Below are 281,788 nucleotides of genomic sequence, written 5' to 3' on the forward strand. Positions count from 1 at the left end.
TTTATTTTTTGATATATATTTTTTTGTTGATTTCAGTGAGGAAGGGAGAGGGAGTGATAGAAACATCAATGATGAGAGGAGCATTGATTGGCTGCCTCCTGCAGGCACCCTACTGGGGACTGAGCCCTTGATCGGAATTGAATCTGGGACCCTTTAGTCTGCAGGCCTGCGCTCTATCCACTGAGCCAAACCAGCCAGGGTGGCTGTTGTTATTTCTTAAATTTGACAATCTAAGGGAAAAGAGATCAGTGCCCCTGACTAAATAGTCGGGCGTTACATGTTTTATTTTTATGTTTTTAAATGTTGTGTATTGTGAAGATCCCTGCCGCACACCAGCTGGAAATAGCTCCATAATTCAGTCCCTGCCTTGCTGTCTCCCACCTGCACGCAGCCTTCCTGCGTTCCCTCCTGATCACAGATGCATCAGGGACGCTGCAAAACTTACTCATCGGAGCATCTGGGTTCTTGCTCTTCCACGTGTCATCAGTTTGGAATTCTCTACTGGCTTGGACGTTTCTGGTTTTTTATTTAGTTTTTTCACTTTTAGAGAGGGAGAGAGAGAGGAGCATCAATGATGAGAGAATCATTGATCGGCTGCCTCCTGCACGCCCCACACTGGGGATCGAGCCTGCAACCCGGGCCTGTGCCCCGACTGGGAATCCAACGGTGACCTGGTCCATAGGTCAATGCTCAACCACTGAGCCACACCGGCCGGGCGGCTTGGACTTTGCTTATGGCGACATTATACTAGACAGAGAGAGGCTGGGAGACTGACTTAGGTTAGGGGAGACGTAAGGCACGTGAGCCAGCGGGGAGCGGGGAAGAGCATGGGGGGAAGAAGGGGACATGTGATCCATTGACCAATAAAAATCAAAAAAGACATGACAACTGCTGAAACCGGTTTGGCTCAGTGGATAGAGCATCGGCCTGCGGACGGAAGGGTCCCAGGTTCGATTCTGGTCAAGGGCATGTACCTGGGTTGTGGGCACATCCCCAGTGGGAGATGTGCAGGAGGCAGCTGATCGATGTTTCTCTCTCATCGATGTTTCTAACTCTCTATCTCTCTCCCTTCCTCTCTGTAAAAAATCAATAAAAAATATTTTTAAAAAAAAAGACATGACAACGGAATGAAATGGGGTCCTAGACCAAGACAACGCTATGAAGGACGTTTTGTCTCAATGTTAAATTTTCTGAATTTGATAATTCCATAAAGCGAATAAAAACACCCTTATTCCCAGGAAAGGCACTGAAGCTAAGGTTAAGGACTGTATGTAACGTGTGTGCACATGCACGTTCATGATGAGAACACTGATCGGCTGTGAAAGAGACGGGAGGAAGCAAATGGGGCGAATGCTAACGAACGAACGACTCGCCCTGGCCGGTTTGGCTCAATGGATTGAGCGTCGGCCTGTGTCCTGATGACGGGTCCCGGGTTTGATTCCCGGTCGGGGCACATGCCCGGGTTCTGGGCTCAATCCCCAGTAGGGGGCATGCAGAAGGCAGCCAATCAGTGTTTCTCATCGGTGTTTCTCTCCCTCTCCCTTTCTGAAATAAAAAAAAAATATATTTTTTTAAAGGAAGGACAGTGTTCCTTATTGTACAAGCAGCTGAATCTCATTCATTCATTTAAAAGAATTAATGACTCTTGGTCAAGGGCACAAGGGAGTTCTTTGTACTATTCTTGCAACTTTCAGTATGAAATTATCTCAAAAGAAAACCATCGGAGAGGAGGCTGCTGCAGTGCTGAGCTCCTGCAGGGGCGGGGAGGGGGGCGGAGGACTGCAGATGCCTGGGGTCAGGGGGGACAGCAGGGGTGCTCGGAGGAACAGCCAGGCTGGCGGCACAACCAGCTCCAAGACAGCTGTGGGCAAGAGGTCCTGGGTGGAGGCCGGAGGGCAGATGCCAGCGGCCGGGCAGGCGGGCAGGCGGGCCGGGCAGGCGGGCAGGGCGGGAGGGGGAGCGGAGCTCAGGGAGGCCAGAGGAATGGAGGCCGCTGCGTGTGGCCGGAGGTCACTGACAGGTGAACAAAGGCTTCCCTGGCGGGCGGAGGAGGGACGCAGAGGGACGCAGAGGGAGGCGGGCGCGGCAGGGCGAGCGGTGACCGCCCGCAGGGTGGGCGTGGGGGCTGCCTCCATGATCCAGCGTGTTAAGGCCTGGGCCTTTCTGGTTTCTAAGTGCTGTCGCCTGAAGCCGTGTCCAGCCCGCCCGGGCTCCCAGCTGGCACCTCCCAGAGGCAGCGCCTTCCCGGCATGCACAGAGCGGGTCAGCTCCCTCGGACCAAGTCCGTCGCCCAGCCCGGCCCCTGGCCACCGGCCTCCTTTGTTCTCGGCGGGCGGGGCGGGGCGGGGCCGGGCGGGGCGGGGCTGGCTGCGGGGCCGCGGCCATTGCCGGGGCGCGCCACCAGGTGGCGATGGTGTCCCAGGCAGTCCTCCAGCCTTTGCCTTCCAGGAGCTGGGGCTGGAGCTGCAGAGCCCCATGCCCCTGCCTCCCCCAGCATCTCAGGGCACCCGCCTGCCCGAGTGACTGTCTGCGGTTCAGGCCTCGACCAAGCACGTGCTCCAGGTGCCTTGGCTGGAATCAAACCCAGGACCTTCAGTCCACAGGCCGACGCTCTACCCACTGTGCAACCGACTAGGGTGTCAGTGTGTGTTTTTCATAAATTCGTGCCCGGCCGGCGGGGCTCAGTGGTTGAGCGTCAACCTATGAACCAGGAGGTCACGGTTCGATTCCCGGTCAGGGCACAGGCCCGGGTTGCGGGCTCCATCCCCGATGGGGGTTTGCAGGAGGCAGCCGATCAGTGGTTCTCTCTCATCATTGACGTTTCTCTCTCTCTCCTCCTCTCCCTTCCTCTCTGACATCAATAAAGATGTATTAAAACTGTATGTATGTATCAGAAAGACTGCCTGACGGCCCTGGCTGGTGTGACTCCGTTGGTTGGGTGTTGTCCCGAGAGCACCGAAAGGTCACCGATTGGTTCCTGGTCCGGGCGCAGGCCTGGGTTTCCAGCTCCATCCCAGGGGCCCTAGTGGGCATGCAGGGGGCAGCTGATTGGTGTTTCTCCCCCTCCCTTCCCCTCTCTCTAAAAATCAATTTTAAAATCTTTAAAAAAAAAAGAAGAAGGAAAGAGAAAGCAGGCCTACTGAAAAGCTTGGATTCACAAAATCCGCAAAGACCCTTGAATCTTGAGCAAAGTAAACGACAGAAAGTCCTGGGAGACACAGGACCCGGAGCGCAGGCTGAGCGGAGGGACCTCTCCCCCCTCAGCACAAAGCAGCCCCGGGGCGGGGGGCGGGGGGGAGGACAGACGCTGGCAGAGGCTGACCCCCGAGGACCAGGACAGGCCACCCCTCTGGGCCTTCAGCCCTGGGCCTGGACGTCAGGTGCGTGAGCCCAGCAGCCACCTCTGGGTGTTTGCGCCGTGGCTGACCCAGGAGACTTGCTGCCCCAAGTCAGGCCGGGAAGCCGCGTTCCCTCTATTCCCCGGCTCCTGCTGGCTCCGGAGTGGGTGGTTCAGGAGGGGGGTTGGGACCTTTGATGGAGTTGGAAGAGGGCAAGAAACTGCCCCTGGCTGCTCAGGTCCCAAGGCTGCCACGCCTCTCCCTGGGCACCGGACACCACGGGCATTTTGCTCCCCGGAGCCCGTTCCAGTGAGTGAGGCTCGGATCTGGCCGCAGGCTGGCCCCAGCACCTCTGAGCCCGGGGGGGGGGGGGGGGGCGCCCCCTCCCCCACTCCTGCCCCACGCCCACCCTGCACGGTGAGGGTGCGGCCACTTGGGCCAGTGGAGGTGGCTTCTGCCAGCACCAGACACCTGGGCATGCAGTGGGGAGAAGGACAGGCCCTGGCCGGGGCCAGCTCCCCAGCGGGACCGGGAAGGTGGCCAGGCAGGCTGGGCTGAAGTAGGCGCCTGTCGGGTCTGCAGGCTTCACACCTGCCCAGACGTCGGCTGCCTCGGGAGGCGGCGTGCTGACAGCTGTGGGCTGACCCCAGGCCCGGGGCTGAGCACTGGTGACCACAGTGCTTGGCAGACAGCGGAGTGGATGAGGGATGGGTGGGGGACCCTCAGGCATTACCTGCACGCTGCGGGAACAGCTGGGTGGTTTCAGAACGAGATGAGATCAGCTGAGGGACTCGGTTCCGGTGAGAACTCAGCAATCCCAGGTATGACTCGCAGGAGCCCAGCCCACAGGGATCAGCTTTTCCACGTTGGGTCCATCTGTCTCCCACGTCTGCACGAAAACAGCAAAATCAACAGCAATGAAGATCGGCTCCACCGAGTCCTCTGGAAGCCCGGCGAGGTAGTGGGTGAACGGGCACCGAGGGGCTGGCTCGCCAGGAACAGTGTGCTGGCTGCCGGTGGCCACCTGGGGAGAGCGGCTACAGCGTTTGGACACGTTCGAGCCTCGGACTAATGAGAGGGCTCGGTCCTCTCCTGGCAAAGCCACGTGCAGGTCCCCGCTTGGAGGGCAAAGGCCCCCCAGCACCATTACAGCCAAAGGCTATATTGTGGGGCCTTGACTTAAGAGTTTAATTCATTCTGAGACCGTTAAGGAGCTCGTTAAGGAGCTCGTTAACTCAAATTACTCTGTCAACTCAATGCAAAACATCGGCCAAGAGACAGCTGGTATCTCAAAAAACTCGTTAGGACACTAGTAAGTCAAGGCCCCACTGTAGTTATGAGCGTGGCCTGATGGTCCGAGCCTGTGGCCCACGTGGCTGAGTGATGTGGGCTGCGGGAGGTGCGGTAACAAAGCTTGATCAGGCGCCTGTAACTGAGTGGATTCGAGACCCGAGAGAACGTTGTAACCACGCCCTCACTTTGCCTCGTGGAATCTGCTATAAAATAAGGACTCGGCTTGCAGGCACTGGCGCTGTCGCTATCTCTCCATCAGAAGGGACAGCGTCCCACCCAGACCCAGCTTTCTTCTCTTGTCGGTCTTTTCTCCATCCTTCACCGCCCCTTCTCGGGCTCCTGAACCAGGCTGAGCTGGCTCGGCACATATGGCGCCCAGTGTGGGGCTGAGTGTGACATGGCCGTGCCGGCTCGCCACAGCTGCCAGCGAGGACGGGCCACCGCTGGCACAGGCTGAGCTGTTCCTTTCCTCCCTCCACCACCCGACACCCGCCCTCGGAGAAGCCTGCTGAGGCAGGTCCGGTGCCTGCTTGCACAGACGGGAACAGCAGAGTGGCCTCCCCCGGGGCCCGGGCCCAGTCACCTCCCACCTCCTGCACCCCTTCACCACCCCCCTGGCTGGGGCCCCTGGGCCTCTCCCTCCAGAAGTCTCCTTCCCCCTCGGCCTGGGGGGCGGGGGGGGGGGCTCTGGGGAGGTGGCTGACCCAGAGAGACTGGGCGTTGCTGCCGGAAGGTGTGGGCCCCAGCCGGGCGACACGGAGAGAATGACCCACAGACAAGTCCACCTGCACCCATCGTAGCGCCCTGCCAGGCCCCGGACCCAGGCTCAGTCCGCAGGTTGGGTGTTGTACCTGGTGCTGTGGTGCCTGAGAGGGCACCCAGGGCTCAGATCTTCAGATGAGGAGAGAGAACGTGTAAGAAGCTCCAACTGGTTCCCTCCCCTGTACGGGGGCTCACCGCCCAGAGGCTGGCGTGGCTCTGCCAGCCCCTCCCATCCCGCCCCTGCTCACAGGGGCGCAGAACCGTGGCAAACTGTGGCTGTGGGTCCTGCCCCCTGGCAGCACGTGCACACTGTGTGATGTCGAGAGAACGCCACTGGGCACAGCGTCGGCCCTCTACACGCAGCTTTATTTCTCGGCGCACGTGCTAATTTCCCTTTCTTTCCAAAAACGTTTAAAATTGATTTTAGAGAATGAGGAGGGGGGAGAAATTCTTTTTTTTTTTTTTTAAGAAAATGTGGGGGGGGGGTTGTATATTTCAGAGAGGAAGGGAGAGGGAGAGAGAAACATCAATGAGAGAGAATCATGGGTCGGCTGCCTCCTGCACGCCCCCCAGTGAGGATCGAGCCCGCAGCCCGGCATGTGCCCCGATGGGAGTGGAGCCCTGACCTCCCAGCTCAGGGGTGAGAGCCAGACCCGCCAGGTGAGGATGCTTGTCTGTGCCCTGACGGGTCAAGCCCACAGCCTGGAGCACTGGGCCAGGGATCTAACCAACCGAACCCCCCACACACACACACCCCCCCTCCCCCGGGCCAGGCTCTGTCCTTCCAAATGCAAAGGCACCCCCTCGCTGTGGTCAGGTTCCTGGTGAAGGTCCCAGCAGGCCTGGCTGTGTCCTGGAGGCTGGTCCTTCAGGCCTGCTTCCTGCCCCCATGTCCTCCTCGCCCAGCAATCGTCTCCGCTTTCTCAGCTACTTGCCTGCTGACCGCTGGGCCCCCTGGAGACACGGCTCCTCCCCGCACACGCCTGCCCTGCGCCCGGCTCCCTCCTCCTCCACAGCCACCTGGCACCGCTCCTGCCCGCCCGCAGCGCCTTTGCCCGCCCGCTGGCCTCTCGGGCTGGTTCCTGCGAGGACCCTGCACTGTCCTGGCCGCTGTTTCTCTTTCCCTGCTTCCCTGGCGCCCGTGGGCTCCTCTCTCGGCCGAGTTCACCGTGGAGAACCCGGGTGGTGGGGGAGTCGGGCAGCACTCTTTTTTAAGACGCTTATATCCAATCAACTTCATTTTGCTTTTTCTTAATCCTCACCTGAGGATAATTTTCCACTGATTTTAGAGAGAGGGAAAGACAGGGAGGAACATCCATGTGAGAGAAACACGTCGAGGGGCTGCCTCCTGCATGAGCCCCGACCAGGGCCCAGGCTGGGGAGGAGCCTGCAACCGAGGTACGTGCCCTTGACCGGAATCGAACCCGGGATCCTCGGTCCACAGGCTGACGCTCCATCCACTGAGCCACACCAGCCAGCAGAACCTCTTAGCCTGGAAGGACGTGGAAGGCGGTGCGTGTGAAGGGCGTTGAGAATGGCCGAGCAAAGCCTCACTCTATTTCTTCTCCAGAGCATTTTGCAGACACAGCCTCTGCTGGCACTTGACGTGTCCGTTGAGCGGATGAACGAGCCGGCGATGAGCAGGGCAGCAGGCGCCCAGGAGCTGCTTCCTGAGAAACAAGCCCCGAGCCTGGGTGCCCGGGCCCCTCACCGAGGGCTTGGTGACGTGTGAGGCGGTCCTGCCGTGTCCCAGGTGGGGCACCGAGGCGGGAGGCCAGGCCGCAGCGGGCAGCAGGCGGGAGGCTCCGCAGGCCCCACTCTCGCCCCTTCCTGTGCTGGGTGCACAGGCCCCTGTTTGACTTTGCAAATTTGGGAAGCACGTCAAGGGTGGCAGCCAAGTTTCCACCCTCCCTGGGCCAGGCAGGAAGTCCTTCGGGCTCTCTGAACCCCTCTGCCAGGGCCCACGTACCCCCCAGGCAGGTGCACCCCACCCATCTCTTCCTGTCCCCTCTGCTGTCCCTGAGGCAGGCGGATGGAAAGCATCGCCCCTGTTGAAGGTAGAGTTCAAGGTCACGGCTGCCCCTGTTTGCACAGCCAGGGGTGAGCCTGAAGGGGGGTGGTGAAGGATTAAAGAAGACAAGAAAGCTGGGTCTGGGTGGGACGCTGTCCCCTCTGATGGAGAGATAGCGACAGCGCCAGTGCCTGCAAGCCGAGCCCTTATGTTATAGCAGATTCCACGAGGCAAAGTAAGGGCGTGGTTACAACGTTCTCGCGGGTCTCGAATCCACTCAGTTACAGGCACCTGATCAAGCTTTGTTACCGCACCTCCCGCAGCCCACATCACTCAGCCACGTGGCCCACAGGCTCGGACCATCAGGCCAAGCTCACAACCATAGCCTTTGGCTGTCCTGGTGCCGGGAGGGCTTTGCCACGAGAGGACCGAGCCCTCTCATTAGTCCGAGGCTTGAACCTGTCCAAACGCGGTAGCCGCTCTCCACACCCAGATCTCCTCACCGAGGCCTGGTCTAGGTTTGAGCCCAGAACCTGCCTGGACACAGAGGGGTTCCCCTGGCCTGGCTCAGACCGTCCGCCATGGCTGTCGCTGCCTGGGGTCCTTGCAGGGCCCGTGTGTGTGCAGTGTGGTGTCCCCTCCTGTGGCCGACGCGGGCTCGGGAGCGGAGCGGGAGCAGTGGTCTCCTCTGCAGCAGCGGGGTGTCCCTGAGGTACACAGAGTCTGGGTGTTGAAGGCATCACGTCGGCCACGCCGGGGAGCAGGCGAGCAGCCAAGAATCGGGGGCTTTGGGGGTGCAAGGCCGTGCAGTAGAGAGGATGCTACCTTTGGACCAGATGGCGCCTCCATGGGGACATCCCAGGCCCAGTGATGCCCAGAATGGATGAGGAACCCCGGGACTTAAAAATATATATATTTAAAAATTGATTTTTAGAGGAGGGGAGAGGGAGAGAGAGGCACATTGAGGGGAGAGCCATACATTGATTAGCTGCCTCCTGCACGCCCACTACAGGGATGGAGCCTGCAACCCAAGCAGGTGCCCTGACGGGGAATCAAACCCGCAACCTTTTGGTGCGGGTGACGCCCCAGGAGCGGAGTCACAGCGTCCAGGGCGAGCCCAGGGCTTTCAAGAAATCTGGGTCAGTCCTGTCCTCATTCTCTTCCCTGCTGGCGGCTTTGAGCAGTTTAATTAAACTGAAAGGCAAAATCCTCCCACCACCAACTCTACATCAAGGAATGGTATTTGGGGCGATGGGAGGGGGACCGGGGGTCAGCCAAGGTTGCGGGGTGACGGGCCTGGGCAGAGGTCTGGACCTGATCTCACGGGCTGGGACCTGTCAGCCTGGGAAGGAGTCTCCCTGACCCTCTGACAGCAGCTGTGACCCCTCAGGGCGGGGCGGGGGGCGGGGGAGGGGAGGGCCTGGTAAGTTGGGGTTGACCTTTCACACCGGAATGTGAAAGCAGCGGGTCCAGCCAGGGCTTGCTCCTGAGTGATCACAGCAGCAACAGCCCCAACCCCCGGGTCCATCCCGGGGAGTGGGGAACCCCGGTGCCTCGCCCATCGATGGGCGCGGAACGGCGTGAGCTCGACTCGTGTCCCAACACGGACAGACCGCAAGCATGCCATGCAGACTGCAGGAGCCAGGCACACCAGCATGTTCTGGTGAGTCACATAGGTGAAGTTTCTAGAAAAAGCAAACCTAGTGCCCTAGCCGGTGTGGCTCAGTGGGTAGAGCATCAGCCTGTGGACCTAAGGGTCCCGGGTTTAATTACCCATCAGGGCACAGGCCCGGGTTGCGGGCTCGATCCCCAGTAGGGGGCGTGCAAGAGGCAGCTGATCAATGCTTCTCTCCCATCATTGATGCTTCTCCCTCTCTCTCCCTCTCCCTGCCTCTCTGAAATCAATAAAATAATAATATAATAAGGGGGCGGAGCCGGGATCAAACACCCGAGTTTCTGATTTGAAACAGGCCTGCTCCACTCCCCCACAAACCTCGAACCTCGTGAATGTGAGCAGCACCCTTAGCGCCTGGGGCCCCCGAGAGGGGCCAGGAGGCTCTGCCGGGAGCATGTGGCTGAGTGGTGAGCGTGGCTCCCTGGACCCCGCAGCGAGTGGCCTTTGTTTAAGGTCACATTGTTCTCTCCCCAGGGACCGGGGCGGGGGGCGGGGGGGTCAGAAGGAGCTGTTTGGACAGCAGCCCGGGAGGTCCTGACTCAGTTCCTGGGGAGCCTGGAAGAGGAGGTCGGGGATACGGAGAGCGGAACTCGGGGAGCCTCCGGGGACCGGAGGGCGGGGCTGCGGTTTCCAGATGCAGGAATGACATCATGTCTGCCCGGCCACGGACACCGCCTCAGGGCCAGAGGCCGAGCCGGGTGGGAGCTGCTGGCCGCGGCGGGCTGTGTGGGAGCCGCTAAGAAACTGCGGCCGAGCAGCCGGGGCCTCGGCTTCGCCCAGCACCGCCAGCGCCCGCTCGGGCACCACCCGGGGGGCAACCCCGGGCCCTCGGCACTGCTCCCCCTCTGACATCAGTAAGAGCCTTGCTCCTGTCCAGTCCGCAGGCCGGCGCTGGACCACTGAGCCACACCAGCAGGCCGAGCAGGGCAGCCTTGAACCTGGGAGGCAGCTCGGAGGGCAAGCCGCCCAGCAACCCACTCACGGAGGAGGAGTGGGCGCCGGGCGGCGGGAAGGCGGGAAGGCGGGAAGCAGGTCTCGGACCCGGTTCTTTCCGAGGCCCCGCGGGTCATCGGCGCCTCCCATGCTTTAGGGAAGGGAGCCGAGGCCCGCTCTCAGGTCTGGGACAGGCAGGGCAGACGTGTGGCCGCGGGGTGCCGGGCGGATTTCGGCCCGGTCTCTGGTCAGGGCTCCTTTCCTGTAAATCCTCACCACGGCCCTGGGCGGGGCTCTCACCTGGGCGCCCCGAGAGCCACGCCAGGCTCCCCGTCCCTCTGTGGGCGGGTCCTGGCCGGAGCGCCAGCTCCTGGGACTCCCCGCTGGCGTCAGTGCTGGGTGCCGTGAGCCCGGAGGGGTTCTTACCGACCGGCCGGCGCGGGGAGGGGAGGGGCCGGTCCCGGCACAGGAGTCGGCTGTGTGTTCCCGGCGCGGGCCTCAGACTCCCTGCGGCCATCTCTTCTGAATCCCCTGCCCCCCTCCACACTTAAAAACATATATTTGTATTGATTTCCGAGAGGAAGAGCGACGGAGAGCGAGGTAGAAACAGCAACGATGAGAGAGTCATTGATGGGGATCAAGCCCGGAACCGGGCCTGTGCCCCGACTGGGGACCCAGCTGGTGACCTGGTTCCGGGTCGATGCTCAACCACTGAGCCACGCCCGGTTGGGCTGAAAAATATTTTAATCATTTTTCTTTAGTGGAATAACTTGATGTATGGCATTGTGTACGTTTAAGGTGTACAGTGTGTTGCTCTGGCGCTGTGACACACTAATATGATTGCTGGTGGAATGTTTATCACATTACAGATGGTAGCACAGGATTCTTGTTTGTGTTCATAGGGCTTATCTGCACCTGAGGGTGGACTGTCCAGGCCCAGACAGTGCTGGCCAAGGGCTACAGCCCTTCTCGGTCCGGAGAAGACGCAGTCCACAGGCTCCTAGGCGGGGGGAGACGCGCCTGTGACCCGAAGCCCATGACGACAGAGGCTGGGCTGGCTGGCTCCTTGCCACACCGCAGTGCCTGGGTTAGCACAGAGAAGATTCCAGTAAAAATGTGTAGCTTTGAGCAGAGAGCGGGTCAGTGTGGCCGGAGAGCAGGGGCCCCGGAGAGAGGCCGGGGTGGGATAACGCCTCATTTAGCCACTGCTGCGCAGCACGTTTCCCCGGAGCTGAGAGGCCTCATTCAACAGGAAACCTTCACCATCTCTCCCGTCCCTGCCGGCCAGGGGCGCGGGGGGCGTGGCGCGGGGCCTGGCGTCGCAGGCACTGCAGTCACCGTGGGCCGGACCCCTTCCCCGCGGCCCCTCGCAGGCCTGGCACACCCCGGCTTCCTGCCCGAGGCCTCCTCGCGGGGCCATCCGGCCGACCCCGGGCCTGACTTCCCTGGGACTGAGCCGTGGGAGAGAGGGGTCAGGCGGAGCGGTGACCGTGTCATGACGCGGCCTCTGAAGTCGTAGCATCGTTCCAAGCGAGTCCCCAAGTCCGCCCACACCCGAGGGCAGGGCATCCGACCCCACCGCTGAAAGGGAAGAGTGTCCGAGAGCTTTCAGACATAATTTATTGTTTTGGCTTGTTGAATTCTCACCCGAGGATATTTTTCCATTGATAGAGAGAGTGGAAGGAGGGGGAGAGACAGAGAGAAACATCGATGTGAGAGAGACGCATGGACTGGTTGCCGCCCCCGTGTGCCCAGACCAGGGCCGGGGATGGAGCCCACAACCACGGGACGTGCCTTTGGCTGGAATCGAACCCGGGACCCTTCAGTCTGTGGGCCGATGGTCTATCCACTGAGCCAGACCAGGTAGAGCTTTTTTTTAAATATATTTTTATTGATTTCAGAGAGGAAGGGAGAGAGAGAGAGGGAACCATTGATTGGTTGTCTCCTACACGCCCCCACTGGGGATGGAGCCTGCACCCCGGGCCTGTGCCCTGACCAGGAATCCAGCCGTGACCTCCTGGTCCATCGGTCGATGCTCCACCTTGAGCCTTGCCGGCCGGGCCTCAGAAATATTTTACGTCACCACCGACCCTGAGGGGGGAAGGTTGGTCTGCTCAGAGCTCTGGGGCTCCCAGGGACCCTGCTGTCTCTCTGGGGACTGTGAGCCCCTGAGCCCTGGCAGCGGGCAAGGCCCCTAAAAGAACAGCCACGTGGATGAAGACATGCCGCACACCCCAGCAGGCCGACCGAGGCAGGAGGCTCTCGCCACCTGGCGAGCACGCTGCCGAGGACACGGTCCCCGCCCCCAGGAGGCGGAGGGCCTGGCGGGCTTGGCATCGGAGCCGCATTCTTCCGCAGCCCATATTGCGCCCACACGTGAGGAGCTGGGTATCCACAGGGGCTGCCGGCTCAGGGAGCCTGGGAGCCACGCCCAGAGCCAGGCCTGGAGGGACCGCCTCCCCCAAGCAGCAACACTGTCTCCACCCCGCACCGGGGAGCCCTTATTTTCATTCATTCATTCATTCATTCATTCATTATTGTTGAAAGTATTCCGTTCGACTCCTTTCCGCCCACTGTGGTCTCCCAGCCTGCCCGCACTCCCAGTCCCTGCCCACACACGCCTCCCCCATTGACTGTGTCCATTGGTTATGCTTATATGCATACAACATCTTTGGTTGATCTCTTAGCCCCCCACCGCTCCCCCTCCCCTGCCTTCCCTTTGAGGTTTGACATCTATTTGATGATTCTATGTCTCTGTTATTTTAAAAATTTATTTCAAATATATTTTTTATTGATTTCAGAGAGAGAGAAACATCAGAGAGAGAGAATCATTGATCGACTGCCCCCCGCCCCTCCCCTTCCCCCCACACACACTGGGGATCGAGTCTGCGACCGGGCACATGCCCTGACCCGGAACTGAACTGTGACCTCCAGGCCCATAGGCCGGCCGGGCCTGGTGGAAGCTTTGGGTGCTGCTCCTGGAGGCACACGGCTCTTCGATGGCCACGGGTCCTCCACCAGGAAACCGTGAGCTCCCCCGCGGTCTCGGTGCCGTGGAGAGTGTGGTCAGGCTTCTTGGGCCCATTCCCCAGCGGGGGCCTCCCCTCCGGGAGACCCTCTCCCTCTCTCCCCGCTGAGAGCGGGGCCTGCGCCGTCTCTCTCTGCCCCCAGCTCTCTCTGCCCCCGTCTCTCTCTGCCCCGTCTCTCTCTGCCCCCGTCTCTCTCTGCCCCGTCTCTCTCTGCCCCGTCTCTCTCTGCCCCGTCTCTCTCTGCCCCATCTCTCTCTGCCCCCGCAGCTGACTCTCAGGTGACGGTTCAGGACTTGCTCAATGAATGGTTGCGTCTGGAGGAAGCAGCGGATGTCATCTTGGGCCTTATTTATTTATTTTTTACAGAGAGGAAGGGAGAGGGATAGAGAGTCAGAAACATTGATAAGAGAGAAACACCGATCAGCTGCCTCCTGCACACCCTGTACTGGGGATGTGCCCACAACCAAGGTCCATGCCCTTGACCGGGATCGAACCCGGGACCCTTCAGTCCGCAGGCCGATGGTCCATCCACTGAGCCACACCGGTCAGGGCATCTCTGGGCCTTTTGCTGTCACAGACGGATGAGCAATGCCCCCCCCCCCCCACTCGCCCTTCTTCCCACGTGGGCGCCAGGACCCTTGGGCAGGCCCCTCCCCTTCCGATAGGCCACCGGCTGTGACTTTCCCGGCCCTGGCTGTGTGACCTTGGACCAGCTGCACCGCCTCTGCCTCTCGGAGCCTTATCTGTGAACGCAGCACGGAGCCCAATCTCAGAGCATCAGAGGAGATGATGGGGGTAAGCCTGAGCTCTCCCTGAACCCAGCGAGGGGGGCGCCGGGCGGTCTGCCTGCTCCCCGGAAGGCCGGGTGAGGCCCGGCAGCAGGTGCTGCGGGTGCTGGCCAAGGAGGCCGTGCCGACGCCGCTGCCCTTTTCCGGAAGTCCCGCCGCATCCTCTGTGAACTTTGGAGGCGGAGGCCCAGCCGGGCCTCACACACCGTCTCGGTCTGGTTCTTCTCGCCACCCCGGGCGGCGGGCGGCGGGCGGCGGGCGGCAGGCGGCGAGTCCGGTCACATCTTCAGAGGCTCCTGGCCGGCCACAGGGCTTTTTGTTGTTGTTGATCCTCACCCAAGGATACCTTTCCGTTGATTTGTTTTTTATTTATTTTTAAATATTTTTTTATGGATTTCAGAGAGGAAGGGAGGAGGAGAGAGAGAGAAACATCAATGAGAGAGAATCATTGATCGGCTGCCTCCTGCACGGCCCCTACTGGGGATCCAGCCTGAAACCCGGGCATGTGTCCTTGACCAGGAATCGAACCCGGGACCCCTCAGTCCACAGGCCGACGCTCTATCCATCGAGCCACACCAGCGAGGGCCTGAGCGGAGCAGCCTTGAATCTGGGAGGCAGCAGGGAGGACAAGCCGCCCAGCACAAGCCATTCACGGGTGAGGAGCCGGGCGCCGGGCGGGAAGGCGAGGACAGCAGGGCTGCCAGGGCTCCGGCTCCGTTCTTTCTGGAGGGCCCTGCCGGCGGGCGGGCGGCGCTCCATTGTCTGGGCCGTGGCCGAGGGCCAGAGGGGAGGTCCGTGGACGGCCCAGCGCCTCCAAGGGAACAGGAAGTCTTTAAGGATCAAAGTTCCCAGAAGGCTGGGAACTGGGACAAACCCAGTTCTCTTCCTGCTCTTTTAAAGCCCTCTCACCCTGGCTGGGTGCTCAGGTGGTTAGAGCGTTGTCCTGGTAAGCTGAGGTTGCGGGTTCAAATCCCGGTCAGGACACATGAAAGAAGCAACAGTGAATGCACAGATAAGTGGGACAGCTAATTGGTCTCTCTCTCTCAAATCAACAAATTTAAAAAAATTAAAAACTTCTCACCTGCAGGAAGGTCATGTCTTGACCACATTCTGTCACAAAAATTGCCCTTGCTTTCAGCTTGCTAATAAAAGCAACAGAAAACTCTACCACAGCCTGGCTGTCCTCCCCACTCCCACTCCACTGTTCTCTATCCTGGCTGTCAGATCGCACACACGCGCGCAGGCACGCACACGCGCACACATACATGCACACGCATGCAGCCATGCACGCACACACGCACGTGCTTGCAGACATGCATGCACACACACTCTGCACATGCATCCTGCTCAGTGGCTTCCCCCTGCTGAGTCCACACCAGAGGCCCTTGTCCGTCTGTCAGGCTCAGGCGTCCTGGGCACAGCCTCCTCTCCCTCCATTCTCTGCTCGCCTGCGGCTTCCGAAAAGGGCCGGGAATTCCTCTGCCCTGTTTTCCCTCCTGGGGTGCCCCCCCCCCCTCTGCCGTGAAATCTCCTCTTTCAGGCCCATTGCTAGGACGCCTCCTCTCCGAGCCTCTCCTTGACCCTGCTGCCTCCGCCCCCAGCGGAAACGATCTGCTCCTTTGCGCTCCCTCAGAAGAGAACGCTGGCTCTCCACCGGTTTCCAAAGTCCAACGGGAACGAAAAAGCATTGTCTCTCCCCCGAAGTTTTATCAGGAAACATTGTAAAAGTACAGCAAAGTGTGGGGCGTGCAGGAGGCGGCTGATCCACGATTCTCTCTCGTCATTGATGTTTCTCTCTCTCTCCCTTCCTCTCTGAAATCAATAAAAGATATTTAAAAATAAAACTACAGCAAAGTTGGAAGAATTTTAGTTAACACCTACTTCTCTAGCAGGTTGTTGCTACCGTGCACACGTATGATGCTTGTTTTATCGCATTTCTCTCCCTCTGCCCCTGCTGCTATCCATCTATCAATCCGTCTCGTCTCTGATGCATTTCAGAGTTAATTCTGGACATCAGCACACGTCTCCCTAAATACTCAGGGATGTACCCCCTTCAGTGGAGTTCCATCCCTTTATGTTGCTGGGCAGTTTATGGACAATGACACAGACAGATCTGAAACGTGCATTTGCTGAATCTGGACAGGGACATAAACCCGTGCCCTCTGACCCGAGCACCGTACCAACACTGTCTCGCCGCTCAGTTCCTTCCTGCCCTTTCCAGCGACCCCTCCCCTGCCCCCATCCCAGGAGCCCCTCGCCCGATGGCTCCCCAGTCCTGCCTGTTTCTGAGCTCCCTGTACATGCCATCACAGCGCACAGGGCTCCTCCCGCTTAGCTTTTGGGGTTCAGACATGCTACATAAAATCAGTAGCTCGTTCCTCTTTATTGCTGAATCGTATCCTCTGTCTGGGTGTACTGCAGTTTTCTATCCCTTCATCTATTGATGGGTACCTGAGCCGTTTCCAGTTTGGGGCTATTAAGAATAAAGTTGTCATGAACCTTCTTGAGCACATCTTTGTGTGGATGTATTTAAAAAATTTTTTTAAAATATGATTTTTTGAGAGGAAGGGAGAGAGAGATAGAAACATCGATGAGAGAGAAACATCCATCGGCTGCCTCCTGCGCACCCCCCACTGGGGATCGAGCCCAAAACTCGGGCCTGTGTCCTGACCAGGAATCGAACCAGTGACCTCTTGGTGCATGGGCCAACACTCAGCCACTGAGCCACACCAGCTGGGTGTATGTTTTCATTTCCTTGGGTAAATACTTCGGAGTGGAATTAACTGTCTTTTTCTTCCTCTGGACTGGACTGGGAGTTCTGTGAAGGCTCATTCATTTCATCTCTAGCTCCAAGCACAGGACCGTCGTCCACGGTAGGTGTTTAGTAGATGCTTATTGAAATGAACCAATTCACGCATAACAATTTCCCCACGTTCTACATAACATGTACCTCTCCGCACACTACGGGCCCAGCAAGATAGGCAAATTGTTTCTTTTAACCTTCCCAATGGTCCTTTATTTATCTTCAAATTTTCCAAATTGTTGTTAGAACTCGAAATATTTTTTATTGATTTCAGAGAGGAAGAGATAGGGAGAGAGGGATAGAAACATCAATGATGAGAGAGAATCATTGATCGGCTGGCTGGCTCCTGCAGGCCCCCCACTGGGGATCGATTCCCCAACTCAGACATGTGCCCTCGACCTGGAATCGAACCGTGACCTTCTGGTTCCTAGGTCGAGGCTCAACCACGGAGCCACACCAGCGTGGTTCCGTGGTTGAGCGTCAACCTAGGAACCAGGAGGTCACGGTTCGATTCCCGGGCAGGGCACATGCCCGGGTTGTGGGCTCGATCCCCAGTGTGGTGCGTGCAGGAGGCAGCCGATCAGTGATTCTCTCTCCTTCTCCAGTCCCCTCTGAAATCAATAAAAATATATTTTTAAAAAAACTGCACCCCTCGAGAACGGGGGGTGAGGTATGGTTTCCGTCAAAATGCTTCGTGTCAACAGGCACATGTGGAGGGGCGGTGGGATGGAGAACCATCGCTGCGCCACCATCACAGGAGGGCGTGGGGCTATATTTAGGGGATGATTGGATGGAAGCCGCATATAAGCGTGTGTCAAGTTTCTCTCCACAGCTTGCCTGTGAGCTGAGAGGGAAAAAATAGTAACAGCACCCGCGAGAAATCAGATGGGAATGAAAATGAGCCTCCCCAGGGAGGGCCAGATGGGCGCCACATGCCTCCCGGTAGGATGTGCTGAGGACACGCCATCACGCGTGCTGCGCTGCAGACCGGGGCGTCCGGAGTCTAACCATGAGGCCCACCAGACACCCCAGTGGGACCCAGTGTGACGAAAAGGGGAGCCGTGGCCTGGCCGCGGGCCTTAGGGCTTGAGTGTCGGCCCAGGAACCGGGGAGTCACAGTTCCATTCCCGGTCGGGGCACAGGCCCGGGTTGCAGGCTCGGTCCCCAGTGTGGGGCGTGCAGGAGGCAGCCGATCCATGATTCTCTCTCATCGTCATTGATGTTTCTCTTTCTCTCTCCCTTTCCTTTCCTCTCTGAAATCAATAAAAAATATATTAAAAATGAATAAGTAAGTACATAAATAAATAAAAAAGAGGAGCTTTGTCCCGGCCGGGTGGCTCAGTTGGTTAGAGCGTCGTCCCATACACCAAAAGGTTGGGGGTTCGCTTCCCGGTCAGGGCGAGTAGAGGGGGCAACCCGACTGGTCTTTCTCTCCCACATCCGTGTTTCTCTCTCTCTTTTCCTCTCTCGCTAAAGTCAATAAAAAAAACATATCCTTGGGGGAGGATTTTTTAAAAAAGGGGGAGCTTTAGTCTTCAGAAATATTAATGTCATAAAAACACACACAGACACACACACAAAGGCTGTGAAAAGGCTCCACACGAACAGAAATTAGAGAGACATGACCACTGAAGGTGACCTTTGATCCTGGACTAGATCCTGTTCTGAGGGACCTTATTGGATCAACTGACAAAACCGGACACAGACGGGAGGTTCGCTACAACTCCCGAGTCAATGCTAAACGTACTGAGGGTGACATCTGTATTGATTATTGGAAATATCCTTATTATTGGGAACACACACTCAAGTGTTTAGGGGTAAAAAGCCGTAACGTAGGGGACCCACACTGCACTCAAATGGCTCCAAAAGTATTTGTGGGTGGCGTGTGGGCAAAAGGTTTGAAAGAGGTAAATCCTGCTGAGAGTCAAGGAGAGTTCTATGTGCTGTTTTTGTCCTTGCTTCTTCTCATTTCGTTTGAAGTTATTTCCAAATAAAAAGTTTAGAGAACGCTCCTGCAGAGTCCCCTGCATCCTAATTCGGTCGGCGTGGGCCATGCCCAGAGGGCTTCCGTGAGCACATGCAGCTCTTCCCTAAATATAAGCTCGTTTGTTCCAAGCTGCCGATGTTTGACTTCACGCTAAGAGAAGGAGCGCAAGGAGCTACGGTGGGCATCTTTGAAAAGATTCCCTTCTTTTTTTAAATCCTCACCCGAGGATACTTTCCCACTGATTTTTAGAGAGAGTGGAAGAGAGAGGGGAAGCCAGAGAGAAACATCGATGTGAGAGAGACGCACCGATTGATGCCTCCTGCACGAGCCCTGGCCAGGGCCCCGGCCGGGGAGGAGCCTGCGGCCGAGATGCGTGCCCCTGACCAGAATCGAACTCAGACCCCTCGGTCCGCAGGCCGACGCTCTATCCACGGAGCCGGAGTGGCCAGGGGCATCCCCTCCTTTTTGTCTTTTCTCCGATGTCTTTCCTGGAGCAGCTCTCACGAGACGAGAGGCTGTTGACGAGGCCGAAGTTCCAGCTTCTGAGGGACCCGAGGTCCGGGGTTTGGGTCTTGCCGCCCTCCCTCCTGCGAACCTGCTCCAGGATGGGGGTCCCCTCCCCCATGGGAAGGAGGGTTTGGATCAAAGCACCCCGAGAACCACCAGTCCACAGACGTGTTCGGCCTGCACAGCATTTTTTTTTTTTTTAAATATATTTTATTGATTTTTCACAGAGAGGAAGAGAGAGAGATAGAGAGTTAGAAACATCGATGAGAGAGAAACATCGACCAGCTGCCTCTTGCACATCTCCCACTGGGGATGTGCCCGCAACCCAGGTACATGCCCTTGACCGGAATCGAACCCGGGACCTTTCAGTCCGCAGGCCGACACTCTATCCACTGAGCCAAACCGGTTTCGGCTGCACAGCATTTTTTAAAATGTTTAATTAGCTGCCGACGCGCAGCAGCCAGGATGCGGCACATAAGAGGTGGCCCATCGTCCCATCTCCTCCCACCTCACTGCCCACGTTCCCGCAACCGGGCGCGACTGGCTGGAGCCGGTGTCTGCTCTCCTGCTCCTCCTGCTCCTCACAGTACCTCCCCCCCCCCCCGCCCCCCGCACGTGGACGATCTTTTTTTTTTTTTTTAAGAATAATTTATTTTTATTTTATTTTTTAAAATATATTTTTATTGATTTCAGAGAGGAAGGGAAGGGAGAGAGAGAAACATCCATGATGAGAGAGAATCATGGACCGGCTGCCTCTTACACGCCCCACACTGGGGATCGAGCCCACAACCCGGGCGCTTGGAGTCAGGGTTGGAAAGAAGCTAGGGGGTTGGATGGGGACTGAGGGTTCAGAATGGAGGATGGAAGGAGAACTGGGGGGCGCCAGGTGTCTGCTGAGCCTGCCACGTGCCCGGAGCGGAGGGCAGTGGGGTGAGCAGTTGGGATCACAGCTGAGAGCAGTTGTGACCGTAGCCAGGAAGTGGGTCCAGCGGAGGAAGGAGAAAGGGGGGGACCAGCAGGCGTCGTGGGAAGAGCCCTGGGCCCGGGACCCACGGGTGTGGTTTCTAGTTCCAGAGCTCCCCTCGCGGCCTGTGTGCTCTCGGGCATGTCACCCCGTGTCCCCGAACCTGCTTCACGTCTCAGGATGCGGACGATGCCACCAGCCCCGCCGCCCCGGGACCAGGAGCAAAGCACCAGCAGGGGGGACGCACTCCCTCACCGAGAGGAGGCGCAGGGTCACCGAGCTCCCAGGCCCGGGCTCGGCCTAGAGGGTCGGCAGCCAGGATGGACCTGAGGCCCCAGGGGAGACGCAGCAGCGGGCTGAGGCAGGGCGCAGCGCCCCTCCGTTTGGGAGCAGACCCAGGGCCTCCCCCTGAGGACATGAAGGGGAAGAGAGGATAAGGACCGCTGGGCTGTGTGCGGGGAGCACCAGGGTGGGCCGCCCATGCCCTCAGCAGCGACAGGCCTCGTCCTGAGCCCGAGGCCACAGGAGCAGGGAGGCACCTGCTCATTGGGAGCCGCAGCCGCATTTCCAGGGGAAGGAAGCCCCACTCTGCACGCCCGCCGCCTGCACACGCACCGCCTGCACACACACCGCTCTGCACGCCCACCGCCCGCACACGCACCGCCTGCACACGCACCGCCTGCACGCCCGCCGCCCGCACACGCACCGCCTGCACACGCACCGCCTGCACGCCTGCCGCCTGCACACGCACCGCCTGCACGCCCGCCGCCTGCACACGCACCGCCTGCACGCCCGCCGCCTGCACGCCCGCCGCCTGCACACGCACCGCCTGCACGCCCGCCGCCTGCACACGCACCGCCTGCACGCCCGCCGCCTGCACGCCCGCCGCCTGCACACGCACCGCCTGCACGCCCGCCGCCTGCACACGCACCGCCTGCATGCCCGCCGCCTGCACACGCACCGCCTGCACGCCCGCCGCCTGCACACGGACTGCCTGCACGCCCGCCGCCTGCACGCCCGCCGCCTGCACACGGACTGCCTGCACGCCCGCCGCCTGCACGCCCGCCGCCTGCACACGCACCGCCTGCACGCCCGCCGCCTGCACACGCACCGCCTGCACGCCCGCCGCCCGCACACGCACCGCCTGCACACGCACCGCCTGCACACGCACCGCCTGCACACGCACCGCCTGCACACGCACCGCCCGCACACGCACCGCCCGCACACGCACCGCCTGCACACGCACTGCCTGCACCGCGAGGCCGCGGGAGCCGGAGGCGAAGGGACCGTCTCCTTCGGCTTCCCCTGACAGAGATGAGGGACCCGGGGCCCAGAGATGGGAGGCGGCTAACCCACCTGCAAGGCCACACGGTGCAGAGCGGGGGCGGCGGGGGCATTTCTCAGCCCGCAGGCCTCAGGGTTTGCCCAGGAGCCAGGTGGGAGGCATTTCGCTGCAAATAACAAAGGAGGTTTGTTGACGAAGGATGGCGTGGGGTCGGGTTACTTTTCTCTCTTCGCAGGAAGTCCTGACCTGCGCAGGGAAAGACAGGGTGCTGCTGATGGGTGTTAGGGACCTGGTCTTCCCCTCCCTTCCCCACCTCTTCCTCACCCTCAGCTCACGGCTCTTGTCCTTATCGTTGTCAGATGGTTGTTCACACACCTGCAGGCTCTGTGCCCCTATCCAGGCAGCAGGAAGAAATGAAGTTGAGTTTGTCTTTTTTAAAGGCTTACCCGAGCCCGGCCGGTGTGGCTCAGTGGCTGAGCATCAACCCATGAACCAGGAGGTCACGGTTCGATTCCCAGTCAGGGCGCAGGCCCGGGTTGTGGGCTCGATCCCCAGTGCGGGGCGCGCAGGAGGCAGCCGATCCATGATTCTCATCACTGATGCTTCTCTCTCTCCCCCTCTCCCTTCCTCTCTGACATCAATAAAAAATGTTAAAGAACAAAAAAGGAAAGACTTACCTGAAAGTTCCATCCAGGGAGGCACGTCGCCCTCCCAGCTGCAAAGGCGCCGGACAGGTGGGTGGCTGGTGCTCAGGGGCTTTGAGTCGTCAGCCCATGTCTGCCACCTCCCTGCACGGCACAGTTTCCAAGGTGAAAGATGGGGTGGGTTCGACAGGCACCCCCCTGAGCTCAGAATACGAGGTCAAGTCTGGATTCTGCCACTTTAAAAAAGTTATTATTATTATTTGAGAGAGAGAGAGAGAGAGAGAGAGAGAGAGAGAGAGAGAGAGAAACATCGCTGAGAGAGAACATCGATCGGCTGCCTCCTGCACGCCCCCCACAGGGGATCGAGCTCACAACCCGGGCCTGCGCCCTGACCGAGAATAGAACCGGCGTCCTCCTGGTGCATGGGTCAATGCTCAACCACGGAGCCACACCGCTAGGCTCTGCCACTTTTTTATGGGTTCTTGACGTGATTCAATGACCTCACCTATTCAAATTCTAATCCATCCTATATAATAAAAGCGTAATATGCAAGTCGACCCCCAAACAGTGGAACCACCAGTTGGTGGGGTGCAGGCAGGCGAGCAGGTGGCACCAGGCCAGCCAAGGTGCATGCCAGCGGGCAGAGGGAGGGAACGGTGATGGGAGCTGCGGGAGCGGCCACCAGAGGCAGTGGAGGGGCGGTGGGAGGGTGCCAGCACCACCCCCTGATTACCTGCCCAGGCGCCTCCCACAGAGGGAGGTCAGCTGCAGCCTCGGTGGGTTGATGGGGGGGGGGAGGTGCTGTCCCCTGATAGCCCGCCCAGGCCCCTTCCACAGAGGGAGGCCTAAGCCGTCTGTAGGACATCCCCTGAGGGCTCCCGGACTGTGAGAGGGTGAGGCCAGGCTGAGGGACCCCCCTCCGCCTGCACGAATTTTTGTGCACCAGGCCTCTAGTGTAGTTATATTTCTCTCCCCCTATGGAATTCTAACATAAACATCATAAGTTATGATAAAAAATGGTATGTAAAAATTGTGAATTTATCTGACAAGCATTGGTACTAAGAAAATTCAACCAGAGATTCCTACCTTGAAAGCATCAAGATAATCCCTGTATTTTCTCTCTAAATTGTAGTTTTATAATGTTTTTCTATAGGAGTCTTATAACCCCACTAGAGGCCCAGTGCACGAATTCGTGCACAGGTGGGGTCCCTCAGGTGGCCTGTGGGGATTGTGCCCAGCCCATGCCCCCAGCCTTGCAGCCCCACCTGGCACCCTGCCATGGCCTGGCACTGCCCCCTCACCTGCTCCACCATCCTGCCTGCGGGGTGATCGATTGGGGCTCGGCTCCCCCCCCCATCCCCAGTGCCTGGGAGCTGAGTGGTGGTCCCATCCCCCGCTGCTGCCACAGCTGGTTGCTGTCTGCAGGGCTACCGGTGGGGCAACTGGGCCCCTGCTCACACCTGCTCCACCATCCTGCCTGCGGGGTGATCGATTGGGGCTCGGCTCCCCCCCACCCCCAGTGCCTGGGAGCTGAGTGGTGGTCCCATCCCCCGCCGCTGCCACAGCTGGTTGCTGTCTGCAGGGCTACCGGTGGGGCAACTGGGCCCCTGCTCACACCTGCTCCCACGACGGTCCTGCCCTCATTGGGGCCCACCGGGGCCGGCAGCGCCACGTCTCTGACACCTGCCATGGTCCATGCCACCCCCTGGTGGTCAGTGCACGTCATAGTGAGCGGTCAAACTCCTGGGCAAACAATTAGCACATTAGGCTTTTATTATATGACATAGGGTTGTTGGGTTTATTCCTAAGTTCCACATGGTTTTACTGTTTCACTGTAGTGAAGGAGATCTTTCTTTGTATCACATTTTGTAATTGATGGTTGGTATATAGAAATGCTATTCCTTTTTGTATGTTAACTGTATGTAGTAACCGTGCAGAATTCTTATTAATTCTAATAGTTTGTAGATCAAGCATGTCAAACTCGTGTTGAATGAGGCATGCGGCCCACCAGCTGCGACTTTGACATGCTTGTTGTAGACCTTCCCAAGTTTTCTGTGCAGAAAATGTTATTACCTGCGAGTTAGGACGGACAGCGGAATCAGCACCAGGAGGGTCCTGAGAGAGGGAAGCTCCAGAAACGAAGAAGGGTGGGGTGTGGGGTGGCGGACACACAACGCAATCTACAGATGGTGTGTGATAAAATGTACCCCTGAAGCCTATGGAATTTTATTAACCAATGTCACCCCAATAAAGTCAACTAAAAACAGAAACAGAGCCCTAGCCCGTTTGGCTCAGTGGCTAGAGCATCGGCCTTCGGACCAAAGGGTCCCGGGTTTGATTCCGGTCAAGGGCACATACCTCGGTTGCGGGCTCCTCCCCGACCTGGGCCCTGGTCAGGGCGAGTGCAAGAGGCAACCAGTCGATGTGTCTCTCTCACATCGATGTTTCTCTCTCTGTCTCTCCCCCTCCCACTCTCTCTAAAAATCAATGGAAAACTATCCTCAGGTGAGGATTAAAAAATTAAAAGACAGAAAAAGAAACGAGGAGGCAGATGGTGCTGGCACAGTGAGAACACGGCAGATGAGGAAGTGAGATGAGAGAGAGACAGCACGGGGTCTGAAACGCCCTGGCCAGGATTTTAATGCAATGGAAAGCCACGGAAGAAGTTTACACTGAAACAGGAGAAGCGTCCCTATGCTCAACCACGGGGCTTTGCTCATGCCTGTGTCCTGCCCAACGCTGTGGTCAACGTTTGGATGAATAAATATAGACCATGCTTTTCACGCATGATAAATGTATGGGAGAGCTCTGAGATGTTGTTTTGTGCACTTGTGGAGCCTCAAGAATATGTCCGTAAAGCTGGGACTGGATGTTTGTAAGACCCTTTCCAGCGCGGAGCTGCTGGGGGTCTATGCTTTTCCTCCTGGGACTGGAAGGAGTGTTCTCCCCCACGGGAGGCGAAAACAGGGAACCTGTATATCGAGAAACGATCTACTAGGGCAGAGCCCCATTTACATCAATAATTGCCACGTATGTGGTGGGTGCTGTAACAGAAGGGGTAGGAGGAGGTGGTGCAGAAGTTGTGCCACCTGGACCCACGCAGGGGTGGAGGCAGCTGTGACAGTCCCAGGGAAAAGGGACTGAGTCAGGGCAGCCTCCGTGTGCTGGAGGCATTCCTGAGGCAGCAGCAGCACCTGGGAGGCCTGAGCGGGCAGCAGGAAGGGGTCACTGAGGACGACTCCTGGGCATCGAGCTTGGGATCCACGGAACATGTAACCTTAAAGAAGGAACGGCAGGTTCCAATACTTCTGAATGTTCCCAGCCATCGGCTTGTGAGGAGCTCAAAGCCAATTCCATTCATGAAGCCAGGGACAGCCCTTGGGGCTGGCTGCTCCAGGTAGCAGAAGGGATCAATGGAACTTTTTTTTTTAAGCTTCCACCTATGTGTTTTCCTGTAAGAGTTAAGTTCGTGCTTAGACAAAACCCATGGGCTTTGGTGTGAAGTAATGCTAATTTCACCAGGTCAGGAAACTATTTCATTCATCTTTGTACCAATGTCCCTATCGGGCCTTCCTGATACACAGGCACTCAATCTGTTGGATGAATGCCTTCAGGCTTGCAATGGCAGTCCCCCTACTGGGAGCCTGGGTAAGTGTAATCAATATATTGATTACAGAGAGGAAGGGAGAGGGAGAGAGAGAGATAGAAACATCAAGGATGAATCATGGATTCTCTGCCTCCTGCACACCCCCTACTGAGGATCAAGCCCGAAACCCGGGCATGTGCCCTTGACCAGAATCGAACCCGGGACCCTTCAGTCCGCACGCTGACGCTCTATCCACTGAGCCAAACCAGCTAGGGCAAGGCACTTGGTTTCTTAATTGGCATGTGACCTACATCAGTCATTTCAGTTCTCTGTAATTAGCCTAACATTCTTTCCAGGGCTCCAAGTTCATAGTTCTCTAGACCTTTTCCATTTATTTTTTATTCTTCATCCCTTCATACTGGTATATGCTGTTAACACTTCATTATAATCCTTTAACAGTACCCTGTGTTTGGGAGGTGCGAGGCACCATTCTAAGCACCTTACTGCCTGTATTAACACATTTGATCCACATAAAACCCTAATGAGGCAGGCCCATTATTACCTGTTTCACAGCTGAGAGATTAACCATCTTCTACACGCTCGCATAACTCAAGTATCAGTGTGCAGGTTGCACACAGGAGCCTGGGTCCGGAGTCCAAGTTTGATGACCTCAGGGTACTACCTCAAGGTCACCTGAACAGTGACTATGACAGGGGCTAGTAACTGTATTATCTCATTTTTATAAATAAGGCAACTGAAGCTTCACTTCCCTAAGTTACACGGTTAGAGAGCCGCTGAGCCAGCCCTAGCTGGTTTGGCTCAGTGGAGAGAGCCGCGGCCTGCGGGTTTGATGCTGGTCGGGGACACATGCCAGGTTACAGACTCCATCCCCAGTGTGGGGCGTGCACGGGGCAGCCGATCCATGATTCCCTCTCATCATTGATGTTTCTATCTCTCTCTCCCTTCCTCTCTGAAATCAATCAATACATATATATGAAAGGAAGTAGCAGACCCAGACCTGAAACCAGGGCTTTAACAATTTCGGGGTTACCCAGCCGGCTCTAGCGGTTGAGTAGTGGCCCTGGCACCTGGCCACTGCGTTAGACCTCCAGCAGGGGCAGGCTGGCCTCAGCGAAGTCACTAAACCTGTGTTTCCCCATCCGTAAGGCAGAATGAGAGCACGGATGCCGACCAGCAGGCCAGTGGTGACCATTAGACGAGTTGTTAGGCATCACGCGCTTACAAGGGGGCCTGGGACGCAGGAAGCACTCAGCAGGGGTCAGCGGTCACCTTCCAGCCGGGACCAGCCGCCCAGCAGAAACATAACGTGAACCCAACAGTAATTTTAAGTTTCCGAGGGGCCACATCTTAAAAGGCAAAAAGACACACATGAAACCTGTATGTTCACGCTGGACTGTCACCCCAATCAACTTAATATAAAAAAAGCAAAAAGAAACATGAGGTTGCTCTAAAGACATTTTATGTAATCAAATATATCCAACATAGTAATTAATGTTGCAATCAATTACCCGAATTATAATCAATGCGAAAACTGTGAGTGCGATGTTTTGTACACTTTGGGCGTTAAATGGCGCAAATCTGGGAGGCTTCCTACACTGACAGCACACGCCGGCGTGGACCAGCCACGTCACTGGCGCTGGGGGCAAAGCCGCCTGGAAAGGCCCCCGGCCACGCCCTCGCCCCCCGCGACCAGCTGGCCCCGCCCCCGATGACGTCACAGAGCCCTGGGCCCGGGCGGCCCGGAGACCCAGCCCCGGCCGCGTGCGCCCGGCCGCTCGCGTTCTCCCTGCTCCCGGCCCCCAAGTTCTCAGAGGAGCGACGACATCACCCGGGTGCCGGGCGGCGGGCCTGCGCGGGCCTCCGCGCCAACGGGCGGGTCCGGGAAGGAGGCCGGGCCCCCCCGCCGGCGCACCTCGCCCCCAACCGCCCTGCGCTCGCGCCGCTACTCCCGCAAGGTCGAGGCGGCGGGGCCGGCGCCCATTGGTCCGCGCGGCCTCGCGCCCGCCCCCTCGCCGCGCTCATTGGCCGGGCCCGCGGCGCCCGCGGGATAGGCGGCGGCGGCGCCCCTCCTACGCGCCGGCCCTCAAGAGGCGACGAGGAAGCGGCCGCCTCCCCGCGCCCCGCCCCTCGGGCTCGCTCGCTGGCTCCCGGCGCCTCCCGGCTGCTCCCGGCCCTGTCCCGGCTCCCTCGGCTCCGGCTCCGGCTCCAGCTCCGGCGCGGCGGCGGCGGGTAGGTGCAGCGGCCGGCGCGGCCCGTCGGAGGGGCGGGTTCCCTACCGCCCGGGGCTGCCCGAGCCGCGCCCCGCGGTCGCCGGGACCCCGCGGGGTCCCCCTGAGGCGGGGCAGGGCGGTGGCCGCCCGCCTGCGGGACGCGGGGCGGCCGGCGGGGGGCCCCCGGGCGTGATCTTGCGAGTCTTCCGGGCGGGCCGTAGGGGTCCGCGGGGGCCCGCAGGGCGGGGCGGGCGGGCTGAGAGGGCGGCTCGCGGGGTCCGGGGCGGCGGGGCCTGGGGGGCTCGGGCGATGGAGGATGCGAAGGGCGTCCTGTGAGGACGGGGCCGGCGGAGGTAGGGCCCGCAAGCCTTGGGGGGGCCTGGCCCGCGGGGCTGGGAAGCGGGCCCGGCCGGGGCGTCTCCCGCGGGGCGGCCCGGGCCGTCGGGGGGACTCAGCCTGTGTCGGCCGCCGCAGGCACGTTGGGCGGGAGGATGGGGATGGACCCGCGGGGCCGCGGCCGCGGGACCGGGACCGAGGCGGGGGCTGAGCGCAGGTTTGCCGCCGGCGCTTCTGGGCTGACATCGGCCCGTGGGGGGCGCCCGGGGGCGGGGGGCGGGCACGCGGCGGGCGTTGGGAGGCGGCAGTGATGACACCGCGGCTCGCGCGCGGGCCCAGCCCGGGGCAGCGCCCCTCGGGGGACTCGGGTCCCGCTTTCTCCCGGAAACCCCCGCCCGCCTCTCGCGCTCGGGTCCGGGTACCGCGCCGCTCGCCGGGGCCGCGCGGCTCCTCTCCGGGCTGCAGGGCTGTGCAGGCTTCTCGCGGCGAGTGCGCGCGGGTGTGCGCGTGTGCGTGTGCGTGTGAGTGCGCGTGTCTCTCCCGCCCCCCCCGCGGCCGCGCTCGGCCGGCCGGCTCCCGGGATGGCTGCGGCATTGCATCAGGGATATTTGTGCTCGCGATGCGCTCACTCGGCCGGGGCGCGGGAGCCGCTGGCTGCCGGGGGCGGGGCGCCGGGGCGGGTGCCGCGGAGGCCGGGGCAGGGTGTGGCGAGGGGCTCCAGCTGCTCGGGGCCTGCGGGGTGACCCTGCCGGCCCTCCGCCGCGGGTGCCGGGAGCAGCTATTTTTATCGCTCGGCCCCGAGGCCGGGGGCCGTGGATTAGGGCGAGCAGTTGTCATGCGCTCCCGCTGACCGGCCGGTGTTTGGTGGACAACAGCGGAGTTGCTAAGCGAGGGCCGCCTCCTGCGGGCGGCAGGTCCTCTCGGCTCCCGAGACGCAACGCGGGCGTCTCTCCTGGGGTGGTCCGCACGCCTCCTTGCTTTGTGAGAAATGTATTTTTATGGATTTCAGAGAGGAAGGGAGAGGGAGAGAGAGGCAGAAACATCAGTGATGAGAGAGAGTCATGGATCGGGTGCCCCCCACTGGGGATTGAGCCGAAACCGGGCCTGTGCCCTTGACCGGAATCGAACCGGGACCCTTCGCCCAGCGGCCCGCGCTCTATCCACGGAGCCACACCGGCCAGGGTGACACGTCCCATCTTTGGCCTGCTTTCTCCTCTCTCCTACCCTCCCTCTTAATATTCAGCAGGGGTATTTGATATGTAGGCTTTCCTTTCCTTAGGAAGCAAGAAACTATGGGAGGAGCATTTTGACCCAATGGAAGTCATCTTGTTGTTCCATCGGATCTTGTTAATTTGAAAATGAAACTGAGCAAATGTCAATGATTTCCCTTTGCTCTTGTGAATGACACCTTTAGGAGCAGTTCCTGTGGGCGTCTTGCCGGGAGCGAGTGCGGGGAGGGCCCGGCCCGTGGGACTCAGCGGCTGAGCGTCCACCTGTGACCAAGAGGTCCCTGGCCGTTCCTTCCGTTCCCGGTCGGGCACATGGCGGCTGTGGGCTCCATCCCCGGGGGCCGTGCAGGAGGCAGCCCATGGGTGACTCTCTCTCAGCATTGATGTCTCCTCTCTCTCCCTCTCCCTTCCTCTCTGGAATCAGTAAAAATATACTTTAAAAAGGGGGTGATAACGCAGACTGATGTATATGACGAGGAATCATCCTCACTGCCTTCCTAGCGCTCTCTAGGGTAGCCCCTTTTTGGAACATCATATTCTGAGTGTGTGTTCAATCTGCTGGCAGTGCGGGAGAGCGGCAGGTTATCCACAAAAATCTGCTTTTCCAGTTTTGTGATCTTTTAACAGACCTTGTGGTGAAATATTTTGTGTGTCATTAAAATTTTAAACTTGAAAGTCAATCCACTTATGTGATTCTTTTTTTATTCTTTTCTTAAATTTTATTTTATTTTTCTTCCGCTCCCCGCCCCACGCCCTCCCGCGGGAACATGGGCTGGCCTCTCCCCTTCTGTGATTCTTTATAGATTAAAAATGTTAATCTTACCTTAAAACCCATCTTATTAGTTTGCATATATTTAAATATCTTTTAAAATTTATTTATAAAGTTTCCTTGTTCTTTCTGATTTTATCAGGAAAATGCAGTTTTAAAAAAATACTTTATTTTGAAATAATTTTAGATTTGCAGAAGAGTTAGAAAGATAATACAAAATTTCCCTATAGTCTTCATCTAGCTTTCCTTAATGTTAACATCTTATATAGCCATGATACAGTTACCAAATTAAGAAATCAATATCAGTTTACTATTATTTTTTTTTTAAAATTAACTTTGTTAGCTTAAGGTAGTGTCTGCCTGGTATCACTGTAGTGACTATTTTTTTGTTTCCTTCATTTTTTTGGGAGAAGCTAGAAGCAAGTCGCCAAGTCAAGCCCACACTCCAGGGGACGGGGATGAACCCCACTTCTGAAGGGACGAGTCTCAGATAATTTGAGAGCAGATGTTGGGATCACCCATAGTGGTTAGAGCTGTTTTGGAGGCGGTTCTGTGAGGCTCTACAAAGGTCTGATTTTTCCCTAAAGTGTCGTCGCTGCCTTGTCTGCAGCAGCAGTCGCTGCGTTATCTTAGTTGTGGTTTTCTAGTTCCCTCATTCCTTCTACGTTTGTCAGTCGGGATTCTTCTGTAAGGAGGGTTTGTGCCCCTCTCCCATTGTTCGTTCGCCATTTGTTACATTCAGTATGGATTCCTCAATTTTTGGGGGGGGGTTTGTAATCCAGTACTATAATTGGTTGCTGATATTCTTTCAGCTTTGGCCATTTGGCATCTATGTTCTCTTGACATGTCCCTGTTTTTGGGTGGTGGGAGCACTTTTTCTTTTTTTTTAATCTTCAATCGAGGATATTTTTTCATTGATTTTTAGAGAGAGTGGAGGAGAGGGGGAAAGACAGAGAGAAACATCGATGTGAGAGATATACATTGACTGGTTGCCTCCTGCACAAGCACCGACCAGAGCCCGGGCTGCGGAGGAGCTGCAACCAAGGTACATGGCCTTGACCAGATGCAACCCGGGACTCTGGTCCACAGGCTGACACTCTACCCACTGGGCCAAACTGGCTAGGCTGGGGGAGCACTTTTACTTCTTGGTGTTGCAAGATGCTCCAGTCTCATTGTGTATTTTTCCTACTCCAGCCCTGGAATCAGCCATTTCTCCAAGGAGCTCCAGTTTATTTTATTGGAGAAAAATATTTAGATACCAAGATCCGGTTTCTAAATGAACTGGGTGTACCTGTTGCTACTGGGATATCACTGCTCCTAGGCCCGCTTAGGGAGCAGAGCTAGGACATACATGCATGTACTAGTATACTTACCCAGGTATACATACATATATGTTTATTTCTGCCTGTCTCTCCTCCTCCTCCTCCTCCTCCTCCTCCTCCTCCTCCTCCTCCTCCTTCTTCTTCTTCTCTCTCTCTCTCTCTCTCTCTCTCTCTCTCTCTCTCTCTCTCTCCATATATCATCAACCGAACGGCAGAACGACCTGTTGCTATGGTGTGCACCGATCACCAGGGGGCAGACCTCAACGCAGGAGCTGCCCCCTGGTGGTCACTGTGCTCCCACAGGGGGAGCGCCGCTCAGCCAGAAGCTGGGCTCAGGACTGGTGAGCGCAGCGGTGGTGGCAGGAGCCTCTCCCACCTCCGCTGCAGTGCTAAGGATGTCCGACTGCTGGCTTAGGCCCACTCCCTGTGGACATTCCCTGAGGGCTCCCAGACTGGGAGAGGGTGCAGGTCCAGCTGAGGGACCCCCCCCCCCAAGTGCACGAATTTCGTGCACCGGGCCTCTAGTATACTAGTATATGTTTGTGTATGTGTGTATATATGTATATGTGCATATGTGTATATGTGTATATGTGTACACATAAGTTCATACTGGTCTCTGTGTCTAACCTAGCACCACAGAGTTCATTTTAGCATTCTCTCCTTACTTGTTTGTGACTTCTTTCTCTGATAGTGAGAAACGTGACTCTTATTATTCATAATGGATTTACCTAGTATATGAGTAAAGTAGGATAATGCAGTTTTAATTGTCACATACATTTCCACAGTATTTTGTAGTTATTAACTACTTTAAATTTTACTCCTGTATTAGGTATTTATTACTATTTTTCAGCTTAAGTAGAGAGGTGAAGTCATTTGCTTTTGGCTAAACAGGAAATGACTATAGCCAGAATTGACCTATTCTTATTCCCAGTGCTATGCTTGATCCCAAGCAAAGCAGTCTCTTCATATCAAATATCTTGACTAACAAGTCAACCTTTGTCCCTTCTTGGTGGGATTGCTCCTTTTAATAAAGAAGCTACTGGTTTTTAGTTTTCAGTGTTTTTTGGTGTTTTTTTTTTAACTTTGGCAGTGTTGTGTGCAAGAATAATTCCTTTCCTGGACTTCTTCCTTCTTGTAGAATCATGGAATTGGAAAAAATAGTAGAGCTATCTAGTGCAATCACAGTATAAGTGGTTCCTCCAGCCCTCTGTTCAAGTATTCCTCAAGATTGGGACTTCACAGCTGGTGGCTGTCATTGCCAAGTTTGCACATTTGTCTATTTATTTAAAAATATTTTTTTATTGATTTTTAGAGAGAGAGAAGAAGGTAGAGGGAGAGAAAGAGAAACATTGATGTGAGAGTGAAAATCGATCTGCTACCTCCTGCATGCCCCCAACAGGGGATCGAGCCTGCACCTGGGCATGTGCCCCCACTGGAATCCAGAATCCTACAGCAAACTCTCAGTGCATTGGACAACGCCCCACCTACTGAACCACACTGGCCAGGGCGCAGATGTCGTTTCGGAAAGACTAACCTGATGATGACCTCCCACCTGCCTCCCTGCTGTTTTCCTTCGCTGGTTCTCATTTTGCTGTCGACAGTATTTCCCTGTCGCTCCGATCTCCACTTGACAGCTATTCAGTGACAGTTACTCTGCCCCACGTCACTTTCTTCTTTCCCAGACTAAACAGTGCCTTTCCGGCAGCCACCTCTTATGCAGTGTTCTCTCCAAACCTCTGACCGTCTTGGGCATCACGCTGTAGACATGCTGCGTTTGTCAGGCCAGGTCTGACTCAGACCCTGTATTAGGCCCTGGAAGTGAAGTGATTGAGGAATTCAGAAGGGATCCCTGCCACTTACTTTCTATCAGGCTGCTTAGAAGAAATTGGGGTCTCTTCGTTCTCTACCCACTTTTCCATATTAGCTAATAGTTGTCCTAGGACTCGGTCCTTTTCTCTAGAACTGATGTTAACCCACGTCTTTGTTTTAGTTGGCTGGCTTTTCTTCTTCTTTTTTTTTTAATTTGCTTTCTGAACCTGTGTGGTTGATTTTTTTATATTCTTATTTTCTTGCTCTTTGTGTTCCAAAGGATATTTTTCGAATTCTAGTTCTATTACCTGTACCGTTGTTATCCTCCCCATGTCTATAATTTTGATATGTTCTGTTTTTTTACTTGAATAGGCTAAGGAAATATACCTAGAGAGCTCCAAAATAAAATCTTAGTATGTAATGAGAGACAAAACTGCATGCCTTATTTTCCCCTTACTTCTGACTTGTATGACTTTAGTATTTCCAGGAGATCTTGCTTCTGATTTTCTGCTATAGTTTGTGTGCCAAATTGTAATTACTAGTAAATGTTTTATATCTTACAACTCTGAAGGCACAGCTAGTTTTTTCTAATGGTAGTTATTGATTATTGGTTGAAGTTAGGTTATAGGATTCTTTATCATGACCATGTATAGGTTCTGACAAATTATTCACACATAAAGTAGCTATAGCTTTTGTCTCACTACTCCCCACCCCCACATGTTGAGACTGCTGTGGAAAAAATGTAAAGCTTTTTCATTCTAAAGAAGGAAAAATGGAAAAAATTAGGGGAGATTGGGGATGGGTGATAAGTGGGAGTGGAGAATAGAGACTCTTCAGAAAAAAGTTGCTTCCTACAGAGACTCCTCTTTTTATTTTTGTTAAACTGTCTGAAATCCTCAATCAGATATTCATTTGAGTTAATTCATTTTCTCTTTTAGGCATAGAAAGACAATGGGAGGATTCAAGAGAGCTCAGTCATTTTCTTATAGGTAGAACATGCTTATTGAGTATAATTTATTGAAATAATTTTTATTGGGGATAATTGTTTGACAGGTAAGTGATTTCTGAGTTCAGAGAGAACTGGGGAAGGGAAGGGAGGGAGCAAGGAACAAGGCTGGCTTACGCACTTATTTCCCTTAGTATCCGCCCTGCTGTCCCTAAATTTAGGAAGGCTGTGTGACTACTTTCTACCCTAGTCTGGGTGCACTAGTACTTTTTGGTATTTTCACCAATGTGTGTGTGTGTGTGTGTATCTTTGAGTAGATGTCATTTCACATATTTAAAAAATGAAGATAAGCCCTAGCTGGGTTTGGCTCAGTGGATAGAGGGTCAGCCTGTGGACTGAAAGGTCCCGGGTTCGATTCCAGTCAAGGGCACATGTCCGGGTTGCAGGCTCGATCTCTAGTAGGGGATGTGCGGAAGGCAGCCAGTCAATGACTCTCTCTTATCATTGATGTTTCTCTCCTTCTCTCCCCCTCTCCCTTCCTCTCTAAAATCAATATATATAAATATATTTTAAAAAATGAAGATAATTCACGTACAATAGAATTTGCCATTTTATTTTAAATATATTTTTTATTGATTTCAGAGAGGAAAGGAGAGGGAGGGAGGGAGCGAGAGAGAGAGAGAAACATCAGTGATGAGAGAGAGTAATTGATTGGTAGCCTCCTGCACACCCCTCACTGGGAATCGAGCCCGTAACCCCCAGCATGTACCCTGACCTAGACTCGAACCATGACCTCATGGTTCTTAGGTTGATGCTCAACCACTATGCCACGCTGTCCAGGGTAGCATTCGCCATTTTAAAGCAAATAAATCATTGTGGTTTTTGGTATATTTACAGTATTTTGCAACCGTCATCACTGTCTAATTCCAGAACATTGTCATCATCCCCCAAACAAATCCCAAACCCGCTAGCAGTCACTTCTCATTCCTTCCGACTCCCCCAGCTCCTGGCAACAAACAGTGATCTTCTTTTGTCTATGGATTTGCCTATTCTGAACACATCTTTAAATGAAATCATACAATATATAGCCTTTTGAATCTGGCTTTTTTCACTTAGAAATAGTCAAGGTTCATCCACGTGTAGCATGCATGTATCAGTACTTCATTCCTTTTCATGGTAGAATAATACTCCATTGTAGGGTTCACCACATTTTAAAAGTTCTTTCTTCAGTGGGTTGTTTGCACTTTTTAGTTATCCTATATAATAAAGAGGTAATATGCAAATTAACCTGCATACCCTCACAAGATGGCTGCCTGTGACCAGGCCGGCAGGGAGGTTAGTGAGGGACAACCAAATTAGGGGTGAGAAGGCCAGCAGGGGGGGCAGTTAGAGGTGATCAGGCCGGCACGCAGAGGCAGTGAGGGGCGACCAGGCCGGCAGGGGGGTGGGGCAGTTAGGGGCGACCAGGCAGGCAGACAGGTGAGTGATTAGGAGCCAGTGGTCCAGGATTGTGAGAGGGATGTCCGACTTCCGGGGATCGGGCCTAAACTGGCAGTCAGACATCCCCTGAGGGGTCCCGGATTTAAGAAGGTGCAGGCTGGGCTGAGGGGAACCCTCCCTGTGCACGAATTTCATGCACCGGGCCTCTAGTCTTACCTAATAATAGACAAACATGTAAATTGACTGTCCCTCCACTACGCTTACCAGCCAATCAGGAGAGTATGCAAAATAACCCAACAAAGATGGCGGTTAATTTGCATACATAGGCTCCGGCCGGAGCGAAGGCCTGGGTCCCGGGTGCCGGAGGAAAACTGGTGCCGGCAGCCAGGGGAAGGGCAGGCCTAGTGCACGAATCTCTTCGTGCAGCGGCTTCTAGTCTATATTATAAAAGGCCTGTGGCCCTAACGCCGTAACGACCAAAGATCAGCGCTGGTGGGCGGGGCTGCGCGATTTCACGCGCTGGGCTTCTAGTTACGAATAATGCTGCTGCTTTTTGAGGAACTTCCAGACTTTTCAAAAGGGGCCACATTATTTTATGTTCCCATTAGCTGAATATGATAACTCCAGTTTTTCGTAAAATTTTTTTACTTATTGATTTTAGAGAGGGAGAAGAATAGAGAAACATCGATTTGTTATTCCACTTATTTGTGCATTTATTGGTGGCTTCTTGTTTATGCCCCGACGGGGAGCGAACCCACAACAATGGCCTATTGGGACAATACCCTACTGAACTACCCTGTCAGGGCCTATGGGGTTTTTTCCTTTGTCTGCACTCTTAGGCGTTTTTGGGTTGCCAGACTTGTCACCTCGAATTTTCAGATACATAAGGCAAAAAAAACCCCGGGATCTCGTCACTGCATCATTCCTCTGTTCCCCAAGCCTAGTGTTTCAGCCTTTTCCTCCTGCCTTTCAGAGTCTCGAGTTTGTTTTGTATTTAACCAGAGGCCAGCACACACGCCGCTTGCTCTAGCCCTCCGCCACTGGTAGCTTGCGCCCACTCGCCGCAAGAGCCACTGTTCGCAGGCCAGCGGGGAGGGACCGAGGGGCTCAGTGCACCTCCTGGTGACGGTCGTTTGGTCGTTATGGTGTACTATGGCCACAGACCTTTTATAATACAGATGTGCAGGGTTTTTAGTTGTACCGAGTGGGAGGAGTAGGGAAAAGTAGTTCTTCATCTTTCCAGGAGCAGAAGAGTTTTTACATAGTTGTTTTTTAAATGACATTTATTTTTCTATTTATAAGAATATAGATTTAATGTAGAAAATTTAGGAAATACCAAAGGTATAGAATAACATTTTAATATGTATTTTTCTACTGTTTAAGAATTGTTTACACTATTTATGAACTTTCCATCTCACTGTATTATAAGCATGATTCCTTGTCGATAAATACTTACGTATAATACCATTTTTTGTGTGGTATCCATTAAGAGGTACTGTGTGTGTTCAGGAGATCATTGGTATGTGTTCCTCCCCTAGTTTAAGTTCCTGAAAGAGACTTCCTGTACAAATAAAGGCTGCTCTGTTTCACATGAATCTCAGTGTTTAGAGATTGCTTTCTATTAAAGGGAGTTGGAAATAATTCAGATTTGGCCATTAGTTTCAGAAATTCTGGGTGTTTGGGTAGGTATTTAGATTCTGAAATTTAAAAATAGAAGTATCTACATGTCTTTATAAGTTCTAGTTGATTAAAGTTTCTGTTCATGTTTTCATAATACCAGAGGAGGTCATTATATTTCCCTGAAGAAAATCAGAGATAATGATGGCTTTCTTGTTTTCCTTGGAGGAAATAGAGATACTAGCAGCGTGTGTTTCAGTGAACCCTACCATTAGTTTTCTGCTGGAATTTGCGAAACATAAGCTAAGATGACTTAAACCTTTTTCTTTTAAAAAAAATATTTTTTGTTGATTTCAGAGAAGAAGGGAGAGGGAGAGAGAGATAGAAACATCAGTAATGAGAGAGAATCATTGATTGGCTGCCTCCTGCACGCCCCACACTGGGGATGGAGCCTGCAACCTGGGTATGTGCCCTTCAGGGAATCTAACCATGACCTCCTGGTTCAGAGGTCCACGCTCAACCACTGAGCACATTGGCAGGGCAAATCTTTTTCCATAGTACAACTTTTTCTGATTGCTATGTAATATACTTCCAGATGTTCAGATTTATTGGGAAGTTTAGATTTCATAGATTGGGATTTTTAGTATTAGTGAACCAGATTCATGTAACAGGTCTAGTTAAAAATTAATACTCAAATGTTCCCTGCACTTTGTGAAATCTTTTTCTTTGTATGATGTGAGTCGCTGCAGTGTATGTCAAATCAAAACCAATACCGTAGTCCCTCTCATCTGTAGTTTTGCTTTCCGTGGTTTCAGACACTTGAGGTCCACCGTGGCTTGAAAATAGTAAATGGAAAATTCCACCTCTTTATCTTATCACGTAGGCAGTGTAGCATCTCACATCATCACAAGAAGGATGAATACAGTACAAGGTATTTTGAGAGCAACCACATTTACATGACTTATTACAGAATATTGTTATAATTGTTCCATTTTATTATCGTTAATTTCTTACTGTGCCTAATTTATAAATTAAGCTTTATTGCATGCATGTACTGGATAAAACAGTATACACACACACACACACACGTATATGATTCAGTGCCATCCACAGTTTCAGGCATCCACTGTAATTACTACTGTAATTATAAAATCTCTTTGCAAATGAGCATAGTTGTAGAGTATATAATATTTGGAGTTGTTTTAGTTTCTGTTTCTTTTTTATTTACTTATTTTTAAAAACATTTTTATTGATTTCAGAGAGGAAGAGAGAAACATCAATGATGAGAAAGAATCATTGATTGGCTGCCTTCTGCACACCCCCGATTGGGGTTCGAGCCTGCAACCCAGGCATGTGCCGTTGACTGGAATTGAACCTGGGACTCTTCAGTCTGCAGGCTGGTGCTTTATCCACTGAGCCAAATTGGCTAGGGCTTTTTTAAAATAGAATTTTATTGATTTCAAAGAGAAAGGGAAAGGGAGAGAGAGATAGAAACATCAATGATGAGAGAGAATAATTGATCGGCTGCCTCCTGCACGCCCTGCATGGGGACCACCTGAAACCTGGGCATGTGCCCTGACCGGAAGCGAACTGTGGCCTCCTGGTTCATAGGTTGACGCTCAACCACTGAGCCACGCCCGCTGGGCAGTTTCTGTTTCGTGAAACATGAAGATGCATATGTCTTAATTTGTTTAGGGAGCTATTCTTCAACTTAACATGGAGTCATTAATTAAACATGAAAGTAAGATTGTTATTGATCACATTTTAAAAACTTAATAATTATATTTACTTTTTTGTTGCAAAAGTGATAAGTAATGCTATAAAAATTAAGTTTAGGAAAATTGGAAAAAATTTATCAGCTTACCAGTTTTCATGTACTTTTGCCAGCAGTTGATCATTCAGAAGTGCTCAGCAAGCTCTATTTCCTCTTTGCCAGTCTCTGTAGCTTGTGGTTTGGGATGTTTTCACTGTCTGGCAGCAGAGCCCAGATGTCCCAGACCTGGAGGGCCTTGTGAAATAGTTTTGGCTTTCTGCCTTTGATTTCTAATTCATTAGATCTGAGTGGAATCCAGAATTGGAATTTTTTAACAGCTTTATTGAGATATAATTCACATACTGTACAGCTCACACAGTTAAAGTGTATATTTCCATGGTTTTTAGTATTTTCAGAGTCATACATTCATTACTACAATCAACTTTAGAACATTTTTATTAGACCCCCCAAAACCCTCAATCAGCCATCACCCCCTTATTTATCCCTTTATCACTCACTCCCACTTCCCTACCCCCACCTCCCAGCCCTGGGCAAGCACTAATCTCCTTTCTGTCTCTGTAGATTGGCCTGTTCTGGAATCACAATAAGTGGTCTTTTGTGCCTGACTTCTTTCACTGAGCATAATATTTTCAAGGTTCCTGTGTGTTACAGCAGGTATCAGCACTTTATTCCTTTTCATGGGCACGTCATGCTCTATTGCAGGGGTGGGACCTTTCTCCTGCCCGGGGCCATCATTCAGGGGCCATACAATATTATCAACTTAAAAATTAGCCTGCTCTGTTTGGTCAAACACTTAACGAACTCACCCTAATGCCTCGGCAGGCCCAGACCAAATGATTTCGCAGGCCTTACCTGGCCCTCGGGCCGGACGTTCCCCATACATGAACAAATAGTGACATACTGTAGTACAAGCATGTCAAACTCACGGCCAGTGGGCCGCATGCCTCGTAAAAGAGTTGACGTGCTTGCTGTAGTATATCAAAACCAGGAAATTGACACTGGTACATAACTGTTAACTGGACTACAGACCTTACTCATTTTTCACTATATTTTTATTATTCTTTTAAAATGTATTTTTATTGATTTCAGAGAGGAAGGGAGAGGGAGAAAGAGATAGAAACATCAATGATGCAAGAGAATCATTGATTGGTTGCCTCCTGCACGCCCCCTACTGGGGATCGAGCCTGCAACCCAGGTATGTGCCCATGGCTGGAATTGAACCCGAGATCCTGCAGTCCGCAGGCCGATGCTCTACTCACTGAGCCAAACCGGCTAGGGCATGTTTTCACTATATTTTTAACCTGCATTCATCTCTTTGTGTTTGGTTCTTGCAGACCCCTTCTCTCATCTGTCCTTGTCTTGGCGGCCACTGATTTGTTCTCTGTCTTTAGAGTTTTGTCATTCTGACAGAGCCATGAAAGTGGAATCATACAATGTGTGACCTTTTGAGATGAGCTTTTTCCCCTCCCTAAGGATAATGCCCTTGTCGCTCATCCAAGTTGTTTTGTATATCGTAGTTTGTTCCTTTTTATAGCTAAGGCTGGGTGTTGTGTGTGTAGTCTTACATTGTTGAAAGTCAATAAAGTGCCAGGAGCATTTGTGTATAGATTTTTGAGTTTTCTTTTCTTTGGGATAAATACCTAAGAGTATGAATACTGGGACGTATGGTAAGTGTATATTTATTTTTTTAAATATATTTTTATTGATTTCAGAGAGGACGGGAGAATGAGAGGGAGATAGAAACATCAATGAGAGAGAATCATTGATTGGCTGCCTCCTGCACAAGGATCCCCACTCGTGCATGTGTCCCTACCCGGAATCAAACCTCAACTTTCTGGTTCAGAGGTTAATGCTCAACCACTCATGTATTGAGGCTGGGCATGTATGTTTATTTTTTTAAAAAAACTGTCAAACTCTTTTCTAGTCGGCTGTGCCCATTTACAGTCCCACCATTGTATAATAGAGATCCAATTTCTGTGCATGCTCACTGGCATTTGATACTGTCACTTTTTTGTTTTAGGTATTCTAATAGCTGTGCCCTTATTTTTTATAGTTCCTAAAATATAAAGAGCAGACAGCTCATTAAATAAAAACTTCACATACCTTAAATTTATAATTTTGTACTTTCAGTTTTGTACTTTCTGTACTTACATTTAAATTTTCAATGTTTTATTGAATGTATGCACACTAAGGCTTTTTCCTGTGTGGGTGTATATTATATCACATTGCTTTTAAATTTGTTGTTTTCTTACCCACTGTGCTTTATCCTGAATCAAATTTTTTTCAGGGTATAAATTTTGCACTTCTTTTGTTAAATTTATTTCTAAGTATTTTTTTGTAAGTGAGATTGCATTCTTAATTTCATTTTTTTATTTTTAAAAAATAAGTTTTAATGGATTTTTATTTTTTAAATATGTTTTATTGATTTTTTTACAGAGAGAAAGGGAGAAGGATAGAGAGTTAGAAACATCGATGAGAGAGAAACATCGATCAGCTGCCTCCTACACACCTGCCACTGGGGATGTGCCTGCAACCAAGGTACATGCCCTTGACCGGAATCAAACCTGGGACCTTTCAGTCCGTAGACCAATGCTCTATCCACTGAGCAAAACCGCCCAGGGCTTTAATGGATTTTTAGAGAGAGAGGAAGGGAGAAGGATAGAGAGAGAGGAACATCATCGATAGGCTCCTCTTGCACAGCCCCCACTGGGGATCGCGCCCACAAGCTTGGCATGTAAACTGAGGTATCAAACCGGGGGGGGGGGGGGCCTTAATTTCATTTTTAGATTGTTAATTTGCAGGTGTTTTGTGCTCTTTTAATATTGACTTTGTTGAATTGAAAACTTTCAAGAATCCAGGATTTTCTTACGGGCTTGTAATTACAAGAAATGGAGGCTTGTATCGTAGAGAGAGTGCTCTTACAGAAACTTGATTTCAGCATCAGCTTTCAAGCAGTTTGTGGTCAGACTTTGCGTTATTAGCGGTCACTCTTTAGGCCACTTGTGCTTAGGAGTTCCAAACTGGTGACTGCATATGCCACTTGCATGGCCAGTGTGGCTGGTTTTCAAAAGCCCTTTCATTACAAAGCAAAGGACTTGCAACAAAAATGCCTTTCATTCATATCATTCTTTTGTTTTGTTGGTGGGAAGAGCCAGAAGAGCCACAGTTAAGAGGAACAGTTAGATTTTCAAGGTTTACCAAATTGCATTAGAGGAAGCCTATAAAAGGATTGTGGAGCCAACTTTGGGGTGAAAAGCCAACCTGTGAGCAAGGCAGGAACCTCTGCAGATACTTGGTTAACCTGTAGTTTCCTAGAAGAAGAGCTGAAACCCTGACTGTTGAGACTAAATCTTAAGTCATCTGCTGTAGGTATCTTTATGGTAAGTACAGTTTTATCATCTAGATCAGAACCCGTTGGACTACTTTGAAATGCAGATTCCTGGGCCTACACCCGGATTTGTCAAACCAAATTCTGGGAAAAGAACTTTGTAATGTATTTCATTCCTCACCCAAGGATATATTTGTATTGATTTGAGAGGGGGCGGGGAGGGAGGGAGGGAGCGAGAAAGAGAGGGACAGGGAGACATCCATGTGAGAGAGAAACATGGATCATTGCTTCCCTGACTGGTAATAGAACCTACAACCTTTTTGGTATATGGGTCGACTCCAACCAACTGAACCGCCTGCCAGGGCTGTAATGTATTTTAAACCACCTTCCCAGGGGACTTTCACACTAAAGTTTGAAAACAGCTTTTAATTTTGTACCTGCTTCTCTTAGGAGATGGTTTTTTCTAGAATTGAAAATTTCAAATTGTAGGTCACAGGCAATCCTTAAGGGAAAAAAGAGCAGGAACAGAAGATGGCAATACATTTTTACATACAAACTTGTATTTCACTTATGTGTAAATGTGTGTGTAAGTAAATTTGTGTGAATAAGATGAATATTTCCCCCGTGGGTTGTGATCAAAAGGGAAAAGTTGAAGCCCTCAAGTAGAAATGTGCAGCACACGTTACTTTACGTGCCTGCCACGTCCCTGGCACTGGGCCGGGTGCTGGAGGGCACCCGAAGATCCTAGCACCCTGCTCTTGAGCTGGCGGTTGATGAGGGGAATAGGCTCGTCATAGTAGCTTGTCAGTCGTGTGCTAGAAGCTCTGCACGTCGTGAGCTTTCATAGAGATGGAGGTCGCGGAGGGGGCCTTGAAAAGGTGGAATAGAAAAATGGCATTTTAGTTATTAAGCGAGAAAATCAGTTTTGAAAGATTTTTTTTTAATATATTTTATTGATTTTTTTACAGAGAGGAAGGGAGAGAGATAGAGAGAGTTAGAAACATCGATGAGAGAGAAACATCGATCAGCTGCCTCCTGCACATCTCCTATTGGGGATGTGCCCGCAACCCAGGTACATGCCCTTGACCGGAATCGAACCTAGGACCTTTCAGTCCGCAGGCCGACGCTCTATCCACTGAGCCAAACCGGTTTCGGCAAGAGAAAATCAGTTTTGGATTGAAGAGGAAAACGACAGATTATTTCTGATTCAGGGTATTGATGTACTTATCCACTCATTCACTTTTTTTAAAAAATATATTTTATTGATTTTTTACAGAGAGGAAGGGAGAGAGATAGAGAGTTAGAAATATCGATGAGAGAGAAACATTGATCAGCTGCCTTCTGCACATCTCCTACTGGGGATGTGCCTGCAACCCAGGTACATGCCCTTGACCGGAATCGAACCTGGGACCCTTCAGTCCGCAGGCTGACACTCTATCCACTGAGCCAAACCGGTTTCGGCTCATTCACTTTTTTGAGGTTCTTTTTCTCAATCCCTCCAACCAACCCCCCCCCCCCCCATTCATGTTCCACTCTTTCTGATGTAGTCCTGAGGGCATGGGGGTCACTGCAGTGGTCTGGAGATGAAGGGAGGCGCTGGGGCTTTTGTAACAGCTTTCCTCTTCCTGGGACACTCCTTCCTTTCCTAGAGCTTTGTGTGCTAGCGTTTACTTGTTTCCTTGTCAGATTATATTTTGTGATTGTGTCACTGTCCTCACTGAATGAGGACACAGAGTGGGGACGTCAGCTGAGATCTGGGGAAAGCTTGATGCATGTCAGAAGGCCAAACTCCACTTCTGTCTTCAGAAGCTGTTTAGGCTCCAGGCCAGGACCCTAACTGGAGTCTTTATCTCCCTGTGGTCTTTGTAGCCATCTTTCTGTTTTCTCGGACTTTAAGACAACAGTCGCCTTTGGAATGTCAGAGAGCTGGTCCGGAAGCCAGAAGTGATTGTTAGCTTTGCTCCTTATCTTTGCTGTGGATCCTTTGTGTAAAGTTGACACCAGGCACCTGCAGCCAGTTGATTCTGACAGGCCTCCTGACACACGCACATCTAGGGTGATTCCCTCTAAACATTGCTCCAGATCTCCTGTGTGCTTCCCGAGTGTTCAGAGCAGAGAGGGCTCACTGACCCCCTCCTGAGCGGGTGTGGGGTGCGCGCCCTCTGCAGAGCGGATGGCCTGGCTCCGTACCTGGCAGTGTGCCTGCTGGAGACAAGCAGAGAGAAGGCGCGTCCATGGGCTCCGAATGCCTAGACATACATGATGAGTCACATGAAAACAGTAGGCGATGAATGCTGATGGATGGCAGCTTTATTTCTTCCCTAGACATCGAAAGAGATTGCTTTTGGAGGTGAGGTCACTAGTGGTCTTGGTAGGGGAGCTAACGGGTTACCTGCCTTAAGGTCTAGGTTATAATCTTCAACTTTAGGTGCGGACTTTTCAAATGAGACAGACTTTGAGTGACTAGAGTGCCACCTTTTCCTGTTGCATTCCTTCCTCCCACCCCAACCCATCCTGGCTTATTCTAAATGGGAAGGATAATGGGTGAGAATGGATTTAGAACAAAGGAATACAGTTTGGGGCTATTTCATCTAAACTCTAGGAGAGCCAGACAAAATATCTCTTCCCCCAGCAGAGAATAAATACTTCTTAAAAAATACGTTTTTTTTTAAATTGATTTTTAGAGAGAGAGGAAGAGAGAGGTATAGAGAGATAGAAACATTGATGAGAGAAAAACATCAGCAATCGGCTGCCACCTGCAGATTGCGCCCCTAACCCCAGGCATGTGCCCTGACTGGGAATCGAACCAGTGACCCCTTGGTTCATGGTTGACACTCAGCCACTGAGCCACACCAGCTGGGCCAGAGAATACCAGTACTTTTGAAGTGACTAGATTATGCTTATGCTTCCCAGATCCTCGGAAAATAGTGAAATAATACTGAGAGTTTGCTTTTCTAAAAACTCGCTTTTCCAATACATCTTTTTGTGTGGTAACCCTTGCCCATCTGGAACATCTAATGTCATAGAGCGAGGTAAGTCCTTGCATTTGTCAGTGTGCTAGCCTGCTCATTTTCCTCTTCCCACTCCCCTTTACCTCTCAGCTGTTGATGTCTTTTTATGTTTTGGGAGCTGGGAGTTGGACTAAGGGATTGTAGGTGGAGGTGGTGGGAGAGAATGTTTATATTGCTTCTGACTTTTCAATGTATTTGATGATATTTTAGCTCTGCTTCAATACAGCAATTATTGCTGTAAAAGTAATTGCAAGTTATTTAACCACTAAGTGCCTTAGTGTCCTAATTTTAAACGGAAATAATATACCTACATGCTAGAATTGTTCATATTTTTTTTAAATATATATTTTATTGATTTTTTACAGAGAGAAAGTGAGAGGGATAGAGAGTCAGAAACATCGATGAGAGAGAAACATTGATCATCTGCCTCCTGCACACCCCCCACTGGGGATGTGCCCGCAACCAAGGCACATGCCCTTGACCGGAATCGAACCTGGGACCTTTCAGTCCACAGACCGACACTCTGTCCACTGAGCCAAACCGGTTAGGACTTGTTCAACATATTAATCGAATTAATATGTGTAAAGTGCCGAGTATCTAAAATATAAGCACTCGGTCAGTGTTGAAGTGATGTTGGAGAGGAATCCTTGTTTTTTCCTACAAGTCACACCCAATGTAGGTTCAATATTGGGATAGAATAGGAAGCTTAAAGTTTACAATAAAACAATAGTTACAGTTATTTTTTACTGACATTAAATAATTCTGAAAGATTTTTTTTGTTCACTTGTAGTGAGATACCAAAGAAAGGGGAAAATTCTGTAGAATAAGTGATTTTTAGAAATGGTCACTATATGAGCTGTTTTTCCCCCTATGATTTCTTTTTTTCTTTTTGTTGCCCAGATAGTAAAAATAGATCTTGTTTCCTAGGTTATCACGGCTTGTAACAAAAAGCTTTTTGATAAAGTTTGCTGCCGGCCCAGTAGGATGAGATCATTCCTTCCTAAGTAGTTTGTAATGTCAAAGTGTTTGTTGAAACAAAAGCCTGCTGGGGAGGCTCACCACACAATACCCTGACTCTGTGGCTGTTCAGGGCAGGAGTGTGGGTTTTCTGTGGGAGAGAATACCGCTGATATGTAGAGGTGAAAGGTGCTTGGCTGGCCACGTGGAGAAAGAGATGAGGATGATACAGGGGTTCAGGATACACTTAGGGTTGGAACCTGGGCTCAGGCCTTCATTGAGATGCGATGAATTCATTGGAAACAGAGTGACTCCTCTACATTGGGTTAGTGCCTCTCTAATTAAAAATGAAAAAGAGAGGTGGATGCCATGGAATTGCACACTTTCACATTGTTGGTTGTTCTGTGCATTTTCCTTCAATTAAAAAAGTATGAAGGCCGACTGGGAGAAAAATGGGTACACTCGCTTCTGTACCAAATTAAATTGTACACTTAGGACTTCAACCAAGGCTTCAACTTCACATCAGGGATGTTGACTAGTGCCACAATGCAAGAATTGAGAGTGAGATAGGAGACAAAAATCTGTATCACATAGGCATGACAGTTAGAAAAAGGATAGCTATTTGGTGCTATTTCTGATAGGCGGCTACAGCTGGACTTACCTTGTTGACCCCTGAGAAAACGAAAGCATTCTAACCTAGTATAGAAAATGGTCAGAATTATAATACCCTTATCTTTCCCTTGCTTCCTGCTTTGGAATGTAAGACTGAGGAAATCCTGGTTCCAGTTGAGACTCAAGGATGACCTTGAACAAGTATCTTTGTCAATGCCCTTGGCCCTCTTCTCACTTATAAAGTAAGGAGATTGGATTCAGATGCCCTTTTTGAAGTCTTGTGATTCAGTTGGAAATATTAGATACACATTGCTAAGTTGTTTTGTTTCTCTAAAAATGAATAAGTCCTTGTTAGAGTTGGTCTGTGAATCAACAAAGTTAAGTTGGTTTTTCAGAGCACCAGTGGTAGGACCTCAGACTTGAAGCTTTAGCGGAGAGCCGGTTAGTTTTCTGTGATTAGAGACTTGGAAGACACTTTTTTTTTAATCCTCAGCAGAGGATTTTTTTTTCATTGATTTTTTTTTTTTTTTTTTTTGGCAAGAGTGGAAGGGAGGGAGAGAGAGAGAGCGAGAGAAAGAGAGAGAGAGAGCATCAATTTGTTGTTCCACTCACTTATCATTCATTGGTTGATTCACTCATTGGTTGACTCTAGTATGTGCCCTGACCAGGGATCGAACCCACAACCTTGGCTTATTGGGATGATGCTCTAACCAACTGAGCTACCCGGTCAGGGTCAGATTTGAATTATTATTATTACCATTATTATTATTATTAGGGATTTTTTTTTGGAGGGAGAGAGGGAAGGAAGGAGGGGAGGAGTGGGGGGGGGAGAGAGAGAGAGAGAGAGAGAGAGAGAGAGAGACAGACATTGATCCACTGCCTCATGCATGCATCCAGACCAGGGATTGAACTCGCAACCCAGGTATGTGCCCTGACCAGGAATGGAACCCGCCATCTTCTGGTTTATGGGACGATACTCCAACCAACTGAGCCACACTGGCCAGGGCCAAAATTGATTTTTGATGACTTTGGCAGCTTTGAGGACTACTGCTCTGACATTTTATAGACTGTCCTTCAAGTGGGATTTAGCTGATCTTTTATGTTTACACTGGGGATATCAACACTAATAAAAGGGTAATATGCTAATTAGGCCAGACGTCTTCTGGACAACCATCTGGACGTCTTTCCTGACAAAGCTGGGCCTGGGCGAAGCTGCCAGCCCTGGGAGCCTGCGGCTACATCTGGCCCCTGGCAACGTTGGCCCGGGTCCAGGTACCTGAGGCCGGCCAGAGGGAGGGAAGCCCCAGTTCCTTGTGCCTGCATCCCGCTGGAGGAGGGAATCCTGGGTCCCGGGTGCGGGCCAAGGCAGAGGCGGTTAGGGGCGATCAGGCCAGCAGGGGAGCAGTTAGGGACTATTAGGCTGGCAGGGGAGCAGTTAGGGGCAATCAAGCAGGCAAGCAGTTGGGAGCCAGCGGTCCCAGGTTGCGAGAGACAGTTGGACCCCCTTCTCCCCCTACACAAATTGTATGCACCGGGCCTCTGGTATATATGTGTATATATTTAAGGTTTTTAAATAGATTTTTAAAGAGAGAGGAAGGGAGAGGGAAAGAGAGAGAAACACCAATGTGAGCCAGACATCGATTGGCTGCTTCCTACATGCCCCCTACCAAGGATCCAGCCTGCAACTGATTGGGAGTCGAACTGGCAACCTTTCAGTGCACCGGACAGTGCCCAGCCAACTGAGCCACACCCGCCAGGGCTGTGGTTCTGGTTTTTGAGAGGAAGATTACAGAGGTAAAATGCCATTTCATCATTTCTCATGTCAAGGGTACATATGTCACCATGACCTCGATTACATGCCAATCTTGATCACCTGGCTTAGGCAGTGTTTGTCAGGTTTCTCTTCTTCCTTCCGTCCCATGTCGTGCTCTTCGGAAGAAGGTCACTGTGCTGCTCACACTGACGGAGTCAGCGGTGATGTCCCACCTCCTGGGGGGCGGCATCCATATTCCTCCGGAGTTTTTCTTCATGTAGATGGATTTATTTAATTATATCAGTACGGACTCATCCGTGTTAATTGTGTGTGTGTGTATGAATGTTCTTATTGATTTTTAGAGAGAGAGGAAGGGAGAGGGATAGAAAGAAACACCCATGATGAGAGAGAATCATCCATCAGCTGCCTCCTGCACGCCCCACACTGGGGATTGAGCCCGCAACCCAGGCCTGTGCCCTGACCGGGAATCGAACTGTGACCTCCTGGTTCATAGGTTGACGCTCAACCACGGAGCCACCCGGCCGGGCTAATTGTGTATTTTTGGTCACACGCCAATACCAGAGTTTGCTGCTACGTCCCAGCTTTGGCCATTGGAGCTCTTTGAGTTGGGCATGCCCCTGTTCCCCTTGAAAGGAATTTCCTGGCTTTCTTACACTACAAGGCGCTCCAGGCTCTGCTTGTGTATTTGCTGCCCCCGTCCCGGGATGAGCTCCTTCTCCAAGGAGTCCTGGCTCCTTTATCAGAGACTGAGGCCTGAGCGCTGGGGTGCCCATCGCTTACTGGGGTGTCCCCGAAAGATGTTAATTAAACTTGATCTGTTTGCAAGGAATGGAAATGCCATATTTATGGGAAAAATTAGGTTTGTTTCTAATTTAGACTTTTTTCTCCCAGTCTTTTCTCTTTTGTGCCTACTGTTACTATGGTTCTATTGCAATATAGTAGTACTAAGTCTTAAAAATACTTAAAAATGGCATCACACTTGTGGTCCGTAGCTATAACATACAGGGTCTTAAACCATTGAGATTCCTAATTTAGGAAGTATGAACATGCATTCTTGCCTTTTCCTTAAAGTGGAGGGGTCAGGACAGCTCTTCATGAGAGCCAAGTTCTGATTATGCTCTAAAGGAATTACCACTGAATGCTAGGTGGCTTTTTATTTAAAAAAATTATTTTTATTTTTATTGGTTTCAGAAAAGAAGGGAGAGGGAGAGAGAGATAGAAACATCAATGATGAGAGAGAATCATTGATCGCTGCCTCCTGCATGTCTCCAACTGGGGATTGAGCCCACAACCTCAGCACGTGCCCTTGATTGGAACCGAACCCAGGACTCTTCAGTCCGTAGGCCGACACTCTATCCACTGAGCCAAATCAGCTAGGGCATAGGAGGCTTTTTAAATTTGTTTCTCTTTCTCCCATCTTTCCTGTATATCCACTTTGTGCTTAGTTAAACCCAGCCACTAAATCCTAGCCAAAATCTACTACCATCAGAACTGTTTAGAATTTATGATTAAATCGCTCTAGTGACGGAATCTCTTATTAAACTCCTACAGTATCCTTGCAGCTAAAGTGAATGAGAGAAGCAGGCTGGGAATAAGATTATGCTACGTACCCTGAGTGGGTGTGTACATAAGGCAGTTACTTAGCCCCAGTTTATTACTGCTGAGTGAGAATGCATGCTAGTTGTCTGATCTTTTTTGAAAGAAACTGTCAGTCTGTATTTTCATGCAAAAATACATGATTTTGAGATGTTGGCACAGTTTTTCCAAAACACTCTGTAGACCACTGCACTGAGGGCCCTGTTTGATACTGGCTTTCTGCTTTTACCTGAGTAAGTGCTTCTCTTGCAGGTTGGGCCAGTACTTAGCCTGGGGAGGCAACTTTGGGTTGGTGGCAGTTGGAAGATCTTGGTTCTGGTTTTAGCTTTGCCACTAATTGGCTGGGTGCCTTTGGGCAAGGGGAAAATTCTTTAGATCTTACTTTACTAGTCGTAAAATATGAGAGGAAACTAGATAATTTCAGGGGCCCCTTACTCTTTATTATTTTAATTTTTATGCATGTATTTTTTCATTTTACTAAATTTATTGGGGTGAATTGGTTAATGAGATCATGTAAGCTTTAAGTGTGCAGTTCTATGACTACATCATCTGTATATTGCACTGTGTGCTCACCACAGTTGTCTCCTTCCGCATCATGTATTTGATGCTCTTGGCCCTCTTCAGCCTCCCCCCACCCTCCTTCCCCTCTGATAACCACCACACTGTTGTCCCTGAGTGTTGGTTTGTTTGTGTGTTGCTTTCTCATTTATATCCTACACTAGAGGCCCGATGCATGAAATTTGTGTGTGTGTGTGGGGGGGAGGGGCGGCTGTCTCTCAGCCCAGCCTGCACCCTCTCCAATCTGGGACCCCGGTGGGATCGGGCCTAAACGGGCAGTGGGAGATCCCTCTCACAATCCGGGACTGCTGGCTCCTAACCGCTCGCCTGCCTGCCAGTCTGATCAATGCCTAACTGCTCCCCTGCCAGCCCGATTGCCCCCAACTGCCCTCCCCTGCTGGCCTGGTCACCCCTAACTGCCTTCCTCTGCTGGCCTGGTTGCCCCTAACTGCCCTCCCCTGCCAGTCTGGTCGCCCCTAACTGCCCTCCCCTGCTGGCCTGGTCGCCCCTAACTGCCCTCCCCTGCCGGCCTGGTTGCCCCTAACTGCCCTCCCCTGCCGGCCTGGTCATCCCTAACTGCCCTCCCCTGAAGGCCTGGTTCCCCGCAACTGCCCTTCCCTGCCGGCCTGGTTGCCCCTAACTGCCCTCCCCTGCCGGCCTGGTCACCCCTAACTGCCCTCCCCTGAAGGCCTGGTTCCCCGCAACTGCCCTTCCCTTGCCGGCCTGGTTGCCCCTAACTGCCCTCCCCTGAAGGCCTGGTTCCCCGCAACTGCCCTCCCCTGCCAGCCATCTTGTGTCCACATGGGGGCAGCCATCTTGTGTGTTGGAGTGATGGTCAATTTGCATATTATTCTGTTATTAGATAGGATATGCGTGAAATATGTTGATTCTTGTCCTTTTCTGCCTGACTTACTTTGGTTAGACATTTCTATGCATGTCTTTCACTTGAGCTGTGAAACAGTGACCAGTCATGACTCAGGACGACAGGGAGTTTACAGTCTCAGGGCTGTCGTCCCAGGGGAGACACGTTGTCTTCTCCAGATGCAGCATGTGGGCTGCAGAGGATTCTTGCTCTCCTCCGCTCCCGGCTTGCTGGCTGCTCCAGTCAGCGTTCGGCAGACGTGCCCTTGTGCATTGATGATGCATTTTCTGTTTCTATTTCTTCACGTAAGTGGTAAATGGATTCTAATGCGACGAAAGCTGTATTGATGGTGTGTTGATAGGTGGGGTTTGGGGCGTAGTTGTGATGAGTGGAAATAGTAAAGCTGACGGTGGACATTATCTTCTTAGGTGCGGAGAACATATTATCACTTTGATAGCTTGATTTGTTTCCGTCTTAGTTTAGGCCAATCATTTGCGGCAGTTGTGTATTGGAGTAATGATATTTGGTGTTTGTTGCTTACATTGAACGTCCTAAGATCACAGGATGACTTCTATGAATTACTCTAACTGCAAATCTGAAATCTGAACAACTACATTTTGGAAGTTAGTCTATAGAGATCAGAAAAGACTGTTACCTTCTCTGACTCAGGCTGTTTTGTTTGTTTGTTTGTTTGTTTGTTTTTAACCAAGAAGGTGGTTTCATAGGAAAATTAAAATTCTTTCAGAAAAGATTAAAGTCAGTGGAAGTACGTTTTCATGTACTCTAAGAATACAAGCTACTGAATATGTACTTGACATATTTAGGTCAGCTGTCACATGCTTGTAAAAATATGTCCATTTGAAAGGAGACCTATGCACTACTATTTGTAATACTTTAAACAATAAAAAAATATGTCTATTTAGTTCTGGTGTTATGTTTGGAATAAAGTGTCTTGATGTAAAATGATTTGGTCAGGAACATACTCTGTCCTGGGAACAGTCTACTTCCTGTTTTGTGTGGATTGACAACGTTTTCAGAGAAACCTTTGAATTTACTGGGATGTAATACGAGCTTTCATAATTTAGTCTTTTATGGGAATGACTAGCTATTTACAAGGAATTCAATCCTCTGTGAGTCCGACAAAGCAAACTTAATCCTAAATCTTTAAATAGGAGTCTAAACTGATGGAATACTAGACAGGTAGGTTTTATGTTTTACACATTAACTGCAGGAATCTTGGGCAAAACATTTGAATTTGGTATTATGATCCACTATATCAGCTGATGTTGGGTAGTTTTTTTGTAAATAGCACATAGTTATAAGTGCTCAGGAGAAGAGAATATGTAAAAGTTATAGAAAAGGTTTTTCTCTTCAGATTGTAGAATTTGCTCTCTCGTTCTAATGACATCAGTTTAGGAGCTCCTAAGTCAGCATACTGGTGTTTCCAAAAGGTGTGCGAGTGTGTACATGCCTAATAAAATGAGTGCTTTCAAGAACGGAGTGGGTGGCACTTAGTGTTAAGGCAAGTCTTACAAAGATGCAGTTTTTATAGGTCCACAGAGTCACATATCAGTCAGTTTATGGTTCCACCTAATGATTAAGTATTCAATACGTTTTGTTGACCTGAACAGTCAAGTCATAGTCAAAATGATAGGCTGAGCCCTGGCTGGTTTGGCTCAGCGGATAGAGCATCAGCCTGCGGACTGAAGACTCCGAGTTCAATGCCTGGGTTGCGGGCTCCATCCCCATAGGGGGCGTGCAGGAGGCAGCGAAGCAAGATTCTCTCTCATCGTTGATGTTTCTGTCTCTCCCTCTCCCTTCCTCTCTGAAATCAATAAAAATATATTTAAAAAAATAAATAAAGTGATATGCCTAAAAAGTCTGTGGATAATTCTTTGTATGGAAATCACGCGAGGTGACTTGCCCAAGACCTTAGATCCAGGGACTTATGTCCAGCTAGGACAGAGGTAAAGAGAAGCCAGATGGTCGGCCAGTGATGAATTATTTTAAATTTGAGTTATTGTTAAAAACTTGGGATTTTCTTTTTCTTCTCTTAGGGAAATAAAGGTATAATCAGAAGCTATGTATTTAGAAGTGATCACAAATACCACTTTCACATGATATACTTACATAGTATATAATACCTTTAATATACTCCTTAGAAAATGAGGGTAATAGAGTAACAGGTTATATAAGGTGTTATGTAATGTATTATTAGTCTGTTGTAATATATGAAATTTCTAATAATTTCAGCCACATTTTACTGATGCATGTCCAAATGAGAGAACCAGTGTCTGTCATAGTAATTGGGATGGATGTCTGTAAGATTTTCACAAGCATTTTTGTAGAAATTTAAGGTCCCTCGTGTTATATGGGAAACTGTCTATTTTACTGCCTTTTTGTGGTCTTATCACAAAAGATGAACCTGGTTCTTCTATTAATTAGTGAAATTTTTGGAAAGTCTATCAATAGTGGTTTGTTTTTGTTTTGTTTTTTTTTTTGTAAAATGAGGATGTTAGATATGTCAGATCCTCGTATTAATTGGGTAATCATCGCTGTCTGCTTTAACTTATCTAGCAGTTTAATGGCTTCACACAAATAGGGCTTATTTCTTTTTTAAAAATTTTCATTTTAGAGGTAGAGAAAAGGAGAGAGAGAGAGAGAGAGAGAAACATCAGTTTGTTGTTTCACTTATTTATGAGTTCATTGGTTGAATGTTGTATTCGCCCTGATGGGGGATTGGACCCACAGCCTTGGTTGCAAAGGTTTATTTCTTGCTTCCTGTGGTGATTGAAGGATCCGGTCCCTTCCATCTGGGGCCTTGGAGTCTTCCATGGACCCTCTCTGTTCGCTTGGCTGAGGGCACAGAGCACCAGCAGGACGAGCTTCTTTCCTGTTGTGAAGCATGTGCTTCACCTTGCGTTCCACGGACAAAGCCCCGTCGGGGCGCAGCCTGTCACGGAGAGGGTGGCTGGGAGGTCGCAGGGGCTTGGCGTGCCCTCTGAGGACTGGCACCGAGCGCACGGTCCTGCCAACTCCCGTTCAGGGCGCTCGCTCCTCCATTCTCCTGATGCGTGATATGGTTGTGTCTTGGATTACTTAGAATTTACCTCAGAATTTCTTAGAGGACATTTAGTTTGGAAGTCTTTGTAATTTTACTTTGTAAACCCTTTGGTGCCTGCTATATTTAGGAGTTTCCTCCCCCCTCTCCCCCAGTGGTTATATTACGTTATTTTCTTTTGTAATTTCATCTGTGGTTTAAACTGTTTTATTTCATTATGCCTTGCTTATTTCTGAAGGATTAAAAATGCATTTATGCCAAAAATCTTCCAGTGCTTGTAGAGGAAATGCAGTAGAATATTGAACAAAGCCAGTATCAGAGCCACCAAGTCGTTGCCTCCCCATGTTAAGCCTGTCAGCCCACGAGCAGAAGGGAGAGCAGACAGACCTCGCGCTCTCTTAAAGGTCAGCACATGCAGCCTTGCAGCCGATAGAGAAGCACATTGCAGCGAGGAGGCAGCATTCTCTCTGCCTCTGCCCACTTCACATGAAACTTGAAGAGTCAGCAAAAGCCTTTTAGCTTTGATTTCAAAAGCTGCTGTTTTAGAATTAGCCCCCACCTCCCTTTTTTTGTGATACAGAATGTACACACCCTTTTACACCTAAGTACAAAATGTACTTCTTCATGAATCCATCTTGTGTTAGTAAATCTGATGAGAATGTTCTAAGTATTAAATGCATTCTTTTTTAAAAAGATATAATGAGCACAAAATAATGCCGTAGTACAGGTTACATTGTATTTGAATCAAACGTTCTTGCAGAGTTCCCCTCCAGTAACCTCCCTCCCCCCAATTTTTACTTGTCTTTTCCCCCTTATTGCTAGAAAAATGTATGGCATCTATACACATATGTAAGGTCTTTCAGCTTTTGAAAATTATACTGTTTGTGGAAAGGTTAATTTTGGACAGTTGATTCTCAACCAGTTTCTCAGTGGGTAGAGTGTGTCTCTCTCATATAGATGGTTCTCTCTCTCTGTCTCTCCCTCTCCATTCCATTCTCTCTAAAAATTAATGGAGCCCGGCTGGTCTAGCTCAGGGGTTGAGCATCAGCCTATGAACCAAGAGGTCACAGTTCAATTCCTGGTCAGGGCACATGTCCGAGTTGTGGGCTTGATTCCAAGTAGGGGGTGTGCAGGAGGCAGCCAATCAATGATTCTCTCTCATCATTGTTTCTCTCTCTCTCTCCCTCTTTCTTCCTCTCTGAAATCAATAAAAAATTTTTTAAAAAGTCAATGGAAAAAAATATTCTAGGGTGAGGAATAACAACAACAACAACATTTAGACAGTTGTTTCTAGACCCAATGCATTGCCATCATCCTGGAATTTTATATTTTTCTTATAGATTAACTAGTGACCCGGTGCATAGATTTGTGCACATTGAAAGGAAATTACTTAGAAGGTGGCCTGTGGGCAGGACTGGGTGAGATGGGCCAGATAAGCCCTGGAGCCAGCCTCCCGTGGTCCCTCCCTGGCCGGCCACACCTGGGGTGGCACCGCGGCTCAAAGGGCATCTGCGGAGTGAGCGGGATGCTTCCGGCAGGGCGCTGAAACCAGCCCCGAGTGCGAGAGCTCCTTCCTCTCTGGTTCCGGGGTGCGTCACCTGAGAATTTTCTTTTTGTTTTTTCTTTTTCCACTTCCTGTCCGTGTCTCTGCTACTCCACTGTCCTGTGTGCTCCACCCCTCCTTTTTGCAGTGATGTGATGTCATATGTACCTTTTTTAAAAAAATGTTTTTATTGATTTCAGAGAGAGGAAGAAAGAGGGAGAGAGATACAGTAACATTAATGATGAGAGAGAATCACTGATCAGCTGCCTCCTACCAGGGATCAAGCTTGCAACTTGGCATGTGCCTTGATTGGGAGTCGAACCGCGATCTCTTGGTTCATGGGTCAACATTCAACCACTGAGCCATGCTAGCCCGGCATCATATATACCTTTTTTTTTTTTTTTTTTTTTTTTTTTTATATATATTTTATTGATTTTTTACAGAGAGGAAGGGAGAGAGATAGAGAGTTAGAAACATCGATGAGAGAGAAACATCGATCAGCCGCCTTCCTGCACATCTCCCACTGGGGATGTGCCCGCAACCCAGGTGCATGCCCTTGACCGGAATCGAACCTGGGACCTTTCAGTCCGCAGGCTGACGCTCTATCCACTGAGCCAAACCGGTTTCGGCCATATATACCTTTTTGTATGCAAAATATATATGCGAAATTTAAAGAGTAATAAAAAGATAAATTTTTATGAATTTACAACCCAGTTTACAAAATGGGACTTTCCTAAGCTCCTGTTTGTCCCTTTCCTATTGAAATTTCCCCCCAGAGTGTAGCACTATCCTGAATTTTGTGCCCTTCCTTGTGTTTAATAGTTTGAATATAAATAAATACATGACTCCTTTAACACCATATAACACCATGTTGAGGGGTATATCTGTAGTTAATTCATTTTCAATGCTGTATTGATTTCATTACATTAATATAAAATTTAATCTATTTTCTATTAATATACATTTGGGTTAGATTCTTGTTTTAGATTCTTGTTATGAATAATGCTGCTCTGACATTTTTGTACATGGATGCAAGAGTTTATCTAAGATGTAGATCTAGAAATAGAAAGCCTGGGAAGGAAATGTAGAAATTCTGCCATATAAATAATGACATACTGTTGTCTAAAATGATTATCAATTTATAGCAGTGCATGAGAAATACCGTTACTGTTCATCCTTTCTAACACCTTTGGCTTGCTTTTCATTCTCTTAATGGTATATTTGAATGGACTTAAATTCTACCTTTTAATGTAGTCCAATTTATCATTTTTAGCTTTTTATGGTTAGTGATTTGTGTGATCTATTTAGGAAATCCTTGTTTACCCCATGATCATAAAGATATTCTGCAGATTACCTTCTAATAGCTTTATTGTTTTATCTTTTACTAGTGACCTGGTGCACGGATTCATGCACATTGAAAGGAAATTAATTAGAAGAAATATTTTAATATTGCTATTCGCCCTTTCTCTGTAATAGAAGTGTCAACCAAATTTATGATCAACAGTGACAGACTGAAACACACATGTGCAATTGGCACCAGTGAGAGCTTTATATTTATTGCGCATGTGCGAGTCAACTTAGCCTTTTATAGATATAGAATAAACTTGCTTAATTAGACCTGCTTTCTGATTTAGCTAAACTTTTTCCAGCCCAGTGAAGCACCCCAACTTCTCAAGTAATTGTCAGCAACACAGCAGTAAGTATCAACACAAAGCAGATTATTATTGTAGATCACACAGGGAGAACAAAGGGTGAAATATTTAACTGCAGCCGTGTTTGACTATATTCTGTGCAGTGAGAAGGCCTGAAGTCATTTTCAAGATCCACCATTTCTGACTTCTTTTCAGTCGGTTCAAGTTTCTAAGCTTTCTAAATCTCCATTTTTCAGCTAATGAAAAGAAAATAGGATTCTACTGTGTCTCCTACCTACCTACTCCAGGACTTCTGTGAGGATCATATGAGATGAGGCACGGGAAAATGCTTCACAGACATTTGGTTAAAGTGTAAAATGTTTGCACCTGGCTATAAAACAAGTGGTGTTCTTGGGCTGAAGAAACTGCAAGGAGGTTAGTCGCTAGGGAGAGGAAGCCGGGTGTTGCTATGTGACATCATTACCTGGTGCCCACAGTGACCGTTTCCAGGCTGGGCTGGGGTGGTGGCTGCATTTTGCACCATGGGGTCTCGGCAGCGTTGGCTGCGATATGGCGGGCTGTTGCTCGGGGTGGTGGTGGGGCCTGTGACCCACTTGGGGGAAGCCGAGTGTTGCTTTGTTGGTGCCAAATCTGCCATTTCTTTGTAAATGGCCAGTGCGTATCATGGCAGCCCCTGTGTTGAGTGTCTGCTCCCTGGTCGTCAGTGTGTGTCATAGTGACCAGTTGGACGGTTGGAGGGACACTTAGCATATTAGCCTTTTATATATATAGATGTTTAGGACTGCCATTCACCTGGAATTGATTTTTTTTATACAGTGTGAGGTAGAACTCAAAAGACTTTCCCCCCAATAATTGGATCTCCAGTTGACACAGCACCATTTATTAAAAAAAGAGTTTTTTCTGCACTGCTCTACAGCGCCACATTTGTCATAAATGAAGTGTGCATGTGTAGTGGCTCTGTTTTGAACCTGTTCTCTTGTACTGGCCTCTTTCTTGACGGTTGTGCCAGGATACAGTGTTATTAGCTGTAACTCGGGTATTGAGTTGTTCAAGCTTGCAGATCCTTACTGGTTTTTGTCTACGTGCTGTGTCAGTTATGGGGAGGGGTGTATTACAATATCCCCCTCCGAAGTCCTCCCGAGGACTCATCCGTTTCTCCTCATTACTGTCAGTTTTATGCATGTTAAAATAGCTGTGGTGTTAGGGCTATACAAGCTTAATATTTAATGTTGATAACTCTTCTTAGTGAATTAAACTTTTTGTTACTTTATATATCTACTCCAGTCTGCTATGCTTTTTTGTTACACAGTTGATCCTTTTGTAGTAGATATGCTGGTGCCCTGTCTAGATTCCCGTTACCACGGAGTGCACACGCCCCACCCTACCCCCCTCCTGCTATGAGGGTCAGCTGCCTGGGGCCTCAGCAGGTAGAAGCTGCCTCCCCAGAAACGCTTGGGGAGTTCTGTCCCTCCCCTCAGCCATGACTGCCTGACGAAGGGACATAGAACATGGTGACTCCAGCTCTGATCTTCAGAGGGACTCACTTTGCTTGATGGAGAGGCTTTTCTTAATAAGACAGTTTTTAAAAGTTAGCAGCTAGTGAGGTGTGAATGCTCTTCCCTTTATCCCTTTATCAGTTTCTCCAGCACCGAGTCATCTTAAAATTACGTAATTTCTTATACTTGGACAGAGTAGAGACTTACATTTGAATGATGTAAAGGTTTTAATATTGACACAGTGATGCTAACCAACATCGATGGCGGCAGCTGGTCTCTTGTATGAAAGCCTGTTTGTTGCTGCCGCTTGCGTCATGTTGTTGTGCTTCTCTGCAAGCAGAGAGCTATTTTTATGGCTCTGCCTCACAGTGACAAGACGGCCAGCGTGGAGGGCTGGCTGGTGTGGGGACGGCCTGTTGGCTTTCTGTCCATGATGGTTCTGGCATGTGTTTGGAAAGTAGAAGAAACGAGGTGAATATTCTTTTTTTTTTTTTTAAATATATTTTATTGATTTTTTACAGGGAGGAAGGGAGAGGGATAGAGAGTTAGAAACATTGATGAGAGAGAAACATCGATCAGCCGCCTCCTGCACATCTCCCACTGGGGATGTGCCCACAACCCAGGTACATGCCCTTGACCGGAATCGAACCTGGGACCTTTCAGTCCGCAGGCCGACGCTCTATCCACTGAGCCACACCGGTTTCGGCGAGGTGAATATTCTTAATTAGTGATGATCCTTCAGTCTGACTCAATTTATTCTTTCTCCAGTTCTGAAGAGTTTTTGTCATTTTGACACCTCTGATTCATTTTGAAGTAGACCTTTAAAAAAAATGTAACTTCCGTTGCACCATTTTAGAACCATTTAGAGCTTAGAGGGCGGGCCAACACAGCCTAAGCCCGGCCAGACGGCCTGTCGAAGGCGATGGGTGTGAGTTTTGAGTGGCACCGGGAGGACAGATCCTAGGAAATAATCACCGGAGGCCGAGAGGGTGTGCACCTGGATTTCTCGACTGACGTACCAGGAGGGAGTGGAGCGGGCTCGCACCGTGCGAGCAGTGTCAGCGTGGGGCGGGAGGAAGCCTTCCTCAGCCCCCAGGTCTGGGCCCGCCTGACATCAAGGAGACCTGCGACAGGTAAAGGAGAGAAAATAACCAAATTCAGTACCTGCCTTTGTATGGGAGCCCTGCATCCTGAGAGTCAGAGGCCCCGTGCAGGGGGGTTCAGAGACCGGCAGGGAGAACGGGTGCACCAGGCCTCCTGAGCGGGGCGTGAGGTCACGCGCCAGGTCACTGCAGAGAGAGCGCAGGTTCGGTGATTATTAGTTTTCCTGCCGTAGAGATAGGTAGACGGTCGTTTCTGATTTTAACTCTTAACCAGGGCCAGGTTCCTAATTTAACTCCTTCTAGATAAGGAGGGAGCAGACGTTTCTTTTGAGTTCTCAGGGTTTGGGGTGCCTTTAGCCCAAAGCAGCCCATACACCACAGAGGCACCCATGAGGGTGGCTCGTTCTGAACCTCTACGAAGTGGTAACGTCGTGGCCTGCTTGTAAAATGGCAGTTTTCTCCTGCCACTAAGGTGTAGGGTGACCCTCCATGGCACCTGCATGGATAGTTGTGGCAGGTGACAGGACTGCGTCTTCTAGGGCTGTGCGGCTTTGATAGCATACGAAAGAGTTTGGATTTCTTTTATTTTTAATAGGCATTAGGGTTCTTTAAATCAACGGATGTTTTCTTGGTGTTAGGACTCTTCCTAACTGCCTTAATCCTTTTAAGAAGAAAAGATGGGGCAAATGTAGAGGCAGGATCTATAAAATTCTAAGACTTGGCCAGTTTTGTCACACCCTCTGTTTCTGCTGCTCTTGGTCCCCTCTCAGGCTGGTCCTCCCCAGGCCCAGCTCCCGGCTACGTGACTTGTTTCCTCTGGCTCTTCCCTGCCCTGTTACGGGGGGGAGCTGTGGTTTTAAGCACGCCTGTAGAGATTAAGTGGGTAAAGTAATTTTTGGATAGGTGTAAGCAAACTGGTGTGTGTGTGTGTGTGTGTGTGTGTGTGTGTGTGTGTGTGTCTTGGACTGAGGAAGAATACATGGGATCAATAGTAAAGTTAAAAAAAACAACACTTCCTCTTTTTCCGAATTGGGGGCATTAGGCATTGAGAATCCTCTTAAAATTTGCCCTCTCTCTCTTTCTTTAACTGAGATAAAATTGAAGATTCACTCTTCAGGGTGGCTGCTGCAGAAGTGTAAGTGCTGTGTCATGTCTCCTGCTTTGGCCCACGGAATCAGTGCAGCAGACTCTGCATCACGTGGCTAACAGTGGGCGGTATCTGGTGCAGATTACTCTTCTTGGAGAAAGAGATTTAAATCCACTCAGAAGCGTTGCAGGCAGGCGCCCCTTTAGAGACCTGCAGTGCATTCTGAAAGGACTGAAGGCAAGCTGCCAGCATAGTTGCCATGAGTAGGTAAGCTAGGCTTCTGACTCGGGCTGCACGGTGGTCTGTACGGCAGGGCGTGTGCCTGTGCATGCAGTGTTTTTATATGTAGAGTCAGGGCTCCCGAAAATAGCAATTGGAAAAGGAGCTCTTTGTTTGGGGGACTCTGTGGAAATAAAATGTATCAGCTGGGTGGCGGCCTCAGCTCTTCTGGTAGCGAAGGGCCCTCTCCTGGTCCTAAAGAGGACGGGACAAACGGGAAGCCTGCGGAGCCTGGGACTCCCATCCGTTTGTAATGATACAGCTGTTGTCCTTGACGTGTGCAGGGAGGCACCTGGGGTGGCGAGTTAGTATGTTCGCCTGGAGTTGGGAGCTGATTGCTCAGGACAGTCAAGATGTTGTGAACTGTCTGTCGCCATTGCCAGTCCGGTTGGGGGATGAGCAGGAGAAATTCAGACATCCTGGGGGATATGTGCCTCCGAGCTGCAGGCGATGGTAGCTGAGTCCCCTAGGGGTCTTTCCTAAAGATGTTGTTTTACTTCGACTAAAACACAGTTTTGATTGAAAGTATAAACCAAGGTTTTCCAGTTAATTAAATTAAAAACAGAACACAGCTGCCAGACAAACAAGGGTCAGCTTGCTATGCCCTAGGTCTCTGAAGGATTCATTACCACAGATCTGAGGAGTAGAGTCTCCACTTAGTACCTGAAAGCTTGCTAGGCAAACTAAAAAAGCCTCGGGTCACATGTGGAGTCTTTATGATGCAGGCTGCCCTCACCACGCCAAAGGATCGGTGGGCTGACCAGCACATGGGGACTGGCTGCTTTTCCCAGGCCTGAGAGGTAGCACTGCCCTTCAGCCGCAGCACTCTCACGAATGTCCTGGGTAGCAGCTTGGTTGGTGGCTTCATGCAAAACAAAAGCATAGAAGAAAATATTAGCCCACATATCTTTCCAGTTCTGTGCCTTGTCCATAACTCAACCTTCTACCCCCCCCCCCAAAAAAAAACACCCACTAGGACAGATAATCACAGAACATTGAAATGAGAGTTATGAGCAGTCTCCTACCTTTAAGAATTATTATTAAACTAGAGGCCCGGTGCACAAAATTTGTGCACTGGACGGGGGAGCGGGGCGGGGGGCGGCCCTCAGCCTGGCCTGCACCCTCTCACAGTCCTGGAGCCCTTGGGGATTGTCCGACTGCCGAGGAGGTGGGAGAGGCTCCAGCCACTGCTGCTGCACTTGTCAGCCGTGAGCCCGGCTTCTGGCTGAGCGGCGCTCTCCCTGTGGGAGTGCACCGATCACCAGGGGGCAGCTCCTGCATTGAGTGCCTGCCCCCTGGTGGTCAGTGCGTGTCATAGCGACTGGTCGTTCCACCGTTTGGTCAATTTGCATATTAGCCTTTTATTATATAGGATTGGTTATTTGAAACTTAGAATACAAAATTTCCCTTAGATAACAATGCTATAAAAAAAATAATGCTATAAATGAAAATTTTATTTCTAAACTCATCCAGGTTATTGAGAAGAATGTTTCTTTTTTCCTTCCAAAATTGTCAGGAGGTAGTATTTTGAAAGATGTCAAACTTGTCCTTGGCTGTGGTATTACCTCCCTTTCCCTCCCTCCTAGGGCCCTCTTGCCCTCTCCTCCCAACTTTGCTATCTTTTCCAGATCGGCTTTGTTCCTGAAATATTCCATGTTGCTAAATTAGTTTTCTCTTTTCATACTAAACCCAGGAACTCAGACACTTTCTGTGGAATTTATCTCTGGAATCAGGAGGGAAGCTACTAGATAAGAAATGTTGTATTTTTATTTAACCCATCTCCCTTTTATTTATTTGTTCTATTTTTTTAAATATATTTTTATTGATTTCAAAGAGGGAGGGAGAGAAACATCAATGATGAAAGAATCTTTGATTGGCTGCCTCCTCAACCCCTCCACTGGGAATCAAGCCCGCCACCAGGGCGTGTGCCTTGACCGGGAATTGAACCCCGACCTCCTGGTTCATAGGTTGATGCTCAACCACTGAGCCACACCTGCCAGGCTATCCCTTCTCCTTTTTAAATTATGAAATAGGAGTCTATACTTTTTAAAAGAGGATGCTGGCTATCAAACGAATCTTGGTAGAAGTTTGGCTAATGTGACAGTAAAATAAAAATATAGTGTTATGAACAGTGACTGCTTATGTTGATGGAAATCAGGCTCTGTTCTTCCTTTTCACGAGTTTTCTTCTTCCACATTAACACCTGGGGTGGTAGGTGGGGGAGGACAGAGGCAACAACAGGCCATTTGCAAACTTGATGGCTAATTTTTCATCAGAAAGTATGAGCACAGATCCCAAGTGAATGACTATAGATAAGATGACTGACCTAAAATTTTCTAGAGGACTTCTAGGAGTTTAAAAAATGGTCCACACTTCCATGTATTTAAATCAGATAGGAGCACTATTTAATCTCTATAGACCTAGAAAATGTTTTCAGTTCAGTATTAACTTCTGAGTTTGTGATCTAAAGTGGACCGTACTTATGTACATATGTTCTTATGTGCCCTGTGTGAGTGCAGAGCTATTCATAGGAAGAGGGTAGTCAAGAGACTGAAATTCTCTCCTGTGCTTCACCATCATGTCATGTCGTTTTCTGTTGCCTTGTTTTCAAAACTCTCTAGAACAGCAGATAGTTCACTTCAGACATGTCGTCAGAATGAAAGCGCCGATGCCTGAAGTGCTGTGTTGAAAGCGGTTCTCTCGGTGCCGGTGGAATGATAGGGGCTTATTCTCTGGCCGAGCGGTGTCAGGTCTTCTTTGATGTCAGCCAGCGCTGGGCGGAGTTTCTTAACCTCTAGTGAGATTTGCTCACACGGCCTGTGCACTGATGAGTTAGTTTTTAGTCCTCCTTTTGCTGAAAAGCTTTTTAATAAACCTAAACCCAGTTGTAATTGAGAGTACCTGATACAGAAAATACTAACTTAATGATGCGAATTCACATTTACATTGAGGATCTATATGAAGTTTATTTATTCCTAACTTAAGTGATGAAATGGAATTATAAGTAGCTTATATAGGCTAATCAAGCTCAGGAATCGTGTGACAGGCCTTTCTCATTTTACAGATGAGGGAACTCAGCCCCGGAAGGTGACTCACTCAGGGCAAACTAGTGCTTCAGCGAAGCGGAGAGACTTCTGTACCCAGCTTTCTCTTCTTGCCCCCGATGAACAAATCCATTTAAAGTTAACTTTCTTTATTAGCTATATGAATAAAAGACGAATAGTACAAATAGCGAGAGGTATTTTTAAAAAGTAGATACTTATTCATTCACAAGGGTTTATTTTTGGATCTGACTATCCAGATTTGAGACTAACACTGTGTTATGTCATATCTTTTTGTCCATAAACTACATGACTAAACATTTTAATGCATAAATGAATATTAAGTGATCTCAAATGAGTCTGTATGAGAATAAATTTATTCATGAATTTATTAAAATCAGTTCTGGAATCCTTGCAGAGCCAGCTTAACAAATCTGTATGCACTTAGGGAATTTATTGCACATGTTTTAGAAAGAGTAACTCCACAACTGGGCGATCTCTTTAATGCCCTGAAAAGCGGGGCTTTAAAGAACCAGCACTTTCACTTCCAGCACAGCACTAGCACTGCTGTTACAGGTCGGCGTCCATAGGGGAGATTGTGTGTGTCTGTTTACGGCGTATTTCTCTGCATTTGGTGACAGGGAAGAATGGCCGCACTGTTGGGTTGTGGATGCTGGTTTGTTGGCTAAGTGCACACAGCGCCAACTGACCTTCCCATTTTCCGACTCATTTTCTCCCAATTTCACCTTGTCAGGCTGAATTTAACTCTTGTTCATATTCCATGACCCGCGTGCCAGCTCAGGAGGTGGTTTGGGCAGTGCTGGTGGTGGGGAATGGTGAGGGGAAAGGTTACAGTGGATAAAAAGCTGCTCTTGGAGAATCTGCACTCAGATAAATGAGGTTTAAAATGTGTCGCTGGATTTTCTGTATTTTCCCATGTCCTAAATTAGAAAAAGTTTGAGTAGATTGCGTGAAATAAGTGTCATAATTATATATTTCTGGCACAGATAAATCTATTTGGCTTTTATTGTATATTGTTAAGGATAGTATAGGTGTCCTTTCAAATTCTCTTTGATTATGAAACTAATTATAGACATTCTTTATTGTTTTTGGTTCATAACAGTTTTCATAGCCTAACTGATAATAATAGTTATCATAGGTAGGAAAGAAAAAAAGCAATTACTTCTGTTGTTGTTCATCCTCACCTGAGGATATTTTTTCCATTGATTTTTAGAGAAAGTGGGAGGGAGAGAGGGAGGGTATAGGGAGGGGAGAGAGAGAAAGAGAGAGAGAAACATTGATGTTGAGAGAGACACATCGATTGGTTGCCTCCTGCTTGTGCCCTAACCAGGCCGGGGATGAACCTGCAACCCAGATACATGCCCTTGGCCGGGAATCAAACCCGGGACCTTTTGTGTGTGGGCTGACGTTCTAACACTGAGCAACACCGGCCAGGGCAAAAAAGCAGTTACTTTCTGTGGAAACCTTTAACGTTAGACTTTGTCAGGCTTTTAAAAAGGTCTTCAATGAGTCATTTTTTAGCATATTCCCTGTCAAGATCTGGAGTGACAATAATACCTGATATTGCTAAATAAAATTATTTTGTTAATTTTTTCCATCATTACTTTTGATTTATTTATATATTTATTTTTGGCTTTAGTTAACAGTTGGCCAGTGTGATTTTTATTTTATCCTCACCTGAGGAGATCTATATCTATATATATGGTATCCCCCCAAATGTATACATATATTAATATATTTATTGATTTTTAAGGAGAGAGGACAGGAGAGAGAGAGAGAGAGAGAGAGAGAGAGAGAGAGAGAGAGAGAGACATTGATTGGTTGCCTCCTGTATGGGTGCTGACAGGATCGAACCTGCAATCTAGGTAGGTATGTACCATGACTGGGAATGAACCTGAACCCGCAACCTTTTAGTATGGGATGATGCTCCAACCAACTGAGCCATCTAGCCAGGACCAAACTATGCTTTTTTATAAGATTTGTTATAGGATATTTAAAAAGCTTATTCTTGAAAGAAGGAGAAGAGATTAGCCAAAGAACATACATATATGCATAGCCCATGGACACAGATAACAGTGTGGTGATGGCCAGAGGGAGAAGGGGTGGGGGCTGGGCGGAAGTGGATAAAGGATTAGAAAACGGGGGACATCTGTAATAGTGTCAACAATTAAAAATATATATATATGTTTATTTCTAAAAACAACAACGTAATTTAATCTATTTATTAAAAGCATTGTAAGGTTTACATAGGACCTGCTCAAGCTCTTTTGTGATGGGAAATACTGTTCTAAAATCAGATAAAACTGCCCTACCTCTCTCTCCCTCTCCCTTTCTCTCTGAAATAAATAAAAAATATATTTAAAGAAACATCAATGAGGAGAGAGAGTCATCGACCGGCTGCCTCCTGCATACCTCCCACCGGGGATTGAGCCCATAACCTGACCGGGAATCAAACAGTGACCTCCTAGTTCATGGTTTGACACTCAACCACAGAACCATTCCAGCAGGGCTATCATTACATTTTTTGAAAAGATTTTATTTAGAAGCCTATGCAAATTCAATATTCCCAAATCTTGGAATTTTATTTTAACTTGCAGTTTTATATAATAAAAGCTTAATATGCAAATTGACCTAGCAGTGGAACGACCGTTGCTATGATGTGCACTGACCCCCAGGGGGCAGACGCTCAACACAGGAGCTGCCCCCAGTCTGCAGGCCCTGACTGGTGGTGGTGGCGAGTGGGCAGCGCCAGGCGAGCCAAGGATGGTGCCAGCGGGGGCCCCGCCAGTTGCCCCACAGATTGGCCCCGATTGCTGGCTACGCCTAGTGATCCTACCTGTGCATGAATTTTGTGCACTGGGCCTCTAGTTATATAATATAAATAATATATAGTGAGTGTTCTCACTAGGATGAGGCCTTATGTATAGATATGTTTGTGTGTTTTTTCTGGACACTTGCCTAGAAGTAAGTCTTGCTTTGGGCTTATTCCCTCAGTGCTTTGTTTTGTGTCTAGAACTGAGCTTACAATCTATGCTACCACTCTTACACTTTCTGCAACATTGAAACACACAGCAAAGCCTTTTAGGTGGTGGACTTGGGAACTGGAGATGTGCTGGCTTCTCATGTTATAATGTTCTAAATGTATTTGCTTTGTGCGTATTTTATGACTGTGGTGGTGTCACAGCTTGGTCTTACGGAGAGCTAAGAAGAAATAATGATTGAAAAAGGATGCCTTTCATACTTGTATCACAGGATAGAAAAAGTGGGAGGACAGTGTTTGGGGACAAAGATAAAGAGAGTGACTATACTTCCTGCTGTGTGTATTTCCTTTCCGTAGTAAATTTGTTGGAGAGAGGTAGACAGTGGAGGAGAGTTTGAAAGGAGAGCTTGACCATGAGTGTCTTGAATCATAGTAAATTTTTTCTTTTTAAAAATTTAGGTTGGGGGAAGACTGTGTTCATTGAGATTGTTTATCAGCAGAAATAGATTGACTACATCAGGCAAAAGGAAGATCGGAAGGTTGCTCACTTAGACTTGAGAAAGAAGACTCTCCCGTGGGCCTTCTAGGATGTAGTCATAAAACGGTCCTTTCTAACCCCTGTCTTCTGATTGGCCAGACTCAGCCCTGTGCCTCTGGGGCATTGGTGTGAGTGAGGGGAGGTGAGCAGAACACAGCCTGGGCAGACAGAAGCAGCAGCCATTGCACTATTTGATGTACATTTACCTGGTCAAGCTCATACGTCTCTGTCCTTATGGACTGGGAGTTCAGTGTATTATAGGCCTGTTGGCTCTTTTGACTGCATTACTCTGTATTTCCTTGGCTATTCAGTCACAGTTTTACCTATAATAGATTACACTTCTTAATTTCAGGTTATGTTTGAAAATTGAGAACCTGATATTCTGTAAAGATGGTAATGTATATGACCACAGAGAACTACTCTTAGCTAATTCAGGGGGCACGTCTGTATTTTTCATGCCAGCCCAACCCAAGTGTAGCTTGGTGTGGACATAGCTACCCACAAGGGATTCATGAAGAAGCAGCACTTACCCCAGGACGAGGCCCATACTCACAGTGTTTGGTCAAGAAAGGTGCCTTCATTTGCCTGATATAATGTAACCTTTTTAAAAATATATACCAGGTACATATTCTTATTGGTTTCAGAGAGGAAGGGAAAGGGAGAGAGAGAGAGAAATATCAATGATGAGAGAAAATCTCCAACCGGCTGCCTTCTGCATGCCTGCCACTGGGGATCGAGCTCACAACCCAGGCATATGCCCTTGACTGGAATCGAACCTGGGACCCTTCAGTCAGCAGGCAGATGATGCTCTATCCACTGAGCCAAACTGGCTAGGGCAGTAAACCTTTTTAAAATGGGAATCTAATAATCTCATCTGACCTCTCTGTTTATTCTTTTTAAAGAATTATTCTGGGATCTGATTTGGAAATTAAGATATGTGGAATATTTGAAAGGGTTATAAGAGTTGAAATCCGAAGACCTGATTTGATTCTCACTGGGTGTAACCTCGGGTAAATTGACTTTTTAAAATATACTTCATGTTTCTTACTAATGAAAAGGTCAGAATGGCACTTGCTCTGCTTATTTCCCAGAGAGTGAGAAGAAAGTGTTTACCTTGACTAAGACTGTTCCTGAGCTTTATTTCTCTAATTTGTAGAATGAGGTGTCCCTTTTGGATCCAAAGGTTTGGATATTATTGTTTGTTGTTTAAAAAACCAACAAGAATGTTTCCCCTTCGCAGAGCTCATCATATGAACATTTTCCCTCCTACCCAGGCAGTTGCAGTGGTGCAGAATGGCTGACCTCAGTCTTGCAGATGCATTAACAGAACCACCTCCAGAAATCGAGGGAGAGATTAAACGGGACTTTATCGCCACCCTGGAGGCAGAGGCCTATGATGATGTCGTGGGAGAAACTGTTGGAAAAACAGACTACATTCCTCTCCTGGATGTTGATGAGAAAACTGGGAATTCGGAATCAAAGAAGAAGCCATGCCCAGATACTAGCCAGGTTGAAGGTAAGTAATTAAGCCAAACTGGGTATATAGGTGCAGAACGTAGATTAGGAATTACACTTTGGATTACAACCTTGGAAACCTTGAGGAAACGGAACTGAGTTGTTAAGTATAGGCCAGTAAAATCTAAACTTTATTTGAAACCAAGGAGCTAGGTCCATACGCTTTAATAGACTGTGTGTTCATTATACTGTAGATTACTTTTTAAAACTATATATGTTTTTATTGATTTCAGAGAGGAAGGGAGAGGGAAAGAGAAATAGAAACATCAACGATGAAAGAGAATTATTGATTGGCTGCCTCCTGCAGGCCCCCTACTGGGGATGGAGCCCACAACCCAGGCATGTGTCCTTGACCGGAATCGAACCCGGGGCCCTTCAGTCTGCAGGCCAACACTCTATCCACTGAGCCAAACTGGCCAGGGCTCTGTATAATGTTTTAATCTAAGATAGTGGTTCTCAAAGTATGGTCCTTTGACCAGCAGGTCAGTATTACTTGGGAGCTTGTTCAGGTTGCAATTCTTAGGCCCACGGGGAATGTGACTCTGGATGGGGCTCCGCAGTCTGCATCTTAACAAACTCCTGCTGGTGACTGGGATGCACGTCCCAGACAGAGAAGCTTGAGCCAAGAGAACGGGTTCGCGTCACGTCAGTCATAGAGAGGATGACAGCTGGATGCTGCAGAATGTTTTCTTGTTCAGCCTTCCATTGCAGAGCATCACAACCAACTCTAGTTGGCCACCAGAGGGCAAGATTGGCACAGGCCTCACTGGCACAAGAAGGTGCCCTTGTGTTGGGACCATGCTGAACCTCCCATTCTGCCCAAAGACGCATGGCTCTCTTTCTCGCAGCACGTTGCTGCTGCTCTTCTCTGCCAAACTGATTTGCCAACTGTGGCACCCCGAAATCTCTCGTGGAAAAAGAGATTTAAAAAACCAAGTAAATTAGAATATTCTTATATCTCAGAGCATGCGATAAGTTACACACTTGTGTTGTCAGTGCTGTATGTGTTTTGTTGAGAGAGTTTTCATTTCATGAAATGGGAGTCCCTCTGGGGAAATCCGTGAAAAAATCTTTGAATTCGGACTTGCCAGTAGTGCGCAGCATCCCAGTGATGAGTCCAGCAATTCTCGTCCGCAGGGAAGCGTGCAAGCCTTTTTCTTCCACTAAAACCTAATGCTTTTATGTTGCAGGGTTGTTTCTATTCTTCTCTCCCCAAGCTTAGAGTTTTAGATCATTAGATGTGTGTATGGTAGAATCTCAGTCTCTTTTTTATTTTCAATTTTCTTGTAACCTTTGTTTTGCTGTTATTTCATTTTATTCTGATAAGTTGCTTGTGTATTAGTCTCACAATTATGGCCTAGTCTAGTAATGTCATTTAAGCTAGATTTTTATATAAGGCAAAAGTAAATTTCAGGGTTTTCACAAGGTTGCTTTATAATTTAGTGATCGAATCTATAGTTATCTATAGTTGGGCTATAGTTTAACCAATCTATAGTCAATCAATCTGCAGTTATTAACAATGAGAATAATAATAGTTGTTTACATTTGCTTAACAATTGGCACAGTACTGCCTCCAATATCATTGCACTTAGTCCTCATGATAACCATGGGAGGGAGCTATTGTCCCTTTTTCCAGTTGAGGCCATGAAGGCTATTAAGCACGAGGGATTTGCAATTGATCGTTTAGTTAATAGTGACAGAATCATAACCTGTGCCCAGATGTTCTGATTTTAAACTTATATTCTTTCTGTGAAACCTTACTGTCTTCATGCACACTTTCTGCTTGATTTAATGTCTCATAGATAAAGATTCACTTATTATTAGCCATACAAATATTATGTCCAGGAAAGGTAAGAATCTCATTTTATTTACATAAAGAGCATGAACGTGAGGACTCTGCTATGAATTCATATGCATTTTTAGTCTTCCACTTCTCTGTTCAACTCCACATCGTCTCCTCTCTGTTCAAACCTCCAGGACTTCCGTACTTGCTCCCCTGTTCATGTTTTCGATTGACCTTGAGAAAAGAGATTCAGTAGTCTCAACCAGAAGAACACTTCCTTACCCCTCTGCCCCTCCTCTCCTGCCTGCCTTCATCTTGGCCTTTTACTCTGCTCTGCTCTTCTTGTTATGGGTGAACTGCTCGTACTCTAACTCAGGAGCACGACTCAGCAATGATCTCCTCTGTCTTCTGCATCATCAGCGCCTCTCTTTTAACTGGGTCGTTCAGCAGCATTAAACAGAACATAATCTTTTCCTTCATTGAGAAAATGCTGTCTCAACCCCATGTTCATCTCATCAACTCACTTATCTTCTCTGGAAAAGCGCCCTCCCAATCCCTTTCCTCTCATTCTCTTTCGAACCCACTCCCATTTGACTTGCACTGATCCTGTGCCACCAGAACTGTTCCTCTTAGGGCACAAGACCTGTTTATTGTCAAGGATGACTCCCAGGGTTTGGGCCTGAGAAACTGAAAGGAAGGAGTTTCATTAAAAAAGCAGCATGATTTTTTTAAAAAATTATGTTTTCATTGATTTTTTTAGAGAAGAAGGGAGAGGGATAGAGAGAGAAACGTCGATGAGATGAGAGAGAATCATCATCGTTCAGCTGCTTCCTGCATGCCCACTACTGGGGATAGAGTGCCTCCCTGGCATGTGCCCTGACCGGGAAATCGAACCCATGACCTCTTGGTTCCTGGGTCGACGCTCAACTGCTGAGCCATACCGGCTGGGCAGCATGATATTTTTGTAAAAATAATTTCTTTAAAATTTTATTTGAAAATACATCTCTTAACTAATTTCTTTTGGGAAAAGAAAAAGAAATAGTACCAAGAGTTATAGTTCATAATAATGGTCCTCTCGTCTAAAAGAAAAGCAGAGCCCTGGCCAGTGTGGCGCAGTTGGTTGGAGTGTCATCTCATACACCGAAAGGTGGTGGGATTGATTCCCAGTCAGGACACATACCCAAGTTTCGGGTTCAATCCCTGGGCATGTGCAGGAGGCAACCAATCAGTGTTTCTCACTGAAGGCGATGTTTTTCTGTCCCTCCATCTTTTTCTGTCTTTCTCTAAAAATCAATTAAAAAAAGAAAGAAAGAAAAGCAAAGCAGATATTTCTTAAAAAGAGGTTAATTGGTCAGGCTCTTTCTGCAGCTGAGAAATTCTGAGTTGCACAGGGTAAAGATATCAAAGATATAAACTACCTACCTGTAAACGACCATCCTAACCCAGCTATCTTCGATGTCTTCCCCACCCTTTTCCTTCACCTAAAAGCTTCTGCTCTGCTTCGGCACAGATTCCACCTGGGCTGGAGAACGTTTGTTTCTTACAAGCACGTTTCTGACTCTGGCAGTGGTGCAGACCTCTTTACGCTGGCATGGCAGGGATCGCAGCAGTCTCCCCCCGCCCCCCCCCCAGGCCCTCACCACCCTATTGTCTGTGTCCATGGGTGATGCATAAATGCATACAAGTTCTTTGGATGATCTCCTCCCACCCAGCCACCCTCCCCCACCTTCCCTCTGAGATTCCACAGTCTGTTCCATGCTTCTATGTCTCTGGATCTATTTTGTTCATTAGATTCCACATATGAGTGAGATCATGTGATACTTGTCTTTCTCTGACTGGCTTATTTCACTTAGCATAATACTCAGTTAAAACATAGTAAAAATAGGGGCCCAGAGCATGATATTCATGCATGGGTAAGATCCCTAGCGGCTGCCAGTTGCCGCCAGAGCCTCCCTTCCCTGGCTGCCTGCTGCCAGCTGGGTCCTCCCTTCGCTCTGTGCCGCCCCCTGGTGGTCAGCGCATGTCATAGCGAGCGATTGAACTCCCGGTTGGTTGAACTCCTGAGGGTGCACTTTTATATATATCCTATATATATAAAAGCCTAATATGCTAAGTGTCTGGTTATCCCATGAGCAGTTGACTGTTCAACCAATCAAAGCATAATATGCTAATGATATGCTAAGGCCGCTCAGCTGCTTGCTATGATGTGCACTGACCACCACCGGTAGGTTAGCTTGCTGCTGAGGTCCGGCCTATCGTGACTGGGTGAGATGGGGCTGGACATGCCCTGGAGCCCTCCTGTGGTCCCTCCCCTGCCCCGATCATGCACCGGTGGGGTCCCTCAGCCTGGCCTGCACCTTCTTGCAATCCGGGACCCCTCGAGGGATGTCGGAGAGCCAGTTTTGGCACAGTCCTGCAGGCCACTCCCCTCAGGAGGGTGCCAGATGCAGGGCTCATGGCTGGTGAGCACCGCTATGGTGGCGCTAGCCTCTCCCAATCGGGCCTGATTAGTAGTCATGAGCCCACAGCAGGTGCAGTGGGGCCGGGACAAGCGGGAGCGGCAGGTAGGAACTGCAGGTGGCGTTGGACTGCGGGTTTTGGCCTGATCCCCGCAGGCCACCCCGAGGGACCCCACCTGTGCAGAATTCATGCACTGGGCCTCTAGTAGATAACATGACCATTCAGTTCACCAGAGAAAACAACGGGGTGGCAAATAAACACCTGGAAAGACAGTCGGCATCTGTATTTACTAGGGAATGAGAGCCGCTCTGCTCCATTGGAACAGCTCACGCGGAAGAGAAAGCCCTCAGCTCCCAGGTGCTGTTGGCCTCCCTGCCTCCCTCAGGGCCAGGAGCGCGGTGGTGCCGGGGCTTTTCATGGGGTTGTTGTCAGTGGCCCTGGCCCTCGGGAGGTCTGGTTTGAGTTGCAGAGAGTAGACAAGTGGTGCTTCATGATGGTTTGTTGAATCTGATGCTGATCTGACAGCTGACAGAACGGAAAAGGCTTCGGCTGCTGTTAGGAAGCCCTCCTCCTCTGGGCGTGCTCAACAAGAGCGGGGCTGTGGGCATGAGTCACAGTTCTCTTCCGTTCGGGGTTTCCTTTCATTGGGTCTTTACATTTTGGACTGATTTTTACCTGCTTTAAGCTAATGCTGTGACACAAACTCCTGGTTAGCTAGTGGTTGGATTTGTTTTCCATGTTTTATTCGTCACATGGTGATCTTCTTCGTGCTGGTTGCAGGTGCTCCATCTCCTAGAGCAGCAGTGCTGGCCAACGGCGACCACGGGACGCAAGGGAATGACACTGCAGGTAAGGGGTCCCGGATTCCCCAGTCGCAGTGCACACCTGGGTCAGCTCCTTGCGGAGGGTGATAATGGAAGCAGATGGGTCATTCTGTGATAAGGGTATTGTTGTTCTCGTTGGGGTGTTTAAACCTAGGGCAGCGGTTCTCAACCTGTGGGTCGCGACCCCTTTGGCGGTCGAACGACCCTTTCACAGGGGTCGCCTAAGACCATCCTGCATATCAGATACTTACATTACGATTCATAACAGTAGCAACATGACAGTTATGAAGTAGCAACGATAATAATTTTAGCCGAAACCGGTTTGGCTCAGTGGATAGAGCGTCGGCCTGTGGACCGAAAGGTCCCGGGTTCGATTCCGGTCAAGGGCATGTACCTGGGTTGTGGGCACATCCCCAGTGGGGGATGTGCAGGAGGCAGCTGATCGATGTTTCTCTCTCATCGATGTTTCTAACTCTCTATCTGTCTCTCTTCCTCTCTGTAAAAAATCAATAAAATATATTAAAAAAAATAATGTTATGGCTGGGTCACAACATGGGGAACTGTATTTAAAGGGCCAGAAGGTTGAGAACCACTGACCTAGGGCATTTGCCCCCTAACATCTCCAGCAGTGGAAAGGGAAGAGTGAATTTCCTTTGATATTCTTTGAATATTTGGTGTAGTTGTACCAAACAAGAACTGATGGACCTTAAAAATATGCTGTTAGAGGCAGAATAGTCGTCATGGAGATGAGGCCTCCGGTCCCGCCAGCTCTGCAGGCAGGTCTCTCCCCTGAACACACTGCACTCAGAGTGCTCCCCTGGTTCTGCATAGGGAACCTGTGAGCTGAGGATCAAAGTTCTTTTCTTCTCTCTTTTGCCCTCAGTCTGTTTTTTCTTTATTTTCCTCTTAACTGTTCATTTTGAAATCTGTCTCTGACTCTAACTCCTAGCCTGTGACTAGGGCTTTGATAGTCTGTCAGCTAGCACTGAGTGCCTGTGGCTCCACCTCACACCCAGCACCACCCCTGCCCCAGTGTATTTGCAGTGAGCGAAGTTTTCAAAGCAGCGGCCCACGCCGCAGGGATGCCGTGTCTGTTCCCTAGGGAGCTGGTAGGAAGTGTGCTGGATTGGGATGCTGACCGCACTTCGCTTGCAGTGTGATCAGGCTGGCACTGTTGGCCCAGACAGTCTTCTCTGTCACCGACAGTGTGTGCCCTCGCGACGAGGCGGACGTTGGGTTCGCATGTCCGTGTGGACAGACACGAGCGTGGCCTGGCCTGGTTCTCCTCTTGGACTCAGACCTCAGCCTCGAGAGCCTTCCCTTCCGGCACTGCCGGGCTGTCAGTGCTGGAGCTCCCAGGCGCCTTTGCCGGCCACCGCACCTCCTCCAGGACGTAATCGTTACTCTGTGGCCTTTCGAACTGTGGCATCTGTCTCAGTTCCTCAGACTTACTGATGCCTCGGTTCTGTTTGTCGTGATTGTTAGTTTTATCCAGTGACTTAGCATCCTTATTAGCAACTCATGAATTAGAGCTCTCCACGTGAAAAGCAAGAAGCAACCCGAAGTGCCACCGTAGTTTTGTGAAATGAAATTTTTGTATTTCTTTGATAATCATCGTTTTATGTGGTTCTGGCAGTTCCTGTGCCGGCTTTGAAAACAGTCATCTGTATCATTTGGTTTTAAGAAAACATTTGTGATTAAAGAAGAAGCTTGAACATGAACTTTAAACATGAGTAGATGTAACCAGGAGACAGTGTGAGGGGATTGATTGATGAGCTTGTGAAAGGGCGGTGCCGTTTCATCCAGGAAGGGAACCGCTGTCACAGCTGGAGGGGGTTTCTTCTCCAGCAGGAGGTCAGGTCTGATCGCACTTTATGTAGCAATCGCTTCCCACGGCCAGTGTCACTAGGTCAGGAAACAAGGACGGGAAAACCATACAGCCGGCCCTAGGCCTTACGGTCCCAAGACTTTTCCTTCCCCGGTTGAAAACCAGAACACGCTGGCTGTGCGCTCCCAGGGGGATGATGAGAGCAGGTCCTCCTTCCCCCGGGGAGGACACTCGCACACTGGAAGGGGTTTGCCTCTGAACTGGACACTGGACTGCATGAGAGTGTCCATGCTTCTGTGTTCCACGTTGTATGTGGTTCTGGCAGTTCTTTGGGGTGGGAAGGAGTGGGGGAAGGAAGGTGCATGTTTCTGGAGCATGTGTGACTTCATTCTAGTTTGGCCATCACTAACGGGTGCCACTTGGGAAATTCCCGTTTCTGTTTCCTTCAGAATGTGCCCTCCCGGCCTCAGAGCGCGCAGCCCCCGGTAGCATAGGGGGGTTTATGCGCCTCTTGCTGGGTTGAACTTGCTGTGACTAATGACCTGTGCTTTCTGCCCCTCCTCCCCTTCCTCCTCCTCCTCCTCTCTGTTTCTCCTCCCAGAAGCCTAGTGTGTCTGACACGGGGGCTGCGGACCACCCGACCAGCGGCCTTTCCTAGCACCGCGCACTCCTAACCTTCAGCATTCGCAGAGCTTTGCTTCCCCTCCCCGGACGCGTAGAGAAGAAGCTGAGGGTGGTTCTTCGGGGCCTCTTTCTGCCGATGCTGAGCAGCCACCTGCTTCCTCTGTCCTCTGAGGGCTCGCTGGAGCCCCTCCCCCGTGAACACCAAGTACAAACGGAGTCTATTTTGGTCTCTATTTATAAGGGTCACCTAATGTTTCTCATTTCTGGTTCTCTTTTTCAATTCATTTTATCATTTAATTCGCTCTCACATTTTTCTTTTCTTTAAACATTTTTAGTTGGCGTTTTCATTGGGTTTTCAGATCTCCCACCCAAGTCAGGGCTTGGTAACACGGAGGAGAACGGCAGGGACCCCCTCCCCTTGCTCTCTCCCTCCGTGAGCCGACTTAGGGAAGGGGATTCGCTTCGGCACCCGCATTTCTCTCTCCCTTACTAAGAGCTCAGTGATGCTGCTATTTCATGTAGAGGTTTCTAACTTAGAGGAGCTCTGATGAAACTTTGAAAAGTATTTCCTCAAATTAAATCGTCCTTTGTTAGTTGCAAGTTGGACCACAATAGTTTCTATTTGAAGTGATCTATTTGTCTAGGTTTAGATTCTCCTGAAAATTTAACAATCTTATTATTGTGTGTGGAATTTTATAAGCAAAATTACTTTCTTCACATGATCATGAACTGTGAGAAGTTAAAGAAATGGAATCCAGTGTTGTTAGAATACTGAGCTGTTGATACAGGAAGAAAATAACTTCTCCTGGAACAACACAGGATGAAACTAAATGGGGACACATTGAAGGCCAGCAGTTTATCAGGCCTCGTGAAGGGATTGTCTGCTTGGACTCAGCCTCCGTTCAGGGTTAGTCTCCTTTGCTCTCGGCAGGTGCCAGGGCTTGGGGTCAGGTGAAGCCCCGGATGTCAGGTCCTTCACGAACGTTAGCATCTATGTTCACACGTTCTGAGGATTGTCTGATAGGACTTTCTTATTTCTGTTTCTCGTTTTTCCAGACTAATAGCTAAAAATTCTGGAAGCATTTGGGATAAGTACGATGGAACCTTTCAAATGATAAGCTGTGATTGGATCTTTACAAATAGAATATGAAACATGGGCCATGTTTTGAAATCTTAGAGGAATTCTGGTTTAAGATCTGGAATGCGAAATACTTTTAAGATTATTTTTTTGTTAATCCTTACCCGATGATATTTTTCCATTGTTTTCTAGAGAGAGTGGGAGGGAGGGAGGATGGAGAGAGAAATAGAGAGAAACGTTGATGTGAGATAGATACTTCTATTGGTTATATCCCGTGCGCACCCTTAACTGGGGCTGGCGAAGTATGTGCCCTTGACCAGGAATCGAACCCGCGACCCTTTGGTCTACAGGCAGATGCTCTACCCACTGAGAAACCCGGCTAGGGCACTTTTTAAATTTTTTTTATCCTCTTACAGACTGTGCATGTTTTTATAATCACTAAGCTACTGATTATTTCAGATTAAAATAAATGTCACTGTGCTCTGAGGAAGAGTTTGAGATGTGCATAGTTTAGATCTTCTTATACAGAACTGCCTTTGGGGTGGTAAAGTCAGAATATTCTGAAAGTTTACACTGAGTCCCTACAGTGACTCCTGGGTGGTTTCTCTGCCAAGAGTTCCTTCCGTGGGTTTTGGTGAGAAGACACATAAGGGAAACACGTTTAAAGGGAAGAGCTTGTTTTTACTTCTGAGGATTTGATCGCACATGGAAGCTGTGACCATGGGAACCACGCCATGAAATAAAACACAGCTCTTTCCCTTCCATGTGTGGCCATTTGTTTCCTGGTGGAGATTTCTGGTTAGAGGCCTTTTTACAACTGGTAGTGCTGACTTTTTAAAAGTGTGTTTGGCATCTGTCACTTCCAACCAGTCCCTGCAGTTGATGTGGATGACAGGCGGGTGGAGAAGCCTGGTGAGCCCTGCTGTGGCAGTGGCCAGGACGCACACACTCCATTGTTGCCCTTATTCTACTTTTATTTCCATCTTGTTATGTGTTTGTTTTGTTTGAAGTTTATTTTTATCTAAGAATGTTTTTTTAATTTATGAAATTGAAAATTTCTACTAACAGCCTGTTAAAAGTTATATATTGTTAGCTCACTCTGTTGCACTTGGATGTTTCATTTTGAAAGAAATAAATTTTGTTTTACATACAGCTTTATATGAAGTAGCCATTCCTGCCATGAAATGCTGTGTTGCCATGATGGTTATACCTGAGTGGCCCAATATTTCACTGTTGAGATGACCAGGCTGGTTAGGATTGCTCTGTTGAAATGTGTTGTTTCTTATATGTAATCAAACTCAATCTCCTCTCCTCTCTCCTCTCCTCTCCTCTCCTCTCCTCTCCTCTCCTCTCCTCTCCTCTCCCCTCCCCTCCCCTCCCCTCCCCTCCCCTCCCCTCCCCCCCAATATTGAAGATGTAGACCTTTGTTTTTAAAGATTTTTATACTTATGTTTACGCACCTAAGTTTATATTTCTTGTGATTTTAGACTTCAGCAGTTTGTACATTGGAACATTTTAATGTAATCATTGTGCTAATTAAATTACACTAATAAACATCTTACATTAACATCTTACAGACTGGATTTTGGTTGGGGTCTAATTATTGAAGTGTAATGTGACTAAGACGTGAGTTTGGTAAATAAAGATGCTTGAGGCATGAGTGAGTGCTCAGTCTAACAAAGCTACTAACCCCACTCCTAACAATCCCATATTGCACGGCTTTCTAGTCACTTACATTGCCTTTTTTGATTCTCAGAGTAACTCTTCTTTCCAGAATCTGTAAGAGTTAAGATGGAGACAACTCTTGCATCTTATTAGTACATTTATTTTGCTGAAAGTGAGATGAAATCTGGCCACAGTTGGATAATATGGTGGCGCTGGGAGGTGAGACAGGGTTTGGGCTGGTGGGACACAGCATTATTTTAATTTCTGAGGAATGTATAAATCTGGGTTGTTCTCAATTGTATATTGGTGCTGCTTCCATTACAATGAAGGCTTACCAACACTTAATCACAAGTCATTTGTGGAATAAACGTCTGTGCTGCCATGGGGGCAGATTACTGTGATTTGCCATTTGGGGCCAGCTGTGCAGACACTGAGTGCTCGCAAACGGCAGGGTTACTGGTGTTTCCATTGTGATCAGAGCAGGTGGCTTATTATGATGACTGTTCTGGGTATGACGGGATATCAGTCCCTCAGGTCAGATCAGCAGTGAAACTAAAACTGCTTTGTTAGAATGTCCTGAAACAGAAGATATTCTAGGTGTTTCAAACTCTTTTGTATCATAAGATACAATGCATTCAAGTTAGCATTAGAATAAATGTAAGGCACCAAAAAATGTGAAGTATTAACAGAAAATAAATCTGTAATGTTAGTGTCTGAGCAGCATTTACACCTAACCCACCAATTGTCATCCTATATAATAAAAGGGTAATATGCAAATTGACCCTAATGGCAGAATGACCAGTCACTATGACATGCACTGACCACCAGGGGGCAGACACTCAACACAGGAGCTGCCCCCTGGTGGTCAGTGCATTTTCATAGCCGGAGCGCTGTTCAGCCAGAAGCTGGTTCATGGCTGGCCAGCACAGCGGTGGTGGTGGGAGCCTCTCCTGCCTCTGTGGCAGCACTAAGGATGTCCGACTAATGGCTTAGGCCCGCCCCCCCACCCCCCGGGAGTGGGCCTAAGCCATTAGTCGGACATCCCCCAAGGGCTCCCGGGCTGCCAGAGGGATGTCTGACTGCCAGCTTAGGCCCGATCCCCCCAGGGAGCAGGCCTAAGCCAGCAGGTGGACATCCCCTGAGAGGTCCTGGACTGTGAGAGGGTGCAGGCTGGGCTGAGGGACCCCCTTCCCCCCGAGTGCACGAATTTTCAGTATGTCCATTTTTCATTTGAAGAAGTTGAAGTTAGGTTAATAATGGAACTCAAAGTTGGACCTAGTCTAATAAGCCTTTGTGCCTTTTCTACCACATCATGTCATATCACAGAGGATCTTCTTCCTATCCCCTTATAAGCCACTTTATTTCTGTAAGGTTGGTGTTGATGCCTCCTCTTTTAATTCTGAATATAGTAATTTAAGTCATCTCTTTTTCTTAATCAGTCTAGATGCCCTTTGTCAGTTTTGTTGATCTTTTCAAAGAACCAACTTATAGTTTTGTTGCCTTTTTCTCTTTTTCACTCTCATCTGCATTACTTCCTTCCCTCTGCCTGCTTTAGGGTTATTGCTCTTCCTTTTCTGGTTTCTTGAGGTAGAAGGTTATGTGTTTGATTTGTGATTTCCCCCCACTTTTGATGTAGGCGTTTACAGCTATACGTTTCCCTCTAAGCACTACGTTAGCTGCATCTTGTAAGTTTTGGTGTGTTATGTTTTCATTTTCATTCATCTCAAAATATTTTCTAAATTTCTTTGTGACTTCTTTGCCTATTGGCAGTTTAAGAGTCTGCTGTCAATTTCTACATATTTGTGAATTTTCCAAACTACTTTCTGTTGTCATTTTCTAATGTTATTTCATTATGGTTGGAGAACAAATTTTGTACGATTTCTATCCTTTTAAAGGATTGTTTGAGGGCCTAACATATGGTCTGTCCTGGAGAATGTTCCATGTATTCTTGAGAAAAATGTATATTCTGCTGTTGGGTGGAGTTTTCTTTAAAATGTCTTTGATGGTGTTATTCATGTCTTCTTCTCCTTGTTGGTCTCTGTCTAGTTGTTCTCTTTATTATTGAAAGTGGGGTATCGAAGCCTCCAACAATCACTGTTGAATTATCTGTTTCTCAGTTAAGTTTTTTCTTTTTATAATCCTCACCAGATGATATGTTTGTTTGTTTTTTAATCGATTTTAATCTATTTGTAATTCCATAAGTAACATATGAATACTATATATATAGAGAGAGAGACACTGATGTGAGAGAGAAACACCGATCTGTTGCCTCCCGTACATGCCCCAATGGAGGACTGAACCGGGAACCTAGGTAATGTGCCCTGATCAAGAATCAAACCCGCAACCTTTTGGTGTACGGATGACACTTCAACCAACTCCAGCCACCCCACCAGGGGCATCAGTTTAGTTAATTTTTGCTTCATATATTTTAGGGCTTTCATTCTAATGTTTTAAAGGAGAAATTTGAATAATATAATTAACTTTTATGTGCTTTTTATATTCAAGGATTAATTCCTTGTGAAAAGTTCTGGGGTGTGGATTAGAGGATGTTTACAAAGGATTACTGCAACTGTGAGCTTCCAGGAGCTTTCAAAATGGAGTGCAATGTCCGTTATGGGTAGGGAGATTTAAGGTGCTTTTTCAAAAGATGATTTTCTTTTTTCCTCAAAATCCCAACCACCATTTTTGTAGAAATAGGAAAATCTACCCTAAAATTCATATGGAATTTCAAAATAATCTTGAAAAAGAATAAAGTTAGAGGTTCCACACTTTCCGACTTTGACACTTACCATATCGTTACAGTAATCAGTGTAAACCTGGCATAAAGACAGGTAGACCAAGGAATAGAATAGAGCCAGAAACAAACCCTTGCATATATGTCCAAGTGATATTAGAACAGGGCACCAAGACCATTTAATGGGGAAAGGGTATCTTTCCAACAAATGGTATTAGGAAAACTGGATATCCAATTGGACCCTTACTTTACACCTTATACAAATATTGACTTAAAATGGATCAAAGACCTAAAAATCAGAGCTAAAACTATGAAACTCTTAGAAGAATCCAGAGCATCAGCTTGATGACATTGGATCTGGCTATGATTTCTTGGATATGACACCAAAAGCACAGACAATAAAAATAAAGAAGATAAACTGTACTACATGAAAACTAAAATCTTTTTTTAAAAAATATATTTTACTGATTTTTTACAGAGAGGAGGGGAGAGGGATAGAGAGTTAGAAACATTAATGAGAGAGAAACATAGATCACCTGCCTCCTGCACACTCCCTACTGGGGATGTGCCGGCAACCAAGGTACATGCTCTTGACCGGAATCAAACCTGGGACCCTTGAGTCAGGCCGACGCTCTGTCCACTGAGCCAAACGGGTCAGGGCAAAACTAAAAACTTTTCTGCATGAAAGGACACTATCAATAGAGCAAAAAGGCAATTCACGGAGTGGGAAAAAATGTTTACAAAACATATATCTGAAAAGGGATTAATATCAGAATATATGAAGCACTTCTATAACTCAACAGCATTAAAACAAACAACTTGATTAAAAATGAGCGGGGGACTTGAACAGACATTTCTCCAAAGAAGATACACAAACAGCCAAGAAGCACATGAAAAGAAGCTTACCATCACTAATCATTAGGAAAATACAAATAAAAATCCAATGAGATACCACTTTACACCCATTAGGGTGGCTGTTAAAAAAAAAAGACCAGGTGTACCGGTTAATAATGAGGATTTTTTTCAATAGATGGAGTTACACATACGTTGATATATATGCGATTTGATATGCATGCTATTTTGCTGTATTGACAGCAAGCTTCAAAACTTCATATGTCAAATTTGCTGAAGGTGTTAACATCATAGATATTTTCACACTTAAAAAATGTTGAATTTCGTGCCAGTAAAAGAGCATTTGCGGGAATTTTTAATTCATTACTTTATTTTGAAGTAAAGTGCTGCTGAAAGTGATCATATACTTCGGGAAGCTTATGGTGAACATGCTCCATCTCAAGGTACTTGTGAACGCTGGTTTAAACGCTTTAAACGCCCTCCACTGAGCTAACGTCATGCCAGCCGACAAGGAGAAACGTTTACAGGGCCCAGCTCCCTTATGGCCAGCAGGGCAGTGGAGCGGAGTGTGCGGCTGGGAGGCAGTCGCCCTTTGGCTACTGTCATCAAGAGACCGATAGTCACGTTCCAACAGCTACAATACTGGGAAGAAGGAAGAGAGGAAATGGTTAGGGCAACAGAAAGATCAGACGGAGGCCTAAAACCAGGACTACAGGCTTTATTAGAGGAGAAGCACCTGCCGGGCTGCCTCACAAGGGGAAGACAGCAGCACGTGCAGGGGTGGGCACGCCTTTTGAGGGGCGGAATGGGAAGGGATGGGGGGCTTAGTGTACTCGGCGCACGCTGATTGGTGGTTCACTGTATTGTCCATATAGGACAAGGGCTTAGGGTATTTGGCAGGTGTGGATTGGTGGTCCAATGTATAGTCCATATAAGGTACCTGGTTAGTCACTCAGGTATTTCTGGGCTGTAGGTTACATGATACCCCGCCCACCAGTTGGGGGAAGGGAGGATCTATCAGCAACTAGTAAATGTAAACAGAACAGAGAACATAACTCCATCCCAGCTCTAATTCTGTATCTGGTTGTAAGACCAGGATTGATACCTAGGACTTCTTTCTTCTACTACTCATTTGCCTTCAGCCCCAGTTCAGGCATTTAATCTCTGCTAACACCCAATGTTGTGTCAGTGTAGTGGGCTTGTGTGATAGATTTTGGAATGTGCTAATGTTCAAGGCCTCTGAGCAGATGATGGTAGAATTGACGTAGCCCTGAGGCAAGTCTCATATGCATGTAAAAGCAAAATGCTTCTGATGGTCCTGGCCAATTGATAGAGACAAAAGACGTTAGCCAGGTCATTAGCAGAGGGCCCAGTGGTGTCAGGCTGCCAGATGGGATCATCTGGTAAGTTAGGTAGGTCACAGCCACTCGCCAGCACCCACCTGACTTCTGCCCAGGCCGGTCTAGTTAAACGGGGTGTGACCGATATCACCACCTTTGTTTCTTTCCAGTGTTGGAAGTGGCATTAAACTCTTTAATTATCCTAGAGGTACGGTATTGCTTCTGTTAAATATCTTTTTAAAAAATATGATTCTGCCCTAACTGGTTTGGCTCAGTGGATAGAGCGTCAGCCTGCAGACTGAAGGGTCCCGGGTTCGATTCCAGTCAAGGGCATGTACCTTGGTTGCGGGAGGCAGCTGATCGATGTTTCTCTGTCATCCAATGTTTCTAACTCTCTATTCCTCTCCCTTCCTCTCTGTAAAAAGTCAATAAAATATATTTTAAAAAAATATGTTTCTATTAATTTTTTAGAGAGAGGAAGGCAGAGGGAGAGAGAGAGAAACATCGATGAGATCAGCTGCCTCCTGCATGCCCCCTACTGGGGACTGAGCCCAAAACTTGGGCATGTGCTCTGACCTGGAGTCCAATCAGTGACCTCTTGGTGCATGGGATGATGCTCAACCAACTGAGCCACATCAGCCAGGGCCTGGTTAAAATCTTGGTAGAGAGGGAAGTTCTAGTGGATTCCCACCTAGTCTCTTCTATAACGACCCTTGTCAATTGGGCCAACTAGTTGGTAGTGGAGAGCTAATGTGGGCGTCAGCCAGTTGTCAAGTATGTCTGTTCCCAGTTCTTCCAGGAGTTGAGGAAATGACCACAAAATCAGTGCATGGACAGCTGGGTCCACTGTGAGTCGGACTTGAGCGAAGCACTCCCCCTGTTGCCTGACTGTCACCAGCCCTCACTTTGACTGCTAAGCCACAGGGGCATTTGAGTCACCAGGAATTAGCAACCCCCAAAGGGTCTGGGTGCTTGCTGTTCTCTCATCAGCACTCACTCCAGTAAGTGGCCTCGGAGTGGGGAGGAGGAGTCACAGTCGGTGCTGTGAAGCAGTGCAGGGCCCCTCCTGAGCAGGTTCTGCCTTGGTTCAGTTTCTAGAACTGAGTGGAGAAGCTGATTGATAGGTTATGGCTTTTCAAGAGCGATGATTACTATCAGAGGTAGAGTTTCCCCCTGTTACATAGATCAGTCCATGTTTTAGTAGGCTGTCTATGGAGCACTGGTCAAGTAGCTACCATGAAATTACTGACACCCTGCCGCCCTTTGTGAAGATACACCCACCTGGTCTTGGTGAGGAAGCACACCCAGCTGGGCGGAAATCTGTCTGTAACTTTTGACTCCCCCAAACGTACTACTAATCGCCTCCTGTTGGCTGGAAGCCTTGCTGATAACACAAGTCGTCTGTGAACACATATATGTTGTAGGTGTTACATACTGTCTTACAATAAAGGAAGCTAGAAAAGAGAAAACATCACTAAGAAGATCTCGAGGCAGAGAACATACTTTACAGTATTTATTGAAAAGAAAATCTGCATCTAAGTGGAACCGTGTAATTCAGATCTGTATTGCTCAAGGGTATGTGACAGGGACTCCATGGCCTGCAGATCCTAAAATGTTTACAGTATTTGCTATATTCTCATAATAATACATTGGCAGAAACCTGGGGAACGTGTAGAAGTGTATTCTAAGGATCTTCGACCGAGGAGGGTAGAATATAATTCTGTGTTGGGCCTAGTTTATTAACACGGGCTCAGTTACTAGAGTCCACATTAGTGTACTGGCTCACACAGCTAGCAGTGTCTCTAGCGGCTCAGTCAGTTTATTGAAATGTGGACTCAACAGTGACCTGCATTTAATGAGGCGGAGATGCCGAAGCTTCCCTGGCAAGATGTCAAGGGGGCGACTCAAAGGCTTAGGGAGACAGAAAGGTCGGGTTTTCCATGTGTGACCTGTGCACACGGAGGCACAGAACCGCCCCCCTTCACCCGAGAAGTGCATCGTGGGGGCGTGTCTGCACGGGGGGGGGGGGGGGGCGGCGGGGGGGATGCTCCATGGCCGTTCTCCTTTGTAGTGTGTCCTGCTCCCTGCACCTGGGTTGGCAAACGCGTCTGTAAAGGACCAGGGCTTCTCCCAGTTGTTGCATTTGTTCTTTAAATAACCGGGTTGTTACAATTGGAATCTAAATTTCTTTTACTTCATAAATTCCTTTATGGGGAAACTTTTTTCTTTAATACCATTTAGATTTTGTCTATATTTTAAAGATGCTAAAGATTTAGCTATGCTTATAACCAGAGGAGGAGCCGTGAGGAAAGACAGGATGAAAAGCAGGTCTAATGATCACACTCATATGTGGGATCTAAGTAACAAAATAAACTGATGAACCGAGTGGATCCAGAGACATGGCAGCATGGGACAGAGTGCGGACCCTCAGAGGGAAGGCCGGGAAGGTGGAGGGTGGGAGGAGGTAATCAACCAGAGACCTGTGTGCACATACGCATCACCCATAGACACGGACAATAGGGAGCTGAAGGCTTGGGGCGGGGGACCGGGGTGGGCGGGAGGGGGTCAGTGGGGGAAACGGCACATATGTAATACTTTCAACAATAAAGATTTATTAAAAAATAAATAAAACAGCCGAAACCGGTTTGGCTCAGCGGATAGAGCGTCGGCCTGCGGACTGAAAGGTCCCAGGTTCGATTCCGGTCAAGGGCATGTACCTGGGTGGCGGGCACATCCCCGGTGGGGGATGTGCAGGAGGCGGCTGGTCGATGTTTCTCTCTCATCGATGTTTCTGACTCTCTCTCTCTCTCCCTTCCTCTCTGTAAAAAATCAAAAAAATATATTAAAAAAATAATAATAAAAATAAATAAATAAAACAGATCAATCTGACTTAGCCCCCCCTCCCCCCCAAAAAAGCAAGTCTAGGAGGTTGGAAGGCTGGGTTGCAAGGGAGGTGACAAAGGGCACACTTACCCAGCTGCTGTCCTTAGAGAGGAGAAGGGCGTGGATTTCTCACCGGTTCTAGTTTAGCTTCTTCCCCTTCAAACGAAAAAAAATGAAGGAAAGAAGTCGGATGGCCCCTGGCTGGTGGGCTCAGTGGTTGGAGCACTGGGCTGCAGGCTTGACCCTCCACCCCACCCCCCCGCAGGGCTCATGCGGGAGGCAATCATCCCTGTGTCTCTCTCACTCAATGTTTCCCTCCCTCCCTCCCTTCCACACTCTCTTAAAAAAATCAATGGAAAGAATATCCTCGGGTGAGGATTAAAAAAAAAGAAAGAAGTGATGAACTCACATAGTTAAGTTTGCAGTAGAGGAAAAGGGCAGTCAAAGAATTTTATTTTCTATAAAGTAAGAGCTTATGTGTTGGACTAGAGGATTCTGGAGAGGATGTATAAAACCCTCTTTGGAGAACGAGGAAGGAGGTTGTGGAGAAACACGTGTTTTTATTACGGGCATTCAGTGATAGTCAATCGTGTGTCTGGAAGGCGAAGGAACCTCTGAAGACTTAGTGTTACAGCTAACCCAGCTCAGGCTGGAGTCTGGCCCCGCGGTCCGCCTGCCTGTGCGCGCTTGGACGCAGCCTGCAGGCTTCTGACGGAGGCTGCGGTCTGGCAGGGTGTCTCCAAGGCAAGCACGCTGTTCATCTGATAGTGAACCAGAAAGAAACTGCTAACCCAGAGCGTCACCTCCGTCCTGCTGGAGACCTGCAGTGAATGCTCAGTGTTTTCAGATATTGTGAGAACTCGGCACTCTTAAAAAAAAGTCTCCCCCCCATTTTAGGGGTGTCAGATACCATTGATTTCAAATCAGGAAGGTTGGTAGCCTGTTTTTGCCTGTTTAGGGAAAAAGACACCCTAATATGGTTATATATGAACATTTTATTGTAAAAAGTGGAGTTGGCTGAAAGTCTGAGGAGTTAGCTTTCTTCTGTCACTTAAAATTTTATTTCAAAATAATTTCAAGTGTACAAAAAAGTTGAAAGAATAGACTTAAACAAAGAACTTTTGTATGTTTTTTTCAGACTTACCAATTGATGACATTTTGCTACAATTGCTTTATCATTCTATAACATGTAGGGATGTACACACACTATTCCCTGGTCAGTTTTGTTTTATCTTTGTAATCATAATCTAGGACAGTCCTTTCAGGATATAGATGAGAATATCGAAGTTCAGAGGAATTAAATGAGTTAACTTAGGTCTTGCCTAGGAGCTGGGACTCAGTACCCGAGTCCTCTGTCCCAATCTATGTTCTTTTTCTGCTTTGCTATCTTTTACTTGACTCTCCCGATGAATAGGCATTCTCTACAGAGAGAATGTCCGCAGATACTCTGAAGTCATCAGTGCTCCAACTTTTTAGTACCAAGACAATTTTCATGCTTAAAACCGTTGAAGATGGTGAGTATGTTGACTCTCTTTTTGTGGTGATGGCATACACATGTTGAAATTTATTGTACACTTTAAATATGTGCAGCTTATTGTATGCCAATTGTACCGCAATAAAACTTTATAAAATTAAGGACCCCAAAGAGCTTTTTTGTTTATATGGGTTATATCTATCAGTATTTATCAAACTAGATATTAAAATGTAGGGACTTTTAAATTATTATCTCTCTATATATAAAAGCCTAACTGACTGTTATGACCAGACGACTGGCCAGTAGCTATGATGTGCACTGACCACCAGGGGTGTGGTTAGTGCATTCTCACAGCCAACCTCCCACGGTCCCTCTCCCTGCTGGCCGGCCTGATCGGGACTGGGCGAGAAGGCCGAGGGACCCCACTCATGTACGAATTCGTGCACCAGGCCTCTAGTTTTAAAATAATACTAAACTTAATATTAACATTTTTCATAGGTATAGTTACAAAAAAAAAAGAGTTTAGAAGTAAGGCGTGTGTTTTCCATTTCTCTGCATCTCTTTAACATCTGCTTTGTGTGTTTACTCTGTCACAATATGTTGTTTGAGTTTGAAGCATATGAAGAAACTTCGCTTCACATTTATATGCCCTTAAGAGGAGGAACCTTTGCTAGTGTTTTTCAGATAATGGATATTCATCTTTGATTTGATATCAGATCTTGACAAGTGGTTGTCTCTTAAAGGTTCTTGCAATGTAGAATCTGAAACAATGAACTTTTTGTATTCTGTTATATTAAAAGCCATGGGTTTATTTGCACTTGGAATGGATCTTACCTGATAGAATTAGTCTGCCTTTTATGTATAGACTAAAGGCCTGGTGCACGAAATTTGTGCACTTGGGGGGTGTCCCTCAGCCTGGCCTGTGCCCTCTGGCAGTCCAGGAGCCCCCAGGGGATGTCTGACTGCCCTGGAGGCAGGAGAGGCTCCCGCCACTGCCGCTGCACTCGCCAGCCATGAGCCTGGCTTCTGGCTGAGCGGGGCTCCCCTTATGGGAGCACATTGACCACCAGGGGGCAGCTCCTGTGTTGAGTGTCTGCCTTCTGATGGTCAGTGCGTGTCATAGCAACAGGTCATTCTGCTGTCCAGTTGATTTACACATTAGCCTTTTATTATATAGGCTATTACTACTTAATTGGTACTTTTAATATTTAGTCACTTGCCTTTTCTGTTAAATGCCCCAATTTCTCAAAAATAGAAATTGGGCCCAGCCAGCATTGCTCCGTGATTGAACACCGACCTACGAACCAGGAGGTCAGGGTTCAATTCCTGGTCAGGGCACATGCCCAGGTTGCGGACTCAGTCCCCCACTGTGGGACTTGCAGGAGGCAACCAATCAGTGATTCTCTCTCATCAATGATATCTCTCTCTCTCTCTTTCTCTCTCTCTCTCTCCCCCTCCCTTCTTCCCTCCCCCCTTCTTCTCTGAAATCAATAAAAATATATTTTAAAAAAATAGAAACCAGCCCCTATGTTTTCCCATTTTACTTTTATAGGAGAACCAAGGTATCTAATCTTGTTTCCATTGTACTATGTACATTGCTTTTTGTTTTGAATTTAATTTTTCACTCTTTTACTGAAATAGACTCTCTGAGTAGACTGCAGTTATGATCAAAACAAAAAAAGACACAAACATTTATTCTGAAGGCTGCTGCTCCTGCAAGGGAGTTTGCCTGCTTTTGCTGGGGAGCTTTGAGGAGGGGATCTAGGTTAGTAGCAGTGAATGAAGACGGGGGTGAGCCTCTGTCAGACATGCTCACGACTGACGCTGTGGGGGGAGGCGGCGGTCCTGCCGTGGGGGGTAACAGTGCCACCCACATCTGACAACATCCTTCTCCAGGATGGGGGAGGGGATGGACAATCGTGGGGTTTGCCAAAGGGTAAGAAATATCAGCAGAAAAATGTATATGTAAGCACCATCACTAGTCTTTCAAAGTTTATTTTGGAAATGATAGGCTATTGTGTGCATTCTTTTGGGGCTCCTAATGCTTTTCATACTAAATGTAAATTACTTTCCAAGAAGTTTGGTGTAGCCGAAACCGGTTTGGCTCAGTGGATAGAGCGTCGGCTTGCGGACTGAAAGGTCCCGGGTTCGATTCCGGTCAAGGGCATGTACCTGGGTTGCGGGCACATCCCCAGTAGGAGATGTGCAGGAGGCAGCTGATCGATGTTCCTCTCTCATCGATGTTTCTAACTCTCTATCTCTCTCCCTTCCTCTCTGTAAAAAATCAATAAAATATATTTAAAAAAAAAAAAGTTCGGTGCATAGTGGAAGACAGAGGGAAAGACAGAGAGAAACATCGACGTGAGAGACATACATTGATTGGTTGCCTCCTGCACGAGCCCCGACCAGGGCCTGGGCCAGGGAGGAGCTGCAACCGAGGTACATGCCCTTGACCGGAACCAAACCCGGAACCTTTCAGTCCACAGGCCGATGCTCTGCCTACTGAGCCACACCAGCCAGGGTTTATACATTTTCTAAAAAGTTTTTGTCAAAGGCACTAGCAGGTATGATTGTTTTTTATTGTACTAGGTTTCCTACAGAAACTCAACTCCGGGGGGAAACTGGTGTGCTGTAACTTTGGTTCCATGTTTCTATTTGCAGGGTCTCCCACTGCATTTCTTGAAGAGAACATGGCCTTCCAGGGGTATCAGAACAACCAGAACTGGCCAGAAAACACACACTTTTACTTTGAACCCGAGCAAGTGGTGAATCCTATCCAGACTGGTAAGTGCAGGCTTGCCTGTGCCTGATGAGTGCAAACTAGACGTCAGCCTGAGAAAGCCACCGCCACCCCTCAGGTCAGACATTTAGCCTCAGTACAGCTCGGGAAGTAAAGCAAAGTGCAGCCCTGGCCATGGAAGTGACCCTCCTCTCGGGGCTCTCTCCGTCTTAGGCACATGCCCTCTGGCTCTCTCCCCTGCAAAACCTGTTTTGAATAAAGTAACTGAAATTCATATTCATTGAAGTTTAATTCTTCTAAAAGGAAGTATTACAGTAATAATAGCACACTTTTTCCTTTTCATTGAATGTATTGGGGTGAGTCTGGTTAACAAAATTGTACAGGTCTCAAGTGCACAGTCGACACACAGCTGTACACTGTGGTGTGTTCACCACCAAGTCAGGTCTCCATCCATCAGTCACCATTTCATAGCACCATTTGTTGATGCCTATTTTGCGCCAGGCATAGTGCTACAGCCTCTGTGTGTGTGTGTGTGTGTGTGTGTGTGTGTATTATATGTGTTTCTTACATAACTCTGCCAAATATATATTATACTCGTTTGACAGAAGAGAAAAACCAAGACTCAGACCCACTTTCTATAAAATTCATAGTAATCTGTGGAGTCAGAAGGCCTATCTGAGCGGGAAGCGGTGAGGAGCAGATTGCAGGAGGGCCTCCACGTGGAAGCCTGGTGCCTCCAGGCCAAGTGACCTGGCTGAGCGCTCACGTTGTCTCCACTGAGATGTGGCTTTTTTTGCTCTTGGACTTACAAGGGACACAGAGCTGGGTTCAAATTAGTGAATATTTATTGATTTCTTACATTATCTCAATTTATTGAACTTACTGTTGACAACACACGTATAACTATCAGCACTCACTGTGGGGTAGTAGGGAACGCTGTCTGTGTAGCAGTGTTCACTGGGGCTGAGTTTTCAATCCCTTTCCCTCCAGATCCCTACAAGATGCACTGCGGGGACGGCCTGGACGACCTGCTCTTCTTTCCCAGCGGAGCTCACAGCGCTCCCGCACTGACGCGGCAGAGGGACCCTCTGAGAGACAGCTACGGTACAGCTCCTCCCGCCGGGCTGGCTGCTCCCTTCGGACAGTTACCCTGGTCTTTACCTATCACCTTTGAAGTTCACTAGGCACAGCCTGCTTAGGGGCTGTGGCTGGGACAGGCACTTTCTAGACCAACCGCAGGAGAGAATTCAGTTGGGCTTTCTGGGCTGCTCACCTCACGTGATGGGATCTTGAATTCTATGTCCTATGGCCAGATTCTGCCTCCACATTTTAGTGCCTCATTCAATGGCCTTGGGCAAGTTTTGTTTATCTGTAACTTTAGTTTCTTTTATCTAATAAGGGGCCAACAGTAGTTCCTACATTAAAGATGAGCTAAGATCAAATAAAATTATGTAAAAGCATTTTGCATATTGTTCATTCCATAGTAAACATGAAACAGATCTTAGTTATGAATTGGGAGTATCCTCATTTATGATGCTGCGTAACTTTACACAGACCTTTACTTCTCCTCACCTTGGGTTTCAGTGGGACTATTTAACAAGAAGACAGATGAACAAGAGCAGAATCGCTTACTAATGCGCGTAGCGTTCATCAGGCAGGAGAAAAGCAACGCAAGGTGGTTTCTTAGAATTTCTGTTTCTGTAGCATCTTCAGTAAGAGCATTAAATTTGTAGAGAAATGACAGGAAAAAGGAAGCCATTTTAGACTGAAGGTGGCAGCCTGGGGGGCAGGGTGTGGAGGGAACTCATGGTTTGCCTGCAGCTTGCTCTGGGCCCCCTCTGGGCTGGGAAGAGTTTAGTCTCAGTAAAATCTCAGGCAGAAATGGGGTGGGGGGGCTTTCTAGGCTTGCTGCTGCGTAATTACCTTCAACTCAAACTAATTTTTCAGTCAAAAAGACATATTTGGGGTGACAGATTCTGGTTCCCTTCACTGCCCAGCATCAGTGAGTCCCACTTCAGACAGTGCTTGTGATTCTGTCTTTGTAAAGATCCTGGCTAATGGCCCTGGCCGGTGTGGCTCAGTGGATAGAGCGTCGGCCTGCGGACTGGGGGGTCCCGGGTTCGATTCCCGTCGAGGGCATGTACCTGGGTTGCGGGCACATCCCCATTGGGAGGTGTGCAGGAGGCAGCTGATCGATGTTCCTCTCTCATCGATGTTTCTCTCTATACCTCTCCCTTCCTCTCTGTAAAAAATCAATAAAATATATTTTAAAAAAGAAAAAAATGATCCTGGCTAATAATATGTTTCATTAGGTTTTTCTTTGGACTCTTGGGAGAAGGATGTTAAATGAGTTGACCTTGATGTTACCCATCTAGTCTCCTGATACTTGGATTTTGGCTTTGACTCCTGTTGTCCCTAGTTCACTAGTTAGTGAGTCATTTAGATGCATTGACTTCTTTCCTCACAGCATCTTTCTTCTCTCCTTTTGTGCACCCTCGCTTTTCCCCCAATGTAACCCCTGTCACTCCACACCCAGCCACCTCAGTCACCTCCTGACTGAATTCCTGCTGCCTTTTAAAATCCATCCTGATCAGACCTGGACGATTGGCCCCTCTGCGTCCTTTTCTGTTTGTCATCTCCTTTTCATGAGTAAGACTCAACGTGCCTTGTTTGTTTTCCCCGCTCAGGCCTAACTCTCTCTGGCTTTCAGATCCCCTGCTCGCTCTGACCGTCTTTCCCTGGCTGATACCAAGGTGTGCAGCATTGAATCAGACTGACCTCATAGTGCCAGACACACCTTGTCCTGTGGCCTCTCCGTACTGCTTTTTTGCTCATTGTTCTCTGTCCTTGGCATTGACTCCTCCCTCCTCTTCTTGCTCTTGCTTCTCCTCGGAAGCCTTCTGTGGCTATTCTGGTCCTCGTGGTTGATTTTAAACTCTGACAGCACCTCGTTCATACTATATCTTCTGTGTTATTTGATCTATGTCAAAGGTCTTGCCTCTCTAGCTAAACTGTAATAATGTTCATGGCAAGGGATTATTAAATGCACGATTTTTTAAAAATATATATATTTTATTGATTTTTTACAGAGAGAATGGGAGAGGGATAGAGAGTTAGAAACATCTATGAGAGAGAAACATCGATCAGCTGCTTCCTACACACTCCCTACTGGGGATGTGCCCGCCACCAACGTACATGCCCTTGACCGGAATCGAACCTGGGACCCTCCAGTCCACAGGCTGCCGCTCTATCCACTGAGCCAAACCGGTTAGGGCTTAAATGCACTATTAAGTCTGGCAGTGGACAGCATAATAATAATCTTTTGACATTATCTAGTTCTTAATAATTTACAAAGCATTTCCACAAAATTGTTTCTAACTTTGAAAAAGGAGGTGTGAACTCTTTTTATGGGTGAGAAAATTAAGACCCTCGATTCTTTACTATACATTTTGTTGTATCAGTTGTGATGTTGAATCTTTGAACACACGCTGGGAGGTTGACTCATCGCACTCCCGGGGTCTGGTGACACTGCACAGCCTGCGCAGTAGCCAGGAAGCTAGAGAGTGTCAGCAGCGTTCACCCAGCACTGTCTGCTCTGTTTCCCCTGGCGTGTTCCCTCAGGTCTGCGTGCTCATGGCAGGTAGAAAGCTTGCTTCTTCCCCCATGTTGACATGTTTGTGTGTGTGTCACTATTAGGTCACCTTCCTTGCGACACATTGACTCCTGAAGCAGTGGTACCTCAGGGCTGGCCTGTGGAAGCCCCGAACTCCCCCCAGGCGGGGGTCTTCCTTTCCCCAGAGGCCACGCCACCTCTGCAACCCACAGCAGGTAAGGATTAGAACCCCTCTTTGTCGGTGTGTGGTTGCAGTATTTCTTAGCAGCATATAACAGTGTAGACAAAAATATCAGATTTGTCACAAATATTTTTAAACTTATATTACTGATTTCACAGCTAGAGAAATGTAGGTGTAGTTGAGATATAAGACTTGGGGTTAATGGGCAAAGAAAATCCCTTTTTAATTTGGTGCAGATTTCAGATTCTAGGGCCCACATTCCCTTTCTGACAGTAATTATAAACCTGTATGTTTTTTTAAACATTGGATGTTTTTCTTCATTGCCTTTTTTCCTCCATTATTTGTTCTCCCAATAGCCTCTTCTTTTATGTAATGGGACTGTCAGAGTAGGCACAAATGCATTAACTGGCCAGCTTCTTAGTTATGTTTGGGGTGTTAGGCTCACAAAAGCCAGATATTCCTGTGCTCTGAGAAAGTGAGTTTTGAATGCAGAACTCTGAGCAGACTATGATGGCTCCTAAATGTCCAACGTATTTCCCTTAGAGCCAGCCGGGGAGAGAGAAATGGCATCAGAAGAGAGGACATCGACCAAAGCATCGGAAACGATGATGGGACTGAAGGCTGCTGACATGGCACCATCTAGAGAAACAGAGATGGCCCTGGCTCAGGACATGGTGCCAGTCACAGAAACAGAGGTGGCACTGGCCACAAACGTGGCATCACCTACCAAAGAAGATGTGTCATTTGCCAAGAACATGGACTCACCCATTGAGTCAGATGTGTCTGCAGTCACGGACGTGGTACTGCCTATAGAAGCAAAGGAAACCCCAGCCAAGGGTGCAGTGCTCTTCAGAGACACAGAGAGGGCACCACCCATGGAAATGGACGTGGCTCCAGCTGCAGGCGTGGTGTCACTCACAGAAAGGGAGATGGCATTGGCTAAGGACATTGCATCACCCACAGCCAAGGAGTTGGCCTTGTCCTCGGGAACAGAGGTGGCCCCAGGCAAGGACATGGCTCCGCCCCCGGAAACAGAGGTGGCCCCTGTCAAGGACATGGCTCCGCCCCCAGAAACAGAGGTGGCCCCTGTCAAGGACATGGCTCCGCCCCCGGAAACAGAGGTGGCCCCTGTCAAGGACATGGCTCCGCCCCCGGAAACAGAGGTGGCCCCGGTCAAGATCATGGCTCCGCCCCCGGAAACAGAGGTGGCCCCGGTCAAGGACATGGCTCCGCCCCAAGAAACAGAGGTGGCCCCGGTCAAGATCATGGCTCTGCCCCCAGAAACAGAGGTGGCCCCGGTCAAGGACATGGCTCCGCCCCCAGAAACAGAGGTGGCCCCGGGCAAGGATGTGCCTCTGCTTCCAGAACCAGAGCCATCCCTGGCTAAGGATGTTGCACCACCTTCAGAAACAGAGGTGGCCCCAGTTCCGGTGAAGGACATGGGAACTGTACGGACACCAGGAAAGCCAAGTGAGGGCCCCCAGTTCGCATCTCTCCGGAACGAGGGGCCTTCAGCTGTGCCTGCTGCCATGGCTTCCCCAGGTGTGGACTCTCATGTGCTCTCAGTATTTCTGTCCACCAGGGGGCAGTCTCCATTGGGGCCAGGGAAAATAGACAGTGCTTTGCAGATCCCTACACATCCCTGCTCTCCCAGACAGCTCCTTCTCACCTCACCTCCTCCAACACCTTCTTCATCCCCACCCTCTGCCGAGCTTGTTCCCCTTATAGGTCAGTGAGCGGTGAGGGGGGCATCACAGCCGCACTCCTCATCTGCCTGCCTGGCTGCTTGTGTCTGTGTCCAGAGACTCCGCCCCTCCTGTTCCTAGCAGTAAGCATCCCTGCTTCTGCTTAAGGCCACCTCTCTATTTTGTACTAGATCCCATCTCTTCTTGCTCTTCTTGTGTATTGCTCTGGTATTCTCATTCTCTCTCTCTCTCTCTCTCTCTCTCTCTCTCTCTCTCTCTCTCTCTTTTAATCCTCACCCAAGGATATGTTTCTATTGATGTCTTTAGTGAGAGAGGAAGGAGGGGAGAGAGAAAGATGAGAGAAACATTGATGTGAGAGAAACATCAATTGGTTGTTTGCCTCCCCTGTGTGCCCGACTGGGGATTATCGAGATGATCAACCAGAGAGGAGCCCCCAGCCTCTGGTGCCCAGGAAAGTGCTCCGGGCAAGCGAGCACCCCGCCAGGCGCTCTCCCTTCCTCTCAGCAGTGCTTTCCCTCCAGTGGGCCCTGCCCACCAGCATGCAAGCATTTGTTATTGTCCCATTTTAAAAACAAAACAAACAAGCCCCTCCAATTCCATCTCCCCCCACCCCCTCCCTGCTGCCCTCACTGCAGCCCCTCAGTCCTCAAACGCTCCTCCGTCCCCAGCTCTGGAAGTGGAGAAATAGCTGAGTCGTGCTTCTTGGAAACCTGTGTGGTTTTACTGTCACCTTTAGAGCCAGTCACAGCCGTGGGCCAAACGTCCGCCTTGCCACCAGACGAGGCATCTGTGCCAGAGAAACTAGAGCAAAGGCAGCCGCTCAGCCGTCAGCCTCCGGAGCCGCCTGCAGCGCCCTCAGGTGGGTCGGGAACCACTGCCCTGGGAGTGGTGGGTGTGGCCGTGGCCTTGCCCCTGGTCGCAGGTGGTGATCAGCAGACCGTTGATGAGGTCAGTTCTCTTAGATTTTGTCTTGTTTGGGCAAAGAGTCAGCTTGTTATCTACTTTTCAGTGATCACCACGCCAACCCAGGACACCTAATGCAGGTCAGCTGTTCCCCCTTCTGTCCTGTGTGGTCGCAGGCAGGTTACTGAACGGCCCTCAGCTTGCCCCGCTGTGAGAGGAGTGTGCTGGTTCAGTTCCATGAACCCCCGGTGACAGTGTCACAGCCCGGCCGCATGGGCACCGCCCGGGAGCTCGTCAGAAACGCGTGATCTCGGCTCCACCTCAGCCTCCCGAGTTTGCAGATAATTCTTACGCCCTTACCTGTGAGGGGCCCTGCTCCCGGAGGCTTCCTGACTTCAAGTCCGTTACTTTCTATTGTGAGCCAGAGACGTGCATAGTTTATCATCTTGAGTCTCTGCTTGCTTTCCCATGATGGTTAGAATGTGACCTGGAGGGCAGGAACTATGATTTATTTCCCTTACATTCCTGTGCTTTGCACACTGAAGAGCCAGCACCAAGAAGTACCACAATTAAGTTTAGGGTTTTTGTTTGTTTTTTTTTTTAATATATTTTATTGATTTTTTTTTACAGAGAGGAAGGGAGAGAGATAGTTAGAAACATTGATGAGAGAGAAACATCAGTCAGCTGCCTCCTGCACGCCCCCTACTGGGGATGTGCCCTCAACCCAGGTACATGCCCTTGACCGGAATCGTACCTGGGACCCTTTAGTCCCCAGGCCGACGCTCTATCCAGTGAGCCAAACCAGCTAGGGCAAGTTTAGGTTTTTTTTAAGATGTCGTTTTAGTGACTCGCATATCAATAAAGATTTATCAAGTTCTTAATATCCACAAAATACACCATGCTGAAGCATAGAGGTAGCTAAGTCGGGGCCCTTGCCCTTCCATCGTTTTATTACAGCCTGATGGAAAGAGAAGTCCCCAGGCATGAACACTGAAACCAAAGATCTATGTAATTGAATTAGTTTAAGAGATGGCACCAAATACTAGTAGCTACTGATTAATTTCCAAGTTAAATGTTGTAAATGCTGTAGGGTACGAAAGCCTAGCAATTTTTTTAAGAGAAGCAATTATTGATCTGAGGTATTTAATAAAGGGTAAGATTTGGAGGAATTGGGTGGGTAAGTATTTGAATAGTCTCTGGAGGCATTTCACGGGTCAGACCTGACAAGAGCTGCCCGAGACCCGCTCTTCATGGGCCTTTCTGGGACTCAGATCCTTGCAGCCGTGACGTGGAGGCAGGCGGCTGGAGCAGTGACTCCTGGAACACTTCCAAGGTGTTTCTCCCAGTCGTTTTCAATCATCGTCCTGCTTGGCATTACGTATCGTTCTCTGACTTTGGGGAAGGACATTTAGGAACAGAAATTGAAATCTAACACATTTGTCTTTTAAAATAGGAGGTTCTGGTTCTGGAACGATGAGATTATTTCTCTGGCCCAAATACGAATTCAGTATCTTTTCCTTTTCCTTTTCTTCTTCTTTTTTTAGTCTGGTCTGTTTCCCAGAATTTATCTGGTTAGTTTGATAACTGATTAGTATAACATTGGTGACAGACTCTTAGAATTATAAATTCAAATGCCACCAAAAAGAAACAGGAGTTTACCATTTTATTGCAGAACTGGGAATTATGTGCCTAACAAAAATAATGACAAATATATACCAGTATCAGATGAGAGTCATAGGCAGTAAATACTTATTATAGGGGTTAGGAAATCTCTGAATTTCTTTTCTGCAGTTTTAAATACTTTGTAAATATGTTTGAAAAAAACATTTAAGATGATGATCTTTGTTAAATATTTGCTAATCAAAGTTAAGGGTGAGAAATATTTCAGGAAAAAAACTTTTCCTAAATGAATTATGATGTGGGTTGGCGAAAATAGACTACTTAAATGAGCCAATAAGTGGACTTTTTAAGAAACAATAACAAGGAGTTTTCTGTTTGGAATCTTGGCCATCTTCGTGTATTGCAGGTACCCTTCCCACACCAGCCAAACAAGTGTGCAGACCCAGGGACCGCAGGGCCGCCCGGCCCCGGCCCGCCAGGGTCCCTCCTGAGCTGCTGGGAGGCTCTTCACGGAAGACTCTCGATCCCGGGCTGGGCCCCTGCTCCGTGCCAGAGCCGGGCGGGGTCTCGGGCTCATTTCCCTGTGGTGAGCCGGGGAGCCAAAGGAAAACCACTCCTGCTGCCTTCCCTGAGACACAGCGGGAGCCTGGCAGGGAGGCCTGGGAGGCAGAGAGCACAGCAATGATGAAGAAGAAAAAGAAGAGACCAAAGCAAAAGCGGTGCTCCCCACCCCGGGGCGGGGGGCCCTGGGGTGACGACAGTGCACGGGAGGCTGACGGCCGTCCCGTGGCAGCTGACCCACAGAAACCAGGTGTCTGCCCCAGCCAGCCTGCCACTGTGGGCGGACAGCATGGACCGGCCTCCAGGGAAAGCCCGGAAGAGGATGGTGGAGTTGACACTGGGACAGCCAGACCGGCCGCCGAGAGCTTGGTCTGGGAAAGCCCCAGGGTTCCTTCCTGTCCTTGGGAAGAATCCCCTAAAGCCGCAGTGAATTCTCAGCTCAAGCTGAGCAGAGAGGCAGAGGTCAAAGGTAACAAGTCAGAACCACAGAGCCAAGACAGGAAATCTCTGCAGCAGGGTGGGTGCAAACCACAGACTGCTCCCCACCTGGCGACCCCTCTCAGACCAGAGGGGTCCCTGCCGGAAGTTTCTGCACACAAAATAGAAGCTCCCTGGGAGGTCAGAGCCCAGGAGGGTTGCTTTCCTGTCTCGGACCAAGAGGCTCCGGGGCCAGTTGTAAAACCCACAGCAGCAAAAGAGCTGCCTAATCCGACACACACTTCAACAGCAAATAATCCACTAGAAAGCAGCCTGAAAGAAGGGAGTGACGGAAGGACAGTGCCCGCGCTGCAGACTGACAAACAGGAAGAGTTCTCTGAAGCAGCTGAGGATGTTAAGGAACTTCACAAGGAAGTGTTTCCCACGCAAGGACAAGAGATGAGCATCTTAGCTTCGGAGCAGCTGCCACAGGGCAAGATTCAGGTTCCTGGGCCCGGGAATGAACCACCTAAGAGAACAGCAGGTGATGGCAAGAGCAGGAAGGGAAGGGGGAGTTCTGGGAAAGTGAGAGCGAGTTCTGGGAAGGCAAAAGCAAGGGCTGAGCTGCCAGTCCTTCCCAACAGCCAGGGAGAGGGCAGAGCTGCCCGGGGGCCAAGTGCGCCAGCCCCTGAAGCAGAAGGAGCGCTTGCTGGGGATGGGAGGGAGGAGCCGAGGCTGGATTCTTCCCAGCAGCTGGGGGTCAGGGCTGCTCTCCCTGAGGCAGGGCTCGCGGGGGGGCCTAAGGAGACTGGCCCCAGTGTGGCCAGCACCTTGCAGATGTTGACTCCTTTGGAAACTAGGTCAGGTATGACTCAGACTCCCAGCACCACAGCAGACAGAGGAGCTGTGGCCATAGATCTGGGTGCCAGTAACCAGAGCAAAGAAGGAAAGTGTCCGTGGATGGATCGCGAGGCAGCTCCCAGGGTTTCTGAAAAGCCTAAAAAAAGAAGCAGTGAAGGCAAAAACAAAAAGTTTAAAAATAATTACTCTGCACAGCTTGCTAGGGTGGAGAGCAAGGAAGAAGTCCTCAGCCCGCCTTCCGTAGGGAGGGATGGAGGTGCTGGCGCTCCCCATCAAAACAAAGACTTAGGACTCCCTTTCCCCATCGGCCACGAGCCCTTGTTCTCACGGACGTCAAATACACCCACAGTGGAGGTGGTTGACGGAAAGGCTAGAGATAGTGAGGTTAATTCTTTTGAGCTCGGGGCTCTGGGTGGGAACAAAACAAGTACAGCCAAGGATGCTGCTGTTATTGAAGTAGCTACCCAGGTGACAGCTGTGAGCTGCCAAGACCAAAGCCAGGGGGCGGGACTTGTCCCTTCAGTCCCGCCTGCAGAGCGTAAGACAGATGCAGCCCAGGGGCCCACTGCAGCGAGGGACAGCCCGAGCAAAAGGAGTAATGACGGGAAAAGCCAGAAGGTGAAAAATAGCTTTTCTGAGAAGCACATTTTGGAGAATAAGACAGATGCAACAGAAAGACATGTTCCCATGGAAGCCACAGGAGACCACAGAATTGAAGGAAAGGGCTATGTGGATGAAAACAGAAACATTACATTTACCTGCCCCCAAACACCATCTGAGGCCATGAGTACGCCAGCCCCTCCAGAGGCTCTGCATTCAGCAGCCTGTGAAAAGCTGCCCACTCCTAGTCCTCAATTAGTAAAGGGAGGTGAAGCCTTTACAGGCACCTTGGCAGAAAGTAGGCAAGGGACAGCTCTGGCCCAGATCTCCGAATGGTCAGTGGTGGGTCATTGCAGCAAAGATGGCGTCCCAGAGCAGGAAAGAGCCACAGCCGCCTCTGCTGCCAGGCCCTGTGCAAGCCCAGGAGGAGGTGCCCTGACCCTCCCCGCAGCCGCAGAAACAGGGCAGCGCCCTGGGGACCGCTGTCCTGAGCATAAAGAGCAGCTTGCTGAGCCCATGGAGAACAAAGCAGGGGTAGACGGAGGGCATGCGGGGGGAGAATCTGAGTCAGTGCCCAGGGGGGCATCTAAGCGTCCAGCAGAGGAAATCACAGAACCAGCCAAGGGCCCCCGTCCTGCAGTGCCCACAGCAGATCAGAGCACACCACCTGAGCGCGGAGGCCCCGGGGTGCGAGCCGGTGGGAGTCCTGTCCCAGCATCTCCAGTGAACAGAGAGGGCGAGGCTGGGGAGGGTTCTGCTTCCGGTCATACTGCCGACTTCCCGGGAGACAGACCACAAAAGCCCCTTTGCTATGAGGACCAACATGCTGAAGGCAGAGAGTCCAGGGGCCCCACTAGTTTGAATAAGGAGATGGAGATGACTCTTTCGACTCCAAAAAGTGAAAAGGGTAAGTGGGAAGGAAGTAGCCTGGCTCCTAAAATCACAGAATCAGCAGATGCTCCCTTGCCAGCACCAGAACTCCAGTCGGATTTCTTCGATGGCCAGCTTGGCGCTGCCCCCTCGAGTGCGGTAGAGAAGTTAGTAGTGACTGCCTGTCAGGGGCTTCAGCTCCCAGAACCCAAAGATAAGGCCTCGGAGGCACCTGAGAAAATGACAGAAAAATCTGAACCGAAGGCTCTGGGCGAAGGGAAGAAGGAAGAAAAAAGAGTGGCAGAGCCAATGAAAGGCTACATGAGACCCACCAAGTCCCGAGGACTTGCTCCACTTTTGCCAAAGTCTACTGCAGTCCAGGAGCGCGAGAGACCCAAGCACGCCACGCCCAGCGGTAGGAGCCTGCCCGGCGCTGTGTGTGTGCTTGTGGCTTTGAGTCCGCATCAGAGAGGCACAGAGCTTGTGCTTTGGTTCCATCCAGACTTTAATTCTCCTTGTTAATAATCAGTGATTTGTTGGCATGAAAAACGTATAACTTCTAATTATGTGTTTTCTGCAGCCCAGGCATGTCTTGTGCCCAGCTTGAGGAGGTGGTGACTTCGTTGCATGCCTTTTTACCCAGCAAGGAACCTTGAGTTTTAGGTGGAGGTGAATTTCAAACAATGAATTGCTTAGCAGAAGGCTGTCACTATCCACTATCCTTAATTTTTTGTTTAAAGTGTGCCTTGTATGTGTAAAAGTTCCAGCCACGTTTAATCATTTTGTGTAAGGAGGAGAAAGCATTTTACATCCGTTTATTCTTATACTATTACTTACTAATTATTGTTACTGTCTAGTTATTGTGTGGTAGCAACTGTGAACCTGCTTGTACCACCCCCCCCAGCCCCCGGGTGTCTCTCTCTCTCTCTCTCTCTCTCTCTCTCTCTCTCTCTCTCTCTCTCAGGGAAACGGGCTCCTGCTGGCACAGCCGTCGCTTGTGCTTCCAGGAGAGACCAGGGGGGGACCTCACGAGGCAGCCCGTCATTCACGGTCCACTGCTTACAGCCGCTGGCCTGCAGTTGCCTGTGGGGTAGAGCTTTGGGCTTAGACTGTGTCCATCAAACAGTCTACATCCACGGGCAGGTCTATGAAACTTGCCCATGTGGGTTCCTCATAATTTTGTCATTTTTGGCTCTAATCAATCAAGTAATTCACATGAGATTAAGGAAGATGATCCCTTAAAGATTTTGAAATGTTATCTGCCTCCCCCCACCATACACACACACCCTCAAAAAGTATACATCTAACCCTGACTTCCCTGAGCCTAACCTCCAAAAATTGGTTCCTGGCCTTTGAAGGTTTTCACAGCCCACAGATGCTGTTTCTCAGTCCCTGTCTCCCACCGTGCACGCTGCAGCTGCTAACTCCAGAGATGAAGGCGCCACTTGGCCTTGGCAGCCAGCTGGGCTTGGGGAGGCTGCGCCAGGGGTGGGGGCATGCTGTGGGCTTGTTGGGGCGAAGCGTGTGCTGTGCATGCGTTTGTTCCCAGTGGGGAGCGCGCTGTGAGCGCAGGATGCTGGCGGTGGCGCTTCGCATAAGATCTGCTCATCTTCTCTGTGTTTATCTTCTTTTTTTTTTTTTTTAAATATATTTTATTGATTTTTTACAGAGAGGAAGGGAGAGGGATAGAGAGTTAGAGACATCGATGAGAGAGAAGCATCGATCAGCCGCCTCCTGCACATCTCCTACTGGGGATGTGCCCGCAACCCAGGTACATGCCCTTGAGCGGAATCGAACCTGGGACCTTTCAGTCCGCAGGCCGGCGCTCTATCCACTGAGCCACACCGGTTTCGGCTGTGTTGATCTTCTGTTAGCTCTCCTGTTGCCACTGCAGAAAAGGAGGTGGAATGCAGGAGCTTCCCGCTTCTGTTCAGGTTTCCAGTGTTCTGTCCAGGGCTTTAATGTAGTTTATAGGTCGCTGCTTTCGTCTCAGCAGGGATGCAGAGGGCACGGACATTTCCTGAAACTGCGCCATCTCTTTCTGTTCAGTATCTTCCAAGAGATGGAGAAAGAGAGTTTGTCTGGTTTGGAAGGAAGCAGAGGCTGTAGAGCTGCGGGCCTGCCTCGGCCAGGCCAGGCTCAGAGCCCGTGTGAGGCGTGGCCTCGCGGAGGGGCTGCAGAGAGGGTGATGGATTTTGGACAAAATTTATTGTTTCTTCTCTGAATTCTAGAATACCTTTCCCCTAATGTGAATGTAATCTATACATTTTAATAGTTAAACCCTTTTTGTACTCGTTTTTGAATAGGTAGTACATTCACATGGTACAAAGGGGGGACACAGTGAAATGCAAGCCTGCCTCCCCCCAGGCACCCCGTCCAGGCTGAGCACAGCTTGTCGGGAAAGGGCTGCCTGTGGGACTGTGTGTTTTGTGACGTTGACAGGCGATCGTGAGGGACCCGTGGGTGCTGTTGCTCCACAGAAGTCCCCTTGGAGCCAGGAGAGCGGTGGGTGCAGGGCCCCTGGCACGTGGTGCTCGGGCGGGACAGCTAGGGGAGCCTGTCTGTGTACAGCCCTTCCCTCTGGGGGGCAGCACCCGGCCTCCTTTCTCTCAGCTTCTTCCTTTTTCTTTAGTTTGCTTGAGCCCATCAGCTGACTTCCATCAGCCGGGAATGTCAGTTTATGGGGGGAAATTCTCTTGGTGTGAAACTGTATAAATCCCAAATCCTAGCAGTTTCAAGGCCCCTGTACATAAATAAAATATGTGCAGCCTCTGAAGAAACGGTTGGTAAGTTTAGAACTTGCTCCACTTCCACAACCGGAGAAGTGCCGCTGGGTAACCCCTTTCCTTAGCAGGACGCCGTTCGTGAGGTTCCTTTGCTGTCGCTTCCTCCCACTGACTCGCTCATTCTTTGGCTTTTTCATCTTCCTGGCTGAATATTAATGAAACTTATGGAGAATTCTATATACATACACAACTAAAGAGAAACTTACTATGTGCTCAGCACTATCTCACATGGTTTTCGCCCTTAAACAGTTCTCCTCACCTTATTTCAATGAGAACATCTAGTCTGAAAGGAGTGCAGCACATGTCAGCTGTTCCACTCCAAGGGTTCTTCCCCTCGCATCTCCTCCCCCACTGTTACCCTGTCACCCTCTGGCTGGCAAGTAGCATTGAAGGGTTCAGGAAACCAGTGACAAGCAACAGCTTCTGACGTGGGCTGTTGCCGAGATATGTACTTGCTTAGAAGGGGAGCGGTCCTGTTTTCTGGGGCAGGTGAGCCTGGCTGGCGCTGACCTGGAGGACTGATGGCTGTATGTTAGGTTTCCTTGACAGGGTGTTTCCATAAATCACTTAGTTTAGGTTTGTGCTGTGGGTGGGCCACTGGTGTGGCCTCCATTTCTGTGGGTCCCCATGTGGATGACCTGGGTCAAGGGTCACATAAGTCAGATTACTAGCTCCAGTTGTTTTCATTCGTCTGTTTGCATTCCAACTTTTGAAAGTTAATCAGGGAGAATCGTGATTCTCTTGGTTCTCATGTACTAAGAAATGTTTCTAAAATGTAATTGAATGTGGTTTTAAAGTGCTTCTGCAGGTAAGTAGAGAGAGAGCAAGTGTACAGCCTCCAGCTTTGATGCGTGTCACAGGCCTTGTCAGCAGTAGAATTCCTGACTTGTATTGTAATGATGACGGGCAGAAACGGTCCCCTGGAGACAGTGGCAGGGAGCATTTGGTCAGGCTGGAAAGGAGCTTTGTTGCATGAGGAACGGATAAGAAATGCAGGGCAGCCAGTTGTGGAGCAGATCAGGACCAAAGCCTGGACCCGTCGAGGACTAGCTCAGGGCACAGGCAAAACCAGACCCATCCGCCAATGCGTCCGCTGAGATGGGCCCTGCGGCGGAGCCAGCTCCCACGAGGCGTGGCATGTCTGTCCTGTGGTCTGACAAAGAGCCGTGGAGACCACCTTCGACCAGATGCATGGGGGGGATTCATGCACTTTCCTCAGACTTGCAGAATGGAGCCTAAACATCATCAGCCCCAGGCACATTTCAGATCTGCGCCTGCCTAGGCGAGGGGAGTGATGGGACGGTGAGGGCACGTGCTTCAGCACCAGTGCAGAGGGGTTTACCCGTCTGCCCAAGAGCCTGCTTAGTGTGTGCCAGGCGCCGTGCTGGACGCCGAATGCAGAGTGGACAGGTGTGACCCCGCCCTTTAGAAGCTCCCGGCAGAGGCACATGGGTACAGTTACGCTGTAGCTTCCAAATCCCGGGAAAGGGCAGGGCAAGTGAAGTGCTGCCAAAGCAGGAAGGAGCCAGCATCCAGGGCAGAAAGGATTTAGTGATCCATAAAGGGCCAGGCCCTGGGGCACGAAGCCGAAGCCAGCTGAAGCCAGCCGCAGCGGGCGGGGCGGGACGGGGCAGGCAGCATGCCGCAGTCCTGGGGTTGACAGGCACTTCCGTACATTGTGTTTGGGGAAACGGTGCTTTGAAAGCACTCCCATGGGCCACAGATAGAGGGTGGCAAGGCGAAGCGGGCGGAGCTCTTGGACAGCGTGCAGTCTTCAAGGAAAAAGTGGTTACTGGCTCCGACCTGCATCAGGATTGTGGGCCGCAGCCATGAACTGGCTCACTGCTCCGCCTGTGATGTCACTTAGAACACCTCGGAATGTGTTTCTGTCAGAGTCTAGGAGACTTCACAGAGGAGGTGGCGTTGAAGGGAGTTGTGAGTGAGCAGGAGTAAAACCCAGAGGCGCGGAATGCTAGTGGCAGCTGAGCCTAGAATCTGTCTTCTGGTTTATAAGCACGTTTCTTTTCCCTGGGCGCGCTCAACCTTGCAAGACTGCCGGCAGCTCTCACCCACTGCCTGACACATGGGGTGCTGGGAGGTGTGACCGTGCGTCTGTGGCCGCGATGACGTCTGCAGCTCTGTGCTGGACTAGAGCGCTGGAGAGCCATCGGACTGCTGGGTCCTCTGTGCTGGCCATCAGGGAGCTTTCGCCGCCTTTGGAGAGGAACAGACCCTTCATCCTTTTTTGTTTTTTAAGACAAAGTTTATTAGGAGTCATAGAGGTAGAGATGGAAGGAGTGAGCATAGGAGAAATGGGCTCAGGAAACAAGTCAGGCGAAACCAAGGGCCCTGGAGTTCAGGAGAAAGAAAACGGCCAGGAAACAGTCCCGGGAGCTGCTGACCCCCGTCGTCGTCCTCGTCCTCCTCCTCCTCCTCCTCCTCCTCCTCCTCCTCCTCCTCCTCCTCCTCCTCCTCGCCTCCTCCTTGGTGTGTGTTGCCAAAGTAACAGTCGAGTCAGACTTTAAGTCACTCTGCCTCTCCCCTCTGTACCAGCCTCTGGGTCTACGTTTTTCTTTTTCAGGTTTGATTGAATTTATTGGGGTGACGTTGGTGAATAGTTAGATAGGCTTGGGGGACAGCTCTGTACTGCATCATCTGTCTATTGTATTGTGTGTGCACCCCCCCTGCATTTGCACTTTCCTCGGTGAAGCAGGAGGACCTGCTTACTCAGGCAGCCTGCAGGGAGCTCGGAGGCAGGCCTGTGCAGACATTACTTCGCACACATGCCAATGCTTTTGAGAATGGAAGAGTGGCAGAGAACTGCTAAGGAATAAGTCACCCTCCCTTCCTCATTCTCTGCAGTTAAAACAAGCCCTAGAGGTTCGGCTCAGTGGGGAGAGCATCTGCAGGATGGTGAGGTTGCAGGTAGCAGGGGTTGCAGTTCCAGCTTTGCCTGGGCATTTTCTTGTTCGGTCCTGGTGGGGAGGGTTTGGGTCTGGCTTTTTCTTCGCCTGGGCTCCTCTCTGCCCCTTCGGAATATGGCAGCCAACTCGGATCACCATTGTCTTCAGACAGGCTGCTCCGCCCGCAGGCCGGCCTCTGCCAGCAGGTGGCATCTTGCAGGGGAGGGCAGGCTTATTGGGGAGCTGGCCTCTGGAGCCCAAGTTAAAATCACACTGTGGGGTGGACAGTGCAGCACACCTGTGGTTTGAATGTGGTGCAGCCTTTTGAAGGAGATGTGGCCGTTCGAAGTGTGAGCCTGGGAGGCGCCTCACAGACGCCCTCACTTCGTGGGTGAAGAAGCTGAGACCAGGAGCAGTTGTATGCCCTGCTCAGAGTCAGAGCTGTTACGTGGCACAGAGATCTCAAAACATGGTCTTCTGGCCCCAGGCCAAATCATCCCCCCAAACCAGAGCTAGGAAGTGTCAGTAAATTGAGTGAGTGAGTGAGTGAGTGTGCGCACACATGTGCGTGTGTTGGGGGAGTGACCAGTGGGACGGGTGGGTTTCGGGCGCACACCTGATTTCTCTAAGGGATTTTCCAAAGCTTTGCCTCTGGCCTGTCTGGACGGCATTGCAGGAGCACCCTCCTCACCTGCTGTCATCCCTTTCCTCGTTTAATTGTCCATAATCTGGTTCAGCTGGAAGTAGATCTTTACAAAGAGAAGAGAGCCCATCGGGCTTTGCTAACTCCCTCCCCGAGGCTGTCTGCCCCCAGGTCTCCTCGCCTCCTATTACCGATGAGCCTCCGAGCTGCTGGCACCGCCTTCATCCCCTGGTGTCCGCACTTCCCGTGCCTGAGCGAACGTGCTGTGTAGAGCGGCGACCGGAGCCTGGATTGTGCTCTGACAGGTCTCACTACTGAACGGCTGAGGTCAGGAGGAAGGAGAGGGTGGAGGGGCTCAGGTTCAACGGGGTTTCATGTTTTCCTCGGTCGCAGCACTGCCGCTCTGACCACAGCCCTGTGCTGGGTGTTGACGTTGTGAAGGGCGTGCTAGGTGGGGCCCTGCACTGTTGGGGACGTGAGTAAAGTGGCGAGCGGCCTGAGCAGCAGAGAGGGTAGGTGCTCGGACAGAGGCCCCAGGGAGGGAACCACTCTGAGGTGGCCTTGGGGATCGTAAAGACCCACGAGGAGTAATCCAACCCGGCCTTGTTTTTCTGAAAGCGCTGCTAAAAACTTCATGAAATCATTGCAGCTGATTGCAGATGGCTTTTAAAAAATCAAGCTAATGTTTCCTCATCTTGGTAAAAGACACCTAATATATTTATTTTTATATATATATATATATATATATACACACACACACACACACACACACATACATATATATACATACATACACACACACACACACACACACACACACATATATATATATATATATTACTGATTTCAGAGAGGAAGGGAGAGGGAGAGAGAGATAGAAACATCAATGATGAGAGAGAACCATTGATCGGCTGCCTTCTGCCCACAACCCAAGCATGTGCCCTGACTGGGATCAAACCCGGGACCCTCCAGTCCGCAGGCCGACGCTCTATCCACTGAGCCAAACCAGCTAGAGCCATCTAATGTATTCTTGATGAATATTTCATAGTTCCTATTTTAGTACAAGATGGTGTGACTCATAGGCAAGGCAACAAAGATCACTTTTGTTCAAGGTAGATTATGCTCTGCCCTTTCTTTAAGTGTAACCCCCTCCCCCCTGAGAATTGTCTTTTGTGTATCCCTCCGTCCTGAATGTACAGTTTATAAGCTCAAAGGCCAGGGCAGCAAAGGACCATGCTGCATTAAAGAGGGCACTGGGCTCTGATGGGCGGGCAAACCCCAAGCCGCAGATGGCCAGGGTTCCTACCTTCGGAGGTCCGAGGAGGCTGAACTGCCCCACTGTTCACGTGGCAGCGGAGTGCCTGTGGGCTGGAGGGACAGGCTGGTGCTGAGGATGGAGACCACCTGTCCCAGGAGCCCAGGGGAGCAGGGGCAGGAGTGAGCATGTGAGGGGTCTGTTGTCGCATGAGCGTCTTGTAACCAGGTACCTGTCCCCAAAGCCCTGAGATGGCTGTGGTCTTCCCGCGGACCCTGGATTGAGCTGCCACTTGCAGAGCTCCAGGGAGCTCTCATGGGCTCTGGGGACTCCATTCCAATCTGTTCTCAAGTGAGCTTGGTAGGTTGCTATGACGACAACAAACCCACTCTTCCTCTGAGAAATGAGTGCCTCCAATTTTCATATGACATTCGGGGGATTAAGTGAAATTTTAAGCGATTTTCTGGAATCATTGTTCTTTAAGGGTTATGGCTGGGGATTGGCAACTGAGTCTGGCTTATTTTTAAAACAGTTGTCTGAGTGGGTGAAGTGTCAGATAAGTGAGTGTGTGGTACACGCAGATCCGTATCAGTGAAAGCCGGAGTAACGACTCCCTCAGCACCCACGCTGGCTCCACGCCATGCTTCCAATTGCAGAGCTAAACGGAGTGCTGGTTTGCAGGAAATTACATTTTTAATTTTACCCTGGCATGTGAACATGAGAAGTAGCACATCTCTTCCTTTCTCTCTCTCTCATTCATCTTCCTCCTTCCTTTAAAATTTGTAAGTTGATTCAGCACCCAGCTGCTTGAGTTGAGAGGAGCAGGGGGGGAGGTGGATCTTGTCACGAATGCTGGGGACTTGCTGTGATGTCACTGCCAGCTCCGTGGATCGTGCGATCAGGCGGTGTCAGAGCGCCAGTAGCGGGGGAGGCTGTGGGAGAGACCGCGCTGCACTGGGCCTCGGACAGCCAGCTCGGTGGGGGCCAGCCTGCAGGGGGCCGGATGGACGCCTCCAAAGAAATCAGCCAAGCTGGGTTTGAGTGGCAGAGGACAGAGGGCAAACTGAATGAAATCGGGCTCCATGTCAGCATGGATGGGCAGCTGCAAGACCGGCTTGTGAACAATGCCAGCTTCCTGCAGCCGACGCAGCTCTGCTTCTTTGAGGGGAAGCTAGACAAAGAGCTGGGCACTGACGCGCAGGGCAGGGAGCATCCAGTGAGCTCGGGCCACTGTGGCCGCAGGTACGTGGTGTCAGGCTCCTGCTGTGCCTCGGAGGGGAGCCCGGGTCACCAGAAGGCAGCCGGGTTCCAGCTGGAGTCCAGGGAGGGGCCGGACAGAAACAAAGCCTCCACAGTTCAGGAGCTGGTGGCCGGGAAGGATGGGCCAGAGACCAAGTGCCAGCCAGACCTGGATCTCCCTGGGGCTGCGGACCCCCCTGGCAGGGAGCCGGAAAGCAGTGTTTGGAACCCCAGCGCTCACCCAGCGGCTGCAGGCTGGCCGGGCTCCAGGGCAGCAGCTCTGGGAAAGGAGAATGGCATCGCTCCTGGCCGTCGGGGGGCGAGCGGGGGCAGTGAGACCTCGGGGCAGCTGGAACGTGGGTCCGCAGTACCGGTGGCCATGGCCCGCCCAGCCCCCACTGCCGAGCACCCACCCACTGCCCCGCCGCCTGGCACTCTGGTGGGGGCCCCCCAGGCATGCCCGAGTGCCGGCGCTCAGGCCTGGGACCCTGACGACAAGGAGCTGGAGCGGCGGCGTTCTCCTGAGGAGGGCGCTCTGTTCGCCCGAGCCCAGCAGAAGAAGGCCGTGCGCCGGGCCCTGTCTGAGTGCGCCCACCTCGCAGTGCCCCCAGCTGCCAGCCTCGCAGACGGGTACCCCGAGCTCCCTGCCCGAGAAGAGCCCGTTCCTCCGCCCAGGACACGGGGGGCTCCTGCCGTCAGGCGCTCCATGACGGTGGCCGAGGAGCAGACAGCTGGCTGCAGACGGAACCCTGGGGAGCTGCCCGGGCTGCCCACCGAGGAGCCCCCGCCTCCCCTCTGCGCCGAAGCAGCGGCCACGAAGGAGGAAGACTCGGCCCACTTGACCCACTGGAGCAGCAGCAGCGCGGGGAGGAAGGAGCTGGGCGCTGCGGGGCTGTGTCTCCAGCGGGAGCTGGAGCGGATTCCTGAAGTGAGCAGCCAGGATGGGGGGCGAGAAGGTGTTAGTGGAGCCGGCACGGACTCAGGCCCCCACGTCTGCCAGGCAGGGGAGCAGCAGCCAGGACGGGGGGCTCCGGCCAGGGAGGAGGAAACCGAGGCCACCGCTCCCCAGAGCGCCCCATCGCTCCTGTGTGAGGAGACCCCACGTGACGGTATGTTTCTAAATCCTCCTCCATGGGAACAAGCAGGCAGCGAGGAAGGACCCAGTGACAGGCGGCGGGAGCGTGCGGCAGCCTGTCTCAGCCTGGGAAGCGAGTTCCCTGCCATGGGGAGGTCCGAGGAGTGAACAGTGATGGGGCTGGGCCAGCCTGCGTGTCTGCTGGCAGCACAGTTCGTGGGGGCTGAGGAGGTGGGTGGGGGTGGGGGGGGTGTTAGAGGGCGGTGGGCATAAGCAATAGAGCCTTCCTCGGCCTCCTGTCACCTCCCCGCCCACCCCGCCCAGCTCCCTGTCCGGCCACGCAGTCACCGCTGACCGCTGACCGGCTTCCTGGCTGAGGCCTGCCTGTGCCGGGGGTGCCCCGGGGCTGTCAGCACGGCCTGGGGGGGCTGCTTCCCGTTTGACTTTTGTTCCAGCTGAAGAGCCTTTTAAAGCTGCTGTTTCATGTCCTTTCCTATTCCTCACGGTTGACCATCTTGCTTCTGGTTCTCTCTTTCCGTGTGCGGGTTGGGAGGATTGTGGGGGGAGAAGAGAGGAGACTTCGCTTAATACGCGCTGAGTCTGCGGTCTCGGGGCTGCCTCCTGTGTCTTTCTTCCTGCGCCGCCCCCCTCCCCCCCCCCCCCCCCCGTCTCCTTGGGGGTCTGAGAAAGCTGTTTCCCGAGTCCAGTTTGCGCCTTCACAAGCGTGCTGGCTGGTGGGGATTTAATGGGTTTTGTTCGTAAAAATTGCCTCTTCTCCTAGGAACTGTTTTTTCTAATATTTATCTCAGGACGTTTTTAATGAAAGATTTTACTCTTTTTCTCTTACAAGCAGATGTGTTGTTTTCTAGGGAGGGGGTATTGGAGCTGGACCTTTAAGACTGACAGGTGGCTTCTTTCTAACGGAGACAGACAAGGAGCGCCCTGTGTCCCCGATGGGGTCTGACTCCAGGCTGGCCAGTCTGCAGGTGTCCTGCCCGGGGCTGGCTTCTGCTTGTGGCAGAAACATCTCTCGTGGCCTGGGTTCTGTCTCTTTTCACTGATCCCCAAGTGCCCAGTTTGGTGCCAGAGGCCTTGTCGGTGGTGATGCATGAAGGTTTTTGTTTGTTTCAGAACAAGTTCATCCGAGTTCACGCTCACTGAGGTTCATGCTGATAGAAAATGTTAAATGGCTGGCACACCTCACTGATCCATTCACCTGATAGATGTTTGCTGCCCCTGCCAGGTGCGGTGTGAAGACAAATGCAGTCAGCGTGCCTGCCATGGGCCAGCATCCGCACTGTCCAGGGGCTGGTGGTGTCCTACCCACCAGCAGCTGGTGGCCTAGTGTCGATGGGCGTGCTGGTGAGAGGGCTGTAAATCGTGGACAGTTTGGAAAAGGTGGCCTTGGACCCGAGGATCTGACAACGGGGAGGAAAGCTCCCAGGCAGATGAGGCATGCGGCCCAGACAGCACGCTTCAGCGAGAAGGGCAAGGGCGAGTGTCTGTGGGGCAGTCTCCTGAGAACCACTCGATTGCAAAGGATGCTGCACACTCAGGGGAGCTCGCATGTTCGGAACGTTCTGGACAGGCCGGGAGAGTCCGACTGGAAGAGCAGCCAGCTGCAGCCACGTGTCTCCGGACCTGCGCTTCCCCTCATACGTCTCCATTCCTTTCACTTCTAGAAACTGCCATCTCTTACTTCTTGCTTTCTTTGTGACTCAGTCTGTACAGGACATTGGGTCGGCCTAGTTGGGTTCTGGGTCCCGCTCTATGCTACCTTAAGTCTCAGGGACCCAAGGTTACTTAATAGAAGTTTTCTTTCTTTTAGAGAAAGAGCGCATACATGTACCTTATTGGCTCAGCTTGGTCCACATAGCTGTTTGCCAGATGCCACAGGCTTATTCACCAGCTTCGCCATTCAGACCTGTCACTTCACCTGGAGAAAGGTGCGGGCTAAGCACAGAGGCTAGAGCCACCTGCGTCATGGCAGAAGTCGTGAGGGGGGAATCTGGAAAGCGGTTTGGAACCCAGGTTTCAAATGCCTCCTCGGGTGCTCCGGGTTCTCTTGTGTTTAAAACACTGATGATTGCCTGTGGCAGTAAATTAAGACTCACCTCAGTCGATACAATGCTGGAGACAGAAGATTGACTGGAGGCAAAAAAAATCCTGTTATGACCATTAAATTCAGAGAGTAGTAGCAGGTGCAATACCAGCATCACGACAGGAAAGGCAGCAGAGGTGGGGTCACCTGGACTGGAACACTGGGTGATGTGTAAGACGTGTGTGTGTGTGTGTGTGTGTGTGTGTGAGTGTGTGTGTGAGAGAGAGAGAGAGAGAGAGAGAGAGAGAGAGAGAGAGAGAGAAGAGAGAGAGAGAGGTGTTTTGGACCCTGGGTTCATCAGCAGGTGGTAATGGGAAGATCCAGCAGAGGGAGCAGTTAATGATTCTGTGTCACTTTTTTTTAACTGGGGATGTAGAGGGAGTGGTCGCTAACAGCTGCAAAGGACGCGGGTCGTGGCAAGAAGCACCGACTGGGAGGGACACCTTGTGCTGTGCGTGGCTCACATGTCTTGCATTGGGTGACGCTCACTGTGCAGGTTGAGGCGCTGCACGTTTGTCACGGGCAGTGAGCCTGTGTGTTCACTGACGATCCTGGGCCCCTGAGGACGCTCCGTGGTCAGGGCTGGGGCAGAAGGGACACGTGGAGTAAGGCTCCAGCTCTGCTGTGCAAGGCATTGCTGCCCACCTGGCATGACGTTGTTGTTCTTTCTTCGATATGTTGTTATTGATTTCAGAGAGGAAGGGAGAGGGAGAGAGAGAAACATCCATGAGAGAGAATCATTGATCGGCTGTTCCCTGCAGGCTCCACACTGGGGATCGAGCCCACAACCCAGGCGTGTGCCCTGACCGGGAATCAAACTGACCTGGTTCCTAGGTCGACACTGAGCCTCACTGGCCGGGCCCAAAGATTTTAAAAATCACATACAAGTGTATTCGTAATAGAAATGTGTTTTCTCCCATTCTCTTCTAGACAAATGGTTTTATGTTATGCATTCTGTTCTGTGCCTGGCTTTTTTCTTTCTTTCCTTTTTTTCACTTAGAGATATTTCTATATCAGTCACAAAAGAGTTTTTTGGTGCTTTTTCAGATTCTGAGTTTGCATTGATATAATCAGTTTATTATGAATGTATGTCTGGATTGTTTCAGGCCTTTGCTTTTCATAACAGTGCTCTGGTAAAAGACCACAATGTTGGCCCTGGCCGGTTTGGCTCAGTGGATAGAGCGTTAGCCTGTGGACTGAAGGATTCTGGGTTCAGTTCCTGTCCAGGGCATGTACCTCGGTTGCTGGCTCTACCCCTGGCCCTGGTCGGAGGTAATCAATCGATGTCTCTCTCTCACATCAATGTTTCTCTCTCCCTCGGTCTCTCCTCCCTTCCTCTCTCTCTAAAAATCAGTGGAAAAATATGCTTGGGTGAGGATGAACAAACAAAAGACCATGATGTTTGCTATTTTGCAGGCGTATGACTGCATCGCTAAGATGCACATTTTTCGAAGTTAGATTTCTGGATTAGAATGTATCTGCACTTGCCATTTTCAAAGATACTGCGGGAATGCCCTGCAGATGAGTTCCATCTCATACACGTCCCAGCAGGGCATGTCCTCAAACTGTCCCCAACAGTTACTTTTTCATCTCAGAACTTTTGATAATGTGTTAGTAAAAGTAGCATATCTGGGTCATTTTAATTTTCATTTTTCTTAAAGACTGGACATAGTTTCTTACTTTCAAACGTGATTTGTATTTCTATAAACTGTGTTCATATTCTTTGGCCATCTTTCTACTGGGTTGTTGGTCTTTATAGGAGGAGTTGACATAATAATTTCTTGGTCTTTGATGTGAAGTTCACATGGTGTTTTTCCCTATTTATCACTTGCCTTTTGACTTTTTGTTATTTTGGCCTCATTGAAGGTTTTTTATTTTCTGTGGTCGAAGTTACTTTTGTGGCTTCTGAATTCTGTGGCAATTAGAACGGTGTTCCCTGTGCCCAGGCGAAATGCAGGGGCCTGCTAGTGCTTTCGGGGGGCCCTGTTGAAATCTGGAGGAGCCGCCGCAGTGCAGTGGGGCTGCGGGCAGAGCCCAGGGCTGGAGACTGTTTCTGGCCGGGTCCGGTTTCCCGGGTCTCCTGCCTCATCGGGAATCTGGGTCACTGCCGGAATCAGATCGCGGTCAGCTCACATCCTCTGCACAGTGCTTCCCAGGGAGAGGAAGTCAGAGGAGGACACGCATGATCTCCTGGCACGCAGCCCATCTGTGCAGCCTTTATTCCGGCAGATACACGAGGAGCCGAGGGCTTGTCCTGTGCGCTCCGGGAGTTGGTGGTTGGGCGACAGAACCCTGTGCCTATCTGTCTCCAGGGAAGCAAAGCCAAGCTTGAGGGCCATTTCCTTCCCTTGATCATTTGTGCAAATCCCACTCAGGTTGCCTCCCCACAGGGACAGGCTGGCCGGATCTCTGGAATCTGAACTCCTCCGTCACCAGGAGGGGAACGTGGGAGTCTTGTCCACATTTCAGCGGCACAGCCCTGCGGGCTTTCTTCAGAGCGAAGTGCTAGTTCGTTGTCTGTCTCTGCGAAGGCTCGCATTTTTGAAATGGGTGTGAGAACCATTTGTTCAACATGACTTCCTCCCCTCAGGAACAGCCAAGCCAGAAGGGCCAGCTGCTGCCAGCGTGACCGGAAATGACATCACTGCCCCTCCAAACAAGGAGCTCCCACCAAGCCCCGAGAAGAAAGCCAAGGTAGTTGCCGGAATGGTGGGTTATCTTTGACTGCTGTCATTTTGTTGACGGTACCTTCAGCTATTATTGCTTGAATCGTGAGTGAAATTTCTTTTTTCTGAGGTGTTGTTAGTCTTTTCTCAAATTTGGATATGCTTAATATTATGGTAAGATTATGGTAATATTCCCATTTTACCATAATGGCCTAACTCAGACCTTAATATCGCTGCCTTTGACCCTATTGTCTTGAGTATCTGTGGAAATGTTCTGTAGAGGTTGTTTCTGCTTCTCAACAACAGCAAAAGGAATTGCAGAACTCTTTTTAAATAGTCTAGCCCCAGCCGGTTTGCCTCAGAGGATAGAAAGTCGGCCCACAGACTGTAGGGTCCCAGGTTTGATTCCGGTCAAGGGCACATACCTTGGTTGTAGGCTCGACCCCGGCCCTGGTCAGGGTGCGTGCAGGAGGCAACCAATTGATGTGTCTCCCTCACATTGATATTTCTCTATCTCTCACCTCCCTTTCACCCTCTCTAAAAATCAATGGAAAAATATCTTCGGGTGAGGCTTAACCAAAAAAAGAAAAGAAATAGATCCTAAAATCTGCATTCATGAAAGGGAACACAAATTTTTAAGGTGAATCATAGCTTCAGAAACTAATTGGTTCTAATCGCAAAGTTCAAAATGCACACTTTCGTGTGGTCTTAAGCAGGAAGCCGATGTTGCCTCATCGAGGTGCAGGTAATGGTAACGTAGTCCCTGCTGGTACTTTTCCGTGGAGTTGTCATGGCCAGCAGGAGTTAGTTAATTGTTGAAAGCTACCACTGAATTTACATCGCAGCTGTCCAACTGCTAGAGTTTGTGGCCGGTCACTAAGAAACAGTGCCCAGTTTCTTCTCTGTCCTGGAGCCTTTCTGCTCTTTACTGAACTCAGAAAAAAGGAATGCTGATTTTCAGTTGCAGCTCCTCATTGCTTATCATTTTGCTTTGAATTGTGCAATTTATACTTTTTTTACATTTTGTTTTTATTCTTGTCTGTGTGTTTGATGTTGGCCTGTTTAAAAAAAACCAAAACACCAACAAATCAACTTAAAGCCTTTGGCCACAACTCATCCTGCAAAGACTTCAGCATCGAAAGCCAAAACACAGTCCACTTCTCTCCCTAAGCAGCCAGCGCCCACCTCCTGCGGCGGGCCGCCTAAAAAGCCCATGAGCCCCGCCTCGGGCTCCGGGCCCGCGGCCCCCCCCAAACGCCCCGCGGCCCCCACCGCCAGGCCAGCCGCCTCCCCTGCCAAGGACGCCAGGCCCAAGGTAAGTGTCGCCTGAGCTCTGCTCAGGGCAGGCTTCCGCCGCCCCACCGGGGTCAGCTGGGGGACCGGGGCCCTGCGGCAGCTCCCCCACCTGAAGGCCTTGTGCTCGGTGCCTTTCCCCGCCTGTGGAGGCCGTGTTCCATCGGCTTTGGTTTCTCCTCCTCTCGCCCAGCTCCCCGGACTCTTCCCTGTTCACACACTCGTAACCAGGTTCCCCTCTCCTTCCCACCTCCTGTCAGATTCCCAGCCGGTTCCCTTTGTCCTTCCCTTTCCTCCCCCTGCGGAAGCCAACTGACCCTCTCCCTGTGGTAAGTCCTTGCCACTCGCCCTAGCAGGCCCCGCCGCCCGGGGTGACTGTCTCGCTTCGGGCATTAGGCCACCTCTCACCGGGCTGCGTGCGAGGCTTTTCCGTTTCCCAGGTCACCCACACACGGTCGCCCAGAAAATGGTCAGTTTGGAACAGCATTCGCTTCACAGAGTTCCTCTAGGGCAGCGGTTCTCAACCTTCCTAACGCCGTGACCCTTTCATACAGTTCCTCATGTTGTGGTGACCCCCAACCATAACATTATTTTCGTTGCTACTTCATCACTGTAATTTTGCTGCTGTTACGAATCATAATGTAAATACCTGATATGCAGGATGTATTTTCATTGTTACAGATTAAACATAATTAAAGCATAGTGATTCATCACAAAAACAATATGTAATTATATCTGTGTTTCCCGATGGTCTTAGGCGACCCCTGTGAAAGGGTCGTTCGACCCCCAGGTTGAGAACCGCTGCTCCAGGAGGAGGGGTGGGAGTCTGTCTGCCTCCAGCTCATGTTACGTGAGAAGGGCCTGGAGATCAGCTTGATGTCCTTTCGAGTCATCCTGGGAAATAGCATCCATGTTGGTGTCTAAGTGCCTGAGTCTAATCTTGTAAAGAAAACTGGTGGAACCTAAGAATTGTGATCCAGGTTGGAATCCTGGCCAAGAAACCAAGAAATCCTCTCATAGACAAGGGATGATAAGGTTTCCGCAGTGAAGCTCTCTGGTCCTCACTTACCCAGTTGACTGCTTTTCTTGATTTTTAGAAAACAATTCCTACTAATTAGAGGAAAGAGGGAGTTTCTCTCGGAGCTAAAGGTCTGGGCCCACTGGGCCTGTGGCTTGGCTTCCTCTCCTGAGTAACATGGTACACAGTGCACTCGCCCTGTTCCTGGGGAGCCAGGCTGCACTGGCTCCTTCACTTCCTTGCTCGTGACACCGTGCCCAGGCTCCAGGGACCAGCGACCGGGCGCCTGTGCACTGAGACCACTCTGCCTTCAGTCCAGCTGGGACACCTGTGCTGCTCATCCCCCGCTGGTCACCTCGGCCCAGACGCCCGCCCTCTGGTCCCGCCCTCCCCTTTCTCTGAGCTGCCCTGGGATCCTCTGTCCCGGCCTCCTGTGTGCAGACAGGAGCCGAGCCCAGAGAGGCTCGGGGATCTGCCCAAGAACACGCTGAGCTGGGGGCAGACGGGGCCGGTGTTCTCCCCTCTACAGCCCTGGCCTGTTCAGCACCCACCAGGCACATCTAAGCCAAAAGAATGTGACTTTGCCTGGATATCTTTTTTTTTCATGTTTATTGTTGGAAGTATTACATAGGCCCTCCTTTTGGACCGGACATCATTTAAAATGTTTGTTCTGTTTATGTATTTGTTCATCGTTGGCCAAGCATTTAATCCACTCGCTACATCAACACTTAATGCGGTCGAGCCTGAGGCACGTGTGTGAGGGGTACTCTCAGGGCCATTCATTCTCAGCGGGTCAGGGTGGCTGGAGGTCGTGCGCTCACTGTTCCTTGACCCCATCACCCAGCACCCTAAGGGCCAGTGTGTCCGTTCCCTGGAGGACTGGGGTCCTGGCACCAGACGTATTTCCTGTCAGTAGCTGCCAGGCCCACAGGCCCTGTGTTCTGGTTGTGCATCTGTGGAGCCCCCTTTGGCAGGACTTGCTGGGGCTGTTGCTGACGTGCAGCTCTTATTCCCACTTTCCCGCTGTCAGCCTGTTGCAGAGACAAAGGTTCCTGAGAAGAAGGCCACGCCGTCCAAGCCAGCCTCTGCCCCGGCCTCCAGGCCCGGCTCCAGGAGCACCCAGGCCGCTCCAAAGGCCCCCGCGGCCGCCTCTGTTGCCTCGACTGGGCCGAGCAGCAGGAGCGCCCCCACGCCCCTACCCAGGAGGCCTGCTGGTGAGTATGGTCCCCCTCTCCCTGCGGGGACCCATGGGGAGAAGAGGGGGGATGTGACTGGGCCCCAGCTATAGCTCGGCCAGCACCACGTGAGCTGTGCAGGTCTGTCAGGCCTGGACGGGTGTGTTGGCAAGTGGCAGCCTTGGTCTCCATGGGAGGGTAGCAGGCAGGTACACTGGGGAAAACCGTGAGTGGAGAGGACTGTCCTGGACTATCGGGAGACTTCACTGTTCCTTCCCGGTGTCTCATGGCGCCAGCACAGTGCAGCCTCCATGCCCACCAGCACCATGGGCCTCCATGGCAAGAATTAGGCCATTCCGCTCCATAGGCGCATGCTGGTCGCCTGTTTCTAAGGCGCGTGGAAGGCGTTGTCAAGACCAGGAAAGAAGGAGACCAGATGCCGGCCCTTGTGCCCTGCAGCGGGCGTGGCTTCACGCGGTTGCCTAATACACTGCCCTCCCCAGAGGCCATCTCAGCCCCTGGCTCAGCAGACCTTCAGTAACTGTTGAATGAATGAATGAATGAATGAACCTCAGGATTGGACGTGCCATTCAGTAGGTCCGTTTATTAAAGTTGTATTGAGAGGTGTATGTCTGTGCAGGCACCAAGACGGAGGGAAAGCCTGCAGACGCCAAGAAGACAGTTACGAAGTCTGCACCAGGTAAGGCCCCGCCCCACTTGGGGCCCTGACTTCAGCCCCCACGTCTGCCGCGGCTTTAAGGCTCCTGTAGGCGCTCCCCTGAACCCTGGTCTCACTCCTACCTTCACAGCTGACTTGAGTCGCGCAAAGAGCACCTCCAGCAGTACCGCGAGGAAGACCGCCGCCGGCCCTGGGCCGGGCTCGCCAGCCGGTGCGGCTCCCGGTCGCGTCAAGCCCACCCCCGTGTCTCCCCGGGCCTCTGGGACTCTTGCCGTGGACAAGAAGCCCACGTCGGCCAGGCCCAGCTCCTTGGCCCCCAGACTGAGCCGCCCAGCGACCAGCGCTTCCACGCCTGATCTGAAGAACGTCCGCGCCAAGGTCGGCTCCACGGAGAACATCAGGCACCAGCCTGGAGGAGGCCGGGTGGGTCCCGGGACGCGGGTCCTCCACATGCTGGCCCGGCTGCTGTCCCGCCACATCCCGCGCTGGTCCCCACGCCTGTCCTCACCGCAGCCCGGGCACCAGAGAGCGGCCAGCAGGGCCTGGGCTTGGAGCTGGGAGGGGTGGGCCGAGTGCTGCGCCCTGACTAGAATCGGGCTCCTGTTCTGTGTGGGGGTTTAGACTTACAGTTTCGTTTGGAGACAAAAGGTTCTACTTTACAACATGAGCAGAGGAGACTCTGGGACTGCAGGGGAAAGACGGGACGCGACTGGTTTGTCGTGGGTCTCGCCTGCCCTGTGAGCAGCAGGAGTGTCTGTGGAGGGTGGGGGTCCTGGTGGCCGTGGCTGCCCCACGAAGGAGCTGCTGTGGAGTGGAGTGATGGAGCAGGCCCGCGGGCCTTTCCGTTTGCGTCCGTCCTGGCCTTACTTGTTAACTGTTAGCAACCAGGGCGACTTGGTGTGTGAAAAGGTGGTGGCAGGAGTCCACTGCCCGGTCCCTGAGTGCAGCCTTGTCACCGCCATCACCTCCAGCCCTTCTCCGCCACCACCACTGAGGGCAGGACACTGACCCGCTTCAATCCCGAGCTGTTAGAAAATTGAAGCGGGCCCAAAGTGAGGCAGAACCTGCTGCCGCGGGGAGAGCCTCCCGCAGAGGATTGGCCTGGGGTGAGGGCCTCGGCCGGCTCTGGCAGCCCCACCAGGCCTCCCGTCCCGCACACCCCTTACGCTCTCCGCGCAGCATCGTGGGGGGCGCTGAGGTGGTTCGCTTTTCTGTCCCACACACCTGCAGGGCGTGACACACACGTCTCCGGTAGTGGCTCGCTGTGACCACAGGCGCGTGCGTGGGGCAGAGAACGTTTGGGTGGGAGGACATTGTGGTTAGAAAGCCATAGCCACGGCCACGCTCAGAGCAGAGCAGCTCACCGAGCCTCCGCCTGCCGGTCTCCGTGATGCTGGCTGCTCTGCTCGTGGCTCCAGCTTTGATCTGCAGCTCCTCCCTCTGGCTGGTCTACCTGGGAAATGGGTGTTTTTTCCCAGGAGCAAGGGGACCTGCTTCTGCCTGGCCTGGATTCGAGTCCCAGCCTTCTTTCCCTCTTGGCATTTGGGCTCTTGTCCTCTTGTTTTGAAATTGCCCTTCCTTTATCCCCGTCTAGGCCAAAGTAGAGGAAAGAACAGAGGCAGCAGCTGCAGCTCGAAAACCTGCCCCTCCCGCGGCCACTAAGCCTGCTGGGCCGGGTGCGAGTGCACAGAGGGCACCTGCGGGGAAAGTGAGTGTCCCGGGACCTGCCTCTTGCCGGTCAGCGCACAGCCACGCCCTCCTGCTGCCTCTCCTGTCCCTCCACCAGCTCCGTCCTCTCCCTGTGCCTCCTTCGTGTTTCGCATCAGAAAAAGTTTTTATCAACCCTGAGAGTTAACACTTGGGACTCATTAGTGCTTTGGGGACTATTTATTCAGCTGGATCTACAACTTTCAACCACTTCCTTCCCACTGACCTTGGTCTGACGTCCAGCTGTTACCCGCGCGCGCGCACACACACACTCAGCACCCGGTTCTTCCGCAGTGAGACCTGGCACTGGTATCTTCTGGCACCTGGAATCCCGGAGACCCTGTGCTTTAAGCTGAACTAGAAGGCCCCTCTCATAACACTGCTGGGTGTGGGGATGGCTTGGTTTGTCCTGGCTCCCCAAGTCACGTCTTAGCAGAAAGTTAGGGTGCCCGTTACAGTGGAAGCCCACCCAGCACGGTGGCGCACCAGCTGGAAGGCAGAGGCCAGCTGGCCCTGCAGGTTCTTTCCCTCTCCTCCTCCTCCTCCTCCTCCTCCTCCTCCTCCTCCTCCTCCTCCGCCGCCGCCAGGCACAGGCCCTCCTGCTGTGGAGCCGCTGCCCTGAGCTGCGCAGCCGCAGCCGGGTGGCCTCTGGCCCTGGCCGAGGGCTCCAGCCTCTAAGAACCAGGACGGCCTCAGCCCAAGGACTCTGTACATCAGGCGAGAGGAAGGCTGCACTGCGGCTCCTGGGTGACTCCTGGGGTCCCTGGTGCAGACCAGGGTTTATTGGGAAATGTTTGTAAAGAAGCAAGAAATGGCGAGGTATTTGGGTTAGTGTTGGTCAGCATGATTTCTCTACTCCATCGGCAGCTGCCTCATTTGCAAAGGGCTCCGAAGGGAAGGGAAAGGAAAGGAAGCAAGGAGGGAGGGAGCTGGCAGCTGCTCCTTGAGAAGGCTGCAGGATCGGGTGGCTGCATTCCAGGGGCAGCCGCTGGCTCGCGCTGGCCTGCAGGACAGCTTGCTGGGCCTAGGGGACTCTCCGTGCCCTGGGCTTCGTGGGGAAGCTGCTGGGCTGCGGGCCGCGCGCCCCCTGGTGTCCAGGACTGTGCACGGCCCGCCCAGCGCTGGTGTCTCAGATCTGTGCCCCGGAGCCCACTGCCCAGTGCTTCTCCCAGCGGCCGCCTCCCCAGTGGCTCTGCTGCAGCCGCTCCAGGCCCCAGGCTGAAGGGAAGTCCCATCCCTGGGGAGGGACTGGCCCAGATGAGCCCCAGGACATGCCCCCCAGACCTCAGGGAGGGAGCAGGCAGGGGCGGCCGTGTGCAGGGAACCACAGCCCAGCCCCCACCGAGCAGTGGTAGCGCCAAGTCGCACTTCACCAAACATCTGCTCTGTCCTAGTGTTGACTGTCCGTCCTCACCCCTTTTCCTGCTCCTTCCGGCTCTGCTTCCACAGCTGTTCTGCCGCAGGTGGGGGCGGAGGTTTAACCCACTCTCTGTTGGCCATGTGATTGCGTGTGGACTCACTGCCGCCCTGTGTCATAACCAGCCCTCTCCCTCTGTGTTGTTTCTCTGTCTCTAACACTCCAGGTCCAGATAGTCTCCAAAAAATTGAACTACAGCCATGTTCAGTCCAAGTGTGGTTCCAAGGACAATATTAAGCATGTCCCTGGAGGCGGTAATGTAAGTATCAGCCTGGACACTCGGGCCTCGGCCGCCGTGGGGCACACCGGGAGGAGCCCCCCCCCCCACCTGTGCCATGGGCGCCCAGCCTGGCCAGCGCCGCCTCAGGAAGCAGCTAGCAAGTGGGGCTGGGGGGCCAACCCCCCTGGCGCCACGCCCTCAGCCTCTCCTCAGCCCTGGGTGGGCGCCTTGCTGCTCCTCCAGCTGCACCAGAGGCCTGGCCGGGCAGGGGCCGCTCCTAGGGATCCACCTGCCTCCCCTGCCCGGAGCCAGAGGAGGTGCCGGTCCTCCAGGCCCAGCCCGTCCTTGCTGTAGGGCAGGGCGTCCGTCCGCCAGCTCCCCGCCCTCCCCCTCCTCCTCCTCCCCCTCCCCCTCCTCCTCCTCCTCCTCCTCCTCCTCCTCTCTCTCCTCCTCCTCCTCCTCCTCCTCCTCCTCCTCCTCCTCCTCCTCCTCCTCTCTCCTCCTCCTCCTCCTCCTCCTCCTCCTCCCCCTCCCCCTCCTCCTCCTCCTCCTCCTCCTCCTCCTCCTCCTCCTCCTCCTCTCTCCTCCTCCTCCTCCTCCTCCTCCTCCTCCCCCTCCTCCTCCTCCTCCTCCTCCTCCTCCTCCTCCTCTCTCCTCTCTCCTTTCTCCTCCTTCCCCCACGTATTCCTTTCCTAGTTCTTTCCTTTTTCAGTCCCTTTTCCTCCTCTTTCTGTCCCTTTCCCTGTTCCACCCAGACATCCTTTCTGTCGCGCTGCTCAGCCGGGGCCTGTGCTGGGGAGTCGGGGAGCAGTGTCTGTCGGTCGTGTGTGAAGAGCGCCTGTGTGTTTGCCCTGTGTCCCTGCGACAGCGCAGGCAGCGGGACTCTGAGCTGGGGGGGCGCTGGGGGGAGGTCATGGGCAGCCCTGCCCTTCCTGCTCTTCCACCAGCTTCAGTCCTGCCCCCAAGAGAGCCGTCCAGCCTCGTCCCTGGGCTCCTCACTGTCCCACCGGACTGAGTCTGCCTGCTCGCTTTTGCTTTCCAGGCTCCGTGCCCTGCCCCGGGGGCCCTGCCCTCCTGCCCGGGACCTGCAGGCACCCTTGCGGGCAGCTGTCGGGAGGAGGGCAGCCGATTGTGCCCCTTCTGGCCCCACAGCCCCCTGTGGTACCTCCTTCCACGCCCTCCCCCCCGTGGGGCCTCGCCGTGTGGGCAGGAGCCATGGCTTTGCTTCAGGTGGGGGTGGGGGTAGTTGGCCAGACCTTAGCCAACCTGGTGTGGGATCAGCTGAAGTGGGCGCCACCTACTTTTTTTTCCTTTGTAAATATATTTTATTGATTTCAGAGGGGAAGGGAGAGGTAGAAACATCAATGATGAGAATCATGATCAGCTGCCTCCTGCACGCCCCCAGCTGGGGATCGAGCCTGTAACCCGGGCATGTGCCCTTGCCTGGGATCAATCCTGGGATCCTCCAGTCCACAGGCTGAGGCTCTGTCCACTGAGCCATACCATCCAGGGCCGTGGGCGACACTCTAAGGTCTGGCCCTCACTTTTCCTCTCAGCCTTGGGCCTGATGAAAACAGGGCGAGCAGGGTTTCAGAGGGAACTGGGGTGGGTGTGTGTGTGTGTCACACACAAATGCACTGTGTATGTTGTGCGGTGTGTGTACGAGCTCTGGAAATCATCGCTGTTTGCCTGTCACCTGCTGTGCTCTTCACGCTCCGACACTGGCCTCAGCAGCCTTTCCGGGGTGTCCCTGTGTGAAGCACCTCCATGTGGGGAGCATCTGTCAGCAGCAGGGCCCCCAGATCCTTCCCGAGAGCTCTTTCCAGGGGGACCCTGAGGGTGAGCATCGGGCTGAGGTGCTCTCGCCCCTCCTCCCGCCCTCGGGGAAGCCAGCAGGTCAGCATGTGGCTCCCCAAGGGCAGGCCCCTGTAGAGGTGCGGGAGTTCTCACGGGGCGGGGCTAGGGGCGGGACTGGCTCCACTACCACCCCCCACAGACACACACACACCCACCCCTGGGGCAGAGCCAGGGGGGCGTGGGGCGGGAACTTAGCAGCTACTTTTGTGGGTGATCCCAGCTTTAAACTTTGCGGCCGTTTTAATCCCATTTCACCCTCCGAGGAGGGGATGCCTGTTCCTAGACCTGACGCAGGGTCACTTCAGTAGCAGCGCTGACATCCGCGCTGGGCCCGGGCGTCCCCCCAGGGTGACAGCACGGCGACAGCCAGGTCCTGTGTGAGAACACGGCTGTTGGGCTCCACCGGGGGACCTCTGGGCCGCGGAAGCTGCACGTGGAGGGAGGAGAGGAGCCAGGAGGGCGGGGCTGGCGGGTCCTCCACGTCTCGGAGGCAGCGGAGCTTTAACCTCTCCCCGTAGACGTTTCCGAATACACACAAAAGTCACCAAATAGGAAGTGAGCCGGGCTGGCCGTGCCTGCGCCAGCTTCCTTTGTGGCCGGTCTCCATTATTCTGGGCCGGGCTTCGGTAAGGCGCCCGTGTGCGAACCTCCCGTGTGTGACTGGAAGAGAAGCAGCCTGCCAGGTCCGTGTAGGGGACACACACACACACACACACACACACACACCCCCGTGAGCGGGTCTGCGTCTGCATCGGGCCGGCCGCGCTGTGACGATCCGGACGCCGTGTCGCAGGCGTGGTTCCGCGTTCCTGCGGCTGGTGAGCGCGCCAGCGGCCGTCCTGGAGTCCGGGCTCCGCTGATGGGGCTCCTTTACGCTCCCATTTTCTTGATGTCGATTCAGGTTTACATTTTGTTACTGTTGCTGTTCATCCTCACCCAAGGATATGTTTCCATGGAGTTTTAGAGAGAGTGGGTGGAAAGGAGGGAGGGAAGAGAGAGAGAGACACATTGATTGGTTGCCTCCCACACATGCCCTGACGGGCTGGGGATTGAACAAACCCAGGTCTGTGCCCTTGACCGGGAGTCAAACCCTTTGGTGCGCAGGCCGGCACTGTAGCCACCGACCCACCAGCCAGGGCTCTGCCGCCTGCGGGAACCCTTCCACAGGCCGTGTGGGTTCAGGAAGCATATTGTGTCCTGTTTTTCTGGTCTTTTCTCTCGTGATGTCAGCGACTGATGCCCAACACTAAACCCCTGAGTGCATAGTTACTGGCTGGGATATAGCTGTCAAGCGAAGGCACAAGGTGAAGAAGTGGAGGGTTCGAGGGCAGACCCGTCGAGGAACCTGTGGGCTCCACGCTTGGGTGAGCACCCGGCGGGCGGGTGCCTGGGGACGCACCTTCGGCTGAGCGTCCACTTCCCGCTGGTCCCGTTCCGGGAGCCGTGCAGCCTGTGGCCAAATGAGACAGAGCGGGCGCTGGTGGTGATGGCGGGAGGTGCTGCCCGGAGGCCACGTGGAGAAGGCAGCCTCTGGGGGCGGGGCTCGGGATTCGGGGCAGCAGGGGGCTCTAGAAGTGAGGGTGGGCTCAGGCAGGCAGCCTCCATGCTTCCAAATCCAGTCTGTGTGGGAAGATAATCACTACAGGTTCTCGGGGCTTAAAAAGGCCTCTTCTCTCCGCTAAAGGGAAGTGTGTGAAAGGGTCTGTGAATGGAAGAGGGGGGCTCAGGCTGCTGGTGTGGGAGTTACTCGGTGCCAGGCCCGGCTGTGGGCGGGGACCTTCCCCTGGGAGACCCTGGTTCCTGACACCAGGAAGACAAGGCCAGGAGGTGGGAGGCCGCGGCTGGCAGCTCTGAGGCCCCGTGCGGAGGCGGTGGGTGTGTGGAGAGCCAGGCTCTTCCGCAGAAGCAGGGGCAGCTGGGGTCCTGCGGGGGGGCTCTGTCCATGGAGGTTCTTGCCCTGGTGCTTCTGCACTCCTGCGCGGCCGGTCCCAGGAGAGTCTGTTGGCCTCTCACCCCATATGTATGTTGATGGTAGAAACTGTGCTGTCAGCCCGCAGGGGGAGATGCATGGAAAAGAACTGGAAGGAAACAGGCCAGAACCTCTGGGCAAGGAGTAGATGGGCCGGGTTCGAGGTAGAGCGGGGTGGCGGGGGGGGGTGGGGGGGAGGGGTTCAAGAGAGTGGGATCCAGAAAAAGGGGAGGAAAGCTGTCTGGCGGTTGCCTGGAGAGGGCGGAGATGCGCGTGGAAACGTGTTCGGTCTGGCTGCACGCAGGGAGCGCTTCTGGAAGGTGACCCTGACCTTGAACAGACTAAGCTAGGAGCTCGGGAGGGAGAGAAGACGCTTGAACTTGGATGCAAGGATTTTAAAGGGAGTGGCCTTGGCCTGGCATGTTCTCCCTCTGAGGCAATGTCTGTGTTTGTCGTTTTCTTCTCAGGTTCAGATTCAGAGCAAGAAGGTGGACATCTCCAAGGTCTCCTCCAAGTGTGGGTCCAAGGCCAACATCAAGCACAAGCCGGGTGAGTCCCTCCCGGCCCTGTGTGCGCGGCCAGCGGGGGTCACCCTCTGGGCCATGGCACAGGGGTCCTGGCCCTCGGGGAGCGGGAGGAGCGGCCGAGTAGAGGCTGCGTTTGCAGGGGCCTCGTCTGGAGGACGCTCTGTGTGTGAGGTGCCGCTGACCGGGACCGGGGAGGGCGTCCCGGGCTCCGGGGTGGGCCCCCAGCGGCACGGCGCCAGCCCCGCTCTGGGAGGTCCCGCTGCAGCGGCGGGCACACCGGGTGGCAGCTGCGGCCTTGGGCCAGTCACGTGGCCGGCTTAGGTGATGGCCAGGAGCTCCCTTCCCTCTCGTCCGTGGTAGAACAATTCCATTTACAACGATGGAGATGGCTCAGCCCCAACCAACTCTCCTTCCCCTCCTCCATCTGGAACCCTCTGGGGAGACCCCCCCCAAGGGCCCCCTCGGCTGGAGGTCAGCTTTGCGGGAGGCGGGGGCTGGGCACGGAGGACCCTGGCCATGTGGGAAGCACCGGGTCAGTGTGTGACGTGAGCTGAGAGGAAAGCCACCTTCCTAGGCTTCCAGGCCGTGGGGTGGGCTGACCCTTGACCCTGTGACCCCCTGGGGCCCCTGCCAGCTTAAGGGCTCGGGATCCTGGTGCTGGCCCCGCCTTTTCTCAACTCACACACCCCAGGCCGGTGGCCCCTTTCTTGCCGCTACAGCGTGATTGGGTGAGACGCTGGCTCTGTCCCTCACTGGTTGGTGGTGACTTCGGACAAGTTGCTTCCCAGCTCAGTGCCAGCAGCTGTGGAGCAAGGGCCCTGTCCCTGGTGGGCGGGTGTCATGGGCAGACAGGAGGCCAGTGCACCCTGCACACTGTCAGGGAGGTGCCACCTGGCACCCTTAGAGGCGCCTCAGGCTGTGCCTGCGCTCCGGCCCGGCCAGACTGCTCTGCGCGGGGGACGCTGCTCTGCGGGTGGGTGGGCCCAGCCTGGCTGAGACGCGCAGCCCTGTCCTGACAGCCTGTTCGCGGTGCCCCCTCGTCTACCCTCAGCCCCTGGGAGCAGGTCCGCGTCCCCGTTTCTGCATCGGCACTGAGCCAGGTCTTGGCCACCTGGGGTTCCGGGCGCGGCTCCCGGCCCGGCCCGGCCCGCAGGCGTCTGGGCCCTCAGTGACCGGTGCCCTCTCGGTTCCAGGTGGCGGGGATGTCAAGATCGAAAGTCAGAAGCTGAACTTCAAGGAGAAGGCCCAGGCCAAGGTGGGGTCCCTGGAGAACGTGGGCCACCTGCCCGCGGGCGGGGCCGTGAAGGTAGCGAGTGGGTCCGCGGAGGCCGAGGCCGGGAGGAGTGGGGTGCAGGGGGTGCAGGGGAGTCTGGGTCCCAGCAGGCGGGCCTGTCGCCGCCCCTCAGTCTCTTCAGGAGTCATGTCTCCCCCACCCGGTGCTGTTCCCATCGTCCATCAGTCCTGGGCGGGGCCGGGAGGTGAGACCCCGGCGGGGACAGACCTTGTCCTAGGCCAGTGATGGCGAACCTAGGACACGCGTGTCAGAGGTGACACGCAAACTCATTTTTTTGGTTGATTTTTCTTTGTTAAATAGCATTTAAATATATAAAATAAATATCAAACATATAAATCTTTGTTTTACTCTGGTTGCAAAGAGCAAAAAATTTCTGTGTGTGACACGGCACCAGAGTTAAGTTAGGGTTTTTCAAAATGCTGACACGCCGAGCTCAGAAGGTTCGCCGTCACTGGCCCAGGCCAGGGCCTGCCTGCCTTGTTGGACTCCTTTCAGTCCCGTTCAGAGGGACGTGGGCTGGGCACAGGCGAGTGGTCTGCACGGCACAGTCCCCGCTGCCTCTCAGGGCTGTGGGTCCGTGTGCCCCGCCAGGCTGCACGCAGCTCCCGCCCCACAGCAGGCCTGGTGGCCCGGCTCCCTGCGGAGCGTCCCCATTGGACTGGCTGGGCCTCTCCTCCCTGCCCCTCCTCTGCCCTCCCTCCCCACCTCCCTCCACAGTCCTGTAAGACCCTCCTGTGCCAGAGCTGTCTCCTTCGTATCATGTCATCGGGGTAGAGGGCGTCGCCTCCAGCTTCTGCGCTTGAGGGTGGTGGCAGGGAAAGGAGGGAGGAGAGGGACCAGCAGCTGCTGTGACCACCCCCCAAACACCCACACCCACACCCTGTGTCCCGCCTCCTCGGCGATCTAGACCCACCGGCCTCCTTCCGCCCGCAGCTCTCCAGTCGGTCTCAGGCCTGAGGCCTCGGGGTTCACTCTGGCCTTTCTGACCGCAGGTCCTGCGTCTGGTCTTTATCACGTTTCCCTTTCTCTGTTGGTGAGATCGTTCCTCACACTGCCGGGCCTGGGGCCCTGCTGCCACCTGCTGTCATGGCTGCCGTTGTCCGGCTCGGGCTTGGGGAGCAGAGCTCCCGGCTGTGCTTGCAGAGGCCCCTGTGCCCTGCTGGGCCGGCTGCGCCCTCAGAGCCCGTTTCCCTGCCTGGGCCAGGCCGCCTGCCAGGAGCCCCTCAGGGGTGGGAAGGGTGGGGGGACCAGCCTAGGGGCTCCAGATGACTGCACCTTAATCAGGGGGTCGGGGGGGGGGCTGTGTGTGAAACCCGCCATCACTCCATCCCACTCCCTCTCGGACTGACCCTGCACTGTCCACTGTTTCATTGTAGACTGAGGGCGGCGGCAGCGAGGCCCCTCCGAGCCCGGGCCCCCCCGCTGGGGAGGAGCTGGCTGTCCCTGAGGCCGCGCCCGAAGCGGGCGCCCCCACGTCAGCCAGTGTCCCCAGTGGCCTCACCGCCCTGGCGGGGGGTGGTGACCAAAGGGAGGCCCAGACCTTGGACGGCCAGATCCCGGAGACAAGTAAGTGGCGGGCTCGGCCTGCGGGCCGGCTGGGGGCCCTGCCACTGGCCGAGTGGCTCTGTGTGCCGCCTGGAGTGTGACCGAATTTTAACGACGCGACCTTTTATTTTCCAGGCGTCTAACGCTGACATTCTGGTCTCGTCTCCATCCCCTTTGTTGCCCTCTTGTCTCCCTCGTCCCCCTCTCCGTCCCGCCTCCCGTGTCACTGCAGATTGAGACCTACAGGCTGACGTTCCGGGCAGACGCCAGGGCCCGCACCGACCACGGGGCCGGCATTGTCTCTCGACCCCCCCACTTCCTGGGTGGCCCCAACTCAGGCACCCGGGCCTTTGGCTCGCTCCCCCGGGCTGCCCACTAGACCTGACTCCTGGGTGCAGGGCAGCCCCCTTGGCGCCCCCTCTCCCCCCCCCCCCGCTTGCCTAGGGCAGCAGCAGTGCCCCCCGACCCACCCCAGCCCCTGCCTCAGGCCCAGCTCCTTGCTCTGCTCCTGGCTCATCCTCTCATGCTCCAAGGGGGAGGCTGGGAGAAGCGGGTAGGGGAGGCTCACATGGGATCTGAGGAAGGAACCAGATTCCAACCTCCTCATTTGGGTTTTTGACCAAACCCAAGAAAAACGGACACACCCTCCCTCCTTGCTGGGTCCACCTGGAGGGAAGAGGGGGTGTCCACATGATGGACGCCCAGCCCCGAGTGTCCCCTGGAGCTCACAAAGCCACTGCCTCCCCCTTTGCCCCCACTGATGCCACCGCAGGGGGTGCCAGACCCCTCTTGCCTCCCCTCCTCAGTGAGGGCCAGGCTGCCTGTCCCCGCTGCCTCCCGGGCCTCTCTAGCTGCTGTCATACTTTTTTTTTTCCTTGTTTTATCCCTTTTTTAAAAACCTAAAAACTGGTGGAGTAGTTGTGCAGGTTGAAGTCACGTCTAAAGGAAAGTCTTCAGCAGGTGTTTTTAAAGGAAACGGAGGGGAGATCCCGAGACCCCCACAGCCAGGAGGTCGGGCGGGGGCCTGGCAGCTGGGACGGAGGCGGTGTGGGCAGGGCAGGGGCGTGGGGTGAGCAGGGAGAGCCGAGGGCACGGGGGGCTCTGGTGTTCGGCATGGATGCTGCTTCGCTTCTCTAACCGAGGCTGGAATTGGCACGTCGGTCTCATGCCGGGGATCTGGTGGGAGACAGGTCAGTGCTGGGAAGGGCCCTGCAGGCCTAGGACACTCGAGCCTCGGCCCCCAGGGAGCCCGAGGGATCCAAAACCGTGTGGGTGTTTGGGGAATTAGGTCCAGAATTTAAAAATAAAGGCATGAGACTGAGGCCACCCCACGTCCCTGTGGCCTGACGAGGAGGGAGCGAGGCGAGGCCAGCCTGCTAGGGGTCCCAGCTGGGCCGCGAAGGCTGCCGAGAGAACCCTGGGAATCACTGACACGAAGATTCTGACTGCACTTGTATTTTTTTGTATTAAAGTTTGCATGGTTTCTAATAAAGGATTAAACCTGCTTGTTTGTAGTGACATGGCCTCCTGCCCTCGGCCCTGTCCCAGAGCTGGGATGGTGGGGGCTCTGATGTAAAGGGGGGCAGGGTATCTCCCCATTTCTGCAGCAGCATCTTCCGTGGGGGTGTTTGTCCCCACGTCCCCAGCTTCCAAGCGCCTACAAGCTGCAGGTCTCGGAGAGAAAATGCAAGAGCCAGACTGTGTCCGGATGCTCGGCTGTGCAGGGCCGTCAGGGCACATGTCAGCCAGAGGGGGGGGTGGGGGGTGTGGCGGGAGACATGGGAGGGGTGATGGGGCCCGAGGGTCCCTGTGCCTGTTGATCTGCCAGGACGATGCCAGGTTGACAAGACTGGCTCCTCCCACTCCATTAGTTGTGGGTCAGGGAGGTGAGCCCGCTGGTGGCCAGGCCACAGCTCTTGAAGGGTCCCAGGAGCCAGAGGCAGAGGGGGCTGCGCCGGGCAGTGGCTGCAGCCACCGGGGCTGGGCGTTCCTGTACCGCCGATGGCTGTGACTCAGCCGTGACGTGTCTGTGACTGTTGTAACCATTTCAAGAGTAAATAAAGCTCATGACGTCCCATCTGAGCCCTGTCTTCTGTGTCCTGGTGTCTCCCCTCCAGCATCACGACACCCGGCTTGTCCTCTTGCGTCGAGGGCTGGCATGCACTGTGTGGTCTCACGGCTGAGCTCCTCCTCCATGAGCTGTGGCCACGCCCCAGGGCAGGCCCAGCTGTGGCCAGGCTGCCGCGCAACCGGAGGCCCCGAGGATGCAGGTCCCAGAGCCAAGGCTGCCCGCGGAGCTTCCCATCTGCCTGGCCTGGAGGTGGCAGCCAGGCTGGACCACTGCCTCAGGGAGGGAGACCAGGACTGCTGGCCCCACCTGCAAGGACAGGGACAGCTGTGACAAAAGGCTGAGCTGGCCCAGAGGTCCAACTGGTTAAATGGGCAGCCACGCTCTGGGGACCTGGGGCCACAGCCGGTGCCCACGCCCAGGGGCTGAGGCCACAGGAGGGCCCCCGCGGACAGCGATGCTCACAAGGGATAAATAGAACTTTATTTTAAATAAACATCTGCACTCTGTACACAGCCCTCAGAGCGGGGCTCAGTCGTCAGCCGCCTTGCGCACGTCGAAGCTGCCGCAGGGTCCCCGCAGCAGCTCCACCAGCAGGGCCAGCAGCTGCCCGTGCTCCTGCTGCACCTCGGGGGGCAGCGCGGCCAGCTCGCTGCGCAGGCTCCGCTCCACCATGCGGCCCAGGGCCCGGCGCAGGTCCCGCAGCAGCCGCACCGTGCGCGAGTCGCCCTCTAGCCTCAGCAGGTCGCTGTCGCTGAGCGAGATGGTGGCCCGGCGCCCGTCATCTGGGGAGGAAGGGACCAGGAGCCACGTGAGGCCAGGCCCGAGGACAGCCCAGCCCAAGTGAGGGGCGCGAGGGGCGCGAGGCCCACGGGCACCCACCACGGATGTGGACGTCCCCGTCGGTCAGGAGCAGCACGGCGAGGGGGTGCACCTGGGACGAGTCCCGGACAAAGACGCTGCCGTTGGACTTGACGGCCATGAAGTACGTCAGCCATCGGCTCCGCAGCCGCGTGGCCTCCCTGAGGAGGGAGGAGCTGGTGAGTCCCGCTCCTGGCCCCTCCAAGCGCCCCCCCCCAGCCTTCCCGGCCCCCCCACCTGTTGATGGTTGACTTGTGCAGCAAGATGTTGCCGGATTTGGTCCTGTACGTGACACTGTTGGGCTTGAACTTGCCCTGCCGGGTCACCTTGCCCTGCCGCACCTGCAGGTGACAGAAAAGGGCGGGCTAAGCCAGGAGCGGGGGGCGGGGGACGGAGGTGGTGCGTGGGCAGCGCCTCCCCAGGGCAGCACCTGGATGAGGTTGGGGTAGAGGCCCGCCATCAGCACGCCCTTCACCAGCTCCTCCTCCTCGCTGTACTCGTTGCACTGGGCGGAGGCCAGGGTGCAGTCCGAGGGCTTCCCCACCAGGAAAGCCTCGTAAATGTTCTCGGAGAACTGCTTGATGAGTCCTGGGGAGGCAACGCCGGGTGACTGGGGCCCCGAGACTCCGGGGGCCGGACAGAAGCCCAGCGCGGGGGTGGGGGGAGCTGGGGGCTATGGGCAGCCGCTGACCGTGGATGAAGCGCAGGCTGGGCGCGTAGAGCAGGTTCTCCTCCAGGTAGTTCTCGCGGGAGCTGCGGTCCTGCCAGCGCAGCACCTCCTCCCAGCCGGCCACCGCCCGCACGAAGGCCAGGTGGTCGCTGCCGCTGTCGTGGCTCAGCAGGGCCTTCACCTGGGAGGGGCGGAGCACAGGGGAGGGGCTGCAGGCGGCCACCCGAGGACAGGAGGAGGTGAGGGCCGCGAGGGAGAGCCAGAGGCCGGGGGAGGGGCTGGCCTGACCTTGTCCACCTCGGCGCGGTTCTGCAGGCTGCTGCTGAAGGGGTCCCGGGTGAGGCAGGAAACCACCACGAGCAGCGGGTGCAGGCACCGGAAGATGGCAGCCAGCACGATGGCCTTGGCCAGCCGGGGGTCCGTGGAGATGTGGGCCAGGCGCTGCCCCAGGGTGGTCAGGTACTCCCGCTGGTCCAGCACCCCTGCGAGAGCTCCGCGGTCAGACCCGGCCCTGGCAGCCACTCCGCAGCCCAGCGGCCCCGCCCACTCACCGATCTCCTGCAGCAAGATCACAGCCTCGTCCACCGCCTTGATGTTGGGGCTGTCCACGGCCTTGGAGAGGAACTCCACCGCCTGTGGCAGGAGCCAGCAGAGCTGTGAGCCTGCGCCCGGCTGACACCCGATGGCCCGCCCGCCTGCCCGCCCAGCGCCGTGCCGTGCCCCACCCCGCCCGCCCGCCCGGCGCACCGTCTTCTCGGGCATGTGGATCTTGGCCTGCAGCACCAGGTTCTCGAGGGGCGTGCGCAGGATCTCCGGCACTTGGAACGGGACCATCTTCTCCAGCCGGCTCCGCGGGAACAGGTGGTAAGCAAAGCCGGACTGGCAGCGGCCGGCCCGGCCCCGGCGCTGGATCACATTGGCTCGTGACACCCACACCGTCTCCAGGCAGGACACCTGGGAGAGGGGGCAGGTGAGCAGCAACACAGATGCCACAGGCCTGCCTCAGGGGCCCCCCGTGCCTGGCCGTCACCTCACCAACCCCCCTCCCCCACAGAAGCACCGCGACCCAGAAAGCGTGGTCTTGTTCAGACACAGCAGGCCCGAGGCTCACGGGGCAGGGCCACCTCACGGGGCAGGCCCGAGGCTCACGGGGCTGGCCGGGCCCGGGGCTGGGTGCACCTTGGTCTTCAGGTCGTAGCGCTCCTCCTTGTGCAGACCGCTGTCCACCACGTGCACGATGTCGTTGATGGTGATGGAGGTCTCGGCGATGTTGGTGGCCAGGACGATCTTGCGCACCCCGGCGGGCGGCTGCTGGAAGATGGCCCTCTGGTCCATCATGGGGATGTTGGAGTGCACTGCGGGCAGCAAGCACACTGCTTACGGCGCCGCTCCAGGGACCCCCCGTTCCCCACAGCGGGCTCAGGGGAGGCTGCACAGCCAGCAGGAAGGGTGCGGTCTGCGGAGACCCTGGCCCTCGAGTCCCAGCTGGGTCAGGCACCCCCAGGACGGGCGAGGGGCGAGGGGCGCCTGGGCCGTGCCGTGCCGCGACTGGCTCTCACCTGGCAGGATGAGGTACTTGCTCTCGTGCAGGCCCAGGGCCTCCTGCAGGCGCTGCTGCACCCCTTTGATCTCCTGCCAGCCCGGCAGGAAGCAGAGGATCCCACCTGTAAAGGGCCCTGCAGGCATGAGCTGCTGCTCCTCACCCACGCGCACGGGGGCACCGGGCAGAGCGGGAGCACCCACCTGGCTCCCCACGGGCATCGATGTGCAGAACCAGGTCGGTCACGAGGTCCAAGTCGAGCGCACATTCATCCTCAGACTGGGGGAGGAGAGGCCGCGGTCAGCCCGGGGCCAGGGCTCAGTGGGGCTGAGGCGGCTGCCGCTGCACCTGCCACCCGCACCGCCCCCCACAGCGGAGACCAAGGCCTGGAAGGCAACGTGCCCGGCCACCGGGACGAGCGGGCAGGGGGCGGCGCCTCACCTCGTGGTGCCGCCGGTGCGGGGGCGGCTGCTTCCCCAGCCGGGCCAGGATGTCCTCCAGGTAGTGCTCCTGGACGGGGAACATGAAGCCGGGCACCTTGACGACGGGGCAGCCCCCGAAGTAGCGGGAGAAGCGCTCGTTGTCGCCGGTGGCGCTCATCAGCACCAGCCGCAGCCCCGGGTTGAGGCGCTGCAGGCCCTTGAGCAGGATCAGCAGGAAGTCCGTGTTCACGTCGCGCTCGTGCACCTCGTCCACGATGACGTGGCTCACGCCCTCCAGGCTGGGGTTGCTCTGCAGCTTGCGCAGCAGGATGCCCACGGTGCAGAAGAGCAGGGCCCCGCCCCGCGCCGGCGGCTTGCTCTCCAGCCGCACCTGGAAGCCCACGCTCCGGCGCAGGGCGGGGCCCAGCTCGTGGCTGACGCGCTGCGCCACCGACACGGCCGAGATGCGGCGCGGCTGGGTGACGATGACGTTGCAGCGGGCGCCGCGGCCCTCCGTCACGTAGCGCTCCAGCAGCAGCTGGGGGATGCGCGTGGTCTTCCCGCAGCCCGTGTCCCCCGAGATGACGACCACCGGGTGCTGCTCGATGGCGCTGAGGATGGTGTCCCGATGCGGGTCCACGGGCAGCTGCGGGGCCTCCTGCCAGACGGGCCCTCGCCGCCGCCACAGCTCCAGCAGGCTCTGGCTCAGCCGCGCCTCCTCTGCCTCCGACAGGGGCAGGTAGGGCTTGCCGGTGATGGGGTCACTCAGGGGCCCCGCGTCCTTGCCCAAGGGCAGGATGTCATCGCTCTGCAGCCGCAGCTCCGGGGAGACCCACGTGTGATCCACAGGGCACTGGGGACAGGAGGCGAGCCAAAAGGTGAGCAACGCCTTCCTCCTCGCCCGCCACCTGCCGGCCCAGCCCCCAGGGCGCTCGTGGGCCAGGCTGAGCACCTGGGGCAAAGTGCTCCAGGCCCCGCCCAGTGGGAGACAAGGCGCCTGCTGCAGGGGGAAGCGCCGTCTGGAGAAGGCGAGGTGGCGGGGGCAGCGGGACGAGGTTCTCTCACCTGGTTCAGAAAGGCCTCGATCTTGCGGAGAATGGGCTCAGGCACCTGGATGGTACACGGCCGGCGCTGGTTCTCACCCAACTCACGCAAGGAGGCCAGGTTGTACATGGCGTGGGTGAGGGGCTCGTTGTTCCGGTCCACCAGGCCCAGGCTCTGCAGAGGGGACAGGGGCACCTCGTCAGGCCCCACCCGCCTGGCGCTGGCCCAGGTGGGCTCAGGAGCTCCAGGGGGCTGTGCAGAGCCACCCTTTCCTGAGAGACCTGGCTTCTAGGCTGACGTGATCCCGGAGGGAGAAGTTAGGAACCAGGGAAAGCAAATTACCCCCAACATTAGTTAATATTCAAGAAAATCAAGACCTGAGAACCCCCTGAGCAGCTGGAGCCCAGTCTCACCTCCACGAATACCCAACATCGACCCAGAGACAGATGCGCCCGGCCCCTTCCCGCCCAGGCTCCCTCGCCAAAGCCCACCCACCTCATGCCTGCACGGCACCAGCTCCATGGGCCCCCATCCTACAAGTGAGTGCGGGATTTCTATTTATGCGACTTGACAAAACAAGCCACTGGAGGGGAAACACTGGGCCCTCACTCCCTACACGCCCCACGCCAGCCGACCAGTGACAGGTACGACCCGCACCTCACCCCTGGGCAAGTGCGCACGCCAGTCCCCTCCCTGGTCGTGTCGCCACCCCCGTGATGTCTAGACTCTGCTCTCCCTCCAAAGCCCAGGCCCAACAGTCCCTCCAAGCTCATCCCTCGGGGCCAACCCCTCCTGGCGCCGGGCAGACCTCACGGGCAGGGACCTGGTCCCTGGACCACGGGAGGTGCCACCACAGCATCCCGGGAGGAGGCTGTCCTCTCGGGGCTGCATGTCACCCCGCCCCTGCCCAGGGCCAGCCCTCTGCCCCATGAGCACAGCGGTGGCTGGAGCTGCTCTTCTCGGGACAGGACTCCACCAGCCGGAGGCCTCTGGTCACCAGGGGTGCCTGTCGAGCCAGAGCTCAGACTTCCTGCACGTTCCCTCAGTGAGCGTCCTGCTCCTGAGCCCGGTCATGCCTCCCTCCCCCCGTGTTCCCTGTACCACCCCGTGCCCTTCCCGTCTCCACGCTCCGCACCCCATCGGCTCTATCTGGATGCAGCTCCGAGGGTTAGCAGGCCCTCGCGTAAAGCAGGCCCGCTTCCTGTCTTGCTCTGCAAACCCTGGGCTCAGAGCACTAACTTCCCAGGCACCACGACTTCACCCCACTTGCTGGGCCCTGCCGGCCCCAAGCCTCATGAGGAACTGCCCATGCCCTGATGGTGCCTGCTGTCCTCGATCCCAGATGACCGTCTGGTCGTTCCTTGTGGCCACAAGCCCAGGGTCACCAAGTCTGCCAGCGACAGGCAGCATTTCTCCAGGTCCATGCTCTTCAGAACGAGGGGCTGTCGCCTGCCGGCGTTCCCCGGTTCCGGCCTCAGTGCGACAGGCTGAGCTCCCAGGGCCCGTGGGGAGCCCTGCAGCAGCCTCAGCCTGACAAGCAAGGGCTGGACCAGGGACTGACCGCGGGGCCCAGGCCAGGGCTGCTGTGCCCGACTCACTTCCCGGCAAAGGGGACCGTCTGCCCGGCCGCCGGGGCCCCAGGACGTGTTCACCGGCCGGGCTCACCTTCAGCTTCTTGCAGGCCAAGGCCGCCGCCTTGTTCTCAGCCTCCGCCTTTCGGCGGCCTTTGGCCACGAAGGTCATGGGGCAGGGCCAGAGCAGCGTGAGGGTGGCCAGCTTGGTCTTGGTGCCCACGGTGTGAAACTGCATGAGGTTCTACGGGGAAGGAGACGGGGGGACAGGCAGAGTGAGCACCTCCAGGCAACAGGTGTGATGGCGCTGTGGGCAGAGCTGTCGTGGCTACACCAGGTGCGTCCCGGGAGCAAGAAGATCCCCCTGGGCAAGTCAGCCGCGCGCCCCCCACCCGCCACGCTCCAGCAGATATGGTCTCCCACTCCCAGTCCCCAGCCCACTCCGAGCCCGACTCCCACTCCGCACCTGCTGCTCCCCCTCCCCCCTCCTAGGAGACCCAGCTCACCTTAGCCGTGGAGGACGAGGTCGCGATCTGGATCACCTTGGCCAGAAGGTTCTTGGGAAGCGGAAACTGGGTCAGAGCCCTGATAGCACTGTCATCGTCTGTCATTTCAAGGGAACCCCCCCTGAGAGGACCAAAAGTTTAGGTGAATAAGTCTCTCTTCCCAGGGCCAGCCCCCCCCCCCCGTGCCCCCATCCCCCGGCTCAGCGTGGCTGATGCTCCCTCAGTCCCCCCACGTCAGAGGGCAGGGGGCAGGCAGGGTGGTTGCAGGGCCTCTGAAGGATGAGCCGTGCTGCTGGGCGCAAAAGCCCAGCACGAGCCCAGCCCCCGGCGGGGCAGGCACACCAATGGCTCCCGAGCCAGGCGAGGCGTGGGCGGGGCTTCCAGCTCAGAAAGGGCCCGGGAGCCCCCCACATTCCCCCGGCAAGGCCCCAGCTCCCCTGCACCCGCCGCCAGCTGCACCTGAGTGGGGTGTCCTGCTGGGTCAGGGACAGAAAGTCAGTGACATCGATGGTCCCCTCTTCTAGCTCTTCCTCCTCCTCCTCCTCTTCCTCTCGGCCCAAGGAGCGGGACAGGCCCCCAGGCCCCCCTGGCCGGATGCTCTCGGGATTCAGCTGCCGCCAGGAAGTGGGCGGCACGGCGGGCTCTGGGCGCCACCAGCTGTCGGCCGGGGAGCCGAAGCGGTCGGCCAGCACACGGTACTTGGCGGCATCAAACAGCTCGTTCCGGGGGCCCAGCAGGCCCCAGCCCTGGGGGGGGGAGGGGGCAGCATGAGGTCCGCGGCACCTTCACTCCTCGGCCTGCCTGGGACCTGCCCGGTCACACCCACGTCCCACCCGTCCCGCCTCAGGTCCGAGCACAGAGCCACGGGGACGCCTGGCTCCGACAGACGAGCGGCCAGGGAATCCTCACGCCTGTGGACAAAGACAAAAGCAAACAGGCCCCAACCCCACAGGGCAACAGGCACGTGAGCACGGCGACGAGGACTCCGAGCCCCACCGCACACGCCTGCCACCAGGGGCCGCGCTCCCGGGAAGGCCCGGAGGCCCCGGGAGCAACGGACGTGCGGGCGGCGTCATGGACGGTGGGAACAGGCTTCCGGTCCCTGCTCGGGGCAGCAGCCAAGCCTCCTGTGCTGGGAACTACCCGAGGCACGGACACGAAACCGTTATTTGTAACGTATTCGAGCGCCGCTGCTTCTAGAGAAAACACCGCACACGCCTGCGAGCCTGCTGGCCGCTGGGCATCGGTGGAGGCGAGAGCTGGTCCCGGCCCCAAGAAGCTCAGCACCCAGGAGGCAGAAGAGACATGCAGGCGACCAGGTGTAAGGGACAGAAGCGAGCGAGAAGCCAGAACAAGGAGCAGCGTGTGCCGAGAGCTTACTTCCGGGAAATCAAGTCGGGAGCGGCCAAGGGGCCAGCAGCGGCCACAGGGAGGCTCAGGACAAGCTGAGGGGCCACCCCCCTTCCAAACTCCTCAGGCTTCTGGAATAACCAGCTGTAAACTTTTAAAGTTCTATTCACAGCAATAAAAGCCAGAACCTACCGAAGATGAACTTAAGAAAGGTCCAGACTTTAAGTACAAAACTTGGCCAATGGGCCCACGTACAGGGAGACACGTGTTCCTGGATGGCCTGCTCCGACAGACGAGAACACGGAAGCCTAAACCCATGAAAGTGGCGAGGTTCCAAACAGAGTCTGGCAGCTTCTGGGCTTGACCAACTGTTTCTAAAGTTTGCAGACGAACAGATGCAGAACAGCAGGGCCTTCAGCAAGAGGGAGGGAGCAGGGCACCCACAGTCGTCCAGGGAGTGTGGGGTTCCACAGAAAGCAAATACAGCCCCCTCATGAGCGCACCGCTTACTAAACACACCTGGTTGCGGGGTGAGTGTGGGTGGGAGGGACCCGAAGAACTGGGGGGACAGATACTAGGGAATAAAAGGGCATGGTGTCCAGATACATAACAACTGTAACAGCAACCAACTCCCAACAGCCCAACTAAACAACGGGCACAAGACAGACCAGGCACTTCTCTGAGGAAGAAAACAAACGGCCAGGAAGCCCCTGAGAGATGCGCAGGCTCACGCTCACAGGGAAATGCCCGGCACAGCCGCAGTGAGACGCCCCCGCCAGGACGGCTGCTCACACTGAAGAGCAGGAGCAGCAGAGCCGCCGGTAAGGACGCGGGCGACGGGAGCGTGTGCTCGGCTGGTGAGAAGGGGAAATGGCGCAGCCACGGTGGACACCCATGGTGGGTTCTCAAGAAATGAAGCACAGAATTGCCATGTGATCCAGGGACTCCAATTCTGGGATGGAAACCAGGTCTCAGACACGTGTGCGTCGTGCTCCAGCAGAACTCACCGCCAAAGGCAGAAGCACCCCAATGGCCGCTGACGGGTGGTGGGAAGCAAATGTGGTCTGACCACAGCGGCCGGGGAAGGAACCCTGAGTCGCACCAGCACCGACGAGCCGCGAGGACGCTACGTTCAGTGAGAGGCCCGTCACAACAGGACGAATGCTGGGCGACCCACTACGCCAATGACGGAAGGAAACGCCCAGAAACCCAAGCAGGATGGCGGCGGCCGGGGGCAGAGTTTCCGTTTTGCAGAGAAGTCCTGGGGTGGCTGCACAGCAAGGTGCCTGTGCTGCACACGAACCTGTACACCGACTGCATTTCACCAGATCAATCACACAGACAGACAGGCTGTGAGCACAGGCAGGGACAGAAACGCTGGGCGGAGTGTGGGCAGGACTTGCAGGGCACGGTGGGGGTCAAAGTGCCTGCAAACTCCCAAAAGGAAGCATTAACTCCTCAGCTCAGCACCACGGGAACCGGGAACCACCCCTGGGCGGTGAGAAGCGGCCACCTCGCCTCCACTGTGAGTGAGGGACCCGTGGGAAGGACAGGCCCCACGGGGAGTGCTGGCCCCCGCTCCTCTCCGTCCTGAGGCCAGGGGCGTCGGTCACCACAGTGGGAAACCAGTCCCCACCCCCGTGGCTAACGCGCCAGGAGGGAGCCAGCCTCTCCCTGAAAGGCCACGGGAGCCGGCGGGCGTTCTCGGGGCGGGGGTCACCTTGAACAGCTGGCAGGCGGCGGCGGCAGCCTGCCGCTCGGCGTCGATCTTCTTGCTGCCATAGCCTTCCACCTCCACGCTCTTGGGCCACTTGATGTGGAGGGTGACCTTCTGGGGAGGGAAGGGGGGTCAGGGCCCTTGTGCTCCCAGCAGCAGATCCCAGGGAGAATCAGGAGCCCAGCGCGGACCGGCCCTGGGCAGAGGGCAGGCGGCCATCTTTACGCCGAAAACCTTCAGCAGGTTCGCCCGCCTGCTCCGGGCCCAGGACCCCCCCCCCCCAGCAGCCCCGTTGGCCGCCGGGGACCAGGGCCACGGAGACGGGCCTCCCCGCGCCCCTGGCCAGGCCCTTCTCAGCCGCCTTTGCTCAGACGGTTTCAATTCGGAAACGGCCCCCGAGACGGAGCAGCCGCGGGAGGGGGGCCGCTGGCCGTGCGAGTCACCTTTTTCTTGGGTCCGTTTGTGTGCACGTAGACGAGCTTGTCTTTCGCGTGTGAGATGCCCAGGGCCCTTCCGATCACGCTGTTGAGGAGGTTCTTGGGCTGCGGGAACTCTTTCAACAGGTCCCTGGAAGCTACGGGGGAGGAGGCGGCATTACCGCTGCTCTCGTTCTGAGCGCCCCGCGGGGTGTGGTCAGGGCCTGGGCTGGCGCTGAGGATGCTGGCGCTGACCCCACCCCCGGGAGCAGCGCAGGAAGGGGGGGGGGGGCTCGGCCACGTGCACGGCCCCGACCCCGAGGAGAAGGGCCAGGGACCGCACACCCAGGGGAGCCGCCGGCACCTTCCCACCCCCGTTCCCGGTCTGATCCGTCCGCTAAGGGACAGCGACGGGCAGAACCCGCGCTGCGGTCAAGGCGGTGCCAGGCCCCCCCGAGTCGGGCTATGGGGACGCCCCCTCCGCTGGGGCATCAGAGTCGGGGGGCCTCCCTTTCTTACTGGGGTCCCCGAGGGCGGAGCAGCCGGCCCTGGAGGGAGGGCCCCGAGGCCGCTGTCCGATCGGGGAGACAGAGGCCCTGCACCCGCCTCCGGCCCGGCCCGGCCCCGGCCCGAAGGGACCGCACAGGGCGCACCGCCCGCTCCGACCCCAGGCCGAGGGGGGACCGCGGTCCCGGCGGGTCCCTGGGGCCGGGCATCCGGGGACCCCGCGCACCCGGCCCCCAACGAGCCCCGCCGCCTCGCGGACACGCGCCCGCAGCGCAGGGACCGGCGGGGCGGCCCCGGTGTGAACGCGCGCTGGGCCCCGGGGGCGGAGGGCAGCCGGCTGTCAGTCCGTCCGCCCGTCCCGACGGCAGGGCTCTCCCGCCCCGCCCGCCCCGCGAAGGGCGCCGCTCACCGTGGCCCATGCCGTCCCCGCCGGGCGCCGCCCCTGCCTCGGCCGCGGCCGCCTCCTGCGTGGGGTCGGGGCCCGACGAGAAGCCGCGCGCGCGCCCCTGCCGCCCGGCCCTCCAGCCGCTCGGGGCGCGGGGGCCTGCGGGCCGCAGGCGCGGGGAGACGCAGGCAGCAAGGGCCACGAGCCTCCCGGCGGCCGCCATGGCGCTCCCGGCGGCCCCTGCGCCCCGAGCGGCTGAGGACCCGGCGGAGCGGACGGAGCGGCAGCGCCCCCTGCCGGGCGGGCGGACCCCGAGCCGCAGACGGGATGGCGGGAGGGGCTTCTCGTCCGGACGCAGACACTGTGGCCCCGAGAGCGCCGCCCCCAACGCCGGGGCCCGTGGGGCAGGGCAGGGCGGGGGAAGGGGGGCGGGGGCGCCGAGTGCGGGGCCGCCAGGCACCGGGCGGGAGGACAGGCAACCTCGGCAGCAACGACCTGGCCTCGAGAGGGGCCGCCACCCTCTGCACCCCCCGACCCTCTGCACCCCGACCCTCTGCACCCCCCGACCCTCTGCACCCCCCGACCCTCTGCACCCCGACCCTCTGCACACCCCGACCCTCTGCACACCCCGACCCTCTGCACCCTGACCCTCTGCACACCCCGACCCTCTGCACCCCGACCCTCTGCACACCCCGATCCTCTGCACCCCCCGATCCTCTGCACCCCGACCCTCTGCACCCCGACCCTCTGCACACCCCGACCCTCTGCACCCTGACCCTCTGCACACCCCGACCCTCTGCACCCCGACCCTCTGCACCCCGACCCTCTGCACACCCCGACCCTCTGCACCCCGACCCTCTGCACACCCCGACCCTCTGCACCCCGACCCTCTGCACACCCCGACCCTCTGCACACCCCGACCCTCTGCACCCCGGACCTTCCGCATGGCACTTGGATTGGCCACCAGCGGAGGCACCGGCTCCAGCAGCGCTTCCAGGGCCTGGGGCTGCCCCTCCCTCCACGGAGCCGCCACGTTCAGAAAACGGAGGGTCTGGGGGCGGAAGGGGACCGGCCCCGACAGAAAGGCCGCCCGCGCAGCCCTCCGCCCGGCGGCCCTGCTCTGCCCGGTCTGCTTGCAGGGAGGCCGGGCCGGAGCCGCTGGCTGTCCGCCGGGAAGCGGTGTGAGGGCCCTGACACCAGCCCCTCGTTCAGAACCACGTTTCAAACAGACGCGGCATCGGCCGGCCGGGGCGCCAGCACACGGGCTGGTCCTGGTCGGGCAGCTGCCGGCCCCTCCTCGCTCACCCGCGCACACCTCTCCCTAAAACCCGCTGCCCTCCGGGCCCTGGGCTGTGCCCAGCCTGTCAGACACGAGCTCCAGGCACAGCCAGCTCACCCCTGGCCTCGCCACCTGTCAGGGCCCCAAGCAGCTGCCAGAGCACACGGCACGCAGCCTGGAACAGCGACTCTGACCCTAAAAGAAACTGCCGACTCCACTTGGGGCCAAGGACCGAGAGGCTGTGGCCGGCCCTTCCTCTCCCCGCGTCCCCTGCCCCACGCTCCCCTCTGCCCGAGAGAGAGAAGGGACGTCCTGGCTCAGGGACCTCGCCACCCGCTCTGCACGGGCCTCCGAGAGGCGGCCGCTCTGGATCAAGCCCAGCGGCCAGCGCACGAAGCAGGGGAGGGTCTGAGGGCCCGTCCGCGGGAGGCCCAGGACAAGGCCAGGAGGAAGCCGACGGCCCAGGCGCAGGGCTTCTGAGGACAGGGTCTCGGCCAGCGTCTCCCGTCTGACCCCCCGAGCTCCACCCTTATGGTCAAAATGGCGAGAAATGGCCATGTGGTCGGCAACAAGGAAGGTGAGGGGACCAGCAGGGCGGGGCGGCCGCCTGACACCCCACCGTCCTCTGGCCTCCCCGCTCTCGCTCTCTCGGTGGAAGGCACACGGCGGGAGGCCAGGCCCAGCCCCGCTGCTTTCTAGGCTGCGCCCCAGGCGAGTGGGTGGAGGCGGAGGCGGCTCAGAGGGGAGGTGTTTATCCCGGTACCTGGGACGCGCCCCGGCCAGAGGCGGGCTGGGGAGAAGGTGAGAGTTTTCAATCCCAAATCTGACTCGACGGCCCCGGACACCGTGACCGACCAAGTGACCACGATTCTGAGCGGCTCTGCTGCCTGAGCAGAGGCTGCTCCGGCCGCCCCTTCCTTCGAGGGCGGGGGCAGAAAGGCCCGCACGGGGGACCAGGAGGTCCTGCTTCTGATGAAGAACCCAGACAAGAGCCCTTCCTGGCGGGGGCGGGGCGGGCAGAGACGCATTCACCCATGGGCGCCAGCTGGGGGCGCTGCGAGGAGACCCTGGGCTGGGGTCTGTGCTCCCTGGGGCTAAGGGGGGCCTGCTGGCCCCCAGGCGGCGGCCTTGGCCTCTGGGTGGGCTCAGCCCCAGACAACCACCTGCGAGCGCGGCCACAGCACGTCTGACGCTCAGAGCCACTCACCTGCCATGTTGGAAATGTTAACGTTCAGCCTTTTCGAGTTACAGGGCATTTTAAGAAAGAAAAAAAAAAGGGCGATCAACTCTTGCTTTGGCAACGGTAGGGGCGGCGTTTCTCTAAAACCCCAGTCAATGGTCAGAGGGGCCGGAAATGCTTATCTAGACGCTGTCCACAGGGCCCCGGGCGGAGGGCAGTGCCTGAAGCCGCTGGGACACGGGTGTCTGCTGGTGCTCCCTGCGCCCTGCCTGCGCTCCTGGCCTTCAAAGCACTGAGGGACGGACAGAGCCTGGGGGACGGGCAGAGCCTGGGGGACGTGCTGTCTCCAGGAGGCAGACCCAGGACTGAGAGGTTCTTCCCGAGGCCCCTGGGAGGGCTGACAGGCAGCTAAGGGCGGGGACAGCCACCGGGAGCCCTGAGGCTCCGGGCAGAGGCGCTCCCAGGGTCCCCCCACAGGGCCTGCCCTGGCACCACGGGGCCTGAGGCGAGCTGTCCCCTGTCTGGGCTCTGACAGTCTCCTCCACCAAAAGGGACTGAGAGGCAGGTGTTCATGCCAGTCAAGCGCTTGGAGGGGCCGGGAGCAATGCGCCGGGATCCCCCACGCCTCGAGGGAGGGCACTGGGCCAGTCAGGGTGCTCTGCTCCGGCCCCGCCCGAGCGCCCTGCACTTGGGGGCCACCTGAGCCAGGGCTGCCAGGAGAGGCGAGCCTCCGGGTTCTCCACACTGCTGCCCAGCGTCTGGACTGGACTGGGCTTCACTCCGGCTCTCACAGGAGGCCCAGAGACCGGAGGGTCTAAGCCAGGTGGCCAAGGGTCATGAGACAACCCAAGCCTTCCCCGTGACCTCACCGCAGGCTCCGACTGCTCTGCTAACCCCGCTCTCCTCACTCGCTTCCCAGAGGCCCTGGCCTGGCCCCGGCTGCCCGGCTGCCCCCCCCCCCAGAGCCCCGGAGCTGGTGATGGAGCCAGGCTCCTCCCTTACCTCGACAGATGGTCCCTCCGGGGGCAGGGTTGACACACATGGGTGGGAGGCGGGGTGGGGGGAGTTTGCACTGACGTTGCCTGTGCTGGGCCCGATCTGGGGAGAGAAAGAGGGCATCAGGGTGGCACCGACCCCGAGCTGACTCGCCCAGAACATCCGTGAGGGGCTCCGGGCTGCTGGGAGGTCTCAGGAGCCGGTCATGGGTTCTGAGAAAGTGTCCCCCGTGCTGCACAGGGAAGGGTTGTCGCCTCCTAGGGACCCCTCGGTGGCGCTCAGAGCCCTCCCCGCTCCCGGTGCCTTTGCCACCCTGAGTTCAACGCCCGCCATGGACGGCTCCGGTGCTGAGCTGTGAGGACGAGCCGGGACAACAGCTGAAAACCAAAAGGCCACGTCCCCGGCCAGGCCCCGCCTGTCTCCCCGTGACGGTTCTGCCGGCACCGCTGTGGGTTCCCGGATGGCACTGCGGGCACCAGATCTCTGCTCTTTCCTCTGGGAACGGGCAGAGGGGCCCCGGACTGCTGGGCGCCCCGAGAGCCCAGGCCAGGCGCACACTTGGCAGCCCTCCCTCCCTCTAAGCTAGTGGGTCGCCATCCCAAATGTCTGCACTTGGAGACTAAACCCTGCTTCTCCAGCGGCCTTTCCAGGACATTCTAAGAAGTCCCAAACGTGTGACACACGAGAGCTACAGTCAGGACCCACCGCCTTCCATGGGGAGAGGGGTTGGGGTCTCTAAGACCCGCTGGATGGGGACAAGGGGGAGCCGTGCTGGCCTGGGGAGGAGCAGGAGGGGCAGGGACACCACCCCCTCCCCCGCCCCCGGGAACAGCCTGCTCTGCACAACGATGCCCATCTCTTCTTCTTTTTAAAATATATTTATTTTTACTGATTTCAGAGGAAGGGAGAGGGGGAGAGAGAGAAACATCAATGATGAGAAAGTCATCAACCGGCCGCCTCCTGCAGCCCCCCCACTGGGGATGGAGCCCGCAACCCGGGCCTGCGCCCTGACCAGAACCAAACCGTGCCCTCCTGGTTCCTAGGCTGATGCTCACCCACTGAGCCTGTGGCCTGGGCAGTGATGCCCGTTTCTACAACGTAAAGTAGCTTCTCGATACCCAAGAGCTCTTGCTCCCGTGCAGTTTCTGAGGCATGAGAGCTGGGAGAGCAGGAGGAGAATATAATTTTGAGCAGGAAAAGCAAAAGCCCTTTCAGCCATGTTTTCCCAAAATTAGAAGGGAGTTTCCCTAGAGCCGTGGTTGGCAAACTGTGGCTCGTGAGCCACAGGCGGCTCTTTGGCCCCTTGAGTGTGGCTCTTCCTAAGCCTGAGGAGGACCCTAATTAAGTTAATAACAATGTACCTACCTATATAGTTTAAGTTTAAAAACCTTGGCTCCCAAAAGAAATTTCAATCGTGCTGTTGATATTTGGCTCTGTTGACTAATGAGTTGCCGACCGCTGGCCTAGAGAATCAAGGTGGTCGGTGCAGTGTTTTTAAAGATTTTCATAACAACATGCTGGGGGGAAAGAGCACGTATCTGCACTCAGGGCCTCCTCCCCCGGCTCCCAGGGGCTCCCCCCCCCCCAAACTGGCAGCGCTGTCCTCGTGACCACGCTCGTCCTGGGCTGCGGCCTCGGGTCCAGGCGCATGGCTGTGGCCTTGCTGCCGCGATGCCGTCGTCCCCGGGCCCTTCCGGCCCAGGCGTGCTGGGCAGACACCCGCCCACAGAGGCTTCTGGAGCAGAGCGCCAGGACCCAGGTGTGTCTCGGCCGATCCCCGCGCAGGGCCCACCTCAGCCCGCCGCTCCTGCTCCCAGAGGGCCCTCGTTCACGCCCAGGGCCGCGGGTTTAACGGAGGACAGGATGTGAGGACACGGAGGATCTGGGGAGGCACTTCCAGTCATCGGGCAAAGCGGCTGTGACCCCAGCCCCCCCACACCCTCTCCTGCCGCCCGGAGCTGTTTCCAGGCTGTGCTGCCTGCAGAGGACCAGCCCGCTCCTGGTGGTCTGACTGACGGCACCACAGCCGAGAGAAGCAACCTGTCCAGATGCTGGCAAAGGCATCACCAGGCCCTTTCCAGGCACATGAGCTCCAGCGGGAGGGACACAGCGCGGTGGGGTCCCACGCCACAGACCCAGCATGGCCCCTCCCCCCCAGGGACTCACGCTGGGGCCGGGGAGGCGGGCACAGGCCACAGCACCGGCCGCTCTCACCTTTTCTGAATGAGTCCAGGCTGAACATCTCTGGCAGGAGGGAAGCTGGAACCCTAGAAAGAAGCGCGGCCAGAGGCAGGGTCAGTGTCCGCCCAGGGCCCTCCGGGGAGACCTCGGCAGCAGAGAGGACCCGGGACTGAAGGAGCTGCCCCGACCCGACCCGAGGGAGTGGAGCTCTGCGCCCAGGAGCCCGGCTGCCCCCGGCCGAGGGGGAGGGCCACCGCCACGCGAGGGCGGCAGGCTGTGCTCCTTCCTCCCCGGGAGCTCTCCTCCGTCCTGCAGTCCGAGGCCCTGCCACAGAGGCGATCGCTTCCTCGCGGACCCAGAGGCCCCGCTCCAGGAGCCCTGCCTTCCTGGGACCTCCAGGAGCTTCCACGGGACCCCTCTCCTGGGCGTCGGGGGCTGGGCTGCCGCCTGCCCTGCGGACAAGCGGTTGACTGGGCTTTCGCAGAAGCCAGGTCAGCCCCTCGGGGCGGTCAGTCCGCCAATGCACAGCCGCCGGAGATAACAGACGGGGAGTTATTGCTGGTCAGTACACTGAACTGAGGAAGCTACCTAGCGACTTAGAAGAAAGTAACACCTCTGGTTGAACAATTTTGTTTTAAAACGCAGTTAAACTCGGGACGATCGATGTTTTCAATGACGCGTTTTCTGGGGCCGGTGCAGTAACAGTACGTGGCCTTCGTCGGAAACGTCACCCACGCCTCAGCAAAGCAGGAGGGGGTCGGCCTTCCCAGGCGTCTGCTGGGCTGGGCGCCTGCCCCTGCCCACGGTTCCCTCTCCCTGTGGGTCACGGGCGGTGGGGGTGCAGGGCTGACCGCCGAGTCTCTTAGGTCCACGGCAGGTCTGCCCTGGTGCCCTCCTCCCCCCAAGAGATGCTGGGAACTTCAGCCGCTAGGATATGGCAGCTCAGAGAGAAAACTTCAATACAATATCAACAAGGATTCAATTTACTTTAAGAAATTACATTCCATAGATTCCTTCTGTCCAAAAAAAAAAAAAAAAGGTGTAATTTGAGATTCTAACTCCATAGAAAACCTGAATATTATAAAATGTAAAATATCTAAGTGATTATTTAAGAAACAATACTTTCTCACCAAAAAATTGTAAGTTAATTTGCTTGTAAATAGACTTCTGGTTTTGCTTTTTTTAAAAGTCCCCAGTCCTCTCCATGCCAATACTAACTCATATAACACTATCTTTTCCTGTATCAAAAAATACAGTATGATAGTCAAGATCTTTTTAAAATACTGATTTTAGAGAGAAAGAGAGAGAGAGGGAAAGGAATAATGAGGAAGGGAGAAAGAGAGAAATATCAGTTTGTTGTTCCACTTATTTATGTATTCATTGGTTGATTCTTTTTTTTTGATTGATTTTTTACAGAGAGGAAGGGAGAGGGATAGAGAGTTAGAAACATCGATGAGAGAGAAACATCGATCACCTGCCTCCTGCACACTCCCCGCTGGGGATGTGCCCGCAACCCAGGTACATGCCCTTGGCCGGAATCGAACCTGGGACCCTTGAGTCTGCAGGCTGACGCTCTATCCACTGAGCCAAACCAGTCAGGGCCATTGGTTGATTCTTGTATGTGCCCTGACCAGGGATGGAACCTGCAACCTTCGCGTATTGGGATGACACTCTAACCAACTGCCAGGACCCAAGATAGGATCTTAAAGAAAAAAAAAAAAAGATCTTTTATTGGTGATATTTTACAGCGATCAAAAGAAAGCTGCCTTCCTCATTGGAAACCTTCAAGGTTCAGAGTTTGTCTTCAATAGTTTAGAGAGAAGTAAAATAATAGAGTATCAGGTTTTGCACAATGAAACACTACTTAACTCCAGGAAGAGTCACTATGGGATGCTTCAAGGACAGAGAGCTTCCATAATGACTAATTAAAAATGATACCCTGGCCCTAGCCATTTTGGCTCAATGGATAGAGCGTCGACCTCCAGACAGAAGGGTCCCAGATTCGATTTCTGGTCAGGGCACATACCAGGGTTGCAGGCTCCATCCCCAGTGGGGGGCGTGCAGGAGGCAGCCGATCAACAATTCTCTCATCGTTGATGTTTCTCTCTCTCTCCCTCTCCTTTCCGCTCTGAAATCAATAAAATATATTTTTAAATGACACCCTTCGTCCCAGTCACAAGTGAATGTAATTCACAAATGGCTGCTTTACAGTGTCTGAGCCCGAGGCCCACCACTGCCTTGTGCCTGGGGCTAAACTCACCTTACCTTACGAGAGCAGTGAAGACCTCAGCTTCTGCAGGCGTCGGAACTGCAGCTGAACTCCCTCCTTGCTATTCCTCATCACGAGGCTGGGCCTCCTCCTGGGAAGTACAAGGCAGGGTCACTGAGAGATGCGCCCCCCCTCCGGGAAGGAGAGTGGCTCCATCCCTGAAATTCACTTACTACCTCCGGCAACAAGGACAAGTTTGTTAGTGGCACGAAACACACATGGAGACACTGGCCTCGCTTCACGACCTGCCACGACCCACTCTAGACTCACCAAACCGTGAGCTGCCCTAAGTCATCACCTCTACCAGGCCAAGGGCGAGCCCTCCTGGCAGAGGGGCCGGGAGTTCCGAAAGGCTTCCTCCAAGCCCAGAGCACAGCTGCGGCAGCTTGGAGTTCTGCTGCCACCAGGACTAAGGCTCATCACCCAAGGCAGGTAAAGCAGCCGTGGAGTTTGGGGAAATAACAACGAGGCCTTGAGCACCATTTTCATAGTTTCCCAGGCAGGAATTCTCTCCCAGAGGTTACACAACTGGCCCAGGACCCCGCAGCTGCCTCGGGGCAGAATGCAAACAGGCAGTTAGGGACTGAGCTCCGAAAGCGGTCCTGGCTTACCCTACACTAATTCCCCTCCGAGCTGCGCCCAGTTGGCCCCTGGGTGTTTGAAATAACATTGGATAATAGCATCTTCAAGAGCTGAAAGGCGCCGGAAGTGTCCAGGGATAAACTCTGAACCACAGCTACGGAAGTTAAAACACATGGAGAGTGAACACCTTTTGGGGGTATAGGCATACCCCACGCAGGTTGAAAAAAAAATGCAGCAAAGAATGTATTTGCTGCACCTTAAACAGCTACAGAAATAGCACCATCCTAACCCCTAAGAACTAGGGGGGAGGGGGAGGGGGGAGGGGAGCGGCCTCCTGGAAACTCCAAACCTCCAAGATGTAAGTGTAAATTATACCATGTGGTCAACACCCACAATGACAGTGGGTTACTTCTTCCAAAGAAACTGCCAAAGGAAACCATCAATGTCTCGTTTATTCTGCCCAGCTAGGTTGCAAGCAAAAACGGGTGGAGAGCCTGCAAGTGGCCATCTGCGGTCCACCTGCTCCAGGGCACGGCAAGCCCCCATGGGCTGGGGGTGCAAAGTGGGACCCCCCTGCTTTGCAAAATCACAACGAAGGGGACGGATGCTGCGACAAGAAGACTAGCGAGGCAGCGTGCTAGCGCCATCCTCCTGGCTTGGGGGGCTCTGAGGCCCCCTGGGCTCCAGTTCACTGCAAACAAAGAACCCAAATGCATGACCACCAGCAGACAAAGAACACCTCACCCCTTGGCTTCCCCCGTGACAAGGTGGGTGCACAACGGGGCAAACCGGGGGGGCCAGATTGCACCAGGCCTCCCTTTGGGCGCACGGCCCAGGCCGCGCGGGGGGCACACAAAGGTCCCAGAGCACTCCACGGGCTCCCTCCAGGCCCGGCCTCGGGAAACGGAGCATCCCCGGAGGCGGAGGCGTCGATGCGCCAATGAAGCGGCCTCTCCCGCGGCCTCAACAGAGCCCCTGGCTACCAAGCCCGCCCCAGCGGACCTGCCTGGCCCCCGCCCCCGCCCCGGCTCCATGGCAACGGCAGGCCGAGGCCTGGCTGCCCACGGCTCGGCCCAGCCGGCTTCCCGGGCAGGCCTAGGATGCCCGGCCTGCTCCCCGGGCCCGCCCGCCTCTCCGCCCCACTCTCCGCCGAGCCGACGGTCGGACTCGGACCCCGCCTCGCGCCGATCATCCCCGGCCGCGGTAAGCTCCTCCAGGGGGCACCGAAGAGGAGAATAAAAAGCCCAATTCACCTGTTGTTACAGATGTGAAACAAGCCTCGATGCACCGCGCATGAGCCGCGGGCCCCCCCGTAACCACGGCCGGACTACAACTCCCACCAGCGGCAGCGCGGGAACTTCCGGGTCCCGAGGCGGAAGTCCCGCCTGCCGCCCCGGCGCGCCCCGCCCCTCACTCCGGTCCCGCCTCCCGAGTCCGCCCATAGGTCTCAGCGGCTCTGGAGCGGGTCCCTGTCTTGGGGTTCGCAGGGGTCGCCTGACCGGAGAACGGCCTACCCGCGGCCAGACCCTGGCGCCGGGCCCAATAGGGGGCGGCGGGGCAGGCGGGGCCGGACTTCCGGCCGAGCGGCGTTGGGGGCGCACGGGAAGCCGTGGGGTCGCCTGGCGCTGCACGTGGCCGCGCCTCTCGGGGCCCCGCAGCATCCGGCGGAGTGAGAGCGGGCGGAGGCCTGGGCCCCGCGCCCCCGGTGCGAGTGAGGGAACCGGCCGGGTCAGGGCTGAGCCCGGACGAATCCAGCTCGGCCCGGGCTCCCGTCTGCTGCCCCCCCAGCTCGTGGCCTCGCCTCCTCTCTGCTTCGGACCCCGAGGTTGCAGGCGGCTCGGGGGGACGTGCGGGCGCGGTGCACAGGCACACGCCGGGGGAAGGGCCGGGGCTGGAGCTGGAGTGCGGCGCCCGGCCGTCCCCCGGGAGGAAGGGCATCGTCCCCGCTGCGAGCCGGCCCTTTGGGTGCGGCTCCCGTGCGCTCAGTGGGAGCCAACGCGGAAAGGAGGGAACAGGGTGGGTGGCTTGGAGCCGCGCCGGGATCTCACAGCCGGGAAGCCGTGGACGCTGCTTTTCGGGGTGGAGTAGGACTCGGTGCCATCTCCGTCCTCCTTGTCCAGACGAGCTCGATGAGTGTTTATGATGGTCCTCGTTCGCACGGCAGGAGGGTGGGAGGTGGGCATGGGGCATCATTCATTCAAGCAATTGTCCCCCGGGGTGAGTGACGGGGCCGTTGCTGAGCAGGTGGAGAGGGTACCGACACCCTGACCTCAGGGCCTGAGGTTAGAGAAGATGAACACATGGTGGGAAGCAAATCAGAAGCGGTCCGTGCCCGGCTGGCGGGGCTGGCGGCTGAGCTTCGCCAACTTAGGAACCAGGAGGTCCCGTTGGATCCGGGTCCGGGCACGTGCCCGGGCTGCGGGCTGCATCCCAGTGGGGGGCGTGCAGGAGGCGGCCGATCCATGATGCTCTCTCTTCATTGATGTTTCCTCCTTCCTGTCTGAGATCAATAAAAATATGTATTTTTAAAAAGTGATAAATGCTGGAGAGGAAATACGAAGTGTTAGAGGGTTCCAGAAAAAGGAGTGTACTCTTGGCACAGCGGGGAGAAGGGACCGTGTGAGCAAGACATCGGAGGCGGACGGGGCAAACCCTGAGGGATGCACGCAGCACCGGGGGACCTGGCGGCTGGGGGGTGCAGCTTCCGGGGAGACAGACCGAACAGAGTAGACTGCTATGCTGGGAGATTTTGACTAATTGTAATCAAAACAATTTTACAGTTCTAAGTAGGAGAGTAAAAGAACTGCTTTTAGAAAGTGAATTAGCTAATTTTTTAAAAGAAATCCTCACCCGAAGATATTTTTCCACCAATTTTTAGAGAGAGTGGAAGGGAGAGGGAAAGAGACATCAGTGTGAGAGAAGCACATTGGCTGATGGCCTCCTGCAGAGGCGACCAGGGCCGGCCCGGGATGGAGTCTGCAGCTGCGGCGTGTGCCCTGGATGGGACTCTAACCGGGGACACTTCTGCAGGCTGGTGCGCCTTCACGGAGCCGACCGGCCAGGGCTAACAGCTAATGTTAGGGAGGTTGTTCTGGACGTGTGAGCGGGTGGAATTAGCCGGGAAAGGAGAAGCTCGGGTGCTGATTAGATGAGAGGTAATGGATTGAACGCCACCCACCAGAGAAAAAGGCGAAAAGGCAAGATGGCAGAGCTCTAGGCTGCTCCGCCCCAGGGGACCAGAAGGGTTATAGCCGTGAATGTAATTAAGAGACAGAGTTGGAGACACGGATTCAGCTCCAAACACATCGTGTTTGAAATGCTGTGAATTCAGTGATAGAGACCCACCCTCACCCCCAAGGAAACTCTAACCCGGGAGAGAGGCTGCCAAGTCTGAAAACCCACGGGAAGTCCGGCAGAACAGGCACCCGCGGAGCAGTCTCAGTATTCTAGCTTTTTTCGTTTTCTTTTTCTGTTTACTTTAGCTTTTTGCACGTGTTGTGTTTGTAGTTTTCTTTCAGAAGATCCTTTCCTTATTCCTGAGCCTGAAACTACCTTTAACGAACAGCTGTGTCTGCTCAGAGGCGCCTTGTATTAAGGTGGGTGCTCGTCCGCGTATCTTCCCCTCCCTCCCTCATGGCTCACCTCTCGTTTCCTGGTAATTTCCTTAGCGCTGCCTCGTTTTCCTCCCTGTGTCCAGTCTCCAGGCTTTGCTACCTGCTCCTTCTGCAGAAGTAGGAGATGGGAGTGACAGACCATCACCTTTCCTGGGATGCAATGAACGTGGTTATAAAATCCGTCATTTTTGACAGAGGCTCTCGTTTATGTCTCCGGCCAAATTGTACAAGCCAGCTATTCTCAACCTATGAAATGTTTATTAGCAAAACTGGAAAGAGCATGTGTAGCTTCCAGGCCGTTTTTCTGCCAACGCTGTTAACCATGGTACTGCCCAAGGACCAACATACAGGCTTTTTAAAAAATGGGGATGAGCCGAAACCGGTTTGGCTCAGTGGATAGAGCGTCGGCCTGCGGACTGAAAGGTCCCAGGTTCGATTCTGGTCAAGGGCATGTACCTGGGTTGCGGGCATATTCCCAGTAGGAGATGTGCAGGAGGCGGCTGATTGATGTCTCTAACTCTCTATCTCTCTCCCTTCCTCTCTGTAAAAAATCAATAAAATATATTTAAAAAAAAATAAAAATGGGGATGTGCCCTGGCCGGTTCGGCTCAGTGAATAGAGCTTCGGCCTGCGGACTGAAGGGTCCAGGGTTCGATTCCAGTCATAGGGCATGTCTCCTCCCTGGCCCAGGTCGGGGTACACGGAGGAGGCAACCAATCGATGTGTTTCTCTCACATCGATATTTTTCTGTCTTTCCCTTTCTCTTCCACTCTCTTTAAAAAATCAATGGAGAAATATCCTCAGGTGAGGATTTAAAAAAGTAAATAAATTATGGATTGGTTTTGGGTGTTACCGCTTGGTGCGTTAGACAATCATAATTTACCTAGTGTTCCCCTGGACGTTTGTATGACCCAACTTTTCATGTTTCACTGACTACACTGGACCCCATTTTGGGCTCTTACCCACCCGCCCCCCCCCCCCACAATGGGAGAAGAGTCCACCCTCAGGGGGATCATGTCCCCCCCGCCCCCCACCTACCCCCTGGTTCAGGCGAAGGTCTTACTCAGAAGGAAGATGGAACAGCGACGGGCCTGCTCTCCCTCCGAGCTGGAGCCGGAGCCTGCCCCTCCCCCCACCCCCCCAGGCGCTGACCTTTGCCTTCTCTCTCCTAAGCTCCAAGGCCCTTCTTTTGCTTCTGTGACTTGTCTCATGAGCTCATGAGCCTGCCAGCCCAGGTGGCTCACTTATACCACCTCTGTAGCTTTTTTTTTTTTAATGTAACTTTCTAAATAAACTTAAAATTTGAAAAAAAAAGAAAAAGAAAAAAATCCACAGTAATAACTTAGGATTTTGTTAGAAATTTTATTTAGAATGTGTAAAAACAATGTAAGTATAATTACTAAACAAATAGAAATATAATCCAGGGCTTTTGAGCCTGTCCAGGGGAATTCAAGTATTAATTGAACAGAACAGAAATTAGGAGAGAAGAGAAGCAAAGAAAAACCATGGTAAGCAGAGAATAAACATGTAAGACGATAGCAATACATCAAAACATCGGTGATCAAAAAACAGAGCACACTGGTGACCAACATGAACACAAAAGGCTCCCGCTTGCCCCCTCTCCCCTCCCACCAAGGAGCTGGGTGATTTGGGGTGCCGTCCTGTCTGCTTGGGTCTTTGAGAGGACCGTCATTCTCCGATCCAGCCCTAGCGGTCAGCAGCGCCGATCACTGCATTCCTCTCCGATATTGGACCCAGTCAGATGCTGACCATTTGGGAGCGTGTTATTTTTGGAGTTCACATGTGCATGATATTTCATCTAAGGCTCATTCCCAATTTTTATCTAATCTAATAAAAGAGAAACATGCAAATTGACCGTAACTTTGCTATGCCCCAAGCTACGCCCACCGGCCAATCAGAGCGACTATATGCAAATTAACCCAACCAAGATGGTGGCCGGCAGCCACGGAGTTGGAGCAAGCAGGAGGCTTGGTTGCCCCGGCGATGGAGGAAGCCAAGCTTCCCATCTGTGCTGGCCGGCTGTGGCCTCCGCTGAAAGCAACAAAGTTTCAATTATAGAAGATAAATAAATCCCAGATACCTGCTTCCAGCCAGCCTCCACTGGGAGCTTGGGTGGCTGGGGCTGTGGCCAGCCTGTAAACAGCCATCAGCCCCTCACCCAGGCTGGCCAGGCACCCCAGGAGACCCCTGTCCTGAACGGGCTGTGGCCAGCCCGCAAAGAGTCATCTGCCCCTCACCCAGGCTGGCCAGGCACCCCAGGGGACCACCACCCTGATCCAGGACACCCTTCAGGGCAAACCAGCCGGCCCCCACCCATGCACCAGGCCTCTATCCTATATAATAAAAGGGTAATATGCAATATACCCTAATGGCTGCCAGCACAGCGGTGGTGGCAGGACCCTCTCCCGCCTCCTCAGCAGCACTAAGGATGTCAGACTGCAGCTTAGGTCTGGTCCCCGCTGGCAAGTGGACATCCCCCAAGGGTTCCTGGGCTTCCAGAGGGATGTCTGACTGCCAGCTTAGGCCCGATCTTTTGGGGAGCGGGCCTAAGCCAGCAGGGACATCGCTCAAGGGGTCCCAGACTGCGAGAGGGCACATGCCGGACTGAGGGACACCTCCCCACCCCCCTGAGTGCACTAATTTTTGTGCATCAGGCCTCTAGTTTATTAATTTTATTCAAACATTCCAAGGATCCCAACCCCCATTTAAAAATTAAAACTGCCGAAACCGGTTTGGCTCAGTGGATAGAGCGTCGGCCGGCGGACTGAAGGGTCCCAGGTTCGATTCCGGTCAAGGGCATGTACCTTGGTTGCGGGCATATACCCAGTGGGAGATGTGCAGGAGGCAGCTGATCGATGTTTCTCTCTCATCGATGTTTCTAACTATCTCTCTCCCTTCCTCTCTGTAAAAAATCAATAAAATATATTTAAAAAATAAATAAAATAAAAAAATAAAAAATATAACTGCGAAGAACTCCACTCAATGAAAATACATAAAACCCTCATAGCATCACAATTCACAATACAACCCTTACTCTGACAAACTTTTTTTTCAGTATTTTTACTTCAAAAAAAGATTTTAAATATAATGTTACATGCAATAAACAATTATTCAAGACATTATCTTACATATATTACATGCAATAAACATTAATATTTCAAGAATTTTAAGTATAATAGTACTACCAAAACTGTTCTAATGTAGTATGATATCACGAAAGTTGTAGGAAGTATTAAAAATTTGCAACTAACAGGATTACTTCTATTATATTCTAGAATATATGTTTTCCCCCCTCTGGCTGTATTTTTGTTCATCAGTTTATGTTGTTCATTATATTCCACAAATGAGTGAGATCATATGATATTTATCTTTCTCTGACTTATTTCGCTTAGCATGATGCTTTTAAAGTCAATTCTGTTGGATGTGAGTATTGCTACTCCAGCTTTTTTTTCCTTTCCATTTGCATGGAACATTTTTTCCATCCCTTCACTTTCACCCTGTGTGTCTTTTGCTTTGAGGTGGGTCTCTTGTAGAGAGCATATAGTTGTTTTTGTATTCGTTCAGCTACCCTACGCCTTTTGATTGGAGCATTTAATCCATTTACATTTAGGGTTATTATTGAGAGGTAGTTATTTATAGCCATTTTAATTCCGCATGGCTAGGTTTCTCTCTGTTTCTTCTTCTCAGCAACCCCTTACAGCAGTCCCTTTAGCATTTCCTGTAACGCTGGCTTGGTGGTGATGAACTCTTTTAGCCCCCCCTTTTTTTTTTGTCTGGGAAGCTTTATTTGACCGTCTATTTTGAATGATAGCCTTGCTGGATATAGTAATCTTGGTCTCTGACAAACGTTATTTCACCCTTTATTACAAAGGTACAGAAGTCCTCTGAGACTTCAGATATTAATCACAGCTTAGTACAGTTTTCCAATGACTCATCAGGAGATGGATTCTTTCTAGAAATAATAATTAAAAGAAATACGGGGAATTCCCAATTTTTAGAAAACAGTTTGATGGCACTTAGCATTTCAGCTACTTAAGACAGTTGCCAAGGATGTATAAAACTGCCTGGGAGGGCTAGGATTTTTTAGGGGTTACACTTCACTGATGGCAATTGGTTAGCTGTTCCATGAACATGGGTGCTGTAGCTACAGAATGAGGGTTCAGGCAGGACAGCAGAAGTTAGAGAGCCCTGGCCGGTGTGATTCAGTGAATAGCGCATCCGCCTGCGGACTGAAGGGTCTGGGGTTTGATTCCAATCGGGGCACAGGCCCGGGTTGTGGGCTCAGTCCCCAGTAGGGGGCGTGCAGGAGGCAGCCGATCCATGATTCTCTCTCCTCATTGAGGTTTCTATCTCTCGCTCCCTCTCCCTGCCTCTCTGAAATCAATTAAAATATATACTTAAACAGAAGTCAGAGAGCCTTCATGGGACACCTGTGTACTGTACTTACAGTTACGTCCGTGGTTGACTGTTTTGCATCTTTCGAACAGTTCACCGTGGGAAGCCACGCAGCTTGTTCACGGTGTCTTGTTGCTGTGCTACCAGATAGGGCTCTTTCTGGGACCCCCCACCTTCTTATTTTTTCCGAAAGCTTTTTGGACTTGGTCTTAACCCTGCTCGGAGAAGCAGAGAAAGCAGCGACTCGGGAACCGGAGCGCCCTTCAGCTGGGAGCTTTCCCCGTTCCGCCATTTTCGCCTTTAGGAGGACACCCCGCCAACACGTCAGGACGAGGTTCTCCTGTAATTTACGCGGAAGATGAGAAGGGAAAGACCAGGACGGGGCGGGCGCTACCTGCCGCAGGTGGTGCGGGCTGCCGCTGCCTTCCCTCTGTCCCCCCAGGGCCCTGTCCCCCAGGGCTTACCTTTGCCTTTCCCTCTCCTAGGCCCCAAGCACCCTTTTGCTTCTGTAACTTGTTTCCTGAGCCTATGGCTGGCTCACTCTTGCTACCTGGGCAACTGTTTTTAAAAACATCTTTTAATTGATTTCGGAAAGGGAGAGAGGGAAACATCCATGAGAATCATGGGCTGCCTCCCGCACGCCCCTCACTGGGATCGAACCTGCAGCCCGGGTATGTATGTGCCCTTGACCAGAATCAAAGCTGACCTCCTGGTTCCTAGATGATGCTCAGCCACTGAGCCACGCCAGCTGGCATGTAACTTTCTAAATACACTTTCTCTTAAAAAAAAAGGTTGTAGGGCAGGGATCGCTTTTCTGAAGTTCCTCTAAGCCAGTGGTTCTCAACCTTCCTAACGCCGCGACCCTTTAATACAGTTCCTGATGTTGTGGTGACCCCAAACACAAAATTATTTTCGTTGCTACTTCATAACTGTAATTTTGCTACTGTTACGAATCATAATGTAAATATCTGATAGGTAGGATGTATTTTCATTGTTACAAATTGAACATAATTAAAGCATCGTGAGTAATCACAAAAACAATATGTAATTATATATGTGTTTTCCGATGGTCTTAGGCGACCCCGTCGTTCGACCCCCAAAGGGGTCGCGATCCACAGGTTGAGAACCGCTGCAGGCTATGCGTTTGAAAGCATCAGAGGATCGCAGGTCTGGGAACAGCTGGTGCAAAGGCCCTGAGGCACCAATAAGCTGGTGCAGCTGCAGCCGCGAGAGGAAGGCGTGTAGCCGAGGAAGCGCGGCCCGGCCGGTCGCCCAGATGGCTGCGTGCAGAGGCGACGGGCCACCTGGAGCGGGGGGGGGGGGGGGGGGGGGGTGTCGCGGGCGAAGATCCCCATCCTCGGGGGGCTCCCCGACAGGCACACGGCTCCCTCAGCGGGCTTTCCGCTCGGAGCTGCTTGCCCAGCCCTTTTCTTTCTGGCGGTGGCCAGCGACGACGGGAGACCTCCGCGCAGCCGTGGACGTAACCGCCCGACACCGGAACCCGGAAGGAGCCGTCTCGCCGAGGCCGGGCGGGCGGCGGAGCAGAGCGCACCACCACCTGCGCGCGGAAGGTACCGGAAGCCCGGCTGCTCCGAGGCCCCGCCCCTCATCGGGCGCGAGGGCTGCGTTTGCGCGTGCGCGCGCCCCCGGCGGTTAGGGCGCTGGTCGGGGGGAGGGGCGGGGCCGAGGTCCGCGCCGGAAGGGGGTTGGCTGGGCGGGGCCGGAGGCGGTGGCGGCGGCTGCGCGCGCGCGCGATTGCGGACGGGGAACGCCGCGCGGGCCGGGGCGGGCCGGGCGGTGGGGTCGGCGGACGGCGACGATGGCCGCGGCAGCTGGCGGCGGCGGGCAGGGGGCGGCGGCGGGCGGCGCGGGGGCGGGCGGCGCGGCGGTGGCCGCGGGCCTGGCCGCGTACCGGCGGAAGGACGGGGGCCCGGCCGGCAAGTTCTGGGAGAGCCCGGAGACGGTGTCCCAGCTGGACTCGGTGCGCGTGTGGCTGGGCAAGCACTACAAGAAGGTGGGTTCGCGCGCCCGCGGGGGCCGGGGGACCGCGCGACGGGGGGCCGGGGCGGCTGCCGGCCTCGCGGGCCCCGGGCCGCCCCTCCCCCCCGCGCGCCACGAGGGACAACAAAGGCAGCAGCCGGGCTCGCCACGCCCCCGCGGTCGGGCCTCCGAGCCCGCGCGTCCGGGCCCCGCGGGGCTCCTGCGGCTCCCGGGCCCCCGCAGCCCCGCCCGCTCCCTGCGCAGGGACAGTGGGGCGCAGCCGCCCCGCGGCCGTGGGTCCGGCTTCGTGGGCCGCGTTAGGCGGGAGCGAAGGTGATTGAAACTCGGAGCCGGCGGGGAGAGCGGCGGCTTTTTGTTTGGAGCAGAGTCGTCCCAGGCGGGAGCGGGCGGGGGGCCTCCACCTGTTGACGGTGGAGGACGAGGCGGGACGGTTGCCCGCGGAAGGCGGCACCGCGGGCCCGGAGCACGTCGAGGGGGACTGTTGGGAACGGGCCGCTTCCCAGTGGCGGGCCTTCGGTTACGCGTGTGCAGGGCTCGGTGCGCTCGCACCTGCGGCTGCTCGGCGAGGCCTTCCGGGGACCCCGCTGCTGTGAGGTCACCCCACTCCCTATCTTCGTTTTCTTCGCACCCGTTTTTGAAATTGCCTTCTTCGTTCATCGCGTTCTCTTACCTCCGGGATGGGAGTCAGTGGTGTTGAAAGTCGTTCAGACCTTCAGCTTCCCAGAAGGTGTGAGGAGCAGACAGCCCAGAATACTCCCTCCGCCCCCCGTTTCCCGAGCGCCCTTTTCGGGTCTGCACCTCCCCACCGGAGACCACCGCCATGGGGCCGGATCCCCTCGGCCTGCTCGGGGCGGTGTGCCCTTGGCCGGGTCGCTGCCACTGCCTCTCACTTAGTGGTGACTGTGTAAATAGTTGCTGAATGAATGAATCGATGCGGTGTCCCCCCAAAATGTATGAACACTTTCACAGCTGATAACTCACTTAGTTTTGGAAATGAGCTGTATGGTAATAAACACTGGCTTTATCATCATTCAAAGTGTGTGTGCATTTTGGGGGGACACCCTGTGTTTATTTGGGGCCTGACAGCGTGCGGAAGCTACTCCGTGTTTGAAGTTGTCAGGCGTGGGCAGGGACCTGGGTGTGCATTGGCAATGACATTGGTGCTTCCAGAAATGACAGCCTCTTAGGTGAAGGTTTAGGAAGTGATACATTATTACTTACAGGATATTTTTAGATGCTTCAAATTTTTCTTTCTTTCCTGGAATTTTGGAGTCACATTTGGGATTGTAGATTTTTTCTTTATCCCCATGTAAGTAGACAAGAATATTGCTCTCCCTTGTATAATGATAAATCGGCCACTTTTTTGTGGTGGCACTAGAGCTTCTGGAAGTGGCTAAGGGAATTGAATATATATTATTAAAAATTAATTGTTTTTTATCATGTGCCCTGCAGCCAGTGCTTTGGGTCTTAAGTTCAATGCTCCTTAATTATTTTCTCTCCCCAGTCTGATTCTCCCCACCCCCATTTTACTGAGATGTAATTGATATATAATCCGTTACTTTGCCAATGTAGCTTTAACAAATGAAAAGACTCGAGTAATATTTCTTTAGGTTATTTCTTTGTGATTCCCATAGGATTGTTGTTCAAATAAAATATCAGGGAAGGGGAAAAGAAAGGGAAATAAGTACTCATTTCTACCTCTTCAAACTCTGTGCATCTGTTTGATTACAATTTTTAGAGGGTAGCTGAGGTTTGGATAATTCCTCAGAGATTCGTTGGCGAGGCCGACTGGAGGTTTGGACCAGTGTCGAGGCCAATAGGTTAAAGCTGGCTCAGTTTCCCTGAGGTCAAAGACACGTCAAAATTAGGTTTGATTTCCCGGGGTTTCTTAGAGCCAGAGCCTCCTCAGGTTCAAAACTGAATCTGACAGCCCAGATCCGGGCAGTTTCTGGGAGTGGTGGAGAGGGGAAAGCATTGGCCGAAGGGTCTTCGCCTGTTTTACACACCATGCCTTTCCTTGTACACATTGGTGGGTTTTAACAGACTTTTCTGATCTCGGCGCCTGTATGGAATAAACGTGCCATCGTTAGTCCCCTTTTTAGGGTGGGTCTGTCCATGCCGCCAGTGAACGACTGAGCACCTACGGTATCCAGGCACTTAAAACATAACCCCTAAGCCCGCCCAGCAGTCCTGAGTGATGGACATTACGTGTTTACCTCGTTCCACACGTGAGCGGAGCCCCACGCTCCAGAGCCAGGTAACTTCTCTAGGATTACAGTTAGGAGTGGCAGCTTGGGATTCAGTGAGTCCTGCCCCCTTATTTTTTAGTTTGTTTTTTTTGACTACACATCCCTCTTTCTAAGGAAATCACAGTTTGTGGAAAAGATAAACATAGACACCTGCCTGTAAAACCCAGGTGTTTGCAAATGAAAAGAGAACTTCTTGGCATTGTTTTCATTTTCCAGATGCCCTCAGGAGGTCAGTAAATACTTGTTCAGTGAGTGAGCAGATTATACCAGTTTAGGAACCTATGCGGATAGGCTTTGCAGATAAATTTGGCTTAGCAACACGAGAGAGTGAGTCCCCCCCCCCCTTTTTTTAAGGTACAACAAGTTTATTATATTTTGCAAGGGCTCTTTGTATAGACTTCAGACCCATTTTAAGAACTTTTCAAGTAGTGGCAGCAATAAAAACCAGGTTGGCCTGAGTGGTTGGCACCAGTAAGTGCTAACGAGGGTCCTGAGTGGTTTGCAGCCCTGGCTGGTGTGGCTCAGTTGGTTGGGTGTTGTCCTGTGCACTGAAAGGTTCGATTCAGTGCTGATCAGGTCATACGCCCAGGTTTCTAATTCAATCTCCAGTTGCAGAGAGTGAATCCTTTTTAACCTGGAATGAGCTCCAGCTGGGCCACAGGAGTCCCCAGGAGGTGACCACGTTCTAGCCCAGGAAGCTGCAGGCAGAGGTTAACTGCCTGAGGTCAGAGGAGGGAGGAGGGAGGAGGAGGGGGGAGGGAGGAGGGTGGGAAGTTGGCCCAGCTCCCTGAGCTGCTGCCTTTGTGTTGTTGACACATCTGCCATCCTAACTCTAAGATGAGAGCTGTATTTCTGTCCATAGTTTCTGGGTGGTTTTCAGATTATAAATTTTTTTTTAATTTAATATATTTTATTGATTTTTTACAGAGAGGAAGGGAGAGGGATAGAGAGTTAGAAACATCGATGAGGGAGAAACATCGATCAGCTGCATCCTGCACATCTCCTACTGGGGATGTACCCGCAACCAAGGTACATGCCCTTGACCGGAATCGAACCCGGGACCCTTGAGTCCACAGGCTGACGCTCCATCCACTGAGTCAAACCGGTTAGGGCCAGATTATAAAATTTTAGGACCTCACATTTATTCACCTCCAACCTATGTTGCCATTAGGTTTCCTGGTAGGTTTCTCCAGAGTTTGGCTAATTCCTGAAATAAGATTTCAGATTTAAGGATGATCACTAAACTAGAGTAGATTGCCTAAGGAAGTCATTTAAATGCTCTTTGCATAAGTCATTTCACAGATAAAGACAGTTATTTCTTTTTAAGGGATATTTGCTGCAGGATTGTTTAGGGACAAGTTAAACTTCATACTCTATTAATGCCATAGGTAATATAAAGAAGGTTTATTAAAAAGACCAAAAAAAGAAAAAGAGGTTTATTGATAAAGCTTTCTAAACATATCTTCCTAACGTTCTCTTTTTTCTAAAGAAATCACTTTATTTACTTATTTTTTTAAAAATATATTTTTGTTGGTTTCAGAGTGGAAGGGAGAAGGAGAGAGAGAGATAGAAACATCAGTGATGAGAGAGAATCATTGATTGGCTGCTTCCTGCATGCACCCTATTGGGGATGCAGCACGGGCATGTGCCCTTGACCGGAATCAAACCCGGGACCCTTCAGTTCACAGGCCAACACTCTATCCACTGAGCCAAACCAGCCAGGGCTATTTACTTATTTTTTAATATTTTATTGATTTTTTTACAGAGAAGAAGGGAGAGGGATAGAGAGTTAGAAACATCGAGAGAGAAACATTCATCAGCTGCCTCCTGCACACCCCCCACCGGGGATGTGCCCCTGACCAGAATCGAGCCTGGGACCCTTCAGTCCGCAGGCCGACACTCTATCCACTGAGCCAAACCAGTTAGGGCCTTCCTAATGTTCTTAGCCAAAATACTTTGAGACTAAAACATTGTTGTCTTAAGTAAAACATGGTGTTTAAAATTTTCTGATCAAAGGATAAAATGCTTGACTGAAATAGTCTATATCATTACTTTTTTTTTCATACTCAGGAGTTACTATTTTGAAAGCTGTTAAGAACTTTTTCTATTATACTAGAGGCCCCGTGCATGAAATTTGTGCATGGGTAGGGTCCCTAGGCCTGGCCGGTGATCAGGGCTGATCGGGGCCTTCCTTCATTCCGTGCTGCCCCCCTAGTGGTCAGCGCACGTCCTAGTGAGCAGCTGAACTCCCGAGGGGACACAGCTTTAGCCTTTTATATATATAGCTCTTCAGAAGCAGTTGAAACGAGTTCAGTTCTATCAGTGTGGGACAGAGGAATGAGTATTATATTTGGTTGGAAAATGTGAGTTCAGTACTCTTGGCTGCTAATTGGTGGTGTCTTTGAACCGATTGTTTTATTTCGATGTTTTAATTTTTCATTTGTAAGTTGGAAGTAAGACTGCAGCTCCCATAGGACTGTTGTTTGAATGAAATGAGAGTCCTTAAAACTGGATTATAGAAATTTGAGGTGGGTGTGATACTTATGCCATATATCCCATGGTCAGCCTGTTTCATTCTTGGCTAAATAGGATGTTGTAATTTTTACATTTTTATAGGTTGATTTAAAAACCACTGGAAAGTCATACACTGGCTGCCTTTTGAGTGGGTGCAAGATATAATTTACAGTAATGCTTTGTCAAATCTCATATATGAAGAAGGTTTCACATAAACAAGACATTTCAACAAAAAACTAGCCATCAGCAAAGTTAACTGCACGCTGGCTGTTTCATGCAGAGTGGAAAGCAAATGCACCTGTTGGGCAGCTGAACTTGGATTGCCCTGTCTGCTGTGCTCTGTCTCCGCCTGGCGTTGGCACACATTGACTTGAGAGCCACCAGCGTACTGTATGGTAGTGGTGGACTGTGCTGCTAATATTTGCCATACAGAAATGACTTAAATATTGTCATTATAGACACTTCATTCATCTTGAAATGTTGGATGATACTGGGAAAGAGGTTTGCTCCAGGAAGAAAAATTTAGTTTTTTTGTTGTCTTTTTGAAATTGAAGAAAGTATAGATATTTTCCCGTTCAAAATTGGAGATTTAAAAAAATTATTGAACATTGGTTTCTCAAAGTGATATTGAACATTTAATACCAGATTAAGCTTTTACATTTAATTTCCCTCACTCATCTATGCGTTCCCGTCATGGTACCATTGTCTTCCTGTGCTGGGAAGCTGCTTGCTGTCTACCACTGGTTTGGCCTTTTGACATTATTCACCTCAGCATGTATAACTTCTCACATAAACTTGTTTTAAAACAATATTTTAATTGTGGCAAAAACCATAATTTTAAATGCACCTACATATATTTTTGATGCATAAAAACAACCAACCATTTTATTCTGCTCAACACCGACTGGCATGAGACAACCGTGTTATGCTTCGAGTCCCTGTGTGTCAGGAACTGGAGGGCGTCCTGGGACAGTGGTGTCTGCTCAGTGATGACGGGGCCTCTGCTGGGGACTGGATGGTGGGCGACGGGGCAGCTGTGGGCAGAGCCATCTGCAGCCGTCTCTGCTCAGAGTCTGGGCGGTGCTGTCCGTCTCCCGGGACAGCGGGGCTGGTGCCATGGCGTCGCCAGGTAGCCTGGCCTCCGAGGTGTGGCTGTCAGGCGATGGCACTCTTCCCGGGACTGGAAGCTGTAGACCTTCAGTGACTTATTCTCACAGTCACACGGCATCGCTCGCATTTGATTGGCTGCAAGTGAGTCACAGGAGGGCCGATTCCATAGAAGAGGGCGATGCCCGTTTGTTGTTCATCCTCAGCTGGGGATATTTTTCCCATTGCTTTGCAGAGGGTGGAAGGGAGGGAGGGGGAGAGAGACATTGGCTGGGTCGCCTCCCGCGTGTGCCCTGACCCAGGCGGGGAGTGAAATCCAAGTATGTGTCCTCCACTGGAAATTAAACCCACAACCCTTCGGTGCACGGGCCGACGCCGTAACCACTGAGCAACACCGGCCAGGGTCCCCCTTTACAGCAGAGAGCTTGTCGGACGTGGATAAACCTGTCCACGCCAGGGCTCAGGGGGCCCAGGAGGTCAGCGGGCATTCTCCCGGCGTTGAGCCCTGTCTCTGCCTTGCAGTACGTCCACGCGGATGCGCCCACCAACAAGACGCTGGCTGGGCTGGTGGTGCAGCTCCTGCAGTTCCAGGAAGACGCCTTCGGGAAGCACGTCGCCAACCCGGCCTTCACCAAGCTCCCGGTGAGTACACGGCCGCCCTTGGCTGTGGCACTGATGCCCAGCTGGCGGGCGGTCTCTGCAGGTCCTTTACTGTCGGTTAACATCCCAGCGTCGCCGTGTGGACTTGGCTGTGAGCGTCTTGCTGTGCTGTCGTGTCCGTGTAGTTCCTGCTCTGCCAGGTCTTCATTCCTTCTTCCGGTTCAGCTCTTGTGGCTAGGACGCTGTTCAGTGGGGTTTTTTTATTTTGTAGGTGGAATTCTGCATTTGTGTGAGAATATAATTCTCGTGCAATTGATATTTTGACTGATAATTTGGCTTGGCATAGAAATACTGGGTTATTTTATTTTCATTTGAAATCTGTAGGTTTTATTCTCTCTTTAACATTTTATTTTGTAGAGAAAAAATCTGTTGATTTTGCATCTCCTTCCCTTTTTTAATGTACTTTTTTTTTTCATTTCAGAGAAGGGAGAGGGAGAGAGATAGAAACATCAATGATGAGAGAGAACCATTGATCGGCTGCCTCCTGCACGTCCCCTACTGGGGACTCAGCCCACAACCCGGGCATGTGCCCTTGACCGGAATTGAACCCGGGACCCCTCAGTCTGCAGGCCAACGTTCCTTCCATTGAGCCAAACCAGCTAGCGCTCCCCCTTTTTTATGCTGATCTATGAACCTTTTCTTTTTCTCTTTGAAATGTAGAAATATGTCCAGTTGTGGTAAGTCGTGACCTGGAGACTCCCTGTGCTGCTTTGGCTCAGGGACCATTCAGCCTTCTAGCCTCTCTGCTGCCCCGTGTGCCTTTGTATGTGGACTCTGATTGTACAGAGCACTTAGGACTGCCTGGCGTATATCTTCTTAGAATTTTTGTCTTCAATTCTCCGGTTTGAGTTTTTGCAGCTTCCATTCTGCTGCTTGCTGCCTCCATTGAATTTATTATCATGGACCTTTTTTTAACTCATAAGCTTCTGAATTGTATGTTCTTATTTTATCACTAAAACTTTTGTTTTAACGACTCACTGATCTTACACATAGAATTGAGAATAAGAAATAGTACTGTTTTATTGACCTTGCAGTAAGTGTGTCTACTTTGTTCATGCTGGGTTTTTAAAAATCCTCACGTGAGGATATGTTTATTGATGAGAGAGAGAGAGGAGAGAGAGAGAGAAGAGAGAGAAAGAGATCAAATGTTTGCTTTCTATATGTACCGAGACCGGGAATCGAACCCACAACCTCGGTATGTGTGCCCTGACCTGGAATTGAACCCGAAACCTTTCTGGTGTGGGGACAGCTGAGCCACCAGTCACGGCTGCTTATGCGGGTTTTGCCGTCCAGACGTTTATCTTTATTAGTCAAATATAACAGTGGTTTTTTGAATCATGTTAGGCTTTTCCCACTTGCAGGTGATATAGGAATTCGGCCATGTGTTCTTGGAGTATTTGTTTGGTTTCATTTTTTACATGTAATTCTCTCCGTTTAGAATCTATCTTGGTATGCAGTGTGCGCAGTGGATCTAGTTTATCTTTTTCCGTGTGAGTATCTGGTATCTCAGCAGCACTTGTTAGAAAATGCTGCTGTCCCCACTGATTGAGCTCAGCGGACAGGCAGCATTTGATTATGTCCCGAGTGTGAGGCTGTGGCTTGTCCTCAGGGCTCACACTCGTGAGCTGTGTCGATAGAACCTGGACTCCCCATCTCAGCGAAGGCCTCGCAGGGAGGGCCTGGGAGCTGAGTCCTGGGAGGGGGCGGGGGGGTCTTGAGGGAAGTGCAGGGATGCCTTCAGGCCGTGAGGTCTGCATGGAGCAGCAGAAGGGCCTGAGGCAGCCGGCGCCCCAAGGTTAGAGCGGAGGACAGCGGCAGAGAGAGGGCTAGCACCAGGCTCAAAGGCCAAGTTCACCAGTACCACGCCAGAGGGGGGCATCCACTGGAGGTCACGGGAAGGGCAAGGAGAGCAGAAGGGGCTCAGTCAGCTTTGGGATTAGGTCTCCCACAGGCCGATGGGGGCTGTTGAGACTGGAGGCTTGGGCAGCCAGCGCGATTTCCAGGACGAGGCTGCGGTCCTGATGCCCGCGAACGGGACACAGCGCGGAGGGAGGTGGCGGGGCGTCCGAGAGGACGGGGAGCAATTGGGGACGTTGAAGGACGAACTGACGGCTGGCTGCTGCGCCGTCGACCTTGGCCCTGAGGGGAAGCAGAGGGCGAGGCTCCGAGGAAGGTGCTCGTGCAGCCCAGCTGTCCAGCCTCGGAGGCCAGGAGGGCATTTTTAGGCATAAACCGTGTTAAAGATAGTCCCTGGCTCAGCGCCAGGGGACCAGCTGTCCTGCCTCCGAGGAGTGTGTAGCCTGTCCCATGGTGTAAAGAAAAGGGGGGCGAGACAGCAAAGGGAAGGACGTTTGAGTGAAACCTGGGAGCTGTTCGCTGCCCACTCTTCTTCCTCGTGGGTACGCAGTGCTGGAGCGAGTTCAAGGGGGACTTCTGAAACACGCCGGGGATCCAGCAGCTGGCGCAGCAAGGTGTGCGTTGGGGAATGCGAACTGGGGAGCAATAGGGACTTAGGAAGGCGTGTTTCTGCAGGCTCGAACGTATCACACGGCACCGTGAGCGTGAGGGTAAAACCTCGTTCCCGTAGCCTTCCCGGCTCAGGACCCATTCGGGCCCAGCACGGACAGAGCCTCATGGTGGAAGGCGCCCGTTCTGCGCTCTGCCTTTTCAAAAAGGTCACAAGCATCTGTTTAAAGACAAAGCCCGAGAACCTGCAGGGCACGAACAGGTCACGTCCCAGAGTTTGCTGTGAGGTCCGTGCCCAGCTCTCGGCTGCTGTGGGGCTGGGGACAGAGACATGAGGGGCAGTGATGTCGGCCTGGAGCAGCCAGCTTCTGACTTTTTCTTCTTTGATTTTTGCACCTGGGGATGTGCCTTTCTAGAGATTCAGCCCCACATTTGACATAATGGCGTCTGTTTTATCCAGCATGTGCTTGCAGTGAGTGGTAGGGTTTCCGGCTGTTTAGTCCACCTCATGGCTGGAGCCAGCAGCCCTGTGTCATCTGTAAAATGGGCTGGAAGCATCGGCTGCATCGGATGCTTGTGGAGTAAGGAGGCCGTGTGTGTAAGCGCCTCCTGGTAACTCCTCAGACGGCAGCAGGGAGGGGACTGTTCTCCCCAAGAAGAGGCTGCAGCAGTGGTGACCTGTGATTACAGGTGCTCACCAGGGGCTCCATTTGGCCCTGGAGCAACCTGGGTTTGAACTGCATGGATATATAAATATATATATATATATATATTGGTTTCAGAGGGGAAGGGAGAAGGAGAGAGAGATAGAAACATCAATGATGAGAGAGAATCATTGATTGGCTGCCTCCTGCACGCCCCCCACTGGAGATTGTGCCCGCAACCCAGGCATGTGCCCTTGGCCGGGATTGAACCTGGGACCCTTCAGTCTGCAGGATGACGCTCTATCCACTGAGCCAAGCCAGCCAGGCCACTACTTATATTTTTAAATAAATACTGTGAATGGCCCTAACCGGTTTGGCTCAGTGAACAGAGTATTGGCCTGCGGACTGAAGGGTCCCGGGTTCGATTCCGGTCAAGGGCATACTCCAGGATTGCGGGCTCCATCCCCAGTAGGGGGTGTGCAGGAGGCAGCTGATCAATGATTCTCATCATTGATGTTTCTATCACTCTCTCCTCCCTTCCTCTTTAAAATCAATAAACATGTTTTAAAAAAAAGCTAAATATATTTTCTCTTTTTTATGATTTTCGCAATAACATGGTCTTTCCTCTAGCTTACTTTATTGTAAGAATACAGTATGGAATACATACAACATACAAAACATGTGTTAATGGACTGTTTATGTTGTCAGTAAGGCTTCTGGTCCGCAGTAGGCTGTGACGTTTGGGGGGGTCTAAAATCATACGCAGATTTCAGCTGTCGGGGTGGGGTAGGGTCAGCACTCCTGACCCTCACGTTCAAGGGCCGACCGTATTGCAGTTTCTCTCACTAATACAATTGGGAACTATGTCTAGAAAGCGCTATTTTAAACTCGAAAGCAGCTAAAATACACAAAGAAACTTAGAAATAATTTGATTGTTTCATATTTGTGAGGTAAAAAGATTCTGGAGTTGAAGCGATGTGTTTCTCCCCCAGAATTGTTTTCAGGGTGTGAAGATGCCTGAATCCCCTTGAATTTTCTTGGTGTGTTGAACATACTCGGTTTCTGCTCCTTGGTTCACGTCTCACATTCGTTTTCTGACATCGTCATTTCTTGATGAACAGGCCAAAAGGTGGCATTGTTAATGCGTGTACTCAGCCCATACAAACACATTACAAACAATTATCTATCCCCCACCCCCCTGTTTTTTGTGTGTGTGTTTTTTTTAATTTTTAAAAATTGAGCTGGTGTGGCTCAGTGATTGTGCATCGACTTATGAACCAGGAGGTCATGGTTCGATTCCTGATCAGGGCACATGCCCGGGTTGTGGCCTGGATCCCCAGTGTAGGGCGTGCAGGAGGCAGCTGATCAATGATTCTCATCATTGATGTTTCTATCTCTCTCTCCCTCTCCCTTCCTCTCTGACATCAATTAAAAAATTACTTTTTAGAAATTGATTTGTTGTTCCACTTATTTATGCATCAGGGGTTGATTCTTGCATGTGCCCTGACTGGGCATCGAACCCACAACCTTGGCAAATCGGGGCAACGTTCTAACCAGCTGCCTGGACAGGGCCTCCCCTCCTTTTTGCCCCTTGTGAGCGCTGCCTAGTCCCTAGTTAATAAGTCAAAGAAGTAATGGCACTGGCACAGATTTAAAGCACTTTTAGGAACGGCAGTTAGACTTGGCTTTTCTGGGCTTCATCCTGCCCGGCGGAATGACAGTGGGCTGTAAGTGGGCTGCCCCACTCTGTCCGCCCAGAACAAGATGAGACTGACGTCCAGTGTAGCTGCCCGAGAGACCAGCGTGTCAGAAGCAGTGTGCCCCGCAGCCGGGAATCAAGCAGCTGGTAGAACTGCCCTGGCCCCGGGTCTCTAGACGGGCAGCTGCTGGGACCTCACATGAGGCAGGGCCCACTGGCTCTGGGAAGCTCAGGTTTTGGTGCCTGTTGTCTTTTCTTTTCAAATAGTTTTTTGATTTCAGACAGGAAGGGAGAGAGAGAGAAACATCAATGATACGAATCATTGATAGGCTGCATCCTGCATTCCCCCTACTGAGGATCTAGCAACCTGGACATGTGCCCTTGACCGGAATCGAACCCGGGACCCTTCAGTCCACAGGCCGACGCTCTATCCACTGAGCAACACCAGCTAGGACCCCTGTTGTCCTTTTATTCTTTAAATTTTTTAATCATCAAGAGGAATTGGCCCATCACCGGTGCTTCTGCTCAGAGAATGTGTTCAGAACATGAGCCTTTGTACTTAAAGCTCATCTGGTGTCGCTGAGAGCGAGGCGTCTTCTTGTGGGCGGCAGGGGCTGAGGGATGAATTGGGAAGTGAGTCTAGGCCAGCCGTGGGCAAACTACGGCCCGCGGGCCGGATCCGGCCCGTTCGGCTGTTCTATCCGGCCCGCGGAGCCGAAAGAGCGGAGGGTTCTCTTGCTCTCCCCTCCGCTCCTTCACCAGCAGCAGTGTTAACATGTATTAGTTCACACAAACACTCATCCATGCTTTTGTTCCGGCCCTCGGTCCAGTTTAAGAACCCATTGTGGCCCTCGAGTCAGAAAGTTTGCCCACCCCTGGTCCAGGCCCAGTGGGTGTCTCTGGGAAGCCTCTTGTCTGCCTCCAGCTCTTCGTCCCTGACTCTGGCCTGTTAGTTTTTTCTGTGGGTGATTCCGATGCTGAGGGTCAGAACCCCGCCGCCATTTTTATGCTGTAGGATCCTCAGTGCCTGTTTCTAATTCTGCCACATCTTTAGGGATCTGTTTAAAATATATATTTTTATTGGTTTTAGAGAGGAAGGGAGGGGGAGAGAGAGGAGAGAGAGAGAGAGAGAGAGAGAGAGAGAGAGAGAGAGAGAGAAAGAAAATACCGGTGATGAGAAAACCACCCATCAGCCGTCTCCATCCGCCTCCCCACCCCCCGGGAATAGAGCCGGCAGCCCAGGCATATGCCCCGACTGGGAATTAAACCACCGTGACCTCCTGGTTCATAGGTCAATGCTCAACCACTGGCCCACACTGGCTGGACTTGATGTATCTTTTGTAAATCTTGTTTTTTACAGAGTTTACTTAAAGAGTAATATTTTAATTGAAATTTGAAAAGAAATATTTTTATGCATTTTTGGACATTTTTCTTTATATTGCAATTTTTTGCAGAAAGTACTTAAGAACTTGTTTATATCTTTGAGCTTACTTCTAGAATTCAGACATAAGTAATTTTTTCAGAACTTTTATTGTTTTCACATGTGACTTGTATCATTTTAGGCGAAATGTTTCATGGATTTTAAGGCTGGAGGCGCCTTGTGTCACATTCTCGGGGCTGCGTACAAGTACAAGAATGACCAGGGCTGGTGAGTCCTTGTGTTGATTTGCATGTCTTGATGTGACGTAGAAGTTGGGCTCCACAGCCCACAGCCCACACGCTCGGTCACTAGCCTGGACGCCTCCCTGGGAGGGAAATGGGACACAGCGTTCGCCTTGGTAACGGTTTAACCACAGGAGAAGGACGGAGGTCGGGGAGGACGGCACAGAGTGCTATGCTGGTGCCTCCACACCGTCTAAAGACATGTGGGGGGACTTCCAGGTGAAAACATGAGTTTTACCACATCCAGGACAACGGTCATCTCCAAACACAGACCTCGCTGAATGTGAACACATACGGTTCAGATGACTGCCACTGGCTCTGGACTGCTGCTGCCTGATTTCCTTCATGGAACAGAGACTTCCTTTTGCTGGCGTGGATCTTAATGTCTTAAAATGTGACCCTCTAGTGTTAACATGCTCCTTTATGTGACTGAGAGAAACGCTTGTACATTTGCATAGTTGTATCATAGTTTCCAGATCTATCCAGCTCATTTGCATTGAATGCTGCAGCCAAGTCTTTACTTTTGTTTAAGACGGGAGACAAGTTAACTAATTATTATCTTGTCTTTTAGGCGGAGGTTTGATCTACAAAATCCATCCCGAATGGATCGTAATGTTGAGATGTTTATGAATATTGAAAAAACATTGGTGCAGGTAAATGGGAAAGCTAAATCCTTACAATTTCTTCCCTTGGATATACTGTCAGTTCTAAGATTAGCTTCATCAGGTTGCCAAAAAATCAAAGAAAGAATAATTTTCTGAAATCTATTGTTGTGTTATTCTTTTGGATTTAGGGGAATTAGAGATATAAAGTATGACTAAAACTTGTCATTTATAGAATATTGACCTGAAACTTGTGGTGAAATTATCTATGATATTTTTCTTTATTAATTTTACCAAACCCATTATTTGAATCTCTTTCACATTTAATATAAATACTCTCTCATTTGTTTATTCAGTGATTTTCTTTGGATTTGTTTCATGGTTGTGCCATGAATATAGATTTTATTTCCCCTACTAGATTATAACGTGGAGAGAACACTTAATTTCCTTCTTTTCTCCCTAGTATTTTACTGAGTGGTAATTTGTGGTGGCCATTGACTAACCTTCCTGGGGTGGGGCATGTGGCAGAAATGCAGCTGGGTCTTCTCAGTGGCTTCATGCCTGGGAGTTGTCTCATGGACCATTAGCTAGAGGAATAACAGGGTTTTTTGTTTGTTGGTTGATTTTTGGTGATGGTTTGGGGAGTTAATAGGAATGTTTTAGTCACTTCTGTATGTAAGATTAGAAATGGGGGGGAAAGAGCTATAATCCACAGTCTTTTTTTTTTTTTTAATATATTTTATTGATTTTTTACAGAGAGGAAGGGAGAGGGATAGAGAGTTAGAAACATCCATGAGAGAGAAACATCGATCAGCTGCCTCCTGCACACTCCCTACATGTGCCCGCAACCAAGGCACATGCCCCTGACCGGAATCGAACCTGGGACCCTTCAGTCCACAGGCCGACGCTCTATCCACTGAGCCAAACCGGTCAGGGCGAATCCACAGTCTTTACATCATTTTAAGTGATTTACCTGATGAGCCGAAATGAATACCTACCTCCCCCGGCCAACAGATGTGAGGTGTGCTCAGGTGAAGTGGGCTGGGAGGGCTCATGGGTCACTTGGTGCCTTAATGGAAAAGATGATGCATTTCTTTGGGTCATAATCTCAGCATCTTTTTGTCCAGGTGTACCTGGCTGCAGAGAAGGGACCTGAGGTGTCATTAAGGAGGCTGCTGCACACCTAGGTTTTACATTGACATAAAACTTTTCCATTCTTTTCCATACAAAGTACATCTCCCATTCTAAGCAGCCTGGCTTTGAGTGCCAACTTTTGCCATTAGGATGATGCATAAATAATATGACATTATTTTAAAACCAAGAGAATTTAAAAATCTGTTCTTTCTTTCTCAGAGCAATTGCCTGACCAGACCCAACATCTACCTCATTCCAGACATCGACCTGAAGTTGGCTAACAAGTTGAAAGATATTATCAAACGACATCAGGTAATAGACTCAACCCTTCAGAAGCCCTTGCAGTCGGGACGGTCTTGGAAGTCTCCCCGAGTGTCTTCTGACTTGTGTTTCTGTCGCAGCGAGTGGAGCTTTTCCTCCTCTGGGTTCTTACAGTACCAAGTGCATGTCTCTCCACTCACCTTCAGTTCTTAGCTGAGCCCAGCATTTCCCCCCTTAGCATTATTGAGAGGTAATTGTGACATGTAATATTGTGTCAGTTTAAGGTGTATTATGTGATGATTTCATACATGTATATGTCCTACAGTAGCATTTAATTGCTACCAAAGCATTCTGGAAAACGTTTATATATTTGTCTACAGTTTATTTATTTTTTGTTAAATATATGTTTGTTGATTTTAGAGAGGAAGAGAGAGAGATAGAAACATCATTGATGAGAATCATTGATTGGCTGCTTCCTGCACACCCCCCCCCGGGGAATGAGCCCGCAATCCTGGTAGATGCCCTTGACTGGAATCGAACCTGGGACCATTCAGTCCACAGGCCAATGCTCTATCCACTGAGCCAAAATGGTTAGGGCTTGCCTACAGTTTATACTGAACTTAGTTGCCACAGTTCTTAAGAAATCTGACTTTAGTGATTGTTTCCTTAGTGATTGTTTTAGGGACGACCTCCAGAGTGATCTAACAGATCTTCTGGTTTCATAGACTCCTAGAGAGGAGAACTTAAAAGCTAATACTAGCACCATTATTAAATACCCCTTTTAAAAATATATTTTTACTGATTGCAGAGAGGAAGGGAGAGGGAGAGATAGAAATGTCAGTGATGAGAGAGAATCATTGATCAGCTGCCTCCTGCACGCCCCTTACTGGTGATCACAACCTGGGCATGTGCCCATTCTGAACCTGAGACCCTTCAGGCCATAGGCCAACGCTCTATCCACTGAGCCAAACCAGCTGGGGCTGAATACTCTTGCTCAGACCTTTGCTCAAGCATTTAAAGTGCATTAGCGACTCCATTGATTGGTCACAGTGTATCTGTCACCATTCTTAGCTCCTTTCATCTGTTAACTATTCCCCACATACTGAAAGGTTGTGGGTTTGATTCCCAGTTAGGACACATTCGGGGGGCACCTGATGTGTGTGTCCCCCTGTCCCTCCCCTTTCCCTTCTCTTTCCCCCTCTTCTTCCCCTTCCCTTCCTCCTCTTCCTCTCCCTCCCCCTTCCTTCCTCTTCCCCTCCCTTCCTCCTCTCTGTCCCTCCCCTCCTCTCCCGTTTCTCCCTCCCTCTCTCTCTAAAATTAATAAAAATAGCCCAGCCAGCGTGCCTCAGTGGTTGAGCATCGACCTGTGAACCAGAAGGTCATGGTTCAATTCCCAGTCAGGGCACATGCTCAGGTTGCAGGCTCGATCCCCATTGTGGGGTGTTCAGGAGGCAGCCGATCCATGATTCTCTCACATCATTGATGTTTCTATCTCTCTCTCCCTCTCCCTTCTCTGAAATCAATAAAAATATTTTTAAAAAAAATGAAATTAATAAAAATGTCTTTGGGTGAGCATTAACAAAAAAAGAATTAGGGGTACTTGTCTATAATAATAAAAGCGTAATATGCAAATCGACCGAACAGCAGAACAAGTGTCTGGATGACTTTCTGGACGACCACACTGTGACACACACTGGCGCCAGGCCAGCCAAGGCGGTTGTGAAGCGATGGGTCATGGGGCCCACCATCGCCCCAAGATCGCCCCGCAGAAGGAGCCCAGTCACCCTCTGCGGGATGATCGATCGGTGGGCACCGGGGAACTGGTAGTGTGTGGCAGCAGACGTGGGCAGTGCAAGGCAAAGGCGGGTGTGGGTAGGGGGTGGGCCGCCAGGCAGCTGGGGCCACGAAGGCTTACCCTTGCATGCATTTCGTGCATCAGGCCTGTAGTCTTCTATATAATAAAAGCCTAAGCGACTTGCAGCATAATGACCAGAATGACTGGTCGCTGTGATGCACACTGACCACCAGAGGGCGGATGCTCAACACAGGGGCTGCCTTGTGGTGGTCAGCTGAGCGCAGTGGCGGTGGCGGGAGCCTTTCCCACCTCCACGGCAGCGCTAAGGAGCAGCGAGCAGGCAGGCGGTAAAGAGTGAGAGGGCGTAGGCCAGGATGAAGGGATCCCCCGCCCCAGCCATTGCACGAATTTCGTGCACCAGGCCTCTAGTATTACTGAGAATAAGGTTACCCTGAGAGAGATACATAGAGAATTAGCTGAGGGTACTTGTGTTATTTTTTTTAGAGAACACTGTAAACTGTCTGTTGATAATTTTTGTTCTTTTTAATTTCTATCTCTTACCTTGACTAATAAAAATATTGTAGTCTTAAAATAATACTTTTAAAATATAAGTAAAATAATGCCTTTGCAGTTCCTAGGCTGTTTGTGTCTGGCATCTCATGGTTTGCTGGCACGTGCGTTATTTTTACGTTGTTTGTTCATTGCCTTTTCAGGGCACATTCACTGACGAGAAGTCGAAAGCTTCCCACCACATTTACCCACATCCTTCCTCACAAGAGGATGGTGAGTGAGTTTTTGGTTTTGATCTGATGAGTTCAGACTTCACTGGATTCTAAGTTATATCATCAGAAGGTTAAATAGTATAGCCAGCTATTTTAGAAAGAGTCACAAGTATTAAATTCCACAGATTATTTAAATTTATAATTTTTTATTTATTTTGAATTGGGAAAAGTAAACTAATTCTGTAATGTCCAACTTTCTAATCATTAGACTTTTATTTATTTGTTGGCAGTTATCATCTGGGTGTTAAGTCTAGCCATGCCTGTGCATTAACTTAGCTAATGTTCCTGTGTCCCTTGTGTTCTGAAAATTAAGAGACATTGCGAGATAGAGCGTCTCTGGTAAACAGGCCCCTCGGAAATATCAGTCGGGATTGTCTAATGGGTTCGACTCTGGCATTCAGCCCTGCGACCTGAGAGTGGATTTGGTCAGTAGCCAGAGTTCATCAGAGCTATGGCAACTGACTTCTGTTGGAAAGTTGGGAATCAAAATGTGAATTATTAACCAAGTTAATTTAGATTGAGAAATAGTTCTCCTATGTGGAGATCTATTCTTAAGCATAACCTATCCCCATAGAATATCTATATAAGGAGGCAAATTATGTGAGACTTGAGTCGCTAATTCCCTGCACTGTTCTTCCCAGTGCAGAGATGCTGTAAGTCAATAACAAGATTACGACAGTTTCCATATGCGTGAACATTAAGAAATATCTTTGCCATGTAATCCATGGATGAAAGAAGAAATTGCAATGGAAATGGAAAGTCTTTGGATCCGAATAATTATAAAATTAAGAAAGTATAAGAAAATTAACGTTTCAGGTTGCAGCTGATGCTCTATCTAGAGGGAAACTTGGGTCTTAAATGTGTATACTGGGGAAGAAGAAAGACTGAGAAGTCAGTGGTCCACACATCTTTCTCAAGAAATTAGAAAAATAACATCAAACTAAAGCTAGAGAATAAAAAAAATAAGTAATTAAGAGGACAATTAATGAATACAGTCTATACCAGTGATGGTGAACCTTTTGAGCTCGGCGTGTCAGCATTTTGAAAAACCCTAACTTCACTCTGGTGCTGTGTCACATACAGAAATTTTTTGATCTTTGCAACCATAGTAAAACAAAGACTTCTATTTTTGATATTTATTTTATATATTTAAATGCCATTTAACGAAGAAAAATCAACCAAAAAAATGAGTTCGCGTGTCACCTCTGACCCGCGTGTCCTAGGCTCGCCATCACTGGCCTATACAGTAGCAAGGTGCTCAGCAGTACCAGTGGTTCTTAGGAAAGACTGCTGTCGGTGCTGCTGCGTCTGCTCGACCTAAAGGAGGCGCGTGCCAGGAGAGGAAGGAGGGCCTTTCTCAGTTGTACAGACACTCAAAGCAGTGACAGGAGGGCAGGTTGGTTGGCCTGGTTGGTGGCCTGTGTGTTTGGTGTCAAATCTAAAAGCCATTGCCTCAGCAGCGTAACGAAGTTACGCCTAACCTGCTCTAAGCGTTTCGTAGGTTAGGCCTCTCCATCGGTGGCTCGGAGCTGAAGGTGGGTTGGTGTGTAGCAGTCAGTCTCCGCTCTGAGGGCTGTGCTTTGAGAAGCCCCACGCTCACTGCCTCTAGTGTTTGTCAGCTTTTGTCCTCTGAGGTCGTAGCAGCTGGTTGCCACTGGGTGGAGCTGCTGGGTAGCTGTGCATGTTCCAGTGTTGATTCTGGCTGGCTCCCTCTCCTGAGGCTTCTCCAGTAGTTGGCGTAAACGCTTAGATCGTGAATGTATTGAAAACAGTGCCTTTTACACACGGTTTGAACTGCAGGTGTTGCATCTTAGCTATTTAGTAATTTCTTATTCATGTGAGTGTTCTTTGTTTATTTTAATACAAACTAGTTTACTGATGTTTGCTAGGTATTGCTATTAGTAGTTGGAGTAATCGTTAGAAGACAGCATTTAAATTTAATTTGTAATATATTGAAGGTTATCTCTAAAGTATGACACATGATTCTGCACATTGTGGGGCTTTCCTTAGAACCAGTGGCTGTCAGTAAGTGCTGGCTCTGAGCAAAGCCCTGGCTGAGCTCCGGACCTGAGCCTGTCAGGGGAGTGTGCCGATGGTCGCCACAGCCACCGCACAGTAAAGACTGTCGAGTGCAGCGTGCCTTTCTATGAGGGTTAGTTACAGTTTAAAAGAAAAGCTGATGCTATTTAATAGGTCTTAAGGTATTAGAAAGAATTGGAGTGTGAGATGCTAGAAGGGGTACAAAATGAGGAGAAGCAGAGAGGTAATACATGCGTGGCCAAGTTGGGCTTTGTGTCTCAGAGTAGGCGTTGGGGGGAGAGGGGGCTGTGAGTCGGGTGAAGAGCTTTGTTGGTGGTGGGTGAAGGAGAAGGTGCTGGGCAGGGTGTGTGTGGTGGGCAGTGCTGATCGTTTGGGCGGAGAGGGGTGTGCAGCGGGGGCCGTGCTCGTGCCCTGAGCGGCAGCTCTGACTCGTGGGGCAGGCAGGGTATCTTGTTGAAGCAGACTGGGTTCTGGAAGGCCCACGGCCCCTCCTCCACCGTTTCCCTGGCCGTTGTGGGAGTCAGGTCCAGGGTCAGGGCCTGGTTTCTTCCTCTTCACTGTCAGTACGGGAAGGTCGGCAGTTGGGTGCTTCACACGGAGCACAGGCACGCGGGCCTCCCGGCTGCCTCAGTGCGGGGCTTGTTATGTGGAAATGGGCGTGGAAGTTGTTTTATTTAGCTGATTTCACTTAGGTAAGTCCTGCTTTTTCTTGGGTTTCAAGAGGCTTCATTAGAAACAAGTATTAGAAACGAGTGCTCTAAGCTAAGGTCAGACGACCAACGGCCACAGCGTAACCAGTGCTGAGATGCAGGCGGCCACCCCCTTTTCCTTGGCAAGGCTGCGTGAGTAAACCGCGGTCTGACAGGACCCCTGCTGACAGCCTCGTTGGGAGGGCTGAGCTGACAGGCGGCCATTAAAGAAGAACAGAAACAGTGCGGTTGGTAAAGCTTGGAAGTCGCGCCGTCGAAGCCGGAGAGAGTGAATCTGAGGAAGAAGGTTCTGGAGAAACTTCCATCAGGAGTGGCAGCCTGACTTGCGCTTGAGAGACGCGTGCACGTAGCGGACGCACAGCTCGCAGAGGGTGGGGGTCCTGGCCTGGGAGGGAGGCGTCGGGTGGGGTCCTGGTTCGCCGGAAGCGCAGGCAGGTCAGGCAGGCGGGCGGGAGGGCCGCACCCGGGTGGACAGTGGTTCTGTCAGGATTGAGGGAGAATTAGGCCTAGAATCCATAAGTCTGAGGGCACAGCTGGAAAACTGCCCTCAGAAGATGATGGTGGAGAGCATCCGATGAGAAGACTGTGGGGGAGCTCCTGAGCAAACCCAAAACGGAGTGAAATGAAGTCTCAGCGATAGTCTGTTCCCCCACTGTGTCGGCGTGACTGAGCTTTCCTTGTCCTTTCAGAGGAGTGGCTGCGGCCCGTGATGAGGAAGGACAAGCAGCTGCTGGTGCACTGGGGGTCGTACCCGGACAGGTAAGGCGGTCCGTGCCCGCCCGTCGCCCAGTTTCCCTTCATGACCGTGGCACTGATCTCACTCTTCAGTCTTGGCTGTTTCCTCACGGGCGCTGTGGAGTGCGTGGAGCCACACGGCTTTACTTTTCTTAACAAACTGACATGTGCGCTGCGCTTGCCGGACAGCTCCTCCGTCTGCTGGGAGAGGCCGGCTTAGGGCTGTGTTAGGGTGACCTGTCCTGTCCGAGTGACCTTTCACATGCAGATACATTTCTTAGAGAAGGAAATATACCTTTACTTACGTTCAGAATTTTAACAGGATGTGCACAGTCTCTATACGTTTGGGTTAATTAGAGCCAAATCCAGTGAGCTTGCCAACCAGCCTCTTTGGAACCACAATTGACTGCTTTAAATGAGCAGGTTCTTTAGAAATAAGACTTTCTATGCACATTGGAGCCTCGAGCCTCGAGTGGCCCTTGGCACTGTGGGCGCCTTCAGCGTTGCAGGGACTGTGGTGGGGAAGCAGCCTGTCCTTTAAAACACTAGATGGAAACTCAGGTCTACGGCAGGCATTGTGAGCAAGGGCTCAAGTCCGTGTTCAGACGTCACAGGAGACATGGTCGCTCTTTGCCGGCATTTTCTACGTGTCAGAGAAGCTGTCCTGGCTGCTCGCGTCTTGTCTTTCCAGGGGCCTGTCAGTTCACTTACTGGCTAGAGCTTGTGCCCTCGCTCCTGCCTGTGTAACATCATCTCCTCGGGACTTTTAAAGGATATGGGTCACCAGGACCTCTTCCCGGTGCTGCCGGTAGCTGGTGTGGTTTATTCACTCGCGAGGAGCTGCTTCGCTTGCAGCTGCTTCGCTCGCCTGGTGTGGAACGTCCTAGGCGCTCGGTGCTGTGAACGGGTGCAGCGCCTGCTCGTTCCAGAAGCTTTGGGACTGACTTCCGAGCAGCGGCTGCAGGAAGCAGCGCTTGTGACCGTACTTGGGTTCCCTTGAGAAACCGCTGTTGGCCAGGGTGGCAGCACTGACAGCGCTTTAATCTGGAAGGTTCTGTTTTGCTTTTTTCGAAGTGGTGGAGGCACAGGGGGAATGAATGACTCATCGTGAATTGGACCTCGCTGGTGAGGCTTTGAGCTATTGAGCTGGGCGGTGTGAGGATAGGGTGGTGAGGCGCCTGTGGGAGGGCGTGATGAGGGCCTGGCATGTGCAGAGGGGCCCTCACGCCCCGGGAAGCGGCTCAGACACCTCGAGGGAGCAGCGAGCGCTGCAGACAGAGCGCTGTGCACTGGCTGAGTGTTCAGAAGAACCACCGTTTGCCGTGTGAGAAATGGACGCCCGGGCTTTGGGCAGCAGGAAGGGCGAGAAGCGCTGGGTTCTGGACCTGCTTTGCAGCTGGAGCTGGCAGGCGTTTCTGACGGCTGCTATGGGGCAGGAGGGAGTGAAGGCAGGATGGCAGCCAGCGTCGGCTGAGCTCATCGTTGGGGTCAGGAGGCATTACGTTGAGTTTGGAGTGTGAGGTTTGAAAGCCTTGCTAGGCCTGTAGGAGGAGATGTGAGTGGACCGTGGGATTCATGAGAGGAGAGGGCCAACGGAAAGGGTTTAAGGCAGCGGTTCTCAACCTGTGGGTCGCAACCCCTTTGGCAGTCGAACGACCCTTTCACAGGGGTCGCCTAAGACCATCCTGCACATCAGATATTTACATTACGATTCATAACAGCAGCCACATGACAGTTATGAAATAGCAACGAAAATAATTTTATGGTTGGGTCACAACATGAGGAACTGTATTTAAAGGGCCAGAAGGTTGAGAACCACTGGTTTAAGGGGTCGTGTCTGTCTGAAGCTGTGGGCTGCAGGAGACCAAGTGAAGGAGAGGAGAGGATGGTTGTTCAAAAACTAAACCGGGGGCTGGGGGCTCCCAGTATTGATGAGTTTGGGAGAAGAGGAGAAACTGGCAGTAGAGACAGAGGAGAGGTGGTGCCAGAGGAACGCCCGTCGGTAGCACTGCCCCACGTGGAGGCCAAGCGAGGGAAAGGCTTGGAGGATCGTGATCAGCTTGTTGAAATTCCGTGGACGAGGCTTGAACTTGAGGTTGAGCAACGTGAAGACGACTGCAGACCTACACAGAGTTTTCCTGTCAGAGCGGTGGAGACAGAAGTGTATGACAGCCCAGACGGCGTAGCTCAGAGGTTGAGCGTCAACCTAGGAACCAGGAGGTCACTGTTTGATTCCGGCCAAGGGCACATGCCTGGGTTGTGGGCTCGATCCCCAGTGAGGGGGGTGCAGGGGGCAGCCAATCGATGTCTCTTTCCTCATTGATGTTTCTATCTCTCTCCCTTCTCTGAAATCAATAATAGAAAATGTATATATTTTTGAAGAGTGTGTGATAAAATTCTGTTGCTAGACCCCAATAGTCTCTTTAAAACACGTTTCCACATTTCCATCCCAGTCTCTTTAGCGAGTGAATTTGGATCTAATTGATTTTCCCTTTTCTCCTTCCTTTATAGCTATGACACGTGGGTCCATAGTAACGATGTTGATGCGGAAATTGAAGATCCACCAATTCCAGAAAAGCCGTGGAAGGTGAAAGCTGCTTTTTTAAAAAAAATCATTCTTATGTGACCTCGTAGCTCTTTTCAGCTATTCTCCCCAAGGTTTTTAAGGAGACACGGAATGGTGATCTTCCTTTCTTACTCATTAAGAGCTGTCCGTGGCGTGAAGGCCTTATTATCTAGGTCTCAGATGCAGCGTCTGCCGTGATGTGTGATGAGGAGACCCAGCGCCCAGGGTTTGAGAAGCGGAGGGAGGATGTGGGGCGTGGTGTTGAGCGTCACGGCTGCTGTCACTTAGGACGGCTAGACGCAGTGCCCACGTGGCTTTATTGCAATAGACCTGTTTTTCTACTCACTTTTGCTACAGTGGCAGGGGTCCATGCATCAACTCGTGTATTTCTCAGCTTTCAATGTGGAAATAATTTGGAAAGCTGTGTGAGTAATAAAAAGGTATTACTTTATAGTTTTCTTCCAGATTTCCCTGTTGTTAATTATTTCAGGAAATTCTTAAAACAATATTATTACCTTATACCGGGCCCATTTTCCATTTCCACCAATTGTCCCAGTGCTAGAGTAAGTTTATACTGAGTTTTTCCCTGGTCCCTTAGCAATTCCTGCCTCACGCAGCCAGTCCTGACTGGTGCCTCTCCCGCTGTCCTTTCTGCGCTTGTGGAGCGGTGGCCGTCCTGCCGTGCTTCCCTCTGATGAGTTGTCTGAACCTTGGCCGATGGGAACGTTGAAGCTGCCTCGTGTGGCCTTTGGGCATGATTTGATGTGTGCTTGCCTGGTCACTTTTCTGTCCTGGCCCTGGAGCCAGCATTTCAGCAGAGAGCTCTGGCCGCTCCCAGGAGCAGTGGCAGGGAGCCATGATTTTATTGACCCTTTAATATAGTGCTAGAGGCCTGTGCACAGATTTGTGCAGGGGGCGCCGCCCTCACAGCCCGGCTTCGTCCTGAAGATCGTCTGGACTGTCCAGCCATTCAGTTCCACTGTTCAGCCATTCAGTCGATTTGCATATTATGCTTTTAGTATCACAGACGATGAGCACCTAAATTGAATCAAAATATTTGGTATTAATCTGGTTCAACCAATTTTAATGGTGTGATTTTCAGAAAGACAGCCTCTGAGCTTCAGATTTCATAGGAAAATGGGATTGACAAAAATGAGTCTGCTTTTTAAAAAGTGTTTGTTCGGAATAATGTCACACAGAAAAGTTGCAAGAATAAGAATAGTACATGGCATACCTATACCCAGATTTGCCTACAGTTAACATTTTATTCCCTTTTTGAATTTTCATGTATAATCTCTGTGTGTGTGTTTTTTTTTTTCCTTGAACTGTTTAAGATAAAAATGCGTACGTCATGGACTTTTACTCCAAAATATAAGTGTGTGTTTCCTAAGAATAAGGAATTCTTATACAGAAGCATAGTACAGGTTTTTAGTACATTTAACTTTATTAAATTGAACATTAATACATGCTTTAAGCTACTATCTCCATTCCAGTTTTGCCATTTGACTCAATGTTTTTATAACAGTTTTTTCTCCTTAATACAGAATCCTGTCTGATATCAGGTATTGGATTCATATGCCATGTCTTTAATTTTCTTTAACTTTTTTAAAGTTTTTATTATTTTTTTACTGTTCACAGTATTTCTTTATTGTTTATTTATCAAGAGAAACTATTCCTTAGCCCAAGTATCCATGTTTCATAGTTCAGGAACTCAGGTCAGTGACCAAGTTCCGTGGAGTTCAGCCCAGAGAAATTCCTGGCATTCCAAGAGCACTTTGCACTCTGACCCCAGCCTTCCTCCTCTACGCAGAGTCCTTCATGGGTTATAACTTCTGTGGGAATCTGCACGTGCCTTCTTGGTGGGTCCCCACACCCCGCTGCCAGGACGCTGCCAGCCCAGGGCACAGAGATGGCGCCAGCAAGCGAAGCTCTGGCTGCTGAGGCCTTGTCAGTCCTGCAGGCAGTGCTTTCCCGCAGCACAGCGCCTCCCTGCTGCCCGCGAAGCACCACGGCCTTTGCGATGTGTTCTCACTCCAAAGGAGCATATCTCATGGGAGTTTCTGCCCTTTTCTCCTGGCTGATTCAGCTGATGCCCAGACAGAGCTGCGGGGTGAGGTCGTGTCCTCGGCATCGTGTGCCGTCCGCTCCTGCCCGTGATGGCGTCACCCAGTCGGGGCGTTGCCCGACGGCTCCCACTCCCACTGCCGGCTTATCCCCCACGGGCAGCCTGGACGCAGTCGTGAGGTGCTTTAGACCAGGCAGACACCCTGCTCCTCATGGGAAGCCCTCAGCCGCCCAGTTAGCATCCACCCCAGCCCTCCCTCTCCACTTGCCAGCGGCGTTCAGCATCCTTCCTTTCCCTCGTTTGTATTTTTTTAAAAAGATGACGTGATTAGCTCTTAGTTATCAAAACCTCAGTATACGCAAAGCCAGTGGTGCTTTCTTACTCTTGTTTATTTGGGAAAAGACATGGAATACAATGGTTAAGTGGCCATTCACATGTAATTGTTCATCTTTTATAAAAAATATTTTTATTGATTTCAGAGAGGGAGAGAGAGAGATGAAGAGAATCATTGATTGGCTGCCTCCTACACGCCCCAGACTGAGGATTGAGCCTGCAACCCGAGCATGTACCCTGACCAGGAATCAAACGGTGACCTCCTGGTTCATAGATCCATGTTCAACCACTGGGCCACACCAGCCAGGCTGTCACTGTCTTACGTTTTAAGCTTGTAATATGCAGTTCAGGATTTTAGAATAATAAATCAGCTTATTTTCTGTTAAGTACTTTTATAGCCTCTTTTTAATACTTTTAGATGCAAGTGATTTTATTATTTATGTAGGTATTCCTGCTTTAATGTGGTTTTAGGTTCATGCAAAATGGATTTTGGACACTGATGTGTTCAATGAATGGATGAATGAGGAGGACTATGAGGTGGATGAGAACAGGAAGCCTGTGAGTTTTCGACAGCGAATTTCCACAAAGAACGAAGAGGTATTTGGTTCGGCACCATTTTTCTCCACTGGGTGTTTCTTCTTTGGCCTGAACGTTCTCAAAGGTTCATTGATAAACCGTCACATACAAACCCAGGTGCCTCCGCCCTCGCGTGCATGTGAGAGGGGCACCGTCTCAGGCGCTGGCACCTCCTCGAAGGCCGGGCCAGTCGGGGCCACTGAGATGAGAAGTGGCTGTGACAGTGGTCCAGCTGCTTATGTCCTCGAGAGCTGAGTTTCATTCTGATCCCAAATGCGTCACAGGGTAATTAACGGAGTTGTTGGTTTCCCAGGGGAAGACTCGTTTAGTTTTAATATTTTGAATGGCGGTGTTACTCACACGCAGTGGTCAGTACGAAGCATAGGCCTTGAAGGTCTCAGTGACAGCTGAGTCCGTTTTTTTTGTGTGTGTGTTTTTTTAAATATATTTTATTGATTTTTTACAGAGAGGAAGGGAGAGAGATAGAGAGCTAGAAACATCGATCAGCTGCCTCCTGCACATCTCCCACTGAGGATGTGCCCGCAACCCAGGCACATGCCCTTGACCGGAATCGAACCTGGGACCTTTCAGTCCTCAGGCCGACGCTCTATCCACTGAGCCAAACCGGTTTTGGCTTGAGTCCGTTTTTGAGGTGGGAAGACATGCTATTTAATGCTCTAGTCCCTTAAGAAGCCCACCCACTGGACACTTGCCTGTGGTTCCTTGTAGGTCACAGCTGGTGGGGTGGGCATGTCCCCGAAAGCCCTGAGGCCGAAGGCAGCACCTGCGGGTCTGGGTTGGGCTTGTGGGGCCTCGGGTAGAGACCTGCGATTCCAGAGTCCTTTCCGATGGGGACAGTCACCTCTGGGGGTTTGTTTTTTATTTTAGTTTTTCTTACATCTTGGAGACAAACACACCTTTAACCTCTCACTTAGAAAGTGCGGGTCTTTCACGCTGTGTTCAGCCCTGTGTGTTTCTCTGTCACACTGTGTGCTCTTTATGGTTAAGACTATTTTAAAACTAGGTTTTTTTCATCTTTTAGTTCCTATTTGCTTTGGAATATCACTTTAAATTTTTTTATTTTGGCCTCCTTCTCTGTTTACATATTTGTTTTCCCTTATGCATTTCAAACCAAATCTTTTTGTCATCAGGAATATTCTAATTTCCATATCACATTATTGAACTGGCCTGTTCCTGTCCACCCCTTATAGATTTAGATGGGTTGTTTATTCACTTATCTTTAGGGAGGATTCTATAAAATTGATCTAATATGCCTTTAAAAAATTTAACTTCAGTTTACATACTAATCAAAGGCGTGTGTAGCTTAGGTTTTCTTCCAGACTTCTCTCCCCGGCTCTTACGATGCTCAGGTCCCCCTCTGACTGGCATGAGAAGATGGAAGTTTAATTGATACTTCAGCTCTGATATTTGGGAGCGAGGGACACCTCAGATTCCATTCTTTGGATCATTTCGGGGTTTTCTTTATTGTGTCTGTTGTGTAGATTGGCAGTTGGCGTCTACAGGTTGACTTCTGTATATTGATCTGTACCCTGCACCGATGAACTCACCTGTTACCTGGGATAGTTGTTCCGTGGATTTCTGAGGGTTAATGCCACCTGCAAGTCGGGATAGTCTTATGGGTTGACTTTGCAATCTTACTTCACATCTTTTGTATCAAAGTTATCTTTTATCTTTATTTTACTGACAAAGTAGGATTAGTTTCTGGAACATTTTCCCAAGCTTATTCAGCCTGTCTTTGTGTTTTATTAATTTAATAAGCTTTATATTTTTCTACGAATTGCTGGACATGTTTTTCCCACTGGGAATACCCGGTTGTGAGCAGGGTCGTTTTCGAGGTGGGCTCGGGCGGGTCTGTTCTGTAGCGAAGTGGGGGCCTGGGGCTAGTGCTGGCGTTCCCATTGGTGACGCGGCACCTGAAGGCGGGAAGTCTCTTGGCTGCTGGTGGCCAGGATGCTGGTGATGTGCCCTGCATTTGCTCTGAGCTCGTGTGTTTGTTCCTGTCTTTGTGAAAATGCACTTTGGGGCAAGGGCTCGTAGAAACTGAGGCGTCAGCGAAGCTGGCTGCTGCTCATTTCCATTTGCCTCTTCCAGCCAGTCCGAAGCCCCGAGAGAAGAGACAGGAAGGCGTCAGCCAGTGCTCGGAAGAGGAAGCACTCACCCTCCCCGCCACCCCCCACGCCCACCGAGTCACGGAAGAAGAGCGGGAAGAAAGGGTAAGCGCCAGCCGGGCAGACCCCAGGGGCGTCCTAGGGGCGCCCTGCACAGCCCAGTCCCTGAATACAGTCTTTCTTCTGCGTCTGAGTATATATTGAGGATGGTTGCTAAAGGGTTTAGGACATTACATTCATCATCGTTAATGTCTGTGTCTCCCTGATGTTGTCACCTGTCCCATTTGTGATCAAAAGAACTCATGCAGGGCATGAACGTATGGCTTAAGGCCCTGTGTAGTGCATGGCCTGAAGTAGATCCACCTAATAAATGATAGAGAACACTTAATGATTTTCATAGTTAGCTCAAAGTATTTTTTTAAAATATATTTTATTCGCTGAAACCGGTTTGGCTCAGTGGATAGAGCGTCGACCTGCGGACTGAAAGGTCCCAGGTTCGATTCCGGTCAAGGGCATGTGCCTGGGTTGCGGGCACATCCCCAGTAGGAGATGTGCAGGAGGCAGCTGATCGATGTTTCTCTCTCATCGATGTTTCTAACTCTCTATCTCTCTCCCTTCCTCTCTGTAAAAAATCAATAAAATATATTTAAAAAATAAAAATAAAATAAAATATATTTTATTGATTTTTTACAGAGAGGAAGGGAGAGTGACAGAGAGCCAGAAACATCGTTGAGAGAGAAACATTGATCAGCTGCCCCCGCATACCCCCCCACTGGGGATGCGCCCACAACCAAGGCGCATGCCCCTGACCAGAATCAAACCCGGACCCTTCAGTCCGCAGGCCGATGCTCTATCCACTAAGCCAAACTGGTCAGGGCAGCTCAAAATATTTTAATAACATTTATAAATAACACTCATGAACCAGCCACAGTCATAAAAATGATCTTACTCTTTTCTCAAGCTGCATGTATGTGTATATTGTGAGGACCTTACCAAGGACATGGAAGACCCGATATAGACCCAAGTTAATACGTAAAAGTAGATTTTTCTTGAGGGATTATTGAGGGTAACCTCATTTCTTAAATATCGAATCTGAATCCTGATGTTCAGATATTTTGGACCCACCTGCGATCCTGTGAAGAAGCTGGTAGTCAGCGTGCTCCTCTTCCAGCCGGGGCCCAGCCGGGGCCCAGCCGGGGTCCAGCCGGGGCCCAGCCGGGGCCCAGCAGGGGTCCAGCCGGGGCCCAGCAGGGGTCCAGCAGGGGTCCAGCCGGGGTCCAGCTGGGGTCCAGCCGGGGTCCAGGACGCTCGTGGTCACTGAACTGAGACGCCACCTCCTGGGCTCGCAGCAGTGGCGTTCGGCCTCTCCTTTGAGTGTAAAACCCACCAAATTGAGTTTCCTAAAATGAATGCTGTGAGTCCTTCAGTTGACGCTATCTGTTTTCTAATGAGCGGGCCTTTGCTCACTTAGGTTCCCCCATAGGGTCCTATATTTAACCAAAATCTGTTTTCTGAATGTTTGTTTTATTCATCTTCCCTGCATCTTTTCTTCCCTTTTTACATATTTTATCTGCCCACCACCTTTAGGTTCATAGGCCTTTTAAAAATTGTCATGTAATTTTGGTTTGAAAATTTCAACCTGTATCCCTCAGTCTAACCCAGCGGTCGCCAACCGGTGGCCCGTGCGCGGATCACTGGTGGTCCGTGAGGTCCGAAGGTTGGCGATCGCTGGCCTAACCAGTACCGACATGCTGCCCCTCTTAGAAGGGAAGGACGAGTCTTCTCTCGGAGTGGACGCCTCGGGCTGGTCCATTCTGTGTCTCCATCCCCACACCCCTGGTCAGTCCCTCCTGTACAAATTATTTTTTTCTGACATCTTTACGCCTTTACTCATCATCCTGAAACATTGCCTGCTTCTTAGGGAGTTGTCACTGTTCCCAAGGTTCAGCTTGGCTGTCGCCTGCAATCTGGGCTGTTTCTCTGAGCTTCATTTTCTTGGTGCCTTTGTTCCTTCCTCTGCATTGGCATGCATCACGTGTATGAATTAGGTAATGGTTTCTGTTCTGTGTCCCCTTTAATTCCTCAAGGTAAGGAATCGTTCCATTCCTGTTTGAACTGTAACAGGCATTCTGGCATGTGTTAGTTTTGACAATAGATATTGATGTGATTGACTTGGTGAAAGAGCAATGGCGGTTTTACAAAAAACATTAGTGCCAGGTTAGTCTCATCCTAACTGATTCTGCTTTGTACTTCCTGGTATTTGAATGATACAAACAGCCAGGAAAATACAGTGTTTTATATCTCTGACAAAATATCTTACGTAAGTGATTGTTTATGACCTGAGCAAATACGTCCCGCATTTCCGTAGCAGGTGTTCTTCCTTACACCAACGTCAGCCTCTTCTAGGATACGTCTGCAGTTTGTGTAGTAGGGTTTTGTGTCTGTTTCTGTGCCTGGTAACTTTATTTCCCTTTGGCTGTACTTCGGGGGATGCGCCTGATTTGATTTCACTTGTCTTTTAAAGTGATTCTGGGCATAGATTCTAGCTACAGTGAAGGGGAAGCCTCTGGAACGGCTTGCTGTAAAGCGCTCTCATCCTCCTGCTTGTCTTTCACGTGCTCTTGCTGTTTCAGCCAAGCTAGTCTCTATGGGAAGCGCCGGAGTCAGAAAGAGGAAGAGGAACAAGAAGACCTCACCAAGGACATGGAGGACCCCACACCTGTGCCCAACATCGAGGAAGTGGTGCTCCCCAAAAACGGTTTGTACTCTCCTGTCTGGTCTGGGGTGTTCAGCAAGCTTGAGGCATCTCAGCAATGCCCTGGGGGCCGACTTCCTGCTCTGTGCCCCCCTCTCAGCATTCAAGTGCGAATAGGTTCCCCCTTTTAATGTTAGCGTTTATGCAGTTCCTCTTTCCCCACCTTTGGGTACTTTTTGTTTATTGAGAAGATACACTGTGACCAAAACGTTGTCTAAATTTAGTACTATCTTAAAATTCATGTTTTAAAAATCCCAACAGAATCAATATAGATGAGGAAAAGCGGGGTGCTCCTCTATGTGCCAGTTAGGGTTCGGCTCAGTCCCTGGGAAGAGGATGTGCCCTAACTGTGCCTGTGGACCTGTAAATTGTCCTTCACTCCTGGGCAGTTGTTTTCATGGCTTTGAAGCTCTGCTATTCAGGGCATATACGTTTAGGGTTGCCACGTCCTCCCGATGGCTTGACTCTTCTTTCCAGCACCTTTACGTTCCCCTGAAAAGAACCCTGGTACCTACTCGGGTCCAAATTACCCCTCCCCCACCCTGCAACCACTGCTATACTTTGTCTCCAGATTTTCTATTCTCTATTTGCTTTTTATCTAAATTTTTTGTAGTTTGTTGTAAGTATTAAATGTATCCTTAATTTATCAACTAAATTTAGAATCACTATTGTCTAGTTGAGAAGAAGGTGTGAAATTTACCATAATGTAAGGTATGCCCTTTCCTGTCTTTTGTAACGGATCATGCAATCACCTATAACATGTCACATGCATTTCTGAAATCCTTGCATTGTGTCGAATGGGGCACTGCAAACCACACAAAGGTACTTTACAGGTCATGTGGAAGATAATGTTTATAAAAGTAATCAACAAATTTAGTTGAGATAAAAGTGCTGTGAAGGTGCTGGTAGTCCTTACAGATCCCTAAACTATCTTTTATAATAATAAAAGCGTAATATGCTAATTAGACCGGACAGCTGAATGACCTTCCAGATGTCCTTCGGGATGAAGCCGGTGCTGTGAGGGCCGAGCCCTTGCATGCATTCCATGTGTCGAGCCTCCAGTAAAGCTACAATGATCAGTGTAGTGTGGTGGGACAGAGAAATGGCTGGATGCATCAGCAGAATAGAATGGCCAGCTCAAATGTAGACCCATGTATATATGCTCATTATACATGCATGCTGATAAGGAGAAGGGAATGTTGATTATAGGGTAGTGGAAAAGTTAAGATCTGGTTTCAGTCAATAAATACAGGGCTGGTTACTTTGTAATCTCCACACGGACACACTGGATCTGTTGAAAATGACAGGGTCGTACTGTAACTAGGAATTACATGGAAGTATCACACAAGCACACAGCCACATGAGGAAAGCAGAGCGCGAAGGACAGTATGAATAACGTTCATGAAAGATTTTTACATCCTCAGAATAGGTTTCAAAGTCACATGGGTGTGTAGAAGGTATCATTTCTCCCTCAGTTTGTCTAAACGAATGGCACAAAAATGTGAATCAGCAGCACATACACAAGAAACTAGTAGCCTGCTTTTTAAGAGAGGGATTGGCAGCTTCTTTTCCTGTTCTGCTTGGTGTGTCTACGTGTACGCGTTTGGGTGCTCTGTGGTTGGTTACAAACGTAGGGTCGCACCGCGCGGGCCGCCCGCTGTGGTGTGATGGTGGGGACTGAGGGGCAGGGCAGTTGCAGCGAGGTTTGCGTGTTTTTAAGTCTAGTTTATTCTGTTTTTCTCCTAAAAACAAGGAGAACTTTCCCCCTAAAACAATGCTTTTTCTCTTCTAGTAAATCCAAAGAAAGATAGTGAGAACACACCTGTTAAAGGAGGAACTGTAGCCGATCTAGGTGAGAACAAAGAATCTGCCCATGTCTGTGTTCTTTTCTGTCTCAGAGCAGCTCCTCTCATGTTCGTCTTTACTGAGAAACACCGCTCTCAGCTGCTGTGCTTCCCAACAGAGGTCGCTGGCAGCTCCCTTCACCAGCATTGTGGTGTGGTTTGCTCCCACACTAGGAACGTTGATTTTCTGTGACCGTTCTTTTCCGTCTTTAATCATGATACTATGTTCTGATAGTATACATAAATCAGAACTTCTGAGTTTTAAAGAAATTGTTGGTAGTTCAGTTACTCGCAGTGCCTTAGTCACTGCTGACGAACATAGTAGTTAAAAAGAAAACAAAATGTCACCGAAGCTTAATGTAATCATTTGTGCCAGAACCTCTCACTTTATCACACTGGTCCTTTCCCTTCCCGGGGGAAGTCAGCCGCCTGGTTTAATTGCTGGTGGGTTTGCTCCCGTCCTCTGTGAGGCCACGCTGAGGGCCTGCATCCCCTCGCCTCAAGGTACCAGCCTCTTCCAGGACGTGGTCTGGGGGGAGGGAGCGTAACCGCTTTCTTCACTCCTCGTTCCTTACACACTTCCTCTGGGATCGGAAATGCCATTTCCTGCTTCACAGCCTCAGGAGGCAAGAGCCTAGGGAAGCCCCTCTCCGAGCAGGTACAGTCACGACCAGCAGTGATTGATTATAATTCCCTCGCGTTGGACATTTTTAATCATTTACGCTTTGAATCTCCTCACCTCTGTGCTTCTGTGTACAGTTCTAATTTACTGAATGATTTGAGGCGGGTTTGCTTTAGTTCTCCATTCTCTTTTTTTTGTCCAGTGTCAGTTACTGAAACCTTCACTTTCTAAGAAGTCCAAACAGCTTTCCCTGCTTTTTAAATAAAGGATGTGTTTTGGTTTTACAGATGAGCAGGATGAGGAGACGGTCACAACAGGAGGAAAGGTAACGATTCACTTAGGTCCTTAGAAGTACTCTGTTTTGAGACCCTTGGGATTTTAAATATCTTTTTTAACATACCTCCAAAGAATTAGTGCTTCTTGACCCCAAAGTTTTATCAAAAGGCAATTTCCATCTTCCCAGCAGTGATTTTGAAATTACTATTAGAAAACCAGGTTTTTAGGTGGAATCACTTGCAAAGCCTCCATAATTTATATTCTGATATAAATCAGGTAGTTTTGAGTAGTGGGAGTGATTGAGAGTGTAGGCCTCTAGCTGGGCCCCCTGTAGTTATATCTGGATGACAGTTTGTTAGCTCTGTATCATCGTCTCACCACAAAGCAGGTGATGAGTAGCACCTGCTGCTCTTGGCGGGCGTCAGTGAGATCGTGCACACAGAGTTGTTAGCAGATGCTCGGTGCTCAGTCTTTGGGATGGGAGGCCCTGTCATTATGCCTTGCTCATGTCCTGGAGTCAGCTCCTTACAATAACTTGAGAACTAATAACTTAGGTTTGGGATCCGATCCAGGTAAAGCGTAACCTGGACAAGTGAGGAACATGCCATGTGAGAGGCGTTGTGGGCAGTGAGCTGCCTGCCTCACTGTAGAAACAGCCGTTCTTTAATCGGCGTGAGATCTGATCGTGCTGTGAGGCACTCACCTTGTATGTGTTGATTCCCTCACGTGTAAAAGGCAGGAGTAAAATCTGCTGTGTCACCTGGACAGCTTGTGAAGGTGCCTTAAAGATTGTGAAAGACTGTTTTCACTTGAAATTTATTTTTCCGGTCCTTGAAATGGGAACAAATAGCTTCATTTTCTGGGACGTGTTATCAGAGGTTTGAAAGCTGTTACATGTCTGTAGTTCGCTCTTTCTCTTCACTTTGGCTTCTTTCTGCAGGAAGATGATGACCCCAGCAAAGGTGATCAGAGTCGGTCAGCGGACCCTGGGGAAGATAACGTAACCGAGCAGACCAATCACATCATCATTCCTAGCTATGCATCCTGGTTTGATTATAACTGGTGAGGAGGCCCTCCCTCTGTGAACGTGGGACTTAGGAGTGGGAAAACGTTCCTTGAAATCTATGAGGAAAAGATCCTCGGGTGAGGATTAACAACAACAACAAGCTGTGGCACATTTACACAATGGATTACTTTTGGCGATAGTATGGATGGGCCTGGAGAGCATGATGCTAAGTGAGATGTGCCAGTCAGAGAAAGACAAGCGCCATATGACTTCACTTACATGTGGAATCGATGAACAGAGTAGAAACAGACTCACAGATACAGAGAGCAGACTGCCAGCTGTTGGGGGCTGGGGGGCGGGTGGTGGTGAAAAAGGGGCAGGGATTAAGCAAAATACACATCTCATAGACGACAGCAATGTGGTGACTTCCAGAGGGTGGTGGGAGATAGGAGACCGTTAGGAGGTGGTAAATGGTGATGAAACGAGACTTGACTTGGGGTGGTGAACACACAATACAGTGTACAGATAGAGAATTGTACCCCTGAAAACTAATCTTGTTAACCAGTGTCACCCCAATAGATAATAAAATAAGTAAATAAGAAAAAAGATGAAGGTTGTATCATCTTTCTAAAAGCAGTAAACTCCTAAATAATTTTTAAAATTCAATTCACCACAATGTTTCTGAGGGCTGGACAGGACGGTGCAGGTGTGTGAAGAGCCTGAGGACCTGATTATTGTGAAGTCCATTGTCTTCTGGCCTGTCCTTCATTTTACCAGTTTGTTGCCATGCCAACTACTGTGATTTTTGTCACCCAGTTTCCAAAGAGCTCTTTCTGTCTTGTAGCTCACCTAGTCATTATGTATATGACAACAGCTGATTAAAGTCTGTGGCTTTCAGTGTGTTGACAGCACTTTTTTGAGTTTGGTTATAGGAGTGGAAAAACTACAGAAAGTACTGGGTTGAGGAAGGGAGCGCTTTCCCTAACTCTGTGACACACTGTGAAAACGCAGGAGCTGTGCAAAGCCAGCTGGCTTTTGCGAGGAGTGCTCACCTTTTAGACGTACAGTTTTGCTTTGAAATTTAAGCTTAGCTAACATTTTGGGATTTTTATTTTCCAGAGAGTACTTACTCCAGGTCCTCTTCTTTCCTTTTCTGTCCAGTATTCACGTGATTGAACGGCGTGCTCTTCCTGAGTTTTTCAATGGAAAAAACAAATCCAAGACTCCAGAGATGTGAGTGACATGTGCTGATGGGATGCTGATACCGCCACATACTTAGTGGGGCTGGTCTTCAGAGAAATTGTCTTTGGCGGGGTTCCTAAAGCATACTCTGAGTTCATGTTTGCAAATATTTTATTCCTTTCAGGACAGTGTTCATATCTCTGCTGCACAGAATTCCTTACCTCAGGGAAATTGCTTCAGATTTTTTTCTTTCTCAACCTTGAACTACATACATGTCAGCTCTTGCAGCTAAAGTTTGAGTTCAGTAATGATTTTTCACTAAAATTGTTCAGGTTACTTTGTAACAGATCCCACCTTGTATGTACAGAGGTGTTATGAGCTATAGATACATATATGTAACTAGAGGCCTGGTGCATGAATTCGTGTACCAGTGGGGTCCCTCGACCTGGCCTGCGGGATTGGGCTGAAACCGGCTCTCTGACATCCCCCGAGGGTCCTGGATTGTGAGAGGGCGCAGGCCCGGCCAAGGGACCCCACCGGTGCGCGATCAGGGCCAGGGAGAGATGCAGGAGGTTGGCCAGCCAGAGAGGGACCGCGGGAGGGCTCCAGGGCGTGTCTGGCCCATCTAGCTCAGTTCCTATCAGCGGGACCTCAGCAGCAAGCTCACCTACCAGTCAGAGCATCTCCCTCCTGGTGATCAGTGCACGTCATAGTGAGCGGTGGAGCAGCCTTAGTATAGCATTAGCATATGAGGCTTTGATTGGTTGAACTTCCAGCCGGACGACTGGACACTTAGCATATGAGGCTTTTATTGTATAGAATAATTGAGGAGAAAATGGAATTTTCACCTTATTTTTCTGATGAATGACTAGTCCTTAAAAAGATGCCAGAGAGGATGATACAGCTGCACAGGAATCGCTCTTCACTGCGTGACGTATGGTTGTGCTTTTGCCTTGGAAATAGTAAGACTTGCTGGGAGGAAGACATTTGTCAGGACATATATTTTGCCTTTGCCTGGGGACCGTTAAATACACACTTCTAGAAACCCTCACCCCTAAATAAGTCAGCACCAATCATACTATCAATATCTTTCCATTTATCATCTTCACGAGAGGCCCGGTGCATGAAAATTCACGCACTGGAGGGGGGTCCCTCAGCCTGGCCTGCCCCCTCTCACAGTCCGGGAGCCCTCAGATCGGGAAGGTGACGCCCCCATCACACCTCTGCTACTGCCTCTGCCAGTAGCACAAGCCTCAGCCGGCCCTGGATACCTGAGCCTCGGGTGGCCCTGGGCAGCTGGCAGACTGAGGGGACAGGGCACCACCATCTTTGAGGGCGGGGCAGTCAGTTGGCATGTTCCCTCCTTATTGGCTGTGGGTGCTGCCATCTTTGTGATGGCGTGAGGGTCAAGTAGCATATTCCCTCTTTATTAGATAGGATAGTGGTAATCTGTTGTCCGTTACATACATGTGACTGCAAAATAGATGTCTCTTGTTTAAATTTTTAGGGAAGGAGGATGGGATCATGCTATGTGCTGAGGGTCATTAGGGGGGAGGATGGGGGTCTTTAGGGGGGAGGATGGGGGTTGTTAGGGGGGAGGATGGAGATCGTTAGGGGGGAGGATGGGGGTCGTTAGGGGGGAGGATGGGGATCGTTAGGGGGGAAGGATGGGGGTTGTTAGGGGGGGAGGATGGGGGTCGTTAGGAGGGGAGGATGGGGTTGTTAGGGAGGGAGGATGGGATCATGCGTATGGGCTGGGGGAGCCTGTGCAGGGCAGTTTGAGGCAGAGAGAAACACAGTCTTCAAGCTGTAAACACTGTCAGGGGTCATTTGGAGCCAGAGTCGGATTTGCCATGATCAACCCTGAGTGTCCTGATACTTTCTTCCTCTGCCCAGTCGTGGTCTGTGCTGCCACCTGACTGGCGAGTTGCCAGCGTTTGTAAGTTCTTAGGGTCCTTGGGAGTCTCCTGCTGAGAAGCACCTTTAGCATTTCAGTCCGTCTAACTGTGGACTCACCTCCAGGCCGCGCTGGCCCCGTGCTTCCACAGGCCCTGCTGGAGCAGTGCCTTCCTGCTCGCCTGCAGCTAACCTCGGCTGCCCGGCTTTGGTCTGACTTCTGCTGCAAGAACTGTTGCTAGGTCTCCAGCTTCTTCGCACTCTCACTTTAAGTATTTTGTGGCGAAAATGCTTGGGCACATTGTGGAATCTCCTCTGGCCCCCAATCTGTTTTTCTCTCTTTAAAATGAAATGTTCTGTGTTACCTCTGAGTTTGGCCTCATGGCTTCTACTCGTTGCCTGAGAAACTGTCAGGCAGGTGTACAGCCAGGTCAGAGCGAAGGCCACGCGGGGCTCTAGGAAGAGTGTAGAGATGAGACGCCGCACCAGCCAAGAGCCGCACACGTCTGCGCTGGAGCCAGCGTGCCCCTCCCCGGGCTGAGGCCCAAGACAGACCTGTGTCACCTGGTGCTTCTGTCTCCTTCTGAACATGGGCGCTGACAGCGTGCCGTTGTGGGGCTGAGTGAGGAGGGCAGGGGGTGCTCAGCACCAGGCCTGGCCACGCAGTCAGCGCTGGAGACACAGCAGGGAGGCCCCCAGGCTCCCGCGGAGGCGAAACCATGGACGTTGCTGGGCCCCTGCCGTCAGCCCTTTGTGACCGAGAGTTTCGTCTGTAGAGTCGGCCAGAACTGTCAGTTGGAAGCAGTCTTTTCCACCTTCGGGTGGAAACCTGTGGGCCCAGGGCCGTCCGCTAGGGGGGCTGCAGGCGGCTCTCCATTCACCTCTGACCCAGCTTGTATCCATGTTACTTCACGTCAGCGTGGCCAGCTTCCTTGGTGCACACATGCGTGAGGAGTTGTTCTGCATGTTGGGGGCTACCCTGTTACACTGCTGACTAAATACTCAGTGCACTTACTGGTTGGAGTGTCGTTTAACTTCTTGTTTTATTTACTTGTGAGGAATATGCAGATTTTTCGCTCTGTGTTATTGTTTCTGGAAGGATGTGTGTCCACCCTAAGAATTTTGCCATTGCTTTTTAGATACTTGGCTTATCGAAATTTTATGATTGACACATATCGCCTGAACCCCCAAGAATATCTGACCAGCACCGCGTGTCGGAGGAACTTGACTGGCGACGTGTGTGCTGTGATGAGGTACACGCCTGCCGTCCCGCCTCTTCCCTGCAGGCTCGCTGACTAGCCCTGCTGCCCGAGGTCCGATCGAGGGACCGATGTGTCCTGGCTGGATAAGAACAGCCCAGTGTCCTGTCTTTCACTCGGGCTGAATATTGGTGATGCTTTGGAATTTTATGATCTTTTATTTTAGAGTCAAATTGTAAAATGCCCCGGGTGGCGAGTGGGCTGGGAGGGGAGTGGGTAAGCTCTGTGCCTAGATCGGCCTGGGAGACGGAACGTGGGCCGACTGGTGTGTGAGTCCTTCCCGGGTCTCGCGGAGTGTTCGCTTCGCCCTCATGGCTGATGGCAGACGAGGCTCTGTGCCCGGCCTGCGGTGCCTGGAGACCCTCCTCTCTCCATCAACCAGAATTGCCAATGATGTCTCACGGTGCACCGCCTAGAGAAGATGCTTGCTTGTGTTTTGTTTGTTTTTTAAATGAAAAGGCGTGTTCTCCAGCTGTAACTCGGAGCTTGCTTCTCCAGGGTCCACGCCTTCCTAGAGCAGTGGGGCCTTGTTAATTACCAAGTGGACCCGGAAAGCCGGCCCATGGCGATGGGACCCCCGCCTACGCCCCACTTCAACGTGCTGGCTGACACCCCCTCTGGGCTGGTGCCTCTACACCTTCGATCCCCTCAGGTACGTGCGTTCTGCCCTCTTCAGGGAGCAGCCTCCTCCTGGAATTTCATCTTCGGGCGTCACCATCACCCTCACCCTCACCCCCTCCAGTGCGTGATGGCGCTCTTTTCAGCTGCTCGGTGCTGTTTGCTTTTCTCTGTTGTGAGTGTGAGTCCAGCATCGCCTAGTGTGGAAGGAAACGCTCCCCCGAATCCTAGGGCTCTGTCCTCTCCCTGCCACGTGGGGCACATTCTCTCTGACTCACGAGTCCCTCACCCTCCGCCCTCGAAGACACACATTAAACAGCAGGTTGTGTAAAGCTGTTGACGCAGCTTAAAACTCCTTCCCCTTCGGAACGTTTGGAAAGTGGACGTTTGCACACATGTTCTTGAAAGTATTGTCAGTCCGATCACGGCAGCGTGCGTTTGAAGAAGGGAAGCTGCGCTCTGCGGGCCCTGCAGTGGGAAACGGAGGGCATGTTTAGGAAAACGTGTTCTCATTTTTTCTGTGACTTAATAGAGACAGGAAAATGTTTCTTAGGTATTAACATTTTGCTAGAAGAAGGGTGTGAAAGTGTTAGTATTTATTTTTTTGTAGAGTCTCTACCAGTAGTGGGTGTTTTATTAGGTTCCACTATTAAAACACTCTTTTTTTAAAAACATATTTTATTGATTTCAGAGAGGAAGGGAGAGGGAGAGAGAGAGAGAAACATCAATGAGAGAGAATCATGGATCAGCTGCTTCCTGCACGCCCCCTACTGGGGATCAAGCCTGCAACCGAGGCATGTGCCCTTGACCAGTATTGAACCTGGGACCCTTCAGTCTGCAGGCCGACGCTCTGTCCACTGAGCCAGATCGGCCAGGGCTGAACCATTCTTCAAAAACTTCTGTCCCCTTAACTGAGAATGTTTATTGGGCAGATCACAGAGGCAGGAAAAGTAGTTCCTAGAAGCAACGGGCTTAGCAAACAAGGTCTAGGCCAGTGGTTCTCAACCTGTGGGTCACAACCCCTTTGGGGGTTGAACGACTCTTTCACAGGGGTCGCCTAAGACCATCAGAAAACACATATATAATTACATATTGTTTTTGTGATTAATCAATGTGCTTTAATTATGTTCCATTTGTAACAATGAAATTGGGGGTCACCACAACATGAGGAGCTGTATTAAAGGGTGGCGGCTTAGGAAGGTTGAGAACCACTGGTCTAGAGGTAAAGGGAGGAAGGGCCTGTGGGCTTGGGAGGAAGAAGCTAATGGTGATGTGTGGTGGGGGGGGGGGGGCGCTGCACCCTGGAGGGAGCGCGAGCTGGGTCCTCCATCCTAAGGGTGGTGGCTGTTTTTTTAATTTAAATTCTTTATTGTTGAAAGCATTACATATGTCTCCTTTTCCCCCATTGACCTCTCCCTGGCTGTCCATCCCCCCCCCCCCCCCCCCCCCCATCCCAAGGGCTTTAAGGTCAGAGGTGGTAGGGCAGCTCCCAGGGGAAGATCTCAGGAGGATGTGCAGCATCTTCCCAGGTGTGTCTTCTCAGGGTGCGGTCTCCACTGTGGGCCGGCGGCACCAGGGCAGGGGGGTCACTGTCCAGTGCAGCTGGTCCTGGCGCCTCCTGTGGCTGGTTTCCCCACGTATCTGGGCCTGGAGCTGAAATACAACTTGGTTGCAGGCTCAGTGCAATGCCCGGGCCTGGTCAGGGCTCGTGTGGGAGGCAGCCAGTTGCTGTGTCTCTCACACTGATGTTTCTCTCTCTCTGCCTCCCCCCTCCCTTCCACTCTCTCTTGGGCTCCAGCCAAGGGAGGGCAGACTGGACTGGAGGTCTGTGAGGAGGGTCCAGGGCTGGGTCTCGGGTGGGACCTCAGAGGGCAGCCGGGTCTCCTGTGCTGAGCTGATGCCCCCCTGGGCTTCGTAGAGGTTGATGCAGCTCTTTATCTTTTATGTGACTCATAGGTCCCTGCTGCTCAGCAGATGTTAAATTTTCCCGAGAAGAACAAGGAAAAACCGATTGATCTGCAGAACTTTGGTCTCCGTACTGACATTTACTCCAAAAAAACCTTGGCAAAGGTAAGGATTATTTTCCTAGACAGACACTGACTCAACCCAGCACGTCCTCTTTGTCCTCCTTCCTCCTATGAAATGTCATTCCCAGAAGAAGCTTAATTTACTGTCTGAAATGTAAGGAGTGAGCTTTCTACTAATCTGATGGCATTTTGTAAAGAACAGTCACTTTTACCGTTTTTCTGCATAGTTAGAAGTATTTAAATATAACTATGATTAATATGTTAAATACAATAGAGGACAAAATGAGAATTTCAACTGAGAATTGGAATATATAAAAGGAGTCAAATGAATATTGTGTAATATAAAAATATACCTGAAATTAACGCATGAGTTTAATAGGCTGAATAGAGCAAAAAGCAGGGACAGTGAACCTCGGGCAGGTTAGATTTATTGAACTAAAGGACCAAGCGAGAAAGAAATGGGATGCAACAGGACAGACACAACAGAGAGCAAGAGGCACGTGAGATGCAGTGAAAACTCATTTATGATTCGAGATAAAAATGCTGGTTCCGGGTGAACTGTGGTGATTGACAAGGCATTGTGGGAGGGACTAGGTCGCTGGAAGAACACAGCCAGAAGGTCACATGTGGGCCGGCGTGAGAGTCGTTCTCCCTTATTTTTAGTTTTTAAAGCTGACAGTGGGCTCTTTCTCCCCACGATGCTAACAGCACATCATTAGGTTCACAGCACATGGACAGTAAGGACCAAACATAGGCTAGGAGGGCGAAATGGAAGTCTATTGTATTGAAATTCTTATACTATATGTGTGATGCTAAACTATTATTTGAAGGTACATTGTGACAAATTAGAAGTGACTATTATACATCTTAGAGCATTTATTTAAAAAACATATATTTGTTTATTTATTTCAAAGAGAAAGGGAGAGAGAGAAATATAAATGAGAGAGAGAGAGACTCAATCGGCTGCCTCCTGCACGCCCCACACTGGGGATGGAGCCCACAACTCGGGCATGTGCCCTGACCAGGAATCGAACTGCCACCTTCTGGTTATAGGTCGATGCTCACCACTGAGCTACATCAGCCGGGCAGAGCAACTATTTAATCCTTTGAGTGCCAACTAATATCCTAGGAACCATGGTAAAATTGCCAAGGCACTTTTGCTGATTTTACAGCAGTTTAGGAAAAAAATTATGAATCGCAAGTAAATGAAGTTACATAATATCTTCCACAAAATCGTCATCTTCACAGCAAGAATTGACATATTTAGCAATATCATCATCATTAATCAAAGCAGATAAAAACAGAATACTACTCCACAACAAAGCTACTTCACAAGGAGGCAGGAAATGAGAACAGAAGGAACACACAGAGAGTGTAGAAACAACAAAATGGTAGACTTACATCTGACCACAGAGATAGTAATAACAGTGGTAAATGGGTTTTTGTTTTTGTTTTTAAATATATTTTATTGATTTTTTACAGAGAGGAAGGGAGAGAGATAGAGAGTCAGAAACATCGATCAGCTGCCTCCTGCACATCTCCTACTGGGGATGTGCCCGCAACCAAGGTACATGCCCTTGACCGGAATCGAACCTGGGACCCTTCAGTCCGCAGGTCGACGCTCCATCCACTGAGCCAAACCAGTTTCGCCTGTAAATGGTTTTAATGCTCCAGTTAAGCAGCGTAGATTATCAAATTGGATAAAAAATCAAGAACAAGCATATGCTGTTTATAAGAAATTCACTTCAAATATGAAGACACTTCAATTATGAAAGTAAAAGAATGGGTGTTGATTTCAGTTGTTGTTACATGGATGTGTGCATAAAATTGCATCAAATTCTGCACCTAAGATGTGTGTATTTTATTGTGCATATCTTACCTCAATAAGTACAAAAGGAAATTTTCTAAAATATGCAAAAGTCCCAGCAAACACCTCATGGCCCTGATATGGTTCTGTACTCTTCTGTGAGCCAGTTTGTTTGTTTTGGTTTTGTTTTAGAGAGAGTGGAAGGGAGCGGGGAGACAGAAACATCCATGTGAGGGAGACACACTGATTGGTTGCCTCCTGCACAAACCCCGACTGGCCCTAGGGATCGAGCCTGCACCCAAGGTCCACGCCCCTGACCGGAACAGAGGACCCTTCAGTCTGGGCCGACCTCTGACCATGGAGCCAAACCAGCAGGGCTGTGAGCCAGTTTCTACAAGAGGAGAAACTGGGCCAAGGGGGTGGACAGAACCCTTCCTGTGTCCTCGGCTGAGGACCCATCGGCGAATGCCGTCGGTGCCGAGGTGGTGCAGCTCTGCCCTGCGTGGGTTTGGCTACCTCAGAATTAAGATGGAATGTTCATGAGTTTTGTTCCTCTGGGGACTCCAGATCTGATTCATGTCACTTCTAATGTTGGTGATTCAAAGATGAACCTTTGGTTTTCTGAAAGTCACCCTCCAGGCATCTGAGCAATGTGTTGTGAGTCACAGCTCCATGCGTCTTCTCTCTCAAAGCAGGACCTCAAGAACCTGGTTTCTGCAGGGCTTAGAGTCCTCTTTATTCTCTCGTCAAAGGGCTGGTCTTTTCAGTACATTTCTTGCAAATTGTTCAGAATGGTATGTATTGAATACCATGGAGAGTGTTTGCAGGCTGCGTGAAATAAATCAAGAAACTTTATAGACAACAGCAAGGACATCACGGACTGTCCAGATATTTTTCATTTGTCAAATTGTAATCTCCAAAATAGAGTTTTCAGAGAAGAGATAACGTTAGAATGTATATTTTGAATTAGTAACATCTATAGGTAAAGAAGAATGTCATTTCTCGCCCAACTTTTTTGGGAGGCAATGAAGATTTTTGGTGGCCTTGCTTCAACAAGGCTTACAGTGTTTAACCAAGAAGCTGAAACTCGTTAAAGTAGCATTTCAGTGTTTTTAACCACTCGAGTAAGTATTAAGCAAAAAAAAAAAAAAAAAAAAATAGAATGTCAATTATACCACATATCCAGTCCTACAAATATGAATAAAGCAAATAAAAATAGGAATCGCCCATCTGGAGTGGCTCAGTGGTTGAGTGTCGACCTATGAACCCGGAGGTCATGGCTCGATTCCCAGTCAGAGCACATGCCCGGGTTGTGGGCTCGATCCCCGGTGTGGGGGCCATGCAGGAGGCAGCTGATCAATGATTCTCTCTCATCATTGATGTTTCTCTCCCTCACCCTCTCCCTTCCTCTCTCAAATCAATAAGAAACATTTTTTTAAAAGGAATCAATAGATAAATGTTAATTCTTACGCCTTCAGCGCTCACATGGACTGTAAGGCGTCAGGGATTCTCATGGGAAAGGCAACTTGGGGTTCAGGGGCTCCTTTGAAACTATTTTCATCAAGAGATTAAAAGTACTGCCTTGAGTTACACCCAGTATCTGCTGTGGTTACAATAGTATAGCTGACTTGTGAGACACATCAACCACTGTGCCTTTGTAGCTTCAAAGGGTGTTTTCAAATGTCAGAGTAATAGGAATAACACGTCTTAATGGTCCGAGTGTCGGTCGGCAAGGAAGAGCTTCCTGTGAGCAGCTCAGGCTCCGGGCCTGCTCTCCCGCTGCTCTGCTTGCTGGGAGCTGTGCCCCAGGCCAGGCGCAGGCGGAAGTAACTCTGGTTTGTTCTTAGAGTAAAGGTGCCAGCGCTGGAAGGGAGTGGACGGAGCAGGAGACCCTGCTGCTGCTGGAGGTGAGCATGGAGCCCGGCTGCTGGGGAGCGCGGGGAGGGGGTGCTGGGGGGGCACGGAGCCCGGCTGCTGGGGGGGGGAGGGGTGCTGGGGGGGCACGGAGCCCGGCTGCTGGGGGGGGGAGGGGGTGCTGGAGGTGAGCACGGAGCCCGGCTGCTGGGGGGGGGAGGGGGTGCTGGAGGTGAGCACGGAGCCTGGCTGCTGGGGGGGGGGGGCGCGGGGGAGGGGGTGCTGGAGGTGAGCACGGAGCCTGGCTGCTGGGGGGGGGCGTGGGGGAGGGGGTGCTGGAGGTGAGCACGGAGCCTGGCTGCTGGGGGGGGGGGGCTTGGGGGAGGGGGTGCTGGAGGTGAGCACGGAGCCTGGCTGCTGGGGGGGGGGCGCGGGGGAGGGGGTGCTGGAGGTGAGCACGGAGCCTGGCTGCTGGGGGGGGGCGTGGGGGAGGGGGTGCTGGAGGTGAGCACGGAGCCCGGCTGCTGGGGGGGGGGGCGTGGGGGGGCGCGGGGAGGGGGTGCTGGAGGTGAGCACGGAGCCCGGCTGCTGGGGGGGGGGCGTGGGGGGGGCGCGGGGAGGGGGTGCTGGAGGTGAGCACGGAGCCCGGCTGCTGGGGGGCGGGGGGCGGGCGCTGTTCCAGGACGGGCGCCGGCATCGGCCTTGGAACTGACTGAAATGTTTACATCCGTGTAATGAGCTTAGTGCAGGGTCCGCACACTTTCTAAACAGGGGCCAGTCACTGTCCCTCAGACCGTTGGAGGGCCTGACTATAGTTGAAAAAAATTTTTGAACACATTCCTATGCACACTGCACGTATCTTATTTTGAAGTAAAACAACAAAACGGGAACAAATACAATATTTGTATTTGCATGTGGCCCGCGGGCCGTAGTTTGAGGACCCCTGGCTTAGTGGGTCATTACTATTTAAGCAGCAAACCTGGAGGTTGCACACTGGCTCTCAGTAGAGGAGATCAAGCCTGGATATGTGTTATTTTGGCCCAGGTTGGGTTTCTTTTGCTTACAATCTGTTGCCAACATTAAATAAATATTGGAGCTTTGCTAAAGTTTTCTAACTTTTCCTCCAAAATGGGAAGGCCTGGCCATTCTGGGACCTGGTTTTCACGGAGCAGTGATTGCTGGCCTGGGACAGCAGACGTGCCTTTGAGGTTGAGCCTTTATTTAGGTCCAGTTTTTCTGAACTCAGCCCACTTAGTCCTGTGGATGAGTCCCCAGTGCTTGTATGCATTTGGGTGTGTGCCCGCCTCCTTCCCAGGACTCCGAGAAGTAGCTGAAGATGCCAGCCCTGGATGGACAGCACTGCTGGTTTAGGAAAGCCACGGACAGGTGACCAGTGAGAGTGACCGGCATCCTGTTAGTGTTTATTGAGTCCCCATGTGGTTTCTTCGTGACTCGGGAGTCTCACAGTGCTGCACACGTAGGTCTTGGCGATCATGTCTGTTCGGACGGGCAGGGCATGGAGACGGTTGGTTTCGTGTTTAGCAGCCATTTCTGAAGAGGGACCGTTTGTCCGTAGCTACAGAACAGCCGTGGCCCGGCTCGGTGTTCGTGTAGACGGGCCTGTGGGAGCTGCCGTGGGACCGGTGAGGGTGTTGACCGCCAGGCGCGCTAGCAGGGCCCGGCCTGCAAGGAGCAGGACAGCGGCTGCAGCAGACTCAAGCGCAAGGACGCTGGTTGTTGTTGTTCAACTAGATTTCTGCAGGCGGGCAATTCCAAGATTCTTTCCACTGCTCGCTTTCTGGATCAAAACCCAAAAAGATTGCTTCTTTTGGAGTGTTTACTGCTATTTTAATTTATTCTCATCTGCCCATTCAGTATCAGTGATATACAGAGAGCTTCTTTTCTGAGCCTCTTTTTAAATTTCAGGACTGTTTTGTCTAGTCCTATCTGCCATGGAGGTTCATATAAAAGGGCTCAGGACTTGTGGGGGATCTTTTAGAGTCTGGGTTGTGCAGAGAAACTTCGTTGTGCCACACCAGCAGTCTCACATCAGTTCTCCCTCTGCACGCTGATACCAGAACGGCTCCTCCTGTCCGTGTAGGACCAACCGGATAAGTACAGAGGGAGGTGCGAGGCCGGCCCCTGTTCACCTGCCATGTCAAAGCCCCGTCGCCTCGCACACAGTGCCTTTCCTCCTGCAGGTGGCGCTGTGCCGTGGTTGGTTTTCTTTTAAACATACACTTGAATCAGCAGGTGTTGTCCGCGCTCACACAGAGAAATAAAAGGCTTCCGGCAGCTTTGTTTTCCCCCAGCACCCTCTTTGTGTGGTGTGTTTGTCAGTAATTAACAGCTGAGGGGCATGCAGGCAGGTGACAGTGCTTGTGGTTCCAGAGCAGGGGTCCAGTCGGCCGCCCCAGCCATGGGCACTTGGCCGATCGCTTTTGTGTTCCGGGCTCTCACGCGCGTTGCCCAGCGTTGGACCGCACCCAGGGCCTCTTCCCGGAAGATGCCGGTAGAACCCCCCAGTTATGTCCGCCGCAGATGTCCCCAGACACTGCTGCAGGCCCTGGAATCACGGCTCTCGAGAGGACTTTGGAAGCTACGGAGTAGATTCTTTTTACCCAGTCGGTTCCTCGACTCTCCATCTATTTCTGGTTTTTTTCCATTCTATCCCCCTCCCTCTTGGGGGAGATGGCTTTTAGTTTTGTTGTTCAATTGAAGTTTTTCAGCATTTTCTATGAAAAGTTACAAATTTTAAAACTAGAGATTTGTGTCCTTCATACATGTTAGTACTGCTTCCAAATTTTTAACGAAAAAAAGCTTGGAGCTTGAATGGGGTTGCGTTGAATCTAGTTCAGTTTGGAGAGAATTGGCATCAAACCGTCCTGAGACTGCTTATCAATGAGCACAGTATCTATTTAGGTCTTTGATTTCTCTCAGTAAGTTTTATTTTCTCAATTTGTGGACTTTACACATTCTTTCATATATTTATTCCTTAGTATCGCATTTTTGTGCTATTTTAAATACTTTACTTTCCCTCAGTTAAACTTCTTTTTATTGCACAAGTGAGCTTTTCTATTCCCTCTTATCCTGTGACCTTGCAGTACTTTCCGTGTTGGTTCCCTTCTCATAGGTTCCTTAGGACTTTCTATATAAACACTCGTGTGTATTAATCACACACAGGTTTTCTTTACGACGTGCATCCCTTTTACTGTAGAGTAAAACCATTTTCATTATTGTTTTAAAAACATCTGAAAGTAGTCGCAGGCTTGTGACTTGTGGTGTCGTCACAGAGCACATCCTTGTTACGACATGAAAGCTGTCTGTTCCTCGTAGGCCCTGGAGATGTACAAGGACGACTGGAACAAGGTGTCGGAGCACGTGGGCAGCCGCACGCAGGACGAGTGCATCCTGCACTTCCTGCGGCTGCCCATCGAGGACCCGTACCTGGAGAACTCGGACGCCTCCCTGGGGCCCCTGGCTTACCAGCCGGTCCCCTTCAGCCAGTCAGGAAACCCCGTCATGAGCACAGTGGCCTTCCTGGCATCGGTGGTGGACCCTCGAGTGGCATCTGCTGCAGCCAAAGCGGCTCTGGGTACGGACTCCGCGGAGCCCCCTCACCGCGTGCACGTGCAGATCGTGGCTTCCTGCCTCCCTCACCCAGGGCCCCTCCAATGTCCTCCTGGCCGCATTCGTCGCAGTTACTTACATAACAAGAACCCATTCGATGCTGTTGTACTTACAGGATCACAGTTTAGACTGAAGCACTTAAAATGTAGTAGTTTTAAAGTTAAAAGCATTACGAATGGGGGGGTCAGTATTTTTTACGGTATATTTTGTGATTCACTTGAAATTTGATGTGACTGGCAAAAGGAGTCATGTGACATTCTTGGATCCCATACTAATTGGAACGAGACCGTCATCGGGTCGCAGAACTCTCCTTGGCGTCTGGTGTCTGTGCTTGCTGTCTTCCTTATTATCAATCTAGCCAAGCAGGTGGATAAAATTTGGACAGCAGTTTTGATTGCTAATGATACAAATTCAAAGATCTGTCTTCTTACATAGCGAGGCACTAGGACACGCACCCCGTTTTCGTTACTGTGCGCGGTGTTTCGTTTGTCCTGTTGTCCTGGGAAGATGGACCGAGTCCCCAGAAAGGTCACTGCACACAAGACACTAGTGTGTGTGGGTGTCCTGGTGAGTTACGTGAAGCACGTACTTGTGTGAAACCAGGTCCCCGTCCCCTTGTGTTCTTGAACAGAGGAGTTTTCTCGGGTCCGGGAGGAGGTGCCCCTGGAACTGGTGGAAGCTCATGTCAAGAAAGTGCAAGAAGCAGCGCGAGCCTCTGGGAAAGTGGACCCCACCTACGGCCTGGAGAGCAGCTGCATCGCAGGCACGGGCCCCGAGGAGCCGGAAAAGCTTGGTGAGTCGCTGCCCCCTCCCCCGCCCCTCCCACCCCTCACCCCACCCCCACCCCGCTGGTGGCTGTGGGGCTCCTGGGAGAGAGCTTGCTGAGACCAGTGGGCTTGCTTGCAGGTGAGTGCTGTGGTCAGTACAGGCCTGTCTCTTAAGATTAGTATGTGAGCTTTTCTCTCTTATTTTGCTTGCTTTTGTGGTAGATAGAGCTAAAATATTCTCTCGTAACTGTTAATAATGGCACAGTTGCAAACGCTCGTGATTTTCGGTTTTTAGATGTAGATTTTAAGAGTATAGACACAAGCCCTGACCGGTTTGGCTCAGTGGATAGAGAGCATCGGCCTGCAGACTCAAGGGTCCCGGGTTCGATTCCGGCCAAGAGCATGTACCTTGGTTGTGGGCACATCCCCAGTGTAGGGTGTGCATGAGGCTGCTGATCCATGTTTCTCTCTCATCGATGTTTCTAACTCTGTCCCTCTCCCTTCCTCTCTGTAAAAAATCAATAAAATATATATTTTAAAAAAAGAATATAGACACAAGAATACTGAAAGGACTTAAGTTGTTATTTGAATTCATATGTTGCTGTGTAAGTTTCAGTTCGTTGTTTTTTTTTTTTTTTTTTTTTTTTTTTTTTTTTCTTCTTTTAATTAAATCTTTATTGTTCAGATTATTACATTTGTTCCTCTTTTTTCCCCCCCATAACTCCCCTCCTCCCAGTTCCCACCCCACCCTCCGCCCTCACTCCCCACCCACTGTCCTCATCCATAGGTGCACGATTTTTGTCCAGTCTCTTCCCGCATCTCCCACACCCCTTTCCCCCCCAAGAATAGTCAGTCCATTCCCTTTCTATGTCCCTGATTCTATTATAATCAACAGTTCATTCTGTTCATCAGATTATTTATTCACTTGATTCTTAGATTCACTTGTTGATAGATGCATATTTGTTGTTCATAATTTGTATCTTTACCTTTTTCTTCCTCTTACTCTTCTTAAAGGATACCTTTCAGCATTTCATATAATACTGGTTTGGTGGTGATGAACTCCTTTAGCTTTTCCTTATCTGTGAAGCACTTTATCTGACCTTCAATTCTGAATGATAGCTTTGCTGGATAAAGTAATCTTGGTTGTAGGTTCTTGGTATTCATCACTTTGAATATTTCTTGCCACTCCCTTCTGGCCTGCAAAGTTTCTGTTGAGAAATCAGCTGACAGTCGTATGGGTATTCCCTTGTAGGTAACTGAGTTTCTTTCTCTTGCTGTTTTTAAGATTCTCTCTTTGTCTTTTGCTCTTGGCATTTTAATTATGATGTGTCTTGGTGTGGTCCTCTTTGGATTCCTTTTGTTTGGGGTTCTCCGAGCTTCTTGGACCTGTAAGTCCATTTCTTTCACCAGGTGGGGGAAGTTTTCTGTCATTATTTCTTCAAATAGGTTTTCAATATCTTGCTGTCTCTCATCTTCTGGCACCCCTATAATTCTGATGTTGGTACGCCTGAAGCTATCCCAGAGGCTCCTTACACTATCCTTGCATTTTTGGATTCTTTTTTCATTTTGCTTTTCCGGTTGGGTGTTTTTTGCTTCTTTGTATTTCAAATCATTGACTTGATTCTTGAGCTCCTCTGGTCTGCTGTCGGGAGTCTGTATAATATTCGTTATTTCAGTCCGTGTATGCTTAATTTCTAGGTGGTTCCCCAATATACGATCGAGGGTCTCATTAGTTTTCTTGTAGATCTCATTAAGTTTATCGGCGGCTTCTAAACAGTTCTTGAGAGACCTTAAAAGTGTGGTTCTGAACTCTAGATCTTCCATTGACAATTTTGTCCTGTTTCTTTGTCTCCGCATTTTGTTATGCTTCCTTGGTGCACTCCCTAGTGGTCTTTGTGCGCAGTCTTATAAACCTTGATTGTTGTAGCTAATACCAGGGAGGGTTTGACCTCCAGGCCAAGTGGCTATGAGAATCAGCTGTGTCTGCAGTGAGAGAACTTCTGTCCTCTAGGGAGGTGCTAATCTAGCCTTTGCCTGAGGCTATCCGGCAAATGCCTCTGTGCAGGGCTTGGGCGGGGCGGGTCGCACAGGATCAACAGGGTGGGCTGGAGAGAGCAGTTATGGCCGCTCTCAGTCCTGTCCCCAGGGGCTCTGCCTCTCTGAGTCCCAGCACCCGCTGCAAACCTCGGAGAGAAAGCTGCACTCGCTCTGACCAAAGCCAGACAGTCCCGCTTCTCCCGTTTGAGTCTGGGTCCCTAAAGACTCGCCCGGATCTGGAGCTCAGGGTCTGCGACTCCCTCCCGATTGAAAACGCCAACCGCGCCCTCCGCCGCCAGCCCGCTCTGCGCACTCCGCACCTCAGAATTTGACTTCAGCACTGCGCCTCCTCTGAGTGTCCGTATGCGTTTCTCTTTCCTCCTAGTTGTAGGACTTCCACTCAGCCAGCGTTCCTGTGGTTCTGGGTGATGTCCCTTCCGTTTTTTGGTTTCACTTTTGAAGTAGTTTTTCAAGGCAGCAAACTCCGGCGTTAACCTATGCCGCCATCTTGGTTCTCCTTCTCGTTGTTTTTTTAAATTGAGGCAAAATTCGTACAACATAAAATTCTCTATTTTAACCACTTAGAGGATATGATCCAGTGGCTTCTGGTATGTTCACAGTCTTACCAGCCGCCATTCTCATCGTCCCAAAACAAAATCCCACGTTAAGTCGAGCAGCCACTCCCCTTCCGTCCTCTCAGCCTGTGGCCACCAGCCTGCTTTCTGTCCTGGACTTGCCTCTTCTGGGCCTTTCCTCTCGACGAAGTCACACAGCACATGGCCTTGCGTCTGGCTCCTTCCCTTTGCGGGATGTTGTCAGAGCGCCTTCCTGCTGTGGAAATCAGCCCTGCGGTGTCTCCTTGCTGAGCACTGATCCCTGGTGGGTGCGCCACAGCTCACCGTCTCCTTGCTGTGAATGATGCTGCCACGAGCGTTGGTGTGCCTCTCACATGTGAGCATAGGTTTTCGCTTCTGGGCCCCTCGGACTGGAATTGCTGGATTGTGTGTGTAACTTGGAAGAACTCTGCTGTTTCCCATGGTGGTGGTAACATTTTGTTCCCACCAGCCATTTAGAAAGGTTCTGGTTTCTCCACATCCTCACCAACACCGTTCCCCTCCCTTCTTTGTGATAACCGCCTAGTGGGTGTGAGTGGCATGTCATTGTGACTTTGATTTGCATTCAATTTGGGGAGTGTTGTCATCTCAGCGATATTCTTCTTGTCAATGAACATAGGATGTCTTCCCACGATTTAGGTTGTCTTCAGTTTCTTTACGCAAGGACTTTTATTTTATTTTTTTTTAAAGTTTTTTTTTTTTAAATATATTTTATTGATTTTTTTAAAGAGGAAGGGAGAGAGATAGACAGTCAGAAACATCGATGAGAGAGAAACATCGATCAGCCGCCTCCTGCATATCCCCCACCAGGGATGTGTACACAACCCAGGTACATGCCCTTGACCAGAATCAAACCTGGGACCTTTCAGTTCGCAGGCCCACGCTCCATCCACTGAGCCAAACCGGTTCCGGCGCAAGGACTTTTAATGATCTAGTTTTGTTTAATCAATCTTGAAGAGAAGTGAAATTTTAATAGAGTAGCTTCATAAGCAATACCTGGCTTTTCAAATGGGAAGCGTTCCTATGTAAGAGGGTTGTTTACAAACCATGTGAAAATAGTACTTTTTGTATACATACATATATTTGTTGATTTCAGAGAGGAAGGGAGAGGGAGAGAGAGATAGAAACATCAATGATGAGAGAGAATCATTGATCGGTTACCCCCTGCACACCCCCTACTGGGGACTGAACCCACAACCCGGGCATGTGCCTTTGACCGGAATCGAACCCAGGACCCTTCAGTCCGCAGGCTGACGCTCTATACACCGAGCCAAACCAGCCAGGGCTAAAAATACTATTTTAGATACAATTAGCAGTAGTGCATTCCCAGTGTTTCTTACATTGTGGTTTTCTTCTTTTCGTTCATTATGAAACAATTTCTGATAAGTAACTCAAGCTAAAGATTTGCTGGCATCTTGCCTAATTAGTTCCATCTTTGCCCTAATTGTGTACTTCAGCTGCAATAATTTTTTTTGTCTTTTTCATTTTTTAAAATAAACATAACATGACATGAAAAGCAAACTTGCCGGCCAGCGCCCTCCACACGGCACAGTCTGCACTCCTGGTGCTCTGCTCTGGGTGATGTGAGCCTGGAGCCTCACGCTTCCCAGGAGTTGGCATCGGGCCTGCCCTGGTGTTCCCTCGTGAAGTGTCCGTCGAGCAGCCTCATTGTGGAGGCAGGAAACGGCTTTTCCGATTGGCCTCCCTGCTCCCTCTCCCTCAGGACCAGTTCGTGGCCTAGGTGTTCCTAACTTTGGTTACTAATCTGGATACCAACCCTTTCGATTAAAAACCAACTTAGCGTTTTTGCCGTATTTCTTAGGTGGAAACTCACTGGTTTTCCTTTCTCTGAGGTGGAGACCAATTAGCAAGCCCGGCCACATCCCTCGGCTTCTTGCTGATTCTGCACCATAGGCAGGCCCAGTGGAGGCGGGACCCGGGCTATTGACAGCCTGGGAAAAGCCTGCCTTCCGCCCAGGCGTTTGTGTGTGTTTTGGCTCCTTCGCTGCGGGCCTTTGGGTTCCCTGTGGGCATGGATTGGAAGGATTGGCAGAGCTGCTTTTTATTTCAAAGAAGCGTCTGTGCTTTGCAGAATCAGGGAGGTATTTTTCCATGTGAATCTGCTTAACAATTTTGGTAGATGATGCCAGGAGCGTTAGTGGTTAAGAAACAGGTTGTAAGTTAAGCCATTTCTGGTTTAGTGGGATTTAAAACAAAGAGGACCGAGGAAAAATGTAGCCACGCAGTCCCTTGGTGCTGGGTCCCCTCACTGAGGGGGAAGGTGTGGTTTCTGCAGTGTGCAGGGCCGGCCAGGCTGCAGGGTGACTGTGAAGGGGGGGGGGGGCTAAAATCTTCCAGCATCTGCAGGGGCCGTCGGGAGCCTCCCAGCGTGCAGTGTGCGCTCAGGAGCTGTTGCAACAGAGCGGGCTGAGGAAGAGACGAGTGTGACATGAACGTTTCCGAATGAGCTGTAAACGGATCCTATACCTAATGCTGGCCTGTTGTTGTTACTCATAGACTGTATGAGTAACATACAGGGGCTGTAACTCATAGACTCGATCAGGACGCAGCAGACCACTCCCTGTGACAGGCTCAGGTTGTTGCGGGCAGTCAGCACCTCCTTTCTCTCAGAAGCACACTCCGCGGGAAGTTCAAAGCCAGGAAGGGCAATGTTTACATGTTGACTCACAAAATAGCGCCTTATCGTTGTAGCACACTGACTTGACAGAATGATGTAGAATCTTCCTTATCAAGAGACTGTTGTACTTTAAATATTGCACGCTGCAGAGTATACTTTTTATTGTGATGCTTACCTTACTATGTTACACCTGTTAACTTCTTATAATGGTCAAATAATAATATAGGAAAAAAATTCAAGTGTCCTCATGAAATACAAGACTTTTTTGGATTTCTCTCATTAACCTATCTTAACTTTTCATTGTGGATTTGGATTGGAGGGAGCATTTGGTGAAATAAAAGTAAAGATATGTAAGCACCAGGCTTGAAACACTTTGTTGCCTTTACTAGGGGACTTTATATGGGAATTAATTAGGAAAAGAGCATTAGCTTAACAGAAAGGGCCTCTTCAGTCGCCAAGGGCCTAGAGTCATTCACCAATGTCCGCTGGTTTCTCTAAACTCGCACAGTTCTTGCTCTCTTTGGCCAGAGACCACTCTATGGATAGAAAAGGTGACGTCGCTATTTGAGGCCTTTTGCAGTTAATAGGAATATTGCTGGAGGTTATGTGCCCTTGGTCCTAGGGGGAGGTGGGGGAGTTAAGAGAGAAGATAGGAAGAGAATTTGAATTGTTTTCAGAAGTTCCGGACACCAGCGTTTCTTCCTGAGCGCTCGTATTTGTCATCATACACAGGGCTTTTCTGGTTGGTAATTTAACTTTCTTTTCAGGAGAACCATTTGGAAGGACTGGCATTGTTTGTGTTGTTAAAAGCAAGGAGTCTAAGGTGTTGGCAGGTTACATAGACTTATAAAAATCTGGGCTACATCATGCACTTAAATCACTCTGACCCCAGAGCTCAACCTCTTTTCACTGTAGCACCCCAGAAGTACACAGCGTGGGTATGTTTGTGTGCTTCCCACTCATTGAGCAAGCACGACAGAGTCCTGTGCCACGGCTCCGTCGTCCTGGGCTCCGTCCTGGGCTGCCGGCTCCGTCGTCCTGGGCTCCGTCCTGGGCTGCCGCAGATGCTGTGGGGATACAGTAGAAAAAGACCCAACCCCCGGAAACCGAGCTCTGCATGGGAAGAGGCAGATGAGCCAGGAAGAGCAGCTCTAGGAGATCAAGTGCTGAGAAACCCACAGCAGAGCTGCGTCGTCGTGATTCAGTGCAGGAGCCTGTGACACACAGTGTTCTTGGATGGGAGGTTAGACTTCAGATAGTCTTTCTTTTTCATGTAATTCACTGGGATAAATGGGTTGTGTTGTCATGGTTTTCATGGTAGGTGCCAGGGCGCTGGTAAACAAAGAAGATCAAAGTTCCTGTCTCATAGACTTTATAATTCAGAGGCAGTGATGTGTGGGTACCCAATGTGTAAAACTTCTAGGATGCATTGATTAAATTCAGATATGTAGAAGGAGTATGTTGGTTGACAGGTGGTGTGTTGAAAAATAAACCAGGGGTTGGGGGGGATACAAGTGCAGTTTTAATTGGTCAGAAAATGTTAACCAAAAAGTGACGTTTGAGCGAAGATGTAAATGAGGCGAGGGAGGGAGCCATGTCGTCCTCTGAGGTCAGTGTTCCAGACACTGGGGAGGGGGGGGCCTGGCCGGGAGCTGGACTGTGGGTGGAGGCGGTCATGGGAGATGGGGGGGCCTCGGGGCTGTGGTCAGGCGGTGATGTCTACTCGAGGTGAGGGCGGCCTGTGGAGGGGTTTGAGCCCAAGAATGTCAGGGCTCACCTGTGTTGTAAAGTTCCATTCTACTAGGGTGAGGATAGGCCCATTTGGTAGTTGTTAAATTGGTATCTACTTCAAAACAACAATGTAATATATTTAAATAGCAAAGATAATGTTTTTACTCTATCACTAAGGCTTTTATTAAAGAGTTTTACTAAATTTTTCTTTACTTGACCTGGCGTCGAAACAGCCTTTCTTTTTTTTTCAATTACAGTTTATGTTCAGTACAAAATAGCCTTTCTGATAACCTGCTTGCTTGTGGCCAAACATTCTGAAATGTTGATAGGATAAGCACAGGGAAATCTATGCCACCGGCCAGGTCCAGCTTTGCCATGTAATCTCTGAGCAATCTAAATTAATGACTTTTATTTTTCATGAATTATTTCAAAGTAAGTTGGAGACGTCATGATTCTTTGCACCCAAAATAATTCCGCTTGCATCTCCCAGGAATAAGGACATTTTCCTACATAACTATCATAACACGATCAACCTTAGCCCCTTTGTGGGTCCCCCCTCCCCAGGTGGAATGTGCATGAATATTCAAGGGCCTGTCAGAAGTCTGGGAAGACTTATTATTAAAACCCTCATTTATGGCCCTGACCGGTTTGGCTCAGTGGATAGAGCGTCGGCCTGCGGACTCAAGGGTCCCAGGTTCGATTCCGGTCAAGGACATGTACCTTGGTTGCGGGCACATCCCCAGTAGGAGGTGTGCAGGAGGCAGCTGATCGATGTTTCTTTCTCATTGATGTATCTAACTCTCTATCCCTCTCCTTTCCTCTCTGTAAAATATCAATAAAATATATTTTAAAAAAATAAAAATAAAACCCTCATTTATGTTTTCTGACCTCAAGTATTGGTTTTATTTTTATTTTTTTGAGAGATTAAGGTAATTGATGCTTTTATACCAATAAGTGGCTTGTCCACTGAGCTCCATGGAGGCACCTTGTGCCAGAGAGCAAGCGTGTCAAACTCGCAGCCCACGGTGAGTATCTGCAGCCCAGCCAATGTAACAGTATGTGAGAAAAGTTTCAATAACAATTTTGTAACTTAATTTTTACGATATCCTGTTATACATAATTAATAACGAACTGCAGTGTTCGCTAATGACTGATGACGGCAGTCGTGTTGCATTCACTTCCCTTACGCGCAGGCGCACCATTGCTCCCCACGAACACCAGCAGCGAATGTTTTAGCCACCGATGGCCAGGCCGTTAGTCTCCCTCGGCCTCACTTGTTAAGTGTGCGCAACAGGAAATAGTTCGCTTTTGGAGAAAAAGGAAAATAGGTTTATTTGCGTTATGCTTATTAATTTGTTCAGTTATTCAGTGTCTGGCAAGTTAATGTTCAAGCAAAATATTAATTTTTATTAAAATGTTCTATTATTTTATGTTAACGATTACTTGTTTATGTCAGCCCTTTGTATTCAGCATGTCTCTATTGAAATAAATATGTTTCTATGAAAATTGAAGCCTGTTTTTTGTGGCCACAGACACTTACACCTTGTTTATTTGGCCCTGGTAGCCTGTGAGTTTGACATGCTTGCCCTAGAGGAACGCCGCTGATAGTTCTGGTGTCCAAGAAGGTGAAGGCCTCGCCCGCCTCTAGTCCTTCAGGCGATGCCGAGGTCCTGGCAGTGACGATGCTGGACTTCAAGCCCAGAGTGACTGTGGCCATTCTCGCCTCCGGTGCTGTTCATGGACCTAAATGCCTCATTCTCCTCAGCAGGGAGATTCAATCACATCTGTAACAGGCACTTCTGAGACCCCTGTGTGAAGGCACACTAGGCTGTGAACCAAAGCAGTGGGTCAGTATCCATTCTCCAGACGCACATCCTGTGGAATGGGCTGCTCTGGTCACGTCCCCTCTGAAGGGCTCTTTCAGTTCTGTTTCAAAAGGCACTGAAATACAGAGTCAAACTTCTGAGCAACTCGTCATGGACATTTCACCTCTGAAGACTCGCTGATGCTGGGTAGGATTTCAGTGACTTGCCTGAGGACTCTTTTTATTAGATTGTAGGATGTGTATTTTTAGGAAGAAATTGGCTTCCACTATATCATACGATTTTCTGCCTTTTGGGGACTATTTGATCAAATCAGGCATTTTGGTTACTTTATATAGATCTGCTGTTCCGCAATTATATAAAACACAAGTAAAAATTGGGGCTGTTTTTATGATGAGTTATATGTACATGGAAAAATAATTTAGTATTTGATGGTTAGGGTATAATGCAGAGCATGGTATTAATTGTCCCAGGAGGACTGTACACAGGAAATGCTGTGAGAGTTAACACAAGGGGACATGTAATTTTAGATGAGGAAGACTACAAAGGAAGTCGGGTTTGAGCTGAATGTTGAAAAAGAGGTTTGGGATGTCACTGAGCCAGATCGGAGAAGCATTCGGTTCTGTAGAGCAGAGTGCACAAAGGCGCGGGGTCGGAAATGGGAGGCGGTTGGAGGGAGGGAGGTACCCCAGGCTGGCCGCGATAGCCAGTGCAGCTGGGGGAGAAGGAGCAGCCTGCAGAGGGAGGTTGGGGCCCGCACAGTGTTTGCAGGGCTTGTGGGCCCGGGGCGGGGGGGGGGGGGGGGGGGGCTTTGTGGGATGCGTGGCCTTTGCTGCAGGGCGGGGCCTGACAAGGGCAGAGGGAGGTTGGGGCCCGCACAGTGTTTGCAGGGCTCGTGGGCCCGGGGGGGGGGGGGGGGGGCGGGGGGCGGGGGGGCTTTGTGGGATGCGTGGCCTTTGCTGCAGGGCGGGGCCTGACAAGGGCAGAGGCAGCTCCCGGCCTGGCCTCGTTCCCTTCCTCCCTGAGAAGACGAAAACTTGTTTTATGACCTAATTTGTGATCAGTATTTATTAAGTGCTTTGTGTGAGCTGAAAGTAATGTGTATTGTGCATCCTCTAATTGGTGGGTGCAGAATTCTACACATAGGCATGCGCCCCATCGTGCTCTGTCCACATGCCTGTATCTCGCAATTGAGAGAAGTATCTTCACCCCCTCCCCCCACTATGATGTACGTTCTCATTTTCTCCCTGCGTTCTGTTGACATTCTTTTATTAGGTTCTTAAAAGTCTAAAAAATTAATGATTCTCTGGTAAATTAAACCTTTTCTTCATTATGTTGTTACTCTATTTCTAACAATGCTCTATTCCACCCCCACCCCCCGAGAGGTAGGGGAGGTGTGAGAGGGAGAGAAACATCAGTGATGAGAGAGAGTCATGGGTCAGCTGCCTCCTGCACGCCCCCCACTGGGGGTCGAGCCCGCACCCTGGGCCTGCGCCCTGACCTGGCCTCCTGGTTCAAAGGTCGAGGCTCAGCCACTGAGCCCCGCGCCCGGGCTTCCTGACGCTCTGTTGTTACCTTGCAGTGGCCGATGCCACGGAGGCAGCCATTCCCCGGACTCACTTTCCGAGCTTCTGTGGTTCCACCCTCTTGTCCTGTGCGCGGTCATTTCTTGAGGTGTGCGTTCCAGTTTTGTAATTCTCCCCCCACCGTGTTTACACTGCTTGCGTCTTCTGATTGTGTTTTAAACCTTGGGTTAGCTCACATTCTCCTGTTGATTAGCCATCTTGGGGATCCTCTCTTTTATTTACTTGCACATCGCACCACGGCTGTTGGAGAGTCGGGTCTGATGCACCGCCTGTTGGTGCCCTTGGATTCCGAACCTGTCGGTGAACGTGTCCATGTTGGTGCGTTTCTTTCTTGGTGTTTGCACTCTGGGAGCTCGTCACTTGGACGTCGCTTTGGCTAAAATTAAGATGGAGAAACTGCCTGCAGAGGATCTGCTGCTGGAAGCCCAGGGCTGCCGCCGGCCTGAGGTCACACCGGCTCCCTGTGCTGCTCTGTGTGGAAGGCCCTCCCGGCGTCCTGCCCCTGCCCTGCACCTGGCCGGGCCAGGGCACGGCTTTCTGGCGCTGAGCTGTCACGTGACCAGCCCTCCTTCTGTCATACTTCATCCCACCTCTGGTATTGCAGGCTTTGGGCATGTGGGGCAAGGTGGTGATCCGTAAAAGCTCTTCTGCTTCATGTGAGACTCAGTGTCCCAAATACTATGTGTCTGGGAGCTCCTAGCCAGCCTGAACTCTGGGGGCAAGATCATCTGATCTCATTCATTCCCAAGGGTTAGAAAAAGGGGATTTTCCTATTAACAGTGTTAGTCCGTATTAAACCTTGGTGTAAGTATCTACGTAGTCTCATTGAGGATAAATGCTGTTAGTCTTATTGTTTACTTGAGGGTAATATATTTAACTTGTGGGCAGTACTTGTTTTTGTATAAAGTCCTGGAATTGTGCTGGCCTCAGCAGCCCACGTACTGAAATTGGAACGATGCGGAGAGGATTAGTGAGGCCCCTGAGCAAGGCTGACAGGCAAGTTGGGAAGCCTTCGTACTTTTCCACTTTGCACGTTATGTAAAGTCTGACCGCTGTGCTGCACTCTGGAAGTTAAGACCATATGGAATGGAACTGGAACTGGAAAGTTAAAAGCCCGGTCAGGTTCAGAGAGCACCTCGTGCAGCAGCTTCCCCAGCGCCTGTCTCCCAATAGGATATGTGCTGTGCTCATGCCTGTTCAAGAAAAACAACATTTTGGGGCCTATTTTACTTAAAAATTTTTGAACTGGGCTCCTCGATGGGCAGCTCATTGCGTTTCACAAGCAGAACAGCCCTAAGATCAAGAAACAGCCCCGCCCCCCCCCCTTCGCCTCACCCTCCCCCCGGGCTGCCTCACCCTCCCTGGTTGGCGGCTGCTCTGACTCGAGCACCTGTTTTTGGCCTTTGAGTTAACAGGTCACAAAGTGTGTGTTGCTGTGTGCCGGGCTTTTTCTGCCAGCCCCGCGGCCGTCAGACTCGGCCCTGGCCCTGTGTGCGGCGTCCCCGCCACTCTCACAGCTCTGTGATGGCCGTTCCCTTTTTCTATGTTGTATGACTTGTTCTTACTCTTTTGTTTGTAGAAGGAGCTGAAGAGGAAAAAATGGAAACAGAAGCTGATGGTCAGCAGCCGGAAAAGGTGAATTCTGTTTGAGTTCTTCCCCAGTAGAACAGCCACGGAGGAGCCTTTCAGAGCGTCACGGTTTGCGTTTATTCTGATCTCTCAGTCCCTCTCAGGAGACTAAATAACTGTCAGCATTTGGACTTTGCTGGTTAAGGTATGGTTCTCACAGAGCATAATACAGGACATTTTTCATTTATTCCTGCAAAGATTTATCCACTCCCAACCTCTTCTTTTGTGCCAACCCCTTCAGGCACAGCTGGGACTATGAATATAAGAGTTGTCGTTCTTAAGAATATTGAATTGTGGGGTTTAAGTCCTATCCTTGTGCCAGAAGAGAATTATATAGTATCTGGGATTTTCTGAGAGAGTGAACTGCCAGAAGAAAATATTTAGAAAAGACTTGGTGAGAAGGTGACATTTGAGGTAGATTTTAAAGAGCAGGTAGAGCCAGAAAGAATGGAATGGAGGCTAGGGAATCGAATTTCCACCTGGGAGGGGAGGCAGTCAAAGGGCCCAGAGTGTTCGTGACCCGATCCCCGTCTCACATCCGAGGTCCTGAGTGCGGGGTGAGCTGGGCGCACCAGACTCTACAGCCTCTTCAAGGCCAGGGGCTCGTGGTGAGCAGTCGGCCAATCACTGTTGGAATAAATAGATGCAGGAGGGATTTGGGGCCTTAATCCCAGGCGGTGTTTTAACTGGTTTGCAGATAAGGAGAGGGTGGGAGTCAAGTTAGTTCCGGCTCTTACAGTACTGTGCTTTGTACTGTACGTAACGAGTCCGCCTCATTCCTGCAACAGCCTCGTCAAGTCAGTGCTAGTCCCTCACTTTACAGACGGTGTCACCTACTTGTCCAGGGCCACAGGGATTTCTGAATCAGCAAGCGATGCCAGATGCCAGCAGAGGAGTTGAAGCTGCTGGCCCCGGAGCTGCTCGCTGGTGCTCTGCTGTGGCTCTTTCTGCAAACCACCAGCAAGTGGCTGTGGAAAGGCTTTGTCAGCTCTCCTTTCCGGCAGCATTTCGTCCTGCTTCCTGGCTGATTATGTGCATTTTCAATGCTCTTGGCCCTTTTGGACAACAATTTGATTATTTATTTAATAAGTATTTCTCTGTTTAGCCAGTAAGTCATAGAAATGAATTCCCGTGACGTTCCTTAGGGCCTTGTGGCCGTGGCCTCACAGCAGACGAGACAGGGACCGTGTCCCTGGGGGTGTTGTCCTGTGAGCACACAGGTGTTGAGGCATGAAACGTATTTCTGTGAAGTTATTAATTGGTTCCAGGTTTTCCCTTCTGAACCTCGTCTGCTTGTCAGCAATAGCAGAACCTTTAGTTACTCCATGACAATATCACTGACATTGGCCCCCCCTCACTCTCCTCTTCTTTTTTGCCCTATTCAGGCAGAAAGCAAAGGGGAAAATGAACCGGATGAAGGTGATAAAGCCCAAGATGGGGACAATGAAAAGAGCAGCGAGAAGGAACAGGATAATGAAGTTAGTGAGGATATCAAGTCAGGTAACACTGGAAACGCTTTAGACTTCATTCTGTCGCTGGAAACGGGGAGAAATGTGGGCCGTCTAATTGTGTCGAGTCGACTTCCCATTTTGATTTGTTTCTTGACGTGGCCGTGGATGTGCAGCGTGCGTCTCGCTTTGGGGCAGCGCCGGTGCTGGTGCCAGGGGCCGCGTGTTCTCAGTCACGTACACAGACGAGCTGATGGGCCACCGAGGCCGCCACACAGGCCTCCGTTCAGTGCCAGCAGTTGCTGGCGGAAGCGCTGCCCTTGGTCCTGGTTTCCTGCCGAGAGCACCTCATTGGCCGATGAGCAGACATTTTGCCTGAATCTTCCTTTCTGTCCCAGGGAACGACACAGAGCTGAGAGAGATGAGGGGAGACAGAGGGCCTGTTTAGAAAGCCCGTCTCAGACAGAGGCGCACTTATGTGCTTGGGGCAGCCCCGCAGACGTCTTCCAGGGCACTGAGACCCCTTTGTGACGTCAGGCCTGGGGGCCAGTGGCGGAGGTGAGCAGTGAGGTGGCTGTGGAAAGGCCACACTGATGCAGCTTCTGATTTCTTCCAGAGGAAACGGAGTCTGAGGAGAACAAGGAACTCACTGATGCTTGTAAAGAAAGAGACAGCGAGATTGGGAGGAAGAAAGTAGAGCGTGAGATTTCCGAAGGAAACGTAGCCACGGCCGCCGCAGCTGCTCTCGCCTCAGCTGCCACCAAAGCCAAGGTTTGCCGACAGCCTCCCCCGGCTCACTTGCGCCTGAATGGCTGTGTTGTGTTCTGTTCGTTGGGAGCGTCTGGAGCAGCGGTTCTCAACCTGTGGGTCGCAAGCCCTTTGGGGGTCGAACAACCCTTTCCCAGGGGTCGCCTAAGACCATCGGAAAACACAGATATAATTACATATTGTTTTTGTGATTAATCACTGTGCTTTAATTATGTTCAATTTGTCACAATGAAAATACATCCTGCATGTCAGATATTTACATGACGATTCATAACAGCAGCAAAATTACAGTTATGAAGTAGCAGCGAAAATAACTTTATGGTTGGGGGTCGCCACATGAGGAGCTGTGTTAAAGGGCCGCGGCGTTAGGGCGGTTGAGAACCACCGGTCTAGTGTAAGGAGCCCCCGCACCCGGGAGCAGGGCCCGTGTGCTTGCATGGTGTTCTAGGTGAGGAGCTGCGCAGGCGGGGCGTGCGGGTCGACTGGTCAGCTGGTCCTGTGGCGACCGACCGCCTTCCCTGCGGCCACCGTGTCTTCCCACGGCCGAGCAGGCTGCAGGTGGAGGGCGGGATTTGCAGTCTCTCTAATTTGCCTGCAGAGCTTGACTGGACTGTGGTTCCAATGTCTACCAGATTGAAATATTGTGATTTTTAAGACAAAATCTGTTTCCTTGTATAAAGACTTCATCCTGCTCTTACAGACTGGAAGGAGGGTGGTGGGGGACCTAAAATAGCTCTTTTTCTCCTTGAATTTGCCAGCTTTTCTGGGGGTGGTTTTCTCTATTTATAACACAGTATTGGCTTCACAGCATCTTGAAGCGACGAGAATGTTATTCCCTTCACTTTGTGTTAATTTAGCATTTTAAGACATTCCCCGCACGCACATGTCATTTTAAGACACTTTCCCCTTCCAGTTCCCCCCAGGGAGTCTCCGTGCGTGTCAGGTGACCGCGTGGAGAGCAGTCCTGGCAGATGCCAGGTCGGGCCGTCCTGAGCCTTCCTCCCTGGCAGAGACTCACGGGCTGCAGTCCCCAGGCCACCGGGTGCCGCACCACTTCTCCGCGTGTCTCCGCCGAGTCCTCCTCCTCTAGATGGGCTCGGGCAGGAAGCACAAGAACCTGGGTCACGGGTATTCAGTCGCCTCCCTGCCCCGCCCAGGCCAGAATCGCACACCCTTTGGCCTGGAGTTTAGCAGTTTTCGTGCTCAGGACTCTTCCCAGCTCTCAAGCGTCATTTCTCGCCTGTCGTCCTGACAGGTTCCTTGCTGTTCTAGACAGACCCACCCAGCCTCTCCCTTCCAGCTGGGCTCCCTGGCCACTCTCCCCCTCTCGGAGGCGGCTCTCCTCTCTGTGCCGCCGGGCACGCTCGCTGCAGGTGGCGGAGAAGGAGCTGCAATGGGGGATTCCCGTAAACCCGTTGAGGACACGTCATGGTGTTTCATGGCTGATGAAACGCGATGGCCTCATAGCTCTGACTGTGCGGCTCTGGGCAGGAGGTGTGTGCTGTTCACGACCGACCTCCTTCCACAGCGTGACTCCTCCCTTGCAGAGAGCGTGCCCGGCAGAGGCCCCGGCAGGGGAGGCCACCCCAGAGCCTCCTCTTCCCAGGCACTCGCTTGCTTCCCGGAGCGGAGCGGGGACTTGGGTTCTGTTCTACAGCACCTGCTCCCCGGACCTGGGAAGCGATGAGGCTCGTGCGCTTGGCCTGGCAGCTCGCCGCCAGCAGCCTCTCGGGCGCCAGGGAACGAGGGGAAGGACGCCCTCGGATCGCTGTGATCAGTGGCCTCTAGCCACGCACCCTGTTACTCTCGTCTCCTCCTGTGTCTATAAACAGCTTTGTTATTGAGGGTTTTCCGTGACAGAATTTAATTGTTTGTCACTGTCTGGCTTGGAGTGGCCATTAGAGGCTCTGGATCGAGCTCCAGAGCCCGCGGGGAGCCAGTGAGAGGCTCGGGTCACACACCGCCTGCAGACAGGCTGGGGGCTGCGAGAAGGACCTCAGGCTGGTGCTCTGGGTCCCTCCCGTCTGGGTGTTTAGGTTTGGCTGGAAGGGAGCGGTCAGAACTATTGCCGGGTTAAACTGGACCCTGCAGGAACCGGAACATGCTGTCTTTTTCCAGCAGCTGCAGGATCCGTTCTCCCAAGATGCAGAGACCCAGACATTTCTTTCCGACTGTTCTGCCCACCCTGCCCTGTCCCCGAAGCGACCGCGTAGGCTTGTCTTCTCGGCAGCTGGGTGTTCGCTCTGGAACAGCAGGAAGAGGCTCTCTTGCTCCTCAGAAGCGCCTTGTGCTTGCTCCCTGGTGCCCAAGTTCTGTCTTGAGGTGGCAGACCTTCCCCGTACGTCAGGCTCGTCAAACCCGCGGCCCGCCGGCCGCATGCTTGCTGTCCACGTTAGTCACGGCTTTGCCGGGTGAGCACTGGTCGCAGGGCGTTTGTCGCTGACGCCTTCTCTTACCTGGTGACGCTGGAAGACAGGAGGAACTGTCACAGTTCGCGTGCAGGCATCCCTGCTGGCTCTCACCTTCCGTGGCGAATAGAAGCCCCTGTGACACCAGGTGGAATCTGCTTTAGGTGACGCCGACCTGACCTCTTCCCACCAAGTTACTTCTTCCTTTCTTCCTGTGCTGCCGTCTGCACCGGAACGTCCCCTTTTTTCTTATCCTTGACTATTTATGGGCTGATTCTCCTTCATTCCACACCTCTGTGCCCACTCTGAGGCCTCACCACTCCTCCTAGGCCTTGTGAAGCCGATCTGTGAGGCCGGGGGTGGGGTGGGGGGGGGGATGCTCTCCAGCCCTTAGTTTGGGAGGCTCTGCTTGCCACACCTGCCAGACCCCCAGAATCTACAGCCCGAGCCCCAGCCGTGTCCCTGCTGTGTGGCTGCTGTACAACCTGGTGGCTTGAGAACATACTTGTGCCTCATGGTTTCACAGGTGAGACTCGGGCAGGCTCTGCTGGGAAGATCCTGCTCCGTGTGCCATGGGCGGGTCACTGAGTATCGCCCTCCTGGCGGGGCTGCTGTGAAGGCCCAATGGTGCCACGCGTGTGCCCGGAGCCGAGACCCCTGGCTGGCTGCATGGCTGTCCACACAAGCCGGCTCCGCAGTCACCTGGCTGCTTCGTGTGCGGGGGTAGCAGATGGTTGGACTTCTACGTGGCAGCTTAGAACCAAGAGAAAGCAGCCCCGCAACAGGAAGGAGAACTGCCGGGGTCCTGTGGCTTGGACCCCCTCCCTGACGCTGCATAATGTTTCCCCACCCAAATGGTCAGAGGTTCTGCCCAAATTCAAGGCGAGGACAGAAAGGCCACCCTAGACGGAGGGCGACACCTCGCCCACCACAGCTGCCATCACCCCCTGCAAAGGCAGCATCTCCTTGTCTGGAGTGGGAGGCTCAGGCTGCGGTCAGGTCTCAGCTCAATCCAGGCCCGGAGCAGCTCCAGAACCAGACCCGACCTCCTGGCCGGGGCCTGGTGATCACAGCTAGCCCAGGGCCATCATCTGGGAAGCTCTCCTGCGCTGAAAATGCTCCCAGAGTCTCAGTCAACACCCAGCAGCTCGCTCTAAAGGCACCTGTCCTTTTTTTAAGCACCTCGGCACCAATTGTGGTTTAAGTTGCTCATCTTTAAGAGCCAAAAAGAATAACAGGATTAAGAAGGAAGCAGTTACACCCAACTGTTTTATAAACTCAGCCAGCCAGTCCGGGCTCCGTGTGCCACCTTCCTCACCGCCCGCTCTCCCTCCAGGCGCTCCTCAGAACGCCCCCTGGGCGAGGCGTTCGGCTCTCTGCGCTTCGCTCGAAGCTGTGTGAGCTGGAGACTGTGTCTCTCGGCAGGTTATCAGAAGCAGCAGCAGCATGGAAATGCCAGGTGACGGCACACATGGCGTCTGCAGTGAAACGCGTGCTTGGTGGCCTGGTGGCTCCCTCCGGCCCCGTGATGTGTGCCCACAGTGAGGTGTCTCCTGTCCTCTAAGGTTTCCCCTGAGCAGACGTGGGGTTAACGACTTTGGCCCAGTGCTTGGTGCCATGCAGTCGCCGGAGGCCCCGGGAGGACCGGCTTCTAGGCCTCTCTTTCTGCCGGATTGACGTGCGTGTGGGTCACCAGATCCAGAAACTGGCAGAACTTCTTAGCCCTGGAGCAGGGCGTGTGCTGCTCGAGGAGAGGAATGACTGGTGCCTTCTCTCAGATGAGAATCTCTTACCAGTAAAACTGTGAAGAGTCGGGAAGTTTCGTGAACAAGAGGCTCTTCCTCCAGCTGTGGCAGCACAGGAGACAGGCGTGGCATGTTCCCAAGTTCATCACAGCAGATTCCAGGGGACAGCACAGGAGCGGGCCGCTTCCCGGATGAGCGGAGCCATCGTCGGGTTTGACACGTGTTCAAAGACGGTCAGAATCGTTTCTAGGAACTGAAGAGTGAAAAAGCCAAATGTGCCCTGACTGGTGTGGCTCAGTGGATAGAGCGTCGGCCTGTGGACTCAAGGGTCCCAGGTTCGATTCTGGCCAAGGGCATGTACCTGGGTTGCGGGCACATCTCCAGTGGGGAGTGTGCAGGAGGCGGCTGATCGATGTTTCTCTCTCATCGATGTTTCTAACTCTCCCTCTCCCTTCCTCTCTGTAAAAAAATCAATAAAATATATTATAAAAAACAAAAGCCAAATGTGATGTGCAACATGCGCTTTCCCTCCTGTTTCCACTCAAACCCAGATGTTACTACCCACACCGATGACTACTCCCTGTGCTTGGGCTGGGGTGGTTCTGGTGCCTGTTTAGCATCTCCAGTTTGGCCTGGAGACGTGCTGAAGTGGCCATAGGTGGAGGCGGGGCTTCCAAAGGCTCCAGGCGGCATGGGGTCACGGCTTAGGGTCCGCACCGCTGTGTCCGGCCGGCACTGTGCTCAGTCCTCACATCTGTCCTGTGGGTACCGTGTTTCCAGGTCACAGATGGAAGTCAGAGGCAGGGGATAGCGAAGCCGTGGTTATACCGGCAGTAAGCAGCCCGGCTTCCCCTCTCCCCTTCCTACTAACTCTGTGCTGCGCAGCCTGCAGGACAGACATGGAATTCACAGGGTGTCAGTGTCAGAGCTCAGTGTAGGACAGTAGTTCTCAACCTTTTGGCCCTTTAAATACAGTTCCTCATGTGACCCAACCATAAAATTATTTTCGTTACTACTTCATAACTGTAATGTGGCTCCTGTTATGAATCGTCATGTAAATATCTGACATGCAGGATGGTCTTAGGCGACCCCTGTGAAAGGGTCGTTCGACCACCAAAGGGGTTGCGACCCACAGGTTGAGAACCGCTGGTGAAGGAGTACGTAGAACTCTTGAAGAGCATTTTAAAACACCTAATCAAGGACTAATGTAAGTTCTCGCCACCCTGGCTGCATGTGGCAGCAGAGTAACATGTGCCTGGACAGCCACTGGTCCACACACTCGGGTCCCTGTGGAGCCTGCAGACCCGGCTTCAGCCCCTCCTGCCGCCTGACACTGTGTCGTCTTGGCAGGCTTCCCCTCCCCCGCTTTTTGAAAATAACTATAGACTCAGAGACGTTGCAAAAACATTATTATAGTCATCCTGTGTACTACTTACCGATTTCCTCCAGTGTGAAATTTTGTTTTTAATTAATCCAATATTTTAATTCTTTTTTCTCTTTTGCGATCTTGGTAATTACATATACTTTTGTTATTTTAGTGTGTTTTTTCTAATGATTGCATGATGCATTCTTGAATTTTGCAATTTCATCTCAATTCTTTGGCTACTTTAATGGTAGAACACGATTCTGCTGACTGCTGCTCAGTTCCTGTCTCCATTTCAGTGTTTTCTTCAATGGGGTAGGTTTCCCCTCCTGTTTAAAGAACTCTTTTCAGAACGTTTCGCTGTGCAGCCTTGACTTTTGTTTCTCTTAAAAGGACTTGATTTCACCTTCATGTTTGAAGTGTATGTTCAGCGGGTAGAGGGTCAAGGCAGTTCATTTTCCCCAACATTTAACCAAATGCCACTTCCTGTTGGAACTGCCCCTGAGCCGGCCGTGGCCTTCGTGCCGCGCCCTGAGCTCATTGAGGGTCATGTGCTCTTTCCAGTCCATACTTTTAAGATTCTTTTTTGTTTTTATTTCTCTGACTGGGTTGTACTTTAAGATGATTTTTATTGTATTTTCTCTCCTTGGGAATTGTTAAGCTTCTCGAATATCTCAGTTGATTTGTTTCATCTATTGTGGGAAATTCTCACCCCAGTATCTCTCTTTGTTTTTAATTGATTGGGATGAGATTAGTTAATAAAATTACACAGGTTTCTCTTATACCCATGATCTCTTTGTTGATTCTCTCTCATTTTCTAGCCTTTCTTGTGATTCCATTTACGTAAACGTTACACCTTTTGCCGGGTGTGCATGTCTCCTACCTTTGGTTCTGGTTTCCTTTTGATTCTTTTCACTCTGCTGCGGCTGGAATAGCTTTGTCAGCCTGTCTTTCACTTCGCTCGTCAAGTCTCCTGCTTTTAAACTTCATCATTGAGTTATTTTTCCATTTAGTATATTTTCTAGCCAATTATTCATTCTTACACACACACACACACACACACACACACACACACACACATTCTAAATCTGTCGAAATTCTGTTTTACCCAATTTTCTGCATTTTCTTAAACATAATGATCTTGAACTCGTTGAGGATTCTCACGTTGTCTCATGTTCTTACATTTCCAAAGTTGTCCCTTGCTGTGGGTCTTTTATTTTTATCGTTTTCTGATACTGACTTTTTAAGTTGTATTTCCCAGTGACAGTCGACATCCGTGGTGCGCCTGCACTTCGGGGTGCAGCGTGGGGTTAGGGTCACGCCCTGCGCTTAGGGCCTGGGTAGTCCAGGCCGTGGGCTCTTCGTGTTTCTTGTTACTTGATGGTCCTTTCTGTTTTGAAATTTCGTGCTCCTCATTTCCTGCCGGCTGGGGAGGTTCCCACATTCCTGCATAATTCTCAAGAAAAGGGAACATTTCCTGCCAAAGCCAGCAGAAGTCTAGGCGCCCCAGGCTCCTGGAAACATCCAGAAACTGGTCCACGGGTCTCCTCCGAGGAGGCAGCGCCGTGAGAGGGAGCCGCCGCTCTTGGGCGCCTGGTGAGCTTTCCGGTTTGCGTCACGTGCGTGCGTTTCTCATTCAGAGTCACACGCGGCAGCACGTCCCTCACGCAGCTCGGAGTCTGGTCCTCTTCCCGTGAGCTGGTGGTGGTATCGCTGTGACGCAGGGTGTTGAGGGAGGCAAGCGTTAATGGCTGTCGATGTGTTCCTAAAGCCTCCCTTTTTCAGCAGTGAAAAGGGAAAATGACTCTTTTCAATATTGTCCCTCACTTTTGCTCCAAAAGCCTATATATATTTAGCCCTCCTGCCTGTAGCTCCGTCTAGATCCTGCAAGAAACACAGAGCTCGGTAGACCACCCTCCGTCGCTTCCCAAAACCTCGAGTAGCAGCAAGAGGCGCCGGATGTTTAGCAGGTTTAATGCAAGGGAATGCCGAGTGGTGCTTCCCTGCCCGTGCAGCTCACGGAGGAGGCTGGTGAGGGAGGGGCGGGCTGTAGGGTGAGGGTGGGAGGTGCGGGGTGATAAATGGACGTGTGTCCTCCTCTTTGTCCATCAGGGCCCTGGTTCAGCCTCTGCTCCTTGATGGGCACGGGTTTCCTTCCCTGTGTAAGGGCTGGTTTAACTTGAGGTAAATGTTCGGTAGAAACATGCAAAGGGGCGTGAAGGGCCCCATTTAAATGACACGATCCCCACGTTGCAGGAATAGCTGCTTCAGCCCATGTTCCTCTCTAAGCCAGCGGTTCTCAACCTTCTGGCCCTTTAAATACAGCTCCTCGTGCTGTGACCCAGCCATAACATTATTCTCGTGGCTACGTCATCACCGTCATGTGGCTGCTGTGATGAGTCGTCATGTAAATGTCTGACGTGCAGGATGGTCTGAGGCGCCCCTGTGAAAGGGTCGTTGGACCGCCAGAGGGGCCGCGACCCACAGGCTGCGAGCGCTGCCTAAGCAGCTGTGTAACCATGTGACCGCTCTGTGCCTAGCACCTGGCCGCAGTGGAGGAGCGGAAGATCAAGTCCCTGGTGGCGCTCCTGGTGGAGACGCAGATGAAGAAGCTGGAGATCAAGCTACGGCACTTCGAGGAGCTGGAGACGATCATGGACCGAGAGAAGGAGGCCGTGAGTGCTTCCGGGGGGCTTCGGGCCTCTGAGCCCGGCCCGTCCTCAGCGCAGGTGCCCTCGGCCTGGCTGCCGGCTGCCGGCCGGGAGCTGGCTCTGCCCTCCTGGGCGGTCTCGGCAGCGGGGAGGGAGCGCCCACATCCTCAGCTGCTTCCTGCACCCCAGGCCCCGGGGCTTCAGGCCCCCGGACTGACTTCCTGCTTGTTACCTGGTTCAAGGCTTCTCTTGAGTCCCTGTCCCCTTGACCTGTTCGCCTCCAGCCCTTTTACCAAACCCTCCTCAGACCCGCCCCCGCTCAGTCCCTCCCTCCTCTGGGGGAGGGGGAGGGGGGGAGGGGAGGGGGAGGGGGAGGCGGGTCAGTCATCCATGCCGACCCTACACAGCAGTCTCTGACCTGACACTTTTCCTATTTGGACGTGGCCCAGACAGGACCAGGAGAAGGACGAAAAGGGCCGAGGACGGGGAAGGGAGCGTGTGCATCATGGAAAACGGGCAGGGGAGCGCTTGGCGTCGCCGGGAAGTTGTGGGGAAACAGGGATTCAGGTCGTTGGAGGACATTCCTTTGATGAGTTGACAAGAGGACGGGGTGACTCTGAGGGATGGGCTATGGTGGGGGTTAGTTAGGATGATGCTTTTTTGTTACTTTGACTTTTTTGTCTGTATATGAGACATAGGTGTCTCAGAATGGTAGAATCTTTTATATATATACTTTATTGGTTTTTTACAGAGAGGAAGGGAGAGGGATAGAGAGTTAGAAACATCGATGAGAGAGAAACATCGATCAGCTGCCTCCTGCACACCCCCCACTGGGGATGTGCCTGCAACCAAGGTACATGCCCTTGGCCGGAATCGAACCCGGGACCCTTCAGTCCTCAGGCCGACGCTCTATCCACTGAGCCAAACCGGTTAGAGCTGAATGGTAGAATCTGAAGATGAGAAGAGTTTTAATGTTAAGGATCTGCTTATATTTGTTAAGCTGTTCCTTAGTGCTGGCTCATTGTTATGGCTGTCCCACCACCAGCTCTGCTTGTAGGCAGGCATTCTGGCCCTGTGAGCACCGGGAGGCCGCTCTGGAGCTCCCCTGCCCACACCCTGCACGTCCCACCCCCAGTTCCCTGGCCTTGGAAGCGTCCCCCACATCACTGGCCCTCTCCTCCTAGGCTGCTGACCACCCCATCTGACCCCCACCCCCTGGGTGCCAGCCATGCCCCCTCACGTGCAGGCTCCCTCGGCCCTGCACCCATGAATGTCAGGCCCTCCCCACTTGCTGCCATGGAACCTAACAGCACTCACTGCATTGTACCAAGGGGACGCTTTGAGGGCAGAATTCACCAAGTGTCTCTGTAAGCACAGAACTGGCCCATCACAGCCCCCTGTGTAACTGTCGGCTGAATGACGGAATGCCAGCATCCCAGTCAGTCGAGCTGGGGCGCTGGGGAAGTCCTGTCGGGGCCTAGTTTAGTTCCTGACAGATGACAGCACAGTGAGCTCAGCTCCTTGGACAGAAAGGACCGCCTGGCGATGGGGAGAGGCATTGGAGGAAGCCTGGGCGAGTGTGGGCTGTGCTGGGGCCGGGCCCTGCCGCGGCCTGTTTGAGGCCAGTGAGCGGATCTGTGAGCCGATCTAGATATCGCTCTCTGGGCCTCTGAAGGCTGTTGGCTGTGGGAATTGTACACCTTCAGACACCGACATGGAGGACACAGCTGGGGGCACCCAACCTGTCAGGGCTGGAGGCTGGGTGAGACTCTGACACAGGCCACGTGCTCTGCGGGAGCAGGGCTGGGAGTCAAAGGGGCGGAGGCCGTGGTGTGAGACGGTCAGGGCGGCTTCCCGTGGAGGAGGGGCTGAGCTGCGGGGAGAAAGGCCCCAATCCCGCACCGTGGCGGGAATGGCGTGATGGCTGGCGGTGAGCCAGCTGCCCAGAGCTGCTATGGCCTGGGTCCTGGGCTTAGTTCCTTGGCTCTTGCGGCCAGTGTTGAGTGAGCACCCACCTGTCGCGGCCTGCGGTGCTGGGGACCCGGTGGAGCCAGCCCAACGCCGCTCTGCCTGGTGCAGCGCAGATAGTGAGGTGGGCGTGTGTGTGATGCGTGTGTCTGCACACGGCTGTTTGTCACAGGCTGGGGAGGGGTAGTGGGAGAGGGTGGGGAGGGATCTGAGTTTTAAGTGTTGGCATCTGCGTGGCCTATTGAGACCCGGCCGGGTGGGCAGTGCTTCTCAGCACAGGAAGCGGCAGAGGCCGAGGCCGGAAGCGACAGGCGACGGCACGTTTGGGAGCTGGGAGTGCGTGGGGGCTGGAGCAGGAACGAGCAGGAGCTGAGAAGGGAGAGCCGGGGGTGCTGACCCAGGCGCGGAGCTTCCTGCGGGCCATCCAGGGCCTTCCCACCTCCTCGACTCGGTCTGCGCAGCCAGGAGAACGGCTCATGCCGAGGCCCAGCGCCATCTCCTCGCTGGGCAGCAGGGACACGCCGCCTGCTGTGCCGGGGGAGGCGCGCTCTGGCAGCCCGTGTGGTGGCGGCTGCAGGGCGGCGGCCGAGTGATGAAACGGTCAAGCTCTGGGCAGTTTAAAGGTGTTGCTAGTAGCTGTCGGCACACCTGCAGGATGTGGGGTTAGGGGAGTTGGTTGCACTTTATGACAAATTCAAGAAGAAAGAACAAAGTCCACACGTGAGTGCGTCCTGCGCAGGAGACGCCGGCCTGGCCGGTCTGTGGTGGTGGTAGCTCAGCCCTGTGCTGCCTGCCGTGCACCCTCGCCGAGCGGTGCCTCGGAGACAGGAGTGGACGGCAGCAGGTTCAGTTCTGAATGCACACGCCCGCGAGGGACGGTGACGGCCGCCTCCCCGTCTGCCTGCAGCGCCCGGAGCGGCCGCTGTGCTGGCTCCTCGGTGGAGGGAGGAACGGTGTCTGTCTGGACTTGGTCCCTGCAGTGGAGGGCTGGTCACTGGCCCCAGACCTTTCAGCACAGGGGTGACTGTTTACTTCAGCTCTGAGCCATGTCGTGGGGGCTTCACGTCTCCGCCGATATTCCAGTTCTTGACAGTGTGGGTGGATTTTGTGGGTGCCCCCACACACCTTCTCTTCCTCCTTCCCTCCCCCGACCCCCCTTTTATGCAGATGAGGCTGGGAGAGGGGCTCTGTGTGAACTTCAGCTGCGCTTGCAGCTGTGTCTGGGTTTGGCCCTGTGCAGAAAGGTGCTCTGTACTGGGCTCCGCTTAGACCCCGTGGGGGAGGGGTTTGGGTGTGTTGTCGGATGTGCCTTGGAGCCAGCACAGGCAGCTGTGTGCAGCCGGGTCCGAGAGCCAGAGTGTAGCCATGCAGAGGTTTGGGGGAGCAATTCGCACTGTCCGTTCAGCTACTGGGACTTCAGCCTCCACCCAAGAAGTGGGAAGGGAGCGAGGAGACTGAGATGTCTGAGGCATGTCACTTGGCAGCTGTCAGCATGTTGTCTTTTGGTCACCAAAATAGTGTGTGTGCGAAAAATGTTTCAAATAGGAAAGAAATGGATAAATCACCGTGTCTCCTGCCTTCGTTCTGTTCCTGGGAATATTCGCTCTGACTGGTGTTCTCCAGAACACGGTCCGTGTGGCTAGAGCAGGGTCAGACCTGGACACAAAGCTGTTGTTTTTTTTAATGTAATTGAGATTGTGTTTCAATGTTGTTGCAGCTTGTTTGGTTTGGGTTTTTTTCCCCCCGTGTATCTTAGAAATAACTGTCCTTCAAAAACAATACTTCAATGCCCGACTTTATGCACACATTATTTTTTAGGACAGATTTCAGATGTAGAATCACTAGGTTGTTGGTTAAGGGAATTTTAAACTTGCTCAGTGTCGACCTACAGACTGAAGGGTCCTGGGTTCCATACTGGTCAAGGGCACAGGCCCGGGTTGTGGGCTTGATCCCCAGAAGGGGGCGTGCAGGAGGCAGCCGATCCATGATTCTCTCATCATTGATGTTTCTCTCTCTCACTCTCCCTGTCCCTTCCTCTCTGAAATCAATAAAAACATATTAAAAATTTTTTAAAAATAAAAACTTGCTCAGTACAGTAACTGTTCTAAAAAATTCCAGTTCACGTGCTCTCCGATTGCCACAGACGTGAGTGCAGGCTTCAGCTCATTCAGCAGGACAAGGTGTACACGCCAGGGATGTGTTCCTGCAGGAGCCGGACGTGTCCGTGGCTCTGCTGGGAGCCCCAGGCAGAGCTGTGCCCCTGGGCTGCTCTCTGGGCGCCGCTCTCGGCTTCCGGGACCCCTTTGTCCCAGTGGAGCTTAAGCTTGAACTGGGTTCTCTTCCAGGGTGTGTGTGTTTAATCACTCATCCTTTTTAATTCTTCTAATTACTTTCTCTTAGTTACCTTCTCTGCTTTGAAATGACAAAAGAAACTCATGAAGAAATCGTATAATTAAGGTTAGTTCCTTTGTAGGCAAGGAATTGGGGCAATATTTCCCCCGGGTGAATATCTTGATATTAAGGTCAGCTCCCAAAGAAAGGCTGGTTCAGTTAAAAACAAACAAATTTTAAAAAGACAAACCGCTAAGATAGGTGATGCAGAAGCTAAAATTCCCTTCAGAGACCCCGGCTCTCCCTGCAGTGACTGCAGCATCGTCGTGCAGCTGGTCTCGCCCTGAGGTCCAGCTCTTACCTGACGCAGGGCCTGAGCCCAGCTGTGCAGACGAGGGCTCAGCAGGAGCACAGGTGGGAGGGCCTTTCCTGGCAGCCTCTTCACGTGCAGCCTCAGCAGAGCCCCACGTTTCCTAGAAAGAACGGCTAGAAGAGAGCAGAGCCCAGGTCTGTGGCGCGAATCTTTAAATCCCGTTTTTTTTTTGTTTTTTTTAAATATATTTTATTGATTTTTTACAGAGAGGAAGGGAGAGAGATAGAGAGTTAGAAACATCGATGGGAGAGAAACATCGATCAGCCGCCTCCTGCACATCTCCCACTGGGGATGTGCCCGCAACCCAGGTACATGCCCTTGACCGGAATCGAACCTGGGACCTTTCAGTCCGCAGGCCGACGCTCTATCCACTGAGCCAAACCGGTTTCGGCTAAATCCCGTTTTTATCCGTCTGCCTCTTCCGGACGCCATCTCACCAATGAGTCTTCCTGCTGGAGCTCGGCCTCCTCAGGATGCTCTGCTGTTCACAGCTTGCCGCTCCCTCCTCCTCCTGCACACGGGAGCAGGTCCGGGCCGTGGGGTCGCCCTCCCTAGAAAAGGCAGAGTCCGCCGGCCTGTTAGGACCATTAGCACCCCTCCTCCTCCCTCCTGGGAACCTCACACTCAGGAAATCGTGTCTCAGAAGCTCTTCCCACTCCCTGAAAGCCAGTTCACCAGCACCCAGGACAGAAGCTGACCATCTCTCCACCTCCGCGTCCCCTGGCTGTGCGACCGCACACTGCCCACGGCCTGTCTTCCCGCCCCCACCCATCCGTGCGCCTCCCTGGCTGCCACTCCTGATGCCCCGCGATGCTCCTCACTCAGTGTCACAGGCACTTCCTGCCAAAGACCAGACTCGTGGGCTGGTTCTCACGCATCTTCCTTCGCGTTCTGCCCATGGTTAGAGCAGGCAGGCGCTGTAGGCCGGCTCTCGGCTGCGGTGCTGTCTTTCCTGGGCTGATGCCGGCCAACAGGCACATAGTGGGAGCCATGGGATCAACATGAAGAGTTAACTTCTTTGAGCAAAGTCTTTAAAGGCCAGTGCGTACGCCGCACGCTAGCACCTCTCACCCCGAGCCGGGCCCCAGGGGCGCAGGAGCGGCTGTCCTGTGCTGGACCGCGGAGCCGGAAAGGCCTCCCGGGACTCGGATTCGCTCCTCAAGGGTCAGGGGGACGTTATTGAAAGAAACAGGCCTGTTCACCCTCCTTATGCTCCTCGTGCTCCTCAGTCCCAGCAATCGGAATTTTTACCTTCCTTTTCCAGCTGGTTTTCTTTTTCAGCCCTGAATTAAATTAATTTTGAGAGCATTCCATTCTCTGAACTGTCAGGCGTGTGGCTTCTGAATTTCTTGGCACATATAATAACTGTTTTCCTGTGAATTTTAATTTGGGCCTCAGAAAGATTATCTTGAATATTGAAATGCTCGTGTTCTTCAAACCAAGATGCGCGCACACGCTTATGCGGACTTCTGGATGCGCCGTGACTGAGCCACGGCGTGCGCCTCGTCCGCGAGGGCTGAGCTGTGCACCAGGGCCCTCCGCACCCTCAGAAGGGTTGCTCTGTGTCACCTTCAAAGTCGGGGACTCGAAGGGTCTCGTCCAGGAGAGAGCACCCGGGAGCTGGGGCGCTTGACCTCGGGGGCCATGGAGAGGGCAGGAGGGGCTTTCCCTGCTGGGGAGGCTGAGGCAGGTGTGGGGGTTTGTTAACCACCCGAGGCCTATCGGGCGGGTGGCGCGAGTCCTGATCGGGCCCAGAGAGCGAGAGCCCCACTGGCGAAGGCCTGAGGAAAGGCAGGCCTGTACCCAACTCGGAGAAGGCCTTGGACCCCGGGACCGGTGTCCACAGGGAAACGTGCTCCTCGAGAAACCCTGCTCTTCCTCTCTGGACGTTGTGGGGGGACTCGGGGGCCAGGGGGTGCCCTGTGTGTCCCCATTCCCGAGACCCTCTTCTGATGTCATTTCTCTTCCCCTCCCTTCCCTAACAGTTGGAGCAGCAGAGGCAGCAGCTGCTCACTGAGCGCCAGAGCTTCCACATGGAGCAGCTGAAATACGCGGAGTTGCGAGCCCGCCAGCAAATGGAGCAGCAGCACGGGCAGAACCCTGCACAGGGCCACCAGCACCCGGGGGGCGCGGGCCTGGCGCCGCTGGGAGCAGCAGGGCACCCCGGCATGCTGCCTCACCAGCAGCCCCCGCCCTACCCTCTGATGCAGCACCAGATGCCGCCGCCCCACCCGCCCCAGCCAGGTGAGAGGAGGCTCTGCCCGCAGGACATGGTCGCCCAGGAGATGGGGCGTTGTAGCCATGGTACCTCAGGCCTGCCATGTGCCCCCAGAGTCTCTGGCATGATGCCTTTCTCCAGGCAGGTCGGCCTGGGCGGCCGGTGTGTCCCCGAGTGCCTTACCTGCATCCTTGGATTGCCTACGCTTTTTTTTTAAACTTAAAGACGTTTTTAAAACTAGACAAACACAAAGAATGGTACAGTGAACTCTGACCCAGCTCTCTCAACCGTCACCTTCCGCCATTTTTAACGTTTCGTCGGGAGCCGTTCAGCTGTAGACACAAGCAGAGCGGAGCGTGAGGACCCCCAGCACCTCTGGGCTGCCTCACAGTTACCGACGTTTTAGGGGTTCCTCCTCCCTTTCCGTATCTCTAGCCACCGGAAACCTTATCTGTAACATAACCCACCATCACACAGGAAAGGGGCTCAGGTTCCTACTGTCACTGCCGTCTGAATGCTTCCTGTTGGACTCGTGTGCAGACAAGTCCAGGGCCCCTTCTGCTGACAGTTCTCAGATCTGTTAGCAGTTCCCCTCCTTTTGTTCTTTCTGTGGTGCCGTTCGCGCGTTTCCCTGGTTGTGCTGTGTGTCCCGTCCCCCCCCCCCCCGCACGGGGCTGGCACTGGCCTGTGATGTCGGTGAGGCTGCTAGTGACAGTGAGATCGGACCTGGCGCCGGGCTGTTGGTCTGAGCTGCCCCGCGCTGGCCTCACGGGCGCTTTCGGGTCGTCGGGTTGCAGCATGGCGAGGCTTCTAGTGGTGGTTCCTTCTGCGCTTCTTAGCGGCAATTCTTTTATTTAAAAAACCAAAAACCGTTCTTTATCGTTCGTTATCCTGGAACTCGGTCCTTACAGGAAATTCTGGGCAAAGGCCTCATTCTCTCCCTTTGTCAGGTATTTGAGGGAAGAGCTACTACCCCCCCCCCCCATCTCCTAAGAGGACCCTTCAGGGGTTTTGCATTGTGTGTGTATGTTTTTAGTGTTGTGGGTTTTTGTGTGTTTTACGTGTTTCAGTCTGTTGTGGGCATTATTCTTTTTGATCCTCAACTTGTCCCCTTATGGGAGCCTTTTCGAGTTGGCAACTCTTCACCACGTTTTAACCTTGAAAGTTGAACTCACAATTCTTTCAACTTAACTGCCAACACATTAGAACTGAAGTGTCCTTTTAATTCCAGCTTTTCCGTCCCCTGCATTTCCCCTCGGGGAGCAGTGTGTCTGGCGTGTTCTGTGTGGCTCTGATAGCCGTCCTCCTGTAGGTTTAAATGCCCGGGGACTGCTTCCTGGGTGGATGCAGACTCTTCGGCCACGGCCTGGAAAGGGGGCGAAGGGGAACAGACCCTGGGAAGCCTCATGCTCCTCAGGCCCCTCCCTCGCAAGGGCCGCCGTCCCGGCTCGCCGCTCCCGGTGGAACCACAGCGCGTTTGCGCGTGTCAGCTCGCTGCGCTGTGTGTGCGGTGCGGTCACCCTGTGAGTGGTTGCCTCTCCTGTTGGTCCCGCGTCCACTGTGGGCCCCCCGTTCACTTGTCCTGTTGACGCTCAATGTTCCGAAGCGCACGTGCGCGTGTCTGGGGACAGAGGGACACGTTTTTGTCGTGTGCCCCGCGCTGCGGTCTGGTGCTCCTAGGACGGCCGTCGGGCGTGCATATGTCCGCACTAGGAGGTGCTGCAGTTGCCCCGACGTGTGCGTCCAGCTCTCACTCTCTCCCAGCTCCAGGCGGTCACTGTTGGTAGTTGCCCCTTGCTTGGCGTTGCGTGGAGTTTGAGTGTGAAATGAAGTCAAGTGTGTTAGTAAAATTAAGAACAATAATAAATTAAACCCTTAATTAGTTCAAAGTTGCCTAGAAGGTGCCAGTTCAGAAAAGGCTGGTTTCGCAAGCGAGGGGTAGGCGAGGGGCTCCATGTGCTGGGGTCCCTCCGCCGAACGTGTCCTGGGCTCTGGAAGGTTAGGCCACAGCCTCCGGCAGGAGCTGAGCATGCGCCCGGGCCCGCTGGCCAGCATGGAGGCCTGAGGCTCCCTGGTCCGCGATGGAGGGGGAATCAGCCTCCGAAAGCCAGCCAGGTGAGCAAGGGGGTGAGCAGCTCGAGACAGATTCACGGACAGTGGTCAGTCGGTCCAGCCTCTGACTAAGACTCTTGGCGTTTACGTCATTGTGTGGACGGACCGCCTTTCCTCCTGGCCGTTAAAATAGCGCCGGGGGGCGCACTTGCCCAGCTGCCACGCCAGAGGGCTGGCGTAAGCTGACGCGTGTCTGTGCTGCATGTCATGTGTCCCCTGTGGCCCTCCGTCCCACCTCCCGAGTCCATGGGCTGCGTCGGGCTGTGTGCGAGGAGCGTGTGGAGCTGCGGTCACCCTGGTCCTGCTCCTGAGCGCCAGCCTTCCCCAGGCTGCTCCCCAGGCAGCTGGTTTCTACCAACAAAAGGCAGAGGATGACCCATAGGGGATGTTTCTTGTGTCGTTTGGCAAACGGAAGCTGGAGGGGCCACGGCCACCCTTGGGTTTTGTGTTTCAGTTGTAGAGCAGATGGCTTCACAGAGCGGGTCCTCGCGTGGACTGCTGCTCCGCTGGCACAGGTGCATAGGCAGGGGGCACGGTCCTGGCGCCCGTGCCAGCGTCCCTGCCCTCACCCAGCCGGGCCGGTCAGCACATCGGGCGCCAAGTCGCAGGTGGCCTGGTAGCAGCTGCTGCTTCCTGGGTGCCCTTGATTTGGCTGCCTCTCAAACAAGAGGTGGCCTGACTGCTGGGCGTCCCTTTCAGGTCAGGCGGTCAGTCCTCCAGAGGCCTCGGCACCTGTTTAAGGGAGCGTAACTGTCAGTGGGTGGGGCCAAGGGAAGCGTGGTGAGCAGGGGAGCCCGAGCCCAGTGCAGGGGAGCCAAGCCCGCGGGCATTCAGGCGGGAGCCGGGGTCCTGTGAGCTGTGGCATCAGGGCCTCGTTGGGGGGCTGTGGGGGGGGGGGGCGGTGGCTTGGGTGGAAGAGGTTAGAAGGCAGGACCCGCTGATCTGATCTGACCTGGTGGAAACGCAGACGCGGCCGAGAAGATGTTAGTGACGGAACCAGGGCATCGGCATCCCTGGGCTGAACGATGGTTGTTCGGGGAAATCTGACCAAGGTGTTGGCCCTCGGCCTCCAGGCCCTGAGGTGGGCCCGCTTACACCGGCCGCCCGTGGGAAGGACAGCAGGGGAGGTGATGCCACCATCGCCGCCCGCCACCGCCACCGCGGCCTCGGCCCCACACGGAGCCCCGGGAAGACCAGCTCCCGGCAGCCAGGGTTTTATCTGCTGTCATGTGACAGAGGGCTGCCGGCCGCCTTCCGGGGTAGCAGGTTCCCTCACAAAGAGCGCAGTGAGGGCCCTGGCGCCCCAGAAGCCGCTGCGGGAGGCGCCGTCTCGGGGAAGCTTGGCCTTGATCCTGTTGTATCTGTTCTCCGGGGACTCAGCCGGGATGTGCCGTGGGAGGTTGGCAATGTGCTCGAGGTTGGAAATCAGCTCCCTTCCCTCCTTCCCTCTCACACTCCTTTCCACCTGCCCTCCCACCCTAAAGAGTAAAGATGACGTCCTCTCATAACATTCCATTAGGCTCAGCGGGCGTAACGCGTTAGTAAAAGAGCTAATGAACCTGAGAGTGTGAGGGTTTTTCCACGAGGCTATACCTAATTTTAGCAGACGTTTCCATTTTCTAGGCTTCGGATGCCTGCTGTTCAAAAAAAAAAAAAAAAAAAAAAGCCTGTATGTAGGTCAGCCTCCCGCCAGCGGGGCTGGGATGCGGCTGTTCTGAGCCACAGCTCGCTCTCTCACCTCCTTCTCTACCGGGGAAGGGAATATCTGAATGTTTCTTTAATGGAAATATATACAGGAACACTTTTTAAAATATATTTTTATTAATATCAGGGAGGGAGGGAGATAGAAACATCAGTGATGAGAGCCATTGATCAATCGGCTGCCTCCTGCACGCCCCCCACTGGGGATCGAGCCCACAACCCAGGCCTGCGCCCTGACCTGGTGAGATCTGAATCCGACCAGGAAAACCACAGGATGTTGAGACTTCAGAAGGACAGAGGCTGCTTTACAGGGAATGGGTTCCTAGCCTCCCCAAGTCCTCTTACCTCGGCCCACACCGAGCCTGACCCTCAGAGATGAGCGTTTCCGAGGAGAGACTCCTGTCAGACAGGAGGTGTGGCGGGAGGAGAATGCGCCTCCGGGTCAGGCAGGCCTGGGCGGGAACCTCAGCTCGGTCTTGGTTCCTGTGACTCTGGACCAAGTGACCTCGCCCCTGACACGCGGTTCCCTGGACGCTGGGCCTTCCCGTCTGGCAGTCTCCTCACAGTCTGGAGGATGCAGGGAGCAGTGGTCGCCGCCTGGCAAGGCACCACCCGAGGTGGAGGTCCTTGTCCCGCCCCCACCCGCTCTCTGCACCCACTGCCCGGGGCCCACCAGCACCGAGTCCAGGGGCGGGGACAGCAGGGCACCCTGCAGGCGCAGGGACGGCGCTCACGCTTCCTGCTCCACGCCTGGCCTCCCCGAGAAGGATCTGCGCGAAGTCCCCCGGGGACTCCCCTCCACTGGCCGCCGCTTTCCTAGGACTCTGAGCACCCACATCCCAGTGATGCTGCTGCCCTGTTGGTGACAGGAGGAGAGAAGGTCTTATTCCGAGGCTTTGGAATTCAGAGAGAGAGAAAGAGGCTTGTCAGCTGTTGGGCTGACAGCCTTAGAAACCCTGCAGCTGCCCTGGCCGCTGGTTGCCGTGAAGATGCAGGGAAATAGGTAAATGGGCCACTGCGCTGAGCAGGTCGCTTGGCACTGCACTGCCGGGCCTGGCAGCTCCGGTGCGGAGCGGGCGTGTGGCTGCCACCTCGCGCTGTGCCCGTCGCCGTGGTGCTCCTCTCTGCCAGGTGGTTGCTCTGCGGGACGCCCCCTCCCAGCTGCGGGTTCGGGGAGGGTCTGCCCTGAGCTGCCTGTGGGCTGAGGACCTGCCCCCTCACTTCGTGCCGCAGGGTGTGTCCACGGGCTGCGGGGAGAGCGTGGCCCCCTCGCCTTCATCCACAGGGTCCGTCTACACACTTGAGGACGGGGGTGAGTTCCTCAGTCTGGGTGTCTCCGCTTCACACACCTGGTGACGTCGAGTCACAGAAGTTGCCTCTCACGGTTCTAGGAGCTGGAGGTCCATCCTCTGGCAGCCACATGTTCTCACGAGGGGACCGCCAGCCTTCCGATCCCCAGCTCCTCGGACTCTCAGTCTAAAACCTGCGTTCCGTCTCAGCCAACGGGCCTCACCACAGAGCATGAAGGCCCTAGATTGTAACACAAGAAAACCACAGAGTCCCTTCCTCATCCTAGAGCAAGCCTGTCAGACGCGCGCAGGCTGCCGGCCGCGTTTAAATAAACGCGTCTGACAGGCTGCAGAGTAGCATGTGCCCTCACAGGAAGGAGCGTCAGCCCCGTGCGCCTGTCACGCCGTTTCCCTTCGTCTCTAGCTCTTCACAACCCAGCCCCGCAGCCGCACCAGAGTTCAGGAGCGAATGTGCCCCCGTCGTTCTAGAGCCGATGGCGAGCTCCGACCTGGAGGCCACCGGCCGCTCCTGCCTCGGTGGCCACACGCTGGGAATGGCTGACAGTTTAAATAGGGGAGGAGTTCTCAGAGGGGGAAGAATGTGATGTCCCATGAAAAGTACGTGACGTTCACGTGTGCGATCCATAAATAAAGGTGGATGGGGACACGGCACACCTGCCTGTCACGCATCCTCTCTGCCTGCCTTCACGCTGCCATGGCAACGCTGAGTCTCGTAGCCATGACCCTGTGGCCTGCAAAGCCCACATGTTGACTATCGGGCTCTTTCCAGAAAGGCTGCTGCGGCTCCCAGGGCTTGTGTGCAGCTGAACCCAGGAGGGGCCCTGTCCTGGGGCCAGCAGCTCCTGGGCTAGTTGCCAGCACCAGGGAGAGGGGGCAGAGTGGCCTGTCTGATCCCTCTGCCCCCCACCCCTTGGGCTCCGGGTCGCAGGGTTCTTCATGGTGGGGACAGAGGGCGAGATCTGTGTGTGTGACCAGGACCTGGGTTCCAATCCAATCCCTTTTTAATGGTGACCTCACAGTAGTGCCCAACACCCCCTCGGGCACCCCGTCCCATGAAGCCCGTGCGAGAAGCTCGGTCCTGGCTGAGCTGCGGGCCTTGGACTGGGCACCGACTCACTATTGAACTCTCCTCTCTGGCCCCCGGCCTCCACGTGGCACCTGGTGTCCCAGGGCAATCCTCGGCGAGTCACTCTTCACCCGGACTCACCGGGATGAATGCTTGCTTCTGGGTGCTTTTTGGTCATTGCTTCCTGTGGCCACCTGCCTGCACTGGGTGTAGGGTGGCCGTTCACTCCACAGACCTGCTGTCCCCGACAAGTGAAAGAATAAAAGCTGGGCAGAGATGATTGCAGACACTGCTCCTGGGTGTTCGGGTCCTGTAGGAGTTGGTGTTTGATTGAGTCTTGGGTAGGAGTTGGTCCCTTTCTTCCCAGTGCACTTGCCGCAGGCCTTCCCTCTCCTCACAGGTCAGATCCCAGGCCCAGGCTCCATGATGCCCGGGCAGCCCCTGCCAGGCCGCATGATGCCCAGCGTCGCCGCCAGCATCCACCCCCCCGGGAGTGGCCCCGCCCCCGCTGGGATGCCGCCAATGCCAGGAAGCATCCTAGGACCCCGGGTCACCCTCACAGCCCCCAACGGCATGTGTAAGTAGCACGCTGGGGGGTGCGTTCCCCGGGGTCTCTGGGAGGACTGGGAGGCGGGTTGTTCTCTGTGATTGGCAGGTCCCTGGAAGGACAGTGGGTCAGAATGTCAGTTTTGGGGCAGGTGTCCAAGTGACGGGTGCACAGCCTTCCTGGCACACGCTCGTGACCCGAGGTCTGAGGGGCTGGGAAGACACCCCTCCCGCTCCCGCGTGCTGGGCCTGTCCGGCAGGCGCCTCGGGACACAGAGCTGCTGGCGGCTCTTTTCCCTGCAGGAGCCTCGATCGATGCAGGTCCAGAAGTGGTGGGTGGAGACTGACTTGCCTCGCTCAGGGGTTGAGTGTCGACCTAGGAACCAGGAGGTCAGGGTTCGATTCCTGGTCAGGGCACGTGCCCGGGTGGCGGGCTCCATCCCCAGTGTGGGGCTGCAGGAGGAGCAGATCCATGATTCTCCCTCATGGATGTTTCTGCCTGTCCCTTCCTCTCTGACATCAATAAAAATACATATTTGTTAAGAAGCAGTGGGTATGAAGAGAAGGACAGGAGTGACGGGCAGTTGCTCAGCCGCTCTGACCGCTGGCAGTGGCTGCGTCACCGGGTTCAGGAGGAGGGGAGGCCCCCACGCGCCCAGTGGAGAGGCTGGTGCTGCCGCCAGTCCATCTGGGTGTGGGGGGCCAGGTCACCTTGGCCTCCAGAGGTCGCTGCTGGGGCTCTGCCTGCCCTTCCCCCCATAGACCTTCCCTGTGAGACACCCCAAAATGCAGCCTTTCGTGGCCAGGTGCCCCCAGCTAAGAGCCTGTCGTCCGGGTTCGTTCAGAAGCTCGCGTCCATGCCAAGCAGTTAGCGCCCTCTTCACAGTGGAGAGCGAGGCTGGGCGGGAGTCCAGGCCTGCGGGAGCTGTCGTGGGAAATGGTGGTACAGGGTTTTGCAGGCTCCCTGCGATTCTGAAGAGCCTGAGTGCCTGGGTGCTCAGGGCCCTTCCCAGGGCGCTGCATGGATAAGGCACGCCTCCCCTGACCCTCCGCCGGGGCCGGGGCAGAGCAGGCGTGCAGCCGAAGGAGCAGGTCAGCGGGGTGTGCGGACAGGATCCCGACGGCAGGAGAAGTCCCTTTGCGGCTGTGGTTAGAGGGTAGGGCAGGTTCCGTCTCTGGAGGAAAATGCTTGCCTGGCCGCCTGGCAGGCACCATTCCGATGTGCAGCCCAGAGACCACCCCTTTGCTGTTGGTGTTGTCACCATTGGTCTTTGCCGCTGCCGTGTGCTTGGCCTCAGGATTTGTGACCGGAAGGGCCCACGGTGGAGCCACTGGAGAACGTGAAGGGTTTCCAGCCCGCTCCCCACTCCTTCCACAAAGGGGTATTTCGGGGTCCTGGGCAGGCCTCCGCAGGCGCATGCACCCCTCTTCCGGCCGTATTTCCCCCGAAGGTGGGAAGGGACCAGATCTGTGGGCTTCATGCTTTGACAGCCCTGGCGGGCAGTGCAGCCTCCTGGGGTGGGTGGGTGAACTGACTAGTGAGCAACACTGCACTTGAATTATTTGTCTCCGTTTTCATTTCTGGCAAAATCCAGACGTTCAAAGCCCCTGATGAGTGATCTCGGGGTTCCTGTGTGCGAGCTGCAGCTGCAGCGGAAATGGGCAGGAGCCCAGACACGCACACTCAGTCCCTGCAGGACCCCGAGTCGTGGCCCAGAGTCCGGGGACTGCAGGATGGTCAGCTGTCGGCGGCTGCCTGAGGGGGCTCTGGCCCTGGGGGGCGGGGACAGCCATGCCTTGTGCCCGGCTAGGCGAGCACTGTGGGAGGAAGAAAAGAAGACAGAACTTGCCCAGGAAGTAGCTCATCTAACTGAAGAAGTAAAATCAGAACCGTTAAAACACAACGAAATGAAATGTCATTAACCTCTCAGGTCTGGGGGACTCGGGAGAGGTGGGCCTAGCTCAGCGCCTCCTGCAGCCCCGGTCGCCTGCCTGGAGAAGATCACCTCCTGGTCCCCTTTCCTCCCCAAGCCCCTGTGCTTCCTCAGTGACCAGTGACTCTTGGATGTGTTTGCAGATCCCCCGCCGCAGCCGCCGCCTGCAGACGGAGTCCCTCCGCCTCCTGCTCCAGGCCCACCTGCCCCGGCCGCGCCCTAGCCTGGGGGCTGCTGGGAGCACACGACCCCGAGCCACCACCAGCCGCAGGGGATGACGAGACACATTCCTCAGCTTCCTGGCCTCTTTCAGGATTTTTGTTCTCAGCCCAAGCACGTGTCCCATCTCCCGCTCCCCATTCCTCCTGCCTCCCCTCTCCAGCCCTAGCACCCCTGGAGTTAGGTCCTCGGCCCACATGCGGGGGCCCTGCTGACAGTATGTCCTGGGCATTCTAGTTGTTTCTGTCCTGGTGTGGCTATTCCAGGCTCTTCCATATCTGTTGTCCTGCAGTCTTGCTTTGTCTTTGCCTCTGGATAATGTTTTATAATCATTTCTTTTTATTTCCTCCATTGCTTTAAGGGAGAGCATTCAAAGTTAATAGGAACCAAAAACTGGTGATGGGCAGAGGGACAGCAGCAGGGACAGCCTGAGGCATTGCAAGTGACCTTACTCCTGCTCATCCGAGCAGAGAACACGCTGAGGGTGACGCCTCGGCGGCTTGGCCACCCGTAGAGGCGCCCGAATCGAAGGACGGGGAGGGGACCCCACCGGGCTTTCTCCGGTGAGGACTTGGCCCCGCCCAGGCCGGGCCTCCCCTCCAGGGCCACAGGCCTGCCTCCCTGCGGGTGGCTTGCTGGGCTGCGGTGGGTGTCTGTTTTCTGAGGCAGCGTGAGCTTGGAGGGTGGGCCTGGGGAGGCATCCTTCGTCCCTGGGACCGGCCAGGAAGGGTCTGGGCCAAGGCCATGCGCCCTGTGAACCAGCCCCCTTGCTCATTGCTGTGTGCATGCTTTTGCTCTTAAAAAAAAAAAAAGAAAACTTTTAAAAAAGGAAGTAGATAGTGCTGACATGTAGCTCATGGTTAGGCTGCCGGGAGCAGGTCCCCACACTACCTCTTGCAGCACCAGGGGAGTGGGCTCAGTGGAGCGGGACTTCGGGTTGGGAGGTGGCCTCACACCTCCCCCCCCCCCCCCGAGGTTTCACATTTGGGCCGGGGTCACGGAGCTCATGGCGACAGCATCGTGCTGCAGGGGCAGGTGCTCGGCCGGGAGCGGGAGCCATTCCAGAGGAAGAGCCGCGGAAATGCCTTAACTGGAGCCCACTCCTACCCCGCGAGGAGTGGCTCGAGGTGACTGGAGACTCTCGGGTTCTCCACTGGCCTCCCTGCCTCCCCCGTCCTGCGTGGGCGTGGGAACGCTGTGCCCCTTCCCGTCACAGCCTCTGATGGCAGCTTCAGCTAGAATGCCAATGGAACATCTTTTGGGGATCTTTCTACGCAGTTTGTAAGCTTTACGTGTGAGAGGGTATCGGCAGGTGTTTGTGAAACACCTGAGAACTCTCCCTTACTATCAGAACGCAGAAGCAGAAGAGAAACCACAGGGAAGAGGCGCCTTCCAAGCCCTTGGTGTTGCCTCTGACCAGGCGGCCGTGGTCCGCGGCGGCTCGTGCTCGGGCGGGAGGGAGCCGGTTGCTTCCGGCGTTGAGTCCCAGTGCCTTCTGACAGCGGCCCGGGTTCCCTGTTTCCCGCAGTTTCTCCCAAAGGAAACTCATTCCAAATACTTCCCTTTGCCACTGGGGTCTTGAAGGAAAATGAAATTCTGGTTCACACTGTGGTCCCTTGTAACCTCAGGTTTTTAACGTGATCACTTTCAAGTTTAAAAGATCCAGGTGGGAATATTTTTACTGCGCTGGTGACAATTGTACACAGAACCCGAACTCAGCACTGTTAGGTTTCAGTATAAGTAGTGACTTTTTCTTTTCGTGTCTTTGATCTGGTTTTGTTCCTGTAATACAGCCACTCGATTTTGTGAGGGGGGAATAATACGTGGTTTTGTACAAACATGTTTCTCAGTGTGTTGTTATTTCGGGAAAATTAAGAGAGGGAGTTTGGGGAGATGGGAGAAAATGGATCGGGAAGGCCTGACCGCCCTCTTTTTCAGTGAATAAATGGAACATCACTTCTGGGTTCTAGTCCGTTCTCTGCATTTCTGCACCGTTTCTTCATTGGTTCTGTGACAAGCCTACACAGTCAGCCCCAGCTGGTCCGTGTCAGCAGTCTAGCCAGTGACTTGTGGCTTCCTATTGACCGACCGACCACCTTCCTCATCCTTAAGCAACACACAGTCAAACGGGGCTCGCCCACTGTTTATTTCATGGTCAAGGTAAAACACGTGGGACTTCTCCCACGAGGGTGGCCAGCACCCCGGCACCCCCCAGGGGAGCCTAGTTCTCGTGAGCTAGAGCAGTGGTCGCCCACCTTTCGGACCTCGTGGACCCCCCGTTGGCAACGGCCGAGCTAGAGGATGTCCATCGGGGCGCAGCGTAGACACAGCCCCGAGGTGGAGACGGGCCTCTCGGGCGTTGAGTCCTGGAGCCTTGCTGGGCTTCCTCTTGGGCAGCCTTTGAGAAGCCCTGTTCAGGAAACAGACGACGGGCACCACGGTGCCTGAACCCGGGGAAGCAGAAGGGGCGGGCTCTGTCTGCCCTGGCTGAGCACGTGCTCCCGCTGTGCTTCCTGACCCGCCCGCTGTGCCTCCCGTGAAGGGGCTACAGCCGCCACCGGGCCTGCTCTCTGCAGTGAGATGGGAGGAAAACGACACTGAAGCTGGCTTCCAGCCCTCACAGTCCCCAGAGCGGGGCCGGGTGGGTACAGTCCGTCTTCCGAGGGTCCCTGAGGCCCTGGCGGTGGCTCCTCCCCCAGGTGCTATTAGGAACGGTCTCCTGCAGGGTTTGCACAGGGTGCTGGGCCTGCCCGCAGACCTGGCTCAGTGGGTCGGGAATCTGGCCTGGTTAGCAGGTCCCCGGGGGTCTGGTGCCGCTGTCGGGGCCACTGGTGAAGGAGGCTGTGGTAGAGCAGGTCTGCCCCAGTTCCTGACCGTTCGCTTCATGAGTCCAGTAAACGTGAGGATCTCCTGTGCTCCAGGCGTGGGACTTGCATGCAGTGAAGTAAAAGAGTAAGGTCGGCCAGGCTGCTTAATTCTTGCAGGTGGGGCACCAGACCGTTCCCATAGTTAACAGCCATGATTGTGTTTGATCGCGCCAGTGTCCACGAAGAAAAGAAACTCCCGTCGCGAGTGTCCTGGGGTGATGTGTGCAGTCTGCATCGGATGCTCTCCCGTGGTTTCCGTCCTGCTGGGGCCATAACCTTGAGGGTGACCTTCCTTCCAGGAAAACCACGTGAGTCACCAGCACCGGTTCATCTGGATGCGCAGTGCCAGCCCCCGAGAAGCGCTCTTTCCGCAAACTCTGACCCTATAAGGCCCTGGTCCTGCAGTCCCAGGAGCTGGCTCTGTCCAGCTGCACCTGCTGCAGCGGGATTTGTTCCTGGGAACAAGGAGAGCGCACCTTGACCCCGTGGGGTTGCTGCATTGAAGGCAGTCGTCTCAGAATGGGGTGGCTGGGTGCATCCTCGAGGTGCTGCTGTTCAAGCCCAGGACCCTGCAGCCAATCAGCTGGCTCTCCGGGACCACCCCCAGCCCCGTGCCAGGGGCAGAGCCTTGCCTCCTGCTCCTGCCCGCCTTGCAGAACTGGGGCCACTTTTCCTCCCTCCTGCCCCCAGAGGCCTCTCCAGGCCCTTCCAAACCCCCGGGGAGCAGCCAGGCGACTGATTCCTGGCAGCCACCTTTCCGCCAACCCTCAGGTCCGGCCTCTGCAGGCCTCAGGGAAGCAGCCTGAATACCACACAGTGACCCCTTAGGACGCCTGAGACGGAGGCCTCCACTCGGGTTCCTCGGTTCCACCCTCTGCCGTGCCCTGGCCGCCGCAGTCCAGGAGAGTCCGGGAGCCGAGGCTCCTGGCGGCTATGGCCCCTTTGCATGGCTCTTGATGTCTGTGGCGGTTTGGCCCCGACATGGAAGGGTTCCCCGAGGCCATGCAAATCGGCCGTGCCATCCTCGTCTGGTTTGTCTGCAGTAGCTGCAGGCTCTGGAGAAATGCTGAGAAAGGCCGCCTGCCGGGGCAGCAGGACTCCTGCAGACCAGCCTGGCCGCTCCTCACCTGAGCTCTGCTGGTGTGTACTGTGGCTTCCTCCCAGCTTGAGCTGACTTTGAGGCCGTGGGAGCCAGGGGCTTTGCCACCGTGTAGAAGTCTGCTGGGGACAGGGGGGCCATCTCCAGGGAGGATGTCCTTTCCTAGGACGAGAGCAGCTGAGCATCCAGAGTGCCTGCAGCCAGGGCGGGGGGTGGTCAGCCTTGAACCCGGCACCCTGACCCCTGGCTCCTCCTTTCTTCCTGCAAGTGGTTAGAGAAGGCTCATGCCCAGCACCAAGTGGTCACAGCCACCTGCCCTGCAGCCCGGCCAGGCTTCCGCCAGCACACTGCCCAGAGAGGCCGCTCCAGAGGTCCCTGTCTAGTTGATCTAGGACAGTGATGGCGAACCCATGACACACGTGTCAGAGGTGACACACAAACTCATTTTTTGGTTGATTTTTCTTTGTTGAGTGGCATTTAAATATATAAAATAAATATCAAAAATATAAGTGTTTCACTATGGTTGCAAAGATCAAAAAATTTCTATATGTGACACGGCACCAGAGTTAAGTTAGGGTTTTTCAAAATGCTGACACGCCAAGCTCAAAAGGTTTGCCATCACTGATCTTGGGAGATCATAGCATTAACTCTGACATGCCCTGGTGGAGGGGTGCTGTGGAAGGGGGGGCAGGACCCCCATTCTTTTGAGTGAGGCCTGACCTCTGCATCCTGATGCCTCTTCTGAAATTCAGACACAAGAATGAAAAGGTTTGAAATCAAGACTTTAGGCCTGGCCTTCCCACGTCTGCAGGATCTCAGCGTCAGTCTGCAAGATGCTCATAGTGTGGTTTTGAAGAATGAGGCAAATTAGACCCCCAGGAGGACAGACATTCACAAAGGTGTTCGTGGTCGCTGCTGAGGCTTAACGCAGGAACCACATCCTGCGCAGCCTGTAAGGCCAGTCTTGGCAGCTGGAGCCGCTCCTGCCGGACAGCAACCCGGGGGAAGCCAGAGCTTCTGTGCACAGGGAAGCTGGCTGTAGCCATGGCAACGGGCCTTGGTGCTGGGGTCAGGTGGCCAACCCCAGTAGGAGCCTCAGGCGTGCAGAAGCATCGCCTGGCGAGTATCCCTGGCCCCCACGTGCACGAGGGGACGTGGTAGGTCTTGGAGATGAGTTTCTTCTCTTTCACAGTCCAGTTCCTGTATCTTAGCTCCCCTTCTCCCCTCTTTAGTCTCCTCCGACCTTGTGCCCAGAGGGAACGTTACATACATCTGATGCATTATGCTACCCCTCTCACATGTATGAGACCCGGGGCACTGGCTCTCCTACGCTCACGCACATCTGAGGCTGCGGCTGCTCTTCCCATCATGGCCTGACCAGCTCGCCTCCCTCTTGTTCGGGTGTCACCCAGCCAGGGGTGCTGTGCTCAGTTCTGAAGCTGCTGGTGGCACCTGCTAGGGAGGATCTGAGTGGACCTGAATGGCAACCGTTGGTTTAAAATCCCGAAATGGAAGTCCTAGCAGAACCTGTCCCGCGGAAGGGAAGGGGCTGCTCAGGAAGGAGACAGTCCCTATTTTATACTGGACCCTTGCTTATCGGAACAAACTTCTTAAAATGAGGAGCGGAGTAGGTCAGTTTTATGGAAGGTGTGGGAGTAGGGACCCCATCCAGACGGTGAAAAAGTCGGGAGCGGTTGTCATGCCCCAGACGGCGAAGGCCAGTCCACGAGGCCTCTCCCGGGGAGGCAGCGGCGGCGGCAGGCAGGCCTGTGCACCACCTCCCCTGCAACCACCGCCCAAGAGTCAAGGAGACAGAAACCACAGGTGGGAGGCTGAGCCGGGGTTGGAGGGTGTCTGGCCAAAAGGCAAGTGTGAAGCCCTCCCCAGCCTCTGTCTGGTATGTGCTGTCCCCAGAGGCAGTATGAACCCAAAGAAAAAATACTGTATGGTTTCACTTCTGTGTGGTCTAAACAATAAACAAAATAGACTCGGATGCAGAGAACGGACGGACGGTGTCAGAGGCGGGTGTGGAGGGCCTGGTGAGGGAGGTGCCGGGATTAAGGAAAGAGCCTCATAGGAAGTATGGTGATTACCAGAAGGAAGGGGGGCGGGGGGGATGGCAGGAGACGTGACTGGGCAGCGAACACACAATAGAAGATGATAGAGAATTGTATACCTGAGGCCTCTATAATTTTATTAACCAATTTCACCCCAATAGTCAATAAAAAGTCAAATGAAAATAAGCATAAAAAGACAGTCTCCTTGCAGGAAGCTCCAGACCCATGGTTCTGGGCTGAGAGTAGATGCTGCCATTCATCCACCTGTGCCTCCTCCCAGCCCTGGGAGCCCTCCCCCCGCCTGGCGCTGCCCACTGGGATGAGGGCATCGGGTGTGCTGGGCAGGTTGTGCAGGCTGCGGGGGTGAGGGGTTTGCGGGCGGAGCTGGAGAGGAGCAGCACTGCGGCAGTAGCCGTTCCAGGCAGGGAAACAGGTTGAACGAGGGAACCCCATCCCAGGCGGTGACTCTCCGTCTCAGTGCGTGCGGCTCCGCAGGGACGGCGGGTGTCTCGGGAAGCGGGGTGTCTCGGGAAGCGCTGCCACAGGTCGGCTCTGACCCCGAGTGTCACGTGGGTCACACGCAGCGGGAGGCTGACTTTGGTGGATAAACTAAGCGGCCAGGTCGCGACTGCCCCGCCTGCAGGGCTGGGGTGAGGCCCTGGCAGACGGGTGCCTGGCCTGGCGGCGCGCCCCGGGCTGCGGTCTCGGCCCTGGTCCACCCGGGAACCTGAGCGGCGGCGACCCGGATCCCGGGGCGACGCCTCCGGGGGGAGGAACCGCGAGGAAAGGCCCTCCCGGGGCAGCGGGAGGTGGGGAGCTGGGGAGCCTGGGCTCCGGCGGCCGCGGGTCAGGGCTGATCCGATTAGAGCCGGCCGCGCGGCGCCCCTTGCCCGGCGCTGCCAGCGCGCGCCCGGCCCTCGGGGGGCCCCGGGGACCCGAGCCCCTTCCCGCCCGACACGCGGGGGGCGGACATCCGAGAGGCGCCGGCACCCGGGGCGGCTCGTGGCCACGCGCGGCTCGGGCTCCCGCCCTGCGGCCCCTCGGAGCCCCGCCCCGAGTCTGCGGGTGCCGGGCCCCCGCCTCCGTGCCCGCCGCGTGGCGGGTGGGATCCTCGCGGGTGGGGTCCCGCGCCGGCGCTCCACGGGGAGGCGGGGCCGCGACCCCGCCCGCAGGCCTCCCGCCCGCGCACCTGTCGGCCCCGCCACGCGCGGCGCTGTGGCCCGGCTGCTCGCCCTCCGCGTCCGTGGGTCGCAGCGGCCCGAGCCGGGGGTCGGTCGGTCCCTCCCGCAGGCGGACGGAGCGGGGCCGGCGTCAGAGCGACGTGCGCGGGGCGGGAGCGGCGGGCGGGGTGGGGGCGGCGCCGAGCGCGGAGCGGTGGCGCGGGAGGCGGGGAGCGCGGCGGGGACAGCGGGGACGGCGGGCGCCGGGGACGGCGGCGGCATGCGGCTCCTCGCGCTGCCCATCGCGGGCTGAGACGCCGCAGTCCGGCGGGAAGCGCGGCGGCCGCGAGCGGAGGCGCAGCGAGCGGGACAGACCGTGGACAGCGCCCGGGGGCCGCGCCATGGGCCGAGCTGGGGGCGGGGGCCCGGGCCGGGGGCCGCCGCCGCTGCTGCCGCTCCTGGCGGCCACGCTGGTGCTGGTCGCCGGGGCCGCGCCGGGTAGGTTCCGACCGCCCGGGACCCGCGGGCTCGCCCTCCCCCAGAGCCAGGACCCGCCGGCCTCGGGTGCCGCGGGGCCCGCGAGCGGGAGGCCGGGGGCGGGGCCGCGCGGGGAAAGGGGTGCGTGGAGAGGTGGGGTCCCGGGAAGGCCGAAGGGCGGCCGGCCGGTCCTGGCTGTGCTGGCCCAGGTGCCGGCTGCGGGGGGTCCGGGGGACGGGCCTGAGGGTCAGACTTGAGCCCCCGACTTAGAGGTGAAGGGGGTGCAGGAGGGTGCGAGTTCGGGGCGGGGCCTGAGGGTGCGAGTTCGGGGCGGGGCCTTGGTGGGCGGGGCCTGAGGGTGCGAGTTCCGGGCGGGGCCTGCGCGGGTGGGCGGGGCCTGTGTGCGAGTTCGGAGGTCAAGGCTTGAGCCTTGTCCTGGAGCTTCACCCCGAGGATCAGCTCTATTCCTGGGGCGTGGGGGGGTGGGGGGCTGGTGAGACTGTGGGTCAGGTCGGGGGCGGGGCCTCTCGAAGGGCGGGGCCTGGGCGGGGACACCTGGCGGGAGGGTTCCCGGCTTGGTGGGCGGGGCTGACAGGGGGCGTGGCCGCGCCGTGGGCGGGTGGGCGGGGCCTGCAGCCGGGCCCTGACGCCGCCCCTCTGCCTGCAGCGCGTGAGGCTGGCAGCGCCGTCGAGGGGGACGAGCCCGCCCCGACCACCGTCGCGTGGGAGCCGCGTGCCAACGACACGCGGGAGCAGGGCCCGCCGGGAGCCGGGGAGGAGGAGGCGGCCTGGACGGCGCCCGGCGGCGAGCGCGCCCCGGGGGGCCCGGGGGTCGGGCCGGAGGACGCGCTGGAGGCGTCGGCGGCCGTGACGGGCGCGGCCTGGCTGGAGGCTGACGGCGCGGGCCCGGGCGCGGCCACGGCGGAGGCGGGCAGCGGGGACACGCAGGCCCTGCCCGCCACGGCCCCGGCTCCGGGCGAGGCCCCTGGGCCGTCCTCGGCGCCGCCCGCCCCTCCCGCAGCCACCGCCCCGACCGCCGGCCACCAGCCGAGCCCAGGCCCCGAAGGCCCCCAGCAGCGCCCCGCGGAGGTTTGGCCGGACCCGGGAGGCAGCGCGCCGGAGCCTCGGGGGCCAGAGCCCACGCCCCCGCTCCCGGGCGCCCCGGAGCTCCACCCGGGCTCCGAGGCCATCGACCTCGACTACTTCGAGGGTCTGGACGGCGAGGGCCGCGGCGCCGACCTGGGGAGCTTCCCGGAGCCGCCCGGGGCCTCCGAGCGCCACCCCGACGACGACGGGGGCGAGACCCCCTCCTGGAGCCTGCTGGACCTGTACGACGACTTCACCCCCTTCGACGAGTCCGACTTCTACCCCACCACGTCCTTCTACGACGACCTGGAGGAGGAGGACGGGCAGGAGGAGGAGGAGGAGGAGGAGGGCAAGGAGGCCGCCGGCGGGGGACCCCGGGACGGCCACGGCGACCTGGTGCCCAGCGAGAGGCCCCGGCCCGGCACCGGCCAGCCCCCCCGCTGGTGGCACGCGGGCCCCCCCCAGCACACCCTGGGCATGGCCCCCGGGGGCAGCATCGCGCTCAGGCCCCGTCCAGGGGAGCCCGGCAGGGACCCGGCCCCCGGCGAGAACGGCACCGCCTGCCGCAGCGGCTTCGTGCGGCACAACAGCTCCTGCCGGTCGGTGTGCGACCTGCTCCCCAGCTACTGTCACAACGGCGGCCAGTGCTACCTGGTGGAGCACCTCGGGGCCTTCTGCAGGTGAGGGCGTGGGCGCGGCCGGAGCGGGAGCGAGAACTGCCCTCCCGGCCAGTGTGTGTGAGGAGCCCCCGCCGGGGGGACAGGCCCAGCCTCCACGGGACCCGGGCAGGAGACGTCCCCTCAGGCAGCGTCTGGGCAAGTGCGGCCTGAACGCGCTGCCCGGGACCCGTCGTGGAGAGGGTCCTCGGGGACAAGGCCCGAGTTTCCTCTAAGGGTTGTGTCCTTGATCCAACCACTAACTCTAAAGGCACAAGGGCTCTGGCCAGTGTGGCTCAGGGGATAGAGCGTCGGCCTGTGGACTGAAGGGTTACGGGTTCGATTTGGGTCAGGGACACAGGCCCGGGTTTCGGGCTTGACCCCCAGTGTGGGGCGTGCAGGAGGCAGCTGATCCATGATTCTCTCTCATCATTGATGTTTCTGTCTTTCTCTCCCTCTTCCTTCCTCTCTGAAATTAATAAAAATATATATATATTTTAAATAGAGGCAAAAGGAAGGGCTTCGGAGGGGCCTTTGCTGCTTGAGGAGTTTTAGGGGGGAGAGAGTGTGCCCTTAAACCTACTCGGGAGGCGAGACCACGGCTGGCCACGCCCCTGAGCCACCGGCAGGGCCGAGTTGGGGCTGAGCGTGTCCCGTCAGAGTGAGGCCCTTCTCCTGGGCCGGACCCAGCAGAGAGCAGCCGCTCGAGCCGAGTCGGTCTGACCAGGGGCAGCAGAGGTGGTGGGGTCTGGGTCGTGGCTTTTCCCCTTCTACCTTGATTTCTGTCTCCTTGGAACCCCGTCCAGAAAAGACACGGAGAGCCCAGTGGCTCTCAGGACACTGTCCGCAGCACCAGCCCACGCTCCTCAGGGATTGCTCTGTCCACAGCCCTCGCCGGAGCGGGTAACCTGCCGGGGAGCCCGGGCCGTCCTGGGAGATTCGTGGGTCGGGCCGATGTGCGGTGAGCTGCCTTCGTCCTCTCCTGGCCCCACGCGGGCAGCAGAGCCTCAGGCTCGCGGGGACTTGTTTCTGTCGGTCCTGGGAGGAGCGTTTCTAGAGCGTGGGTGTCTTTTTAAAAAATGTGTCTTATCGATTTCAGAGAAGAAGGGAGAGGAGGAGAGAGAGAAACATCAATGTTGAGAGAATCATGGATCGGCTGCCTCCTGCACATCCCCCCACTGGGGACTGAGCCCGCAACCGGGGCATGTGCCCTTGACCAGAATCGAACCCGGACCCTTCAGTCCACAGGCCAGTGGCTCTATCCACTGAGCCAAACCGGCCAGGGCATGGGCGTCTTTTTTAAGTGTCATTCCCAATGTTCCTTTTTCATGGTCTTTTTGGAGGCGTGTGAAGAATTCAAATCCTGTAGGTCTTGCTTGATGTTCTGATAGGAGAGTAACATGTAGAAAGCATGAATGTTGTGCCTTTGGCATGAAAACTTGACTTCCAGTTCCTTCCTGTGAAGTTGTTTCCTACAAATGACCCTGGCACTGAGGTCACTCACAGAAGGATGTGTCCCCCCGTTCTGAGTGGCGTTACCGAGCCACGGCCAGAAGGAGCTGCTGTGATCAGGAAATAATGATGGCCCGGCCACGGTGCCTCAGTGGTGGACCTAGGAACCAGGAGGTCACGGTTGGATTCCCGGTCCGGGTACAGGCCCGGGTTGCGGACTTGATCCCCAGTAGGGGGTGTGAGGGGGCAGCCCATCCACGATTCTCTCTCACCACTGATGTTTCTCTCTCTCTCTCTTCCTCTTCCTTCCTCTCTGAAATCAACAAAAATATACTTTAAACCAAACAAAAAAAGGAAAGAAATAATGGTGACAAGACCGTGTGGTTGGTGAAGGGCCGCCGGCCATGGGAGTGCCCGTGATTTTGCTCCTCACACGTCACTGGGGAGACCGTAGTGATGGGTTGAGCCGGGAGGTGGGGTCTCTGTGGGAAGTCATGGCCCATCCTAGTGGAGGTCTGAGTTTCACCTTCAGAGGAAGCTCCCTCCAGAGTGCGCCCCCGCTGCCCCTGGGGAGCCCCCGCTGCCCCTGGGGAGCCCCCGCTACCCCCGGGAGCCAGCAGAGTCCCCGGCCCCTCCCGGGCTCTCGGGGTTCCCGGGTGGGAGAGTCAGCGTGTCCTGCCTGGCGGTGTGGCCTTGGCTCCCGGGGTCCTCCCTTGGAAGGCCAAGCCCCCCCCCAGGCCCCCTTGCTCAGCCTCCCTCCCCGCTGTGCACACCCGCCGGCTGAGGCTTGGGAACGGTTTAGCATTCCAGGCACAGAGGCTGCTGAGCCGCAGCTGCAGACTGCGGCGCCTTTGTCTCCCCGCCCGCCGCAGAGGACGGGCCGGAGAGCCGGGCAGAACTTCTCCCGAGCAGCGGGCTAGCGCCACCGGCCTCCGGCCTCCGGCCCGAGCGGGAGGGACGGCATCCCGTTAGCCACGTGCCCCACCCTGCTCCGCTCTGGGTGTGGCGGAGCCCGTCCTCCCTTCTCGCCTGGCACTCACCCTGCCTTTCCTGTCCTCCCGCTCTGCCTGCCTCTGGATCCTTCCACATCTTGCCTCTTTGAAGCAGCCTGGTTCCCATGGAAACAGCAATGTCATTGGGAGAGTGGGAGCCTGGGAATGTCCCCAAGGGCAGGAGAAAGTCACTCAACAAAAGGACTAAACCCACCCGAGGGGCGATTCTCACGATGCTCTCCTGGCAGTTCTCACGGTGACAGGACCCAGGCGTGGGGGGCAGAGCGTTGGGGGCCACAGAGGTGGGAGCGGACGTGCCTCGTCTGGGCCTGGTTCGCCACATGACCCGAGGGGACTGCACAGCAACAAGCAGGCTGCATGTGTTGGGCGCCTTCATCTGATGTTTCATCTTCTTTCGTCCGGAGCCCAGGGCTGGGGGTGGGGCAGCTGAGAGCCGTGCGGGGGAATCGGGCTTCCCTTTGCTCCTGGCCACCTCACAGCCAGCGACTGGCCAGTGCGTTCGGTCCCTCGGGCCCTGGCTGCCTTGATGTCATGGACCCCAGAGCGGCCCAGCCCACTGCTTGGGTGGCTATGGCCGGGCCAGGAGTCTCAGCTACGAGGTCCGCCCGGCGTGGGGCAGCCCGGCTCCCGGGCGTCCTCGGGTCAGGCGGGGAGGTCAGTGCGGGCACAGACCAGGCCTCGCCGAGGCAGGGCCGCCCGCCCACCACCTGGCTTCGCCCCGTTTGCTGCTGCAGGTGCAACACCCAGGACTACATCTGGCACAAGGGGACGCGCTGCGAGTCCATCGTCACCGACTTCCAGGTGATGTGCGTGGCCGTGGGCGCGGCCGCCCTGGTGCTGCTCCTGCTCTTCATGGTGACCGTGTTCTTTGCCAAGAAGCTGTACCTGCTCAAGACGGAGAACACCAGGCTGCGCCGGACCCAGTGAGTGCGCCCGCGACGTTCCTCTCACATGGAGGTCTCTCCCTTCCCTCTCTCCCCCTAAAATCCAGGGGAAATGTCCTCGGGTGAGGACTAACAACTACACACAAGGAGGAGATTGGGGTTCAGCTCCCTTGGGGCCCAAGAGACAATTCTCTCAGAACTGTGCCCACCGCCCTTCCCACCTGTCACCCCATCAGTCCCCGCCGCCCGCCCGAGGCTCCCGGGAGAATGTGCCCGACACGGGGCCCTGGGCTCCTCAGCCCCCCACAGGGGATGCGGAGGGGGGACCCCCACCAGGACAGCCAGCTGCGTGAGGATGGGGGGAGGAGCCGCTGGCTGCCCTGGGTGTGGAGAAGCCGAGTGTGACTGGCAGAGCCTCGCTCTGGGCCTCCCCGGAGCTGCTGTGTTCTGCGCAGCACTTGGCTCCTGTGCCCGGTCAGCCCGGTCAGCCCGGTCAGTTCGGTCAGCCCGGTCAGTTCGGTCAGCCCGGTCAGTTCTGTCAGCCCGGTCAGCTCGGTCAGCCCGGTCAGCCTGGTCAGCCCGGTCAGCTCGGTCAGCCCGGTCAGTTCTGTCAGCCCGGTCAGCTCGGTCAGTTGTCAGCCCGGTCAGTTCTGTCAGCCCGGTCAGTTCAGTCAGCCCGGTCAGCTCGGTCAGCCCGGTCAGTTCTGTCAGCCCGGTCAGTTCTGTCAGCCTGGTCAGCTCGGTCAGCTCGGTCAGTTCTGTCAGCCCGGTCAGCCCGGTCAGTTCGGTCAGCCCGGTCAGCCCGGTCAGCTCGGTCAGTTCTGTCAGCTCGGTCAGTTCTGTCAGCCCGGTCAGCCCGGTCAGTTCTGTCAGCCCGGTCAGCCCGGTCAGCCCGGTCAGTTCTGTCAGCCCGGTCAGTTCTGTCAGCCTGGTCAGCTCGGTCAGCTCGGTCAGTTCTGTCAGCCCGGTCAGTTCTGTCAGCCCGGTCAGCTCGGTCAGCCCGGTCAGTTCTGTCAGTTCGGTCAGTTCTGTCAGCCCGGTCAGTTCGGTCAGCCCGGTCAGTTCAGTCAGCCCGGTCAGCTCGGTCAGTTCTGTCAGCCTGGTCAGCTCGGTCAGCTCGGTCAGTTCTGTCAGCCCGGTCAGTTCTGTCAGCCTGGTCAGCTCGGTCAGCTCGGTCAGTTCTGTCAGCTCGGTCAGTTCTGTCAGCCCGGTCAGCCCGGTCAGTTCTGTCAGCCTGGTCAGCTCGGTCAGCTCGGTCAGTTCTGTCAGCTCGGTCAGTTCTGTCAGCCCGGTCAGTTCGGTCAGTTCTGTCAGCTCGGTCAGTTCTGTCAGCCCGGTCAGTTCGGTCAGCCCGGTCAGTTCGGTCAGTTCTGTCAGCCCGGTCAGTTCTGTCAGCTCGGTCAGCTCGGTCAGCCCGGTCAGCCCGGTCAGTTCGGTCAGTTCTGTCAGCCCGGTCAGTTCAGTCAGCCCGGTCAGCCCGGTCAGCTCGGTCAGTTCAGTCAGCCCGGTCAGCCCGGTCAGCCCGGTCAGTTCTGTCAGCCCGGTCAGCTCGGTCAGTTCTGTCAGCTCGGTCAGCTCGGTCAGCCCGGTCAGCCCAGTCAGCTCGGTCAGCCCGGTCAGCCCGGTCAGCTCGGTCAGCTCGGTCAGTTCAGTCAGCCCGGTCAGCTCGGTCAGCTCGGTCAGTTCAGTCAGCCCGGTCAGTCCGGTCAGCTCGGTCAGCTCGGTCAGTTCTGTCAGCCCGGTCAGTTCTGTCAGCCCGGTCAGCTCGGTCAGCCCGGTCAGCCCGGTCAGCTCGGTCAGCTCGGTCAGTTCTGTCAGCCCGGTCAGCCCGGTCAGCTCGCACGCTGCCCCGCCTCCCCCCGCCTGGCCCCGGGCCCTGCACTGCAGAGACTGCGCGGTGCGTTAATTCTGGGATACACGGCAGTTGGGGTGTTTTTCTTTTTCACATATTAACGTCTCAGAAGCTGGGTTGTGTCTTACAGTCGCTGGCATCTTACAGCCACCGATGGCCAGATGGCATTACGATGTGCTGTAACTGCCTGGTCATAGCTGCTCATCTCGTTGTCAGTTCTTTATCTAACGTTTGAATGAGCCACTTGGAGTCGGTAATAAAAACACTACAGGCTCCTGGTTTAAATGGTAGAAGTTTAGCCCTGGCCAGTGCGGCTCAGTGGATAGAGCGTCAGCCTGCGGACTGAAGGGTCCCGGGTTCGATTCCAGTCAAAGGCACATGCCCAGGGCTTGGTCCCCAGTAGAGGGCGTGCAGAAGGCAGGCGATCCATGATACTCTCATCATTGGTGTTTCTCTCTCTCTCTCCCTCTCCCTTCCTCTCTGAAACCAATAAAATATACTTAGAATAAATAAATAAACGGCAGGAGTGACCCTCAGTGGCACAGCCACTAACGGCGCGTCTCTTCCTGGCCACGGCGTTTGCTGAGATGCAGCGCTGGGCCGTGGGCTCCTCAGAGTTTGCCACGATCACTTCACTTAACGTTCCCTTCTCTCTTCTGTCCAAAAGCAAATTCCGGACGCCGTCTGAACTCCACAACGACAACTTCTCCCTTTCCACCATTGCCGAGGGCTCGCACCCAAACGTAAGGAAACTGGGCCGCTGCCCGCACCCCCTGCACCCCCTGCCCACGCCGGCTCCCCTGTAACCTTATCCTCCAGGTGGCGCCTTCCTTGGGCCTCCCCTCCCCGTGCACGCTCAGCCCGGCTGGGCCTGCGTCTGTCTGTCTCGGTGCGGAGCCGCCACTCAGCCCCTGGGATCCGCTGGGGTTGGGGCGGTGGGCATGGGAAGGGGGGCTTGATGGAGCCTCTCTCCCCGTCTCGCGGAGCCGTGGGGGTGCGGAGGGTTAGGATGATGGTGCTTCGTCTTCCTGCTCTTTCTGGCCCTTGATTGCTGGGGGGTGCCTGGGGGTCACTGAGGCCAGAGGGGTTGCCCTTGGGGGGGCTGGGCAAACCGTCTTGACATTGTTTCGGGACCCTAAATGCCGGCAGACTTCTAGGCAGTGGTTAGGGCTGAGGTGGCCTGAACCCAGGTGGGACCATAGGTCCGGGGAAGCCCTGTCCTTAGGGGGTGGGCTCCTTAAAGACCAGCTGAAACCCAACACAAGTCCCACCGACTCTTCAAAGACCCAGCCCAGTGTGTGCTCTGGCCAGTCAAACACCAGGTCCTGTCAGAGACAGTGTCCCAAGCAAAGCAGGCCCTGGCCGGTGTGGCTCAGTGGACAGAGCATCGGCCTGCAGACTGAAGGGTCCCGGGTTCGATTCCGGTCAGGGGCACATGCCTGGGTTGCAGGCTCAATCCCCAGTTGGGAGGGTGTGCCACAGTCCATGCCTCTCTCTCATCATCGGTGTTTCTCTCCCTCCCTCTCATTTCCTCTCTGAAATCAGTAAACATGTATCTTTTTTTTTTAAATTTTTTTTTTAAACATACCTTATTGATTTTTTTACAGAGAGGAAGGGAGAGAGACAGAGAGTCAGAAACATCGATGAGAGAGAAACATCGATCAGCTGCCTCCTGCACATCCCCAACTGGGGATGTGCCCGCAACCCAGGTACATGCCCCTGACCGGAATCGAACCTGGGACCCTTCAGTCCGCAGGCCGACGCTCTATCCACTGAGCCAAACCGGTTTCGGCCACATGTATCTTTTTAAAAAGGAAGAAAGAAAGGTGTTTGGATCAAGTCCCCTCTGTCCGGCCGGGGTCTCTGACGGTGACTTTCCCCAAAAGCAGCTGCTGGCCCGTCCTGTGGCTCATCGTCTCACGCTTCCCTCACTCGCTCCGCCGGTCATTTGGTCCCTCTCCCGCCTTCGGCCTCCGTCCTGCCCCTCCCTCACCTCTGTCCCTCCTGCAGGACGACCCCAGCGCCCCCCACAAAATCCAGGAGGTCCTCAAGTCCTGCCTGAAAGAGGAGGAGCCCTTCAACATTCAGAACTCGCTGTCGCCCAAGCTCGAGGGCCGCGGGGACCCGGCGGAGCTGGAGGCGAACTGTCTTCAGAACAACTTGACCTGAGGAGGGAGGGGCGAGGAGGGGGGCGGGCGGGGGAGGGGGCAGGGTCGCTCCTTTGTAGCTGTTGGTCCAGCTTTTCCTTTTCTGTCTCATGGCATGCTTCGTGTGTGTTGCACGGGAGGGAGACACAGTCAGCCAGGAGCCGAGCAGAATCGCGTCCCTGGGTGGTTGTCTGTGCGTCTGTCCGTCCATCGCTTCTGCTGCTGTGGTTTCTAAGCCTCTGCTGTTATTCAACTGACTTTTTCTTTTTGTACTTGGATCCACCTTTTTTTGAAATACCAGTAAAAACAACAAAAGTTCTTGAAATAAAACTTTTTAAAAAGCCGCCTTTCTAACGTCCTGTGTTCACTCCCTCCCCGTTCTTGTCGGTTTGAGTTGAAGTCTCATCTCCCGTGGGGGTGTGTCTGTAGACGGGCGACATCCCAGAAATGGTGTGTGAGTGAGTCTGCTCGTGCCCACGCTCCCTCGACCAGCACCACAGACCTGGCGCCTTGAACGAGGGGAAGTCCAAGGTCAAGCAAGGTCAAGGTGCCGGCAGAGTTGGTTTCTGGCGAGGCCTCGCCTTCCTGCTTGCAAATAGCCATTGGCTTGCTGTGTACTCATGGCATTTTCTCTGTGCATGAGAGAGAGACAGGCATAAAGACAGAGAGAGAGAGAAGGAGGGGGAGGGAAAGCAGAAGGGGGGGAGAGAAAAGGAGAGAAGGGGAGGGAGAGAGAGAGAGCGAGGTCTGCATTTCTCTTCTGATAGGACCCCAGTCCTACTGGGTAGGTCCCACCCTGATGACCTCATTGAACCCTGTAGGTCCTGTCTCCCATGCAATCACACTGGGGATTAGGGCTTCAACACACGGCTTCTCGGGGGACACAAACTCCGTCAGTTCAGTCTGTAGCACCGATTATCAAGACCACTCTTGGCCCTGCTCAGAGCATCGCCCTAAGATCGCGGGTTCGACCCCCCAGTCAGGGCACATCCAAGAGTCAACCAATGAATGCATAAATAAGTGGAACAGCAAATCAATGTTTCTCTCCCCCCTCTCTCTCTCTCCTTCTCTCTCTAAAATCAAGGAAGGAAAGACCAAAAAAAAAAAAAAATCACATAAAATAAAATCAAGGAAGTAGCCCAATAGGCATGGTTTAGTGGTTGAACATTGACCTATGAACCAGGAGGTCACGGTTCGATTCGATTCCTGGTCAGGACACATGCCCTGGTTGTTGGCTGGATCCAGGAGGCAGCCAGCTGATCAATGATTCTCTCTCATCATTGATGTTTCTATCTCTCCCTCTCATTTCCTCTCCGAAATCAATAAAAATATTTAAAAAATAAAATGAGTGGAGGCGGGAGGCGGACTACTGGTAGATATTTACTCAGCACGTACGCAGCCAGGGGCTGTGAGGAGCCGGGCCCCTCACTGAGTAAGACCCAGGACCGTCGCGCTGCGTGGCAGGCTGTGAAGGGACGGGCCCAGGGCCGCGGCCATGCACACAGGGCTGAGCAGCATCAGGTGTGTTTTCTCAGACGAGACCTCTGGACGCTGGTGGGGCAGACAGAGGGGCTGGCAGAACGCGGGCCGTCTTCAGTCTGCGGTCATTCCAGTCGCTGGGATCCCGGGGGCGTGTTTCTGTTGTCAAATTCTGCGGGTTCTGCCCGATTTGTGTCCGCGGGGCCTGATTATTTTAGATCTTGTGCTGGACCTGGTGTGTGAAACGTGGTTTTTGCAGTGTTTTGAGGCCCAGGATAATTCCTGGGTTGGTTTGCTTCTGCCAGGTGCCCAGGAGCCCTAGAATCCTGGGGTCACGTCATTCCAGGCTCAAGGCCGGAGATTTCCAGGCCACAGGCCCATCTGACTGCGTCGTCTGCTTCTGGTTCATCCTCACCTACGGCCCCATCCCTCAGGTCACAGCCCCAAATAGGCAGTGGGTCCTCAGTGTCCCCCCCCCCCCCCCGCCCCGTGGCGCGTTCTGCGCCCCCAGCCCTGCAAGACTCTCAGGTTCACACGTCGCCCTTTTGTCGTCGTCCCCCCACCCAGTGGGCGGCCACCTCCAGGGAGGACGTGGCTGATGCGACAGGCTCAGCTCCCGGGGCTCCGGTCCGCTCTGGGCTGTCAGCCGGCACCTCCTCAGCATCTTGTTGGCGCTTTCTATTTATTGATTTGTTTGTATGTTGACTTCAGGGAGGAAGGGAGAGGGAGAGAGATAGAAACGTCAGTGATGAGAGGGAATCCTGGGTCGGCTGCCTCCTGCACGCCCCCCACACCCCCCAACTGGGGATCAAGCCCACAACCTGGCATGTGTCCTTGACCGAAATCGAACCCGGGACCCTCAGTCTGCAGGCCAACGCTCTCTCCACTGGGCCACACCAGCCAGGGCTCTTGTTAGCTCTTTGGTGCTTTTCAGATGTCCGTGAGCTTTGGTTGTCTGTGGAGGGAGGGCTCCCGTCAGCTGGCACAGGCCTCCGTGCCTCGCAGCTCTGTCTGCGCGCTGCTGTGGAGCCAGGGCTGCTTGTAGGGTGTTGGGTCCGGCCTGTGTGTGTGGTGGTCCCTTTGGGGGCGGTGGGGAGGGGGCGGCATGGTTCTGAATCCGGGACAGAGCGTTTCGGGACAGGCACCTCGGCCCCCCCAGGAGCCCGTCCAGCGGGACCGCCGGCACGCCAGGCTGGTTTGTGCTCTGCTTTCCCCACGAGAGTCTCAGCAAACGCAGGTCAAAGCCGCTCCGCCCCTCCAGCGCAGGCGGGAGGGATGGGGCCCGAGGGGAAGGGGCCGGGCGGGGCCGGCTTGTGAAAGGGCAGCCGTGTTGCCGAGTGTCTGACCGGAGAAGGAGCCGATGTGCTGATGCCCATCGGTGCCGACGTCTCCGGCCGCAGGGCGGTGCTTCCGATGCCTGTGCCGTGGGCTCTGCTGTGAGCTCCCTCCCCGCCCCCCAGCACCGCCCGGCGCCCGAGACGCCCCCCCCTCCCACGTCTCTCGGCCTTTTCCACCTGCCGGTGTCCCGTCTCTGAGGAAGGGACAGGCTGACCGTGCGTGGCCTCGGCATCATGCAAGGAGAGGCCGTTGTCGGGCGGGTCCTTTCATTGAGGAGAGGGGTCCGTGCAATGTTGACCTGTCTGTGTATATAAGGTGTACTCTTTTCTCTTTTCTTTTCTTTTTAAGTTTTAAAAAATACATTTTTATTGATTGCAGAGAGGAAGGGAGAGGGAAAGGGGGAGGGGGAGAGAAACATCAGTGATGAGAGAGAATCATGGATCGGCTGCCTCCCGCACGCCCCCCACAGGGGATCAAGCCCCCAACCCGGGCATGTGCTCTGACTGGAATCGAACCCGGGACCCTTCAGTCCACAGGCTCACGCTCTGTCCACTGAGCCATGCCGGCGAGGGCCACTTGGCTAATATTTTGTTGAGGATTTGCCCTCTGCTCATGAGAGATATTGGTCTGTAGTGTTCGTTGCTTTAGTTCTTCTCCAGGAACATGGGGATGCCTGTGTCCGCAGCAGACACATCCATTACCCCCGCTCCCCAGAGAAGGGACCGAGGACCAGGTTACAGGCTCCTCCTGGTCAGAAGGAGGCAGAGCTGGGATTCAGCGCTCACGCCATCGGCTGCCCCTCTGCCTTTCAGCATTGAGTCACTTGTGTTCTGTCTGACCTCCTTAGAATATCACTTTTTTGAGAGCAGATTCATATTAATAATTGTGGCCCCGGGCACAGCCAGTAGGTGCAGACTTTGTTGGGTGGATGGGTGGATGGATGGGGTGGATGGGTGGATGGATGGATGGGTGGATGGATGGGGTGGATGGGTGGATGGATGGATGGGTGGATGGATGGGGTGGATGGGTGGATGGATGGATGGGTGGATGGATGGGTGGATGGGTGGATGGGTGGATGGATGGATGGGTGGATGGATGGGTGGATGGGTGCATGGGTGCATGGATGGATGGGTGGATGGATGGGGTGGATGGGTGGATGGATGGATGGGTGGATGGATGGGTGGATGGATGGATGGGGTGGATGAGTGGATGGATGGATGGGTGGATGGGTGGGTGGATGGGTGGATGGATGGGTGGATGGATGGATGGGGTGGATGGGTGGATGGATGGATGGGTGGATGGATGGATGGATGGATGGGTGGATGGATGGGGTGGATGGATGGATGGATGGGTGGATGGGTGGATGGGTGGATGGGTGGATGGATGGATGGGTGGATGGATGGGGTGGATGGGTGGATGGATGGATGGGTGGATGGATGGGGTGGATGAGTGGATGGATGGATGGGTGGATGGATGGGTGGATGGATGGATGGGTGGATGGATGGGGTGGATGGGTGGATGGATGGGTGGATGGGTGGATGGATGGATGGGGTGGATGGGTGGATGGATGGGTGGATGGATGGGTGGATGGATGGGGTAGATGGGTGGATGGATGATGGATGATGGATGGGTGGATGGATGGGTGGATGGATGGGGTAGATGGGTGGATGGATGATGGATGATGGATGGGTGGATGGATGGGTGGATGGGTGGATGGATGATGGGTGGATGGTGGATGGTGGATGGAGGATTGTAGTTCTTTGAGAACAGGCAGTTTCACTGTGGCCCTGGGCCTGGAAGAGGGCTGGGCCGTCTTTGCTGCATGTTGAGGAACCTGCGGAGTGAACCCATATCTGGGCCCCCAATGACACCCTGTCGTTGGGTTCCCCAGGGGAAGCCTGTGCAGAGGTCCCAGGAGGCCCCGTGTCTGGCTTTGCCCTGCTGTTGCCGGGTGCGTGGCTCCCTCGGGGCCTGCCCTGCAGGAGGGAGCTGGCCCGTTGCCCCCTTGGCATTGAGCGTCCCCGAGGCCAGGCCCAGTGGGCGCCCGGCCGCCATCGTTAATCAACGCCGCGGCTGCCTGCCCACGCGGCGGCTTTGAGGCTCGGCCAGCGCCCGGTGGGAACCGCCTGCGGCTCTAATTGGGCTTCGCTGGCGGGAGGCGCGGGCCCTGCTGCTGCTTGTCTGGGCTCTGGCTGCTGCTTCGCCCTCTCAAGGAGGACACGGGCTTCCTGCTCTGGCCGGCTCCCCGGGCCACAAGTTCACCCTCGTTCTTCAGACGGAGAAAGGGAAGCCCCGGGGGGACTGGGTCCCTGCCCAAGGTCACGGCAAGGCCGAGCAAGGTTGCCAGGAGGAACCCCAGGAAGCCAAGTGACACAGCGCCGCCCCCACTCTGCTGGCAACTGAGCTGCGTTCCCACAGGAAAGACGCCCTCCTGGTCTCGGGTGCCGGTCGCCAGTCCATGCTTGCTGTTTCAAGGGACCTGGCATATATGGCATACTGTTTTTAATATGTTTGCTCACCTTCTTGGCACTATGTGTTTTAACCAAGGTCTCTGAGAAAGGTTGTTTCCCCAGGTAGGGATTTTCCCCTGAAGTTAGGGAGGGAATAAAACCTCTTAACTAAGTGCCAGGCGGGTAATTAATCACTTTAACTATGAACAATCATGCTTAAGCTACATAATCTTTACTCCCTGGAATGGAGATAAGAAACGCCCTAACCTTTGTAATAGAGATTGATAGGATTGAATCAACTGGTATAAATACAGATGTAACAAGACAGCAAGACACACAGAGAGAGACAGAAATTGGCACAGAACCTATACAGAACGTTCTCTAGAGACAGAAGAACTTTGCTGGAGAGAACATGGCAAAAGATCCTGGACAGAAACTGGCCTCAGAACCTAGAGACAGAACCTAGCGAGAGAACATGGCAAAAGATCCTGGACTGAACCTGACTACAGAACCTGGCTGGAGAACCTAGCAAGAGAACTTGGCCACAGAACCTGGCTGGAGAACCTGGAGAACCTAGCAAGAGAACATGGACACAGAACCTGGCTGGAGATCCTAAGCAGAACCTCTCTGGAGATCCAGACCAGAACTTGGCTGGAGATCCTGGCTGGAGATCCTGGCTAGGCTGCTGATCAACTGAACGCTGTCTCCGTGTCCTTCCTTCTTTGCCGACTCCGTCCACACCTTTGGGGACCCCTGGACCCGCTGGGGTTGGACCCCGGCATATGGCGCCCGAACAGGGACCCCTAGGTAAGCCCCCCACATTCGGGACGGATAGGACTCCACCAGGGTGCTTGAGACCCCCCCTATAGAGGATAAATAGGGTAAGAAGGTGGATAGTCCAGAACTTAGATTGAGAAGATGTGCCATACTGAGTCCAAAGAAAGAAGACTCTGTATTGATTCTTAGATTGAGAAGATGTGCCATACTGAGTCTAAAGAAATAAGACTCTGTATTGATCTTTAGATTAAGAAGATGTGCCATACTGAGTCTAAAGAAATAAGACTCTGTATTGATCTTTTAACACATATGCTTGCTAGTAGAGGAATTAAGGTTACTCCTAGTCAGCCAGAACGTTTTATACAAGAAGTATGTCCATGCTTTTTTGAGGAAGGAAAGGTAAATGTAAAGGCATGGGAGGAGGTAGGCCCAAGGAGCCTTATCCTTAACCCCACTGCAGCCTTTCCACCCCGGGAAAGTGCAGGATTGGCAAGCTCTCCCTGGGGTGATAGATCAGGCCTCAGGTAATAGCGGAAAGCGCCAATCCTACTCTTAAAATGGATACAAGAGAGCATTTCAGGTTTTTCTTTTTAATGCCTGGCTTTTAAAAAAATAAAAAAGAGGGAATTTGCCGGTCGCCAGTCCATGCTTGCTGTTTCAAGGGACCTGGCATATATGGCATACTGTTTTTAATATGTTTGCTCACCTTCTTGGCACTATGTGTTTTAACCAAGGTCTCTGAGAAAGGTTGTTTCCCCAGGTAGGGATTTTCCCCTGAAGTTAGGGAGGGAATAAAACCTCTTAACTAAGTGCCAGGCGGGTAATTAATCACTTTAACTATGAACAATCATGCTTAAGCTACATAATCTTTACTCCCTGGAATGGAGATAAGAAACGCCCTAACCTTTGTAATAGAGATTGATAGGATTGAATCAACTGGTATAAATACAGATGTAACAAGACAGCAAGACACACAGAGAGAGACAGAAATTGGCACAGAACCTATACAGAACGTTCTCTAGAGACAGAAGAACTTTGCTGGAGAGAACATGGCAAAAGATCCTGGACAGAAACTGGCCTCAGAACCTAGAGACAGAACCTAGCGAGAGAACATGGCAAAAGATCCTGGACTGAACCTGACTACAGAACCTGGCTGGAGAACCTAGCAAGGGAACTTGGCCACAGAACCTGGCTGGAGAACCTGGAGAACCTAGCAAGAGAACATGGACACAGAACCTGGCTGGAGATCCTAAGCAGAACCTCTCTGGAGATCCAGACCAGAACTTGGCTGGAGATCCTGGCTGGAGATCCTGGCTAGGCTGCTGATCAACTGAACGCTGTCTCCGTGTCCTTCCTTCTTTGCCGACTCCGTCCACACCTTTGGGGACCCCTGGACCCGCTGGGGTTGGACCCCGGCACTCGGGGGCGGCCAGGCCCCCCAAGCACCAGGCACAGGACCCTGGCTCTGGCCTTCGTGTGTCCAGGTGAGAACTGTCACCCTACCAAACCCACAGGACGGCAGAGGAGCGTGTGGCCCACCGAAGTAGAGGGCAGGCTCCCTCTGGGGGGGCTGGGGTGCTGCGACTGCTGGGTGCCTCAGTTTACCCTTCCTGGAAAGTGGGAGGCTTTCAGAGGCACGGGGGCGGGACCAGGGGAGGCCTTGTCTGGGAGGCAACGTGCCTTTAGTTGGTCAGACTTGGGGACGCTCAGGTCGGGGGAGAACTTAGTTCCTGGCTGGTCCTGGCCCTCTCGTGGCGTAAATCGTCTCTAGCACCCCCCCCCCCCAAGTGCGGGCACTTCCTTTAGCAAGTCCATGCTCCCCTTTTGTCTTTCTGCCACCTTCCCCACCTTCTTACTGATTTTTTAAAAATATATTTTATTGATTTTTTACAGAGAGGTAGGGAGAGGGATAGAGAGTTAGAAACATCGATGAGAGAGAAACATCGATCAGCTGCCTCCTGCACACCCCCCACTGGGGATGTGCCCGCAACCCAGGTACATGCCCCTGACCGGGAATCGAACCCGGGACCCTTCAGTCCTCAGGCCGACCAACACTCTATCCACTGAGCCACACCAGCCAGGGCCGAGGGCTGTTTTCAATGCCAAGGGCTGACTTGTACGGTGCGTACATGTTGGATTTCTAACTTCTCCCCCAACTGAATATTCAAGTAAAACCGATGCCCGTTCGTCCCGGCTCCCCGAGGCCCGTCTCCCTGGGCAGGCGCCCCTTTCGGACGCCCAGGCCCACGGTGCGTTCCCAGGTGGCGGCTGCTCTCCCAGGCCCTCAGAGAACCACCTCGTTCTGGGGGGCGTGCCCCTTCTTCCTGGAAGGGCCTGGCCCTTCCCCCCTCCCCCTCCCTGTCCCCTCCCCCCACTCTTCAAAGTCCACAGGGTCTGCCCAGCGCTGGCCTGGCTGCAGGTGCCTGCCCTCCCTCCTCGGACAGGGCGGCCCTGCAGGCTCGGCTGAGCTCTGGGCTCTGTCCATGCTCCCTGGGGGGATGGCTGATCGACAGACCCCGGGCCCACCCAGTCGAGGCCCCTTATTGCTTGAGGAACTGTCTGGGCTCCCGGGAGGGAGGCAGACCCAGGGCCAGGCCGCCGGGCGACGCTGGGACTCGGAGCTCCTGTCTGGTCTCTGCGCATCGCAGGCCTGAGCAGAGACACTCAGCTGTGCAGCGGGTTGGCCCGGCCGCCGGCTCTTTGGGAGGGGCCTGGGCTGGCACGGGCGCGTGGGACCAGGGTCGCTGGCAGGGAAATGGGAGCGCCCGCGCCCCCCTCCCTGGCCCGGCTGCTTCCGCTGCTGACACGTAAGAGGATCAGGGCTCAGAGCCCTGGACAAGGGGCTCTTATTCTCCGGCTGCACTTTCATGGGCTCACAAAGTCCCGAGACCGGAACAAAAGGGGAGGAGGGGCCTCCCAATCCGTCCCCTCCAAGCCCTGGGCTTTGGGGGAGCCCAGGGATCCCCTCCCTGCTTACGGTTGGGGGTTTGGGGCCTGGCACCCAGCCCCATCGAGGTCTGCCTGAAGCCAGAGTGCCAGGGCCCCGGGCGGGGGAGGGGGGGCACTTGGGGGGGTGTGCCCCCTGCAGGCCAGAACCCGAAAGTCAGGATGGAAGGAAGCGTGCAGCCAGAGTCCACCTCTATGGGCATTTTCCTAGAGAGAAACTGAGGCCCAGAGAGAGGCCATGACTTGACCAGGGCCACTCCAGCGGGGATGGAAGGAGGAATGGCGGCCCGGGGGCTGCCCGCCCGCCTGGGAGTCAGGCCTTGTCGTCCAAAGGGCGCCGAGGCCGACGTCACCCCCCACGGCCGGTTTCGCCTGCTGGAGGGCTTCTTTTTCTCTCTTTTTTTGGGTTAATCTTGGCCCCAGGATATTTTCCCATTGATTTTTAGGGAGAGTGGGAGAGAGAGGTAAAGAGAGAGAGAAACATGGATGGGTTGCCTCCCGCAGGAGCCCGATCAGGGCCCCGGCCGGGGAGGAGCCTGCAGCCGAGGTACCTGCCCTTGATCGGAATTGAACCCGGGACCCTCCGGTCCGCAGGCCGGCGCTCTGTCCACTGAGCCGCACCGGCCAGGCATCTCGGGTGTCTTATCGATGGAATCACAGGGCAGAGCTCTCCGGGATGAGACTTCCTCTCGGCACAATGGCTGGTGTGGAATGTGCCGGTGTTGTGTTCCTTCTGATGGTCGACATTCCAGGTTGTCTGTCCGCCGCCTGGCGGAACCTGCCCTGCTCCGCTGTCATCACAAAGGCGCTGCTGTGAGCCTGCGCCCGACCACCGGCCGGCCGTCCCACCAGACGCCTGCTGTGGGGCCGAGGCCCGCGTTTCTCAGGATGTGGGGGAGCCCGGGAGGGGTCTTAGCTCAGGGGGGATGTCGGGGACTCGGTTTTAAAGGATCCTTGGGCCCTGGCCCTTTTGGCTCAGTAAACAGAGCCCCGGCCTGCGGACTGGAGGGTCCCGTTCGATTCCGGTCAAGGGCAGGTACCTCGGTTACAGGCTCCTTCCTGGCCCGGGCCCTGGTCGGGCTCCTGCAGGAGGCGACCAATCAATGTGTTTCTCTCTAAAAATCAATGGAAAAATATCCTCGGGTGAGGATTAAAGAAAAGAAGCAACAAGGAGCCCAGCGGGCTGGTGCGAGGGGGCGAGGGGGGCGGGCGCGGGGGGGGCGGGGGGGGCAGGTCTGAGGCCCCGAGAGGGCTCCAGCCTTCACTCTGGGCAGGAAGGGCCGTGGGGGGAGGCGGGGAGGCGGGGGTGGGGGGGCACTCCTGAGGGGGGCAGGCTCTGGAGCAGGAGGGCCGGGAGCTGGGCGCAGAGGCCCCTCAGGCTGCAGCACAGCTGTCCCCTGATCCCCGGGAACCAGGTCCGCTGGCGCCCACTGCCCTCTGCTGGGTCCACCCGAACCTGCGCCCAGCGCTGCGCCCGCTGCCAAGGGCTTGGGGTCTGCGGGTCCCTCCCACGCGGGGCGCCTACAGAACTCCTGTCCCCGATGGCAGAGGCGGCAGGGAGGCCATGGTGCAGCTGCAGCACGTTGGGAGTGAGGCCACGGAGGCAGGGAGGGGGTGGAGGGCGCAGGGGGCGCAGGAGGGGAGTGGGGAGGGTGCAGGGGGTGGAGGAGGGTGCGAAGGGGGGGCGTGGGGGGGGCGCAGGGGTGTCTCGCGCTCCCAGGTGAAAGGTGAGGACACAGGGTGGGGCCCCCGGCTGGGGCCCCAGGGCACAGCCCCTGCCCGGAGGGTCAGGAGCAGCAGGAGTCGCAGTGGGAGCTGGGCCGTCAGGGCGGGTGGTCTGCAGGATGGAGGCGCCTTCCTACCCAGGTGTTGGGGTCCCGAAGGAGGACCCCAGAGGCTGAGGCTGAGGGATAGGAATGCATGAGGCCATCTGGAGGCTAAGCCCCAAATGGGCCAGCCCCGGGGATGGGGATGGGAGTGGGATGTCCAGGGGCTCCAGGCGCTTTTCCGGGGGAGCATCTGGGGCAGGTCCGCACCCTGGAAAGGGGGCGGGGGGGGGGGACAGTGGTCCCAGCGAAAGGGAATGTCCGTGGGAAGTCGCCTAAAGGTCAGGCCCCAGGGGTGGGGCACCCGTTCAGTCATTTGATCCGACCTCCTGCCACGTGAACTCGCCTTCTCCCGGTCCCTCCCCCCCACCAGTCCTTCAGCACCCGCTCCTCCGCTGGGCTGTCTGGTTGTGACTGGTCTGTTCTGGGGCGAGGGGCAGACCAGGGTGAGGGGGTCTGAGGCTGATGCAAAGGGGAGAGGGGGATCCTCTCTAATCAATAAACGTACATTTAGAAATTAGCTTTACCAGCTTCATCGACCCCACAATTCCACTCCAGACACGCCCCCAGAGCAAGCACGTCAGCCGCCGGCAAAGCTGCACACGTTGTTGAAGGAAGTGAAAGACCCGAATCAACGTAAAAATACCCCGTGTTCCCGGGCCAGAAAACCAGCATCCCTGAGGTGGCGGGACTCTGCACACCCGCGGACAGAGCCACACAGCCACACCGGCCGTCGGCATCGCAGGGGGGCCCGGTCCTTGCCGCACACCCTTCCCGCTGGAATCGAGAAACGAGCCCAGAACGGGCCCAAGACTTCACGGAAGAGGTTCTGAGAGGACAACGCGTCTCCTGGACCCGGGATTCGGCAACGGATTCTCAGATGTGACGCCAAAGCACAAGCAAAGTAGGTAAATGGGGCTGGACCCAAATTGAAACCTTTTTCTGCTTCAGGAACCATCAGGACAGTGAAGAGTGTGCCCACAACTGCAGGAGACACACACCTGTGTGCCTTTCACGTGAGCACCTGCGTGCTCCTGGCACTGCGCCTGGCACTGCGGACTAAGAGCTAACACGGCAG

The 281,788-nt window shown here is 53.2% G+C and overlaps 4 protein-coding genes across 8 annotated transcripts; 3 read left to right on the forward strand and 1 right to left on the reverse strand.

Moving 5' to 3' along the window:
- Positions 1-27,084: 27,084 nt before the first annotated feature.
- On the forward strand, positions 27,085-134,582 carry MAP4 (microtubule associated protein 4). The gene is made up of 19 exons (XM_081106321.1): positions 27,085-27,855; positions 69,852-70,093; positions 75,116-75,184; positions 92,299-92,421; positions 93,368-93,481; positions 96,074-96,205; positions 96,715-97,713; positions 98,614-98,736; positions 118,302-118,405; positions 119,552-119,692; positions 121,719-121,902; positions 122,504-122,563; positions 122,673-122,965; positions 124,137-124,250; positions 125,833-125,925; positions 130,180-130,261; positions 131,433-131,545; positions 132,910-133,099; positions 133,311-134,582. The coding sequence occupies exons 1-19, from the start codon at positions 27,194-27,196 to the stop codon at positions 133,313-133,315; spliced, it is 3,843 nt and encodes a 1,280-aa protein (XP_080962447.1). The 5' UTR covers positions 27,085-27,193; the 3' UTR covers positions 133,316-134,582.
- A 1,025-nt stretch (positions 134,583-135,607) lies between these two features.
- On the reverse strand, positions 135,608-155,922 carry DHX30 (DExH-box helicase 30; the record flags this gene model as incomplete). Of its 5 annotated transcripts, XM_081106326.1 has the most annotated exons (23): positions 135,608-135,931; positions 136,029-136,168; positions 136,245-136,348; positions 136,438-136,595; positions 136,699-136,858; positions 136,966-137,159; positions 137,229-137,310; positions 137,425-137,631; positions 137,857-138,032; positions 138,237-138,341; positions 138,421-138,496; positions 138,659-139,492; positions 139,705-139,857; positions 141,349-141,498; positions 141,761-141,881; positions 142,220-142,506; positions 144,831-144,941; positions 145,271-145,401; positions 148,622-148,650; positions 149,597-149,692; positions 151,805-151,857; positions 154,037-154,131; positions 155,876-155,922. In XM_081106326.1, the coding sequence occupies 19 exons, from the start codon at positions 148,626-148,628 to the stop codon at positions 135,678-135,680; spliced, it is 3,450 nt and encodes a 1,149-aa protein (XP_080962452.1). In that variant the 3' UTR covers positions 135,608-135,677. The 5 variants fall into 5 exon arrangements, with proteins under 5 accessions (XP_080962452.1, XP_080962449.1, XP_080962451.1 ...); XM_081106323.1 differs by lacking the exon at positions 148,622-148,650 and having other exon boundaries at positions 155,876-155,892; XM_081106325.1 differs by lacking the exon at positions 155,876-155,922 and having other exon boundaries at positions 154,032-154,715.
- An 8,518-nt stretch (positions 155,923-164,440) lies between these two features.
- SMARCC1 (SWI/SNF related BAF chromatin remodeling complex subunit C1) lies at positions 164,441-255,099 on the forward strand. The gene is made up of 28 exons (XM_081106327.1): positions 164,441-164,666; positions 171,046-171,165; positions 177,555-177,640; positions 178,226-178,307; positions 179,610-179,702; positions 182,160-182,229; positions 185,668-185,737; positions 188,225-188,300; positions 191,149-191,274; positions 193,366-193,487; positions 196,016-196,140; positions 197,930-197,989; positions 198,891-198,928; positions 199,820-199,941; positions 201,047-201,118; positions 204,103-204,216; positions 204,721-204,874; positions 206,797-206,910; positions 210,522-210,581; positions 213,865-214,123; positions 214,790-214,951; positions 226,934-226,989; positions 228,369-228,483; positions 229,048-229,202; positions 237,256-237,390; positions 244,024-244,282; positions 250,846-251,022; positions 253,069-255,099. The coding sequence occupies exons 1-28, from the start codon at positions 164,472-164,474 to the stop codon at positions 253,146-253,148; spliced, it is 3,297 nt and encodes a 1,098-aa protein (XP_080962453.1). The 5' UTR covers positions 164,441-164,471; the 3' UTR covers positions 253,149-255,099.
- A 5,245-nt stretch (positions 255,100-260,344) lies between these two features.
- Positions 260,345-270,238, forward strand: CSPG5 (chondroitin sulfate proteoglycan 5). Its single transcript, XM_081106329.1, has 5 exons — positions 260,345-260,825; positions 261,472-262,570; positions 265,746-265,934; positions 268,415-268,490; positions 269,758-270,238. The coding sequence occupies exons 1-5, from the start codon at positions 260,729-260,731 to the stop codon at positions 269,914-269,916; spliced, it is 1,620 nt and encodes a 539-aa protein (XP_080962455.1). The 5' UTR covers positions 260,345-260,728; the 3' UTR covers positions 269,917-270,238.
- Positions 270,239-281,788: the final 11,550 nt, after the last annotated feature.

The sequence above is a fragment of the Myotis nattereri genome (assembly GCF_964212035.1).
Source record: "Myotis nattereri genome assembly, chromosome: 14".
Classification (NCBI taxonomy): Eukaryota; Metazoa; Chordata; class Mammalia; order Chiroptera; family Vespertilionidae; genus Myotis; species Myotis nattereri.

Excerpts from the sequence above, each read along its gene's own strand:
- MAP4 (XM_081106321.1), top strand. The coding sequence starts at position 27,194 with ATGGCGCAAATCTGGGAGGCTTCCTACACTGACAGCACACGCCGGCGT. Across the intron at positions 121,903-122,503 it reads CCTACCCAGGAGGCCTGCTG|GCACCAAGACGGAGGGAAAG; the intron begins GTGAGTATGGTC and ends ATGTCTGTGCAG. Across the intron at positions 130,262-131,432 it reads CAACATCAAGCACAAGCCGG|GTGGCGGGGATGTCAAGATC; the intron begins GTGAGTCCCTCC and ends TCTCGGTTCCAG.
- SMARCC1 (XM_081106327.1), top strand. The coding sequence starts at position 164,472 with ATGGCCGCGGCAGCTGGCGGCGGCGGGCAGGGGGCGGCGGCGGGCGGC. Across the intron at positions 177,641-178,225 it reads TACAAGAATGACCAGGGCTG|GCGGAGGTTTGATCTACAAA; the intron begins GTGAGTCCTTGT and ends CTTGTCTTTTAG. Across the intron at positions 251,023-253,068 it reads CACAGCCCCCAACGGCATGT|ATCCCCCGCCGCAGCCGCCG; the intron begins GTAAGTAGCACG and ends ATGTGTTTGCAG.
- CSPG5 (XM_081106329.1), top strand. The coding sequence starts at position 260,729 with ATGGGCCGAGCTGGGGGCGGGGGCCCGGGCCGGGGGCCGCCGCCGCTG. Across the intron at positions 260,826-261,471 it reads GGTCGCCGGGGCCGCGCCGG|CGCGTGAGGCTGGCAGCGCC; the intron begins GTAGGTTCCGAC and ends CTCTGCCTGCAG. Across the intron at positions 262,571-265,745 it reads CACCTCGGGGCCTTCTGCAG|GTGCAACACCCAGGACTACA; the intron begins GTGAGGGCGTGG and ends TTGCTGCTGCAG.